The sequence below is a fragment of the Trachypithecus francoisi genome, unplaced genomic scaffold (genome assembly GCF_009764315.1).
Source record: "Trachypithecus francoisi isolate TF-2019V2 unplaced genomic scaffold, Tfra_2.0 Contig01580, whole genome shotgun sequence".
NCBI classification, from domain to species: domain Eukaryota; kingdom Metazoa; phylum Chordata; class Mammalia; order Primates; family Cercopithecidae; genus Trachypithecus; species Trachypithecus francoisi.
The window spans coordinates 1,002,706-1,249,484 of NW_022681443.1; the positions used below are offsets into that span (position 1 = coordinate 1,002,706).

The 246,779-nt window shown below is 52.9% G+C and overlaps 6 protein-coding genes and 1 long non-coding RNA gene across 24 annotated transcripts; 3 read left to right on the forward strand and 4 right to left on the reverse strand.

Annotated features, from left to right (window-relative positions):
• The first annotated feature begins 7,835 nt into the window (after positions 1–7,835).
• On the forward strand, positions 7,836–28,083 carry PICK1 (protein interacting with PRKCA 1). 3 transcript variants are annotated; one of them, XM_033189204.1, is made up of 13 exons: positions 7,836–8,647; positions 8,815–8,912; positions 10,315–10,426; positions 16,601–16,729; positions 19,818–19,884; positions 21,142–21,231; positions 22,951–23,004; positions 24,032–24,094; positions 24,829–24,962; positions 25,350–25,442; positions 26,138–26,188; positions 26,676–26,820; positions 27,248–28,083. In XM_033189204.1, the coding sequence occupies exons 2-13, from the start codon at positions 8,872–8,874 to the stop codon at positions 27,514–27,516; spliced, it is 1,248 nt and encodes a 415-aa protein (XP_033045095.1). In that variant the 5' UTR covers positions 7,836–8,647; positions 8,815–8,871; the 3' UTR covers positions 27,517–28,083. The 3 variants fall into 3 exon arrangements, with proteins under 3 accessions (XP_033045095.1, XP_033045105.1, XP_033045111.1); XM_033189214.1 differs by having other exon boundaries at positions 7,836–8,549; XM_033189220.1 differs by having other exon boundaries at positions 7,836–8,496.
• Positions 28,084–30,462: 2,379 nt separating this feature from the next.
• SLC16A8 (solute carrier family 16 member 8) lies at positions 30,463–35,525 on the reverse strand. The gene is made up of 4 exons (XM_033189340.1): positions 35,312–35,525; positions 34,528–34,671; positions 33,479–34,318; positions 30,463–31,030 (listed from the first exon to the last, which is right to left on the reverse strand). The coding sequence occupies exons 1-4, from the start codon at positions 35,523–35,525 to the stop codon at positions 30,717–30,719; spliced, it is 1,512 nt and encodes a 503-aa protein (XP_033045231.1). The 3' UTR covers positions 30,463–30,716.
• LOC117070358 lies at positions 34,663–38,886 on the forward strand. 2 transcript variants are annotated; one of them, XR_004431883.1, is made up of 3 exons: positions 34,663–35,006; positions 35,715–35,850; positions 38,176–38,886. It is a non-coding gene; the product is annotated as an uncharacterized LOC117070358 (long non-coding RNA). The 2 variants fall into 2 exon arrangements; XR_004431889.1 differs by having other exon boundaries at positions 35,715–35,836.
• On the reverse strand, positions 37,519–66,876 carry BAIAP2L2 (BAR/IMD domain containing adaptor protein 2 like 2). 5 transcript variants are annotated; one of them, XM_033189289.1, is made up of 14 exons: positions 66,474–66,876; positions 65,267–65,342; positions 64,399–64,638; positions 63,996–64,057; positions 49,787–49,858; positions 49,439–49,555; positions 48,409–48,555; positions 42,108–42,260; positions 41,671–41,806; positions 41,323–41,539; positions 39,732–39,872; positions 38,881–39,088; positions 38,327–38,373; positions 37,519–38,006 (listed from the first exon to the last, which is right to left on the reverse strand). In XM_033189289.1, the coding sequence occupies exons 1-14, from the start codon at positions 66,522–66,524 to the stop codon at positions 37,931–37,933; spliced, it is 1,743 nt and encodes a 580-aa protein (XP_033045180.1). In that variant the 5' UTR covers positions 66,525–66,876; the 3' UTR covers positions 37,519–37,930. The 5 variants fall into 5 exon arrangements, with proteins under 5 accessions (XP_033045180.1, XP_033045199.1, XP_033045189.1 ...); XM_033189308.1 differs by having other exon boundaries at positions 37,669–38,006; positions 64,399–64,485; positions 66,474–66,875; XM_033189298.1 differs by lacking the exon at positions 66,474–66,876 and adding an exon at positions 65,500–66,334 and having other exon boundaries at positions 37,669–38,006.
• Positions 66,877–67,420: 544 nt separating this feature from the next.
• Positions 67,421–135,053, reverse strand: PLA2G6 (phospholipase A2 group VI). Of its 8 annotated transcripts, XM_033189274.1 has the most exons (18): positions 134,881–134,918; positions 121,535–121,788; positions 101,530–101,676; positions 100,421–100,636; positions 98,335–98,518; positions 95,536–95,723; positions 90,463–90,559; positions 88,641–88,823; positions 85,290–85,398; positions 84,120–84,281; positions 82,207–82,285; positions 79,049–79,212; positions 76,608–76,758; positions 71,984–72,120; positions 71,438–71,592; positions 69,412–69,579; positions 68,433–68,506; positions 67,421–68,232 (listed from the first exon to the last, which is right to left on the reverse strand). In XM_033189274.1, the coding sequence occupies exons 4-18, from the start codon at positions 100,600–100,602 to the stop codon at positions 68,088–68,090; spliced, it is 2,178 nt and encodes a 725-aa protein (XP_033045165.1). In that variant the 5' UTR covers positions 100,603–100,636; positions 101,530–101,676; positions 121,535–121,788; positions 134,881–134,918; the 3' UTR covers positions 67,421–68,087. The 8 variants fall into 8 exon arrangements, with proteins under 8 accessions (XP_033045165.1, XP_033045133.1, XP_033045123.1 ...); XM_033189242.1 differs by lacking the exon at positions 101,530–101,676 and having other exon boundaries at positions 134,881–135,053; XM_033189232.1 differs by lacking the exon at positions 101,530–101,676 and having other exon boundaries at positions 134,762–134,922.
• A 22,139-nt stretch (positions 135,054–157,192) lies between these two features.
• MAFF (MAF bZIP transcription factor F) lies at positions 157,193–172,689 on the forward strand. Its single transcript, XM_033189362.1, has 3 exons — positions 157,193–157,518; positions 170,001–170,067; positions 170,595–172,689. The coding sequence occupies exons 2-3, from the start codon at positions 170,032–170,034 to the stop codon at positions 171,051–171,053; spliced, it is 495 nt and encodes a 164-aa protein (XP_033045253.1). The 5' UTR covers positions 157,193–157,518; positions 170,001–170,031; the 3' UTR covers positions 171,054–172,689.
• A 2,555-nt stretch (positions 172,690–175,244) lies between these two features.
• On the reverse strand, positions 175,245–231,616 carry TMEM184B (transmembrane protein 184B). Of its 4 annotated transcripts, none has more exons than XM_033189376.1 (10): positions 231,466–231,616; positions 203,199–203,448; positions 201,416–201,581; positions 186,463–186,553; positions 185,898–185,973; positions 182,432–182,523; positions 181,036–181,205; positions 180,396–180,590; positions 178,584–178,604; positions 175,245–177,656 (listed from the first exon to the last, which is right to left on the reverse strand). In XM_033189376.1, the coding sequence occupies exons 2-10, from the start codon at positions 203,388–203,390 to the stop codon at positions 177,415–177,417; spliced, it is 1,245 nt and encodes a 414-aa protein (XP_033045267.1). In that variant the 5' UTR covers positions 203,391–203,448; positions 231,466–231,616; the 3' UTR covers positions 175,245–177,414. The 4 variants fall into 4 exon arrangements, with proteins under 4 accessions (XP_033045267.1, XP_033045274.1, XP_033045283.1 ...); XM_033189383.1 differs by lacking the exon at positions 231,466–231,616 and adding an exon at positions 204,260–204,280; XM_033189392.1 differs by lacking the exon at positions 178,584–178,604.
• Between the last annotated feature and the right edge of the window lie 15,163 nt (positions 231,617–246,779).

The window sequence follows — 246,779 nt, forward strand, 5'->3', positions numbered from 1 at the left end:
TTGGGGGAAACTGGGAAAAGCACACCCAGGACCCTTCTGTGCTATTTTTGCAACTTCATGTGAGTCTAAAATTATTTGAAAATAAAAACATAGACAAAAAATGTTATTGGAAGACATGAAAGAAGATCCTCAATATTTGCTTCACCATAAGGAAAGCAGACCTGGAGGAAGGGGTGCAGCGTAGGCAGGGTTGTGGCTGAAAATGGAGTGGCCGTGAGGGATCACTGGGCAACTTGGTGTTAGGTAACAAAAGTGTCATTACCCTCTTCTCTCTAATTTTGTACTTTAAAAAATTTCCTTAATAAGAAATAAAAGATGTAAGTGAATGCAAAGAGACAGCTATTAAGTTGCATAGATTCAGTATAAAGATGTTCATTCTCCCCAAATTAATGTCAATTAAACTCAGTCCTGATCAAAACCCGACAGGCTTTCTGATGGAGCTTATCAAGCTGATTCCAAAAATCAGTGAGAAAGAGCAAAGCAGTAAGAATAGCTGAGACACTCCTACAGAACGAGGCAGGACACCTGCCTTACCCGCTATCAAGGCCAGGCATACAGCTACGGTCTTTAGGCCAGTCTGGGATTTATCAGTGCAGAGGCGGCCACCGAGACCCATGGGACAAAGAGCCGGGCAGAGACCCATGCACACAGGGATATTGAAGGTGGGGGCGTGGCAGGTGAGGAGAAAGGAAGGACCAGGCGCATTCACGTCAGTTTCACCTGCTGTCCTCATCCCTCTCCACTAGGCTGGCCTTGCTCTTTGCATCCCAAGACCCCATTCCACACTGAGGTCACTGAGGCTCAGAGGGGGCCAGTGACACCCAAGGTCTTCTGGCTGTGGTCCCGGGCTCTTTCCAAAGTGTGGTCCCACCAGCCTTCCCTGCTTGTGTCTGAACCACGGGCCTCCAACCCACTACAGTCCCGAAGATTCAGAACCTCTGAGGGAGGGGTTGGGATGGGGTGTTGCGGCATCTGCAAGAGAAATAGCTTCCCACTTGAGTTTGAGAACCCTGCAAGGGAGAGGGAGGAGAGAGAGAGGGCGAGCGCAATGAGCCAGCCACTGTGCTGCCAGGCTGGGGAACAATCAGGCTCTGTCCCTCTCCTCCCCACCCCCCTGGGCTCCCACCAGCTTTCATCACTGACCTAACCCAGGGGGCAGGGCACTGGGGGGCGGGGGTGGAGGGGAGGGCAGAGGTCAGCCCATTACATGCCAAGCCGAGCCAGGAATAGATCCACTTTGGGGGTGGCTGGGGGGACTTGGGGCCCCACGGAAACCCACCTCCCACCTCTGGCTAGAGGCAGCTGACTGGAGGAGGCGGTGGAGAAGAGAGGAGATAGCTGCCCTGTACCCCAAGGGTGGTGAGAGCCAGGGCTCCATCAAAGCTAAGAACAGGCTTCTAGAGGGATGCGGATGCCCCTGAGCCACACTAATCCCCTCCCTGGCCTCCACTGCTGCCACCCTAGTGGGAGACACTTTCCTGTCCCAAGAGGAGGGTGACCCTCCCGACCCGCTGTCCTCAGGGCTGGCCCACCCCACCAGGCCTCCCTTCTGCTGCCCCAACCCAGCCTCCCAGTGGTTTGGCCCGTGCCCTGTCCCCACCTTGCTTCAGACTTTGGGGGGTGGTGTTCCCATCCCCACCAACGGGCCCCCCTGCTCCCTCTAGCCTGTCGATGGTAGCCAGGGGCCTCCAGGCAAACACAGGTCTGACTGCCCTTTCCCTTCCTGGCTAGAGTCTTCTGTGGCTGCTCAGTGCCAGGCAGATCGAGTCTGGGATTCTGATGCCAGCACTTGAGGCCTCTGCTATATCTGGCCATCAGCTGATATCTGGCCTTCTACTTTTGATGACACAGTTACTCATTCATTTAACAGGCAGGTGTTGAGCGTTACCCCATGCTAGACAGTGTGCTAGGTGTTGGGGACAGAGGTGTGACCTGGATGGGCCAGGTTTCTGCCCTCAGGGACCTGGCTGTCTGTAGAAAACAGACCAGAGGGCCGGGCGCGGTGGCTCAAGCCTGTAATCCCAGCACTTTGGGAGGCCGAGACGGGCGGATCACGAGGTCAGGAGATCGAGACCATCCTGGCTAACACGGTGAAACCCCGTCTCTACTAAAAAAAATACAAAAAATTAGCCGGGCGAGATGGCGGGCGCCTGTAGTCCCAGCTACTCGGGAGGCTGAGGCGAGAGAATGGCGTAAACCCGGGAGGCGGAGCTTGCAGTGAGCTGAGATCCGGCCACTGCACTCCAGCCTGGGCGACAGAGTGAGACTCCGTCTCAAAAAAAAAAAAAAAAAAAAAGAAAACAGACCAGAGACTGGTTAGCAAGCAAGCGCAGGCCCCATCACCAGCCGCTCTGCAGGCATCGGTGACATGAAGGGGATAAGAACGCAGGACTGGTCCCTGCTGGCTGCGCCACCTCTTCTCAGGCCGCTCGGGGGTGACAGTGCACACCTGCCACAGAAACACCTTGCCGCTTCCTCTCAGGCGTCCCTGAGCACTTCCTTAGATCCTTTCAAAGCAGCACATCTAAAGAACTCCCTGGGCAGGCACAGTGGCTCATGCCTGTAATCCCAGCACTTTGGGAGGCTGAGGTGGGCGGATAATCTGAGATCAGGAGTTTGAGACCAGCCTGACCAACATGGTGAAACCCCATCTCTACAAAAAACACAAAAATTAGCCAGGTGTGGTGGTGCTTGCCTGTAATCCCAGCTACTTGGGAGGCTGAGGCAGGAGAATCACTTGAACTCAGGAGGCGGAGGTTGCAGTGAGCCGAGATCACACCACTGCACCCATCACCTTTCCCACCCCTCCATTTTATAAAATCTCTGGTGTCTGCCACCAGCTGGAAGCAGCCAATTCTTTGCTTACCAGTTGATTGCCTGCTCCTCCCACTCACGAGGCCTCTGTCAGGGCAGAGCCTTGCTTGTCTTGTTCCCTGGTGTGTGGCCTGGATGTAGTAGGTGCTCAAGAAATACGTACTGAATGAATGAGTGAGTGAATGAGTGAGCGTGTGGGATCACTGCATGGCCGTGAGGCTCATGTGAAGAAAGGAATGGAAGCTGCTCAGTTCTGGGCCTGTGCACAGAAGGCACCCAGCCTTAGCTGCCAGGGTCACTGTCGTCTGCTTGACCTGAAAGCCCACATTCTAAATGTCTATGTTGACGACGAACTGAACTGAATTCCAGCAACCCACTCCAACTTCTGGACCTTTAAGTAGGGAGGATTGCAGGCCTGGGCTGGGGGACAGCGGTGGCTGCAGAGCGGGCAGCCAGGCACAGAGCTGGCGTGCGCAAGACCGGCTCACCCGTCCACAAAGTATACAGACCCCTGAGCTCCCTGGCAGCCCTGAGTCAGCAGGTGGCGACAGTGGGAGATGCGGAAAGCTGGCGGGCTCTATAGCTGGCCGCGTGCTTCAGGAGCTGTTTTTCCTAATGGCCACCGGGTGGCAGCACTTCCCCAGGAATGTGGGCGGCAGAGCCAGCCCTTGTGGATTGACTCTCAGAGGGAGCCACAGGGATGGAAGTTTGGAGGGGACCCAGGCCCACGGTCACACAACTTTCAGTGGCAGGGCCAGGCCAGGACAGAGGTCACTTGCCTTGCCACCTGGACGGACTCAGGAGTAGCCTCAGGGCAGGAGGAGATGCGAGCTGAAGAGGGAGGGTGTGAGTCGCAGCCCTAGCTCAGCCTCCTGGGAGTGGGTGGACGTCCTGACCTTGATTTCAACCCCTAGAATCCTACCCATCCTGAGGAAGGGGCTCCACCCAGCCCTCCCCTCTGAGGCCCTCTGAGTCTGTCTCCCTCGCCAGACTGATTCCCAGGGGCCTGGGATTGTGCCTCGTCCCCTCCACCACCGGCCACGGGAAGCCTTTGCACCTTTCCCTCTTTCCCTTTCCTTGCCTCAGCCTGGGCACCACCAGCACCTCCTCCAGGAAGCCTTTGCTGGCCTTTGGTTGGGCAGGAGCCCCTCCTCCAGGCCCATGAAACACCCTGGATTATCTGGGATGGTGAGGCTCTGGGGGCAGGGATTGTTGGTACCTCACACAGGCCCACCTAGGTGTGCACAGACACTGCGTGTTCGCAGCCTCTGGCACAGTGATCCTCAAACTGCAGCAGGCATTGGCATCACCCGCAGAGTGTTGTGAAATTGCAGTCCCCAAGATCTCCCCTTCCCCAGAGATTCCAATCCAACAGGTCTGAGCTGGAGCCCAGAAATCTGCATTTAAGACACTTCCCAGCCAAGTCTAACGCAGAGGCCTGAGCATCTTAGGGTTCATTAAATGTACCATCGGCCCCGACCTCTGCAGGGGTTCAGCAACATAACTATAAACAGAAGGACCATAAAAACCTCTGACATCTGTGCTCTGTGAATCACTCGCAAAACACTTTCACATCTGGTTCTCTTTTTTTGCCTTCCCCTTTTTATTTATTTATTTATTTATTTAAGACAGAGTCTCTGTTGCCCAGGCTGGAGTGCACTGGCGCAATCTTGGCTCACTCCAACCTTTGCCTCCCGCATTCAAGCAATTCTCATGCCTCAGCCTCCCAAGTAGCTGGGACTACAGGCATGTGCCACCACGCCTGGCTAATTCTTTGTATTTTTAGTAGAGACGGGATTTTGCCATGTTGGCCAGGCTGGTCTTGAACTCCTGACCTCAGGTGATCCACCTGCCTTGGCCTCCCAAAGTGCTGGGATTAGAGGTGTGAGCCACTGTGCCCGGCCTGTCTTCCTCTTTTTAACTACTGTCTCAGGAGGATCATCATCCTCACTCCACAGACAGCAAGGCTCAGAGACAAAGGGTGACTTGTCCAAGGTCCTCCAGCTAAAAGAGTGGAGCTGGGATTTGAACTGGAGTCACCCTGGGCTAGGGGATCTCCAAAATTCAGGACCTAGACATGGCCTGGTGATTCCAGCCTTGTGGAGGAAATGGGCCACTGCTACTGTCCCTGTTGAGGCCCTCCTCATCTCTTCTCTGAGACATCCAACCCTCTTGACTCCCTCTGCCCATCCAAGTCCTCTCTTCCTGGACCCAGAGAAAGTCTCATCTCATACTAAAGCTGCAGCGATTTCTACAAGCACTAGATTTGCAGCCAGGTATTGTGCTGGACATTGTGGGCAATTCAGAGAAGGGCAAAACAGAGCACCTGCCCCCGACCAGGGGCTTCCTGTCCAGCTGGAAAGACAAGAAGTACTTACTTGGGTGACAGAATAAGGTACTTGAATGTTCTTTTCTGTCAAATAGATTCCTGGTCCCAACCAGACCCCCTCAATTGACTGGGACATGTTCCTCTGCTGTGTGGGCTGATTCCGGTGACCCCCCTCTGCTAAAAAAGCTAAGCAGGTTGTGACATTTTCACACCAACAGGTATTACAAAGCAATCCAATTTCCTTTTTCTTGTCTGTCACAATGACACCTGTTGATGGATTCCAAGTATCCTGTGGAAGATGGGGGTGCCAGAGATTAGAAAGTAAGTAGAGAAAGAGGCCGGGTGCGGTGGCTCACACCTGTAATCCTAGCACTTTGGGAGGCCAAGGTGGGTGGATCATCTGAGGTCAGGAGTTCAAGACCAGCCTGGCCAACATAGTGAAACCCTGTCTCTACTAAAAATACAAAAAATTAGCCGGGCATGGTGGTGGGTGCCTGTAATCCCAGCTATTCAGGAGGCTGAGGCAGGAGAATCACTTGAACCCAGGAGGCGGAGGTTGCAGTGAGCTGAAATCATGCCATTGCACTCCAGCCTGGGCAACAAGAGCGAGACTCCATCTCAAAAAAAAAAAAAAGAAAGAAAGAAAGAAAAAAAATTGCAAAAATTAGCCAGTATGGTGGTGGGTACCTGTAGTCCCAGCTACTTGGGAGGCTGAGGCAGGAGAATTGCTTGAACCCAGGAGGCGAAGGTTGAAATCAGCTGAGATTGTGCCACTTCACACTCCAGCCTGGGTGAAAAAGCAAGACTCCATCTTAAAAAAAAAAAGTCAGTAGAGAAAGAGAATACAAGAAGAAGGACATGGAGAAGCATTTTATAATTTGTCAAACTGTGAGCTCTAAGCCCCAAATTTAAAGGGGATAAAAACCTTGCCAGACAAAATACAAGCATGTAATAAATTAATCACTGCAGAATTGGCTCAGGAAAACCAAGAAGAGATTTCACAAGGCAAATACACAGCAAATTGCTGAACGAATGATTCAAATAGCAACTGCTCAGGAGCTCAGAAAAGGGAGCAAGATATATGAGCTGAGATTGTCTGCTAAGGCTGCCGGGAAGAGGTGAATTAGAGCGGAGCCTGCAGGCAACAGTTGAACAAGGCAGAAAAGAGGGGCATCTTCCCCAACCTGGGAAGAAGGGCCAGAGTGGGTAGGGGGTTTTGAGGTCAGAGTGACAGCTGTGCCATGCAAATTGTTTACAAAGCATTCACACCTGTTTCTCCTTCTAATCTTTTGTTTTTGAGATGGGGTCTGGCTCTGTCACCCAGGCTGGCCTGCAATGGCACAATCTCGGTTTACTGCAACCTCCACCACCTGGGTTCAAGGATTCTCCTGCCCCAGCCTCCTGAGTATCTGGGATTACAGGTGCACACCACCACGCCTGGCTAATTTTTGTGTTTTTAATAGAGATGGGGTTTCACCACGTTGGCCAGGCTGGTCCAGATATATGATCCAGATCTTATACCAACTCCTGACCTCATGATGCACACTCCTCAGCCTCCCAAAGTGCTTGGATTACAGGCATGAGCCACCTCACCCAGCCTCTCCTTTTAATCTTGACTTTCACGAATACCTGGTGGCAGGCGTCATTTCCCCATTCTACAGGTACCCGAGGCTCAGAGTGAGACAGTGACTTACCCAAGACCTCCCAGCTACAAAATGGCAGAGCCTGGGCTTGAGCTAGCATCGTCATGGGCTGGAAGAGCCACAATCCATGTTAAGGCACCTGGGTTTGGAGACTGCTGCCTTTTTTTTTTTTTTTTTTTTTGAGACGGAGTCTTGTTCTGTCACCCAGGCTGAGTGCAATGGCCTGATCTCAGCTCACTGCAACCTCCCTCTCCCATTTTCAATTCTCCTGCCTCAGGCTCCTGAATAACTTGGATTACAGGTGTGCGCCACCACATCTGGCCTCAGACTGCTGCTTTTTGAAACCAAAATTCTGGCCTGGAAACAGAGCTTGGTTTTTCCAGCCCTCGCCCTGCCGCTATGAAAGCAGAGGAAGAGGCTTCCCTGGGCCTCAGTTTCCTTGCCTGCACAATGTGGCTGGCAAGACTTGGTCTCCTTTCACAGGGTGATGGTGAGCTTTAAAATCCTGTGAAAGTGATCTGACTGGAGAGCAGTGGACAGTGGGAAGGCTGTTGCGGTCACGGCATTCTGCACATCTGTCCAGACTCAATTAGCCACCTAAGGAGAGAGTAGGGTGGGGCTTCCATCGGCCATGGGATATGTGGACAATCATCCTTCTATATCTTTCCTCCATGGCTCCTGGGGCAGCTGGGGAAGCAAGTTGGATGGGCCTGGCCACATGCTGCCAGATGAGGTGGATGCCTGGCTGTGGCTCTAGGAGAGCCAACCTCCCTCAGGGAACCCACTTTACACAGTAGCAGTGGCAGCAGAGGCTGGCGAGGAGACAAGATTCGGACTCTTCAATTGGGGAGCACTGGGAGCATTTCCCGAGCCTCAGGTACATGGGGACCTTGACCCTCCCTGGGACCCCAGTTGGGCTGCTCCTCAGGACTAAGGAAGGAGTAGGGGGTGTGAGAAATCTTTCACCATATACTATAGAAAGCCTTTACCTCAATGGCCTTAGTTTACCTATGGGGAAACTGAGGCACATAAAGGGAAGGGCGCATGTCCAGTCTGTCCTTAATAGTAAGACCTACTGAATACACCTCTCCTGGCTCTCTGTTTAGTGTTTGGACATTCAAAGACCCCTACACTAGGCGGCGGGAGTTTCAGGGCTACGATCCAGATCTTACACCAACTGTGTGTGGCCCCGCACAAAATCACTCCTCGCTCTTTGGCACTTAAGTTGGCGAAACTGGGATGGGCTGGGACCTCAAAGGGCCATTCTAGTAGGGGAGTCACAGGCCCAGGTGGTGAAGGGGTGAAAGGGCATGTCTCAGGGTTTATAGTCCACTGAGCCTTGCCGGAGGTAACCCCAGTTCAGGGATGCTTTCGTTGCCATGGCAACCGCCGAGTCGGCGCGGGCCCCTGGTGTGGCTGAGGAAGTTGGGACAAATCCTGCCCTTCCCAAGATGGCGGCGGCAGCAGGGCAAAGGGCGGGGTTAGACGCTGTCAGCCTGTCCAGACCTTTCCTCTGTTTTCGCTTGTTCCTACTAACGGCGAGCTTCCGCCAATACTTGTTCTTGTTCTTGGTTCCGAGCGTCCCGAGAGCCGGGAAGGGAAGGATTGTCTGCAGGGATTGGAGCAAATATCCAGTGTGGGGAAAGGCGGGACTTCCGCGTTCTGCCGGAAGTGACGTGCAGTAGCGGCCACCGCCAGGTGGAACGGCAGGTGGGTTCAGGTACCAGCCTGGCCCGGACCCGGTTGTGGGACCAACGCTTCCGGTGAGCGACAGAGGCAGCTCCCCAGGTCCTGGAGACCCGTGGGGCGGGCTCTGGGATCTGAGCCTATCGCCCTGGCCTGGAGTTCCCCTTTGTACCTAGTAAGAATCACCTACCCAGCCCCCCACCCGGAGACTGCCCCATCCCACTCCAGAGGGGAAGAGGAGGGCCCTGCTGTCCCGTTTGAGGGTGGTGGAGGGAGGGGTGGCGATGGCATTTATGCACTTCTGTTCCCTAAATCCTATGCTCCTTTCTCTCCCGGATCCAGTTCCCCATTCCCCTACCGAGCTGGGCAGTTAGCCAGCCCACTCCAACTCTCGGAACCATGTTTGCAGACTTGGATTATGACATCGAAGAGGATAAACTGTGAGTATTTTATTCCCCCAAGTTCCAGCAGTATAGGAGCCCCAAGTTCCTCATTTCCCTGGACTTCCCAGTCCCACAAAGCCTTGCTTCTCAGCGGTGGATCAGGTGTTGTACTGAAGCAGCAGTGGATCCTGCTCTCCCAGGAGCTCACTATTTGTAGGGGGCTGTGGACAGTTAAAAGGATAATCACAGCTCAGTGCCATAAGGGCACTATTAGCATGACTTGGTGACAAGAAGAGCAAAGTAGATGGAGCAGTGCTTCTGCTGGGGTGGTCAAGGAAAGCTTCATGGAGGAGGTAGCAATTGAACCAGGTTTTGAAGGTTGCATAGGAATATTGTGGACACACCTTCCTTCCCAACATAGATCGTTAGTAGGACAGATTTTCAAAAATTAGATTTGTCTTCCCATTAGAATATATCCTCTTTCAGATCAGGGAGTGGGTGCAATGCCTTGCTTTGTGCTCAGCACCTAGTAAGGGGCTTGACGTCAGTAGGTTGTTAGCAAATTTTTTTGAATGAATAAGTGAATCAGCGTGAGTACTTATCATAAAACACCAGTCAATGCTAATTTATAGTGGAAGCTAAGAGGTAATTGAGCAGTTGAGAGGTGGGAGGTGGATGGTTTAATAGAGGAAGACTCCTTGGAGTAGGTGGCCATCATATTCCATAGATGCCTGATAAGGTGACAAGGACAGAACCTGGCTCAAATCTCAGAGATCGAATAAATGAAAGGGAAGGGAGACCTGTTTTTATGGAGTGCCTGCTGTGGACTGGGTTGCTGTTAGCGCCCTCCATGCATGGTTAGAAGAACTCTGATAAGGGTGCTCATCCCCATTTTATGGATGAGGAAATTGAGATGCACAGAGGGTGACTTACCCAAGTCCCATAGCTGGCTGGGCACGGTGGCTTAACGCCTGTAATCCCAGCACTTTGGGAGGCTGAGGTGGGCGGATCACCTGAGGTCAGGAGTTAAAGACCAGCCTGGCCAACATGGTGAAACCCCGTCTCTACTAAAAATACAAAAAAATTAGCCAGGCATGGTGGCAGGTGCCTGTAGTCCCAGCTACTCTGGAGGCTGAGGCAGGAGAATCACTTGAACCCCGGGAGGTGGAGGTTGCAGTGAGCCAAGATTGCACCATTGCACTCCAGCCTGGGCAACAAGAACAAGACTCTGTCTCAAAAGAAACCAAGTTCTGTAGCTGATAAATGGCAGAGCTGGGGTTTGATCCCACATCTGCTTAACTCCAAGAGCTGTGCATGTTCCAGCACAAAATGTTGTTTTGTCCAGGGGAGGGAGAGAAAAAGCTGGGCAGCCAGTGGAGCCCCTCAGGAGTTTTGGAGGGCCACCCCCTCCAGTCATCCTTCCGCCAGGAGAGTCAGCCTCGCTTGCTTTTCTTTCTAGTGGAATCCCAACTGTGCCTGGGAAGGTGACCCTGCAGAAGGATGCTCAGAACCTGATCGGGATCAGCATTGGAGGAGGGGCCCAGTACTGTCCCTGTCTCTATATCGTCCAGGTATTGGGCGCTTTGGAGGGGGGCACAAGGTATATCTCTACTTGGGCATGACAAAGGCAGGTTCATTTCTCCACGCTGCGTAGCTGACTCCTTCTCATTCCTGAGGTCTGACCCTCTCAGAGGGGCTTTCTGATCACCTGCACTGCATTGGTCTGCCCTGTCTTCTCCCCACGTCACTCTGGTTTTTTCCTTCTCGGCACTTAGTACTTGTTATTTGCCCTCTGTCTAGTAGAGTAGACTCTTTGCACTGAGGGCAGTGTCCTGGTTTGCTTTTTGCTTTTTCACTGCAGTAAGCACCAGGTACAGTGCCTGGCACATAGTGGACATGCAATAGAAATTGACTATTGAATCAACAAAACCGTCAGCCTTGGGTACTAGCCAGAATGAAGTGTCATAGAAATATGATGAAATAATGCAAGCTTCTGAGTTCAAATGCAAGCTTCTTCCCTACTTACTAGCAAGTTACTTAACTTCTTTGGGCCTCAGTTTCATCACCTAGAAAGGCGGGATTTAAAACATGTAGACATAATCGTCTCTGGGTTCCTATGAAAAGTCAATAAAACAACATAACACACTAGCACTTAAGAAATGTGCATTGGCCGGGCACAGTGGCTCACGCCTGTAATCCCAGCACTTTGGGAGGCCGAGGTGGGTGGATCACGAGGTCAGGAGTTCGAGACCAGCCTGGCCAACATGGTGAAACCCCGTCTCTACTAAAATACAAAAAATTAGCTGGGCGTGGTGGTGCACGCCTATAGTTCCAGCTACTCGGGAGGCTGAGGTAGAAGAATCGCTTGAACCTGGAATGTAGAGGTTGCAGTGAGCCGAGAGCACGCCATTGCATTCTGTGCATTCCAGCCTGGATGACAGAGTGAGACCCTGTTTCAGAAAAAAAAGAAAAAAAAGAAACGCATTAAGCAGTAGCTGCTGTTATTTTCCAGGCAGCTGTATATTTTCCCAGATGCTCTACCAGTGGTGAGGAACACTCTTGTGTCTCTTGTAGAGGAAGCTGCACTGGTGATATTCTGTCCACTGTAACTCAGGAGTGGTGACAGACCTGCTGTGGGGCCTCCTTCACTGTGTGGCTCATCCAAGTCAGTGACCTTGCTGTAGCCTTAGGAAGACCCGTTCTAACCCTCTCAACTGGGTAGCCACTGGTGGCAGATGGGAAACTGGCCTCTGTGAGGATCTTGCTAAGGAGTCGTTTGTAGGCCTCGAAGACAGATTCCCAGGATTGACCTGGTCTTGCTTCTGCTCACAGTGCTGCCTCTTTCATGAGCCATTTGGCCTCCTGTGACCCAGGAGGCAGTAGCAAGGCCTCCCCCCCTGTAATCCCAGCACTTTGGGAGGCTGAGACGGGCAGATCACCTGAAGTGAGAAGTTCAAGACCAGCTTGGCCAACATGGTGAAACCCTGTCTCTACTAAAATACAAAAATTAGCCAGGCATGATGGCGGGTGCCTGTAATCCCAGCTACTCGGGAGGCTGACACAGGAAAGTTGCTTGAACTCAGGAGATGGTGGTTGCAGCGAGCCGAGATCATGCCACTCTACTCTAGCCTGGGCGGCTGAGTGAGACTCTGTCTCGATAATAATAATAATAATATAATCGATTTTTTAAAATTCAATTTTGTTTTTATCAAAGTACTATGTGACTTGCCTCTACAAAGTCAAGAGCATTAGAAGTCCTGTGTCAAATAATAGCAAGCCACTGCCCTTCCCCTGCGTACCTCACCCGGCTTTCTCTGTTTCTTCATGCATGGGCTTCCATTTTTCTCAATAGTCTCACTGTGGCACCCAGGCTTGAGTGCAGTGGTGCAATCATGGGTCACTGCAGCCTTGACCTCCCCAGACTCAGATGGTTCTCCCACCTCAGGCTCCAAGTAGCTGGGATTACAGGCACGTGCCACTAAACCTGGCTAATTTTTGTGTATGTTTTGTAGAGACGGGTTTTGCCATGTTGCCCAGGCTTGTCTCAAACTCTTGGGTTCAACTGATCCACCAGCCTTGGCCTCCCAAAGTGCTGGGATTACAGGCATGAGCCACCACTCTCAGCCTATCCTGTTATTTCTTGATCTATCACCTGTAAATATCTATTGACTTTGCCTCGTCCGGTAGATGAGAATTTAGTTCTTCCCTTGACCAGTCTGTTTCCTCTCATCCCACCTTTCCAACATAGTTATTTTTCCATTTTTGGCTAAATTACTATTAGTGCAACAGATATTTTGTTCAGGAAATCTTTTTCTTTTTTTTTTTTTTTGAGACGGAGTCTCGCTCTGCCGCCCAGGCTGGAGTGCAGTGGCCGGATCTCAGCTCACTGCAAGCTCCGCCTCCCAGGTTTACGCCATTCTCCTGCCTCTGCCTCCCGAGTAGCTGGGACTACAGGCGCCCACCATGTCGCCCGGCTAGTTTTTTTAATTTTTTTTTTATTTTTAGTAGAGACGGGGTTTCACCGTGTTAGCCAGGATGGTCTCGATCTCCTGACCTCGTGATCCGCCCGTCTCGGCCTCCCAAAGTGCTGGGATTACAGGCGTGAGCCACCGCGCCCGGCCAGGAAATCTTTTTCAAGTGCCTCCTAGGCTCTGTTGTAGACACTAGGGATAAAAAAGTGAAGAAAACAAAGATCCCTCTTGCGGAGCTCTCATTCTAGTCAAAACAACTCTATGTTTCACTTTCTGAGGAATCTGTGTTTCTTTTCTTAATTCAGCCTTTTCTTCTTTTTTGAGAGGGTGGGGGTCATTTCCTGGGTTGTTTTTTTCATTTTGCACTCTCCTTGTTTCCTCAGTATGTTTTCCACAATTTCCCATCTTCTTTTTTTTTTTTTTGAAATGAAGTCTTGCTCGGTTGCCAGGCTGGAGTGCAATGGCTCAATCTTAGTTCACTGCAACCTCCAGCCCCCGGGTTCAAGTGATTCCCCTGCCTCAGCCTCCCAAGTAGCTGGGATTACAGGCCCATGCCACCATGCCTGGCTAATTGTAGTTTTAGTAGAGACAGGGTTTCACCATGTTGGCCAGGCTGGTCTTGAACTCCTGACCTCAAGTGATCCGCCTGCCTCCACCTCCCAAAATGCTGGAATTACAGGCGTGAGCCACTGTGCCTGGCCCCATCTTCTTCAGTCTGTTTTCTGCCCTGTAGTTTCTCCCCTTTGTGCCCTCCCCCTGCCCCTCCTCTTTGGATTCCCCCATCTTGAGGGTCCCTTTCCTGGTTTACTCCCTGATCTCCCATGGAGAATATCCTCCTGTAGCTTTCTGAGAAAGGGCACGTGGGATGTCAATTTTTTGAGACCTCAGGTCTGCCTAATTTGGTCACTGTGGTTCCCATGTTCCTTTCAGTTGACATTTTGGCTCATCAGATTCGAGAATGAATGTCAAGGCTGACAGTAACTCCTGCGTGAAGCGCGATGGCCTTGTCACATTGTCCTTTGCTGTCACATGGCTGTTGCCGTTCTTGTGAGCCTTTATGTGTGATGTGTTTTATTTCCGATCTGTGAGGACTTTGAGGACCTTCTTTTTGTCTCTGGTGTTGGGAAGAGTCGTGATGATAGCTGCAGGCACAGGCTTTTTTTTATTGTGCCAGATCCTCAAAGGGTGATGTCATTGGGAACACCGTGTCTTTCTTGTCATGTATCTTGATGATGACATCCTACTTTCTGTATTCTCTGTTCTGTTTTTTTCTGTTTTTTTTTTTATTGTGGTAAAATTTACCATCTTAACTTTCTTTTTTTTTTTTTTTTGAAACAGGATCTTGCTCTGTCGCCCAGGCTGGAGCGCAGTGGCACGATCACGGCTCAACCTCCTAGGGTCAAGCTATCCTCCTACCTCAGCCCCCTGAGTAGCTGGGACTACAGGCACACACCACCATTCCTGGCTCATTTTTGTATTTTTTGTTTTTGGTAGAGGCAGAGTTTTGCCATATTGCCCAGGCGATCTTCCCACCTCAGTTTCCCAAAATGCTGGGATTACAGATGTGCACCACCGTGCCCAGCCCTTGGTCTAGTTTTGAATTAGATTGGTTTTTGTTGTTGAGTTTTAGGAATTCTCTACAAGCATAATCAGCTAAGAGGAAAAAAGAAAACAGAGTTTTAGGAATTCTGTTTATATTCTGGATATTAATCCCTTATCAAAAATGTGATTTGCAAATATTTTCTCCCATTCTGTGGGTTGCCTTTTTACACTGTTGATAATGTTCTTTTCTTTTCTTCTCTTCTCTTTTTTCTTTCTTTTTTTTTTTTTTTTTTTTGGGACGGAGTCTCGCTCTGTCACCCAAGCTGGAGTGCTGTGGCCAGATCTCAGCTCACTGCAAGCTCCGCCTCCTGGGCTCATGCCATTCTCCTGCCTCAGCCTCCCGAGTAGCTGGGACTACAGGCGCTGCCACCTCGCCCGGCTAGTTTTTTGTAGTTTTTAGTAGAGACGGGGTTTCACCGTGTTAGCCAGGATGGTCTCGATCTCCTGACCTCGTGATCCACCCGTCTCGGCCTCCCAAAGTGCTGGGATTACAGGCTTGAGCCACCGCGCCCGGCCCTTTTTTTTTTTTTTTTTTTTGAGACAGAGTCTCACTCTGTTGCCCAGGCTGGAGTACAGTGATGGGATCTCAGCTCACTGCAGCCTCCGTTTCCCAGGCTCAAGCTATCCTCCCACCTCAGCCTCCCAAGTAGCTGGGACTACAGGCGTACACCACCATGCCCAGCTAATTTTCGTATTTTTTGTAGAGAGTGGGTTTTGCCACGTTGTCCAGACTGGACGGTGTGTTTTGATGCACCTGTTTGAAAATTTGTTCTATTTATTTAGTTTTTCTTTTATTACTTGGGTCTTAGGTGTCATATCCAAGAAATTACTGTCAAATCGAATGTCGTGAAGCTTTTGGGCTAGGCATTTTTCTGAGTTTTATAGTTTTAACTTTTACATTTAGGTCTTTAATCAATTTTGAGTTAATTATTATTATTATTATTATTTTGAGACAGAGTCTCATTCTGTTGCTTAGGCTGGAGTGCAGTGACATGATCTTGGCTCACTGCAACCTTTGCCTCTCAGGTTCAAGCAATTCTCCTGCCTCAGCCTCCTGAGTGGCTGGGACTACAGGCGCCCACCACCATGCCCAGCTAATTTTTTTTTTTTTGAGACGGAGTCTTGCTCTGTCGCCCAGGCTGGAGTGCAGTGGCCGGATCTCAGCTCACTGCAAGCTCCGCCTCCCGGGTTCACGCCATTCTCCTGCCTCAGCCTCCCGAGTAGCTGGGACTACAGGCGCCCGCCACCTCGCCCGCTAGTTTTTTGTATTTTTAGTAGAGACGGGGTTTCACCGTGTTAGCCAGGATGGTCTCGATCTCCTGACCTCGTGATCCGCCCGTCTCGGCCTCCCAAAGTGCTGGGATTACAGGCTTGAGCCACCGCGCCCAGCCGCTAATTTTTGTATTTTTAATAGAGACAAGGTTTCTCCATGTTGGCCAGGTTAATCTCAAACTTCTGACCTCAGGTGATCTGCCTGCCTTGGCCTTCCAGAGTGTTGGAATTATAGGCGTGAGCCACTGCGCCTGGCCTTGAGTTAATTTTTGTATATGGTGTTAGGTAGTGTCAACTTCATTTTTAACATACCATTGTTGAAATGACTGTCCTTCCCCACTGAATGTTCTTGACACCCTTGTCAAAAATCATTTGACGCTGGGTGTGGTGGCTCACGCCTGTAATCCCAGCACTTTGGGAGGCCGAGGCAAGTGGATCATCTGGGGTCGGGAGTTTGAGACCAGCCTGACCAACATGGAGAAACCTTGTCTCTACTAAAAATACAAAATTAGCCAGGCGTGGTGGTGCAGGCCTATAATCCGAGCTACTCGGGAGGCTGAGGCAGGAGAATTGCTTGAACCTGGGAGGCAGGGGTTGTGGTGAGCAAGATCACACTATTGCACTCCAGCCTGGGCAATGAGAGCGAAACTCCGACTCAAAAAAAAAAAAAAAAATTTGATTATATATCTGAGGCAGGAGGATTGCTGGAGCCCAGGAGTTCCATACCACAGTGAGCTGTGATCACGCCACTGCACTCCAGCCTGGGTGGTGAGACGCGTTCTCAAAAAACGAGAGCAGAGGGTAGAGTGGAAGACAGGGCCAGGCAGTGGTCTGGTGTCCTCCCAGGTTCCATCTTAACCCTCCCTTTCTTCCCCCACCACTCTCCTTACGCACCCACAGGTATTTGACAACACTCCAGCAGCCTTGGACGGCACAGTGGCAGCTGGCGATGAGATCACCGGTGTCAATGGCAGGTCAATCAAAGGGAAAACCAAGGTGGAGGTGGCGAAGATGATTCAGGAGGTGAAGGTAAGGGCTGCTGCAGAGCAGGTGTCCACAGGCAGCCACACATGCTTCTGAGGCCTCCAGGCTGCCAGAGGCCCCATCAGGCCTGCAAGGGGGTATCAGCCCTCACCGCCCCCTTCCTTGGCACGTGCAGGGTTAGGGTCACACTCCAGCCTCCCTCGTCCATCCCTCATTCATTCAATAAATAGTAGTCGTGCTCCAGGACTTGTGCTGAACCTTGGCAAGAGAGTGGGCAGCGAGACCACAAGGTCCCTGTGAGCTGCCGGGGAGCTGACAGACTCGGAACCGTCCCTCAGGCAAGCCCATGTGTCCCAGTCAGCACTGGAGCTGAAGCTAAAAGTCCAAGGTGATCCTACCTGGGTCAGTAGACACCCAGTAATGTCAGCCGGGTCATGCTGGGCCTGCGAGGGCTAAGAGAGAAGGAAGAGCACCCTTTCCCCATCTTGTAGGAACTTTCGGTCCCACGCAGCCTCCTGGGCTTATTGACACCCAGAGAACCCCCGTCCCAGGCCAGCTGATCTTCTGCTCTATGGACCAGAGTCACACACTGTCTGCCCCTGCTTTCCCCCACCCCTGCTGCTACAGGCCCAGGCCTCTCTGCAGGGACACTCCCTCCTGGAATGGCAGGCGGCATCCTGGCCTCTCCCAAAGTGAGCACGCAGCTCCTTTGCCATTTCCTAGCGATGTGGCTGCTGGCGAGTCTCAGGAAACCAATATTGTGAAAGAACTGATGTGCAGGCAGTGCGCAGACGCGGGGTGATTTAGAAATCTTGGGGGCGGGGTCCCCACTGTGAGTTGAGCTTGGCCAAGGGTTGCAGCCACCTCCCTCAGCCCTACTTCTGTCCTCCGGGTTCTAGCACCCCTGATAGTCCCCCTTCCTGCCTTAACCCAGGCCAGCCGCTACTCCATCCTCTCTCCCCTTTATCCTCCTGTCCTGCTCCTGAGTGGTCCCTGCTTCTCTCCTTCCTTGCTGTAGGCAGGAATATTCCCATCCTGTACATTCTCCTATTCCAGCCCCTTTAGCCATAAGACAAATCGGGGCCTGGGGCTGGAGCTTAGAGATCTGCTGTAAAAAGGAAGCAGCAAGGCTCATTGAGACCCCAGCTGCCACTCTACACGGCCTGGGTATCACTGCCCCAGCTGCCACTCTACATGGCCTGGGTATCACTGCCCCAGCTGCCACTCTACATGGCCTGGGTATCACTGCCCCAGCTGCCACTCTACATGGCCTGGGTATCACTGCCCCAGCTGCCACTCTACATGGCCTGGGTATCACTGCCCCAGCTGTCACTCTACATGGCCTGGGTATCACTGCCCCAGGCGTCCACTCTACACGGCCTGGGTATCACTGCCCCAGCTGCCACTCTACACGGCCTGGGTATCACTGCCCCAGCTGCCACTCTACACGGCCTGGGTATCACTGCCCCAGCTGCCACTCTACACGGCCTGGGTATCACTGCCCCAGCTGTCACTCTACACGGCCTGGGTATCACTGCCCCAGCTGTCACTCTACACGGCCTGGGTATCACTGCCCCAGCTGCCACTCTACATGGCCTGGGTATCACTGCCCCAGGCATCCACTCTACATGGCCTGGGTATCACTGCCCCAGCTGCCACTCTACATGGTCTGGGTATCACTGCCCCAGGCGTAACCTGTTAGGCAGAGGAACTGATCACGGGAACAGGTGCAGGGTGTCTTGTTCTGGCCGAGTTGGGTTGTGTGTGCCCTGTTCGGCAGCCCCTTCCCTCCTCCCCATCTCTGCTTGTCAGGTCCCTCCCTGTCCTCTCAGGCTTGGTCACACCAGCTCCTCAGGTTGCCCATGAGGACAAGAGCTCTTTGTGTTTGCACACAGCCATGACAAGGATGCAGCATTGGCCCAGCTCCCCTGTTTGGGTGCTGGGCAGGGATTACTCTTCCGTCTTACAGGTGTCCAGAGGCGGGAAGTGACCTGCTTGTGGTCACACAGCTGAACTGGAGCCCGGGCCCGACTCCCGCTGCAGCCCGCTTGCCGCGGGCCCACAGCTGCTCCCTGTGGGTGTCCCCTGAGCACGCCTGTGTTTTATTCTGGGGGAGCAGTTCACACCCCACCTCTGACTCTGATTGCATCTCTCATTTTGGTTTCCCTTTGGGACTTGATTTTTAAATCCTGTTTTATATTTGGATGAATGTGGTCCCAAGTTCAAGGGTTTTTGGTTTGCAAGGATGAGAGTGAACACAGTAGCCTCCCGTGCTCAGGGAAGTCCTCTTGGGAGAAGCCTGTGTCTCCTGAGCAGTCGTTAGAAAGTGGTTTGTGTCATTCCCTGATTTGCATCAGCCTTGGGAACTGGGGCTGCCCCTGCCCCTTCCCCTTGGTGCGCTAGCACCAGGCACCGAGCAAGTGCTCAGATGTAGCTGTTGAATGAGTAGAGGGATTCCTGGGGATGGGGTGGTTTGCGGGGAGGAGGAGTAATCAGTGTAGGGAAAGGACACGGCAAAGGCTTGGAGCGTGGTTTGCCTGGGGAGGGAAGAAGGAGAGCCTGACCTGGCCAAAGCACAAGACATCAGAGACCGGGCTGTGGGCCCTGTGCAGGCCCTGTCCCCACTGATTCCCCAGGGCTTAGATGTAGAGTAGAAACGGAGGGGCCTGGGAGCAGACAGGGTCACAAGGTGGGGCCATGTCACGGCTCTCAGCCTGTCCCCTTACTGGGGCTTACGATTCTTTTTTTTTTTTTTTGAGACGGAATCTCATTCTGTCATCCAGGCTGGAGTGCAATGGTGCAATCTCAGCTCACTGCAACCTCCACCTCCCTGGTTCAAGTGATTCTTGTGCCTCAGTCTCCTGAGTAGCTGGGACTACAGGCACGCGCCACCATACCCAGCTAATTTTTGTATTTTTAGTAGAGATGGGGTTTTGTCATGTTGCTCAGGCTGGTCTTAAACTCCTGACCTCAAGTGATCTGCCCGCCTCAGCCTCCCCAAGTGTTAGGATTACAGGTGTGAGCCACCGTGCCCGGACTTGGGCTCAGGATTCTCAAGTCCAGAACAGTCTTGGTGGGGAAGGGCTCAGGGTCTGGAGCCTCCCTCACTAGTCTGTGTGTGCTGCTCTTCCAGGGGGAGGTGACCATCCACTACAACAAGCTGCAGGCGGACCCCAAGCAGGGCATGTCCCTGGACATTGGTAAGCTGGTCAGAGCTGTTACGGGTGTCCAGCAGCCTCCCTGGATGGGCCCTGGCCCAACGGAGAAGTGCCCCAGCCAGCCCTGCCCTCCCCTTCGTGACAGGAGAATCCAGAGTTACATGGCTGTGGGCTCTGACTTCTGACCAAGCAAATCTGAAAGGCCTGGGAGGACCCCCGGTGCTCTCCCTGCATCTGTGCCTGTGCTCTGTCCCTGGTTTCTCACTCCCCCGTGTCTCACCCCTACCTGCCCACTTCGGCCGCTCCTCTGGGAACTTGCTACCCTAGGGTTGTCCTTTGCCAGCCATCGCCTTGGTGTCCACGGCCCAGGGCCTCCCTCTTCATAAAGGGAGAGCAACCCAACCCTGGCCTGGCGCCCCATGCCCTCTAGCACGGCCGCACTCCTCCCTGGCCTCTCCTGCCCTCAGCTCCCAGGGACTCTGGATCTGAACTGGAGCTCAGGCACTGGGCAGAGGGTCTGCGCCCTGGGAGAAGGTCTCTCCTGTTAGAGGGGCTGAGCCTTGGTTCTGTAGAAACGTTAGGACTCAAGAGCTGGACAGCAGCTTCGAGTCCTCTGGACCGGCCGCTTCACATGACGGATCAAAGCCTGAGACCCAGAGAGGGCTCTGCAGCCCCTAGTGAGCGCACACCCAGGTCTCTCAGCTCCGGAGCCCAGCAGCCCTCTTCATACACCCTAGGGCCAGAGGCCAAGGGGCTAAGGGCAGACTGGATCTGTCCAGGAGCTTCCTCCGAAACCCTTTCGTTCCAACACAGGACTAAGTCCCCTTCCTAGGACTAAGCTGGTGAGATGCAGTAATTGAGTCTGGGCTCCGAGCTTCATGGTCATTGATGGCGCCCATTACTTTCACATAACCAGCCCAGGGGCCCCTCTTCTCCCCTTCCCCTTTATGCGACACCCTAGGTCCTGATGTGACACAGAGGAGGGAAGAGGCCTCCTTGGCTTCCATTGGCCGGTGCGGAGCCTGGGCGGCACTGGGCTCTCAGGACCACCAGCTGATGTGCAGCAGGCCCTGGGCGAAGCCCTCCGTGTTCAACTGCCCAGACTGCCAGCACCTCTGCAAAGCAGAGGGAATAGGGCAAGGACCTAGGACCTCCCCACTGGACATTCCCCACTTCACAGCCACCCCCAGCAGTCCTTCTGCCCCCTGTGGGATGCTCCCTGTGAATGGTGGTGTGGCTGGGGGCAGGGATGGCCTCTGGGCAGCCACAGACTCACCAGGTCCTTCGTCCCCCGCTCAGTGTTGAAGAAAGTCAAGCACCGGCTGGTGGAGAACATGAGTTCAGGGACTGCAGATGCTCTGGGCCTGAGCCGGGCCATCCTTTGCAATGGTGAGTCTCTTCCCACCCAGCTTGGGCCCTGGGGACTCAAGCCCAGGTTGGGAAGATGGAAGGGGCACCATGGCTGCCCACCAAGCTGCTGTGGGTCCCGTGGGCCTGACCCTGGCCTCTGCCCGTGGAGCTGAGAAGTCACCATCTCTGCATCCCCAGAGGCCTCTCCAGCTCCTGGAGTGTCCACAGCTGTCAGCTGGGCTATCCTAGCCAGTGTCCCTCAGGTCACAGATGGGGAAACAGACTCAGTGTGGGGAGGTGCCTCTGCCCCTGCCCTCAGCCCCCTTACCCCTCACCCCAGCACTCTCGCTGCCCACCTCATGCCTCCTTTGTCCAGGAGGTGGCACTGCTGCCCTTGCCTCAGCAGGTCCTCCCTTCGAGGCGGCTGCCCAGGCGAGCGGGGAGGCGTGTACGTGCACATTTACACACGCATGCACACATGCGCACACACTTCCCCTCCCCGGGGTGGCCAACGAAACACTCGGTCCCACTCCTACCGTCGCTAGTCCGAGTTTGAAAATAGCAGCAGCTCTGCAGTGTGCGTGTGGGGTAGATATAAATACCTCTAGAAATTGTAGGCTCAGCTGGGCACATTGGGCTTTATTGGCTAGGGAAGTGGGGGTGGGGTCTGAGCTTGTTCCAAATGGTGTACAAAAGTGGCGGCTGCTATTTTCAGCCTCCTGGTGCCTATAAATCCCTGTTACTGTAGTTACCAGCCGTTGAGATGAAATTAGAACTGGTTGTTGTGTTTTTCCCCCCAAACCTTGCAATTTCCCTGGCCTTAAATAGGGTTTCTAAAATTGAAGCTCTCATGATGTCCCATGACCCAGCTAAAAACAACAGCACGACGCTTACATGGCTCCTTTCCTGCCGGCTGGCCGGGTGCTAAGGCTCTGGGGAGCCCAGGCCTGGAGGTCACCGGGTGGCCAAAGCCTCACCAAGATCTCTGAAGTGCTCCCTTCCTCCCCTGACAGCCTGTCGCATAGCTTCCTCCCTGCCCAGAGAGGCCTGAACACAGCCTCTGCTCCTCCCCGCTTCTGCTCAAAAACCCTGACCCAGGTCAGCACAGGAGACTGGGGAGCAGAGAGCGCCCGACTGCCCCACCCCTCCCCTGCAGCCCTCACCATCACACCGCTACCCATCACCCGGCCACTGGACTGGCTTCTCTGCTGAGCTTTGAGCCTTGAGAGCAAGGCTTGGCTCAAAGTGAGCCTGACATGCTGGCTGGCACACAGTAGGTGCTCAAGAAACATCAGTTAAACCAATGAATATGATCACCAAGGCCTCTTCCCAGTGTGAGCTCTCTCAGCCTTCCTGAATTTCCCCTTCCCTCCCCAAGTTGCATTTTCCCTTCTGAGCCATCTGTGTGCTTGGGAGGCAGGGACCAGGTCCTGCCTGCGCTGGCGGCCTGGCTGCTCCATCTCCATTCCTGTGGCTCCTGCCAGCCTTCCTCCACGGCTGCCAGCAGGCTTTGGGATAGAAGTGCAGGGGCTTCGCCTGCTAGGCAGGGACCCTCCACTGGCCATGAGCAGGGCCTAGTCATTTCCAAAACACCTTTGAACCCAGCTGACCTGAGGCGCCAAATCCCCCTCCCTGGGACCCCCGATCTTTCCCATCCTGGTTCTCCTCTGGGGCTGCCTCTCCCCTCCCCAGCCTGGCGCTGGGCCTCCTGTGGCTTGCTGAGCCCACTGACCTCCCCTCTTCTTTGAAACCCCACAGATGGGCTTGTCAAGAGGCTAGAGGAGCTGGAGCGGACCGCCGAGCTGTACAAAGGTGGGTCGGGGTGGCCTCGTCCCGGCACTGGCTCTACCCCAGGGAGCATGCTGTCAGCAGAGTGGCAGTGGGGTTGCTGGCACTAGGAATACCAACCTGCAAAATCCTAGGACCATGGGCATTAAGAGTTCTTAAAAGTGAAACCCCGTCTCTACTAAAAAATACAAAAAACTAGCCGGGCGAGGTGGCGGGCGCCTGTAGTCCCAGCTACTCGGGAGGCTGAGGCAGGAGAATGGCTTAAACCCGGGAGGCGGAGCTTGCAGTGAGCTGAGATCCGGCCACTGCACTCCAGCCCGGGCAACAGAGCGAGACTCCGTCTCAAAAAAAAAAAAAAAAAAAAATATATATATATATATATACTTCTTCTGAATTTAAAAATAACTGAGGGGCCAGGCGCGGTGGCTCCCGCCTGTAATCCCAGCACTTTGGGAGGCTGAGGCGGGCGGATCACTTAAGATCGGGAGTTTGAGACCAGCCTGGCCAACATGGTGAAACCCCATCTCTACTGAAAATACAAAAATTAGCCAAGCATGATGGCTCGTGCCTGTAATCAGTACTCGAGAGGCTGAGGCATGAGAATCGCTTGAACCAGGGAGGCAGTGGTTGCCGTGAGCCAAGATCACACCACTGCACTCTAGTCTGGGCAATAGAGCAAGACTCCATCTCAAAAGAAAAAAATCTGACACTTATAAAAATTCAGAGAATAGCACCTGTAAACACGGCGAGAGTCCCCCAGAATCCCATGCCGTCCCAGGGCTAAAGCCCACACAGGCTGTGTGCCCCTGCCTCTTACAAAATCCTGGTGCCCCTGTCTGATGGGGCTGCTCACGGGGTACGTTGGACTGAGCTTTTACCCCTGGGCCGTGGTTGGGTGCTTGGGAAAGGCTGTGTACCAGGGCCTAGCAGAGGCCTTAGGTGGGGTGGGCAGCTGGAGGCCTTGGGTAGGGTGGGCAGTTGGAGGCCTTGCCCTGGGCCAGTGTGGTCCCCACCATGCGTCCCCATTCCCATCACTCGGTCTCTCCCACAGGGATGACGGAACACACCAAGAACCTCCTACGGGCCTTTTATGAGCTGTCGCAGACTCACCGGGGTAATGGCATCCCCCAAACCTGTGGCGTGACCCTGGGCAGTCCCTGGGGCCTCTCACTCCCGTGCTGAGGTGGGTCAGACCCACAGCGCCTGACCTCAGGCCAGCTCTGGGCTGGGCCTGGTCTCACGTGCTGGGATTTGCGATGGGCCTGCAGGGAGCGTCTAGATTAGCTGGCCTTTTAAGGGCCGCAACGATGGACAGGCCTCACCCTGTCTTCACACTGCCACTGGCAGTGCACAAGGCCCTTGCTTATTTATATTTCTGACAAACCTGTCACTCTGGGCAGGCCGACTGCAGCTGACCCCAGCTATCTGCAGAAAATGAAGCCCAGACTGAGGAAAGGGCCACACCGCTCCTGAGTGGTGGAGCTGGTGTTCCAATCCAGGTGTCTAGACTCGGACCAGTGTTCTGCCTCAGGCAACACCACCTCCTCAAACCTTGACCCAGCCTTCTCTCGCTGGTCCCTCTGGGAAATGAGGGCCAACTCCCTTGGTGTGTACACTCAGGACTTTCGGGGGAATAGACTAGCTCTTGGAGGTGTCAGTTCAGTTTCCTCCGGGTGTAGACTCGGCTCCTTCAGGGGGTTTAGACCAGCTCTCTTGGAGGTGTAGACCCTGTGCAGACATTGGCCTCCAGCCTGCCAGGCCTGCTGCCCCGCTTCTCCCCAGCAAATCGCTGGCTTCTCCATTAGGGGGCCAAGTAGGGGCAGCCTTCAAGGCAAACTTGTCCTGCAGCCTTTGGGGACGTGTTCTCTGTGATCGGGGTTCGGGAGCCCCAGCCAGCTGCAAGCGAGGCTTTTGTGAAGTTCGCCGATGCCCACCGCAGCATCGAGAAGTTTGGCATTCGGCTTCTGAAAACCATCAAGCCGGTAGGTCCTATTGAGCACGCGTGTGTCTGGCATGTGAGGGTGGGGAGGGGAGAGTGTGGCTTGCAGAGAAGGTCCGATGCTGGAGTCCTGTGCCTGGGTAGAGCCTCTGGCTCGGTCGCCCACACAGTGGACTATGGGTGAGTCACTGCGCCTCCTTGGGCCTTGCCATGGACCTCTGGGTGGGCTTCTGACCCTGGCTCACCACTGAGTCACAGCTTACCCTGGGCCTCGCACTAGTCTTCTCATCCTTGAGAGAGACAAGAGATCAGGGAGCACTGTCTGGCTCTGACGGTTGAGTCTACCAGCAGGGGTGATGCATCATTGCCATTCTTGTCACCCTGGCACTCCCTGCCGTGACAGCCTCAGCATCTACCCACCTTCTTCCAGATGCTGACGGACCTGAACACGTACCTCAACAAAGCCATCCCAGACACTCGCCTCACTATCAAGAAGTACCTGGACGTGAAGTTTGAGTACCTGGTGAGTAGTCCAGGTGCCCAGGCTGCTAGGGCGAGCGCTCACTCTGGAGATCTGCCCCACTTCAGTCAGCCACGCCGCAGCAAGCGAGGCTAGCCAGAGCCGACAGCATGTCTGCTCGAAGCGTGGGCCCAGGGGCCCAGGGAGGTGCATCCGAAGCCCTGATGCGCCTGCACAAAGAAGCATCTGAGAGCCTGGGGTGGGCATGGCTCTTGCTCTGTGCACTCTGACCCCTTGGGATTTGTTGCCTTTAAACAATGGGTTAGACTAGGTGAGTGAGTGTAAAGTGGGTGTCAGTGAATGTTCGTGAGATTTACATTTAATTATTCTGTAGTCAAATGAATTGAGAGAAAATGCTCCATTAAGCAAGCCAAGTTTCCTTTGCTGCAGGACTTTTCAGAGCTTTTGATAGGCCCATGTGCAGTGTGAATTTTCAAGGGTCTTCCTAAGCTTCTTTAATGACAGACCCCTTTTTTCCCAAAGCATCTCTTGGGCCTTGAGTTTGGTCAACTCTGGGCCGCCTAAGCCTCAGGCCCTGGTCATCCCCCAGCCTCATGCCTCAGTCACCTGCTGCTGCCCTCTCTGGGACTCCCTGGACACCTGTGCCAGCCTCTCCCGATGCGGGTGGGTGATGGGGGGTGGAGCTGGGCGCCTGGGGTAGGGGTAGCCACTTTGACAGCCTCACCTGTCTCACACAGTCGTACTGCCTGAAGGTGAAGGAGATGGATGACGAGGAATACAGCTGCATTGTGAGTGTTGGAGGGGGTGGGGGGCTCCTACCTTCCCCCACCTGATCTGCCAGGGATAGCAGGTGGCTCAGGCCAACCTGGGAGAGACCTGGGGGACTTGGCTGGACTCTGGTTGCTGGCGATTTGGGGCTACCCTCCCCAGTCCCCCTGGGCCTCAGGGTGCTGGGCACCTGGCCAGGGAACCACTTCCTCAGTCTGGGGGCCTCTTGGAGGGAAAATTGGATTTTCTTCACTCCTACGAGGCACTTTTAAGTTTTTGATGTTTTTGCCGTCGGGATCCATCTTGTGGCCAATGTTCATTGAATGTGGCAGAGGTGTGGGTTTGGTGTTTTCCTCTCTTCAAAGCTATCACTGAGTGCTTCTAAGGAACACTGAAGTCTCAGAAGTGAGGTCTCAGGAATGAGGAACCGCCGTGGCTTTGAAAGCGCGGTGGGGTGCGGGGCGAGGCTGTCCCTGAGCAGGCCCTCCTGTCCCACCCCCGCCGCAGGCCCTAGGCGAGCCCCTTTACCGGGTGAGCACCGGCAACTACGAGTACCGCCTGATCCTGCGCTGCCGCCAGGAGGCGCGCGCCCGCTTCTCCCAGATGCGCAAGGACGTGCTGGAGAAGATGGAACTGCTGGACCAGAAGCACGGTGAGCGCCGCCCTCCTCCCCGTCCGCTCTTCATTTCAGAGGTGGGAAAACTGAGGCCCAGAGGGGTAAGGTACTCACCTGAGGTCTCAGGGCCAGGCCACGGCCCAGATGTGAACCCCCTCCAGGAGCCCAGCCAGCTGCCCAGAGTCTGGCCTGGGTGGGACTGGCCTGTGCATGTGGGCTCCGTGGGCGGCCGTCCATGATCCATTTACCCTGCAGCCTCCTGCGTTCCCTGAACTGGGAGCTGGGAGGCCCCGGGCTGGGCAGCCCCTGCCTCCGCCCCTTGCCGGGTCCTGAGGGATCAGGGAAGTGCCCGAGTGGGAAGCCCAGAGGAGACCAGAGGTGGGCCGGGTGGGCTGGGAGAGTTTCCTCCCTGAGGCAGGCAGCCAGAGCCCACTGCTGCCTGTCTCCCGACCTCCCACCCCAGTCCAGGACATCGTGTTCCAGCTGCAGCGCCTCGTGTCCACCATGTCTAAGTACTACAACGACTGCTACGCAGTTCTGCGGAATGCCGACGTCTTCCCCATCGAGGTGGACCTGGCGCACACCACACTGGCCTACGGCCTCAACCAGGAGGAGTTCACAGATGGGGAGGAGGAGGAGGAGGAGGAGGACACGGCAGCTGGGGAGCCCTCCAGGGATACACGAGGGGCTGCTGGGCCCTTGGACAAGGGTGGAAGCTGGTGTGACTCCTGAGTGCCCTGCGGGTATGGCACCGGGGGCAGGGTGCCTGGGAGGACTGAGCCTGGGAGCGGGGTGGGGCCGCCAAGCAAGGGGGTGACGCATAAAGGCCTGCTGGCTTGGGGCGCCTGCCTCCCTGCTCCTCTGTCCTCTCACAGTGAACCTGGGCTCCTGCCCAGGACAGGCACCAGGGTCATGGCCTGGGACCTGGACACTGGCCCCTCCACCCTCCCTCCCCTCCCGGCTCCCCAGCCAGAGGGAGAGCTTGGTCTCTGGACCTGCCTTAGGAAGGAGAGGGAGGGCAGGAAGGAAAAGAAAGGACTTAGAGGTGGCAGGAGTCCGGGCCCTGCTCCTTGTGGGCACTCGCACTGCCCCCGGAGCCTGCCGGGAGTGGGGCCGGCAGTGGACAGCTGAGGTTGGGGCCAGTGTCTCCTGGGCACCCTTGCCTCGTCCCAGACCAGCCGGTCCAGTCCCCATCACACCTCCGCGGCCTTTATTTATTCTCTTCCCCTAGCTTGGCCACTTCTCTGAAGGAGGGCTGGGCTCTGGGCCTGTATCGAATAAACAAACCTGGATGGCGCAGTGGTCACAGTGGCTTCAGCCCCTCCTCGTCTGCCCCTCTCCTCCACCATAGTGCCCTCGCTCTGTGTCATGTATGCCTCACTGAAGCGTTGCAGGGCTAGCACTGTGGTCCCCTTACCGCTGGTGATTTCAGGCTCAGAGAAAGATCCTCCCCAAGGCCACACCATGTGTGGCGACACAGTGGGATTTAACTCAGATCTGTCCTGAAGGCCTGACTTTGCCACCTGCCTCCAAAGCTTTCTGCTTTGTGGAGCCTTTTCTATCTCACCCTCCCCGCCCCCTGCCCCCCATCTGTGACCTTTCTGTGCTTCCAACAGGAAATAAACCTTTGGGGAAGAGAAGGGCAGACATGGAGCCAGGGCGACTGAGCCCCCAGGTCGGGGAGGGTGGTAAGGGGTAAGTGCTGACTCCAGGTGCGCCTGTGCTCCCGGGCGATGGGGAAAGGGCTGTGGGAAGAGAGGTGTGGAGAGAGGCCATGGGGAGTATCTGCAGAGGCAGAAACAGGGCGGCCGCTTCTGCTTCTCCTGGCCAGCCTCGGCCTGGTGTGATCAGTCATAGTGGCCCTTGTCACTCTAACGTGTTCCAGTTTGGATGATGAATATGGCCATCCTGATAATGGGAGGGGGCAAGAGGGTGTGTGAGGAGGGCTGAGTCCAGGATGGAAAAAGGGTTTGAGCTTTGAGCATACAGTGCTGGGCACAAACCCAAATGGGAGGCTTGGCAAGGGTGGGACATAGAGGAGGGGCCGGCTGTCACCAGGAGCCCACCTGGGTCCCTGCAGAGCCATCAGACAGACCTCACCACGTCCCTGAAGGGGGCAGCCAGAGTGGAGGCCAAGGGCACAGGCTGGAACTGACAGCCTGGGTTCCTGATCGCCCTGGGCCTCAGTTTCCCTATCTGAAGTGTGGCACCTACCTCATTGGCTTGTTAGGAGATTAAATGAACATCTAGGAAGGGCTTAGAACAGGGCTTGGCACAGAGTAAGCACTCTTAAGTGTTGAAGTCAAAAGGGCTGGGCGCGGTGGCTCACGCCTATAATCCCAGCACTTTGGGAGGCCAAGGTGGGCGGATCACGAGGTCAGGAGATCAAGACCATCCTGGCTAACATGGTGAAACCTCGTCTCCACTAAAAATACAAAAAATAAGCTGGGTGTGGTGGCGGGCCCCTGTAGTCCCAGCTACTCCCGAGGCTGAGGAGGAGAATGGTGTGAACCTGGGAGGCGGAGCTTGTAGTGAGCCGAGCTTGTGCCACTGCACTCCAGCCTGGGCAACAGAGCGAGACTCCGTTTCAATACATAAATAAAATAAAATAAACAAAGTCAAATGCAGTCGCTGCTCTAGTGGCACAGGGGAAGCCATAGGCTGTATAAGCAGAAGGTGGCCAGGCATCTGTGAGGCTCCCCAGACCTTCCTGGGGCCTGGATGGAATATGAGGGCCAGCAGGGACCAGTGGGGGGTGGGGTCCTGGGCTGGGCTGGAAGGCAAGGGGAGTTTGCGGAGGGAAGGCGGCTTCCTCTGCAGGGGCCTGTTCACCACGCTCATGATTCAGAGGGAGGCAAAGAAAGAGGGGGTGTGATGTATGGGAGGAGGATAAATGCGTAGAGGGAATAGATCGCGTCTTGCCAGATTCCTGCACCTGGATCCAAGTGCAGGAGGTCAGATGTCAAAGTGTGAGGGAGATGTGGGACACTCCTTAGGGAGAAGGCAGGTGCTGGGATCAGCGGATGACCTGGTTACCAGCACAGTGTCCAGAGCAAAAGCCCCTGGCCCTGGACACCCAAGTTTATCCTCTAGGGGGAGAGATGCCCTCTGGGAAGGTGAGGGGACATGGCCACCTAGTGGAAGGCAGCAGGGTCCATGCTGTTACTGAGCGCCTCGTTCCCCCCCTCCCCCGCCCAGGACCCCAGGGACGGAGTCGTGTGCTCAGCCCACAGTGAGCAAAGAAAGCAGCCGGGCTGGGATTCAAACCGACCCTGACCCTGGGACTTTGAGCCCTCTCAGACCCCTCGGGCCCCCCGCCTGCAAGCAGCCCCCAACCTTGAGCCCTAGTTGCTGCCAACCCCTCATTCCCTCCACTGGAAAAGGCAGACGCCAGTGAGGGGGGCTTCAGCAGACAGCTCTGAGCAGTGGGGCTGGGCAGGAGCCAGGCACTGTGCCCACCCAGCCCCGTGCCCCTGAGCCCTGTGCCCACCCAGCCCCTTGTGTCTACACCTGGGAACGATGGGTTTCTTCATGCATCTCTGACGCTTCCTCCCAACAGTGCCTACCTAGAAGCCGGCTTCGGGGGCCTGGAGAGAGACCTCCCGGACTCCCTCCTGCCACCCCGACCCCCAACTCAGGTGGTAGCCGGAGCCTGGGCGGAGGCGCAGGAACAGAACCTTCTGCCGTTCAGCTGAGCTTTATCAACAGTTTCCTGTTGCTGCATAGCGGCTTCACTGGCAATGGGGCACGGCCTGGTGGAACTTGGGGCACAGATGAGGGAGGCAGTTCCCAGACACCCAGGGGATCAACTGGAGCCCAGACGTGGACCCCGGGAGTGACCACCCCAGACCAGCCTCCCAGTGGACCAGGCCCTCTGAGACAAGAAGCCGTGTTCCAAGTCACTGGGCCACCCCACCCAGATGCACCCTGAGTTACACAGACTTGGCAGCCAGCCTCGGCCTCGCCTCTGGTTCTGGTTCTGTGGGCTCGCCCCGGGCGCTCAGCACCTCCAGGGCCTCCAAGTTGCCAGGTTCCTCTGCGACAGGCAGGGGCTCAGAGTCCCCTTCGGCCTCAGCATCCTCAATGTCACTGGCTCTGTCCTCAGTGCCTGGGCCTGCTGGGGCAGCTTTAGCACAACGCAGGCAGCAGTTGGTGGCGACAGCCATGAAGACCCCGGCCAGGGCCACCTCAGAGCCTGCCAGGTAGAAGATGATCTCGTAGTTCTTCAGTGCATCCACCAGGCGGCCTGGGGACAGGGAGAAGGTGGGAGAGGTAAGGCCCTGCGGGGTCCCCCCCTCACTTCCCTGCACTCTCAGGTCAAGGGTGGTGCCACTGACTTGGTGAGGCTCATGGGTGACACACACATGCCCACTTTTTATTCCTGTTTTACAAATGTAAAACCCTATGTGGGTTCTGACATTTGAAACCTTAAAAATGTCACTTGCTGTCCCTGGACCTCAATTGCCTAAGTGATATGGGGCTTTTGGTGAGGCGTCCCCTCCTCCCACTGATTCAAGCCCCACAAGTGTCCTGTGACTTGCTTGGCAGTGGGGCATCTGGGGTGGGAGTGGGGAGGGGCCATGGGCTTAGCTCTGCCCTCCTGGGGGCCTCCACCTCTTGCTGTTGCCATATGTAAATGCCCTGGTCCTCAGGGGCTTGACTTAGTCCTCCCACCCTTGTGTCCCAGGAGGCCCATGAGCACCCCAGACCGAGCCATCATCAGCACAGGCGGGGCATGCGGGCCAGTGACTTATTTCCTTCTCTATTTCTCAAGGCTTCTATCACTTGTACATATTACTTTCAAACTTATGAAAGTCTCTCTCTTTTTTTTTTTTTTTTTTTTGAGACAGAGTTTCACTCTTGTTGCCCAGGCTAGAGTGCAATGGCACGATTTTGGCTCACTGCAACTTCCGCCTCCCAGGTTCAAGCAATTCTCCTGCCTCAGCCTCCCTAGTAGCTGGGATTATAGGCATGTGCCACCACGCCCGGCTAATTTTGTATTTTCAGTAAAGACAGGGTTTCTCCATGTTGGTCAGGCTAATCTCGAACTCCCAACCTCAGGTGATCTGCCTGCCTTGGCCTCCCACAGTGCTGGGATTACAGGCGTGAGCAGCCGTGCCCGGCTATCTCTCTCTCTTTTATTATGGATTTTCAGAGATGGGGTCTTGCTCTATTGCCCAGGCTGGTCTTGAACTCCTGAGCTCAAGGGATCCTCCCAACTTGGCCTCTCAAAGTGCTGGGATTACAGGTGTGAACCACTGCACCTGGCCTCAGGAATTTTCTTATTCTTTTGAGACAGGGTCTCGCACCATTCCCTAGGCTGGAATGTAGTGGTGCCATCTTGGCTCACTGCAACCTCTACCTCCTGGGCTCAAGCCATTCTCCCACTTCGGCCTCCTGAGTAGCTGGAACCAGAGGTGCATGCCACCACACCCCAGCTAATTTTTTTTTTTTTTTTTTGGTAGAGACAGGATTTTGCCATGTTGCCCCAGCTGGTTTCAAACTTCTGGCCTCAGCCTCCCAAAGTGTTAGGATTACAGGCATGAGCCACTACACCCGACCAGGAAAATCTCTTAATTGCAAATATTTCCCCCTAAAGTGTGGTTTGTCTGTGCATTCCACCGTCTCTCTAGGTCATTCTCCTCACCCCACACACCTCCTCTGCCCCTCAGATCCACCCAGATTCACACAAGAAATGGAAGACAGTTCCTTGAGCCCTGGACAGGCTGATTTTGTGGGCTGCCCACACACTGGCTTAGGGGCTTTGCCGTTCTCACTGGGTCAGGTGGGATGACAGAGCTCAGTGAGGGCACTCAGTTAGCCCAGCCCTGAAGGAAGGATGGGCAGCTCACCCCATCTCAGTGCAGCCTGCGCCCCCTGCAAGGTGTCCTCCCCATTACTGCACCATTCCACAGCCCTCTGGCCTCTGGGACTCAAAGGCAGGCTCCCTGCTGTTTCAAGATAACATGACAACCCGGGAAGACCCTCGTGTTCCCCACTCCCACCTTTCCAGTTTTGGTTCCTGCCTTGCTTGCATAAGGATGCTGTTCCCCCAGACAAACCCTGCCCATCCATGCTGTGCCTTCACCTGGAGGATCTTCCAGGAAGCCTTTCCTGACCACCCTCATGACGATGACTTCCTAAGGGTGACGGTGACAAGTGCCAGCAGGCCATCTGCACAGTCAAAGACACCAGTGCTTCTCCTTCTCCCCATCTGCCCGCTGAGCACCCCCACTCTGTTTCTGGTCCCAACACCAGTTTCCCAAAGATACTGTCCCCATTCCAGTCACCATTCTAGATGCACCATTCTAAAGGCGTGGGCATTTAGCATTAGGTACACTGAAGCTCTCATTCTGGGCTGCAACTTGCGCTAAGCCTCTGTGCCTCAGTTTCCTCATCTGCAAAATGAGAATAAGCACTTGCGCTTCAGATGGCCTTGTGCCAACTACTTGGGATGGCAGACCTGGCCAGCTATCAGTGTTGCTTTATTTCCCGCACCTTCCTCGGCTTTTCTGTCCTCACGCAGAGCGGGTGGTCCGGCTTGGAGGAGGGACTAACTGGCCATGAAGGGGAGTCCACCCACCCTGCTGCCCATTCCCCTCATCCCTGGAAGTTCCATCTGAGACGCCGGGAGAGAGCTTCCCTCGGTCTAAGGGGCACTAGGCTCGCCACCCCCTCTTCCCTCGGGGCGCACCGGCAGAGGGCGGTCCGATGAGCACGGCCACGGCCTCCAAGAGCAACACCAGGCCCAGCGCACTGGGGAAGCGGGACGCGCCCACAGCCGCCATGAGCACCTCGAACTGCAGCGCGCCCACCATGCCGTAGGAGAGGCCAAAGGCGATGCAGAAGGCAACGAGGGCGCCGTAGGAGCGCGCGCGTGCACTGCTCAGGTCCGTGAGCCCGTTGGCCAGCAGGGCCAGGCTGAAGAGATACGGGACGTGCGGTCGCAGACGCGCCAGGCCCGCCAGGGCGCCGCACGCCGGCCGCGCCACGATGTCCACGAAGCCCACGATGGACAGCAGGAAGGCGGCGTCGGTGTCGGGCACGCCCGCGTCCTTGGCGTAGTTCACTAGCAGGATGGCAGGGACGAAGAGCCCGAGCGCCATCAGGAACTTGGTGACGGCGTACACGGCGAAGGCGCGGTCGGTGCACACTGCCAAGTCCAGCAGGCGCCGGCGGGGCCGGGTCCTGGGGGTTGCCTCGCTCAGCTGCGGCCCGGCGCCGTCCGCCTCTGCCTCGCCCGGAGCGTCCCCCGCGCGGTCGCCGGCGCTGTCCCTGCGCGGTCGCAGGCTCGGCCCGGGCGGCGGCCTCATGACAGCCCCGCAGGCGCAGCAGTGCAGCAGGAGCCCGCCGAGCAGCAGGAAGCCGCCGCGCCAGCCGAAGCGCTCCAGCAGCTGCTGGCCGAGCGGCGACAGCGCGGACAGGAACACGGGGCTGCCCGCCGCCGCCAGCCCGTTGGCCAGAGGCCGCCGCCGCTCGAAGTACAGCCCCAGCATGATGAGCGACGGCTGGAAGTTGAGGGCCAGGCCCAGGCCTGCGGGCGAGGCGGCGCTGTGCCGGGGTCCCCAGGGAACCCCTCCCTGGCCCCCGCAGGAGGGAGGGGCCTGGCCCGGGAACCCAGCAGATCCAAGAACCCAGCCGAAGGACTTCGAAGACTGTCCCACATAGGGAAACCGAGGGCAGATCTTGCAGCAAGAACCCCCGACCCCCAAACCAGAGGGGAGGAGAACAGGGGGCCCTCACCTGTGAGCACCCCAGCGGTCAGGTAGAGCTCCAGGAGGCGCGTGGCAAAGGAAGCTAGGATCATGCCCGCGGAAGCCAGCAGCCCACCCGCCAGCATCACCGGGCGACAGCCAAAGCGGGTCACGAGGATGCTGGACACGGGGCCTGTGGGCAGGGCAGGGTCACCACCCGGGTCCCGGGATGGCTTGAGTCCTCTAAGGAATAAGGTCACCTCCGGCTCAGGGACCCAGAGAGGTGGGCATTGTCTGGCCAAGGTCACATAGCTTGGAGGGGACAGGCCAAAGAGACAGCACCCTGCGAGGGCAAGGCCCAGAGCACCCTATCCCCACCCCTCCTGAGAACCCAAACCCCAAGCAGAGGGGAGACTTCCACACCCCTTTAACCTTCACAGCCTCCAAGTCCCGCCCTGGCACAGCCTGGGATTCCTCCGCAGCCCCGCCTCCCAGGATGGGAACTCCAGCAAGCCCCCAGCCTAACAGGTCAGTGCTGCGGGGATGGGGAGTGGTTCTGTAATCTCAGCTTTCCCGCCTCTACAATGAGCAGGTGTAGATCTCAGAAGGGTCCCTCTGAGCTCACAGGGCAGCCCCCTAGGCCGGCCCCGCCTCTGGCCGCTGTCCCCTCTCTTGCCCTCTCTTCCCCTCTTTCTGGTGCCAGGGTTCCCACAGGCAGGAAGGGACTTCGGGGGCCGTCCCGAGGGTCAGGGGGATGCTCAGGGGGTCGGGTGTCTCCTGGTTTCGGGTCCCAGGGGTCCTGGGGAGGCAGAGAGCCGGGCGGGGACACTGACCCGTGCCGTAGAGCATGGCCAGCATGATGGAGGACACCCAGGCCGTGTCGCTGTAGCCGGCGCCGAAGTCGCGCATGAGCGCCCGGAAGAAGACGCTCACGGCTTTGGGGAAGCCGTAGGCGAAGCCAGTGACCACGAAGCAGGCACCCAGCACGACCCAGCCCCAGCCGCCGTCTGGGGGGCCCTCGCCCCGCCGGGGGCCGCCAGCGCCCATGGCTGCCTCTGTTGGGAGGGGGCGGGGACAAGAGGTTGTGGCTGGGCCAGAAGCCTAGAGGAGGGGGATGGAGATGAAGCATGGGGAAACAGAGGCACAGCGCTACCCACGTGAGCGTGGCTCAGGTCTGGGAACCAAAAGGGGAAACGGAGGTAGGAATCTCACCCCAAGTCTCCTTCTCCTACAAAGGGCGCTGAAGGACGAGGGTAGGACGAGGGGTCCCACCTGACTCTGCACCTCAGCAGGCTCCCTCTGGAGGACACTGCTGGCCCCTCAGGACCTCAGGTGGAAGACATCGGGAAGTGGAGCAGGTGTGTGCCTGGAGGTGAGCGACCAGTACCAAAGTACGCGTGAGGGTCTCGGGACAAGGGAACAAACAGCAGAGGGGCAGATGCCGGCTGCAAAGGGCCATGTGCGTGAAGATTTTCCTTTTTAGCCTTGCGCCATGTTCTTAATATTTCTCAGCGATCACAAATGACTATTGTCATTAGAACATGAAGGGGACAAAAGCCACTTTCAACAGATATCAGCCAGGGGAGCTGAGTTCCCATGCATCCCAGCTCAGCCATGGATTCCCTCCCTATCTTGGGCCGGTCGCCTCCCCTCTCCGAACCTCAGTTTCCTCCGATGTGAGATGGGTGATTGATCACCCCCAGGCCAGCTGGGAATCTTGCGGAGAGGAGTCAGGTCTCTGGCTTCTGCCAGACAGGTAGGAACCTTAGCAGCACTGGGAGAGTGGCCTTCTGCCCTCCCAACCTCAAACCCTCTGTATGCAAAGAATGGCTCCAAAGCCTGTCTCATTCCTGGGGCTCCCCCCAGGGCCCTCACAGCAGCTACCAGCACCCCCCTCACAGATGAGGAGGGTCTACTCAGAGACAGGTGCACCAGGAGCCCGGGGCTGGGGATAGCCTCCTCCCCTCCTGCCTGGAGTGTCCCTCCTGGTACTGGGCAGTGCCACCACCCCCAGGGTATCTGGGACTCTGCCCCTCCTCCACTAGGACCAGGTCGTGGCTTTTCCTGCCTGTTGTCCTCTTGTCACAAGGGCAGCCACTTGAAGGTGGAGACAGGAGAGTGATCCCAGGCAGCCCTCACATCACACTCACCTGAGCCTGCCTCGTGGGTTTGTGGGGTCCAGCCTCACGTCTCCTGAGGCCTGCAGGGAGGGGCCGCTGTCCTTGCAGCTGTCCACCACAGCTCCCGGATGGGGTCTGCCAGACACCCCAGCTTCCCAGCAGCCTGCGCTGAGCTTCTGGCGGACTCCCGCCTAACGCTCCCTCCCCCAGGCCTGGAGCTTAGAGTGTGTGCCCCCACCACACCACACCCCTGCTAAGAGGCTTTTGTCCAGGAGGGGAGAAGAGACTGGGAGCCCCAGACCAGGCTGGGCCTCCATGGTGGGCTCCCTGTCCCAAGACAGTCCAGGAGGGAGGAAGAGCAATCCCTCTGCCTCCTGGAGGCTGGGGTGGCAGACACAGAGACCCTGCCCGGGGGTCCTAGCCTGGCGTTCGGAGCACAGCCCTGCCCTGTAGAGACCCCAACGGTTCTAATCACCTCAGTGCCTCATCTGCCCCCGCCCGACCCCCCGCCCCAGGCCACATTCCAGGAGGGGCTGGCGGCTTTCTCCAGGATGAAGCTAATCCATGCCTGTGCCTGGGGATGTGGGGGCGGGGAGGGGCCAGAACAAAGAGTGCTGTGTCCAGGCCGCCTGAGGGCAGCTTGCTGGTGGTCCCAGCCCTTGGCCACTGCCACCTCTCCCGACCTGAGCAGCTGCTACTTCCTAGGAAACCCACACATCGAAATGAGAGTGGGTGGAGATGGGGGCTGCAGTGCCAGCGCTTTGAGGTAGCCCTAAAGGGTTCTCCAAACAAGGGGCTGGGAGATACCCTCCCGGGGAACGGCCAGGACCTCAGTACCCTCTGGACCCCATTCTCCAATGGGGGAGTCTCCATCCCTCACCCCCTGCCCTGTCCCCCAAATAAGACACCACCAATCCTGCTGCCGCGTCACTTTGCGTCCACTTCCTTTATTTCTCATCATTTACAAAAGACGTACAGAGAGGGCATGTGTGGGACACGGAGCAGGTACAAGGGGCTCCTCCCCACGGGGGCAGAAAAGGGGAAAAGAGGTTGGGGGGCAAGAGGTAGGCCCCCCAGGGAGGGTCCTGGGGCCCCTGGAGGGGGAGAAATCATCCTGTCCCCCCATTCCGCCTGCTTTACTTCGAAGGTCTTGGACCCCAAGCCAGTGCTTTGGAGCTGCTCAGGCTGCCGGGGCGGTCCGGGGAAGGGCAGCCACCCCTGGTCTCAGGGCCCTGCTTCTGGCATCTGCTGCTGTTGCTGCTGTCACTGCCACTGCCAGCTCTGAACAGCCCCTGGGCAGGTGTGCTGGGGGGTATGACCTCGGACCCCGCCTCAGCGGATGAGGGGTGCTGAGCGGTCATTGGTGATGGTGGGACGAAGCTTGACAGTAGCAAAAGGATTTGTGCCCCTGTAGGAGGAGGGGATGGGGTGAGAAGGGCAGATGATCCCCACCTGGCCGTGGCTCAGGAAGGCAGCTGGGCCACTGAGCCGGGTCCCGCCTCCTGCCCCTATTTGGTCTCCATCCACTCCTTGCCCCACTTCATCTATTTTTTTGTTTTGTTTTGTTCTGTTTTTAGAGATGGGGTCCCACGGTGTTGCCCAAGCTGGTGTTGAACTGTTGGAGTCAAGAGATCCTCCCCTCCTAGTCTCCCTAGTAGCTGGGATGACAAGTGTGTGCTGCCACACCTGCCACCCCCGTCACTGTTCGGGCCCCGTTTGAGGACTCACCTTGGGAAGAGTTCCTGTGGCGGGTACTGCTCTGAGGACATCAGTTTCTGCAGTGGGGGTGGGGAAGGGCTGGTTTGGTGGGGAGAGGGGCAAGCAACCCCTTGCCCCTCCCCTCCCTCTCCCCATGCCCATAGGGCAGAGGACTGGGCCAGAGAGCCCCTGCCATGCAAGGCTCCTGGGAAATGAGACCCTGAGGTTCTGAAGCCCAGCATTCTGTGGGTAGCAGAAGTGAGAAATCCCTGGGCCAGAGCACCACCTCCGAGGACTAACCACGCCCCCATAATAACACTGGGGTGGCTCCATGGGTAGATGATCTCCCTGGCCTCCCGCAGCCCCGTCCTGCTGGCCAGCCCCAGGTCACATTCTGCTCCAGGACCCTGGTCTTCCCCTTCAGCCCAGACTCAGCCCCATACCACCCCTCCATGCACCAAGGAACAGACTGAGGCCAGGTGGGTGGGTCCCCTACCAGACAGCCAGTGACAGAGCCTCGGGATCCCTGCTCTCCCGCCTCCCTGCCCACTGGAGGCCCCAGGAGAGGGCGGGCGAGGGCTCACCTTGACGTCAGTGGCAGTCCCTGTGCTGCCCATGCTGCCTCGGCGGCTGCTGGGCAAGGGCGGAGGTGCAGGGCTCGGGGCACGGCTCGGCACCCGGCTTGGGGTGCGGGAGCGGGACTGGCCATCCCAGTACTCCGAGGGTGCTGTGGAATTGCCTGGCCGGTCCAGGAGGTCATCGAGGCTGTGGCTGCCCCGGAGTGGGTAGGACCTAAGTCCAGAGAAAGGAGGGGAAGGAAGGGGGTTGGGGCCTGTCAAATCCCTTGTCCTGCCAGTGGCTGGGGCACCTTAGGAAGGAGGCATCGACAGCTTCCTCCCTGCACCTGCGTGAAACAAGACTGTTGACTGGAGGGAGGTCCTGAGGGGAGGCAGAGGGATGGATGCAGTGACCTTCAGGGCAGAGAGAGGGGCTCAGGGCCGGTGGCTCTCCAGGGGCTGAAGGGGACTGGGCCCACTCAAGACTGCACCTTGCGACCTGGGTGCAGTGGCCCATGCCTGTAATCCCAGCACTTTGGGAGGCCGAGGTGGATGTATCACCTGACGTCAGGAGTTCAAGACCAGCCTGGCCAACATGGAGAAATCCTGTCTCTACTAAAAATACAAAAGGTAGCTAGGTGTGGTGGTGTGAGCCTGTAGTCCCTACTCCAGAGGTTCAGGCAGGAGAATTGCTTGAATGTGGGGAGGTGGAGGTTACAGTGAGCCGAGATGGCACCACTGCACTCCAGCCTGGGTGACAGGGTGAGACTCTGTCTCAAAACAAACAAACAAGCCTGTACCTAGCAGATCCTCTCCGCTGGGCAGTGGCACCCTCGCCAGAGTCCTCACTCCCGCTCCACCCCTGATGATTCAGGTACCTGGAAGGCAGCTCGTTCCCGGGCTTCACCGGCATCATGGGGGTCATGGGGGACATGGAGGTCATGGGGGTCACGGGGGTCATGGGATTCACAGGCCCCTCCTCCAGAGCCTTCACATAGGCCTCGGGGAACCAGCCGCTCCTGTGGGGCAGAGGCAGAGGCTCCTTCAAGCCAGGCCCGGGGACAATGACCAAAAGACATCCTCCCCTCAGGCTTGCTAGAAGCTACGTCACCTCAAATTGACAGACTAGAATCAATTCCGTATGTTTACTTCTGTTTTCACCTGCTAGTACCTATTGATGATAAAACATGCCATCCTTTTCCCTAAGAGGCTATGTGAGTCAAGGATGGATAATGACATTCCCAGAACATCCCAGGAGGGTCTGACAGCTTCAGTCTACAAGGTTCTATCCTCAGGTCCCCGGGGTGTCTGTGGCACACCATCCTCTGCTGTGGGTCTGTGAAGCAGGTACTCCAGCAGCGGGTGTCCCTGTCGTTGGTGTTCTCAGTCATCTCTCTCCCCACTGACCCCCTTCTGTTCTTGTCCCTGTGGTCACCTGCCCAGCTATGGACCTTTGCGCCTAACTATAAGCCCCTCCACGCATCCCCCATCCCCCACTCACCTGTCTATACTCCATCCCCTGTGTAGCCACGAATCCATCCAGCACCCCCTCGCCACTCACACCTCTCCAATCACCCATCAGTGTCTGTCCCCCACATCCGTGCATCCTCCCATGTCGCCAACCACCCAGTCAGTGACCCTCCCATTTTATGCCCATCCACTTGCACACACTCCACCTACCCACACGCCCATCTGCTGGCCCACCCATCCACCTGTCCACCATCCACTAAGCACAGGACCACTCATCCACCCATGGGCTGGTGCGGGCAGCCACCACCCGCTCTGCCCGTGCATGCATTCATCCGGTGCTTCCTCTCTCCTGCAGCACACTCCCCTGCCCATGAAGCCCCGAGGGGCACTGCCTGGCTCCAGCCAGCCCCATCTACCCCGTTTTCCCCTGCAGGACAGTGGTGCCCATCCATTCCCTTTGCTAGCTGCCAGGCCTGCTGTCCTCCGGGCTTTCTGGCGCCCTCACTGTATGAAACTCCCCAACTCTTCCTCCACCTCAAGTGTCAAAACAGCCCGGTTTAGGTGCTTTAAGGATTTCCACTGAGGGTGACTGCAAAGAGGTGAGCACATTTCAGGCCCTACTCCTAGCCCAGCCCCCTGCATCAGAGTTCCAGGGCTGACTGTGCAGAGGGGACACAGCCTCCTCCCAGAGGCAGGCACACAGTAGGTGCTCAAGCAATAGGATTTCTGCCATTTCTACACTTTTGGAAGAACCCGCCCATCCCCCATCCTCTGCCCCCTCTCAAGGGGCCGTCATCCTGAACTTGGTAAGGCAACTCTTCCCACTCCCACTGAATGAATGAGGAAACTGAGGCAGAGTGTGGAGGGCGGGAGGAGAGCAGCATTGTCCGAGGCCTCCAGGGGAGGCCAGGGAAGCCTCAGTCCGGCAGGTCCCCGGGTCCCCGGCCCCCAGGGCCTTCTTTTCAACCAACCCCCGGCCCCTCCAAGGCTCCCACTCACGCGGACGAGCCCTCCAGCTTGCCGTAGAGCCAGCCGTTCTGGGCCTCGGGCACCAGCACCTCCACCACGTCCCCGGCGGAGAAGCGCAGCAGCGTGTGGTTGGCGCCCTCTGAGTGAGAGACCAGGGCGCGGACCCTCCTGGCGCCCCCGCCGCCGCCCGGGCGCTCGCCGAAAGAGTTGGAGCGTGAGCTTTGGGCGCTGCCGCTGTAGAGGGAGGCTGCGGGCGGGAGAGCGCGGCGGCACGTGGGCGGGAAGTTCTCCCTGGCGTCTACCCTCGATCCCTCCTGCTGCAGCCCCACCCCCACACCTCTCCCGGCCCTCCTGCCGCCCCGCGCGGGGGGCACTCACAGGCCGACGGCGTGCGGGGCAGGGAGCGGCGGTCTGGCTCCAGCTGGGACGCGGGCCTCGCGTCGAGCTCGGGGCCGTAGGAGCCGGAGCCGTGCCGGCTGCGGGGGGAGCTGAACTCTCCCAGGGGCCTCGGGGGCTGCGGGGGAGACGGGCAGGGAGGGTGGGGCGGGGAGGGCGGGGGCCGCGCCCTAGTCCAGCCCCCACCCCCAGTCCCAGGCGTCGGCGTAGGGGTTCTGGGGGCGGCGGCCGGGCCACCACGGGGGCGCGGAGAACGCGGGGGGAGCCGAGAACGCGCCGGGGCGGAAGGGCAGGCCGGGGGGTGCAGCGTAGAGCGGGAGCCTGGGGGGCAGGAGGCTCCAGGCGGGGGGCCTGAGGCCCCAGGGCCCCGCGGGGGGCGGCGGGGGCGCGAACGGCGGCGGGGGCGCCCAGGGCCTCACCATGTCCAGGCGGGTGGGCGTCAGGCGGCCCGAGGGATAGGGCGGCCCCAGCGCGGGGCCCAGCAGGCCGGGGGAGTGGGCGCGCGACGAGCTGCGGCTGGCCTCAGACTGCTCCTTCCACAGCAGCACGCGGTTCTGGAGCATCCCCCGGGCCTGGCCGGGTGGGGACACGGGGGTCAGCCAGGTCTGGGCGGCTCCCTGAATCCTGGGGACCCAAAATGGCACCCTCGACCTGAGAGCTCAGGCCCTATCCGCTCAGGATGACGGGATTTCCTAGCTGGAAGGAGCCAGAAGCCAGCTCACCGTCCAACCCACACCCTCCACTTTTTGCAAAGGTGGCTCCATTTTCCACGAAGAGCTTCCCCTTACAGCCCCCCCGCCCCGTCCCCCTCAGTGTCTGTGCTTTGGGCTGTCCTCACCGCCCAGCTTCAGGGGTAGGGGTGGCACCCAGGCCTGGCCACTCAATCGCCCCATCCTCCTGCCTGCAGCGATAGGCTCAGGAATGGCGCTTAGCTAGAAACTACGACCAAAGAACCCAGGTAAGTGCATGCCTGTATCAAAACACCTCATGTACTCCATAAATATATACACCTACTGTGTACCACAAAAATTAAAATAAACGGTGAGTGAGAAAAAACACTGCATACAGTTTCAAAACCATCAAAGAGGCCATGAGAAAAATTTTAAAAATATGTTTATGAAGTGGAAAAGCCATTCTAAGTATGATACCAAACCCATGAACTCGAAAAGACTGATAAATTTTACTAAATAAAAATAATGTTTTTGTATGGCAAAACCAACCGTAACACAGGCAAATGACAAATGGCAAACTGGCTGTCATATTTGCAACTCATCACCAAGAAAAAGCTGGTTTCAGTAACATATCAAGAGCTCCTACAAATTAATAAGAAAGTGGATGAAAAGATACTGGCATGTCACAGCACAGAAAATCCAATGGCTTTGAAACATGAAAAGATGTCAAGCTCGCGTTTACGACAAGTATGAGGTAAAGCCACGCCGAGATACCATTTTTGCCTTTCTGATTAGCCAAGATCAGAAAGTTTGCTCATACACTGTTTTCAAGGGGTGCGGAAGCACAGAAACTCATACATCACTGATGGAAGTATAAATTGGTGCAACCAATGACTGTATTCTTGGGCTTACCAATTCCACTTCTAGGAATCTATCCTGGAAATACATTTGCACAGCTGCAGTAAACCAGAGAAGCTAAGGATGAGGTGGGAAGGCACGTTATTGACTGGACTTGGACTAAGCAAAGACTAATTATTGAAGATGAATAAAAAAGGCAATTTACCATGCCCAGGCACCTAGAGTTCTTTAAATCTTTTTCTAAGGGTGCTGTTTTGTTTTATTGTGAGAGTCTTGCTCCATTGTCCAGGCATGAGCCACCACGCCCGGCCCTAAGTGTGCCTTCTACTTATAAATAGAACAACAAGTAAATATATATGTTTAGCTATCTTAGGAGTCGGATCTTGGATGTTCTGAAGTCCAGTTGAGTCAGACAACATGTTACTTGCTCCCCTGTGTGATATGGTTTGTATATTGTCCTCTCCAAATCTCATTTTGAAATGTGACCCCTCAGTGTTGGAGGTGGGACCTAGTGGGAGGTGGTGGGTCATGGAGGCAGCTCCCTTATAAATGGCTTGGTGCTGTACCCCACGGTGATGAGTGGTATGAGTTCATGCAAGAATCTCCTTGTTTAAAAGATTATAGTGGCCGGGCACGGTGGCTCACACCTTAATCCCAGCACTTTGGGAGACTGAGTTGGGTGGATCACCTGAGGTCAGGAGTTCAAGACCAGCCTGGCCAACATGGTGAAACCCCGTCTATACTAAAAATACAAAACTTAGCTGGGCATGGTGGTGCATGCTTGTAATCCCAGCTACTCGGGGGGCTGAGGCAGGAGAATCGCTTGAACCCAGGAGGTGGAGCGTGCAGTGAGCTGAGATCATGCCATTGTACTCCAGCCTGAGCGACAAGAGCAAAACTCCATCTTAAAATAAATAGAAAAAAGAAAGAGTGTGGTACCCCACCCCCACCCCCCACCAGCTCCCTCTTTGGCCATGTGATATGAACTTCCCCTTTGCCTTCTGCCATGATTGTAAGCTTCCAGAGGCTTCACCAGGAGCAGATGCTGGTAATGCACTTCTTGTACAGCCTGCAGAACTGAGAGCTAAATAAACCTCTTTTAAAATAAATTACAGAGCCTCGGTTATTCCCTTATAGCAATGCACAATGGACTAACACACCATGCATAGGGGAAAATCTGCCTGTTCAACCCACAGCTCCCTCCTGAGGGACCCTCACCCACCAGGAGGCAGTCAAGGAAGGGGTCAGCTCTTCTCTTAATGCTGATGGTTAACTGTTTACAGGCAACAAGGAGTTTAACACAGGTGAAAAAGAGTTTCCTCCGAAAGAAGACCTATAAATAGCTAAGAAGCACAGGAAAACATGTTCAACATCATTAGCCATCTGAGAACCGGAAATCAATATTGCAATGAGCTACCGCGTCACACTTGCTAAGATGGCTATTATCAAAAAGACAGTAACAAATAGTAGCGGGGACATGGAACAACTGGAACCCTCATAAACTGCTGGGGACATGGAAACTCTGGAAAAGGGTCTGGAAGTTCCCCAAACAGTTAAATATAGAGTTACCATATGGCACCACAGTTCCACTCTTATATACCCAAGAGAGATGAAAACATAGATCCACGTGAAGACTCGTACATGGATGCTCAGAGCAGCATTGGTCATGACAGCCAAAAAGGGGACACAACCAGGGGTCCATCAGCTGACATCTGAGTAAATACATCTGAGTAAATGAGTAAATACAATGTGGTCTATCCAAGCAATGGAATATTACCAGCAATGAAAAGGAAGCCAGTCGCAAAAGAGTATGATTCCGTTTATATGAAATGTTCAGAATGGGCACATGTATTGAGACAGAAAGTAGATTACTGGCGGCCTAGGGCTGGGGGAGTTGGAGGATTGGGAATGACAGCTAAGGGGTACTGGTTTGTAGTTTTTTTTTTTTTTTTTTGAGACGGCGTTTTACTCTTGCTGTCCAGGCTGGAGTGCAGTGGTGTAATCTTGGCTCACTGCAACCTCCGCCTGCTGGGTTCAAGCAATTCTGCCTCAGCCTCCCATGTAGCTGGGTTTACAGGCATGCACCACCATGCTCGGCTAACTTTTTTCTAAACAGAAAAGGAAATAATGCCTTAACCGGAAGAGAGACTTGAGCCTGCAGCCTGCAGGAGCGCTGACCTCAGCATTCCCCATGGTGGCACCTGGGCAAGTTCCTGGTCCCAAGATTACAAAGAAAATCTCCAGCACCCACAAAGGAAAAGCCAGTTACTTAAAAGGGAAGGGAGACAGATCACGACCAGACTTCAATTCTACAACACAGGGTGCTAGAACATAGTGGGGCTTGGACCATGAAAGGAAAGGTCTGCAGCTCTGGAGCCCTTCCGCCGGCCAGTATACCACTCACCAGGCATAGCAAAAGCTAGCCATTTGCAGATATGCAAGGATCTTACAGTGTGTCTGCAGAAAACACCCATGAAGGTTCTCTAACTACAGCAATCAATCAAAACAGAGACCTCAAGGCAGTGGGAGATGGAAAGGGGTTATAGCAGTGGGCAGTGGATCTGATCACAGGTGTGGTGAAGCAGTAACAGGATGGCGGTACACCTGGCAACGGTAACATGTGCAATCTAAATAAAGGTTCTTGAGGCCAGGCGTGGTGGCTCATGCCTGTAATCCCAGCACTTTGGGAGGCCAAGGTGGGAGGATCACTTGAGATCAGGAGTTCAAGACCAGTCTGGCCAACATGGTGAAACCGCATTTCTACTAAAAATACAAAAATTAGCCGGGGGTGGTGGTGGGCGCCTGTAATCCCAGCTACTTGGGAGGCTGAGGCAGGAGAATCACTTGAACCTGGGAGGTGGAGGTTGCAGGAAGCTGAGATGGCACCACTGCACTCCAGCCTGGGCAACAGAGCAAGACGCCGTCTCAAATACACACATACATACATACATAAAATTAGTTTATCAAAATAATTTTGGTCATGCTGCAGAGATGACTAGTGAGGTCTGAAACTAAGTCCTAAACTATCTTGGCAAAACCAAGAGGTAGAGGATGGGAAGGATGAAGAGAGGAGTAAAAGCTTTCTAAAGACCCCATCTCAGAATAGTTGGAGGGCAGGAAAATACTTCTTAAGGTGTTATCTTTTTTATTTTTATTTTTTTTGAGATGGAGTCTCGCTCTGTCATCCAGGCTGGAGTGCAGTGGCTCCATTTTGGCTTACTGCAACCTCTGCCTCACAGGTTCAAGCGATGCTCCTGCCTCAGCCTCCTGAGTAGCTGGGATTACAAGTGTCTGCCACCATGCCCAGCTGATTTTTGTATTTTCAGTAGAAATGGGGTTTTGCCGTGTTGGCCAGGCTGGTCTTGAACTCCTGACCTCAAGCAATCCACCCACCTCGGGCTCCGAAATTGTTGGGATTACTGGTGTGAGCCACCGTGCCCAGCCTAATTTTTGTGGAAAGCTTTAAATCAAGGTCTCATCTTATGAACTGGGGGAGCAATGGACTGAATAGTGTGTGTCTGTAGTGGGGTGAAGTTGGCATTTTTGGAAAAGATAATAGGTGGATATATATGTGATTATGAAAGTCACAAAGTGAGGTCACCACAGGTAGAGAGAAAAAGAATAGTGCAATTTCTTTCTTTCTTTTTCTTTTTTTGAGACGGAGCCTCGCTCTGTCGCCCAGGCTGGAGTGCAGTGGCCGGATCTCAGCTCACTGCAAGCTCTGCCTCCCGGGTTTACGCCATTCTCCTGCCTCAGCCTCCTAAGTGACTAGGACTACAGGCACCTGCCACCTCGCCCAGCTAGTTTTTTGTATTTTTTAGTAGAGACGGGGTTTCACCGGGTTAGCCAGGATGGTTTCGATCTCCTGACCTCGTGATCCGCCCGTCTTGGCCTCCCAAAGTGCGGGGATTACAGGCTTGAGCCACCGCGCCCGGCCGAATAGTGCAATTTCTAAATTAATAAAGGGAAAGGGGGAATATATAGTATAATAACCAAACTGACAAGAAATAACATGAGAGAAAAAGAGGAAATGACAAAATAATTACAGTTAGCTCAAGTTACCTAGAAGGAATAAAACCCAGGTATATTCATTGTTATGTTAAATGGGAATGGGCTGAATTCCTTTTCTATTAGAAGACACAGACTGTAAGACTGGTCAAAAGCTCAAAGTCAGCTATACGTCAGTAACAGAAAGTTTACTTAACATACAAAGAGATAAGCAAAGAGAAGAGAAAGTAAAAAGAGCAGTATTAATATCAGACAAGGGAGAATTGAAAGCACCAAACTTGATTAAGAGAGACGTAACGTACATAAATGGCAATATTTACAAAGAAGGTAGAATAGTTATAACCAAAAAAGCGCCAAACAACATGGCAGCTCAATTCAGAAAGTGAAATCTATTAGAAATTCAATGAGAAACGAGCAAGTCTGACTGGTCTAGCAGGCAGAACGGGGCAAGAGGTTAGAGGATTTAAATAATACTATAAAATGGCTGGGTGCGGTGGCTCATGCCTGTAATCCCAGCACTTTGGGAGGCTAAGGCAGGCAGATAACTTGAGGTCAGGAGTTTGAGACCAGCCTGGCTGACATGGCGAAACTCCGTCTCTACTAAAAATACAAAAATTACCCAGGCATAGTGGCGCATGCCTGTAGTCCCAGCTACTCGGGAGGCTGAGGCAGGAGAATCTCTTGAACCTGGGAGGCGGAGGTTGCTGTTAGCCAAGATTGTGCCATTGCACTCCAGCCTGGGGAACAAGAGTGAAACGCTGTCTCAATAAATAAATAAATAAATAATAAATATGAGAAAATTAATAGACAATAACTGAACAAACCTATCAATTAATGAATTTGTGAATTGTGAAAATATACAAGCAGGAATTTAAAAATGGTGCACACATGAATAAATGCATGAATTAGTGAATGCATTAAAAACAAACTATCACGAGTGAATAAATGAATGAATGTATAGTGATACAAGCAAACTCAACAACAAAGAAAGAAATGGATGGAGAGAGCAAAATAAAATGAATTTCTATAGACAGGCAGGAAGGGAGGGAAGAGGCAGGAAGGGAAGGAAGAGGCAGGAAGCGAGGGAAGAGGGAGGAAGGCAGGGAAATCTCTGTGTATGGCCACTCAGGGCGGGGGGCAGCTCCTAGAAGCGCCCCGCCTGCTGTCCCCCAGTTCAGCTCACCCGGCCGAAGAACTGCAGGAAGGTGTTGGAAAGTAGCAGGTGCTTCTCTGCCAGGAAGCGATAGCGCCGCTTCTCTTCCAGTTCAGCCGCCCGCTGACTCTCAGACACGAAGGCCTGCATCTGGGCGTGTAGCCGGTTCACACTCTCCTGGAGGGAATGGGAGTTCTGGCTGGGGGCGGTGGGTGTGTCTCATCCCATCCACCTCGCCCACAGGCGCCAGCTGTTCAAGCCCCCTGTCCTTCCCGACTGCGCCTCCCCAAGCCCACCCCCTATCACCTAGCCCATCCTAGCTCCTAAGCCTGCCCCCTCATCGGCAGCCTTGTTACGAGTCTGGGCCCTGCATCCCCCTCGCCCGGGTGCTTCTCACAAGCAGGGCTGGTGTCTGAGCCATCGCTCTGTCTCTAGCACCCAGCACAAGCCCAAGCACGGGCTGGGGGGAGGGGGGCAGGGGGACGGGTTTAATGAGAATATGAATGAGTAGGTTAATAGCCCCTATTTAGGGGAAGGTTCTGAGGAGGGGAGGCATGCATTCACTTAAAGGAGCCAGGAGCCAGAAGAAGAGACGGGAAGGGAGGTAGAGGGTTTGGGTCTTGGAGACATTGGCCAGGGATGGGGCCCTAGGCTCAGGAGGGGGAAACAGACTTAGCGGGGCGGGATACCTCTGCCTGGCAGGAGGGAGGGGAGGAGGATGGGCAGCTGGTGGATGACAGCTTTGGCACCATGTTCAAGCGAGCAATTTTCTCGGTGAAGTAGGAGACGGGGGAGGTGGGATGGGGTTGCAGGAGAGGCTCAGGGATTCTGGGGAAGGCCAGGAAGCCACAGGGCAAGGGGCGGTGCTGGGCTTGGCCCTGGGAGCTAGTGACGCCCACCCCACCAGGGCTGGCTGACCTCCCCAGCCACGCTCATCACAGTTGTGCTGGTGCTCGGTAGGGGAGCTCAGGGAGGTGTTCCGGGTTCCCAGGGCCCGGTCTCGCCCCAAGGTCTGCCCACCCGCCCTTGCCGGCCCTCCCCCGCTTCCCGGCCCTCGCACCTTCATCTCCCGCACATTCTTGTCTCTCTTGCGCTCCATGCGCCACAGCTCAGACATGCACTTCTCCAGGTTGGCCGCTCGGTGGCGGTACTCGAGCTCATAGTGCTGGCGGCTGTCCTGGAGTAGGGTGGAGTTGGGGAGGGAGAATCCCCCCACATCAGAGAGCTCAAGACACCCCTTACAGAGATCAGGACCCTGGAAGTCTGGAGACTCGGGGCTCAGCTGGGAACATGGATAATCTGGGGCCTAGTCAACGCTCAGCACTGGCCTGTGTGTGCCCACCTGTCAAATGGGAGAGGGGGTCCTGCCTATGATGGGTTGGGGGCCGAGGGGGGAGGCCAGACTTACTTTGATGAACTGCATGTCCAGCTTGGTGTTCTTCTCCATGTGCTGCAGCAGGTCTCCATGGAATGTCTGCACCTGAGCAGAGTGCAGGGTGAGGGTGATCAAGGCCCCCTTACTGTTCCCAGGCCCCGGCACCCCCTTGCACTTTCTGTATAACAGCCTGCCCACCATGCTTCTAGTATACCAGGCACCTGCCCACCTGTCAGAGAAACGGAGACAAGAAGAGCACCTGGCTGGAGGGAGGATGGAATGGGGAAACATTCACAATGTTTAGTGCGGTGCTGGCTGGAAACAAACCCTTGAAAAGTGTGTCAGAGTCTTCTGGTTCTTATTTTTTGTCTTATTCTTAGTTGTACTTCGATGATGTCATTCCCTCTGCCTGGAATTTCCTATCTTCCAATGCCAGCTTCCTGTCTTCCCGACTTTCCCAAGCAGAATCCATTGCTCCCTTGTTTTGTTTCTGGAATGCGTGCACATTTTGTAGCTTCACTGTCCATTCCTCCAGTTGTATATAGAATTTATGGCCAGGCCCCCATGCATAGCCCCTCGGAGCTGTTATGGCCATGGCTCACCTCTGTGTCCTCAGCACCATGGGCAGGGCACAGCCCAGCAAAAACACTCAGAAGCTGTTGAGGTCTCAGATGGGCCTGAGAGGTGACAGGTTCCCATGACAAGTGGATGTCTGGCCACCAGGGCAGGACAGGAAAGGCTGCTGGGCTCAGGCTCGGAAGCTTCGTCCTCATTCTAGTACTGCCTCTTATTTGCTTTGTGACTTTGGACAAGTTGCCACCCATCTCTGGACCTCAGTTGCCCCATCTGTAACAGGAAAGGCTTGACCAGGCTGGGCATGCTGGCTCACGCCTGTAATCCCAGCACTTTGGGAGGCTGAGGTGGGTGGATCACCTGAGGCCAGGAGTTCGAGATCAGCCTGGCCAACATAGTGGAACTCCATCTGTACTAAAAAATGCAAAAATTAGCTGGGCGTGGTGGTGCATGCCTGTAGTCCCAGCTACTCGGGAGGCTGAGGCAGGAGAATCGCTTGAACCCAGGAGACAGAGGTTGCAGTGAGCTGAGATCACACCACTGGGTGACAGAGTGAGACTCTGTCTCAAAAGAAAAAAGAAAAAAGGAAAGGCGGCTGGGCGTGGTGGCTCAAGCCTGTAATCCCAGCACTTTGAGAGGCCGAGACGAGGGGATCACGAGGTCAGGAGATCGAGACCATCCTGGCTAACACGGTGAAACCCCATCTCTACTAAAAAATACAAAAAACTAGCCGGGCGAGGTGGCGGGCGCCTGTAGTCCCAGCTACTCGGGAGGCTGAGGCAGGAGAATGGCGTCAACCCGGGAGGCGGAGCTTGCAGTGAGCTAAGATCCGGTCACTGCACTCCAGCCTGGGTGACAGAGCGAGACTCCGTCTCAAAAAAAAAAAAAAAAAGGAAAGGCTTGACCAGCTGCTCTCTGAGAGCTTGATGAGCTTTGATTCTTTGGGCCCATGTGGTGCCCTATATTCTCCTATATTCTGTATTCTCTATCGGCTTTCTCTGAGTCACTCCATGTTGTTGAGGAGTTGGACCTAAACCCTTCCAGCTGCAAGAGGGTTCAGGCTCCATGGGGCACAAGAGGCGCTTCCCCAGCCCCGCGGAAACGTCCTCCTCTGGAGCCCCTCCCGCCTCTGCGCAGCCTCTGTCCACACACCCTTTTCACACAGTGGGTCCTTCCTCCTGCCCTAGGTGTCCTCACACCATCCCATGGGGCTAGGGGATCACCCAGAAAAGGGATGCTGGCAGTCTCCTCCCAGTATGCAGAAAAAAATCACTACATAATAAATTTTCCAAAGTTTAAGGTTTTCTCCCACAGTTGTTTCCCAAACTTTGGTGCCCACTGGTCTGCACAGGAGCTTGAGGGTGCTTCTTTGGTACCGAAACCCTGAGCTATGGCTGCCAGTGTGTGTGTACAGAAGGGTGTCAGCACCAAGAAGGAAGGAGCACTCAGGTGTGCAGAATGATAGAACAGTCAACAGAAACATGCATTGTTCTAGAAATGCTAGGTGGATGCTTCTACTTGATGGGGGGCCGCTTTCTGCTGGATCCAATCAAAAGGAAGCCTTCCCGACCCTGTGCTAGTATGAACGTCACAGCGCTGCCTCCTTAAATTTTGTGACCTCAAGCCGGGCACGGTGGCTCACGCCTATAATCCCAGCACTTTGGGAGGCCGAGGCAGGCAGATCACTTGAGTTCAGGAGTTTGTGACCAGCCTGGCTAACATGCTAAAACCCCGTCTCTACTAAAAATACAAAACTTAGCTGGGCATGGTGGCGGCTGCCTGTAATCCCAGCTACTGGGGAGGCTGAGGCAGGAGAATTGCTTGAACCAGGAGGCAGAGGTTGCAGTGAGCCAAGATTGTGCCCTTATAAAAGAACAAAACTCCGTCTCAAAAAAAAAAAAAAAAAAAAATTGTGACCTTGCTTGTAAAGAGACAGTCCCAGCTTTCTGTCAATCAGAATCCACATGTTCCTGAAAATCCCCACCTTCTGCAAAAATGCACAATATAAACAACAGGGCTTGGGGCAGACCCTCAAAACCCAGGCAACCTTGTAACCAGAGCACTTATAAAGATGGTGAATGGCACCTGGAGAGACTGACTTGAACCACACCGAAAGTCATGGAAAGTACTTCAAATGCATAGACTCAAAGTACAGACCTGCAGAGAACACTCAGTTACAGCAGGACTGGTCTGCAGAGGCAACAAGGACACGGATGATGCCGAAGGAAGCAGAGCCTAGCCAGTGAGGCTGTCACAACCTGCCCTGAGAGCCCTGGGAGATGGGGCACGCTCTCCCCAAAAGGCCTGGGTGCAGGAGCTCTTCTAAGGTATGCTTCAAATGCAGCCCGAAGGGCTCCTGCTGTCAGCTCAGCAGACAAGCTGGGACTCTTTCCTTTCCTGCTAACTCTCTTTGCCCCACTCCCTTCCTCTTGCCCAGGAAAAATCACTTAGGAACAAGCTGAGTCCTGTATCATGGGATGGTGTTGCTTCTGCTTCCAGTCATGTGTGAACAAAGGTACGTGGCGGCAATGTGCGCTTCAGCAGGACAGCCATATCATAGCTCTTCCTGTTGTCGTGGTTTGGCTGTGATCGCCAATGAAGCCGAGGACACAGACCCAGGATGCCCCCAGCTGGTAGGTCCCAGGCATCACTGGGTTAATGGAAAGGATGCCAAGCTCCTGAAGAAATGGGTCCATCAAGAGGTTGACAATGGGGCAGGCGTGATGACTCACGCCTGTAGTCCCAGCACTTTGGGAGGCTGAGGTGGGAGGATCACTTGAGGTCAGGAGTTCGAGACCAGCCTGGCCAACAAGGCAAAACCCTGTCTCTACTAAAAATACAAAAATTAGCCCAGCGTGATGGTGCATGCCTATAATCCCAGCTACTTGGGAGGCTGAGGCAGGACAATCGCTTGAACCCAGGAGGTGGAGGTTGCAGTAAGCTGAGATCGCACCACTGAGGTGGAGGTTGCAGTGAGCCAAGATCACGCCACTGCACTCCAGCCTGGGCAACAGAGTGAGACTCCATCTCAGAAAAAAAAAAAAGAGGTTGACAATGGAAGTGAAGTTTGAGCTCTTGCTGTGTCCATTACAGGTAGAGAACAGTCTGTTGGCAGGTGGCTTCTGACAGAGGACGTCACCAACCCCAGAGCAGGCTGAGGAATTCGCAGTGGATTAGACAGAGACTGCCCTCTCCGTCTCCACTCCCTGGGGCGCACGCTTCATTAGAGGGTCCTGTGTACACCTCGGTACAGAAGTATAGAAAGTTGACAGCAGATTCTGTGGTCTCAGCCATGCACTGCAAGCTCTATGGACAGAGGGACTCCATTTTTTTTTTTTTTTTAATGAGACAGCGTCTTTTTCTATTGCCCGAGCTGGAGTGTAATGGTGCTATCTCAGCTCACTGCAACCTCTGCCTCCCAGGTTCAAGTGAGTCTCACACCTTGGCCACCTGAGCAGCTGGGATTACAGATGTGTGCCACCACATCTGACTAATTTTTCTATTTTTAGTAGGGATGGGGTTTCTCCATGTTGGCCAGGCTGCTCTAAAACTCCTGACCTCAAGCCATTTGCTCACCTCAGCCTCCCAAAGTGCTGAGATTACAGGTGTGAGCCACTGTGCCCAGCCTCCAGTAACTCTTGAGGAATCCTTTTGCCACCTCCGCAAATGTCACTTGCTGAAAATGACAAAACATTGCTAAGAAAAATAAATAAATGGAGAGATAAATAAATGGAGAGATATACCATATTCATGGATCTGGAAGACTTGATATTGTTAAGATGACCATTGATTTACAGATTAATGCAACTCTATCAAAATTCCAGAAGCCTTTCTCAAAGGCAAGATGACTGATTCTATAATTTAGATAAAATGCAAAGAATCTCGAATAGGCAAAATAATTTTGAAAAAAGACAAAGTACTTAGGCTACTTGATTTCAGTACTTACTATAAAGCTACAGTAATTAATACAGTGTGATATTGGCATAAGGATAGAAACACATACCAATGGAACGGAGTCCAGAAACAAACCCACACATATATGCAAAGTCAATTTTTTTTTTTTTTTGAGACAGTCTTGCTCTGTCGCCCAGGCTAGAGTACAGTGGTGCGATCTCAGCTCACTGCAACCTCCGCCTCATGTGTTCAAGTAATTCTCCTGTATCAGCCTCCTGAGTAGCTGGGACGACAGGCACACACCACCACACCCGGCTAATTTTTGTATTTTTAGTAGAGATGGGGTTTCACCATATTGGTCAGGCTGGTCTCAAACTCCTGACCTCAGGTGTTCCACCTGCCTTGGCCCCCCAAAGTGCTGGGATTACAGGCATGAGCCACTGCGCCTGGCCCAAAATCAATTTTTGACCAAGATACCAAGTAATTTCAGTGAGTCAAGGGAAGTGTTTTTTTGTTTGTTTGTTTGTTTTTTGAGATGGAGTCTCGCTGTCTCCAGGCTGGAGTGCAGTGGCGCGATCTCGGCTCACTGCAAACTCTGCCTCCCGGGTTCTCCCCATTCTCCCGCCTCAGCCTCCTGAGTAGCTGGGACTACAGGCGCCCACCACCACGCCCGGCTAATTTTTATTTTTAGTAGAGACGGGGTTTCACCGTGTTAGCCAGGATGGTCTCGATCTCCTGACCTCGTGATCCACTGGCCTTGGCCTCCCAAAGTGCTGGAATTACAGGAGTGAGCCACCGCGTCTGGCCGGGAAGTGTTTTTAAAATGATGTGTGAATAACTGAATATCCATCCAGGGAAAATTAAATTCCATCTCAATACACAAAAATAAATTTAAGACAAATCATAGAAATAAAGTCCATAATATAGAGTTTCTAGAAGAAAACGTAGGAGAATATTTGTGCCATGGGGTAGGCAAAGATTCCTTCGATAAGACACAAGCACAAACCACTGCAAAAAAAAAAAAAAAAAAGCACAAAAATTGCAAAATTGGGCTTCATAAATATTTATGTATTTATTTATTTATAATTTTAGAGACAGTGTCTTAGGGCTGGGATCATGAGGTCAGGAGATTAAGACCATCCTGGCTAACATGGTGAAACCCCATCTCTACTAAAACACAAAAAAATTAGCCTGGCGTGGTGGCGGGCTCCTGTAGTCCCAGCTACTCGGGAGGCTGAGGCTGGAGAATGGCGTGAACCCAGGAGGCAGAGCTTGCAGGGAGCCGAGATCGCACCACTGCACTCCAGCCTGGGCGACAGAGCGAGACTCCGTCTCAAAACAAACAAACAAACAAACAAACAAAGACAGTGTCTTGCTCCGTCACCCAGAATGGAGCGCAGTGGTGCGATCCACTGCACTTGAACCTCAGCCTTGAACTCCTGGGTTCAAGTGATCCTCCCACCTCAATCTCCTAAGTAGCTAAGACTATAGGTGTGCGCTGCCATGCCTGGCTATAAAAATTTATAATTTATGTTCATCAAAGACAGACAGTATTAAGAAAATGAATAGGCAAGCTACAGATTGAAAAAAATACATTTCCCATACATCTCCTGACAAAGGACTCATATCTTAACTATATAAAGAATTCAACAGTAAGTATACCCCAATAAAAAATGAGTAAAAGACTAAACCAACATCTTAAGGAAGAAGATGTACAAATGTCCAGTAAGCACATTAAAAGTCATTAGTCATCAGGGACATCAGAACAAAAGCACAGTGAGACGCCACTCCATACCCACGAGAATGACTAAAATAAAACAGACTGACGACGCTGAACACTGGCAAGAATTTAGAATGACAGCAATTTTCATTCATTGCTGGCGGAATGCAGAATAGCACAAGAACACTGGAGAACTCTAATAAACATATGTCAACACCATGCCCTACAAATTCCACTCCTAGGTATTTGTCCAACAGAAATGAAAACATATATCCATAAAGACTCGTACAAGAATGTTCACAGCCGCCTTATTCATAATAGCTCCATAATAGCCTTCAACTGGAAACGACCCAAATGACTATCAACAGAATGGACAGACACATTGTGGGATTTTCATACAATGGGATCCTAAGCAATAAAACAGAAAAAAGTATCAATACACCCATGATATGGATTGGATCTGTGTCCCCTCCAGTCTCATATGGAAATGTAATCCCCAGTGTCGGAGGTGGGGCCTGGTGGGAGGTGTTTGAATCGTGGGGGCGGATCCCTCATGAATGGCTTGGTGGCCTCCCCGTAGTAATGAGTTCATGCAAGATCTGGTTGTTTAAAAAGAGCCTGGCGGCCGGGCACGGTGGCTCACGCCTGTTATCCTAGCACTTTGGGAGGCCGAGACGGGTGGATCGCCTGAGGTCAAGAGTTGGAGACCAGCCTGGCCAACATGGTGAAATCCCATCTCTACTAAAAATACAAAAAATTAGCGGGCATGGTGGTGGGTGCTTGTAATCCCAGCTACTCAGGAGGCTGAGGCAGGAGAGTTGCTTGAACCTGGGAGGTGGAGGTTGCAGTGAGCCAGGATCACGCCACTGTACTCCAGCCTGGACAACAAAAGTGAAACTCCATCAGGAAAGAAAGAAAGGAAGGAAAGGAAAAGGAAAGGAAAAAGGAAAGGAAAAGAAAGAGGGCCTGCCACCTCCCCACTCTGTCTCTCTCTCGCTCTCTTGCCATATGATGCACCTGTTACCCCTTCACCTGGGCAACAAGAGCAAAACTCCATTTCAAAAAATAAACAAATAAGGCCGGGCGCGGTGGCTCACGCCTGTAATCCCAGCACTTTGGAAGGCTGAGGTGGGTGGATCACGAGGTCAGGAGTTCAAGACCAACCTGGCCAAGATGGTGAAACCCCATCTCTACTAAAAATATAAAAATTAGCTGGGTGTGGTGGCGGGGGCCTGTAATCCCAGCTACTCAGGAGGCTGAGGCAGGAGAATCACTTGAACCCTAGGGGGTGGAGGTTGCAGTGAGCCAAGATCACACCACTACATGCCAGCCTGGGCAACAGAGTGGGACTCTGTCTCAAAAATAAATAAATAAATAAATAAATAAATAAATAAATAAAGCCTGGCACCTCCCCACTCTCTCTCTTGCTGTCTTGCCATGTGACGCACCTGTTACCCCTTCACCTTCTGCCGTGATTGTAAACTTCCAAGAGTTCCAGACCAGCCTGGGCAACATAGTGAAACCCCATCTCTACTAAAAGTACATAGTCAGGCATGGTGGCACGCGCGTATAATCCCAGCTATTCGGTAGGCTGAGGCAGGAGAATAGCTTGAACCCGGGAGGCAGAGGTTGCAGTGAGCTGAGATGGAGCCATTGCACTCCAGCCTGGGCAACAGAGCAAGACTCCATCTCAAAAAACAAACAAAACAAAACACCAAAAGAAAAAAATAAAGAAACTCAAGACAATATTCAGAACAAAACTAGGTGACTATATCTCTACAATCCCTCAAACACAAATCAGCACCAGCTGTGAAGCCAGTGTGACCAGCATCCACGTGGATGGAGCAGTGGGAGGTAGCTGGGTGTCGAGGGACCTGAGCACAGGCGCACCCCAACATGGTCAGCAGATGGCCATGGGAAGCTCAATAGGCCAGTCTGAGAACAGCAGCTGAAACTCCAAGGAGTTTGTGAGTCCAGAGGGTGAAGGCAAGAGGTCCCTGGTCTGAAGGGGCTGGACTAGTCGAGCCTCTAGGAAGTCTTGAAACTGACCAGTCAGGCTCCCATCCAGACAGGGCCCACGTGGAGGAGAATATGCGGTGAGGGGGATCAAAATCAGGAACAAGGACAACAGACACAAAAGGAAAGGAAAGAGTGGGGAGGTGGCAGGCCCTCTTTCTTTTCTCCTAACAAAAGTAGGAGCATGAACAGAAGCAGGAAACCGCAGAAAGGGAGCTGCCATATTTTTGGAAAACTACATAAGAACAACAGAAAGAGATCTTGCGAAGTGAGAAAAGCTGTCTTGACTGTGTTCCTTCTACAATTTCAGGAAAAAACCTACTTTTCCACAGAAAATCTCTGAGGTGAAATCCAATAGAAAGTTATTATTAGAAAAAAGAGAATATGGAAAAGAGTAACATTCCTACTGACAACTAAAACACACCAGAAAGCCCCACGAAACAGGAAAAAAAAAAAAAAAAACAAAACGAATCAATGGTCTGAAAGTGATCCTAGCACTTTGGGAGGCCCAGATGGAAAGATTTCTTGAGGCCAGGAGTTCAAGACCAGCCTGGGCAACATAGTGAGACCTCATCTCTATAAAAAGAGTTAAAAAATTAGCCAGGCACGGTGGCATTTGCCTATAGTCCCAGCTACTTGGGAGGCTGAGGCAGGAAGATCATTTGAGCCCAGGAGTTGGAGGCTGCAATGAGCTATATGATTGTGCCACTGCACTTCGGCCTGGGTGACAGAGTGAGACCCTGTCTCTGAAAATAAATAAATAAATAAATAAATAAATAAAATTAATTTGTGCAGCAACAGAAATAAAGTGACAGAATATGTGTTATATGTGTGTACACACACATTGCATATAAATATGTATCAATCTATGCATTGCACAGCCACCAAAAAAGCCTAGAAACAAAGATCAACCCAGAGGCAATGAGCACCCCTAGTATTCAGATTATGGTTTTGAAATACCACTTGCCACTAAAAACAAAAAGTAAAAACAGGGCTTCATGAAGAAATAGCTGATTCCACGTCTCACACAGCACAAGTAGCAGATGAGCCTGGAACCTCTTGTCAGGCAGACAGCAAGGACTCAGGAGGCAGATTAAAGAGGCTTCCACTGGCCAGGTGCGGTGGCTTATGCCTATAATCCCAGAACTTTGGGAGGCTGAGCTGGGCAAATCATCTGAGGTTAGGAGTTCAAGATCAGCCTGGCCAACATGGTGAAACTCCGTCTTTACTAGAAATATGAAAATTAGCCAGATGCAGTGGTGCATACCCGTAGTCCCAGCTACACGGGAAGGCTGAGGCTGGAGAATTGCTTGAACCTGGGAGGCGAAGGTTGCAGTGAGCCGAGATCGCGCCACTGTACCTCAGCCTTGGCGACAGGGCGAGACTCCATGTCAAAAGAAAAAAAGAAGAAGAAGAAGAAGAAGCTTCCACTGGCCAAAAATAGGACATTTTCTTTTTCTTTTTTCTTTTCTTTTTTTTTTTTTTGAGACGGAGTTTCGCTCTGTCATCCAGGCTGGAGTGCAGTGGCCGGATCTCAGCTCACTGCAAGCTCTGCCTCCCGGGTTTACGCCATTCTCCTGCCTCAGCCTCCCGAGTAGCTGGGACTACAGGCGCCCGCCACCTCGCCCGGCTAGTTTTTTGTATTTTTTAGTAGAGACGGGGTTTCACCGGGTTAGCTAGGATGGTCTCGATCTCCTGACCTCGTGATCCACCCGTCTCGGCCTCCCAAAGTGCTGGGATTACAGGCTTGAGCCACCGCGCCCGGCCCTAAAAATAGGACATTTTCAACCTCAATAAAGATAATAATTGCCAACCATTGAAATAGATCAGATGAGTTTAAATCTATGATATTGATTATAGTAAATAAAAGTACTACATAATGGTGCTAGTTAAAACATAAAGTTAATTGGTGGCTTCACCTTCAGAGGATGACAGGGCACAGATTCATTATCTTGGAACCTGATGAATAAAGGGAATGAATGACACCTTTCTCCTGCCCTCCCCATATGAAACGTGCCAGTGGGGAATAACAGCGGATAAGGGGAAGCGTCTCTTTCTGGAAGCATCCTAGCTAAGATTGTTCTGAAAGGGCGTCAGAAGAACAGTGGTCGTATCCCGTGATGCGTGGCCGATCTGGCACAGCGATCTCCACCTCCTGGGGAAGAACTCAGCACCCTTCTGGTCTTGCCAAGGGCATGGCATTGGAGTCTGATCAAGCCTCCGGATCCAGAGGACAGATAAACCAGCTGAACATACCAGGAGAGCACCATCAGCAACTTCCAGACTATAGGAAAGTCAGGGCAGACGGTCCCAGGGTCTCCAACAGACAAAGTGTAAGGAAAAGAAACAGATGAAGGGGAACCCACAGGTTCAAGAGACTCTTTTTTTTTTTTTGAGATGGAGTCTCGCTCTTTTGGCCTGGCTGGAGTGCAGTGGTGCGATCTTGGCTCACTGCAAGCTCCGCCTCCTGGGTTCACGCCATTCTCCTGCCTCAGCCTCCCGAGTAGCTGGGACTACAGGCGCCCGCCACCTCGCCCGCTATTTTTGTGTTTTTAATAGAGACGGGGTTTCACTGTGTTAGCCAGGATGGTCTCGTCTTCTGACCTCGTGATCCACCCGCTTTGGCCTCTCAAAGTGCTGGGATTACAGGCATGAGTCACCACACCCCGTCAAAAAAAAATTTTTTTTTGAGTAAAACCGGCCGGGCACGGTGGCTCAAGCCTGTAATCCCAGCACTTTGGGAGGCCGAGATGGGCGGATCACGAGGTCAGGAGATCGAGACCATCCTGGCTAACACGGTGAAACCCCGTCTCTACTAAAAATACAAAAACTAGCCGGGCGAGGTGGCGGGCGCCTGTAGTCCCAGCTACTGGGGAGGCTGAGGCAGGAGAATGGCGTAAACCCGGGAGGCGGAGCTTGCAGTGAGCCGAGATCTGGCCACTGCACTCCAGTCCGGGTGACAGAGCGAGACTCCGCCTCAAAAAAAAAAAAAAAAAAAAAGAGTAAAACCAAATTCTAGTGTCTCAGGCTGTAAGGTAGAGTGATAAACTACAAAGGAACACAAGGAAATGTGACCTCAGACCAGTGGCCACTTTTAGACGGAGGGAGAGGCTGTGGTTTTGATGGGGGCACCTGAAGGGGCTTCTGGGGAGGCTGGCAAAGTTCTGCATGGTAGTTTCAGGTCTGTTTGCCTAATAATGATTCATTCGGCTCTAATCTGTTCAGCAAGATTTTCTGTGGCTGTGTTTTAGTTTACAATAAAAAACATTAAAAAAATTTTTTTAAGTCAGATCCTGTCCCTCCTTGGCTCAAGACCCTCCCATGGTGCCCCTTTCACTGAGAGGAAGGACCACAGTCCTGCCGGGGCCTGCAGGGTCAGGGCCTCTTAATGGCTGGTTATCTCACACTTGCCCTCTACTGCAGCCTTCGGCCTTTCCACGCGCTGTCCCTTCCTCCCTGGCAGAGGTCTCCCTGGCTAATGCCCTTACCTCCTTCAGGCCTTTTTCTTTACTTTTTCTTTTTTTTTTTTTGAGACAGAGTCTCACTGTCACCCAGGCTGGAGTGCTGTGGTGTGATCTCGGCTCACTGCAACCTCCGCCTCCCAGGTTCAAGCGATTCTCCTGCTTCAGCCTCCCGAGTAGCTGTGACTACAGGCACCCGTCACCACATGCCCGGCTAATTTTTTTGTATTTTTAGTAGAGACAAGGTTTCACCATGTTGTCCAGGTTGGTCTCGAACCCCTGACCTCAGGTGATTTGTCCGTCTTGGCCTCCCAAAGTACTGGGATTATAAGCGTGAGCCACTGCACTGGGCCCTTTAGGCCTTTTTCAATGTCACCTTTCTGGTGATGTTTTCCTTGAGCATCTGTTAAAAGCTGCACCCCCACCAAAGACATCCCGTCCCTGCTCTACTTTTCTCCTAGCATATTTTGCATGGAACGTGTTACGTATCAATTCACTTACTCACTGTGGATATTTCTGGCTCCCTCCTTGGGGTGGCAGGGGTTTTTGTCTGCTGTATCCCCACTGCCTCCCACAGTGCTTGGCACAGGGTAGTAAGTAGGGATCAAGTAAATGAGCTGCAGGTGGGGGTGGCCTCTGGCACTGTTCTGTTTGGTGTGATTCTGGCCAGTGGACCTGCCCAGTTGTCACAACCGAGGTGCCACTGCCTGGAGAGGGCAGCTCTCCTTACTGAGTGGGCCTGGGCGATACTCATCCCTGCCCAGCCCAGGTGTGCCACAAGTGGCAAGGTCAGTCATTGAACACAAGGACAGGAACCCACAGGCTCCATAACTTCTGTGCCCACATCCAACGGGGTGGCAGGGACTTAATGCAACATCCTAAAGTGCTCACGGAGTGCACGGAGCCCAGGGACCTTGGGGCACGGTCTTGTTGTGTGTGCGTGGGACGTGCATTTTCTAATAGAAAAATTGTTTCCCCGCCAGGCGCGGTGGCTCATGCCTGTAATCCCAGCACTTTGGGAGGCCGAGGCGGGCAGATCACTTGAGGTCAGGAGTTCAAGACTAGCCTAGCCGACATGGTGAAACCCCATCTCTACAAAAAAATGAAAAAATTAGCCAGGCATGATGGCAGGTGCCTGTAGTCCCAGCTGCTCGGGAGGCTGAGGCAGGAGAATCGCTTGAACCTGGGAGGTGGAGGTTGCAGTGAGCTGAGATCCTGACACTGGACTCCAGCCTGGGCAACAGAGTGAGACTTCAAAAAAAAAAAAAAAAAAAGACTGTTCGTCATGCCCAGCTGACCAGTATTTTATGGTATCCTCCAAAGAGCACCCTGACTTCCAGGGGTTCCCTTCCCACATTGGAGGGAGAACAATTAGCTGAAATTTCCTTCCGAACCTTCCGAGGCGCCTCACCAGTATGCCCCACCCCACCTCTCCCACTCAGCCCCTGCGCTCAAGCCCTGGCTCACGTCTGCCCGCTGCCCACTCATGGCTGTGTGCAGCCTGCTGTCGTGTTCCCTTGGAAAGCCCTCTCTTCTCTCCATCTAGCCAAGCCCACTCCCTCGGCTCTTTTCTTTCCTGTGTCATTGAAGCCCTGCTTGGCGCCAGGCCCTGGAGCTACGGAGAGGAAGGAAGCGGAAGGAAGCCTTTGCGGAGCTCCCAGTCTCGGGAGGGATAGGAGCAGGCGAGTTAACTTCTAGTTCTCATAGCTAAGGTACCCAGGGGCCTTGCGGGGGCCAGGGCAAACAGTTTATGCTTATTAATTCACTTCATCCTCTCAAGAATGCTGGGAGGCAGTTACTATGATTCTCTCCATTTCTCAGATAGGTAAGCAGAGGCGCAGAATCCAAGGTCACAAAACTAGTCACTGGCGAAGCTGGGCTTTGAAGCCACCACGAGCTAAGAACAGACAGAAGCATCTGTTGGAGTCCAGGGGGGAGGGGTGACTGAAACTGCCCCAGGGAGTCAGAGGAGGCTTTGGGAAGGAGGGGACAGCTGCTTCTCAACGGGACAGCAGAGGAAGGGACTGGTGGCTGTAGGCTAAGAGGACAGCAGGGCAGCAGCCCCATGGCGGGGACACCAGCAGAGGGCCGGCTCTTCCGAGGAGCTGGGCTGTGTTGGGGGTGTCGGGAGAAGCTGCTGGATCAGCAGAACGTGGGACCCCTCGCTGAGAAGCCTGTGTTCAGTTCTGTGGGCAGTGGGGCCATGGGATGATTCTGCTCCTGGGAGTGACATGGTCAGGTCCGTGTGGCTGCTCCCTGGGGGCTGCAGTGAGGAGGGCTGCAGCGAAAGGGCCTTTCTCTTGGGCCTCCACTCACTCTGGCATCTCAGGCAATGACTAGCTCTTTGAGACTCAGTTTCTTCCTCTATAAAATGGAGGCAGAAATGCCACCAGCCTCCTAGGGCTGCTAGAAGCTTAAACGACTATTGCAAGGAACCGTGCCCCACAGAGCCAGGCGCTGGGAAGGGCAGCCACGGTCGTCCTCCCTGGGAAGGGCGTCTGGTAGGCTGGGCCCTCTCCTTGGAACGCACCCCGCTTTCCTTGAGTGACCCCTTCAGGTCCTGGAGTCTGATACTCACCACCACCTCCAGGTCAGAGTTCAGGTGCCGCTGGGTGTCAGACATCTGCACCAAGATCTCCCCTGGAGGCATGGATGGAGCTGTGGCTTTGGTGTGGGGAAGCCTGCCCTGCCCGCCCACCACCCTCTTCCGCTGAAAGCCAACAGAGGGCCTGCCCGAGGCTGGATTTCAGGACCAAAGTCCGGGAACTTCCCATATGGCTCTCTGGGAGCCAGGCCGTGCGTGTCCCAGCCTGGAAGCAGCCCAGCAGGGAGTGGTGGCGGGGAGCCTGGGCCCCAGAACGAGAGTCTGGCTCTGGGCCTTGGGCTGCAAGGCCTGTGTCAGGGACACGGGGCATGCTGGAAGGGCAAGGGTGCAAAAGAAGGGCCCGAGAATGGGGTCTGCCATGGAGGGGGAGCCTCACCCAGAATCTGCGATGTGGGGCTCTGCAGGGCACGCTCCCCGATCTTCTGGATGGCACTGAAGTAGACCTCGGCTGCCTCAGACAGAGCTACGGACCAGGAGGGACAGGTCCGGTCCAGCCCTGCCTCTGCCCCACCCTTCTGGAGGCTCTTTTCATCTGGAAGGGCCTGTGTCTGTCCTGGGTGCGGTGTGGGCATCTGTGTGTGCCCCTGAGGAGGGTGTGGCCAATTGAGCTGTGAAGCTCAGGTGTGGGGCATAAGGTGAGGGTTGGGGGCAGGGAGGTGGCGTGGACAGCATCCAAGAAGCAGGGGAATGGGTGGCCCTGAGGTTCAGGGTTGATCAGCGCTGGTGGGTAGAGGGGTGCTGTTGGCAGGTATGAGCGGCCAAAGCGGACCGGTACAAGGGCTTGTGTGGGGACCGAGTGAGTGTCAAGGCCAGCTGTAGGGCGTGTGGATGGTGGCCGGTCAAAGTGAGGAAGCCAGCTGCTGTGTGAGCCTGGGTGCAGAGGTGGGACTGGGTATAGGGGTGGGTTCAGCAGGTGGCATTGAGGTGATGCCTAGAAATGTATCAGGGGTTGCACTGGGGCTGTGTGGGCCTGCAGGGCCTGCTACTGTATCATGGGAGTGTCTGGAGGCACCTGAAGGAGGGGGCAATGAGGGGTGCTGGGTGTGGACTGGGATGCGTGGGCACAGGAGAGTGGGGGTGCATAAGGCCTCTCTGGCTGCAGAGGTATGAGGGTGAGGGTGGTGGGTAGGAGGGTGTAGGACTGAGGATGAACAGGTGTGGGGTGCAGAGAATCTGGGAGGGGCCTGGAGGTGGGGACAGCAGAGGCCCAGGGCTGGTGCTCGGTGGCCTGGGCAGGCACTCACCATGGAAGGCACGCAGGTAGTTGTTGCCCAGGTACACCAGGTTCTCCAGGGCGGGGTTAAACTGCTCCATGATGCTCTGGACCCCAGGGCCAGGGGAGGAAAAAGGTGTGGAGATGGGGGAGCGAGAAGGAACAATGGACAGAGTCAAGTCACCAGGCGTCAGGGACAGGGCACCCCCAGCCCAGTGAGAAGCTCCCAGACTTTGGGGAGCCCACCTATAAACCTAGGCTCACCCAGAATCCTGGCTCTTGGCTGTGGAACCTCAGAGCCCATCTTTTGGGGTCCTGTTCCAAGCTATGGTCCCCTCACAACCAGCTCCGGCTCACAGCTGCTCTGGCGGGACCGAGGTACCTCCCGAGATGGTGCACCTGGGAGGTTCTCCTCCGGCTGGGCTGAAGCTGGCCCACCCACTGTGGTCCCCACTGGGCACGGCTCAGCCTTGCCTGTGTCCAGGCCTTGCTGGGCTAGACACATGGGGCTGCCAACAGTCGCCCCAGGGGCAAGGGCAGCTCTTGCCCTCCTCCAAGAACAGCCCCACCATAGGCAGGGCTGTGGCTGGATTAGTGTGGGCCACCCCAGGCTGGGGCAGGGCAGAGAGCTCCCTGGATGGTGGAGACAGGCCTGGACTTAGGCCTGGACTTGGACTTGGGTCTTGGTTCAAGTCTCAGCAGCGCCTCTTCCTCCCTCCATGACCTTGAGTGAGCTGTTTAACCCATTTGGTCTCAGTTTTCTCATCTATCAAACAGGGTGGTCATTTTCGACTTCACAGGTGGGTGGCCTGAGGCTTACAGGTGAAAGGGTCCTGCACACAGGAGGTGCTAAATGTCTGTGGCAGCTGCAGCAACCCCCTGGGGGTGAAGTAGGAAGTCTGAGTGAGGAGCTCAGAAATGAGACAGAGAGAGAGAGGGGGTCTTTATTCCCAGGCTGGGCAGCCAGGCCCTTCTCATCCAGACTCTCAACTCTCCCCACCCTGGGCCCTGGGCCCTCTCCTGCCTTGTCCAGCATCTGGGAGTTGGGGGTTCCTGCTGTATGGCTGAGTGCCCTCAGGGATCCTTACCCCCGTACCCACCCCAGCCCAGCCTGGCTCCAGGCTTCCCTTTCCAGGACACCTGCAGCCCCGGCTGGCCCTCCGTCCTCCAAAGCGGGCATGACTTCTGCGCCCTGGGAGGAGGGGCTCAGGCCCTGGCTTGGCCACCCACGTGCTCACCTTGTAGATGGCCATGGTGGACCTGTAGAACTGGTCCATCTCGGGGGCCATGGAGGGGCTGTCGCCGGGTCTGAGCAGGAGGCAGGGAGCTGGTGGTGATGGCACAGCCGGGAGCAGTGGTGGGTGGTTCCTCAGGTGCCCACAGCTCCGCCGGCAGCGAGGAAGCTGCAGAGAGGGACCTGGAGATGGAGGCCTGCCTCAGAGGAGTGGCAGCTTAATTATTCACCAGTTCGGGATGTCAGAATGTGATCTGGGGCGTAACCGGAGCCGGTGGGGAAGGCATCCTGTGACGGGCGGGCGGGCTCGTGTGACCTGCCCTTCAATTATTCACCCCTCAGAGCCATGGGCTGATACAAGTGCCCATGTGGATGAGCCCCCTCCTGGGCCAACCCCTCCTCAAGGACCCCTGACCCTGGGGGGCCCCGCCCTCCCACCTGCCTATACCAGGCATTGCCCACCTTACTGGGTTGGCGTTGCCCAATGCCCTCCCGGAGGACCCTCTCTGCCAGACCCAGCAGACGCAGCCTCTGGAGGTGAACGCTGCTTTACTTCTCACTGTCCTCAGGCCTGCGGCTCACTGTGGGGCCACGCCCTCTGTGGCTTCCAAAGCCACTCTGGCCCGCCCAGCTCCTCCACCTGCTGGAGCGGGAGCAGCACAGACGCTGGAGTTGCCCAGTCCTGGGCAGACCTTGGCCCTGCACATGCGCTGCCTGTCCATGCAGAGTCCCCAGCCTCTCTGGGTGACAAATGGGGCTCTCCCTGGGTCCTCCAAGATGAGGTTGAGGATTGTGTCCCCCCTTGGGCCTGCCTGGGCTTTGTGGGCCTGGCAGCTGCCTCTGAACACCCTAAGGGCTGGAAAAGGCTGGTCAAGGCCGAGGGTCAAGGCTGAGAGGAGTTGGGGTTCGGGAGAGCAGGGGGAACTCACACCACTGCACACACAACACAGGTGAACTTGAATCCAAATGGTTTATTTCAGTTTTGGCTCTTAAGCCACTTCCATTGGGAAGAAGAAACCCCCAGGAATGACCTTTGAGAGCTGAGAGTTCTCGGGGTGGGGCAGTGTGAGCAGCTGGGCCAGTGTGAGGGGCAAAGTCGAACGGGCATCCTGCTTCTGCGGCCTGGGCCTTCCTGGCTGATGGGGTAGGGGACACCCCATTTCTCTAGTCCCAGCCCTCAGGGAACGGAGCAGAGGGCAGAGGGAGTGGGATGCACCCACTAGGAAGCCTGGGAGTGCCCTTGCTAGGGGCTAGGGCGGAGGCAGCCCCACAGGCCCTCACGGAGGCTGTGGCTGGGGGCAGGGGTACAGTTGCGCCCGGGTACCCTTAATGTTTGAGCTGATGGGGGAGTCAGTTGTCCTTTACAGTCAGTGAAAGGGGCCAAATGGGGCTCTAGACTTTCCCAGCCTGGGATGACAGAAAGTGCTGGAAGGCAGGGTTAGTGGGAAAGAGGCCTTCAGGACCAGCCTCGGGCAGGCAGCTTGGCATTCTCCCAGGCCTGGTCTATGGACGCAGAGCTGCCTGGACCTGGATCTGCCCAGGAGGGCAGTGGCTGGGCCTGGCCTGGCAGGGGCTGAATGGACGAGGTCAGCTGGGGCCGGTGAGAGGCTGGGGGCCCTCAGGGTGAGAGCAGCAGCTGGATGAGCTTCTGGAACTCCTCACGGTGCTCATAGATGTAGACCTCAGTCTCCCAGAGGGCGTTGACCAGCACTGTGTCACTGACCTCATCCAGCATGATGTCCGTCCCCAGCTGGGGGTTCAATCTGTTCAGGCCAGGGAAGAGGGGGTCACCCTAGGCTGCTCAGGCTGGGCAGGGGATGCCAGCTAGGACCAGGGTGGGCTTGGGGAACAGAGCAGACCCTTGGGGAAAGGGGAAAGTCCACACCAGGGCTGGGAAGGGAAGGTTGGTGAGACCGACCAGGCCAGGGCATGGGGGCAAGGGCTGGGGTGGCTGAGCCCTCACCTGAAGTACTGGATGCCGACCATCTCACACCAGGCCCGCGCCCGGTCCACAGCCCGCCCATCTGGATCCGTGCACTGGTGAGAAGCAGCCTTGCTGAGTGCCAGGCCCACAGCCCGCCTGGCCCACACTCCGCCTGGCCCTGCCCTGTACTCTCAGAGCCCTGGCGTTGGGAGCCCCAGGCTCTTTCGAGTTGGGCTGAGCCACACAGCAGCAGAGTGGCTCAGGCAACACCCCTTCCTGGGACTGCAGGGACTGTCCCAGCCGTGCAGTCAGAGGGGCAGAGGTCTCAGCAGTGCCCTTCAGGGATGGTGAGTTGGGAAAAGTGTAGCGGGTGAGTTGGGAAAAGGGCAGTGGCTGAGTGGACAGGCCTCCATGTCCCCTCTCCCTGAAGTTTCTTTCTTTTTTTTTTTATTTTTATTTTTTGAGACAAGGTCTGCTTCTGTTGCCCAGGCTGGAGTGCAGTGGCATGATCACAGCTCCCTGCAGCCTCTGCCTCTTGGGCTTAAGCAATCCTCCCACCTGAGCCTCCTGAGTAGCTGGGACCACAGGCACACCATGTCCGGCTAAGTTTTTAATTTTTTTGTAGAGACGAAGTCTCATGATATTGCTCAGGCTGGTCTCAAACTGCTGGGCTCGTGATTCACCCGCCTTAGCCTCCCAAAGTGCTGGGATTATAGGGGTGAGTGGCCGCCCACTCCGGAGCTTTCGTCCATTCTGGGCTTCTACACTGGGCTATGTTTGCAGAAAAGGATCCACAGCTAAAAAGGGTTTGAAAACCCCCCTGCTGGTGGTCACTGAGGGTCCCTGCCCTGCACTGAGACTCCGAATTGGGGACTCTCTCTCCCTCCAGCTGGCTAAAGGCGATGGACACAGCCGTGCTGTCTCCCCCGACACCAAAGGCCCCACAGGATGAGGGGAAGCCATCCACCTGGGCTGCAGACCCTGAGGGAAGTGGCCTGGGGGAGGGGTCCACACTCACACAGTCCACCACCATCTTGCCCAGTTCCTTGGCCCCAAAAACAGTCTTGGCCAGTTCCCAGGGGTTGCTGGGACGGAAGACATCCACACAGGTCACAGGCACCTGTGGGGACCTCCCTGTCCCCAGGGAGACAACGATGGAGAGTTTCTTCACCTTGTTGCCCTGACCCTGTTGGGAACAGGACAGGGGCAGTCAGAAGGGACCTTCTACAGGTAAGGGGAGCGTCAAGGGGAGGCCCAAGGCTGGGCTCTGGGGCACATGAGAACAGGGCAAGAGGTCTCTGGTGGCAAGAGCACGCCTGGCATGATTTCCAGCCAGCCCCTTGCACGTGACCCCGGAAGGGATGGTGCGGGCATCACATGCCATCTGCTCAGGATAGCACCTTTGTACCAACAGGACCACACATACACCAGCTGCGAGAAGGATCTCGCCCACCCCATCTGATCCTGGCCAAGTCAAGTCGTGGCCAGGGGAGGAAAGCAGAGGGTGTTTCTTGGTGTTAGTGATTTGCCAGGTGTTTGCATCATTACTTCATTTAATCTTCAGCCAGTCTGTGGAGAGGGCACCGATCACCCAGTTTGCAAATCAGGGCTCTCAGCACAGCTTAGGCCCGGAAGCAGCTGCCAGGGCCACATGGTAGGGAAGTAGGGGCTAAGGCTTGAACCTGAGCCCTGGGTGTTACCTCTCTTTTTCTTTTTTTTTTTTTTTTGAGACAGTCTCGCTGTGTTGCCCAGGCTGGGCTGCAGTGGTGCGATCTTGGCTCACTGCAAGCTCCACCTCCCGGGTTCACACCATTCTCCTGCCTCAACCTCCCGAGTAGCTGGGACTACAGGCACCTGCCACCTTGCCCGGCTAATTTTTTTGTATTTTTAGTAGAGACAGGGTTTCACTGTGTTAGCCAGGATAGTCTAGATCTCCTGACCTCGTGATCCACTTGCCTCGGCCTCCCAAAGTGCTGGGATTACAGGCTTGAGCCACCGCGCCCGGCCGCTGCCTCTCTTGTTTGTTTCCGAACAAGCTCTGCTGCCAATTTGCAGGATGATCTTGGGTGATGCCTCCCACTCTGGGTCCCAGGCTCCCCATTCGCACACAATAGGAGAGTTAGACTGGCTAGGGTCTGACAGTCTCTGCCGCCTGCAGAAAGCCCGCCCTGCCTGGTCTGGCCCCTAGAGGGCGCTCCCTTGTCTGTCCACCCAGAGCCTCAGCTGCGCCGCCCAGGATGCCCTGGGGCTTCGGGAAACCACAGAGCAAGGATGGAGCGCAGGCTCCGGGCGCTGCTGTGAACATTTCCCAGCCAACAGCAGTCCAAGGCCTGGCAGCCTCCCGAGGCAGGCGCTATGATGGCCCCATTCAGTAGCTGCAGTGAGCACGGGCAGAACCGGGACCCCCAGACGCGCTCTGGCTCCAGGGCCCGAGCTCAGTCACCGTGCTCGCCCACACTGGTCACCCACTGCCCGCCGCACCACAGGGCCTCCTCTAGCATGCTGGGTCCTGCCAGCCTCTGCTGTACCTCCGCAGGGGGAGGGCTGCTGCTCTTCCTCCAGATCAATGATTCTGCACTGCTCTGTTCCCAAAGGCCTCAGGATGGGTCCCCTGTTCCATGGAGCCCTTTCCGAGCGCCCAGGACTTTTAGCAGAGGCATCACAGTCCTCCACCACAGCACCAGCAACCCGTGGGGGCAGGCATTCCTGTTGGACTGTCTATCCACAGAGGTGAGCTCAAGGGCAAGCACGTGTCCTGTCCCCAGGCTGGCTCGAGTGGTACGTTGACGGTACGCATGCTGCCCTCCCCATTCATGCACACTTAGAGCACAGTGGTCCTCAGACCCCCCTTAGCACAGTGCTTCAGGCAGACTCCACCCGTGGAACAGGTTCCAGTGAGATCAAGTTGCCCTGCGTGCACATAGGAATAAGTGCGTGTGTAAAAGCCACCTGCTGTCCTGGGGGTCAGTCCCTAGCATGGTTTGCTGAAACAGGATTGGCTCCAGGGAGCAGCGGGTCCAGGCATTCTGGCCTGCGGCACTCACCTTGCGGATCAGGTCCTGACTGTACTCATGGATCTCGGTCATGGCATCCAGTGTGGGGTTGTTGGCCAGCAGCCCGCCGTCCAGGAAGCGCCCATTGGGTCGGAAGTAAGTAGGAGCTGCTCCGCTGCTTCGGGCTGCCCGCCACACCAGCTGGTCTAGGGGCGGGGAAGGAGGGTGGCCCAGTGGCACAAGGAACTGGTATAAAACCCATGCGCTCCAGATCTCAGGGTGCGCATGTGGGGGCTGGGAGTGGGGGAAGAGGGGAGGCTGGGAACTCCACAGAAGTAGGACCTACAAGGCTACACTGTCTGGCCAGTTCGTCCTGGTGGAAGACAGGTACAGCTGAGAACTTTCCAGGGACTTTTCTAACCTGCTGGGGGCCTGACAGCTCCCCTGCAATCCCTGTCCTCAGCCAATAAAGACCATTACAGTGCGTGGGCTGGTGGCACAGTGAGGGTGCCTGATGGCAAGTGCATGACTCCCACCCACCACCCTGCAGCCTCTTGGGCCAGTTGCTTCCCATGGATGCATCAAACTGGTTTAAACCTGAGGGCCGAGCTGGAGGCCTGAGGTTAACGTTCTGGTTGAAACGAGGCTCCCGGACAGTTTCTGGAGCATCGTAGTTCCGGAAGAGGTGGAGTTCAGCTGGTTGCCGGTCAGAGAGTGTCCCTGTCAGCATCACCCTGGAGAGAAATGAGGCAGGAGGACTGCTGAGCCACCCACTCATTCACCTTTCCCCTTCCCCGCCATTCACACCCCAGGGCCTTGGGCAGCAGAGTGCCTACTCCAATCTCTGTTTGGGATAGGTGGGCTTCTCCTCCCACCATCCCCCAAAAACAGGCTCTCTCCGGCAGTGCTGGAGGAGTATCAGATTGGTCCAACCTTGGGAGGGCAATTCGGCAAAAGTTGGTTTTTTTGAAAGGCTAATCCAATGGAAAAACCTGTGGCAAGACTGATAAAACAGGTCTGTTATCTGCTATCAGAATCAGGAAAGGAAAGGGGGTCCATCAACAGACACTGCAGACATTAGAAAAAGGAGAATCGAGTGGCTGCAGTGGCTCATGCCTGTAATCCCAGCACTTTGGCAGGCCGAGGCAGGTGGATCCCCTGAGGTCAGGAGTTCGAGACCAGCCTAGCCAACATGGTGAAACCCCGTCTTTACTAATAATACAAAAATTAGGCGTTGTGGCGCATGCCTGTAATCCCAGCTACTTGGGAGGCTGAAGCAGAAGAATTGCTTGAACCCAGGAGGAGGAGGTTGCAGTGAGCCGAGATCACACCATTGCACTCCAGCCTGGGTGACAAGAGTGAAACTCCGTCTCAAAAAAAAAAAAAATTTGAACCACTCTATGCCAGTAAGCTTGAAGATTTAGATGAAATGGACACATTCCTAGAAAAACCTCACTTAACCAAAACTAATTCAAAAAGGTATTTAGAAACCCCAAGTGGTCTTACAACCACTAAAGAAACTAATTCCATCATCAAAAATCTTCCCATCAAGCGAACTCCAGGCCTAGAAGAATTTACTCTGAAGTTCTACCATAAATTCAAAATAAAGTCACTATTACACTCACTCTTCCAAAAAAAATAAAAAGAGGAAATATTTCCTCAAAACCCAAAATAGGAAAAAACGGGTCAAGCTCCCCACCAGCATGGACACAAAAATCTTAAAATATGATCAAACTGAACCCATCAGAATTCTCTCTGGAGAAGGCACCAGTAATAGAGAGTAGGCCTCGGACAGGTACTTGCACACCTGACGTTCACAGCAGTGTTATTTACAATAGCCAAAAGGTGGCAACCAAAATATCCACCAGTGGATGAATGGAGAAGCAAAACGTGGTAGATACAGACAATGGAGTTTTTCAGCCTTAAAAAGGAAGGAAATTCTGACATATGCTACAACATGGATGCCAAGTGAAATAAGCCAGTCATGGCCGGGTGCGGTGGCTCACGCCTGTAATCCCAGCAGTTTGGGAAGCTGAGGTGGATGGATCACGAGGTTAGGAGTTCAAGACCGGCCTGGTCAACATGGTGAAACCCTGTCTGTACTAAAATATAAAAAATTAGCTGGGTGTGGTGGCGGGCGCCTGTAATCCCAGCTACTTGGGAGGCTGAGACAGGAGAATCACTTGAACCCGGGAAGCGGAAATTGCAGTGAGCCGAGATTGCGCCACTGCACTCAGCCTGGGCGATAGAGCAAGACTCTGTCTAAAAAAAAAAAAAGAAAGAAAGAAAGAAAGGAAAGAAGGAAGGAAGGAAGGAAGGCAGGCAGGCAGGCAGTCACAAAAAGACAAATACTGTATGATTCCACTTATATAAGGTACTGTCAAAGATAAAATTGGAACAAATTTAGAGATGTTAATTGGTTTTTATTGATGAACTGAGAGACAGCCCACAAAACCAGAATAGGTTCAAAGAACTCTGGCCTGAAACGTGGTCAGGCAGCATTGATGGGCTGAAAACCAAAGTGAGGTGTGGAACTTAATCGGTGTGCCTTGTTTGAATCAGGTGGCTATCTAGGATTGATTAAAGCTCAGCTGTTGTAGCTAACCAGAACTCAGCTATTTGTTACATGGGTATATGCCTAAGCTAACTAGGTTCACTTGGCATGAGTGACTCCATATTGGTTTGGTCTGTTGGGCCTGGTACAGAATCCTGGTCCAAATCAATTATCCCCCACAAATTTTACTTAACAGTACCTGGAGTAGTCAAACTCATAGGAAGAGAAAGCAAAATGGTGGTTACTATTTTGAGCATTTCTGAATGATCTTTTCATATTTTGAAAATGAGTCCTTTGATGGATGTATGGATTTGAAATCTTTTATCCTACTCTGTTTTTTTGGGTTTTTTCTTTTCTTTTTTTTTTTTTTGAGATGGAGTATCACTGTCGCCCAGGCTAGAGTACAGTGGCACGATCTCAGCTCACTGCAACCTCTACCCACTAGGTTCAAGCAATTCTCCTGCCTCAGCCTCCCGAGTAGCTGGGATTACAGGCACCTGCCACTGCACCTGGCTAATTTTTGTATTTTTAGTAGAGATGGGGTTTCACCATCTTGGTCAGGCTGGTCTTGAATTCTTGACCTCGTGATTCACCTGCCTCAGCCTCCCAAAGTGCTGGGATTACAGGTGTGAGCCACCGCACCCGGCCCTTTTCTCCTACTCTGTGGCTTGTCTTTTTACTCCCTTTATGGTGTTTTTGTTGTATTTATTTATTTGGGTGGAACCATGTTTTTAATGGAGTAGAATTTATAAATATTTTTCTTTTTATAGCTTGTGTGTGTGTGTGTGTGTGTGTGTGTGGTGTGTTTTAAGGCAGGGTCTCACTCTATTGCCCAGGCTGGAGAGCAGTGATGGGATCACAGATCACTGTAGCCTCAGCCTCCAGGGCTCAAGTGATCCTTCCACCTCAGCCTCTCAAGTAGCTGGGACTACAGCCATAATGCCACCATGCCCAGCTACCTGTTAGTTTTAATTTTGTTGTAGAGATGAGGGTCTCACTATGTTGCCCAGGCTGGTCTCGAACTCCTGGCCTCAAGTGATCCTTCTGCCTCAGCCTCCCAAAGAGCTGGGATTACAGGCTTGAGCCACCATGCCTGGCATATTCCTACTTTTGAGAAGAGGTAGAAACTTCAGGGTCAATGCTCGTATCCACTTTTCTCTACTGCCCCCAAGAATAGCCATGATGTTGTTGAAGAAGGCCAAGGTGGAGGATCTGCCGTCCAGACACCAGGACTCACCACACAGCTGTAGTCATTTATGCTCTGTGGTCCGGGCACAGGGACAGCTTTCCAACCAGTGGAACAGAACACAGCCTGGAGCAGATCCAAGCACAGAGGGACGCTTGACCCACTGCCGAGGAAGCGGAGCAAAGGACAGACTTCACAGATGGGGCTGGGAAAATTGGCCAATCAGCCAATCATGTGGAAAACATTAAATTGGATCTTGGACTTCACCCTCATACAAAAATCAATTCCAGGTTGATAAAAGATCTCAATGTAAAAGGCAGATCTAGAGAGCTTTCCAGCTTGACACAGGAGAACCGTACGCTGCCTGGGGAGCAGCAAAGGGGCTCGTGAACGAGACATAACAAGCACAAACTAGGCTGGGCACGGTGGCTGACGCCTGTCACGGGAGGCCGAGGCAGGAGGGTCACCTGAGCTCAGGAGTTCAAGACTAGCCTGGGCAACATGGTGAAACCCCATCTCTACAAAAAACACATGTGTTGGCACATGCCAGTAGTCTCAGCTACTCAGGAGGCTGAGATGGGAGGACTGCTTGAGCCCAGGAGGTCGAGGCCGCAGTAAGCCGTGTTCATGGCAATATACTCCAGCCTGGGCCCCAAAGCAAGACCCTTTTTCAAAAAAAAGAAAGAAAGGAAAAAATCACAGACTACAAGAAGAAAAATATTTATAAATATTATCTACCCCATTAAGAACATGGGCCCACCAAAAAAATGAAAAAAATAAAAATAAACCTAGAAACACCACAGAGCAAAAAGACAAGCCACAGAGTGGGAAAAAAGATTTAAGGTCCCTGGCCTTGGACCCTAGGGAAGCCCACAGACGAGATGCCGAGCCCCTAAGACTGGGCGAGACTCACTTTCAGAATATGAAAAAAATCACTCAGAAATGCTCAAAACACTCCTCCTGGAACACACCTTTCATCCGGCCCCAAATGGGATGCATTGCTTAGTCCTAGGATTTGGGCCTCCCAAACAAATGCTTCCTGGAAATGTGACTTTCTCCTTTAGTCTGACTTAAATTAGTTCAAGTCTCATAGACCTTAAATTAAAGGCAGGACTGAAGCCCTCTGATTATAACCTAGTAGTCTGATCCAGGGAGCAAGTGCTGTCTGAAATGTGAGAAAATATTTAGCCGTGTCATTTGAAAGGCCAGTGGGTTCTTTTTGCCTGGGTAGCAAAAACCCAGCCTCTGCCCAGGTGGTCTCAGAGAAGGGTGGCCCAGGCTCTTTCCAGGCAAGTCCCAGACCCTTGGCCAGGCAGGACAGAGCCAGGCCCTCTGCCTCCCTGGGAAGGGGGGGTTCCCTCTGCTGCCCTCAAGCATGGGGCGCTCTTCCCCCTCCCCCAGCAGGACAGGGAGCCCTCTGTCCCCAGGGAACAGCCACAGTGGGCACAGCTGCGGTCACGGCCCCAGTGCGCCAGGCTTACTTGGGTTTCTTGACGTCCGTCATCTTGGTGTGCTCCCCAAATTCCCGCTTCAGGAATTCCTCCAGGGGCCCTGACTCGTAGGGCCTGGAGCCCCGGAACACCTCATCCTTCATGCGAAAGTACACGCCACGCATGTAGGCCATGGACTTACCTAGGAATAAGGGGGTCGGAGGTGGGGAGATGCAATGGCCACACGCAGGGCTCCCAGAGAACAGCCTGCAGAGGGCCTGAGCGCAGGAGGCGGCAGGAAGAAGCGGATTTACCCAGGCCTAAGCAAACCCACATTCTGGGCCCTTCCTTTGCAACATTCCGGACAGAGAGAAGCCCCCTTCCGGCTGGGCATGGTGGCTCACGCCTGTAATCCCTGCACTTTGGGAGGCTGAGGCAGGTGGATCACTTGAGGTCAAGAGTTTGAGACCAGCCTGCCTAACGTGGTGAAACCCCGTCTCTACTAAAAATACAAAAATTAACCAGGTGTGGTGGCAGGAGCCTGTAATCCCAGCTGCTCGGGAGGCTGAGGCAGGAGAATCACGTGAACCCGGGAGCGGAGGTTGCAGTGAGTTGAGATGCACCACTGCACTCCAGCCTGGGTGACAGAGAGACTCAAAAACCACTGAAGCCTCGCTTCAGCAGCCCAAGGCTCTGCACCTCATTTTGTATTCTTGATTTTGTATTATTTTCCTTAAAGAAGAGCCCCTGAAGAGTAAAAGCTTATAAAAGTTAGACCCACCTGGTTTTGTCACAGGAAACAAGGAACAGCCCTGTCCTTTGAGCCTTCAGAACAGACAGGGCCAAGGGGCCAGCTGCACCTCTAGGAAGGAGAAGCTGCCCCACCTCCCCAGTGAGGCAGTGAGTTCCCCAGGACCCGGGATGCACAAGCAGAGGGCAGCTGAAATGAGGGCATCTGCCCACCAAAGGGTCAGCCAGGACACCTCTCAAATTCCCCAGGGGGATGGATGGGGAAGAAACGGTCCCTGAAGAAGGACGTGGTCCTTTTGGAGAGGAAGCTGGGGCTCTGCCCACTCTGCCTGCTCAGACTTTGTGGGAAGGTCTCAAGACCCTGGATGGGGAAGACCCTGGATGGGGAAGAAATGGTCCCTGAAGAAGGATGTGGCCCTTGTGGAGAAGCTAGGACTCTATCCACTCTGCCTGCCCAGACCTTGTGCCCGCCCTTGGACCCTATGGAAGACCAGAGAGGGGATGCTAGGACCCTGAGCCCGGGGGAGAGAGCTGGGTGCACAGCTGGAGACCCAGTCCTGACTGCCCAATTCACTGGGCGATCCTCTCTGGTTCTCAGTTTCCCCATCTGCTCATCTTGCAGGGCTATGGTGAGAATCACCAAAAGGAAATGAAATACCAGTCAAGAAACTGCTGTGGACACTAAAGTCCCGGCAACTTGACAGATGACTCTTCTCCTCCATCCATGGGACTCTGTCCCCAGCACCTCCTGAACTGCCTGAGCCCCCTGCTCCTGAGGCTGGGGGTATGCCTGCCTCAGCTCTGCATCCCTAGCATCCAACACCGGCCTGGCCCAGAGACCCTGATACCCACCCCAGGGTGGGGAGTCCTCCCCTGGCACCTCCAAGACTTTGCATGACCAGGATCCACATGTGGGGGCACTCTGGAGAAAAATGGAATCTGACCAGCACAGGGGCAGGGGCGCCAGTCAGAGATGTTGAGTCCCAGGACAATGCCCAGGAGGTTGGGGGGAGCTGAGGACCCTGATCTAGGAGTGCCCCTCCCCACCTGTCAGCACCTAGAAGCTCAGACAGCTCCAGAGAGGAGCCATCACAACACTGGCCACCTGGCTATCTGTCCAGCAAGCTAGGCATCTTTGCAAAGTGGCAATGAAAGGAGACTACACAGTGGCCTGTGGCCTGGGAAGTGCCAGGCTGGGAGTCTAGGGGACTGCGCTCCAGCCCAGCGACCCCATGGATGAGCTATGTGACTTCAGGTCATCCCTCCCGGCCTGGGGACTTAATTTCAATAAAATTTCCCAGTAAAAATGAAGTGTGCAGGCGAGGGCTCTGGCATCCTGAGGCTCAGTGGCTCCTCATTTCTGAGACTGCCTGCTGCGTGCACCCTGGGAACGGGATTCCTTATGTGCAGGCTGTGTGGTCCCTGGTGCCTGTTTTGCAGGGGTAAGGGGAGGAGGGGTTAAGGTAATTGACAGAAAATGCTTCCTATGCTGAAATTTCACAGCCAGCTCTACCCTCTGTGGCCAGAGGGTGGGGGATCCCCAAACCTAAGCCCATGTGCCCAGCCCTTCTCCCTCCAGCCTGGGACCCCAGTCCCTGCAGCCCCCACCCCTGCCTCCACAAAGGGCTTATAGCCCTCCCCTACCCCTCCACTCTCTTTTTGCAAAGCCCTGAAAACGAACTCAGCCTCCTTGAGGACAGGCCTCAGCCCCACCTGGCCCCATCCCCAGGGGCCGCCCTCACCGTGCAGAATGGCCAGGGCCAGGATGCCTCCAGTGCTGGTGCCCGCCACCCAGTCAAACAGGTCCTTGGTGGCCACACCCGAGGCCTTCTCGATGGCGATGAGGAGCTGAATGATGATGAGGCCTTTCACTCCTCCTCCGTCCAGGCACAGCAGGTGGTCGTGGCTGCAGTGGGAACAGCAGTGGGAGAGAGGAAGGTCCGGCCACAGCCCGGCACTTTACATCCGCCCTCACAGCCCTTGTCCCCTGCAGCTGTGCCCTGGCAGACAGACCCAGACAGACCCGAGGAACTTCTGTCCTATGCAGGACAGTGAGGGTGGGGGTGAGGGCGGTAAAGGAACAAACGTCTAGTATTTCAGGGGCTGGAGAGTGCAACAGAGAAAGGGAAAGGAAGGCCGGCGGTGGTCTCACTGATCAGGCACCATCCCAGCAGGCTCTGGGCCAGTCTCCCCAACTTGGGACACCTGATTTTGGTCAGTATCAGGCCTGACCCAAAGCAGATGCCTGATAAAGTCTGTTGGAATTAAACAAGGCTGGCGGAGGAGGGGCCGGGCCCTACAGCCAGGCCAGGAATGGGCAGTAAGTGGGTGTCAGGGTCCTCCACACAAGGTGGGAGAAGCAGGGGAAGAGGAGGCAGGGAGGAAGGAAGAGGTTCATGTCAGGGGCTGTGGGAGGGTTGCCACCAGCATTATTAGCTCATGTCATTGTCCCAAATGCCTCTGAGGTAGACCCTTCCTGACATCCCTGTGCTTATTTATTTATTTATTCAGGGATGGAGTTTCACTCTTTTTGCCCAGGCTGGAGTGCAATAACGTGATCTCGGCTTACCACAACCTCCACCTCCTGGGTTCAAGCGATTCTCCTGCCTCAGCCTCCCAAGTAGCTAGGATCACAGGCGCCCGCCACTACACCCAGCTAATTTTGTATTTTTAGTAGAGACGGGGTTTCTCCATGTTGGCCAGGCTGGTCTTGAACTCCCAACCTCAAGTGATCCACCTGCCTTGGCCTCCCAAAGTGCTGGGATTACAGGGGCAAGCCACCGTGCCCGGCCTTATTGATTGATTGATTGAGACAGGTCTCCCTCTGTCACCCAGGCTGGTGTGCAGTGGCACAATCACAGTTCACTGCAGCTTCAACCTTCTGGGCTCAAGTGATCCTCCCACCTCAGACTCCCGAGTAGCTGGGACTACAGGCAGGAGCCACTGCGCCTGCTCTCTGTGCATATTTTTGAGTGAAGGAGGGAGTGTCGCTCAGAAGTTAGGTGACGGGAATCAAGTCACATGGATGTGGACTCGACCTGGACCCAGGTCTGCTGCCTCTTGAGTCACGTGCTCTCCAGAGCGCGCTGACATGTCTCCCCACATCCTGCCTGTCCTCACTGGCCATGCCCTGGGGGAACGCCTTTGTGGTCGGTTCAGCCTGGAACCTTCCTCTGATCTTCTCATCTTCCCATCTCAGCTTGAATGTCACTGCCTGAGAGAAGCCTGCCCTGACGCCATCGGGACCCTCCCGCACGGCCCGCCTGCTCCACTTCCTGGTGGAGGCTGCTTCCATTCCATTCGCAATCTTTCTTTTACTTTCTCCTGCGCTGACCCGGAAGCTCCACCAGAGCAGAGGCCACCTCTGCTCTGCACAGCACTGTGTGTCAAGGGGATGCAGGAGGTGCCCAAGAGGGCTGATAAATGGAGGAGGCCCGGGTCCCACCTCTGGGGGTCTTTTCCTGGACCAGGTACCCAGCCCCCTAGTAAGTCCAGAGGTGGCAGGGGAGGCTATGCTGCTGCTGGAGGCCAAAGCAAACAAGCAAGACTCCTGAAGATGTGGGGCTGGCGACAGAGACGAACCGAGAGGGCGCAGGGCTCTGTAGCCTGGAAGGCCCAAGTGGGGAGGTACTGAGGGGTCTCCGGACTCTCACCTTGGCCCCGCTCCAGGGAGGGTTCTGGGGCTCCAGAATCTGGGGAATCTGCTTCTCCTCCCTTGGGAAATGTGGGTCCTCCCTCAGGTACAGCTGCCTCACCTCAGCCCCTGCACAGGTGTGTGTATGTGTGTGTGTACATGCATGTGTGTGTACATGCATGCGTGTGTGCATGCGTGTCCATGTGTTTGCATGTGGGCATGCATGCATGTGCATGTGCATGCATGTATACCTGTGTGCGTGTGTGCACAAGCATGCAGGGGGCACAGGGGAGGGAATGATGATAGGGCAGGGGCACCTCCAGGGCACATAACAGGGTCGCATGGAAGTGAGTGCGACGTGTGAGGACCCACAGAGCTGCACAATCACTGCCTGGCCCTGGGAGTGGAGCTGCCTCTGATTCTGAGAAGACAGCTTTCCCTGCAGGGCACTGGCACTAGGTATGGAGTCCACAGAGAACCCATAGAGAGCCTGGGGTAGCACAAAGGACGTGGGTTCGGAAGACCCGGGTGTGAGTCGCCACCCTGACACTCACTCTGTGTGACCTTGAGCAAGTCACGTAACCTCTCGGGGGCTCAGGCTCTGCACCTGCGAAACAAGGTTACTAATTCCTCCCTGGGAAGGTTGTTAGGAACATGAGAGACTAATACTGAATAAATGAATCAACCACAGCAATAAAGGGAGGTGGCGACAGCAGTAGCTGGAAACGCATTTGTCCTGGTACCTTGCCGTGCCAGCTGGCATTGATTCCAAGCACCCGGGATCATGCCTGAAGGGCAAGGCCTGAGCATTGTCTCTTTGCATCCTGTCACCCAGGCCCACCTCTTAAAATGGGCCTGAGTATACAGCAGGTGCTGGGGAAGGCAGCCCACTCCACTATTCTGCAGAGGGAGGTGGTTAAGGAAGCCGGTAGGAGCAGCAGGAAGCAGCTGCTGAGATCTCCCCAGGGGGAACCCGGGCATCTCCAGTGACCTCCGGGATCAGCCCCACCATCCACTCATGGCTCGAGGAGGTCAGGGAGGGAGGCCAGAACACTGCGCCAGCCCCACTGAATCCAAGCCTGGCACCCTGGGCTGGTCCCCAGAGTGAGTTCTGTCTCTGCTGAGAACTAGACGACTAGGAGCAGAGCCATCTCGCCGGCTGTGGGGGTGTAGAGTTAAAAAGCCTTGAACCCACGACAGCGGGCGGGTGAGGGGTAGGAAAGCGCACACATTCCCCTTTCTGCCCCTGACTCTCAATCCACTTACATCCGCTTCTCGTCCCTCATGGAGCCCAGGATGAACGCTGGCTTCCGGGCCCGCGAGATGTGCATGAGATCCTGCAGTTCTGTGAGGCAGAGCACGGCATGCTGTGGACAGGCGGGTCCCCAAGTCCTGCCACCCCAGGGTCCCTAGATCAAACCTGGGCTGTGCCTGACCATGGCCACGCCCTCACCCCACTCCCCAGTCATCTGTTCCTTCCCCCCAGGTAGGACTCTGTCCCAGGAGAAAGCTGAGCCAGAGGCCACAGGAGAGAAACGGGCTGGAGTGCAAAAGGGGACCCACTGCTCTGGGAAGGGCTCCCCACCCTGCCCAGCCAGCTCCCAGGTTCCCCTCAATCTCTTCCTCTTGAAACCCTGAGGCATGAATACCCTTGCGTGTCCTCTTCAGACAAAGTGCTGCTTCTTGCATCAGAGCCGATGCTGCTGATAACCACCTGGGGCCTAAGAATTCTTATTCCCTATTGACAGGTGAGGCTCTAAGAGGGTCCGTGATTCGCCCAAGGTCATTTAGTCAAAAGGCCGAGTCAGGACGTTCCTCGGGGTTTAAGTTCATGGATGAAGGGAGACATCCCTTGTCCTGATTCCCAGGTCTGGAAATCCCAGTGGCCTCCGGGATCAGGCCCACCATCCACTCTGTCCACGTCTTCCTTTGTGACCAAGGCCTGCCCCATGTCCACCCAATTGACTAGCTGCCCCTCCTGACAAGCAGCCCAGTCCCTGGGTGCTTGGCGCAGCAGACTGTGTGACCCCAACTCTGACAGCCCCCCACCACTGCGCAGAGTCTAGAAGCAGCAAAGCAGAACCGATGGCTGCAAAGCGGTGTCTCCCCCTTCCCAGGGCACATGGCTGCAGAGTGAACAAGGGAAGCAGGAGAGTGGCCGAGAGAGGCCGTGGACAGAGCACCAGGGACGGGGTGCAGGGGAAGGGGCGTGTGGTGTGTGTGCAGCTGGGAAGGACAAGTTAGGGAATGACAGCTAGACCCAATGTCGCATGGCTAGGCTCGGCAGCCTCTCCGGGCCCAGGGCGTTACCCATCTGACGCCGCACCCCAGGCCCACCATCCAGCCTGGCTTGGGTGACTGCCTGCAAAATTGAGAGACAAAGACGGGAGGTGGAGGGAGGAGTTCCTGGGAGGGGAGAGAGAGGTGGAGCCAGAAGGACTGGGGGCTGTGGTCACGGTGCCTCTCCAGAGCTCTAGACTTGGTCGGGCTACCCTGGCTGGAGGTGCTGCCGCCTCCACAGTTAAAAGTCCGGCTTGCCAAGGACTGGCTCCTGGCTGCCCTCTTTTCAGGGGACCCCACTCCCAAACCATCGAGGTCCCTGGGTGGGCCAGCCCACAGAAAGCCCAGAGAAGGATCCCGACTAGTCTGGGGGTATCTCCCTGGGCACCAAGGATGTACCGGGGCAGATGCTGGCTGCCTGGCCACATTCAATTTCTGAAAGTCACCATGGGGCCAGGAAGGGGGTACACAGGTCTCAGGCCCAATTGAGAGTCAAACAGTGTGATAGAGGTCAAGCCAGAGTGACAGAGGAGAAGCCAGAGGGCCTGGGCCCCCAGTCCCCTGACAGCACTCCTCGCTGCCCACCCTGAGCACCCTGGGGACAGGAGGGCAATGACAGCAGCGACCTTATGGGTGCCACTGGAAATGCCCAGGCCTGAGACTGTGTTCAGGGCACATCATCTCAGGGGCAATAGAGGGTGGGACATCAGCCAGGGATGCCCCAGGCCTCCGGGATCTGTGGGTTGCTGGCTGCCTGGAGGCTAACAACTCTGGCTCCATCCTCCCCTGCTCCCTTCAGTGACTTCCATCCTGGGGACCCTATTGCTTTGGCGGGGCCTGCTCTGATCCAGGGGACTGGGAACCAGCTGGAGAAGCGGGAGCTGGGAGGCAAGGCCTACCTAGGTTGTTTAGGCTGATCGGTGGGGGCTGAGCTCTTTCCAGGGAGAAGGGGTGATGTGGCGCTGCAGAGCCCTGCTCCGCGGGAACCCCGTGGATGGGCGGGAAGCAGGATTCGGCCCCCACGGTTCTCAGCAGAGTCAAGATCGCCTTCCTGGTGTCAACTTGTCATGGTTTGGGGAAGGGGAGACCGCACAGGATCAGAAATGATGTCAACATGCAAAGGAGAGGCCCCTCGTTTCCACACTCTGTCCTGTCCCAGCTACCAGGCCCTGGGCACGTGGGCTGCTCCAGAGGCCTCAGCCCACCCTGACAGGGAGTGCTGCTCCCAGGCTGGTACATCCCAAGCAGCTTCCTAAGGTCAGGGAAGGAGGACATGGGAGAAGGAGGTCACTGTCACCCTGCCTGATGACTGTGGGAACTCCTTCTTTACTTGTAATCCAGCTGAGAAAGCAGGATTCCCACAGCCACTTTCAGTGATTCTCAAAAATGCTAAGTGGATAGTTCAGGGTTCCAAAGGGACTAATGAGCCAGCTAGTGGGCACCTACTCCATTTGATGGATGGGATTGCTGAAAAGGAGGCCACAGATGCGGTGCATGCAGACACACACGTGTGCACTGGCACACACAAACTGGTGCCATCAGTGACCCCCACAGCTCCTGAAACCCTCCAGAGCAGGCTCCAGGCCTCTGGTGAGGAGGATCTGCTTTGTCCAGCTCAGAAGCTAAGGCTCACTGGGCGAGCGTGCAGCATGTGGCCATGCGCTCCTGTCCACACAGGCATGCCCAGTGCTCATGCAGTATAGTGCATGCACCCTATGGTCATTCTAGCCAGTGGTTCCATCAGTGAATTCCCCAACAGTAGGGGAAGAGGGCTGCTGCTGGCTCTCCTGTCCCCACCCCTGCTGGGAGTCTTAGCACCTGGGGTGGGAGCGGGGCTGCATGGAGGAGGATGCTGGTATGGCAAGACCCTTGGTGGGCCTGCATCTACTGCTCAGGGCCCTTGCGCTTGGGTAAGGTAGCCCCCTCTCAGAGTAACAGGTGCTCCTGGCAGCTCTGAGCAGGGCAGGTCAGCACAGGATGCTGGTGCCTGATGACTGGGATTTCCCTCCTCAGTCCCTGCATCCACCCAACCCTCGCCCCACTCCGGCCCCAGAGTGCAGAACACATACGTCTGCTGATCTTGGAGGCTAGGAATGTAGGAGTCTCCCCGAAGTCATTCGGGGTGTCCACTTCTGCTCCAAACACAATGAGGGCCTTGATCATCTCCACGTTGTCTTTCTGTCAGGGATGAGAGAGGGTAAAACGTGTAACTGCTCAGGGAAGTGAAGAGCAAAGGGACCCTTGGCTGCCTGCCCCAACCTGTCAACTCACCCAGCAGGCCTCTCCTCAGCACGGGGAGACACTGGAACCCTCCTCACCCCTACCCCAGTCAATCTGGGAGTCCAAAGTCTGCCATTTGATGGCTGGGGCCCTGACAAACAGGTTTAAAAGCACCCACAGGGGAGGGTGTAAGAACCCAGGCAGAAACTAGGGGTGACTCGCCCCTGCTCTGCCAGCTCCGCTTCCAAGGAAGCAGTGCATCTGTGACCCCGACCCAGGAGCCATGGGGACACAGTAGGTCAGCTGCTGATGGCTTTCAGGAGTAGCAAGGAGAGGGTGGGTGAAGGCAGGGAAGGTCATCTTGCTCACCCAGTCCAGGGTGTCATCCCTGAGGGGTGACCGAGCACACGTGCCCCTGATGACAGCCTTCGGGGGAGTGCCCCTGCAAAGGGCATCACACATTTCCACACCTGGAGGCCAGGCAGGGGCGCAGAGCATGGCATGGTTTCACAGGACACACTGGCCACCTGGAACTCTGGGCTCTGGTCTTGTCACCTCCCTCTTCTTAGGACCTGATTTCCCTGCCTAGAAGATGAAGCTGTGGGTCTAGAATGGGGTTTTCCAAACAGTTCTTCTATTAGAATGTTCTATTAGGACTTCTATGGCTATAGGTATGTGTGTGTTTTCAGCATTAACTGTGATTTGTTGTTGTTACCTTTTTTTTTTTTTTTTTGAGACGGAGTCTCACTCTCACCCAGGCCAGAGTGCAGTGGTGTGATCTCAGCTCACTGCAACCTCTGCCTCCCAGGTTCAAGCAATTCTCCTGCCTCAGCCTCCGGAGTAGCTGGGATTACAGGCGCCCACCACTACGCCCAGCTAATTTTTTGTATTTTTAGTAGAGACGGGGTTTCACCATGTTGGCCAGGCTGGTCTTGAACTCCTGACCTCGTGATTCACCCACTTCGGCCTCCCAAAGTGCTGGGATTACAGGTGTGAACCACCGACCCCGGCCTTGGTTACCTTTTACGGTTGGCACTGCATGGATGGATGGCCATTTATGGTAGTGATAAAACATTTCTCTCAAAATAAATTTAAGTCAGTTTAAAAGTAAGCCAGGCTGGGCGTGGTGACTCACACCTGTAATCCCAGCAGTGTGAGGTGAGGCGGGTGGATCACCTAAGATTGGGAGTTCGAGACCAGCCTGACCAACATGGAAAAACCCTGTCTCTACTAAAAATATAAAATTAGCCAGGCGTGGTGGCACATACCTGTAACCCCAGCTACTTGGGAAGCTGAGGCAGGAGAATTGCTGAACCCGCCAGGCAGAGGTTGCGGTAAGCCGAGATCACGCCATTGTACTCCAGCCTGGCAACAAGAGCGAAACTCTGTCTCTAAATAAATAAATAAATAAAAGTAAGCCAATTTAAAGAGGTGATTAAGTACATAATTGTAAAGGTGGTTGATGAATATGCCAAAAACTGTGAAGATAGTATGAAGATGACCAAAGTATATCAGCAGTTCTTAAAGTAAGACCTGGGGACCCCTGTGAAAACATGATGCCCCTTCAGAGGTCTCATGCCCAGCTAATTTTGTGGTTTTAGTAGAGATGGGGTTTCACCATGTTGGCCAGGCTGGTTTCGAACTCCTGGCCTCAGGTGATCTGCCCATCTCAGCCTCCCAAATTGCTGGGATTATAGGTGTACACGAGCCACTGCACCAGGCCAGTTATTTTTAAAGTTTTTTTTTTTAATTTAATTTTAATTTTTGTGGGTACACAGTAGGTGTAAATATTTATTATTATTTTTAAATGAATTAATATTTTGAAAATTTCACACTTTAAATTTCTAATATGGTAAATATAAAGAAAATCCGGGTGATTAAAAAATCTTTGTGATCCTCTATAATTTTTGAGAGTATAAAGGGACCAAATAGGCCAAAAAACTTGAGAACTGCTGAACTAGATCATTCCAAGGGCCCACCCCATGCTAAAAAGCTCCAGTTTCAAAAATGAAAGTATTTATAGTTTCAGCCTTTTGGGCAACAACATCTCTTCCAAGTTTTGACCTTTGGTATAAAACAGGATGTCCCTGAATGTATCCTTAATCGACTTCTTTTAGAGTCCCACGGGTCTCTCATGTTCCGTCACTGAGACTCAGTAAACAGACTTATGTACATATCGTATTGCTATAGAATATGTGCACACAGTCGGGAGCAGTGGCTCATGCCTGTAATCCCAGCACTTTGGGGTGCCAAGGAGGGTGGATCATGAGGTCAGGAGTTCGAGACCAGCCTGGCCAACACAGTGAAACCCTGTCTCTACTAAAAATACAAAAATTAGCTGGGCATGGTGGTGCGTGTCTGTAGTCCCAGCTACTCAGGAGGCTAAGGCAGGAGAATCACTTGAACCTGGGAAGCGGAGATTGTGGTGAGCCAAGATCGTGCCACTGCACTCCAGCCTGGGCGACAGTGTAAGGCTCTATCTCAATAAAAAAGAATACGTGCACACACGTGTCTGTAACATAATAACGTCCTCCTCTGCTAGGTTTAGTATGTTCATACTCTAGTTGTCTAACGAGACAGTAAGGGCTTTGAGGGCATGGAACTGTGTTCTATAATAAACTAACAAAGGTGCCTGGCACCTGCCACAGGCTGCTGGGCAGCAGACTCAGGCTTTGCCTGCCAGGATTTTACAGCCTCTCAGGGGAGATGAGAGCAATATGCGGACCAGTGAAGGGAAGCAGGATGCTCACTCGGGCCAGGTAGTGTGTGTGTCACTTAGATATTCTGTAGAGAGTGACCAAGTGTCCACCGTTACTTTTCCACAACTCTTCCAGGTAAGTATTGACACCACCATTTTCCAGATGAGAAAAATGGAGGCTGACAGGTGACATGGCTTGCCCAGGGCCAGTCTGTGGCCAGAGCTGTCATTTTTCCCTCTCACGCCAAGCAAGTGCCAAATGGGGGCACAGGTGGAAAAGGTACCAAAGCACACAGGAGGTGACGTTATTTTGGGCTGAGAGGGGGACTTGGAGGGCTTCCTGAGGGAGGAGTCAGGGTCTGAACTGAGCTGTGGGTGGGAAGATGATTTGGAGCAGCTGAGGATAGGCTGGAGACAATGGGGGAGGAGTGCTCCAGCCTGGACAGCCCTTCTGCATCCCCACCGGGGCCCCACAGGGCAGGACACGCGGTCCCGGGCTCACCGACATGGCCAGGTGCAGCGGGGTGTTGCCATGCTCTCCGCGGGCATCCGCGTTGGCCCCGTGGGTCAGCAGCACTATGGCGCAGTCGAGGCGGCTGCGCATCACCGCCACGTGCAGGGCCGTGTTCCCCGCGGAGCTGGTGCTGTTCACGTTGCAGCCCCGTTTCAGCAGCATGCGGGCCATCTGCGGGAGACGGTCAGGCCGAGTTAGCACAGGCACCTGGGGAGCTGCCGTACCCCGTGACACGTGGGCACTGCCACTTCCTCTCTGAGAGGCCTACAGGTACTGGGATGTTGGAAAGTACTAGCAATGGGACTCCAGGGGCAGGCCCCAGTTCTGGGGGGCCTAGACTGCCTCCCATACCATCAGCATCCCAAGACCAGGGACAAAAAGCCAAAGATGTGCTGACTGTTTTAAGAGGCTTCTGGTCCTTTCCTAGCACCAACAGAACCCATCTCTCCTTGTAAAGGTTCCTCTGGGGCCTGTCCTGAAGCATCCCGCTCCCTGCATCCCTCCCTGGGACTCTGCAAAGGTATCACCTCTCATGGGGCCTTGGCAGTGCACACCCCTGGGAGAACCTTGGGACCAGGGAGGGGAGCCTGGCTTTGGAGTCACAGACCTAAGCCCAAAGCCCAGCTCCACTCATCCCAGCTGCCTGCACTTGGACGGGTCACTATAGCCATGTGCATCTCAGGTTTCTCTTCTGTGAAGATGGGAATTCAAGTCTCCACCTCATAGCATGTGATGACAATGAGTGACCAAACCTATATGGAAGGGCCTGACTCGGTGTCCAGTTCCTGGAACGCAGAGGTACCCCTGAGACTGGCAGTGCTCTCCCTCCTGGCCCATCACATTGAGAAGTAGGCCATGAACTCTGGGCCATCCCGTGCCCTGTCGAGCTGTGCTTTCTGGTGATGAGACCAGAGGCCTCCATCCTCCCAGGAGGATAGAGCTTAGCTTAGGGGACGACCTCAGAGGAGATGCCCAGCCAGGCCCTGTGTGTGCAGCTAGACCCAGCACCACCACCACCACCACCACCATCACCATCGTGATGGTTCATGAGTGCCAACTTGACTGGATTGAAGGATGTAAAGTATTGATCCCAGGTGTGTCTGATGGTGCTGCCAACGGAGAGTCAGTGGCCTGGGAAAGGCAGACCTACCCTTAATCTGGGTGGGCACCATCTAATCAGCTGCCAGTGCAGCCAGAATATAAAGCAGGCAGAAAAATGGGAAAAGGCCAGACTGGCTTAGCCTCCCAGCCTACATCTTTCTCCCGTGCTGGATGCTTCCTGCCTTCGAACATCGGACTCCAAGTCCTTCAGCTTTGGGACTTGGACTGGCTTCCTTGCTCTTCAGCTTGCAGGTGACCTATCGTAGGACCCTGTGATCATGTGAGTTAATGCTCCTTAATAAACCCCTCTTTAGATATACATATCTCCTATTAATTCTGGCCCTCTAGAGAACCCTAATAATACAATCATCATCACGCCACCTTCTATTTGGGAAGTACTTTACAATTTGTGCCGAGTTTTGTCACGCACTACCTCGCTGACTTCACCACCTCGCTGACTTCACCACATCTCCAAAGCAGAATTCATGGATGAGGAAACTGAGGCACAGGGCGGATACCACCGCCCAGCCAGAGAGCAGCAGAGCCCTGCCAGGATCCCAGCTCTTCGTGGACTTCTCTGCCCGCAGACCCACAGCAAGGTCAGCCCCCAAGTGCTAGCCTCAGGGTCCTCTCGGGAACCTGCCTCCTGCGGGCCCTGAGGACCTGCAGGGCCCGGCCCCCTGCCCCACCCACCTCAGGCTCCACTCACCTCTGCGTTCTTGGCCCAGTGGAGGGGGCTGGCTCCGTAACGGGGGTCTTTGCTGTGGATCTGGCTGCTGTCCATGCTGATGATCATCTCCGCACACCTGGGGACACAGGAGACCCGGCTGGTGAGCAAAGACTGGGGTCTGCATGGTGTGGAATGAAGCCAGGACTTGGAGCTTCATCTACTGCTTATAGAGAGCATCACTGCAAACCAAGCTTAGCAAACCCAACCAGCACACTTACCATGGTATGTTAAGGCTGTACTGAGCCCCTCAAGGCACAACTAACCTCCTCCTCCAGGAAGCCTTCCTGATGACTGCCACCGGCAATGATCACCCTCCCTGGTGCTGGCTTTAGAGTCACACGGGCTTGAAGTCAAGCCCCAGGAAGACCAGGCATTTCAGAGTTCAGTTCTGTGCCTGGCACACAGCCACCCTCCACCTCCTTACCACACTGTCAGTGAGCCACACAGTGACCTGCATGCTATAGGAAGCAGTATGACAGAGGGGGAAAGAGCACAATTGCTTTCTACTCAGTGCCTGAGGCAAGCAGTGTCCACCATAGATCTTAGCACTTCCAGCCTCAGAGCAGAGGCCTCAGGTTCACAAGCCTCATTAGGCCGGCCTGGCCCGAAGAAAGTGCTCCGTCATTTTATTATGGGTAGGAATCTCGGTTCACAAGTTCAGCTGTGCAAGGAGGAGACTTTACAATCTATCTGGCTGGGCGCAGTGGCTCACGCCTGTAATCCCAACACTTTGGGAGGCTGAGGCGGGCGGATCACCTGAGGTCGGGAGTATCAAAGGACGGAACACAGGGACTTGAATAGACGTTTGCAGGCCCATGTACATAGCAGCATTCTTCACAACAGACAAAAGGTGGAAACAACCCAGGCGTCTATCAGTGAAGGACTGAACGGATAAACAAAATAGTGTTCCGCCTTAAAAAGAAAGGAAATTCTGATACGTGCTACAACATGGATGAACCTTGAAGACATCATGCTAAGTGAAATAAGCCTGGCACAAAAGGACAAATACTGTATGATTTCACTGATATGAGGTTCTAGAACAGGCAAGTTCTGAGAGACAGACAGGATATGGGAGGTTATCAGGGGCTGTGGGGAGCAGAGAACAGGGAGTTATCAATGGTTACAGAGTTTCTGTTTGAGGTGATAAGAAAGGTTTTAGAAATAGGGGTGATACGGAGGCTGAGGCGGGAGAATGGCGTAAACCCGGGAGGCGAAGCTTGCAGTGAGCCGAGATCACGCCACTGCACTCCAGCCTGGGCGACAGAGCGAGACTCCTCCTCAAAAAAAAAAAAAAAAAAAAAAAAAAAAAAAAAGAAATAGGGGTGATGGTTGGACAACATTGTAAATGTGACTAAAACCACTGAAGTGTGTACTTAAAAGTGGTTACAATGGGCCAGGTGTGGTGGTTCACGCCTGTAATCCCAGCACTTTGGAAGGCTGAGGTGGGTGGATCACCTGAGGTCGGGAGTTCGAGACCAGCCTGACCAACATGGAGAAACTCAGTCTCTACTAAAAAATACAAAATTAGCTGGGCGTGGTGGTGCATGCCTGTAATCCCAGCTACCACTCGGGAGGCTGAGGCAGGAGAATCACTTGAACCCAGGAGGTGGAGGTTGTGGTGAGCCAAGATCACGCCATTGCACTCCAGCCTGAGCAACAAGAGTGAAATTCCATCTCAAAAACAAAAAAACAAAAAACAAAAGTGGTTAAAATGGCAAATTTTATGTTATATATAATTTACCACAGTTGAAAAAACCAACATAATATATCAGAACCATTGTGTACTTTCAATAGGTGGATTGCATGGAATAGGAACTATATCTCAATCAAGCTTTTTTTAAAATTTTTTAATTTTTAAATTTTTTTTTTTAGTGCAATTACCAGGACAGTCTACATGGGTTTAATTTCCAGGTCTGGCACTTACTGACTGCCTGACTCTGAGCAAGTTACTTAATCTCTCTAAGTCTTGGTTTCCTCATCTGTTTTTTGTTCGTTTGTTTGTTTGAGACAGGATTTCCCTTTGTCACCCAGGCTGGAGGGCAATGGCATGATCACAGCTCACTGTAGCCTCAACTCCTGGGCTCAAGCCCTCCTCCTGCCTCAGCCTCCCAAAGTGCTCAGTCCTCCCAAAGTGAGGCATGAGCCTCCACACTTGGCCCTCATCTTTAAAAGGGGAATAAAATACATCGGCTCTCTGGGCTGTAGTAAAATAGCCCACATGAAGGTTAAGCCGGTGGCTGGGACAGCGCTAGTGTTCAGCTGCTCTTCTCCATTATTAGAGGTGCCCAGCACAGGCCCAGGATTTATGCTGCCCAGCTCCCTACAGCTGTTATGCCAGGGCTTGGTGCTCAGCACTAGGCACGTGGAGTCAGGCGCAGCTTTTTTCCCTGGGCCTTCTGGAGCCCCCCAAGTCTTCACCCCAGTGGCCAGCTCCAGCTGGGGTCCATGGCTTGGCTTAAGCTCTGCTGCCCCCAAGCCTTCCCTGAACTCCAGCTGCCTGAGCGGCCATCGCTGAGCTCCTAGTGCAGAACCCTGGCATCCTCAGTCTCAGCCTCCATCTCACTGTCTGGGATTATCTGTTTCCCTTCCCCAGCAGGGGGTTAATCATCTGAGAACCGCAGGCACAAACCCAGCTTTGTGGGAAAGGTCAGCTGCATTGAAAAACAGCAGAGGTGGCCAGACATGGTGGCTCATGCCTGTAATTCCAGCATGTTGGGAGGGCAAGGCGGGTGGAGCACCTGAGGTCAGGAACTCAAGACTAGCCTGGTCAACATGGTAAAACCCCATCTCTACTAAAAATACAAAAATTAGCTGGGCATGGTGGTGCACACCTGTAATCCCAGCTCCTCGGGAGGCTGAGGCAGGAGAATTGGTTGAACCTGGGAGGCAGAGGTTGCAGTGAGCCAAGATCATGCCATTGCATTCCAGCCTGAGGTGACAGAGTGAAACTCTGTCTCAAAAAAAAAAAAAAACTAAAGAAAAGAAAAAGAAAAACAGCGAGGGGGCTCTTAGTCTGAGCCGTGAGGGAACCACTTGTCAGTAACACTGAGGCTGTGTGAATCTTGGAGTAGGGCTGTGCTGGCTGCCATGTGGATAAGGGATCTCCCTGCTCCACTCAAGGCAGGAGCCTCTTCCTTTGTCTTCTTTGCAAAGATTGTCTTATATGATGGGGCGCTGGACCCACCCAGGATGGCCTGTGTGGCGACAGAGAGGGACTGGTGAGGGCTGAGGTTGTCTGAAGAGACAGAAAACTGGTCAATTACAGCTCCTGCCCAGGACAGCTCAGGGTGGCTGGAGCCAAGCAAGAGTGGGGTCATGTGCCAGCCCTTTAGGTAGAGAAGAGCATCACCTGTCACCGGGTGTCCAATCAGGTCACCACCTGCAACTGGGGAACCTGATTTCGGGGCTGGGGGTGTTGGTATCTTCTCCGTTTGGTCAAGTATTTCTGAAAGTTCTAGCTCATTTTGGCTATGCTTGGGAGATTCAAGGAAAGGGGGGTTTGTCCAGGCTTGGTCCAGCCCTTAGAAGGGCTAGCAGTGCCCCATGGGGATAGCAAGGTGGATGCAGCTCCCAGAGGAAGGAATAACCCGAGGACAGGCACGAGTGCCAGTCTCTCCGCCTGAGTGCTGCCCGCCCATGCCTTCTCACTGCTTGTCCGGCACTGCCCTGTGAGGTTCTTGGTGGCTGGGCTGTCTCCTGTCCTGGAGTGGCGTATTCATTTCGGTGAGGCCAGTGCTTTAGCACAGTGCCAGGATCTAAGGACTCACTGGCTCATTCATTCACTCTAGATATTGTTCCTTCTAGATAGTATTTTTTCTTTCTTTCTTTGCCTCCTGGGTTCAAGCAGTTCTCCTGTCTCAGCCTCCCGAGTAGCTGGGACTACAGGCACACACCAGCACACCCGGCTAATTTTTGTATTTTTAGTAGAGACAGGGTTTCACCATATTGGTTAGGCTGGTCTCAAACCCCTGACTTTAGGTGATTCACCCACCTCGGCCTCCCAAAGTGCTGGGATTACAGGTGCGAGCCACTGCACCCAGCCTAGATAGTATTTTGAGACTTGAGATATTCATCTCTTTTATCCTTTTTATCTCATCCCCCACCTTTTTGAAAATAATTTTCCTGAGACCAGGATTTCCCAGGCTCCCAAAACGTGGGCCTGCACCTGCCTCCCAGTGGTGCCACCAGCCAGAAAGGAAAGAGGCATCTAGGTGGATGGGCCCTCGGCCACCTTACCAAGCATTTCCCAGGCTTTGAGCTGGGCACACAAGAAACCAAGGAGCACTGAAGCCATCAGGGGCTGTTCAGACCAGGCTGGGCTGGGTTAGAGGAGGGGCCAGCTGGGCCTTGGGGTTGCATGAGACTCCAGAACTGGAGTGCCACCTGGAGGGGAGCTGGAGAGAGGAGACCCAAAGAGGGCTACAATTGGTTGTCTCCAGTTTTGAACAGGTAGATTCACTCCTAGGAATTAAGGTGCATTACAGAAATTTATTTCTATTTTTTTTTTTTTTTTTTTGAGATGGACTTTTGCTCTTATTGCCCAGGCTGGACTACAAGGGTGTGATCTCAGCTCACCGCAACCTCCGCCTCCCAGGTTCAACTGATTCTCCTGCCTCAGCCTCCCAAGTAGCTGGGATTACAGGCATGCGTCACCACGCCCAGCTAATTTTGTATTTTTGGTAGAGATGGGGTTTATTCATGTTGGTCAGGCTGGTCTCGAACTCCCGACCTCAGGTGATCCGCCCGCCTCAGCCTCCCAAAGTGTTGGGATTACAGGCGTGAGCCACTGCGCCCAGCCAGTAAAACTGTAAAGTCTCCTCCTTGCACAGCTGAACTTGTGAACCAAGATTCCTACCCATAATAAAATGACGGAGCACTTTCTTCGGGCCAGGCTGGCCTAATGAGGCTTGTGGCTTGTGAACCCGGGGCCTCTGCTGTGAGGTTGGAGATGCTAAGATCTATGGTGGACACTGCTTGCCTCAGGCATGGGACAGGTGATAGGAGAGCTGGAGCCCAGCAGGTCAGCAGATGCGGTGGGGAGGGAGGTCTTACCCTTTCTGAGAGAACTTCATGGCCGAGTGGATGGGGTAGCCATTGGGGCCCATGATGTTGCACCGAGCATTGCACAGCAGCAGCACGCGGACCATCTCCTGCTTCCCCAGCTGGCAAGCCAGGTGCAGCGGGGTCAGCCCTTGGTTATTCACCTGGTTCAGGCCAGCCACTGCATTCTTTCCAAGGAGCTGATGAAATAGGAAGGGAAGTTTGACTCCATAGGATGCTAATAAGAACGTAAAGAGGTCGGGCGCAGTGGCTCACGCCTGTAATCCTAGCACTTTGGGAGGCCAAGGTGGGTGGATCACCCGAGGTCAAGAGTTTGAGACCAGTCTGGCCAACATGGTGAAATGTCATCTCTACTAAAAATACAAAAAGTAACTGGGCGTGGTGGCAGGCACCTGTAATCCCAGTTACTTGGGAGGCTGAGGCAGGAGAATTGCTTGAACCCAGGAGGCAGATGTTGCAGTGAGCTGAGATTGCGCCATTGTACTCCAGCCTGGGAAGCACGGCAAAAACTCCGTCTCAAAAAAAAAAGAAAAGTAAAGAGAAGCACAAGGAAAGCCAAGTGCCTTCCCTCCCATAGGAAGGAAGGGGTGACCTGGCATGACTGTGGCTCACATGAAACGTTTCTGAGTCAAGGAACTTAAAAGGTGGCCGTATCTCAGGATGGGCACTGGGGGTCCAGGCGGGAGTGATTCTTGCTTTTCATTCTGTCCTGATTGATGTTTTTCTACACACAGGTACTATGTTTCCAATAAAAGAACGGCAGTATTAAGAGAACTAGGGGCCAGGCGCAGTGGCTCAAACCTGTAATCCCAACACGTTGGGAGGCGAGAGGATCACCTGAGACCAGGAGTTTGATACCAGCCTGGGCAACATAGGGAGACCCATCTCTATCAAAAAATTTTTTTAAATTAGCCTGTGTGGTGGCACGAGCCTGTAGTTCCAGCTGCTCAGGAGGTTGAGGTGGGAGGATCACCTGAGCCTAGAAGGTGGAGGCTGCAGTGAGCCATGATCGCACCACTCCACTCCAGCCTGGGCGACAGAGCTAGATAGACCCTGTCTCAAAAAAAAGAAAGCACTAGGAGGGTTTTACTCTCTTTTAGCTGAATGCTGTCCCCATGAGGTTCATTACAACCACAGTGCACCTATGTGACACCAGGGTCCCCTCACAGCAGTCCCACTGGGCCTGGAGGCAGGCCAGAGACACAGCAGGGAGAGCAAGGGGCTGGCATCGAGGCCAGTGAAAGATCAAGCCCCACCCTCTCAGCTTTGTGGCCCTCCCTGAGCATGCTTCTTAACAACACTGAACCTCAGTTTCTTCGGAGAGGAAAGGGGAATAATGACCTCCACCCCATAAGTGTATTCTCAGAATTAACTAGAACATATACTACACTCAGTTCAGGGTCAGCCACCAATCAGCACCCGATAAAGGACAGCTGCAGTCGTGCATGACCACTGAGAAGCGGGTGTGCGCGCCCCCGCGTGGAGGCAGGGTCTGTGCGGCAGGCACCATGCTGGTTGTGCAGAGGATTGTCAGCGAAAGTGGAGTTCAACTGTGGGTGGAGAATTCCCTTCCCTGAGAGCACGAAGCATTAAGATATGGAATCCACATTTTCTGGGCCGGGCGCGGTGGCTCACATCTGTAATCCTGGCATTTTGGGAGGCCGAGGCAGGTGGATCACTTGAGGCCAGGAGTTGGAGACCAGCCTGGGCAACAGGGCAAAACCCCGTCTCTACTAAAAATACGGAAATTACCCAGGCTTGGTGGCACATGCCTGTAAACCCAGCTACTCAGGAAGCTGAGGCACGAGCATCACCTGAACCCAGGAGGCAGAGGTTGCAGTGAGCCGAGATCGCACCACTGCACTCCAGCCTAGGTGACAGAGGGAGACTCTGTCTTAAAAAAAAAAAACAAAGAATCCACATTTTCTGGAATAACGTTGTTGCATTCTGATGCCAAGGCAGTGAGAACATGATCTTTAGAAGAATTTTCTAATTCTAGACAATAAAACATATCCAACATCCTGTCTTTTCTGTTCAATCTAATACATGAAATAGCTATTTAATAATATCACCGATCAGCTTGCCCACAATTAAAAAAATCACATCTTTTGCCCAGGTAACCAAAAACGTTAACAGGAAGGCCTCTGGCATAAATGCCTACAGGAACTGGAGAGAGTTCAGTTTGCTTGGTTTGAATTGCTGTAAAACAGGGGTGTCCAATATTTTGGCCTCCCTGGGCCACATTGGAAGAATTGTCTTGGATTACACATAAAATACATGACCGCTAACGACAGCTGATCTAAAAAAAAGGTCCGTGCATGAATCTCACAATGTTTTAAGAAAGTTTATGCATTTGTGTAGGGCCACATTCAAAGCTGTCCTGGGCTGCATGCAGCCTGCAGGGCCACATGTTGGACAAGCTTGCAAAAGGTTAAGCCCAGGTCCCGCTGGCCCACGAGCCCCTCCAGGCAGATATCTGGCTCACAGTCTGTGCTCAGGAAAAGTGGAACTGAACTGACTGACTGGAACTGGGCCTTGGGTTTCTTTTGCTGGGTTGGAGGTCGTCCCCAGGGTTATCAAGCAAAGAGACCGAGGACGGTGGCTCCTGGAAAAGGGGTGGGAGGGAAGAGCCAGGGAGGGGTCTGCACCCTCCATGAAGGAGCTCAGGCCTCAAGGACTAACAGGGGACAGTAAGAGGCCCAAGAGTGACACCCGAGCCCAGGGGCCCAAAGGGAACTGTGGACACCGGGAGGTATCAGTACCAGTCACCTTGCCCCTCCCTCTACTCACCTGTAGCACCTGGGAATTGTCACCCTGGACAGCATAATGGAAGACAGTCTCTCCCTTGTTGTCAGTGACATCCATCTGAGCGTGGCAGTACTGCACCAGCTCCACCAGGATCTCCTCATCACCCTTGCGGCAGGCCAGGTGCAGGGGTGTGCAGCCCTCCTCATTCTCAGTGCAATTGGCACAGCTGCAGGGAAGGGCCAGGGTGAGCAGAGGTGAGCAGGTGTGGCACAAGGCGGCAGGGGAACCTAAGTCGGAAACTCAGACATTCTGGTTTATTTGAGCTCAAAAGCATTCCCACCACTCAGCTAGTTGGGCTGATTTGAATGTATTTATATCCGATGTGACCTGTATCAGGTTCTTGTTCAGTTTGCTCACTTGTACAAGAGATGGACCCCAAGGCCATACCAGCAGGAAGTGGGCAGGGTGGTGGCACAGGAAAGGGTCGCAGATGCGGATATCTCACTAGCCTCAGGCAATTCACTTAACTTCCTTGGCGTCAATATCCTTATCTACACAACCTGCTGTGCCTGCCCCAGGAAATGGACAGAGCAGTGGTGAGATGAGACACGGTGCTGTCCAAGAGCACGCCTGGAAACTAAAGTGCAGTGAGGGTTTTTGTTTTGTTTTGATTTTTAAGATGGAGTTTCGTTCTTGTTGCCCAGGTTGGAATGCAGTGACGCAATCTCGGCTTACTGCAACCTCCGCCTCCCGGGTTCAAGCGTCAGCCTCTCGAGTAGCTGGGATTACAAGCATGCGCCACCACACCTGGCTAATTTTTTGTATTTTTAGTAGAGACAAGGTTTCACCATGTTGGCCAGGCTGGTCTCAAACTCCTGACCTCAAGTGATATGTCTACCTCAGCCTCCAAAAGTACTGGGATTACAGGTATGAGCCAGCACACCTGGCCAGCAGTGAGGTTTTGAGTTCTGGGCCTGGGAGCTTAACTGAGCCATCTGGGGTAGAGACTCAGAGGAGGTGTGGCTACCTCTGCACAAGATGGCCAACTGGTATCCTGTGCAAGTGTGGGCACAGTACCCTCACCAGGGGCAACCGCTGCTCCATCTGCTGGCTGAATGGATTCATAAAAGGAGGCCTTCAGCTTACAGAAGAGCAGCCTGGAAGCAGACACCAGGGATCCAAGCTCCTCTTTCACCACCTCTGGCTGAGTGACCTGCACAAGTCCTGTTAGCTCTCTCTAGAATGACAATATGTGGGCCGGGCATGGTGGCTCATGCCTGTAATCCCAGCACTTTGGGAGGCCGAGGAGGGCAGATCACCTGAGGTCAGGAGTTCGAGACCAATCTGGCCAACATGGTGAAACACTGTCTCTACTAAAAATACAAAAATTACCTGGGCATGATGGCACACGCCTGTACTCCCAGCTACTTGAGAGGCTGAGGCAGGAGAATCGCCTGAACCCAGGAGGCAGAGGTTGCAGTGAGCCGAGATCACACCACTGCACTCCAGCCTGGGTGACAGACTAAGACTCGGTCTCAAAAAACAATACAATAAAATAAAATGATGATACCTTGTGGGGGTTGGGAAAATTCAATTTCACAGTGGGTAGAAATCAGCTCCCCCAGGCCTGGTACCCGGTGAGCACTCCGGACTCAGAAAAACATTACATTGTCCTTCTTACATTTTAATCTGGTAGCAAGGCAGCACCTTTTTTTTTTTTTTTTTTCTTTTTTCCTGGAGACAAGGTCTCATTCTGTCGCCCAGGCTGAAGTGCAGTGGTACAATCATAGCTCACTGTAACCTCTAACTCCTGGGCTCAAGTAATCCTCCTGCCTCAGCATCCCAAGTGGCTAGGACTACAGACACATGCCACCACACACAGGTAATCTTTTAATTTTTTCGTAGAGACAAGGTCTTGCTATTTTGCCAGGCTAGTCTTGAACTCCTAGCCTCAAATGATCCTCCCTCCTCAGCCTCCCAAAGTGCTGGGACTGCATTAGTGAGCAACCATGCCAGGCCCTGCTCCTTTTTAAGTCAAACTATGGAGGGGAACGGAGGCCTGCGGCCCCCACTGCCCACACAAGCAGGTACACACACATTGTCCAAATGGTCTTGTTCCCTTGCTCACCTGATGACACGGCTGTGATGGAAGCACTCGCGGATCCCCAGCTCCACGGCCAGGTGGGCCACTGACCAGCTGGGGTGATTACGGATGAGGTCGGTCAGGTGCTGCAGGACCTCAGTGTGCAGGACTCGGGGGGAGCTCTCATAGAAGGGTAGCAGCTGCGAAGAATACTGTTGGAAATTCATCAGGGCGTCAGCCTCCAACTCCAGCTGGAAGAGTCTGTAGAGCCAGGACAGAGGAGCAAGACCCAGAAATGAGCCAGGCGGGACCCTCGGCCCACATCCCTGCTGGAATCAGAAGGTCCCCAGACTGCAGCCTAGCCTGTCCCAGCCTGACTCCCCTCCCAAGCAAACACACACACACACACACACATCTATACACACGTAAATGACATAATGGCATTTAGGTTAGACTTTGTTTTTTAGAGACAAGGTCTTGCTCTGTAACACAGGCTGGGGTGCGGTGGTGTGATCATGACTCACTGCATTTTGGAAGTCCTAGGCTGAAGGGATCCTCCTACCTTAGCTCTTGAATAGCTGGGATTACAGGCATGCACCACCATGCCCAGCTAATTTTTTTTTTTGGAGACAGAGTCTCGTTTTGTCACCTGGGCTGGAGTGCAGTGTTGTAACCTCAGCTCACTGAGACCTTCACCTCCCGGGTGAAGCAATTCTCCTACTTCAGCCTTCAGCGTAGCTGGGATTAAAGGCACGTGCCGCCATACCTGGCTAATTTTTCGTATTTTTAGAAGAGACAGGGTCTTGTCATGTTGGCCAGGCTGATCTTAAACTCCTGGCCTCAGGTGACCTGTCTGCCTGGGCCCCCCAAAGTGCTGGGATTATAGACATGAGCCACTGCGCCCGGCCAGCTTTGTTCATTTTTACGCGTTGGGGTTGAATCCAAGTTTTGCTACTAAGGTGCTGTGTGATCTTGGGAAATCCTTTTCCCTCTCCAAGCCCCATTTGAAATATGAGACTAACTGTACCTGTCCTACCTACCTCCCAGAGGTGCTGGAGGACAGATGAAAAAGCACTATAAAAGCACTTTCAAAACCAAAACCATTACATGTCAGTGATGGTTACTTAAAGTTCTGACCAGGGCTTTTAACATACCAGAAGGTTTTGTCTTGCATACCACTACAGGCGCAGCAGCCGGCCAGAGTCTAGTAGAGGCAGTTCCCAGAGAGTGTTGGCTCACGGGACCAGTCTGTTGTTCCACAGAGAGTGCGTCAATTAACAATTAACTATTGAGCATATGATCTGTGCCAAATGGAGGAGTCAATTAATGAACAATTGCATAAAATGCTCTGCCCTCCTGAAGCCTGTTTTTTTTTTTTTTTTGAGATGGAGTCTCATTCTGTTGCCCAGGCTGGAGTACAGTAGTGCGATCTTGGCTCACTGCAAGCTCTGCCTCCCGGGTTCATGTCATTCTCCTGCCTCACCCTCCCGAGTAGCTGGGACTACAGGGGCCCGCCACCACGCCCAGCTACTTTTTTTTTCTACTTTTTAGTAGAGACGGGGTTTCACTGTGTTAGCCAGGATGGTCTTGATCTCCTGACCTTGTCATCTGCCCACCTTGGCCTCCCAAAGTGCTGGGATACAGGCATGAGCCACCGTGCCCGGCTGCCTATTTTTGTTTGTTTGTTTGTTTTTTGAGACACAGTCTCACTTTGTCACCCAGGCTGGAGTGCAGTGGCGTGATCTCAGCTCACTGCAACGTCTGCCCCCCCAGGGTTCAAGCAATTCTCCTGCAATTCTCCTGCCTCAGCCTCCCTAGTAGCTGGGATTACAGGTGTGTGCCACCACACCCAGCTAATTTTTGTATTTTTAGTAGGGACAGGGTTTTGCCATGTTGGCCAGGCTGGTCTCTAACTCCTGACCTCAAGTGATCCACCCACCTCGGTCTCCCAAAGTGCTGGAATTACAGGCGTGAGCCACCACGCTTGGCCCGAGCCTATGTTATTATGGGGGAGATCAACAAAATGACTTAAGTAAAAACATAAAATAAGGAAGTACATTAAATAAACTATAAGGTAATCAGTGTTAGAGAAACAACAAAAACCACAACTAAGGTAGGGGAAGGAGGAGGCGGAAGGAAGCCATTCCTCATTGCCCTTGGCTGGGTTTCCCCTTCATCTCACCAACCCCTCAACATCAGAGCATTCCACATCAAGTGTTGCTGGTATGTCAGAGAACGACAACTGAAAACCGACCACTGGAATTAGCATCACGGAGACATGCACGACCTTGACAACAATACTTTTAGTGGAATGGTGGGAACCAAGACCTGATTAAAGTGGGTTTAAGGACAGGATGTGAGAATCTGAAGATTGCAAAGACAGATATTTTTGAGGAGTTTTGCTGTGGAGAGGAGCAAATAAAGTGGGGAACGGGGAAAGTGTAATCAGGCATTTGAATGCTGATGGGAACGATGATTCTTTTTTTTTTTTTTTTTTTGAGATGGAGTCTGGCTCTGCCGCCCAGGCTGGAGTGCTGTGGCCGGATCTCAGCTCACTACAAGCTCCACCTCCTGGGTTTACGCCATTCTCCTGCCTCAGCCTCCCGAGTAGCTGGGACTACAGGCGCCGCCACCTCACCCGGCTAGTTTTTTTGTATTTTTTAGTAGAGACGGGGTTTCACCATATTAGCCAGGATGGTCTCGATCATCTGACCTCGTGATCCGCCCGTCTCGGCCTCCCAAAGTGCTGGGATTACAGGCTTGAGCCACCGCGCCCGGCGGGAACGATGATTCTGTCTCAGAACTTCCACTTTCCATTAACGGCAGACTAGGGAATATGAAACAGACCACCTACTGAGGACAGCCAGAAATGCTGGACAAATTATTAAAAAACATCTGCTGGCAGGCACTGTATACCTCAAAAGACACTGATGACTCACTAGGCTGGAAGGAATGATGGAAACTGAGGAACTGAGCTCAGTATTCAGGTGGCTGTTACTGGAGAGGATGGGGGATGAGCAGCACCAGTAACAACCTCATGGGGCTCAGGACACAGGGACTGGAGCCCAGGGGTCTGCCAAGAGGAGAGCCCTGATGAACATCTCTTAGTTTGGGTTAGGGTCCTAAAGAACTACCTAGCCTAGGAATAAGGGTGAGCCATACACAGACACGTCTCACAGGGACCACAGTTCAGCCTCAAGTAATTTCAGTTCCAGAAACTAGACTGAGGTTATCCTAGTTGCAAGTGTTCCCAGGTACCTGGGAGAAGCAAAAATAAATTCATTCTTTATAAGGAAACATCAAACTAGGCTCCAGATGATTTCTTTTTTTCTTTGAGACTCCAGCTCTGTTGCCCAGGCTGGAGTGCAGTGGTATGATCTCTGGTCACTGCAACTTCTGCCTCCTGGTTCAAGCGATTCTCCTGCCTCAGCCTCCAGAGTAGCTGGGATTACAGGAACCTGCCACCACGCTGGGCTAATTTTTTGCATTTTTAGTAGAGATGGGGTTTCACCGTGTTAGCCAGGATGGTCTTGATCTCCTGATCTCATGATCTGCCCACCTTAGCCTCCCAAAGTGCTGGGATGACAGGCATGAGCCACCGCGCCCGGCCACTCCAGATTATTTCTACAAGCATACTTGCAAATGCAATGACCAGCACATAATCAAAACTCACCAGGCCACCAGGCATATGTGGAGATAAGACATGAAAGAAAACCAACAGAAACAATATACAAAAAAATCATATCTGTAAGTGAGGGGCTGTAAATATTTAAGTTATCCAAAATAGACTTTAAAGTAACTGGGATAACATTCGAGAGGTTAAAAAAGGAAATTTAGAATTTTGGCAAAGACCTTTGAATGATCAAAAAAGGATCAAATGGAAATTACAGAATTAAAAAATATAATCAGGAAAGAGTAAACAGAATAAAGCAAGGAGAGACAAAAGAATAGAAAATATAGTAAAGTAGATAAGAGACACAGACTAATAAAAGATCTAGCATACATATGTAAGTGGAGGATCAGAGGCAGAGTAGAAAAAGAATCAAATGGAAGTTACATTTGAAGAGTTGATGTCTGCAAACTTTCCAAAACTGAATTTTTATTTTTTATTTTTATTTTTTTTTTGAGACAGAGTCTCGCTCTGTCGCCCAGGCTGGAGTGCAGTGGCACCATCTCGGCTCACTGCAAGCTCCCCCTCCTGGGTTCACGCCATTCTCCTGCCTCAGCCTCCCGAGTAGCTGGTACTACGGGCGCCTGCCACCACGCCTGGCTAATTTTTTTTGTATTTTTAGTAGAGACAGGGTTTCACCATATTAGCCAGGATGGTCTCAATCTCCTGACCTTGTGATCCGCCCCCCTCGGCCTCCCAAAGTGCTGTGATTACAGGCATGAGCCACCTCATCTGGCCTTTTTTTTTTTTTTTTTTGTGAGAGGGACTCTCGTTCTGTCACCCAGGCTACAGTGAGTGTAGTGGCATGATCTCGGCTCACTGGAAGCTCCACCTCGCTGGTTCACGCCATTCTCCTGCCTCAGCCTCCCAAGTATCTGGGACTACAGGCGCCTGCCACCACATGCAGCTAATTTTTTGTATTTTTAGTAGAGACAGGGTTTCACCGTGTTAGCCAGGATGGTCTCGATCTCCTGACTTCGTGATCCGCCCGCCTCAGCCTCCCAAAGTGCTGGGGATTACAGGCATGAGCCACTGTGGTCAGGCATAGTGGCTCATACCTGTAATCCCAGCACTTTGGGAGGCCGAGGTGGGTGGATCACCTGAGGTCAGGAATTCCAGACTAGCATGCAGTGAGCCGAGATCACCCCCCTTTACTCCAGCTTAGGCAAAAGAGTGAAACTCCGTCTCAAAATAAATAAATAAAATAAACAAAAAACATTATTCTGCTGACTTAACATACCCTATAAGCCCTCCCTGACACCACTGCCAAAAAAAACACATAAAAAAAAACAAAAACAAGAAAGCCCCAAAAATCCACACTTAGCACCTTGTGGGGGTTTTAAAACACGGCTCCCTAAATCATTGATATTCCTTGCACTGAGCAGTGGGAATTTGTATCTCTTCACCCTTTAATCTGGTGATGTAACTGCGTTACCAACAGAATACGGCAAAAGTGATGCTGTCCCAGCTTCCAGACCAATGCCTTAAGAGACTGGAAGTTTCTATTTCTCTTCTCTTGGGGCCCCGCCATCATGCCACAAGGAGGCTGCAGCAACCCATGGTGAGGACTCTTAATCCTGGGCCCTGAGCCCTGAATGAACTCCCAGCCAACAGCCAGCACCAACTTGCCAGCTGTGAGTTGCCTTAGATGGTACCATATAAAGTAGAGCTGAGGCTTTCCCACTGAGCTCTGCTCAAATTGTAGATTTATGGACTAAATAAATGATTACTGTTATAAGCTGTTCTGGAGTAGTTTGTTACATAGTAGTAACTGATAATGACACACATGTTGCACAATATGTATTGTATGTAACATAGCAATTGCTGATATATGTGCATATTATACCTGCTGAAAATAAAATACGAGGAGGAAATATTTAAAATAGCAGAAGAAAAAAAGTTATCTTCAAAGGGCAACCATTAGAATAACAGCTGGCTTCTCAACAATGGAAGCCAGAGATAATGGAATGACTTCCTCAGAGAGCTAAAACAAAATAAATGCTGGCCAGGCACGGTGGCTCATGCCTATAATCCTAGCACTTTGGGAGGCCAAGGCAGGCAAATCACTTGAGCTCAGGAGTTCGAGATCAGCCTTGGCAACATGGTGAAACCCCATCTCTACTAAAAATACAAAAATTAGTCAGGCGTAGGGGTGCATGGTTGTAGCCCCAGCTACTCAGGAGGCGGAGGGAGGAGAATCGCTTGAACCTGGGAGGCGGAGATCGTGCCACTGTACTCTAGCCTGGGCCACAGAGCGAGACTCTGTCTCTAAATAAATAAATAAATAAATAAATGCCAATGAGAATTCTGTACTTAGCACACAAAACAAAATGAAAACAAAAACAAAATCTTCAAGAACACCGTTAAAATTAAAACATTTCACTAATCAAACAAAAAACCCAGAGACTCTGTCATTAGCAGACCTACATGAAAGGAAATACAAAAGCTTTTTCTTTCCTTTTTTTTTTTTTGGAGACAAGGTCTCACTCCTGTCACCCAGGCTGGAGTGCAGTGGCACGATCACTGCTCACTGCAGCCTCAACCTCCCATGTTTAAGTAATCCTCCCGCCTCAGCCTCCCAAGTAGCTGGGACTACAGGTGTGCACCACCACACCCAGCTAACTTTTTGTATTTTCAGTAGAGACAGTGTTTTGCCATGTAGCCCAGGCTGGTCTGGAAATCCTGGGCTCAAGCGATCCTCCCGCCTTGGCTTCCCAAAGTGCTGGGATTACAGGCGTGAGCCATCGTGCTGGGCCAAAAGCTTTCTCTTCATGTGGAATGAACACGATCCTAGATGGATGCTCAAAGAGGCATGAAAGAACGAAGCCCCGTGGCAAGTTAAATATGTGGGGGAATCTAAGTATTGATGGTATAGTGTCTTGTTAGGTTTAAAATAAAAACTAAATAAAACAACAGCACACGGCATTGAGCCTAGAAGGGAATACATAGCTAAAGGGTTCTAAGACCACCTTATTGTTCTGGAAGATACTAATGGACCTTCAGTGGGCCAAAGATATATCTTGTAATCTCTAAGGTTCTGTTAAGATGTGCAAATGGTTTCAGACTTTGCCCCAATTGCTGTTGTCTAAGTTTTGCTCCAGAAGAAGATATAATCTTGATTATGCTGAAAAGTAAGCAAACTTACTCTGTGTTCTAGGAGACCCTAACTCTATTTTCCAAGGCTATCTGCTGTATAAACATCCTCTGAAGGTAGCCTGAAATAACCTTTGGAAATAAACGTAGTGCTATAAATACATGAGTCTGCCCCCCAAACCTCATGTTAAATTTTGATCCCAATGTTAGAGGTGGAGGGCTAATGGGAGGTGTTTGGGCCATAGGTAGATCCCTCATGAATGAATTAATGCCCTCCCTGTGGGGTGGGGGTGAGTGAGTTTTCTCTGTTTGTTCCTATATGAACTGGTTGTTAAAAACAGCCTGGCACTTTTTTTTTTTCTTTGAGACAGAGTTTCGCTCTTGTCACCCAGGCTGGAGTGCAATGGCACCATCTTGGCTCCCTGCAACCTCCACCTCCCAGGTTTGAGCAATTCTCCTGCCTCAGCCTCCCGAGTAGCTGGGATCACAGGCATGCACCACCACGCCCAGCTAATTTTTTTGTATTTTTTTAGTAGACACAGGGTTTCTCCATGTTGGTCAGGCTGGTCTCAAACTCCCGACCTCAGTTGATCCACCCGCCTTGGCCTCCAAAAGTACTGGGATTACAGGCACGAGCCACAGTGCCCGGCCCGAGCCTGGCGCTTTTTAACAACAGTTAACAACTTCTTTTCTCTTCCTCACTTCCTTTCTTGCCACGTGACGCTGGTAAGATGCTGGCACCATGTTTCTTGTACGGCCTGAAGAGTCACGAGACAAATAAAACCTCTTTTCTTTTTTTTTCTTTTTTTTTTTTTGAGACGGAGTCTCACTCTGTCACCCAGGCTGGAGTGCAGTGGCGCAATCTTGGCTCACTGCAAGCTCCACCTCCTGGGTTCATGTCATTCTCCCGCCTCAGCCTCCCCAGCAACTGGGACTACAGGCGCCCGCCACCACACCCGGCTAATATTTTTTTGTATTTTTAGTAGAGACGGTGTTTCACCATTTAGCCCGGATGGTCTTGATCTCCTGACCTCATGATCCGCCCACCTTGGCCTCCCAAAGTGCTGGGGATTACAGGCATGAGCCACCGTGCCCGGCCGAGACAAATAAAACCTCTTCTATGTATAAAACCTCTTCTAACTCAGACTTAGGTCTTCCTTTATAGCAACATTAAACAGACAAAAACAGGTAGTCAATGTCTCCACTAGCAGGATGTATAGAAACATGAGACTCTTGGAGAACGATCTCCCAACAGTTACTACTAAAAAGTGTATAACTTCCAAGCTAACACAGAGAAAAAACAGAATCGTATGAAAACACTCAATCACAAATTGCAAAAGCATTATGCTAAGTGAAAAGTCAGACTCATAAGACTACATGCTATATGATTAAAAGCAGCAGTGATGGAAAGCAGGAAGACGTCCTCCTGCAGGAAAAAAAAAAGGAAGCACATAGGTGTTTGCCCAAGGGTGGTGTGGGTGCCATGGACTACAAAGGAGCATAAAGGAAATTTGGGGAATAACAGAAATGCCTCATATCTTGATTGTGGTGGTGGTTACATGGGGGTGTTCTGTTATCAAAATCCATCAAATGAAGGTGGAGGCAAAGCAAGATGGCCAAATAGGGCCAGGCACGGTGGCTCACGCCTGTAATCCCAGCACTTTCGGAGGCCAAGGTGGGTGGATCACCTGAGGTCAGGAGTTTGAGACCAGCCTGGCCAACATGGCGAAACCCTGTATCTACTAAAAATACAAAAATTAGCCAGGCACGTGGCTGCCGCTCCATCTGTCAAGTGAGGAGCACCTCTCTCTGGCCGCTGCCCCGTCCGGGAAGTGAGGAGTGCCTCTGCTGGGCCACCGCCCTGTCTGGGAAGTGAGGAGCGCCTCTGCCTGGCTGCCATGCAGCCTTCCAAGTGTGAAGTGACAGCCTTGTATGTGATCTTTCTGCCTTCCCCAAGTTTGCATTTTCAACATTAAAGTTTACTTTTTAATTAAAAAAAAAATTAGCCAGGCATGGTAGCGGGCACCTGTAAACCCAGCTACTCGGGAGGCTATCTGGAGAATCGCTTGAACCTGGGAGGCAGAGGTTGCAGCGAGCTGAGATCGTGCCATTGCACTCCAGTCTGGGTGAAAGAGCAAAACTCCATCTCAAAAAAAAAAAAAAAAAAAAGGATATCCAAATAGAAACCTCCACCCATTGTCCTCCCTGGAGGAACACCAAGTTGAACAACTACACACACACAAAGTACCTTCGTAAAAAGCATACATCAGCCTAGGTGCCAGCTCAGCTACAGTGCAGTAGAGCACCAAGAGGGCTCTTGGGGTCCCAGATTCTAAGTACTGGCTCTGGGATGGCATTTCTGGACCTTCCCTGGGCCAGAGGGGAGCCCATTGCCCTGAAGTGAGAGTCCCAGGCCTGACTGCATTCACCACAAGCTGACTCAAGAGCCCTTAGGCCCTGAATGAACATTAGCGGTGGCCAGGCAGTACTTGCCACAGGGCTGGGGCAGTGGTGGCCATGGAGAGAGACTTCTCTGCTTGTGGAAAAGGGAGGGAAGAGTGCGAAGGACTTTGTCTTATGGCTTGGGTGTCAGCCAGGCTGTAATAGAATAGAGCGCTAGGGAGATTACTAAGGTTTCTGACTCCAGGCCCTGCCTCCCAGATGGCATCTAAAGACCTTCCCAGGATAGGGGTCGGAGGAACTTGCTGCTTTGAAGGGAAGGACATAACCTCGCTGGCTTCACTGCCTGCTGACTGTACAGCCCTAGAGCCTTAAGTAAACATAGGCAGTAGCCAGGCAGTGGTGATTGTAGGCCTTGGGTGAGACCCAGTGCTGTGCTAGCTTCAGGTCTGACCCAGCACAGTCCTAGTGATAGTGGCCACCGAGGTGCTTGTGTCACCCCTCCCCTAGCTCCAGGCACAGAGAGAGAGACTCCATTTTGGGGGGAGAAAGTAAGGGAAGAGAACAAGAGTCTCTGCCTGGTAATCGAGAGAATTCTTCCAGAGCTTATCTAAGACCACCCAAGAGGTACTTCCACGAGCCTGCAAGAGCCACAGTATTAGTAGGCTTGGGGTACCCCCAATGCAGATATGGCTGCAGTGACCAAAAACTTAGGTCACAACACCCAAGTCCCTTTTATTACCTAGAAAGTCTTCCTAAGAAGAACAGGTACAAACAAGCCCAGACAGCAAAGTCTACAATAAATACCTAACTTCAATGCCCAGACAGTGACGAACATCACAAGCATCAAGATCATACAGGAAAACATGACCTCACCAAATGAACTAAATAAGGTACCAGTGGCCAATTCTGGAGAGACAGAGATACGTGACCTTTCAGACAGAGAATTCAGTATAGCTGTTTTGAGGAAACTCAATGAAATTCAAGACAACACAGAGAAGGAATTCAGAATCCTATCAGATAACTGACTTAACAAAGAGATTGAAATAATTTAAAAGAATCAAGCAGAAATTCTGGAGTTGAAAAACGCAGTTCACATACTGCTAAATGCTAAAGGGAGTTTTTCAATCTGAAAGAAAAGGACATTAATGAACAATAAGAAATCACCTGAAAGTACAGAACTTACTGGTAATAACAGGTATATAGAAAAATACAGAATATCATAACACTGTCGTATGTAGGCCACTCATACCTTGAGTAGAAAAACTAAAAGAAGAACCAACCAAAAATAATAACTACAACTTTTCAAGACTTAAACAGTACAATAAGTTAAAAAGTTGAGGACAAAGTTAAAATATAGAGTTTTTATTAGTTTTATCTTGCTATCTGTTTATGCAATCAGTGTTAAGTTATCATCTATTTAAAATATTAGGTTATAAGATATTGTTTGCAAGCCTCATGTTAACCTCAAATCAAAAAACATACAGCCAATACACAAAAAAATAAAAAGTAAGAAATGAAAACATACCACCAGAGAAAATCACCTTTACTAAAAGGAAAACAGGGAGGAAAGAAAGAAGATCACAAAACAATCAGAAAACAATTAACAAAGTGGCAGGAATAAGTCCTTACTTGTCAATAATAACATTGAACATAAATGGACTAAACTCTCCAATCAAAAGACACAGGGTGGCAGAATGTATAGAAAAACAAGACCCAGTGATCTGTTGCCTACACAAAATACACTTCACCTATAAAGACACACATAGACTGAAAATAAAGGGATGGAGAAAGATATTCCATGCAAATGGAAACCAAACAAGAGCAGGAGTAGCTATGCTTCTATCAGGCAAAACAGACCGTAAGGCAAAAACTATAAAAAGAGACAAAGAAGGTCATTATATAAAAGGGTCAATTCTGGCCGGGCGCGGTGGCTCAAGCCTGTAATCCCAGCACTTTGGGAGGCCGAGACGGGCGGATCACGAGGTCAGGAGATTGAGACCATCCTGGCTAACATGGTGAAACCCCGTCTCTACTAAAAATACAAAAAACTAGCCGGGCGACGTGGCGGGCGCCTGTAGTCCCAGCTACTCGGGAGGCTGAGGCAGGAGAATGGCGTGAACCCGGGAGGCGGAGCTTGCAGTGAGCTGAGATCCGGCCACTGCACTCCAGCCTGGGCGGCAGAGCGAGACTCTGTCTCAAAAAAAAAAAAAAAAAGAAAAGGGTCAATTCAGCAAGATCATGTAACAATTTTAAATATATATGCACCCAACACTGGAACACCCTGATATATAAAGGAAGTATTCTGAGAGCTAAAGAGAGAGACAGACCTCAGTGGGGCACAGTGGCTCACACCTGTAATCCCAGCACTTCCGGAGGCCGAGGCGGGCGGATCACCAGGTCAGGAGATTGAGACCATCCTGGCTAACATGGTGAAACCCCGTCTCTACTAAAATACAAAAAAATTAGCGGGGCGTGGTGGCGGGCACCTGTAGTCCCAGCTACTCATGAGGCTGAGGCAGGAGAATGGCATGAACCCGGGAGGCGGGGCTTGCAGTGAGCGGAGATTGTGCCACCATACTCCAACCTGGGCAACACAGTACAACTCCACCTCAAAAAAAAAAATTAAAAAGCCTTTATCATAAAAGGCAAGATAGCCAGGCGCGGTGGCTCACGTCTGTAATCCCAGCACTTTGGGAGGCCGAGGCGGGCGGATCACGAGGTCACGAGATCGAGACCATCCTGGCTAACAGTGAAACCCCGTCTCTACTAAAAATACAAAAAAATTAGCCAGGCGTAGTGGCCGGCGCTTGTAGTCCTAGCTACTCGGGAGGCTGAGGCAGGAGAATGGCGTGAACCCAGGGGCGGAAGTTGCAGTGAGCAGAGATGGTGCCACTGCATTCCAGCCTGGGCGACAGAGCGAGACTCTGTCTCAAAAAAAAAAAAAAGAAGCAATACATAAAAGGCAAGATATTGGTTACCCTTCTTTGGGAAGAGGGGACAAAAGGAGGGCTTCCGGGGTGCTCCTATCTCTTGATTCGAGTGGTGGTTACACAGATGTTTGTGATAAATCACTGAGCTGTATATGATTTTCTCTATATGTGTCATATTTTGCTATTTTTGCAAAGTTTAGAGAGAAAATAGGAGAGAAATGAACACAGTTGAATATAAGCAGTGCCTGGAGGAAAAAGTAGAGTCAAGAAAGAATTTTTTTTCAAAGAAAAAACCGATTGTATAGTGATGGAAAATAACTTAGGTCAGGCCATTATAACAGAAAACTATAGACTGGGAGGCTTAAACAACCTTTATTTCTCACGGTTCTAGAGGCTAGGAAGTCTACGATCAAGGTGCTGGCTGATTGAGTTTCTGGTGAGGGTTCACTTCCTGGTTTGCAGACGGCTACCTTCCTGTTGTGCCCTCACATGGCAGAGACAGATCATCTCTTTGATGCCTCTTCTTACAAGGGCACTAATCCCATTCATAAGGGCTCCACCCTCATGACCTAATCACCCCATAGTGCCCTACCTCCTAACACCATCACACAAGGGATTGGGGCTTCAACGTATGATTTTGGGGGGATACGTTCAATCCATAGCAGAAAATATATAGTAGAAAGGGGGAAAGTGTTATGTAGGAAAGAGGGGAAATAATTGTTCAAATGGTGTCAACAAGTAAATGACAGGGGTTGATGGCCTTGAATGGGGGGACCAGCCTCAGCTAGACACACTGGTGCTGACAACAGGGAATGTGGAGTAAGCAGGGACAGAGGTGTGTGCATGGGGTGGAGCGAATTCTCCTCCGGCTGTTTCTATTTTCTCAGCGAGTCTATTTTCTCAGAGACAGCAGCAGGGCTATCAGCTGAGAGTAAGCATAGAGGGGAAGGGGCTGCAGGCTGTGGGGAGGGAGGGAGGCATGCCTTCTGGGAGACTGGGAGAGGGGTGAACACAGAAATGTAGAAAGATGTCAAACCAGCCGGGCGCGGTGGCTCAAGCCTGTAATCCCAGCACTTTGGGAGGCCGAGGCGGGCGGATCACAAGGTCAGGAGATCGAGACCATCCTGGCGAACACGGTGAAACCCCGTCTCTACTAAAAAATACAAAAAACTAGCCGGGCAAGGTGGCGGGCGCCTGTAGTCCCAGCTACTCGGGAGGCTGAGGCAGAATGGCGTGAACCTGGGAGGCGGAGCTTGCAGTGACCTGAGATCTGGCCAGTGCACTCCAGCTTGGGTGACAGAGCGAGACTCCGTCTCAAAAAAAAAAAAAAGAAAGAAAGATGTCAAACCACATCATAGGCTCACTGTGGCTCACGTTGTGATTTCAAAGTGAGAGCAAATAGGGCCGGGCAGGGTGGCTCACGCCTGTAATCCCAGCACTTTGGTAGGCCAAGGTGGGCACATCACTTGAGGTCAGGAGTTCAAGAACAGCCTGGCCAACATGGCGAAACCCTGCCTCTACTACAAAAAAATACAAAAATTAGCTGAGCATAGTGGCGGGCACCTGTAATATCAGCTACTCAGGAGGCTGAGGCAGGGAGAATTGCTTGAACCCAGGAGGCGGAGGTTGCAGTGAGCTGAGATAGCGCCACTGCACTCCAACCTGGACAACAGAGCAAGATTCTATGCCAAAAAAAAAAAAGAAAGTGAGAGCAGTCAGCAGAAAGCCATGGTGGAGAACTGGAATCAAGCAGTTCTGGGGTTGGTGATGCCAGGACAATGAAGAGAGAGAAGCGAGGAGGCAGAAGTATAGGCGAAGGAGTGACAATGACAGGCCGTGGAGTCCACGCTGGGTACAAAGCGAGGCACATGAACGGGATGGGGCTGGGAAAAGCAGCCAGGAGCAATTCACTGTCGATGGGGAGAAGCACTGTGCGCGTGGGGAACTAGAGGGAATGAGCTGGAGAGACAGAATGCAGAGACTGGAAAGTGGGGTGGTTGAAAGTTGTATTTATGGGAGAGCTGCTGTCACTGGCAATGATAAAGGCCAGCGCGTGGTCACGTGAACGTGGAGGGGTCAGGAACCAGAGGCAACGCTGAGTCGGGGGCTCACATCTTTGAGGATGTTGGGGAGCACCCCAGGCTCGTAGATTCTTATCACCAGGGGTGACAGTAAGCAGTATTGCAGGTGACAGGAGATTCAAGGCTGGGAGCAAGGAGGACCCTACCCCACCTCCAGGCCCACTGGGAGAGGGACTGGGAGAGAAAACTCTCAGGGGGCTGTGGGGGAAGCGGGGTCCTTCGAGGAGAGCCAGGTGTGGGTTACAGTGAGGAGGTGAAGGGGAGATTCAGGAAGAAGGCTGAGGCTCCGGAGGACGCAGCGGGGTGTGCCTCTTCCCTCCCTTCCAGAACCCCAGACTGAAGCCACCTGGCCTCCACTCTGAGAAGCCTCTGCTCTGCCTCTGCTTGGGTGGGAGGGGTCTGCGGCTGATCCTCAGGGGATCTGTGAACCTCTTGAAAGTGGCTGTGTGAGCCTGTTCTCATTCCCTGGGGGCCTCAGGGGGTCCCGGACCAAAAAAATGCCAAGGACCCTCACACTAGAGCGGTACCTGAGTCCCCAGTTTCAAAGCCCAGCACAGGCCCTTCCTGCCCACAGGCTCCCCACAGGGCCCCTCCTCTGTCCTCTGGGCCTTTCCTGGTGCCTTTTCTCTGCAGGGACTTTCCCTCCAGCTGGTGGAGTCTTCTGGACCCCTTAAGGTCCATCTCTACCCCAGCCACCCCAGGGGAGCCCTTCCCACTCCCTCTGGTCAACACACTTGGCCTGCAGCAACCATGGATACATCTAGCCACTCAGCAGATATTTACTGTGCACCCACAGAGAGCCTGGCACAACACCGGGCATCAGGAACGCAGAGGAGACTTGGCCCCAGGCCCTGTCCCTCAGGAGCCCTGCAGTCTGGAGGCGAAAGAGATGTGGAAACAGACCCACGGCAACCTAAGGCAAGAGGGGCTGTGTCTTGGCCACATGGGCGGTGCTGAGGCTCTTGAGTGGGAACGGGACAGACCCACAGAACAGGGAGCCGTGTGTCCAGCCAAGGAGTCGGGGAGGAGCATTAGGAGCATTCTTAGCAGAAGGAGAAGGGCAAAGAAGCTGTGTCGGGGACAAGGCTGTGTAGGGAACACAAGGCCCCACTTTAACATTATCTCACTGAAGGATGGGGACAGAGTCTCCTTTTCTGGCAGAGACCTGCCACTTTCCACTCTGCTTGGTGAAGACGGGATGTGGGCAGATTGAATGGATGGAGGAGCTGGCCCCAGAGTACGTGGCCGAGACACAGGGCACTCCACTTATCTGAGGTTCCTGATAAGCAGTTTTATGGCGAAGTCCCAGTCCAGAGAGCCTCAAAAGCCAGCTCCTGGTAGGGAAGCATAGATCACACGCTTCTGTCATCCTTCCCAGGATGCCTGGGAGGTACAGCCCTGTTTCTGCTGAGATACCAGTGAGAGGCTAGCCAATTTCATCAAATGTCATCTGTTACAAGTCAATGCCAGCCGTAAATGATTAATTTGTACCAGGAACAGAAGTATCTATGCTATCATGAGGTACACAGGCATATTACAAGTGACCCTTGGGGGCTCACATGGGGAGAGCTAGGGCCCCCGCACCATAGGTCAGGCAGGAAGGGCCAGGATCAGCCCAGAGCAGTGGAGCTCCACTCAGCTCGCCACACTACAAAGTGGCCCTGATGTAAGAAAGAAAAACGAGTGGGTTCTGGAGACAGGTGACAGGGTCTGAATAATCACTACACTGACCAGCTATGGAACCTTAAGCAAGTTCCTTAAATTCTGCGAGCCTCTGTTTCCTCATCTGTAATAGGAGGTCAGTAAAGACCCCACCTCGTGGGACTGTCGTGAGGATAACATGAGTTACTGCTTAGACTAGTGCCAAGCCCAGGCATGCAGGACCCGCTGGGAAACTGCAGATGCTACTGTCACCATCTGTAGCAGCAGGGTCCAGTCTCTCCGCCCAGCAGCAGTGCTGTGGGACTCTGGCCTTAGGTTATACAACCCAAGAATTCGGAAGCTCCTAATTCCATCCCCCGGGTCCATCCAGAAGCTCAGCCTGGCAGCTCACTGCAACAACAGCAGCAAAAGAACAACAGAAACTCCTCCACCTGGAGCGGAAGGCCAGCAGCCCACGCTCACTCTAACACGCGTCAAGTACTCAGGACAGTCCAAAGGCCTCCAGGGCAACATAGGAGGAAGATCGTTTAGAAGGCAGAACCTCAGCCCCCAGCCAGAGGAAGTCCAGTGTGCCAGGCCTGCTCTCCACAAACTGCAGGGTGTTGAGAGGAGCTGGGAGAACACGGTAATGACCACCCCTGGCCCTGGAGAATCCCAGGGCTCCGGCAGTGCCCTGACCCTCCTCCATGGCCTCGACCCCACCCCACATTGCAGCCCTCACTCCACGTCACACCCTAGGTCTTGGTATTACTGCTTCTGGGACCCTTGGTAACCTCAACCCCTGCATCCCAGTCCCCATCCTCCACCTCCCACTTCCCAGCTTGCTCCTTCAACTGCCCTGAATGCAACAGTCCTCCACCCTCCACCCAGGTGGCACAGAGGGCCTGGCACACAGCAGCCCTCAATGAATACTGTAAAGCTGAATTAATATATCACATTCATTTATTCCACAAACCTGACCTATGCCAGGCACCTGCTGGGGGCTGGGCATACTGTCATGAACCTGACAGACATAGTCCCTCCCCTCACAAGGTCTGTGGCCTACCAGGAAGGCAGGCTCCCCAGTGCAGGGATGGGTGCCATGGGATGCCCAGCAGAAACTCCTAATCCAGCCTGCAGGTCAGGGGAGGGCAAGAAGAAGGGAGGCAGGCAAAGAAAGGGGAGTATTCCAGGCCACAGTAAGAGCCTGGGCAAAGGCCAGGAGCACAAGGTGGCATGAGCTGAGAACACAGAGGCATACACTTGATCACACAAGGCCCTCTTAAGCCATTAAGCACCTGATGTGTTAAGAAAACAGGAAGCTGGCCGGGCGCGGTGACTCACGCCTCTAAGCCCAGCACTTTGGGAGGCTGAGGCGGGTGGATCATGAGGTCAGGAGATGGAGACCATCCTGGCTAACACGGTGAAACCCTGTCTCTACTAAAAATACAAAAAAAATTTGCCGGGCATGGTGGCGGGCGCCTGTGGTCCCAGCTACTCGGGAGGCTGAGGCAGGAGAATGGCGTGAACCCAGGAGGCAGAGCTTGCAGTGACCTGAGCTCACGCCACTACACTCCAGCCTGGGCGACAGAGTGACTCCGTCTCAAAAAAAAACAAATAAATAAAAATAAAAGAAAACAGGAAGCCCTTGAGGAGTTAAGCAGGGGAGTGACCAATCAGATTTGCCCTCTGGAAAGAGTGTTGTGACAGCAGCTTGGAAGAGGATTAGAGGAGTACAGGCCACAGCCAGAGCAGCAGAAGACATGTGCACGACTGTGGCCTAGAGAAGCGAGCCGGCAGCAAGACGGAGGGGGAAAGAACCTCTGGTTTTCGACTGGCACGTGGCTGTCTGCAACACAGGCAACACTTCCCAGCCTCCCTTGCAGTTAGCTGTGGCCATGTGACCAGGTTCTGGCCAATGGGATTTAGGTGGAAGGCAAGTGTGCAACTTCCATAAAGTGTCCCTGAGGAGGGGGAGATTGACCTTCTGCACCTTGCCCTTCCGCCCTCCCTCTGGCTGGAAAGATGGATGTGATGGCTGGATCTGGCACAGCCAACTGGGATGATGCTATCTGCTGAAATGGAAAGGCTGGGGTGGGAGCAGGTTAGAGAGAAGATAAAAAAGACTCCAGAGCTATGACTGTGAAAATCAATAAATCAATAAAATTTAGAAATAAGACAAACAAGGCTGGGCGCAGTGACTCATGCCTGTATCCCAGTACTTTGGGAGGCCGAGGCAGGCAGATCACAAGGTCAGGAGTTCAAGATCATCCTGGCTAACACAGTGAAACCCTGTCTCTACTAAAAATACAAAAAGTAGCCAGGTGTGGTGGCGGGCTCCTGTAGTCCCAGCTACTCGGGAGGCTGAGGCAGGAGAATTGCTTGAACCCAGGAGGTGGAGGTTGCAGTAAGCCAAGATCGTGCCACTGTACTCCAGCCTGGGCAACAAAGTGAGACTCCGTCTCAAAAAAAAAAAAAAAAACCCTCCAGAGTCAAGTTAGGGATGTCAGGAATCCTGAGAGAAGAGAATGTGCTTAGCTTGAAATTCCACCCAATGCTCCTCAGTCTGTCTAAATATATGGAAATGGCCGGGCACAGTGTGGGCCGGGCACAGTGGCTCAGGCCCGTAATCCCAGCACTTTGGGAGGTCGAGATGGGTGGATCACCCTGAGGTCAGGAATTCAAGACCAACCTGGCCAACCTGGTGAAACCCCATCTCTACTAAAAATGTAAAAATTAGCTGGGTGTGGTAGCGGGCTAATCCCAGCTACTGGGGAGACTGAGGCAGGAAAATCGCTTGAACTCAGGAGGCAGAGGTTGCAGTGAGCCAAGACCATGCCACTGCACTCCAGCCTGGGCAACAGAGCAAGACTCTGTCTCAAATAAATACATACACACATACATGGAAACAACACAGCAGCACAGACAGAGAAATGGATTGGGAAACAGAAGACATCGATTCTATTTCTTCACTGCTTCCTGTATAATCTAGGACAAATCACTTGTCATCCCAAGTCTGTTTTCTCACGTATAAAATGGGATACTGCCTTCCTTGCCCACCTCCATGGGTTAGCAGAGAATGTGCTAACCCAACATACTTAAAAACATTCTATAAAATTGTAATCCCAGCACTTTCGGAGTCCAAGACGGGCGGATCACAAGGTCAGGAGATCCAGACCATCCTGGCTAACACGGTGAAACCCCATCTCTACTAAAAATACAAAATATTAGCCGGGCGTGGTGGCAGGCGTCTGTAGTCCCAGCTACTCGGGAGTCTGAGGCAGGAGAATGGCACGAACCCAGGAGGCAGAGCTTGCAGTGAGTCGAGATTGCACCAGTGCACTCTAGCCTGGGCGACAAAGTGAGACTCCGTCTCAAAAAAAAAAAAAAAATCCTGTAAACTATAAAGTACCACCGAATAGCTTAGGTGTAGTTAAGAAGCTGCTGGCAAAGGACTGAATACCACTGGGATGGAGGTCTGCCCACACTGGGGCTTAAGCTGGCTGAGACAAATCTGGAATCCTGTCAAGGGATTTTACAACTGACAGAACTTGGTGATTCTTGGTGCGTGGAGGTTGGTGGTATCCCCAGGCCCGTGTATCTCAAAAGTGGGGCTGTGCAGCTCTCCAAGGAGTGGACCCGCTACCCTGGTCAGCTGTGCCTGCAGTGGGGCTCTGGAGTTGCAAGTGCAAGCCTGCCCCATCCAGGGTCAGTCCTGATCGAGTCCAACTGGAGGGCGGTCCGCTCAGTCCCATTTGCACTCAGAATCTGGAACAGCGCCGCTGTGTTAAAACTGGTGCCTGGACTGGCCACTGAGCTGCATTTAGCCCAAGCAACTGCTGTGGGTGCCTCTGCCTCAGGTTCCTTGTGGAGTCAGGCTCTGAATTCTCACCTGATTGGATGGGGTCCTGATACCTGCCTTGCTCTTCTGTTGGTGGCAGCCCCTGACCCCCAGCCTGAGACTTTCAGAGACCCCTCCTGCCACGCCGCTTCAGTCAGAATGAGTCCCCAGCTGCTTCCTTCAGTCTCACTCTCACCAAAGCCCTGCATGCACCTGGGATCCAGCCAGAGCCACCTGCCAGCAGGCTCACACCTCCACACCTCTGCATGGCTGGAACGACCTTATCCATTCTGTTCTGCCACAGAGGCTCCTCCTCACTCTTCCAGATGCGGAGCTCTCAGTCCCCTCCTTGTGATCCACACTGTTTCCTAGGCTCTCCCTCCGTCAGAGCACCCCTCAAGGGGTGCTATGATGCCTGTTTGCACTGGGTCTCCCCCACCAGACTGTACATTCCTTAAAGACACAGAGCATGTTTGTCATCTCACAGGGCCAGCCAGGACTGGCCTGGAGCCCAGGACTCTAGAGACACTGGAGGTGCTTGGTGCATGCTGAATGGATGGCTGACAGGACAGCCAGATGGATGGGTGAGCGGAAACAGGGATATCTGTCTGAGCCCAACTAGATGCCAGTCTGCCAAGCACTGCTGGGGCCTGCATTTGGAACCTTGGCTGCTTCTCCCCTTTTCCCAACCAGCTCTGCCATCGGCCTGGTTCCCTCAGCCCTGTCCTGGCTTTCGAGCCTTCCCTTCAGGCCCAGGGGAGTCCCAGCATGCCCCAAGAGGTGATAGCTCTGTTCGGCCCTCTGAGCAAACCCTGGGCAGCCCCTATGAGAATGGCCATGCCCTTAAAGAGCCAGGGCTAGGCAGGGCGCGGTGGCTCATGCCTGTAATCCCAGCACTTTGGGAGGCCAAGGTGGGCAGATCACCTGAGGTCAGGAGTTCAAGGCCAGCCTGGCTAACATGATGAAACCCCATCTCCACTAAAAATACAAAAATCAGCTGGACGTGGTGGTGAGTGCCTATAATCTCAGCTACTCAGGAGGCTGAGGCAGGAGAATCGCTTGAACCTGGGAGGCAGAAGTTGCTGTGAGCCGAGATCCTACCACTGCACTCCAGCCTGGGCAAGAGAGCAAGACTATCTCAAAAAACAAAAACCAAAAATAAAGAGCCAGGGCTAAAGGTTCTCCTCATGGGCCTTATCTGACGTGGCCCCTGTCAGCCTCTCTGTCCTTCCTTCTTCCCTTTGTCCATATAGGTCAGGCCTCCAGGCAGCAAACAACCCAGGCTTCCATGCCAGCCTCATGCTGCTGGACACTGACGGGCCAGAAGTGTGCAGTCTTGGAAGCCCTTCCCTCTGGTCTAAGAGTACAGTCTCTCCTCTCTCCCACCCCTCCCCAGACCCCTCAGATAGAGACCCAAAGAAGCTGCTTCTTGGCCAACAAGACCTCCAATCTGAGGAGGAGTCAAAGGAGAGAAGTATGTTCCCGCTGAGCATCACCCACCGGAATCCACTCTGTGGGCTCTGTGGGTTGACCAGGACGCAGTCCCAGGTGCGGTTAGGAGTGTTCTGGAACAGAATCAGCTGCCCTTCCTCCTGAACTCGGTCACTCAAGGTGTAGTCAGCCACAGCCACCTCCTTCACCCGGAATGGGTTAGAGAACAAGTTGGTGACGCCACTGAGGGTATTGACCAGGCGGCCGAAGAACTGCATGTTCTGCGGAGCAGGTGGGGAGGCCCCACTGCCTTCCCCCTCAGGCTGGAAGAAAACGAGGTCTCTGGTCAGCCAGGCGCGGTCTCCCATGCCAACCTCACCCAGTGTCGCAGTGTCCTGCACAGACACCCAGATCGCTCCCCACCAGCCTTGACCCCAGATCCTGGGCCTAGAGGGACCTGAAAAGGAGGGGAACGAAAGAGAAACAACACTGAATGGGAGGTAAAAGTGACAGAACCCTCAGGCCAGGCTGGGGACCTAGAAGGCGGTCCCCTTGTGCTGCCACTGTGCACAGGTGACCTTAACTTCCTGCTTCCTGACCCAGTGTCCCAGTAGAGACTCAGTTTCCTCACCTGTAATGCGTGGTACTGACCAAAGGAGACAGCATATGTGAACATACATTATAGGCAGTAATGCCCTCGGCAAATGGAGGGTCCTCACTATATAACTTATAGAGAGAACCTTTCAGCCCTCAAAGAGGCCAACATGGACCAGGCACAGTGGCTCACGCCCGTAATCCCAGCACTTTGGGAGGCTGAGGCAGGCGGATCATTTGAGGTCAGGAGTTCGAGACCAGCCTGGCTGGTCAAGCCCCGCTTCTACTAAAAATACAAAAATTAGCCAGACGTGATGGCAGGCGCCTGTAGTCCCAGCTGCTCGGAAGGCTGAGGCAGGAGAATTGCTTGAACCTGGGAGGTGGAGGTTGCAGTGAGCTGAGATTGCGCCACTGCACTCCAGCCTGGGTGATAGAGTGAGACTCTGTCTCAAAAAAAAAAAAAAGAGGCCAGCATGGATCATTTCACTTCCGCAAGCAAAATCAGTGTCCCCCCTCCTAGACACCAAAAGGTGACCAGCATCATGTCACACTCTATCGGAGCAAGGGGATCATCGTCATTGGTCTAAATCCTTTGTTTCCTGCTACCACAGGTTTCCCAAAGAACTCCAAGAGGCAGCACACAAAAGCACGCTCCTTGGAAATGAACAAACTGAGCCTTCTGCGGGGGCAGGTCGGGGAGCCCTGCAGAAGGTACCATTGAAGACTCAGGAGCAGCAGTGTCTGGGTGGTAACTTTATGTTGTATATTCAGAGTCATAGTTTCTGCCATGGAAATTGATCCCAGTGTTGATGATGAAATTAGATACCTTGTTGTTTCCTAGGTTCCCAGAAAATACACTGCCTTCCTAAGGTACTGTCACCGAAGCCAGGCGCCAATCAGACGGAGGCCGCCCTCTGCCTCTCTGCCAAGATATTACCAGACAAAAGACACTAAGGACAGAGTATGGGGGCCCTGGGGGAGAAAGGACATCTGAGTGAACACTGGGTCACAGCCACATTCTTCCCTGGCCTATGTGCTGAGCACAGGATCAACCCTGGGGACAGAAGGAAGACAAAAGCAAGCGGTCCACTAAGAGGCACACGAAAAGGAAAAAAGATCAGTAAGAATAATTATACTGCCAGGCACGGTGGCTCACACCTGTAATCCCAGCACTTTGGGAGGCCGACTCAGGAGGATCATCTGAGGTCAGGAGTTTGAGACCAGCCTGACCAAATGGAGAAACCCCGTCTCTACTAAAAATACAAAAAATTAGCCAGGCATGGTGGTGCATGCCTGTAATCCCAGCTACTCAGGAGGCTAAGGCAGGAGAATCGCTTGAACCTGGGAGGCGGAGGTTGCGGTGAGCCGAGATCGTGCCATTGCACTCCAGCCTGGGCAACAAGAGCGAAACTCCGTCTCAAAATAAAATAAAATAAAATAATAAAAGATTATAACAACTCAAGAAAAGTTCGCAGTGTCCCATCACAAGGCTCAGTGACATCTGTCAATGATGTCTATCTGGAATGTTCTTCCTCGCCTTTTCTGTCTAAGAAAGCCCTGATCCTTCTTCAAATCCAAGCTTGATTCTCATGGTTCTCACCTTCTTTTTTTTTTTGAGACGGAGTCTCGCTCTGTCGCCCGGGCTGGAGTGCAGTGGCCGGATCTCAGCTCACTGCAAGCTCCGCCTCCCGGGTTTACGCCATTCTCCTGCCTCAGCCTCCCAAGTAGCTGGGACTACAGGCACCCGCCACCTCGCCCGGCTAGTTTTTTGTATTTTTTTTTTAGTAGAGACGGGGTTTCACCATGTTAGCCAGGATGGTCTCGATCTCCTGACCTTGTGATCCGCCCGTCTCGGCCTCCCAAAGTGCTGGGATTACAGGCTTGAGCCACAGCGCCCGGCCTCACCTCCTTCTTAAAAATGTTTTTGTTGGCCAGGAGCGGTGGCTCAGGCCTATAATCCCAACACTGTGGGAGGCCGAGACGGGTGGATCATGAGGTCAGGAGATCAAGACCATCCTGGCTAACACGGTGAAACCCCGTCTCTATTAAAAAACTACAAGAACTAGCCGGGCGAGGTGGCAGCACCTGTAGTCCTAGCTACTCGGGAGGCTGAGGCAGGAGAATGACGTAAACCCGGGAGGCGGAGCTTGCAGTGAGCTGAGATCCGGCCACTGCACTCCAGCCTGGGCAACAGAGTGAGACTCCATCACAAAAAAAAAAAAAAAATGTTTTTGTTGTTGTTGTTCTGAAACAGGGTCTGGCTCTGTTGCCCAGGCTGGAGTACAGTGGCTCAATCATGGCTCACTGCAGCCTCTACCTCCTTCCACCTCAGCCTCCTGAGTAGCTAGGACTACAGGTGTGTACCACCATGCCTAGGTAATTTCTTCAAAAAAAATTTTTATAAATGCTAGGCATGGTGGCTCATGCCTGTAATCCCAGCACTTTGGGAGGCTGAGGCGGGCGGATCACTTGAGGTCAGGAATTTGAGACCAGCCTGACCAACATGGTGAAACTCCATCTCTACTAAAAATGCAAAAAAATTAGCTGGGCATGGTGGTGGACACCTATAATCCCAGCTACTTGGGAGGCTGAGGCAGGAGAATCGCTTGAGCCCAGGAGGTGGAGGTTGCAGTGAGCCGAGATAGCACACTGCACTCCAACCTGAGTGACAGGGTGAAGATTCTGTCTCAGAAAAAAAAAAAAAAAAAAAAAAAATTTATAAAGACAGGGTCTCACCATGTTGCTCACGCTGGTCTTGAATGCCTGGGTTCAAGCGATCTGCCTGCCTCGGCCTCTCAAAGTGCTGAGATTACAGGTGTGAGTCATCGTGCCTGGCCTAAAATGTTCTTGATACACCATCGCCAGACGCCAGGTTCTCTCTCCTTGCTCTGGGCTCTCCCTCACTTTAAACACATCTGTACTATTACACCCCAGCACGTTACAACTGCCCCTCCTGCCAGACTGTAAGCTTCGTCATCCTCCTACCAAACACTCTGGTGCATCTTTCTGGCACCATCCTGAAAGCTTTCTGTACATTAATCATTTTGTCTGTACAACCACTCTATGAACTGGTTACTATTATTATCCTCATTTTACATATGAGAACACCAAAGAACGGAGGGGTAAACTCACGGGCCCAGGGTCACCCAGCTAGTGGGTGGAGCAGTGAAAGCTGGCGCCCAGCTGGGCTGGCCCAGAGTCTAAGTTTCTCAAAGGCAGCTGCTCGTCTTTTCATCTCCGTCCACAAGCTTGGCTCACAGAAAGTTTGTCAAAACAAAAATTTAACCGAGTAAATATTATGCATAGAAAAAACAAAGACTGATAGAAAACAAACCAAGATAGACTGACAGAAAACATGCCATTGAGTAGATGAGGGTGCTGGGTTTATGGGCTTTTTTTTTTTTTCTTTTCCTTATTTTCCAGATGCTATGTAAAGCGATTATAGTTTTCAAAGGAAGTAACAGTGTAGGCTGAGCCTCTGGGGGCTGCAGCGGGGAAGATGGGGACCCGTGGGGCTCAGGCCTGGCCTGGAAGAGCGGCAGAGAGGCTCCCCCGAGGATGGACCTGCAGAGACCTGGAGCGGTGCTCCCAGGAAAGGCAGAGTCAAGAGCATCCAGCACCCATGAGCCTCAGGTTAAGGCAGAAAGCCAACAGGGGTGCAGTGAAATCAGAGAGAGATTCCACACCCCCAGTCTCTCCTTCCTCAATGCCCCAGACTGCGTCCCCACCACCAGGGCCTGGGGCTGGGGGATGCCTCCCACACACCCACAGCAGTGTGTGGCCACAGAAAGGACAGGCCTGGCTGGCATCCAGCCTTCAGGGTTGGCGGGAGGATGAGATGACGCAATGGAGGGAAGGTGTCTGGGACACAGGCCGACCGTGGGCACACAAACAGTGGCCATTGTTATCACTAGGTGGAAGAAAGGAAGTGACAGCCACGGGACCACATCCTGGAACACTCACAGCATCGCCAACCAGGAAGGCGGCCAGCAGGGAGAAAGTGCTCACACGTGCTTCCTTCTGTCCCCACCACCCGGACCCCGGAGCCCAGGCTCTTCCCAGCACAGCTGCGAGAGGGGGATGCTGGGTGACGGCCCCCCAATCATGCCTCACTTCGTCTCTCCCCCTGGCTTCTCACAGCCTCCTACCCTTGACCTTCCTGTGGGGTAAACAATCACTTTTCCCTACTGATGACCGGCCCCTCCTGCTCCTCACCTGGGCTTCTCCCTGCAAGCCCAGGATGCCCAGGTCACCTGACACAGACCCCACCTCGGCTGCGTCAAGCAGCTCTCTCAAACACCACAAGCAGAAAGACAAAGACCCAAGACCTTTGGCGGTGGGGGTTGACAGTGACAATTCTGCCTGTCCAAGCCAGGCAATTTCCAGGTACCAGTTTTGGTTCCCCCCCTCAAGGGAAGTCAGGTATTTCTGGCCTTTTTCCTTACCTCTGCTCACCCATCCCCTGTCAAAACCAAGCTCGCCTGCTGGGTTCATTCAGGAAAGACTGACAGAGAGTGTGCTGGTGTGAGGCTCCCCTGGAGGAGCTGAAGGGCGGGAGGAACAAGTATTATTATCCCATCTCAGAGACCAAGAAACTGAGGCCCAGAGAGGCCCCCAATTGTACATGTTCAAAGGGCAAATTAAGGTAGGGCACAGTGGCTCGCGTCTGTAATCCCAGCACTTTGGGAGGCTGAGGCAGGCGGATCACCTGAGCCCAGGAGTTTGAGATTGGCCTGGGCCACATGGCGAGACCCTGTGTCTACAAAATATAAAATAAAATTAGCTGGGCATGGTGGTAGGCGCCTGTGGTCCCGGCTACTGGGGAGGCTAAGGCGAGAGGATCACTTGAGCCCAGGAGGTCGAGACTACAGTGAGCCAAGATTGTACCACTGCACTCCAGCCTGGGCAAGAGAGCAAGACCCTGTCTCAAAAACAAAACAAAACAAAACAAAACAAAGGGCAAATTAAAGCTGATGTCCACCAAAAAAGAAAAACAAACAAAGAAACAAAAAAACCTTGATTGGGAACAGAGGGAGATTAGAGTCAATGGGAGAATCTCTGCTGAGTTCCCTGGAAGTGACTACCTGGGTTCATAAAACAAATAGTCACTGTAGAGACCCAAGCCCGGTCCCTGTTTCGCTGAGTGCACGGTCCCCTGGGGGAAGGACCGCTAAAGGAGATGACTTCTGAGCTGAACTTTCCAGGAGTCTGCCAGCGGGCGAAATGGCAAGAGGCCTTCACAGCGGATGAAGCAGATCAGAACACGGGGGAAGGCAGAGATCGGGGGCTTGCTTGGCCCACCCGTGAACAGTGAGTATTTTCATGGGGACTGGATGGCTCAAGAGGGGAACATGCTGAGAGGAGGGGCCGTGGTTAGTGCTGTAATCAGTGTGAACACAGGTCACTCAGAGTCACCTGTCCAGCGGGTGCTATGTCAGTCATGCCCAGGGGAGCTCCTCTTACGATGAGCCGAGCCCCGGAAGAAGTGCAGTAGAGGACAGGGACCAAGAGGGTCGCTCACGGCGGGTGGTGAGGGAGAAGTCAGTCCCAAAAATCTGGTTCCTCCTCAGCCACGAATTCTCTGAAGGACCCTGGGCAGGTCTCAGGCACAAGAGGAGCGGTCCCTGCCCTCTGGTGGTTGCTGTCTTCTGCAGCCGCCAGGCCTGGGCAGTCCCCTCTCCTCCCCTTTGGAAGGTCTGTGTGCAAACTGCCTTTCTGGAGTGAAAGGGGCCTGCGCTTGCGTCCTCCCTCGAAGGCTCTCTCCCGTTCCTGCCGGAGCCCCTGCTCATCCTTCAAGGCCCAGCTGCCCGCTCTGAATGCTCAGAGCACCAGAGCTCCCTTCCAGCCTGCATGGTACCTGACCCAGCCTGACACCCCTCCATGCCCACTATACGATGCAAATCCAGCTGCAGGTCTCCCTGCTGACCCTGGTCAGTGGCGCCCCATGACCTCTCAGGGAAAGCCCAGACTCCAGTATCCATGAGAGCTGGCCCAACTCACCCCTCCAGCTCATCCCTCACCTCTACTCCAGCCACGCCGCACCATTGATCCTCCCAGAACACATCAAACTCACGTCTCAGTGCACCGGGAGATACCATACATACGCTCCATCGGCTTAGTCCATCCTCCCCGCTTTCTTAACCTGAGTGTGTGCTCCATAAAGGACAAATGAATAAATCTCTTCTTGTCCATCAAGATTCAGCTCAGGTGCCATCTCCTCTGAAAATTCATACCTGCCCCTCCGCCCTGCAGCCTGGTGTGCCTGCCCCTTCTCCCCAGCACCCCACACCACCCAGGGCCCAGCCCACAGGAACATACACCATGTGAGAATGGGGGTGCATCTGTTGGCTTGGGCTGCCCACCCCACCCGCTTTGATTTGTTTCCCTAAGCACCTAGCATGATGTTCCTCACAGTGAGTGTTTAATAAATGTTTGGTGAATGAATGAATGAGAATGAATGAAGGACCCAATTACAAGCCCATGGGGCCAGCACCTCTGAAGCCCCCGGACACACTTTATTCCCTTGAAGGTGATAACCGGGATCACACACACTATTCCCACCCACTCTGAGCTGCCAGGCTCCTCTCCATAATGGATATGGAAATATCGTGCTCAAATCCCACCAGTGGCTAAAGGTCCCCAAGGGGTTCGCTCCTCCACTGGGAGAACCTGTATCCAGCACCTGCACTGCTTCAGGAGTGGCCCTAAGTGATCAGACTAATCCCTTCCCAGGCTTCAGTCTGGAAAGTTCAGCTTATGCTGAGCTCACTCCTAGTCCAAGCAGGAAAGACTCCAAGCCTTCTGCTTCCTTCTTGACTAAGCTGAGAGCAAAGGAGCCGGACAGCTGCCCGAGAGGTGCGTGACAGGAACCCACAGGCAGCAGGCCAGGAAGCAGACCTCACAGGCCTGGCCACGTGGGGGATTCCGGGAGCACACACACAACTGCCCAAGGTGGAAATCAGGCCTCACGAGCCCCAGCTGCTGACGACAGGATGTCCCATGATTGGAACAACTGCTGGATGGTCCTGGCAGCAGAACCTGGCAGCAGTGACACCCTCCTGAGCACCCTCCTCCCACCCAGTCAAGACAGAGCAGTCTGAAAACTCAGGGTCTGCTCAGAGTGCCAAGCTGCCCTGACTTCCTTCCTGCAGCTCCCACCATCTCTGCCACCCGGCACGTGCGCATGCCATTACACACTGGCCTCCGGCCTCTCACAAGGCCACCATGCTTCATGGCTGGCAAAGGGTTTCACGCTTGTTATCTACCTCCAAGCTCACAAAGAAACAGGGAAGGTGCAGCCGGGTGCACACCTGTAATCCCAACACTTTGGGAGGGCGAGATGGGCAGATCACCTGAGGTCAGGAGTTCAAGACCAGCCTGGCCAATGTGGTGAGAAAGAAACCCCGTCTCTACTAAAAATACAAAAAAAAAAAAATTAGCCTGGCGTGGTGATGGGTGCCTATAATCACAGCTATTTGGGAGGTTGAAACAGGAGAATTCTTGAACCTGAGAGGCAGAGGCTGCAGTGAGCTGAGATCACGCCACTGCACTAAAGCTTGGATGACAGAGTGAGACTCCGTCTCAAAAAAAAAAAGAAAAAAAGAAACAAGGAAGGTGCGATCATTCTCCCTGTTTGGCATGTGGGGAAATCGAGGCGCGATCATTCTCCCTGTTTGGCATGTGGGGAAATCGAGGCCCCGAGAGAGGAAATGGGGTGGCAGGTGGGGGGGGGGGCGGGTGCCTGCCTGTGTCCTCTGACTCTTGAACAGCACTAGGCAAAGGGCTGGCCACACACCAGGTGCTCAATCCGTGGGTGGGAAAACACTGAAGGAACACACGGGTCATGTCAGCTCCCATCTGAGCCTCTGGACATCCAAGGCAGCCTCCCAGCAAAATGTCCCTGCAAATGTTCCCTCTGATCCCAGCTCACTCCAACCTCTTCCCTAAGTTAGTGGGGAGTGGGAAAGGGCTTGATCCCATCCCCTCGCACCCCATCAGCACCCACTGCTGCCCAGCACCCACAGGGCACCTGATGCCTCAGCACTGGTTCAGGTGAATTGTCACTTTTTTTTTTTTTTTTTTTCTGAGAGAGAGTTTCGCTCTTGTTGCCCAAGCTGGAGTGCAATGGCACGATCTTGGCTCACTGCAACCTCTGCCCCCCGGGTTCAAGCAATTCTCCTGCCTCAGACTCCAGAGTAGCTGGGATTACAGGCGCGCACCACCACGCCTGGCTAATTTTTTGTATTTTTAGTAGAAACAGAGTTTCACCATGTTAACCAGGCTGGCCTTGAACTCCTGACCTCAGGTGATCCACCCACCTCCACCTCCCAAAGTGCTGGGATTACAGGTGTGAGCCACTGCACCCGGCCGAATTGCTACATTTAACCCTCCAAACACCTGTAAGAAAAGGTCAGGTCTCTCCACATTACACAGGAAACCGGGACACAGGTTACACAATCTGCCAGGATCAGAACCCAATGAGCTGGAATCCGGAGCATCAGGCTCTTAATCCTCAAACTGCCTTCAGGAGAAAGCTGAAAGAAAGTGGCTGAGCGAGGCTTGCTCTACAGGCTCTTGGATTCCAAAAGGCTTGTCTCAAATGCACTGCTGCTCACATGAGCCAGAGCAAAGTGTCCTCTCACAAAAGGGAAAAACATCTCTTTCATTCACGCAGCTTGGCTGCACCACAGCTGGGAGCAAACTGCCCCAAAACTGTCACTGGAGCTCCCAAGCACATGAGACAGGGGTGACTTTAAGAGATCTTTGGGCTGGTGGCACGGTACAGTGTGGTCCATGTTATGACTCACTCCACAAATATTTACTGAGATGGATTGTGGCAGGCATTGTTCTAACCGCTGAGGATACAACCGTAAACAAAATAGACTGGTCTGGCACGGTAGTTCACTCCTATAATCCCAGCACTTTAGGAGGCTGAGGAAGGAGGATCACTTAAGCTCAAGACTTTGAGACCAGTCTGGGTAATACAGCAAGACCTCATCTCTACAAAAATTTAAAAATTACCCGGGCATGGTGTCTCTCATGCCTGTAAGTCCCAGCTACTAAGGTGGCTGAGGTGGGAGGACTGCGTAAGTCCAGGAGGTTGAGACTGCAGTGAGCTGTGATTGTGTCACTGCAATCCAGCCTAGGAGACAGCGAGACCCTGTCTTTTTTTTTTTTTTTTGAGATGGAGTCTCGCTCTGTAGCCCAGGCTGGAGTGCAGTGGCCGGATCTCAGCTCACTGCAAGCTCCGCCTCCCGGGTTTACGCCATTCTCCTGCCTCAGCCTCCCGAGACCCTGTCTTAAAACAAAACACGGCGGGGTGTAGTGGCTCACATCTGTAATCCCAGAACTTTGGGAGGCTGAGGAGGGTGGATCACTTGAGGTCAGGAGTTCAAGACCAGCCTGGCCAACATAGTGAAACCCCATCTCTACCAAAAAATACAAAAATTAGCTGGGTGTGGTGGCATGCGCCTGCAATTCCAGCTTCCTGGGAGACTGAGGTGGGAGAATCACTTGAACCCAGGAGGCAGAGGCTGCAGTGAGCCGAGATCACACCACTACACTCCAGCCTGGGCAACAGAGTGAGTCTCTGTCTCAAAACCAAAACAAACAATCAACCAAAAAAACCCCCACAAAATCCCTGACATCCTGGAACTTATATTTTAGACAGAGCTACTAATAATAAAGAAGATTAACAGGTAAAATATATACAAAGGTTTTAGATGCCAATTAACTACTGAGGAGAAAAACCAAAGAATGGCGATAGGAAGTGCTGAGGTGGAGAGTGAAATTTTAGATAGGGCAAGGAGGTTAGTCTTCACCAAGAAATTGATCTTAAATCAATACCTCATGGAGAGAGATGAAAGTCATATGAATATCTAGGCAAAGAGAGCACATGCAAAAGCCCTGGGGCTGGAACATGTTTAGCAAGTTCCAGGAAAAGCAAGGAAGCCAGTGAGATCAGAGAAGCAACAGGGGGCCAGATGTGTGCCATGAGAGGAGAGGCCAGTGCAAAGAGACAACATTTTAACAAGATCACTCTGGCTGGGTGTGGGGTAAGAAACAGAGAGGCATCAAGGACAATCTCACAGCTTTGACCTGAGCAACTGAATGAATAATACTCCCATTTCCTAAGATGAGAAAGACAGTGGGAGGGACAGGTTTTGGTGAAGGGTAGGGTCAGGGATGGAGCGCATTTCTAATAGGAGCGCAATTCTAAACTCTAAGTTTGAGGCCTGGCACGGTGGCTCACTCCTGTAATCCCAGGACTTTGGGAGCCCAAGGCAGGCAGATCACTTAAGGTCAGGAGTTCGAGACCAGCCTGCCAACATGGTGAAACCCTGTCTCTACAAAAATACAAAAATTAGCTGGGCATGATGATGGTGCATGCTTGTAATCCCATCTACTCAGGAGGCTGAGGCGGGAGAATTGGCAGGTGGGAGTTGCAGTGAGCCAAGATCGCGCCACTGCATTCCAGCCTGGGTGACAGAGTGAGACTCTGTCTCAAAAAAATAAAAAATAATAAAAATAAATAAATACTTCAAGTTTGAAAAGCCTAAGTTTAGGCCGGGCGCGGTGGCTCAAGCCTGTAATCTCAGCACTTTGGGAGGCCGAGACGGGCGGATCACGAGGTCAGGAGATCGAGACCATCCTGGCTAACACGGTGAAACCCCATCTCTACTAAAAAATACAAAAAAAACCAGCCGGGCGAAGTGGCGGGCGCCTGTAGTCCCAGCTACTTGGGAGGCTGAGGCAGGAGAATGGCGTAAACCCGGGAGGCAGAGCATGCAGTGAGCTGAGATCGCGCCACTGCACTCCAGCCTGGGTGACAGAGCAAGACTCCGTCTCAAAAAAAAAAAAAAAAGAAAAGCCTAAGTTTGAGGTGCTGAGTAAGCAACTAGATATTTGAGTCTGTCATTCCACGGAAAGGTCTGGACTGGACTGGGGATATAAATTTGTGGGTTGACAGAATAGAGACGGCACTTAAAGAAATAAGACTGGATGAGATCACCATCCGAAAATGAGAAGAGGCATTTAAGACATGACCCTATCAAAATCCACTGTGAAAGACACAGAACATATTCTCCCAGGGAGCCACTCTCTACAAAGTGAAGCTTGTAACGAACGCACTCTTCACTACGGCCCCTTACCTGTTGCCTACCTACTTCCCCCAACACACACTCAACAGATGTGTGCAGATACACACACACACACAGAGTATTTAAATTTCTCCTTTCTGTATCTCTTAGTGATGTCATTCTGCTGAGTAAGAGGGAAACTCCCTTTGGGGGAGTCTGTCATGTAACAAGAAAGTAACCCATGGAAGGAAGAAAAAGTGTCCTAAGCACTGAGACAGCAGTAGCAAAAACCTTACACATCAGGGCAACCACAGAGGCTCTGGTGTCAGATTCCAGCTTCAACCTCATCGGTGTGATCTCAAGCAACTCATTCGCCCTCTTTTTCTCATGTGAATTGAGAATATCATTGGCTACACAAACGGTAGCCTAGAACATCAGACGGTTCATAAATATTTGTTAGATAAACGATGACTGAATGAACGGTGAAGAGAACATATACACAGACAAGCCTGACTCACAGGGGGTGATCAACAAACACTGCCAAATGATACAATGAAAGACAAGGGACCTCCTGCTCATCCTTCTCTCCTTGTCTTCTCATTCTATCCTTTTCCCTTTCCATTCCTTTCAATCCTGCCTACGACCCAACAGTAAAGTCATGTATTTGTACAGGGCCATACTGTTTATAAAGCTTTACCTTCTACATTTTCTCATTCAAATTTTGAAACTAATGGCAGCCTTATGAGGGCAGGAAGTACAGTCCTCCGTCACAGATGAGGAAACTGAGACTTGGACAGGCAACAGCTGCCAAACTCCAGGCAGAGACTGTAACAAAAACAATGCATTCAAAAACAATGTATTCAGCCCAAGGGTGGAGCCTCAATGTTGCCAAACCAAACTTGCCTGACATCCTGTTGGGCGGGTAAGAGGCAGGTGAGGGAAAGACCCAGAAGCTAGGGGAGGTATATGTTGGGGTCATGTGGGTAGCCCATTAAAAATATGGCCACAGGTCCCCTTGCCCTGTGCCCTCCCTGTCCCACACCCACGGGCTTGCTCCTGGCCCAGTCCCATGATCACCCGGGTCACATGCTCCCTGTCACCAGCTTCCAAGTCATCTGTGGGAGCAGGAGGTGGACACAGGATCTGGGGTGGCCAGGCTGAGGGGAAGGAGGGAGCATGTCGGGGGCAGGTCTGGAGGCACGCGAGAGAGGAAAGGCAGGGAGGAAAGGCAGGGAGGAAAGGCAGGAGAAGCAGGGAGTGAGACATGGGTAGATGCACCACGAAAGGTGGAGACCGAGGTGAAGTGGGGAATCAAGTGAAGTGGGGAGCACTTAGAGGAGCACAGAAAGGAAAATGAGGACGGCCAATGGGGCCTAAAGAGGCACTGAGAGTCGGGGAAAGAGGAGAGATGGAATGACTCGGGAAGTTAGGAATATTGAGGGAGACACACGGAGGAGACTGGAGTACAGGGGAGGAACTCAGGGTCGAAGCTGGGGTCCCTGGAGTCCACAAGTTCGAGATGAGACATGGGCGGTCTCAGGATAGGAGTTGGGGACGCTGGGGGATGAAAAGATGGAAGGTGGGGGCACTCAGGGAGTCACATAAGGGTCAATGTAGGACATGCCTCAGAATCGGAGACACAAGGAAGATCCACAGGGGGGTCCGGAGGAGATGTGGCAGTCCGTGGCGCGGAGGAAGTTGGCGAAGGTAACCCAGGCCCCGCCCACCTGCGAGGTCACTCACCTCGGCTTACTCAGCACTTCTAGTTCCTCCCACTTCCGCAAACAAACCGGCCTCGGGCCACGTGATGGCCTGACCACCGCTCTCCGCCAATCACTGGTGGCCCTGCCCCAGGCCTCCTCTAGGCTCCGCCCCCACGCCCGAGGACGGCGGGAGGCGGGGGTCCGCCATTTTTTTAACTGCCCAATGGAAGGGGCTCCCTTAGCCGAGGGAGGACGAGCTTTCGGCGGGAGCCAATCCTCGGCGGCGAGACGCGGCCATGGTTGTGCGGGGCGGAAGGTGCACGTGACGGCTCCTTGGCAGTCAAGTTGATGAGGGCCAGGAGTCTCACCCTAGTCCGCTCTCCGCCTCCTAAAGCGGCCAGATCCTGGAGTCTGAAGTTACTGTTAATGATTGCTCGTAAAGATAAAAATAAAGGCAACAGAGGCATAGGGCATAACAAGGAGGAACCTGTTTTGATTTTTGCCAGGTAGCCTCAAGCCAGGGTTGGCAGATGTAGCATATAAAAAATACGGGATGTTCAGTTACATTTGAATTTCAGCTAAACAGCCAATACTTTTTTTTCCGATAGAACAGAAATTGAGCATAGCTTTTTTATTTCTCACAACTAAGGCCAAACTCCCTAGGGGAATTACCACATATGTCTTTTTTTTTTTTTTTTTTTTTTTTTTGAGACAGAGTCTCGCTCTGTCTCCCAGGTTGGAGTGCAGTGGCACGATCTCGGCTCACTGTAACCTCAGCCTCCCGGATTCAAGCGGTTCGCCTGCCTCAGCCTCCCGCGTAGCTGGGATTACAGGCGCCCGCCACTATGCCCAGCTAATTTTCTGTATTTTTAGTAGAGAAGGGGTTTCACCATGTTGCCCAGGCTGGTCTCGAACTCCTGACCTCAAGTGATCCGCCCACCTCATTCTCCCAAAGTGCTGGGATTACAGGCGTGAACCACCACCCCCGGCTCCTAAATTTTTAACGTAAGTAAAATATACTAAGTTAAGTATCGTGCTAAAAATGTATGCATTGTTGTCTGGTAACACGCCCTGAGCCAGTCTCAGGAAATACCTTAGCACTTTCAGTAGGAACTTGGGCAAATGATCTCTGTGAACCTCACACCCATCATCCAAGAAGTGGGCACAGTAATACAAGGTTGTTGTGACATCTAGAAGTAAATTAGTCCCCATTCGTGCACATAGTGGGATTTCAATAAATGGCAGTTGTTAGGGTTAATAATGCTGATAATGAGATATGTTGCAGAGAAGCCAGGAGACTAGACTTCAGTCACACATCTGCTTCGGACTGAGCAGGTCATGTCTCCTCTCTTCAGCCCACCGGTTTGGTTGGACCTTTTCGTTCCCTAATAATCACCCAACCCTAGGTCTAGAGGAATCTGCCAGACTGCTCTCCATTTACGTGGGAAGTATAGTTGCTGGTGTTATTCTTGTGAAAAGAAGTGTGTAGGCCGGGTGCGGTGGATCATACCTATAATCCCAGCAGTTTAGGAGGCTGAGGCGGGTGGATCACTTGAGGTCAGGAGTTTGTGACCAGCCTGACCAACATGGTGAAACCCCATAATTAGCTGAATGTGCTGGCCATAGTCTGTAATCCCAGCTGCTCAGGAGGCTGAGGCAGGAGAATCGCTTGAACCTGGGAGGAAGAAGTTGCAGTGAGCCAAGATCGCACCACTGTACTCCAGCCTGTCTCAAAAACAAAAAAAAAGTGTGTTTCCTCCTCAGTCCATCTAAAGAGATTAGTGCCTAGATAGGGCAGCCAATGCAGATTGCTCAAGATTTAGTTAAGAATCTTCACAGGTTAATGAAATTAACCATCTTAACTAATATCTGTACAGAGCTTCACCAGTTACAAAGTGACTTCACTTCCATCATCTCCTCCTGTCCCCATTTTACAGGTGAGGAAAGTGTTACTTAAAGTAAGATTTAAAATTTGCTTAAGAGTTTCAGCTTGACTGCGCACAGTGGCACACGCCTGTAATCCCAACACTTTGGGAGTCCAAGGTGAGTGGATCACTTGAGCTCAGGAGTTCAAGACCAGCTTGTACAACATGGAGAAACCTCGTCTTTACAAAAAATACAAAAATTATCCAGGTGTGGTGGTGCATGCCTCTGTTCCCAGCTAGTGTGCAGGGGAGGCCGGGGGGTCAAGGATGCAGTGAGCCAAGATCGCCTGCACTCCAGCCTGGGCGACAGAGCGAGACCATGTCTAAAAAAAAAAAGAAAAGAAAAAAGAGTTTCAGCTTGAAGTGGAGAGAAAAGAATAAAGACTCAGAATTCTCAGTGAAAATATCTTGCCCTTCATACCCCAAACAAGCAAAGTTAGAGTGATGGTTATCAAGGAGCTTGCAAAAAAGGCCATGCATTCCACCCACTGCCAAGCAATCTTTCCTGAGAAAAACCACAGGGGCAACATGCGGTGTCCCATTCTTCAACAAACACCCACCCTTGCATTCAGGATTTTGCAAAGCACATTTGGAAATACAGACACACAGGTGAATCTAAAATGCAGAAAAGGGCCGGGCGCGGTGGCTCATGCCTATAATCCCAACACTTTGGGAGGCTGAGGCGGATGGATTACCTGAGGTCAGGAGTTCGAGACCATCCTGACCAACATGGTGAAACCCCCTCTCTACAAAAATACAAAAAAATTAGCCGGGCGTGGTGGCAGGCACCTGTAATTCCAGCTACTGGAGAGGCTGAGGCAGGAAAATTGCTTGAATCCAGGAGGTGGAGGTTGCAGTGAACCGAGATCACACCACTGCACTCCAGCCTGAGTGACAGAGTGAGACTCTGTCTCAAAAAATAAATAAATAGACCAGGCGCAGTGACTCACACCTGTAATCCCAACACTTTGGGAGGCCGAGACACGTGGCTCACGGGGTTAGGAGATCGAGACCATCCTGGCTCACACGGTGAAACCCTGCCTCTACTAAAAATACAAAAAATTAGCCAGGCATGGTGGCATGCGCCTGTAGTCCCAGCCACTCAGGAGGCTGAGGCAAGAGAATCACTTGAACCCAGGAGGCGGAGGTTGCAGTGAGCCGAGATCGCACCACTGCACTCCAGCTTGGGCGACACAGCAAGACCCTGTCTCAATAAATAAATAAATAAATAAATAAATAAATAGATAATAAAATTCAGAAAAGGCCAAGGGAGGCTGGATCAATTGTTGGAAACAAAGATCCACAGAAGACATTCACAAAATAGAATCTCAGTACCTGATGAAGTTCAGTGTCCCTTCCCCAGGTATTTCTGGTGGAAACTATTTAATGAGTAGACAAATCAAAAGATGGAATGGAGGGGATTATTAGATAGCACTGAATGAGCAAGTAAAGGGATGGGGCAAGTAAGCATGAGGGAGTGGGTTCTGTAGTGCTAGCGGATGGAGCTGCTAGCAGTTAAAGTAACTTCTCCTGAGGTGCTGTGCAAGGCTCCTCCCATGCATCAGGGAGGGCGTCTGCCCTCTAAGAGCCCAGAGCACAGAGGATCAGACTACACTAGTCCCTTCCTTCAAGGAGCTAGATGGAAATCTAACTAACATGCTAAGGGTGCAATGTTACACCTTTTACTTTTTTTTTTTTTTTTTTTTTGAGACAGTCTCACTCTGTCCCCCAGGCTGGAGCGCAGTGGCGTGATCTCGGTTGACTGCAACCTCCACCTCCCAGGTTCTAACCAATTCTCCTGCCTCAGCCTCCCGAGTAGCTGGAATTACAGGTGTGCGCCCCCACGCCTGGCTAATTTTTATATTTCTAGTAAAGACAGAGTTTCATCATGTTGGTCAGGCTGGTCTCAAACTCCTGACCTCAGGGGATCCACCTGCCTCGGCGTCCCAAAGTGCTGGGATTACAGGTGTGAGCCACCGCCCCCGGCCGGTGGCTCTTACTTTTTGATCCTTGCAACAGCCCTGTAATGTAGTACTGTCATCCCCACTTTGTAGTTGAAGAGAATGAGGTTCCACAAGGGAAAATTATCCCCAGAGTTGCCAGTGAGAGGCAGTGCCAGTTGCCAGTGTCAATGAGAGGCAGAACCAGAATCAGCACCTGTCTTGTCTTTTCTCTCTGCAAACTCTAGGCACACTCATTATGTGCCAGGCAGTGTTCTTGGTGTTGAGGAAACTGCATTGAACAAAATAGATAAAAATCCCTGCCTTTGTGCTGCTCACATCCTGGTGGAGAAAGACACAGAATGAACTAGATAGAGAAGGAAACAGAGAGTGTGTTTTGTTAATGTCTTTAAGTGAGGTGTCATCATGTCAGCATGTTATATTCAAAGCACCTTAACTGTGGGATCTGTGCTTGTGTATTTGAATACCTTTGCACTTGCACTAGTCCCTCCATTATCTGTGTGAACTTTTCTTTTTTGAGACCGGCTCTGGCTCTGTCACCCAAGCTGGAGTGCAATGGGGTGATCTTGGCTGACTGCAACCTCCACCTCCTGGGCTCAAGTGATCCTCCCATCTCAATGTCCTGAGTAGCTGGGACTACAGGTTCAGGCCACTATGACTTTTTTTTTTTTTTTGAGACGGAGTCTCGCTCTGTCACCCAGGCTGGAGTGCAGTGGCGCGATCTCGGCTCACTGCAAGCTCCACCTCCCTGGTTTACGCCATTCTCCTGCCTCAGCCTCCTAGTAGCTGGGACTACAGGCGCCCACCACCTCGCCCGGCTAGTTTTTTTGTATTTTTTAGTAGAGACGGGGTTTCACCGTGTTAGCCAGGATAGTCTCGATCTCCTGACCTCGTGATCCGCCCGTCTCGGCCTCCCAAAGTGCTGGGATTACTTTGGTAGAGTCTGGTTTTAGCCATGTTGCCTAGGCTGGTCTCGAATACCTAGCCTCAAGCAATCTGCCTGCCTCAGCCTCCCAAAGTGCTGGGATTACAGGCATGAATCACCGTGCTTGGCCTGAATATATATATTTTTTGAGACGGAGTGTCACTCTGTCGACCAGGCTGGAGTGCAGTGGTACAATCTAGGCTCACTGCAAGCTCTGCCTCCCGGGTTGACGTCATTCTCCTGCCTCAGCCTCCAGAGTAGCTGGTACTACAGGCACCCGCCACCATACCCGGCTAATTTTTTGTATTTTTTAGTGGAGACGGGGTTTCATTGTGTTAGCCAGGATGGTCTCGATCTTCTGACCTCGTGATCTGTCCACCTCAGCCTCCCAGAGTGCTGGGATTATAGGCATGAGCCACCGTGCCCGGCCGGCCTGAACATTTTTATAATTAAAAAGTTGGAGGAGGCTGGGCACAGTGGCTCATGCCTGTAATCTCAGCACTTTGGGAGGCTGAGGCGGGTGGATCACTTGAGGTCAGGAGTTCAAGACCAGCCTGGCCAACATGGTGAAACCCTGTCTCTACTAAAAATATAAAAATTAGCTGGGCGTGGCAGCTGGCACCTGTAATCCCAGCTACTCGGGAGGCTGAGGCAGGAGAATTGCTTGAATCTGGAAGGCGGAGGTTGCAGTGAGCCAAGATCTTGCCACTGCACTCCAGCCTGGGCGACAGAAGGAAACTCTGCCTCAAAACAAAACAAAAAGTTGGGGGAATACATAGTGAGTTAGAGGGTGAGGAATGCTGGGGAGTAAACACAGGAAGGAGAGACCGGGAGGGTTGCAGTTTTGACTAGACTGGCCAGGAAACATGTTAGAAGGAAGGTAATTAAATAAAGACCTGATGGAGGCGAAGGAGTGAGCTATGTGGACAACCAGGAAAAGAGTGTTCCAGATGGAGCAAGAACAAAGGCCCTGAGGCAGGAGCCCGCCTGGCTTGTTTTAAGAGGAAAAGCAAGGAGGCTATTATAGCCTTGTATTGGAGTACAGAGAGCCAGTGTGGGTGTAGTAGGCAATAACGTTGAGGTTAAAAGGATATTGGGAGTAGAACTTGTAGGACATTGGAAACCATTTTAAGACTTTGGCTTTCAATCTCAGGGCAACAGGGAACCGTGAGAGGTTTTTGACCAGAGTAGTGACCAGAATGAATTTACACTTTAACAGTTTATATCTGTTCAGTGAGAATAGAGTGCAAGGGAAGGCAGAGGCTGGGAGACTATGAGAAGGCTACTGTAGAAATCCATGGCCGGGCAGGGTGGCTCATGCCTGTAATCCCAGCACTTTGGGAGGCCAAGACAGGCAGATCACAAGATCAGGAGTTCAAGACCAACCTGGCCAAGATGGTGAAACCTCCCATCTCTACTAAAAATACAAAAATTAGCCAGGCATGGTGGCAGGCGCCTGTAATCCCAGCTACTTGGGAGGCTGAGGCAGAGAACTGCTTGAACCCGGGAGGCAGAGACTGCGGTGAGCCGAGATAGTGCCACTGCACTCCAGCCTGCCAGCCTGGGCAACAGAGTGAGACTCCATCTCAAAAAAAAAAAAAAAAAAAAAAAAGAAGAAAAGAAAAGAAAAAGAAAGAAAACAGACATCCAGCTGAGAGATAATGGTCTGACCAGCAGCACATGTAATCATCACAGCTATAGGTTCATTACAGTCCAGGTTTGTGTTACGATAAAATACGTAAGCCATTGCTAGAAGGCATTGTTAAACTCCTTCCTGTGGGAAGCTTTTGAGATTATTCTTGAGCAGGAGTGGGCAAACTATCCTGCCTGCCACCTGTTTCTGTAAACAAGTGTTATTGGAACACAGCCACACCATTTGTTTACACACGTTTCTGCTTTCTGCAGTGGGAGAGTTGAGTAATCATGACAGATACCTCATGGCCCACAAAGCCTGAAATATTTCTCTCTGGCCCTTTACAGAAAATAAATTTACCCACCTCTGATCTTAAATTGGATGTCAAAGGTTAAATAGGAATTTGCCAGCTGGATTAGGAAAAAGAACACTCTAGGTGGAAGGAACTGTGTGAGCAAAAGTCAGTATCATGAGACTGTGTGGATTGTTTGGGGACCTGCAAGGGATTGAGTACTGCTGAAACCTGGTGTGTGAGCAGGAGAACAGTCCCCAGAGGCCATCTAGAAAGAGTCTCCCCGTAATCCCAGCACTTTGGGAGCACAAGACGAGTAACTCGCTTGAGCCCAGGAGTTTGAAACCAGCCTGGGCAACATAGCGAGACTCTCATCTCTACAAAAATTTTAAAAATTAGCCAGGCATGGTGGTGCATGCCTGTAGTCCCAGCTACTTCAGAAGGCTGGGACAGGAGGATTGCTTGAGCCCCAACCTCCCAAGGGAAGGGAGGTTGTAGTGAGCTATGATTGCGCTACTGCACTCCAGGGTGACTTAGTGAGACCCTGTCTCAAGAAAAAAAGGGTGGTGCCGTGGCTCACGCCTATAATCCCAGCACGTTGGGAGGTGAAGCAGGCAGATCACTTGAGGTCAGGAGTTCAAGACCAGCCTGGACAACATGGTGAAACCCCCATATCTACTAAAGCTACAAAAAATTAGCTGGGCGTGGTAGCAGGTGCCTGTAGTCCCAGCTACTCTACTTGGGAGGCTGAGGCACAAGAATCGCCTGAACCCAGGGGCAGAGGTTACTATGAGCTGACATCATACCACTGCACTCAAGCCTGGGCAACAGAGCGAGACTCCATCTCAAAAAGTATATATAAAAGAAAAAAAAAAAGAAAAGAAAGAGTTTTGAGTGCCAGGCCAAGGAGTGGGTGCACCACACCACAAGCAGTGGGTGCCCTGGAAGGTTGGGGCCAGGAAGCAATGTGGAAAAATCCTGCTGCTGCCATGGGAGAGGTGATAGGAGGGTGCGGAGCCTACAAGGCAGCTTGCATGATTATGCTAATTACATGGCTTCTGACTTGGTGAGCGGGACATCAGGGCTTGTGCCCTCCACAGGAGGGAAGTGGACTCCTCAGGAGGTGACCTGAGCTGTGAGGCAGCAGCCATGTGTGTTTCCATCCCAAGGGCAAAAGCCAGGCCTGGTCAGGAAAGGCGGGATTTCCCTACTCTGGGAGAACCTCAGCCCAGCTCAGGAGCTCACAGGACAGACTGTGGGCTGAGAAGCTGGTTCTCGGGAACAGGGAACCAGGGAGCTTTACAAGGAAGCTGGCTTAAACCTGAATCCTGGCCGGGCGCAGTGGCTCAAGCCTGTAATCCCAGCACTTTGGGAGGCTGAGATGGGCGGATCACAAGGTCAGGAGATCGAGACCATCCTGGCTAACCCGGTGAAACCCCGTCTCTACTAAAAAAATACAAAAAACTAGCCGGGCGAGGTGGTGGGCGCCTATAGTCCCAGCTACTCGGGAGGCTGAGGCAGGAGAATGGTGTGAACCCGAAAGGCGGAGCTTGCAGTGAGCTGAGATCCGGCCACTGCACTCCAATTTGGGCGACAGAGCGAGACTCCGTCTCAAAAAAAAAAAAAAAAAAATCTGAATCTGAAGGATGGTGAAGGATGGAGAAGGATGGAGAGGGATGGAGAGGGATGGTGAGGGATGGCAAGGAATGGAGAGGGATAGAGAGGGATGGTGAGGGATGGAGAGGGATGGAGAGGGATGGAGAGGGATGGAGAGGGATGGTGGGGGATGGAGAGGGATGATAGGGAATGAAGAGGGATGGAGAAGGATGGTGAGGGATGAAGAGAGATGGTGAGGGATGGTGAAGGATGGTGAGGGATGGAAAAGATGGAGAGGGATGGTGGGGGATGGAGAGGGATGGTGGGGGATGGAGAGGGATGGTGGGGGATGGAGAGGGATGGTGGGGGATGGAGAGGGATGGTGGGGGATGGAGAGGGATGGAGAGGGATGGTGGGGGATGGAGAGGGATGGTGCGGGATGGAGAGGGATGGAGAGGGATGGTGGGGGATAGTGAGGGATGGTGGGGGATGGTGAGGGATGGTGGGGGATGGTGAAGGATGGTGGGGGATGGTGAGGGATGGTGAAGGATGGTGAAGGACGGTGAAGATTGGAGAGGCTGAGCAGGGGTATTTCAGGCAAAGATGCAGGGTGTGTGCCAAGCCTCCCAGGATGGGGGCATCTACTTTGGAGTTCTTGAGGGTCAGAGTGTGCAAGCTCTTAATCCCTTTGTCCCTTCTCTTGTACTTCTCGTCCTCATTTCTGTTTTATCAGCCATTATTTATGAAACACCTGCCATGTGCATGACTTTACTCTTTTTTTTTTTTTTGACTCAAAGTCTCGCTCTGTCGCCAGGCTGGAGTGCAGTGGCACAGTCTTGGTTCATTGCAACCTCTTCCTCCTGGGTTCAAGAGATTCTCCTGCCTCAGCCTCCAGAGTAGCTGGGACTACAGGTGCGTGCCACCACACCTGGCTAATTTTTGTATTTTTAGTAGACACGGGGTTTTGCTATGTTGGCCAGGATGGTCTCAATCCCACCCACCTCGGCCTCCCAAGAAGTGCTGGGATTACAGGCGTGAGCCACCGTGCCTGGCTGGCCTTACTCTTAGTATGGTGGGGACACTAAAACATCTCTATTCTTGTCCTTAGGGCTCACAATTTAATACAAGCTTGTCTCAAATATACAGATAATAGTTTATTGTGAAAAAGCACTGGAATATAAAGGCAAATATATTTTTCCCATATCATCACATATTCTATGGTCTGAATGCATGTATCACCCCAAAATACTTTTTATTTATTTATTTTTGAGATAGAGTCTTGCTCCATCACTGAGGCTGGAGTATAGTGGTGTGATCTCAGCTCACTGAAACCTCCGCCTCCTGGGATTAAGTGATTCTCCTGCCTCAGCCTCCCCGAGTAGCTGGAATTACAGGTGCCCGCCACCGTGCCCAACTAATTTTTGTATTTTTAGTAGAGATGGGGTTTCACCATGTTGGCAAGGCTGGTCTCAAATGCCTGACCTCAAGTCATCTGCTTACCTCAGCCTCCCAAAGTGCTAGGATTACAGGGGTGAGCCAGTGTGCCCAGCCCCTATCTTTTTTTTTTTTTTTTTTTGAGACAGAGTCTCACTCTGTCACCCAGGCTGTAGTGCAGTGGCTCAAACATGGCTCACTGCACCCTCGATTTCCTGGGCCCAAGCAATCCTCCCGCCTCAGCCTCCCAAGTAGCTGGAACCATGGGAGAACAGCACCACACCTGGCTGATTTTTAAAAAAATTTTTGTAGAGGTGAGTCTTGCTATGTTGCCCTAGCTGGTCTTGAATTCCTGGGCTCAAGCAATCCTCCTGCCTTGGCCTCCCAAAGTCCTGATATTACAGGTGTGAGGCACCACGCCCAGCCCTGATGATCTTCTTTTATGTCCCGGGGTTCCTGAAATTCTACTGCAAATCACACGTTCATGCGTAGGCTGAATCCCTGTGCCCCTGGGATGCAATGGTAATAAAGAGGAATTGCAGTGGTCTCCAGGGAATCAATCCTTGTTTGGCTGCCCTGCCATAGCGTTACGCAGGGTATGAGGGCAATCAGTGATATAAACACAGTCCCCACTGTCACGGAGCCAAAGGACCTTGTAGGATCGAGGTCCCCAACCTTTTTGGCACCAGGGACTGGTTTTGTGGAAGACAGTTTTTCCACGGAGCTGGGGGATGGTTTGGGAATGATTCCAGTCCATTACGTTGATTGTGCACGTTACTTCTATTATTAGTACATTGTAATACATAATGAAATAATTATACAACTCATCACAACATAGACTCAATGGGAGCCCTGAGCTGGTTTTCCTGCAACGAGATGGTCCTGTCTGGGGTGATGGGAAACAGTGACAGATCATCAGGCAGACAGATCATCAAATTCTCATAAGGAATGCAAAACCTAGATCCTTTGCATGTGAAGTCACAATAGGGTGTGAGCTCCTACGAGAATCTAATGCCGCCACCGATCTGACAGAAAGCCAAGCTCAGGTGGCAATGTGAGCGAGCAATGGGCAGCGGCTGTAAACATTGATGAAGCTTCAGTCGCTCACCCGCCCGCCACTCACCTCCTGCCATGCAGCCCAGTTCCTAATACGCCATCGACCCAGACCCAGGGGTTGAGGATCCCTGTTCTAAGAAACTAATGATACCCTCTTCCTTCCTCCGTTTCCCGCCACAGCCTGACCCTCTTCCTTGAGCCTAGGACAAGGCCCAGTGGAACAAGGACGACAACTCCCTTCATCCCATTAACATTCATCATGCTCCTAGCATAGGCACGGTGGCCTAGGCAGGGCACGGTGGCTCACGCCTGTAATCGCAGTACTTTGGGAAGCCGAGGCGGGCAAATCATTGAGGCCAGGAGTTCGAGGCCAGCCTAGCCGACAGGGTAAAACCCCATCTCTACTAAAATACAAAATACAAAAAAATAATAATAATTAGCCAGGCGTGGTAATGCACACCTGTAATCCCAGCTACTTGGGAGGCTGAGACATGAGAGTCGCGTGAACTCGGGAGGCAGAGGTTGCTGTGAGCTGAGATCACACTGCACTCCAGCCTGGGTGACAGTGCAGGACTCTGTCTCCAAACAAAAAAAAAAAGGAAGAAAGAAAAACACTGATCATGCTTCTGCTATATGCCATGGCCCGGGCTAAGCTCTGGAGACACAAAAATGAAAGGATGTAATCCTGGTCCTCAAAAAGCGTGTGGTTTAAGAGAAGACAGCCAGGAAGACACAGAACACCGACTCAGAGAGGAAAGTGCTAGCATGAGGGATACACTGGTAAGTTTCCTACCTTGAACACAGGAACCTGAGTCAGCCTGGGGATGATCTGGGAAGCCTGCTGAACAAAGTGACATCTGAGCTGGGGACTGAAGCACAAGAGGGGGAGGGAGTTCCAGGGAGAAGTACTGGCAAGACTGAAAGCAAGAGGCAGTGATGGGCACGACAACAGAGTTCACCGCGGCTGCAGCCGAGAGGAGGTGGCGAAAGCAGGCAGAGGCCAGATCAAGGAGGCTTACGGAAAGGGCTTACACTTTGTCCTGACAGCACTGGGGAGCCATGGAAGGGTTGTGAGCAGAGCAATAGGCTGGCCAAGTTTAGGTTTTAGAAAGCTCTCTCTATCCTCTGCATGGAGGCTGGAGGCAGGCAGACCAGGCGGAAGGCTGCTGCAATTGTCCTGGAGCCAGATGCTGTGGTTTGAACGGAGGCCATGGCTGAGGGAAGAGAGAGAGAGGATAGAGAGAAGTTAAGGAGATGAGATCACTGAAGCCTGGTGACTTGTTCGCTGTGGGAGGGAGGGAGAGGGTGAGGTGAGCATGATGGCCTGGTTTCTCTCCAGGATGACTGGGGAGGAGATGGCATCATCAACCTTTTGGAGAAATTACGTGGGGAGGGTGGTGCTGAGCCCCACTGAGACAATGTGGAGTGAGACGTGCCAGGGAAGGGCATGGGAAAATCCATGTCATCCATGCAGTTGCTTAAGCAGATCTGTTCCATGAGAGACAGCTGGAAGCCCAAAATAGAGATTTGGGAGTCCTCAGCATCAGGTGGCACCTGAAATCTTGAGACAGGGGTAAGGTTCTCCAGCGATAAGAAAAGAGGGCAAAGGCCAAAGCTCTGAGCCTCGCTAAGAATTAAGAGGCCAAGATGGAGGGCCAGAGATGAAAATTGAAAAGATAGGAGGGGCCGGGCGTGGTGGCTCAAGCCTGTAATCCCAGCACTTTGGGAGGCCGAGACGGGCGGATCACGAGGTCAGGAGATCGAGACCATCCTGGCTAACATGGTGAAACCCCGTCTCTACTAAAAAAAATACAAAAAACTAGCCGGGCGAGGTGGCAGGCGCCTGTAGTCCCAGCTATTCGGGAGGCTGAGGCAGGAGAATGGCGTGAACCCGGGAGGTGGAGCTTGCAGTGAGCCGAGATCCGGCCACTGCACTCCAGCCTGGGCGACAGAGCAAGACTCTGTCTCAAAAAAAAAAAAAAGAGCCGGGCGCGGTGGCTCAAGCCTGTAATCCCAGCACTGTGGGAGGCCGAGACGGGTGAATCACGAGGTCAGGAGATCGAGACCATCCTGGCTAACACGGTGAAACCCTGTCTCTACTAAAAAATACAAAAAACTAGCCGAGCGAGGTGGCGGGCGCCTGTAGTCCCAGCTACTCGGGAGGCTGAGGCAGGAGAATGGCGTGAACCGGGAGGCGGAGCTTGCAGTGAGCTGAGATCTGGCCACTGCACTCCAGCCTGGGCGACAGAGCAAGACTCCGTCTCAAAAAAAAAAAAAAAAAAAGAAAAGAAAGATAGGAGGGAAATCTAAGCTTTAGAAGGCAAGGGGAGGTAGGCACGTGGCTGCATGCCTATAATCCCAGCTATTTGAGAGGCTGAGACGGCAGGATGGCTTGAGCCCAGGGGTTCAAGGTTACAGTGAGCTATGATGGTGCCACTGTACTCCAGCCTGGGCAACAGAGGGAGACCCTGTCTCAAAACAAATACAAAAACAAAAACACCAAGGAGAAAACAGTATTTCCAAAAAGGGGGAAAATAGGCCTGGCACAGTGGCTGACGCCTGTAATTCCAGCACTTTGGGAGGCTGAGGTGGGTGGATCACCTGAGGTCAGGAGTTCAAGACTAGCCTGTCCAAATGGCGAAACCCTGTCTCTACTAAAAATACAAAAATGCCAGGTGCAGTGGCTCACGCCTGTAATCCCAGCACTTTGGGAGGCCAAGGCGGGCAGATCAAGAGGTCAGGAGATCGAGACCATACTGGCTAACACAGTGAAACCCCGTCCCTACTAAAAATACAAAAAATTAGCCGGGCGTGGTGGTGGGCACCTGTAGTCCCAGCTACTCGGGAGGCTGAGGCAGGAGAATGGCATGAACCTGGGAGGCTGAGCTTGCCAAGATCGTGCCACTGCACTCCAGCCTGGGTGACACAGCAAGACTCTGTCTGAAAAAAAAAAAAAAATTAGCTGGTCGTGGTGGTGGGCGCCTATAATTCCAGCTATTCAGGAGGCTGAGGCAGGAGAATCGCTTGAACACAGGACACAGAGATTGCAGTGAGCCGAGATGGTGCCACTGCACTCCACCCTGATGACAAAGCAAGACTCCATTTCAAAAAAAAAAAAAGAGGAGAAAGGCCGGGCACGGTGGCTCACGCCTGTAATCCCAGCACTTTGGGAGGCCGAGGCGGGCGGATCACGAGGTCAGGAGATCAAGACCCTGTCTCTACTAAAAATGCAAAAAATTAGCTGGGCGTGGTGGCGGGCACCTGTAGTCCCAGCTACTTGGGAGGCTGAGGCAGGAGAATGGCCGGAACCGGGAGGCAGAGCTTGCAGTGAGCCAAGATCGCGCCACTGCACTCCAGACTGGGCGACTGAGCAAGACTCTGTCTCAAAAAAAAAAAAAAAAAAAAAAGGAGAAAAATTAAAAGGAAGGGAGATTGCAACACCATTGCATGCTGTCAAAGGTCAAGACAGATTAGGGCTAAAACTGGGCCTGGATTTAGTAACAAAGAGGTCACTGGGACCCCGGCCTGATTCCCTTCAGAGGTTTCTTAAGGGCAGCCCTCAGCCTGTAAGGGATTGGGAATGAGGGGCAGTGAGAACCCAGAGGCAGTGAGTGGGGATGACTTGAGGTTTGCCCACAAAGGGAAGAAAAAAACAAGGGCAGGCGTTAGGGTGAGGGTGGAGTGAAAGGTGGGGTTCAGGGGTGGCTGCTAAAGATAACAGCCACTTGGAGATATTTCAGTCCCATCCCCAGTGAGGTGGCAGGTGTCTGTAGCCCCGGCTACTTGGGAGGCTGAGGCAGGAGAATCACTTGAACCCAGGAGGCAGAGGTTGCGGTGAGCTGAGATCTTGCCACTGCAGTCAAGCCTGGGCAACGGAGCGAGACTGTCTCAAAAAAAAAAAAAAAAAAATCCAGACAACCCCAGTACCCACTGTTATTATTGTTTTTGTTTGTTTGTTTTGTTTTGTTTTGAGATGGAGTCTCACCCTGTCACCCAGGCTAGAGTGCAGTGGCGCGATCTTGGCTCACCGCAACCTCCGCCTCCAGGTTTCAAATGATTCTCCTGCCTCAGCCTCCCAAGTAGCTGGGATTACAAGCGCATGCCACCATACCAGGCTAATTTTTGTATCTTTAGTAGAGATGGGGTTTCACCATGTTGGTCAGGCTGGTCTTGAACTCCTGACCTTGTGATCCACCCACCTCGGCCTCCCAAAGTGCTGGGATTACAGGCATGAGCCACCGCACCCGGCTATTATTGTTTGTGAATCACGTTGATGTGCCTAAGAGCTGTCATCTCACAAAATTCTATGAAGTGTCTGTATCACCCTCACTTTATAGATGAGGAAACCGAGGCTAGGAGGGCTGAAGCCATTTGCTTCAGAGGGAGGGGATGGGGACTGGGGTGTGGGCATGGGGATTCTGGAAGGAGGAGAGGTGGGTTTGGGGCAAGACAAAGGACAGCCTCTGAGGGGACTGTGAGGGAGAGGGAAGGGCAGGTGCAGAGGGTGGAGGCAGTGCCTATCACACGGCCTCTGCTTCCTCTGGAAGTGGCAGGAGAACGGGTTCAGTGGAGATGAGGATGAAGGTCTGCGGACGAAGGAGAGAGGTGAGTACTCCAGGGATTCCTGGAACTCTGAGGATCTGGCTATGGCTGGTGAAGATGACCTGGTCGTGACTGCAGCTGTCGTTGCGGTGGTGGTTGTGGTCGCGATGCTGGTTTCTCTACAGAAGCCAGAGCAGCTGGCGTACAGGAGTGAGGTGGATGGAGCAGCAGTGCCCCAGTGATGGTTTTACAGGCTTGGCACAAAAGGACTCAGACCAGGGCTGGCATATCTCCAGGTATATTGAAGCTGCTGGGGGTGGGGAGGGGGGAGGTTTTAGAGGGAAAATGATGGAGGGCTGGGGAAAAATGGAATATGTGCAGTACTGTTTCAGGTTCCTAAAATATCAGTTTGCAAACATAAAAATGTATTCTCTAAAATAGGCAAACCACACGAACAAAAGAAGAAAAAACCCAACTGGTTAACAAGCAAATGGGAATGTGTTCAAGCTCATTCCTATTCACAGAAATGCAAATTTAAATACTATCACGTCATTTGCCTAGGAAATTAGCAGAGCTTAGACAATGAAAACTCCCAGTGCTGGTGAAGTGGAGAAAGGTTCATACTCACATGTGGGTGGGAAGGGCCCTTAGCAAATGGCTTCAGCCCACCTAGCCTCAGTTTCCTCATCTATAAAGTGGGGGTGATACAGATACTTCATAGAATTTTGTGAGATGACAGCTCTTAGGCACATAAATGTGATTCATAAACAATAATACACCTGTAGTCCCAGCTACTCAGGAGGCTAAGGCAGGAGAATGGCGGGAACCCGGGAGGTGGAGATTGCAGTGAGCGGAGATCGCACCACTGCACTCCAGCCTGGACGACAGAGCAAGACTCCATCTCAAAAACAAAACAAAACAAAAAAATAATAACAGTAGGTACTGGGGTTGTTTGGATTATTATTTATTATTATTTTTTTTTGAGACAGCCTTGCTCTGTTGTCCAGGCTAGAGTGCAGTGGCAAGATCTCAGCTCGCTGCAACCTCCACCTCCTGGGTTCAAGCGGTTCTCCTGCCTCAACCTCCTGAGTAGCTGGGGCAACAGGCGCCTGCCACCACACTGGGCTAACTGTTGTATTTTTAGTAGAGATGAGGGTTTCACCATGTTGGCCAGGCTGGTCTGGAACTCCTGGCCTCAAGTGATCTGCTTTGGCCTCTCAACATGCTGGGATTATAGGCATGAGCCACTGTGCCCGGCCCGGTTGTTTGGGTTTACTCAAACCGTTTTTTTCTCTGCTGAACAATCACATCTCCAGGCCAGACTCAGGACCCTTGTATTTGCAGACAGTGGCCCTGGTCAGAGACACCCCCCACCAGGCCCTGCCTGGGTTGCCTTAGGACTGACAAAGTAGAGGGAAAAGAAGATGAAGAAGAGGGGGAGGAGGGCACAAGCATCCTCCAGGATCCCACCCAGGGGTGCCCACGTGGAGAAATGGCATGTATTCTAATTATGGTCAGACTCTGAAGTGGCCCACATGAAATATCGACTCTCTCCATAAAAACCCAGCAAGTCATTCTGGCGGGGGCAGCAGGAGAAAGCGCAGCCCTGGAGTCAGACCACCCTGAGTTCAAATCCTTCTCTGCCAGGGACTAACTGTGCAATACTGGGCAAGGTTCCTCACCTGCCACAGTCTCGATTTCCTCATCTGCAACGTGGCCATGATAACACCTAAGTGCTAAGACGTGGAGAGGATTGAGGGCGACCTGTTACACAGCGCCACACCCGGTACCCAGGGTGTGCTCCCTGGGCATTTGGGGAACTGATCACTCTGTCCATTACCTCTGCTTTTGACACCAGGGACCGTTTCGTAGAAGACAACTTTTCCACAGATGGGGGATGGGGGGTGGGGGTGGAGAGTGGGGAGTGTGGGTGAGGGATGGTTTCGGGATGAAACTGTTCCAGTGGCCGGGTGTAGTGGCTCTCGCCTGTAATCCCAGCACTTTGGGAGGCTGAGGTGGGTGGATCACCTGAGGTACGGAGTTTGAGACCAGCCTGGTCAACATGGCGAAACCCCGACTCTACTAAAAATACAAAAATTAGACGGGCATGGTGGCGCATGCCTGTAATCCCAGCTACTTGGGGGAGGATGAGGCCTGAGAATCAGTTGAACCCAAGAGGCGGAGGTTGCAGTGAGCCAAGATGGTGCCACTGCACTCCAGCCTGGGGGATAGAGCGAGACTCTCCAAAAAAAAAAAAAAAAAAAAAAAGAAAAGAAAAAAGAAACGGTTCCACCTCAGGTCATCAGGCATACCAGGCAGTAGTTACATTCTCATAAGGAGCGCACAACCTGGATCCCTCACACGGGCAGTTCACAATAGGGTTCGCGCTCCTGTCTGAGACTCTCTAATGCCACTGCTGATCCAACAGGAGGCGGAGCTCACGCTGTAATGCTCACTCAGCCCGCTGGTTCCTAACAGGCCACCAACAGACTGGCACCGATCCTCGGCCTGCGGTCTGGGGACCCCTGCTCTAGAGGACTCCTGTCTCTAACCTGATATTATTGACCTGTTATTACATACTAAGCGCTGTGCCAGAGGCTTGTAAGTGCAAACACATTACCTTGTTTCACAGCCTAAAAGGAGGCACTATTACTAAGCCCGGTTTATAGATGGTGGAGATGAGGTCAGCTGGTGAGGTGTGGGGCCAGGATCTGAACCCGACAGGCTGACTTGAGAGTCCCTACTTTCAAAAAACAATTTTTTTTTTTGAGACAGAGTCTCGCTCTGTCGCCCAGGCTGGAGTGCAGTAGTGCGATCTTGGCTCACTGCAACCTCTGCCTCTCAGGTTCAAGCAATTCTCCTGCCTCAGCCTCCTGAGCAGCTGGGATTATAGACATGTGCCACAACGCCTGACTGAATTTTTTTTTTTTTTTTTTTGGGACAGGGTTTTGCATGTTGGCCAGGCTGGTCTCAAACTCCTGACCTCAAGTGATCTGCCTGCCTTGGCGTCCCAAAGTGCTGGGATTACAGGCGTAAGCCACTGCACCTGGCCAAATTTTCTCTTCTTATAAGGACACCAGTCAGGTTGGATTAGGGCCTACCGTAAATACTTTAATTTACTTACGCCTTTTACAACTTTGTCTCCAAATACAGTCACACTCTGAGATTTTTAGGCATTAGGACTTCAAAATATACATTTTAACATTATGAAATTCCACCGATAACGCTATCTATCTACATGTATTATTTTCAGAACCACGTCAGAGTAAATTGCAAACATGAGGCCCTTTACCTCTAAATACTCCAGTGGGCCAGGCGCGGTGGCTCACACCTGTAATCCCAGCTCTTCAGGAGGCCGAGGTGGGCGGATCACCACGAGACCAGCCTGGCCAACATGGTGAAACCCCGTCTCTACAAAAATACAAAAATTAGCCGGGCATGATGGTGGGTGCCTGTAATCCCAGCTACTCAGGAGGCTGAGGCAGGAGAATCACTTGAACCTGGGAGGCGGAGGTTGCAGTGAGCCAAGGTCGTGCCATTGCACTCCATCCTGGGTGAGAGAGCAATACTCCGTCTCAAATAAATAAATAAATAAATAAATACTCCAGTGTATATTTCCTAAAATCAAGGACACATTCTCTTCTACGACCACAGGACAAGCACTGAAGTCAGGAAGTTGAGCATCGATACGATACTATTATCTCATCGACGAACTCCGTGGCAATTTGCCCCTTACTGGTGATATTAACTTTGATCACTTGTGTCTGCTAAATTTCTCCACTGCAGAGTTATGATCTTTCCTTTCATAATTATCATCTTGTGGGGAAATAACTCAAAACTGTAAATACTTTCTCATCAAGCTTTCATATCCATTGGTGATTCTTGCTGCAACCCATGATTACTATGGTGGCTGCCTGATGGTCATTTTCTTTCTTTTTTTTTTTCCTTTTCTCGCTCTCTTTTTTTTTTTTAATAGAGATAAGATTTCACCATATTGCCCAGGCTGGTCTCGAACTCCTGGGCTCAATGATCCTCCTGCCTCAGTCTCCCAAAGTGCTGAGATTACAGGTGTGAGCCACCATGCCCAGCCTGAGCCCCTACTTTTAAGTAGGACAGTGCCCCATGGCCCTTGATCTTGACCAGAAAGGGAGCTATGTCTAGGGGAAGCAGTCCCTGCAGGGTGGATAGTGAGGCACTGACCCCCTTGTTCTGGCGGGCTGGGGATGGGAGTAAAGGATATAGGCAGCATGGTGTCCAGGAGTGTTGTTCAGGTCCACTGGGAATTCACTCACTAGTTGAGCACCTACAGTGTTCCAGGCGTGGCCCCAGCTCCTGAGAAACTAATAAAAAAGGGAGTAGATTGGGAGGCTGAGGCAGAAGGAGGGCTTGAGGCCAAGGGTTCAAGATCAACTTATGCAATATAGTGAGACCCCCATCTCTGCAAAAAATAGAAAAATTATCCAGGCACAGTGATGCACACTTGTAGTCCCAACTACTCGGGAGGCTGAGGTGAGAGGATCGCTTGAGCCCAGAAGTTCAAGGCTGCAGTGAGCTATGATCATGCCACTGCACTCCAGCCTGGGCAACAGGGCAAGACCCTGTTTTGTTTTGTTTTTATTTTTAAAGGGGGTGGGGAGTAGAGAAAATAGATCCCATTGTGCAGTTTCTAAAATTAAGAACTTTTGTATCCCAAAGGTTAACCTAGGTGGCTCTTTTAGCTATGCACATGGAGAGGAGTGAGCAATTGGTTTTTAGAGATCCTTTTGAGTGCTAGACAGAGCTGCCTCAACATTTGGTCATCTGGGAAACTAGTGGGCCAATTTGCATACCAAACCCACGGCCTGTGGGAGGGAAGGGAAAGAAGTCATAGTGTCTGGTGGACCAAGGCACAGAGGCAGGAAAGCAAGACAAGAGCGCTGAAATCGAATTCCCTACATCAAGAAAAGCAGGGATCCTTGCTGGTGATCAGGGTGCCACACAGAGGCCTCCCCATTTGGAGAGGTCCTATGCCCTCCACAGTGGAGGACGTGCCATGATGTCGGCTTCACAGGAGAGACTGTAGGAGCGATGGAATTTCAGGCAGTGGGGGCATCATGAGCAAAGGAAAACGGGAGATGAACAGCAACACCTACCCCGTATGTGGCCTCTGAAGCCATCTCTTTTGGGTGGAGCTTCCCACCACGGCACACAGCCCTCATGTTTATGTGGCCCTCCTCCCCTGCGATGTACCCTCAAACATCTGGGCCAGGAATCATCTAGACCTGGATTCCAATTCCAGTGCTTGTACTTCCTAGCCAAGTGAATTTAGAAAGTCACTTTCACCTCTCTGAGCCTCCAGTCATGTATTCCCTCAACATGTATTTACTGTGGGCCTACTACGTGCCAAGCACTATTCCAGGCACTGGGCAGGCAGTGTGAACAAGATAAGCCTGGCCAGGCGCAGTGGCTCACATCTGTAATCCCAGCACTTTGGGAGGCCGAGGTGGGTGGCCTGAGGTCAGGGGTTCAAAACCAGCCTGGCCGGGCATGGTGACGCACCTGTAGTCCAGCTAATGGGGGGCTGAAACACGAGAATTGCTTGAACCTGGGAGGCAGAGGTTGCACTAAGCCAAGACTATGCCACTGCACTCCAGCCTGGGCAACAGAGTGAGACTCTGTCTCAAAAATGAAAAAGAAAAAGAGAAAAGGCCTGCCTAAAACATACATTCTGGTTGGGGAAGACAGACAATAACCAGCGCTCACATACATAAATGATGAAACACCCTACAGAAGTATTAAGGTAATATAAGAACAAATTTCAAGGCTGGGTGTGGTGGCTTGCGCCTGTAATCCCACCATTTTGGGAGCCAAACGTAGGTGGATTGCCTGAGTCCAGGAGTTTGACACCAGTCTGGGCAACATGGCAAAACCCTGTCTCTAAAAAAAAAAAAATACAGAAAAGAACCTGGCATGGTGGTGCGTGCACCTCAGCCTCCTAGTTACTTGGGAGGCTGAGGTGGGAGAATGGCTGGAGTCCGGGAGAAGGAGGTTGTGTCACTGCACTCCAGCCTGGGTGACAGGGTGAGACCCTGTCTCAAAAAAAGTAATAATCATAAATAAAAATAAAAATTCAGAGGTGAAGATTGCTTTAACCAGGGTGGTCAGGAAAGGTCTCTCTGAGGCAGTGACATCTGGGCTGATGTGAAAGATGAGGAAAAGCCAGGCAAGTGAACAGAAGATGAGATAGCCAGTGCCAAAGGCCTGTTGCAGGAATGAGCTCGGTATGTTTGGGAGACAGAAAGAAGGGCACTGTGGCCGAAGAGCAGTGGATGGAGAGAAAGTGGCCAAAGGAGGTGTGTAAACAACCTGAGCTTTGTTTTGAGAAGAACATTGGCTGCTGTAGAAAGAAAGACTTTGGAGGCAAAGTATGGAGCCTATCTATCCGGAGGCTGCTGCCACTGTCGGGTAAGCTGATGGTGCTGAGACCAGGTGCCATGACTGGAAGTGGTGAGAAGTGGTCCTATGCAGGAGACCTGGAGACACCACTAGCTTGAGTCCTGAGGTGGGAAGGAAGGGAGAGTGAGAGATGGAGCCAGGCTCCCAGATATTGGCTTGAGCAGCTGAGATGGGATCGCAGGCGAGCAGAGGTAGGGCTGACATCAGGAGCGGTCTTTGGGTCGAGTCCTCTGCAGTCCCCATCTGACACCCACTGGAGGTGCAGAGTGGGCAGCTGGCTATGAGTCTGGAGCTCAGAGAAGCTGTTCGCTCTGGAAATACACACCTGGGGCTCATAGTTATATAGATGTCATTTAAAGCCACGGGACTGAATGAGATCATTAAGGCAGAAGGTGTAGGTCGAAAGAAGAGGGCCAGGACCACTGACTGCAAAATGAGCCAATGACACCTACACCCACGGGGCTCTCGCGAGGTGTCACGTGAACGCACCCAACGAGCACGGGAACCAGAGCGGTCCCGGGGGCGGGGCTACCAGGGGGCGGGGTCAGACGGGGGCGGGGCCGAGGGACCAGGCGGCCGCTCCTGGCCGGAGGGCGGCCTGGGCGGTGACGTCACCGCATGACTGGGTTTTTATGAATGAAAGGAATCCTGTGAGTGAGTAATTCCGGGAAGCTCGCCTTACAACTCCGCGCGGCCTCGGCCCCCTGCGCCGCCCTCCCCACAACAAAACTCAGAGCAGCGCTCCCGAGCGCCCGGTTCAGAGCGACCTGCGGCTCAGAGCGGAGGGGAGACGGACCAGAGCGCGGGCCGGGACAGCGGCCGGGACAGCGGCGAGACGCGCGCGTGCGAGTGCGCCGGGCCAAGCGGGCCCAGAGGCGGGTGAGGAACGCGGGGCCAGGAGGGCGGTGCGCGGGACCCCGAGGCGGCAGGGTTTCCCGCCCCAGGACGCGCCTGGGGTGGGCGCCGGGGCCCGATCCGTCGGGGCTCCCGGGGCTCCATCGCCCGGAAGGCTCGGGGCGGGGAGAAGGGAGCGGCCGTCCCGGGGACGCCGAGGACGGGGCCGAGGCCAGCTCGGCGGAGTGGGGGTGGAGACGGGGCCCCTTCCCGGGGCGCGGGCGGGGAGGCGGCGGCGCCGGGGAGGAAGGGACAGCGCAGGCTGGCGATCTCCGCGTCCGCCCGGCGAGGGCGGGGGCGCTGTGCTCTTACGTGACTTCGGTGGGAACAGGCCCTGGCCCGGCGCCGGCGGGCGGTGCGTGCGCGGTTTGTTTACGTCTGAGGGCGGGCGGTCGGGCGTGTGTTCCCTGGCGGGCGGCCTGGGTATCCTGCCCGGTGCGTGCGTGCGCGGTGTACCTCGGGGGGCGTGTGTGCGTTGTACTGTGTGTGCACGTGTGTGCTTGTGTGTGCTTGTGTGTGCGTGTCCGCGCGCGCGCTCCCTGGGGCCTGTACACCAGCGGTGTGTACCTCGAAGAGGGCGTGCCCTGGGCTGGCCACCGGAGTAAACGCGGAACAAGGACCCGAGCGAAGGAAGCGGACCCATGTGTCTTCACACGGGGTCTGGGAATTCTGGACCGGGCCTCTCCAGTCCTACTACCCAGGGCTGTCCGGTCCCCGCTCTCCCCGGAGTTTCCCAGGGCCTCCGCCACGTGACCCCAGTGTTTGTCCCCCGCCCAGAGCCGGTGCCCGCAGCCACAGGGTGGGGCAAGGTATCAAAGACCTCACCCAGCTGAACTAGGAGTGAGGGGTGTGAGCCACCGCCGCTTGGCACCCTGGTGGATCTGGTAATAAAGTGAGTTGGAGCCCAGGTTCTTGTCCCCAGATTTTGGGGCTCCCTAGGGAGGGAAATCCCAACGTACTCTCGTTCTTCCCAGGGTTGCCCATCCCCTCTGTCCCGTGAGAACAGGAAGGGCCAGAAAACCTTGACTGCAAAGGTGCGGGGCAGGGAGAGGACCACGAGGCTTTCTCGCTAGTCCGGGTTCTGGAGGCTGTACCTGCTAGGTCTTGGAGGATTGGGTGGAGCCGGTTTCCGCCCTCCTGGTAGTTTCAGTTCACAAGTGGGACTAGTGAGATTAGACTGACCTACAGCTGGACGCTGGAAGCTAGCTGAGGCTCTGAGCCAGCCGGCAGACCCCGAGTCCTCACCCTGGGCCAGGCAGGGTCAGCAGGCAGTGGGGATAGGCCTCTGCATGAAGGGTTAATGAACGAGGGGTGGGGCCTGACCTAGCCACCACCTACCCACTCACCCAATAGCCCTGCAGAAAGCACCTGTTTGTTGTAGCAGCCTGCAGGATGGGCTGGGGGCTAGAGATTCCTTGGTCTTAATCCACCTTCCCCCTCCACTCACCCACAGGCTACGGAATCATGGGAGGGGAGCAATTGAACTTCCTAATGTGAGGAACCAATGATCTTTTGACTTTGGATCTTTGAACCCTGGGTGAGCTCTGCTACAGCAGCTGGGACCCTTAGTGTTCCCATCTGCCACTGGAACTAGGTAACAGCCAGGATGGCAGGATGGTGGGTAGAAGGGGGAAGCCCTGGAAGTCCCTGCAGACAGCATATTTTCCAGGCAAATTGTGGAAGAGAAAGAGCCGACAGCCCCATGCGAGGAGCTGGGGGTACCCAAGAGCAGGTGGGGTTTGAGTCAGGGGGGTTGGGGCCAGGAGCACAGGAACCAGACAGGCCCACCCTCAAAGCTGGGCAGGAAACATTCCAAAGTAGGGCCTGGGGTCAGGGGATGAGGGGAAGTGGCTGGTTGACTCAGTCCCAGATGGAAAGTTAGCATTGAGAGGTTTAACTTCCCATTGAATCACCCCGGGCCCTGCATTGCCACTGGGCCCCTGCCCTGGACCAGATGCCAGGGATGAGATGAACAGACCAGATCCAGAGACTGCCCTCTGGGAGCTTACAGCTGAGCAGCCGACACAGAGTTGAAGAAAGATCCACCGAAGTAAATGCAAAACACAGCTGAGATGGGTGATGTGAGGGAGAAGTCACTGTGGTTTGAAAGTACATAACAGCGCTCTGACTTAGCCAGGGCAATCAAGGAAGGCTTCCCTGGGGAGGTGACTAGTGCACTGAGCCTGATAGAGTGGTGGTTGTCTGCGAAGCCCTTGAAGGCAGGAACTGTGATTCACTTCAGGGTCTCCAGGGCCCAGCACAGAGCCTGGAACGCAATGGGTGCTTCTCAGATGTTTGCTGATTGAATGAATGAGCCCTGGATCCCTGTCCTCGAAGAGCTCCATAACATATGCAGAAAAAGGCCTGGGAACCCCAGAGAAACAGGAAGCCAGGGCAGAGGCTGGAGGAATCTTGAAGCAGTCTCCCAAAAGCGAGCAGATCCTTCAGGGCTCAGGCAACTTCCTCCCTCACACACACTGGCATGCACTACCCGCTTGTCCCTTTGGGAAACATTCAGGGATAGTAGAATTTGCTATCTGTTCATTCATTTGTTAGCATATGATCCTGGGAGAGAGTGGACAGGAACATGGTTGAGGCCTGAGGACCCTACTGTGTGGGCTTGCGGGGAGGCTGGCATTGCAGGGTTTTGAAATGGGCGAAGCACGGACAGGCTCGTGGGTTTGTGTCAGTAGTGATTCCTCTGACAGCTCTTGCGGGAGGATCAATGGTGGGGATTGGAGACAGAGGGCAAGGCAAGAGGCTGGTGAGCAGGCAGCTGTGGTCATGGTCCAGATGAAAGAGGAAGTGGTCTGTGGCTGTGCAGGTGGAGAAGAGGGCTAGTCTGATAGTCTGATAGTTTGCATCTCATGCCCCCACCTTCAGGAAGCCTTCACCACTTTCCTTTCCCTACCTCCATTCTGCTGGTGATCTTGGAGCTCTGAGCCAGAATCTGAAACTCTAAACTCGGAGATAGTCATCGTTGGAAGGTACCTTAGACTTGGAGAAGGTTTGGCATATTGGGAAAACTGAGGCCCAGAGAGAGGGAGTGCTGTAACTGAAGCCACACAGCGAGTGTGAGAGGGTGTCAGAACTAGGGCTGGAACCCCAGGCCGTTGCTTCTCTGTGGTGCTGGGTTCTCCCAGCCTTGCTCCCCTTCCAGCAGGGAGGAGGCTCCAGCAGAGCTGGCTGCCAAGACCTAGGAAAACACATTTTTTCCCTCTGTCCTCACAGAGCAAGCAAAATGGCTCAGCAGCCAGAGAGGAGCCCATGCCAGCGGGTGGGCCTTCTACAGGATGTCTCTGGAGTGGACTGGTGGGGCCAGGGAGGGGGACGTTGGAGGGTTGTGGCTGCTGACTGGACAAAGCAGTTGTCAGTCCCTCAAGAGTCACCTCTTTCCTTATGCCTCCAGAAGACGTCATGAACCTGCAGACCCTGGAGGTCAGCTCTGCTGGCTTCCAAGGGAAGAAGTCAGGGAGAGGCAGTGGTGGCCGGAATAGAAGAGACAGGACCCCTGGGTTCCAGTCCACCACTGCTACCAAACAGTGGCTTGGTTGCCTCTGGTGCCTAACAGGGGATTGGATCAGCTACTATTTCTCAGGCCCAGGGTCAGCCAGCCTGGCAAAGGCAGAGGACCCAGGCCCCTTGGCAGCCCCTGGCCTGGGGTTGGCTGCGGAAAGTCTGAGGTTACCAGAAAGTTCCCCCTTCTTGTGACTTTCTCTCTGTGATTGCCTGACTTTGCTGAGCTAGGACATTCCTGGGCAGACGTGGGTGCCTCAGCTGACATCCAGGATGCAGTTGAGGGGGCTGAGGCTGGGACAGGAGGGCATGGAGGAGTAGGGGAAGAGCAGGTTCAAAACCTTCCTAGCGCCTGAAGGTATTTCCAAACACAGCCAGCTTCCACTATTATCAAGGGTAGGGAATGGCTGATGGTTCCATCTCTCCGTTCCTACTCTCGGGCCTGGTCTGGAAGCACTGTTGAGGATTCTGAGGCTGTGTCCAAGCTCAGGAGAAAACAGTTCTGTGCTGAGAAAGACTCAGGGGCTGTGTCCTGCCTCACTGGGAATTGGTACTGTGTGTGGTTAGTGATGTCTCTGTTGCTTGTGGATAGTGGGATGATGGCGAGATGAGGTGATCTTTCTTGCCTATGCCTTTTTTTTTTTTTTTAAGACGGAGTCTTGCTCTGTTGCCCAGGCTGGAGTCCAGTGGCTTGTTCTTGGCTCACTGAAACCACCTCCCAGACTCAAGCAATTCTCCTGCCTCAGCCTCTCCAGTAGCTGGGACTATAGGTGTGCATCACCACACCCAGCTAATTTTTGCTTTTTTTTTTTTTTTTTTTTTTTTTAGTAGAGACAGGATTTCACCATGTTGCCCAGGCTATTCTTGAACTCCTGACCTCAGATGATCTGCCCACCTTGGCCTCCCAAAGTGCTGGGATTACAGGCATGCGCCACCGTGCCCAGCCTTGCCTAAGCCTCTTACATTTTACACACTAAGATTATTATGATCATTACCACTTAGCAAGGAATCCAGGACACAGGAAAAATGACTTGTGCATGAGGCCAGGCTGTGCCTCTGAGGTTCTGTATCAGCCGCAGCACCCAACGGGCAGTTGATTAACTTGCTTGGGGAGAGGCCTCCCTTCTCCCATTGGGTCTTTCTGTGTAGCTCAGGCGGCCCAAGCATCACTGCACGTGCCAGCTCCCCAAACGGCTGGCAAGGGGGCCTGGACACTTAGCTGTCACTTGCAAATCATATCCCTCGGGGGCCCAACACAAATCTCGGAGAATCAGAGCTGGGGTGGCCTTGGAAACCGGCAAATCCAGCTTCATCTTCACAGGGCTAGGGAAACAGGGCCCAGGGAGGTTGCCCTGCCAGGGTTACACAGAGAAGAGGTGAGTGGCTCCATGTGGCCTCAGGCCTGAATTCTATTATTATTATTATTATTATTAAGACGGAGTCTTACTCTGTCGCCCAGGCTGGAGTGCAGTGGCATAATCTCGGCTTATTGCAACCCCCACCTCCCAGGTTCTAAGCGATTCTCCTGCCTCAGCCTCTTGAGTAGCTGGGACTACAGGCATGTGCCACCAGGCCTAGCTAATTTTTTGTATTTTTAGTAGAGACGGGGTTTCACCGTGTTAGCCAGGATGGTCTCAATTTCCTGACCTCGTGATCCGCCCGCCTTGGTCTCCAAAAATGCTGGGATTACAGGCGTGAGCCACCGCGCCCGGCCATCTTTTTTTTTTTTTTTTTGAGATGGAGTTTCACTCTGTCGCCCAGGCTGGAGTGCAGCGGCACGATTTCAGCTCACTGCAAGCTCCACCTCCGGGTTCACGCCATTCTCCTGCCTCAGCCTCCTGAGTAGCTGGGACTACAGGCGCCTGCCACCATGCCTGGCTAATTTTTTTTTTTTTTTTTTTTGTGACGGAGTCTTGCTCTGTCGCCCAGGCTGGAGTGCAGTGGCCGGATCTCAGCTCACTGCAAGCTCCGCCTCCCGGGTTCCCACCATTCTCCTGCCTCAGCCTCCCGAGTAGCTGGGACTACAGGCACCTGCCACCTCGCCCGGCTAGTTTTTTGTATTTTTTAGTAGAGACGGGGTTTCACCGTGTTAGCCAGGATGGTCTCGATCTCCTGACCTCGTGATCCGCCCGTCTCGGCCTCCCAAAGTGCTGGGATTACAGGCTTGAGCCACCGCGCCCGGCCTAATTTTTTTTTTTAAGAGGCGGGGTCTTGCTTTGTCACCCAGGGAGTGCAGTGGCAGGATCACAGCTCATTGCCGCCTTGAATTCCTGGGCTCAAGGGGTCCTCCTGCCTCAGCCTCCTGAGTAGCTAGGACCACAGGTGTGCACCACTGCACCCGGCTAATCTTTTTATTTTTTGGAGATGAAGTCTAGCCATCTTGCCCAGGTTGGTCTCGAACTCTCAGGTCTGAATTCTACCCCATGCTGGCTGTATGAGCCTGGATTACTCTATTGCCCTCTCTGGGCATTACCTCAGGATTGGGCAAACCAGGGAGATGACGGTGTGAAGGGACCAGGTTTCAGTCCTGGGCCTTTGCAGATATTCATTCACACCTGTTGTGTGACTTCAAGCAAGTGATGCCCGTCTCTGGGTCTCTACTTCCCCTTGGGTAAAGTGAGGAGGCAGGACCTGATGGCCTCGAAGGGCCTTTCCTGCAGTTCCCTGTGTGACTGCCGCCAGCTGGGAGATGCTGAATCAGAGTGACACCCCAGTGCTGGCTACAGGCCTGACCCCTCCTGGACAGACAGCAATTCTAACCTCCCAGGTGTTCACTGACCTCTGCAGTGTACACCACTTGATTGCACCAAAACCCTGCGAGGCAAGTATTATTCTGATCCTTTAAACGGGAAAGTGGAGACCCAGAGAGATGAAGTGGCTCACCTCAGGTCACACAGCCTGAGAAAACAGAGATGGGACTTAAACCCAAGCTTGACTCCCAATCCAGTGCTCCTTTCCCTGTTTCCCACACCCTGCCTTTGGGCCCAAAGTCACGTGGATGGGATCCCCTCTGTTCTCTTCCCATTCTCCTAGCATCTGTACTGTCTCTGCCAACAGGCGCAAGGAAGCAGCTGGAGAGGAGGAAGAATTAGAGACAGGGCCAGGAGGAACTGAATGATGTTTCAGCTTGGCACTTGGTTTGGACACTGACGAGCTGGGTAATGGTGTCAGAGACTCCATCCATCCACCCTTCCCCAGTGCCTGCTCCCTGCCAGGTCTTGAGATGGGTGGCCTCAAGCACCCAGAGCTGATTCAGCCTCTCCCTGTCTGGTGGAGAGACAGCAAGGAAATACAACCCGTTACACACAGGGGTAGGGGTGCCTAACAAGTCCTAGGGATCAGGGAGGGCTTCCTGGAGGAGGAGATGTCTACACCCAGGGCAAAAGGATGAGTAGGAGTCTGCCAAAGTAGAGGGGAGTAAGGGGAGAGAGATGTCATGGGGTAGGAGGTGGCTCAGAGGCAAGAAAGTGCGGGTGGGAGGAAGTGAAAGAAAGTCTGTGTGGCTGGAGCAGACTGGAGGTGGCAGTGGTAGGAAATGGGCGTGGGGCTGGACACACAGGGCCTGGGGTGCTGTGAGGGTAGGTCTGGACTCTGTCCTTAGGATAGTAGGGAACTATCTATCTATGGAACTAACTATCTGTGGAAGGTTTTTGTTTTGTTTTGCTTTGTTTGAGATGGAGTATGACTCTGTCGCCCAGGCTAGAGTGCAGTGGCACGATCTCGGCTCACTACAAGCTCCACCTCCCGGGTTCACATTGTTCTCCTGCCTCAGCCTCCTGAGTAGCTGGGACTACAGGCGCCCACCGCCACGCCCAGCTAACTTTTTTTGTATTTTTTCGTAGAGACAGGGTTTCACCGTGTTAGCCAGGATGGTCTCAGATCTCCTGACCTCGTGATCCGCCCGCCTCAGCCTGCAAAAGTGCTGGGATTACAGGCATAAGCCACCCTGCCCAGCTGAACCATGGAAGGTTTTAATCTGGTTGGTGGCATGGTCAGATTCACATGGTGCAAAGATTGTCCAGCTGCTGTGTGGGGATGAGCTGAGGGCAGCAGGAAGGCGTGCTGGGACCTCCCCAGGTGTGTGTAGGGCAGTGAGTGTGACCACTTAAGAGGCCTCCATTGGGTCGGGCACAGTGGCTTACACCTATAATCCCAGCACTTCAGGAGGCCGAGGCAGGTGGATCACCTGAGGTTAGGAGTTCGAGACCAGCCTGACCAATGTGGTGAAACCCTGTCTCTACTAAAAATACAAAAATTAGCAGGGCATGGTGGTAGGCGCCTGTAGTCCCAGCTATTCAGGAGGCTGAGGCAGAAGGAATCTCTTGAACCCAAGAGGCGGGTGTTGCAGTGAGCTGAGATCCTGCCACTGCACTCCAGCCTAGGCGACAGAGCCAGACTCCATCTCAAAAAAAAAAAAAAAGGCCTGCATTGAAGGGTAGAATCAGTGAGGGTGACGTGTAAACGTCTCCAGATACTGTCTGAAAGGTCAGGTAGCCCACAGATCTCATACGACTTTTCCAGGTAGGATGGGTGTGCACAGAGGCCCCCAAGGAGAGCTAGGTGGGCAGCTCGGGCCTGCCTGAGCCCCCTAGGATTCAAAGTGCTAGGCAGGGAAACTGAGGCCAGAGCCCAGGCTAAGCCGGCATGTTCAGCAGTGGAGGTTGCAGCTCAGGGTTCACCCCATGAAGCCACTGGTCTTCACCATGGATCCACACAGGGGTCTAAAGCTACCTGGGTCCTGACCTGGCACTCTGGGTCCACCCAGCTCCCCCCAGCGCAACCTGTGTGACTCCTAAGACTCTCCTTCTTAAGGGCCACAGTGGCTGCCCCATCAGGGGATCTCTGCAAGCATCAACTTCCTTCTGTCCCACTCCTTCCTTCCCTCTAAACTGCCAGACCCCCTGACTGTGTGGGCTGGGAGGGGCTAGGGAGTTTCCTGAGAAGCCCTGGACTGTCCCCACCTCGGCCTGGGTCACACTGAGAACTCAGCAAGGATTCCTTGAGCATCTATGAGGTGCGAGGCGCTCTTCTAGGCACGGGGGAGGCCACGGTGAATGAGGTATAAGCTCTGCCCTCATGGAGCTGGCATTCTAATCGGAGGACTGGGAGGGACAACACTGAACAACACTGAACACCCACCATATATGTGAGTGATGATAATTACACATGAGAAAACCTGAAGTGGGGAAGGAACATGGGGAGTCTGTATGTGTGTGTGTGTGTGTGTGCACGTGCGTGTCTGTGTGTGTATCGGGGTTGCAAATTCTAAATTGAGTGAACATGAGATCTGAAGAGACCTGAGGGGGTGACAGAGCAAACTTTGTGGCTATCTAGGGAATAAAGATGCCAGCAGAGGCCATGAGCGGTGGCTCATGCCTATAATCCCAATACTTTGGGAGGCAGAGGCAGGCAGATCGCTTGAGCCCAGGAGTTCAAGATCAGCCTGGGCAACACGGTGAAACTCTGTCTGTACAAAAAGTACAAAAGGCCGGGCGCAGTGGCTCATGCCTGTAATCTCAGCACTTTGGGAGGCCGAGACGGGCGGATCACGGTCAGGGGATCGAGACCATCCTGGCTAACACGGTGAAACCCCGTCTCTACTAAAAAAATACAAAAAAAATTAGCCGGGCGAGGTGGCGGGCGCCTGTAGTCCCAGCTACACGGGAGGCTGAGGCAGGAGAATGGCGTAAACCCGGGAGGCGGAGCTTGCAGTGAGCTGAGATCTGGCCACTGCACCCCAGCCTGGGAGATAGAGCCAGACTCCGTCTCAAAAAAAATAAAAAAGTACAAAAATTGGCCAGGCTTGGTGGCATGCACCTGTAGTTCCAGCTACTAGAGAGGCCGAGGTAGGAGGACCACTTGAGCCTGGGAGTTTGAGGTTGCAGTGAGCTTTGACCGTGTCACTGCACTCCTGCCTATAACAGAGTGAGTGAGACCCTGTATAAAAAAAAAAAAAAAAAAACGAAAACAAAAAAATGCCATCAGAGGGACCAGTGCAAAGGCCCTGGAGAGGAGCATGCATCCTGTGTTGAGCAACAGCAGGTGTGGCTGAGGCAGAGGAAGCAAAGGGGAGCCAAGCAGGACTGAGGTCGGAGAGGGCATGCTGGGGAGCACTTTCTTTTCTTTTTTGAGATGGAGTCTCACTGTGTCATCCAGGCTGGAATGCAGTGGTGTGATCTTGGCTCACTGCAACCTCCACCTCCCGGGTTCAAGTGATTCTTCTGCCTCAGCCTCCTGAGTAGCTGGGACTACGGGCGCCCACCACCACGCCTGGCTAATTTTTGTATTTTTAGTAGAGATGGGGTTTCACCATGTTGGCCAGGCTGGTCTCGATCTCCTGACCTTGTGATCCACCCACCTTGGCCTCCCCAAAATGCTGGGATTACAGGTGTGAGCCACCGCGCCCGGCCACTGGGGATCACTTTCTGCAGCACATTGTGGGCCATGGTGACGACTCTGGCTTTACTCCAGTGAGCCGTGGGAAGGTCCTGAGAGAGGCGTGACATGAGCTGACTTAACACAGCTACCTGTGTCACCCAGGGGGAAAGTGAGGCACAGAGGGAGTGGCTAACCTACCAGAACCCCACAACTAGTGAGCGAGACCACCTCCAAAACGCCCCAGGTGTGTCTCGCACCAAGCTCCATGTACTTTCCATTTCTCCACCTTGTCCCTGGGAGACACTTCGGTCCTGCCAGAATGTGTCAGAGGCTGAGCCGACCTGTGAGGTCAGCCCTGCAGACAGCTCAAGGAACCAGGGCTTGGACCTGGCCTCTTGCCCTCTGCTGTCCACCAAACTGGGTAATGCTCTTTCCGACGTGGCATGTGTTTATAGGATGCTACAGCTCAGATCACAAAACATCTTCCTTTGTTTTCTTTTTACTTTTTTTTTTTTTTTTTTGAGATAAAGTCTCGCTCTGTCACCTAGGCTGGAGGGCAGTGGCACAATCTCGGCTCACTGTAACCTCCACTTCCCAGGTTCAAGCAATTCTCCTGCCTCAGCCTCTCGAATAGCTGGGACTACAGGTGTGCACCACCACACCTGGCTAATTTTTGTATTTTTGGTAGAGATGGAGTTTTGCCATGTTGGCCAGGCTGGTCTCGAACTCCTGAACTCAGGTGATCTGCCCGCCTCAGTCTCCTAAAGTGCTGGGATTACAGGCGTTAGCCACTGCGCCCAGCCTATCTTCCTTCATTTTCCTTGGCTTCTTATTACTGCCCCCTCCCCTTGGAGACAGATGAGAAAACTCACGTTCACAAGGAATGGCGGAGTAGATCCTATCAGCTAGGGACAAAGCGGACTGCTGCTTTAAAGGGGCTTTTGGGAGTTGGTCCCCTTCTCCAGCCCAGAGCAATGACCACTGACCCTCCATGAGTTTTATTCACCTTTGTCTCCCCATTACCAACTACATGTTTGGCAAAGAGTAGCTGCTCAATAAATAGTTGTTGAAGGAGCATGCAGCTGTCAGGCATGTGGGAGGGGGGATTAGGAGATGAGAGGCCCTCAGTGGTCTAGGGATGGCTGCCCCATCTGCCTAGGGCATGCTGAGTTAGTGTGGGGCAGTCCCCAGGCAGCTGGGAAAGCTTTTCCAAAACAGAGGTCTAGATGAAGGAGGCCTGGGGAGAGAGGGGATTGGCTGATATTGTATCTTATGGGGTGCCGGGTGGGCTTTATAAAAAGGCATTTAGTGGCAGGGCGCGGTGGCTCAAGCCTGTAATCCCAGCACTTGGGGAGGCCGAGACGGGCGGATCACGAGGTCAGGAGATCGAGACCATCCTGGCTAACACGGTGAAACCCCGTCTCTACTAAAAAAAATACAAAAAAACTAGCCGGGCGAGGTGGCGGGCGCCTGTAGTCCCAGCTACTCGGGAGGCTGAGGCAGGAGAATGGCATAAACCTGGGAGGCGGAACTTGCAGTGAGCTGAGATCCGGCCACTGCGCTCCAGCCTGGGCGACAGAGGGAGACTCCGTCTCAAAAAAAAAAAAAAAAAAGGCATTTACTGGTGCACATATGCTGTGTGTACTTTTCTGTATGTAGGTTATACTTTAAGAAAAGTTCTGAAAAATCAGCTGGGTACAGTGGCTCACACTGTAATCCCAACACTTTGGGAGGCCAAGGTGGGTGGATCACCTGAGGTCAGTAGTTTAAAACCAGCCTGGCCAACATGGCAAAACCCCGTCTCTACTAAAAATACAAAAAATTAGCTGGGCATGGTGGCAGGCACCTGTAATCCCAGCTACTTGGGAAGCTGAGGCAGGAGAATCACTTGAACCCGGGAGGTGAGCCAAGATCGCACGACTGCACTCCTGCCTGGGCGACAGAGTAAGACTGTCTCAAAAAAAAAAGAAAAGTTCTAAAAAATCAAATCAAAGGCACATATCCAAGCCCCATGTGGAAGAATGGTTAGGAGAGGGACATCTATTCATTTGGTGCACACTTACTGAGCCATCTACTATATACCAAGCACTTATGTAGGCATATTGACGCCATGGTGAGACAGGCAAGGCCTCTGCCTTCATGGGCTTCCGTTTTGGTGGAGGAGGAGTGGGAAGGAGAAACAGATCATAGATGAGGAACCAAGCATGAGAAATGCAGAAGAGGTGACTGTTACAAGGGTTAATAGGCGGGGTTATGTGATGTGACACAAAGAGGCGTTTAGCCGGAATGGTCAAAGAAGACCTCTCGAGGAGGTGACATTGGGCAAACACCTAAATGATGACGAGTCACCATGGGGAGCTAGAACAGTAAAGAGAACAGCATGTGCACAGCTCCCAGGCTGGAAGGAGCCATTCAAGGAGGCCTGTGGAGCAATGTGGAGAGAGGAAGGTGGCAGGTATGAATCAGTTCTAAGATAGCAGAGGCCTTGAATGGCAAGGTAGTGAGTTTGGATTTTATTCTAAATGGGAAAACAAAAACAAAACAAGGTGACTTTGACCTCCTTTCTACCCTAGGTCTGCGGCCCAGAGGGCACCTTCTGCAAACATGTCTGTGGATCCCCTATCCAGCAAAGCTCTAAAGGTGAGGAGGCAGCCTCTGTCAACCCAGTGAAGCCCTCCCTCCCTGCCCATGCAGAGCCTCCTCATCCCAACTTCCCCTTCTTTCCTGGAATCCCCTGGGTGGCTCAGCAGGCACCAGGCTTTCATGATGCCGAAGGGAAGGGCCACAGCCACAGGCTGGGACTAGGAGGCCTGGGCTCTGGTCACAGGCTGCATGTCCCTGGGGTAGGTCACTTCCCTCTCCATCCTCCTTCCCCATCGAGTCAATTCCCCCTGGGGCATTCAAAGGTGCTTTCCGGGCTGGGTTTCTCTGGCTGAGTCCAGGGCTTGGCGCTAGGTTAGAATTCAGGTTGAGCCCCGGGGTGGCCTCCTTTTGTGTCCGGATCCTAGTTTGGCCTGGTTTCCCCTTCCTGGATTCTTGCTCCCCTTCGGGGTTTTGGATCAAGTCCAACCACCACCTCGGCGGCTAAGGCGGTGAAAGAGGAACACCGAGGTGTGGAGCGGGGCACCGTCCCCAGTCCCTGGGCCTCAGTTTCCCCATGCCCGCAGATCAAGCGAGAGCTGAGTGAGAACACGCCGCACCTGTCGGACGAGGCGCTGATGGGGCTGTCGGTGCGCGAGCTGAACCGGCACCTGCGCGGGCTCTCGGCCGAAGAGGTGACACGGCTCAAGCAGCGGCGCCGCACACTCAAAAACCGCGGCTACGCCGCCAGCTGCCGCGTGAAGCGCGTGTGCCAAAAGGAGGAGCTGCAGAAGCAGAAGTCGGAGCTGGAGCGCGAGGTGGACAAGCTGGCGCGCGAGAATGCCGCCATGCGCCTGGAGCTCGACGCGCTGCGCGGCAAGTGCGAGGCACTGCAGGGCTTCGCGCGCTCAGTGGCCGCAGCCCGCGGGCCCACCACGCTCGTGGCGCCAGCCAGCGTCATCACCATCGTCAAGTCCACCCCGGGCTCGGGGTCTGGCCCCGCCCCCGGAGCGGACCCCGCCCACGGCCCGGCCTCTTGCTCCTAGTGCCCGCCCCCGCCATGCCCCAGCCACGCCCCTCCGGCTCCAGCTCCCTCCCCAAAGTGCCTGAGCGCCGCCTCTGTGCCCAGGCCCCATTTGTCTGCAGCACTGGCCCCTTGGTGCACACACTCCCTCCGTGGGCCCTGTCTTCCTCTTGCAGCCCCCAAAACTTGGACCGAATGGCCCTGGGAAGGGGAACTTTGGTAGGTTGGGGATGGGACAGAGGTCTGGATCTGGGATCGCCCTTGGCTGAAAGTTTAGCCTTTTTAGATTGAGAGATACAGAGCCGGCTTAGAGAACAGCTGTTGGGGGAGAAGAGGGCACCCCTCATCTTGGAAACTGCTCTGATTGTGCCAATATGCCCTCCAAACCCTCCCAGGATTCAGAGCTAGGTTTGGCTGTCTGTGACTTACGGGCCGTCCTGCTGAGAAACTGCACTGAAGAGATGCCTCCACCTCTGGTTTAGGCCTGGGGGTGCCTGACCCTCCGAAACTAAAAGAGTGGGTAGGAAGACTAGTGAAACCCAGTTCACAGATGGGGAAACAGGCCCGAGGTCACATTTCACTTAGTGGTTGTGCTGGGACCAAAACCTGGGTTTCCTCACTGCTGCCCTAAGATTCCAGCCATGGTTTTCAGGGGGACAGTGGACAGGGACTCAGAAAGGTGGTGGGAGGGCAACCCTGGCCTGGGAGACCACTCGCTGCAAGGGAGGGGGAGAGAAGCAGAGGGAGAGAGAAGGTGACATGGATGGAAGAGTGGGAAGGAGCTGGCCTGGTTCAGCCCTAGGCTGTCCCTGCAGCCAGGGTGTCCGGGGGCTGGCCAGTCAGAGAAACGGGGCCATGGACTGCTGTGGCAAATAGGGAGACAAGGATACAGACCCTGCAGTCCTACTACAGCCTGGAGTGGGGTCCTAAGAAGAAGGGTACCACCTCGACCCCTGTCAGTGACCACGGTGTGGTGGGGGCTGACCCCTGCCTTTGATTGTCATTCACCTGGGAAGCCCAGCCTCAAGTCCCTCCCCCAACACTGGCCACACTGCCCCTCCCCACTGTTTATTTATTGCACGGATCTAAGTTATTCTCCCCAGCCAGAGCCTGAGCTCCTGTTCCCTGGGGAAAGTGGCGTATGGCCCTGAGCTGGACTTTATATTTTATATCTGCAAATAAATCACATTTTATCTTATATTTAGGGAAAGCCGGAGAGCAACAACAAAAAATGTTTAAGCCAGGCACGGTGGCTCACACCTGTAATCCCAGCACTTTGGGAGGCCAAGGAGGGGGATCGCTTGAGTCCAAGAGTTTGAGACCAGCCTGGACAACATGGTGAAACCCCATCTCTACAAAAAAATACAAAAATTAGCCATGCTTGGTGGCTCATCATGCCTGTAGTCCCAGCTACTTGGGAGGCTGAGGCAGGAGGATCACTTAAGCCCAGAAGGCAGAGGTTGTAGTGAGTTGAGATCGCACCACTGCACTCCAGCCTGGGCAACACAGCAAAACTCTGTCTCAAAAAAAAAAAAGCTTAAAAATATTGCCCGGCTCCTAGAATTTATTTATTTCCTGACTTACAGCAAGCGAGTTATCGCCTTCTGTATTTTGTAGACTTTCTAAATAAAGTCAAGTTCTTTTTCCACAGAGAATAAGTGTGTATCTTGGACTATCTTTGTTGGGGAGGGGTGTCTAGAATGGGTTTCTGCTTTCAACCCCGTGGGCCCTCTGGTGGTGGGGAGAGCTAGTGCACGTCACCAGCTGTTGCACAGGGTATGAGGTGGGGTGGAGACGGCTACAGAGACCAGCGGTGCTGAAACTTCGACGCTTCCTTTTGGTTGCTTAGAGCACAGGAGCTCCTGGGGAAGACAAAGCCATGAACACAATGAAATTTAGAGCTACATTCTGGCGGAGCATGGTGGCTCACACCTGTAATCCCAGCACTTTGGGAGGCTGAAGCAAGAGGATTATTTGAGACTAGGAGTCCAAGATGAACCGGGGCAACATAGTGAGACCCCATCTCTACAAAAAATAAAAAATAATTAGCCACGTATGGTGGTACACGTGCCTATTGTTCCAGCTACTGGAGAGGCTGAGGTGGGAGGATCACTTGAGGCCAGGAGTTTGAGACCAGTCTGGGCAACATAGCAAGACCCCCATCTCTACAAGAAATTTAAAAATAAGAAAACAGGCTGGACACGGTGGCTCACACCTATAATCCCAGCACTCTGGGAGGCCGAGGCGGGTGGATCATTTGAGGTTAGGAGTTCAAGACCAGCCTGACCAACATGGTGAAACCCCATCTCTACTACACACACACACACACACACACACACACACACAAAAACCACCCGAGTGTGGTGGTGCATGTCTGTAGTCCCGGCTACTCGGGAGGTTGAGACAGCGGAATTGCTTAAACCCGGGAAGCGGAGGTTGCAGTGAGCTGAGATCGCGCCACTGCACTCCAGCCTGGGTGACAGAGCGAGACTCCATCTCAAAAAAAAAAAAAAAATTAGCCGTAGTGGTGTGGTTGAGCCCAGGAGTTCGAGGCTGCAGTGAGCTATGATTGCACCACTGCATAATCTAGGTGACAGAGACCCTGTCTCAAAAGAAATTTAGGGTTAAATTCCCTGGGCATCCCTTTAGTGAACAGACACTCCCACCCAGAGAGGAAAAAAACGCAGATTTCGGAGTCATTTTTCCAGCACTTCCACACAGAGGTCTGATTTTCTACAGCCAAATAGAAACAACTATCTTCCCTATGTTTCAGAAGGCCCAAGGAGGCAGAGTGGCTTTCCCAGCCCCTGTCTGCAGACCTAAACCATAACCCTGTGTCTTGACCTAGGCCTCAAACTCACTAATTTCAACCCAATCTGCCAGCCCTTCTGGGGCACCCTGAAGGAGCAGTGGAGTGTACTGTGGTCTGTGGGTCACGGCAACTGGGGTTTGAATCTAGGTGTCTGTTCTTAGCTGTGGGATCTTTGGTATTTATTTGATTTCTCACAGCCTCAGTTTACCCATCTGTAAAATGAAGATGCTATGGGGCATGAAGCGTGAAAAACCCTGGGGACCCTGTGCTACAAGTTGTTTTTTTTTTTGAGACGGAGTCTCGCTCTGTCGCCCAGGCTGGAGTGCAGTGGCCGGATCTCAGCTCACTGCAAGCTCCACCTCCCAGGTTTATGCCATTCTCCTGCCTCAGCCTCCCGAGTAGCTGGGATTACAGGCGCCTGCCACTTAGCCCGGCTAGTTTTTCGTATTTTTTAGTAGAGATGGGGTTTCACCGTGTTAGCCAGGATGGTCTCGATCTCCTGACCTTGTGATTCGCCCATCTCGGCCTCCCAAAGTGCTGGGATTACAGGCTTGAGCCACCGCGCCCGGCCGGGCTGCAAGTTTTAACACTCAGAACACACATTTACAGTGGCACAGACCGAGGTGAGGTCAACTGTGGGGCTGGGTATGGGGCCGGTGGGGTAAGGCACCAGCTGGGCAAAGGTGCAGGATTTGAGTCCTGGAAAGGGCCAAATCGCATAGGTCGGCCACGTCCACAGGGCTTTCTCCCCTTCTCAGGCTGGGGCTTGGTGCTTTCCCTACCAAGACCATGACCTGACCCTGAAATACTGAGTTCAGTCCTGCAGGAGGGGCAGCAGGAAGCTGCGGGAGGACGCAGGACCCGCCTCGGGAGGCTGGCGGGAATTCCCCCACCCACGCTGCATTCCTGAGTGCTCCCGTCAGCAGCAAGCCAGGCCCTGAGAAGGCATGCGGTACTGGAGAGGCCAGGCACTGTGCCCACAGCCAGAGGCCCCCTGCCCCAGGGTCCCTGGCCCTGATGGTCCCAGGGCGGAGGATGGGCCCAGAGATGCAGGAAGCTTGTCTGGAAGGGGGATCCCAGGAAATCCTGGGAGAAGCCTGCAGGAGCGGGGCTGCCAGCATGTGGGCCCCATCGACCTGGCTGACCAAACAGGGAAGGAGCATTGACCACCTGAGGCCCGGCTGTCCTGGGGGGGGAGCTTCCTGGGGGTTGGGGAGACCCTTTGTCCGAGGGGGGCCTGGGCCTTGACCTTGGTCCCTGTGAATCTGAACCCCCATCACTTAAGGGTTACACACAGGAAGGAAAGGGTTTCCTAAGCCGCCCCTGCCCACAGCCACTCCACCCACTCCAAACCCAACACAGGGGGCAGGGAGGAGGAAGGAAAAACCTCAGCCACAGGCAGAGATTTCAATACAATCTATATTATCTCATATATATATTCTTCCTCACTTTATTTGCTCACTTCTGTCACGCATTTAAAATGTCACAGAGACCAAAATAGAGTGGCTTTCTGGTGGAACTCATGGCAGTCATACAACAAGATACAAAACTAGGAGACTCTGTCTTTTCATACATCATACAATTAATTTTTCAAGTATTCTTTATGTACAAAGAGCTACTCTATCTGGAAAGAAAATTAAAAAAAAAAAAAAAAAAGACAAGGTAGGTTATGCATCCTAAGGAGGAGGAGGGGATGGAGCGGTTGGGCACGTGTTCCCATCCCCATGACCCCAGGGACCGCTGATTCCCTGCCACTGAGCTCCCTCCACCCCACCCTCCACCCAAACAGCAACGCTGGGGCAGGTGAAGACCAGGGGGTGGGCGTCAGCAGCACACTTTGGCCTGGAGGGAGAAGGGAAGCTATGTCGGAGACAGCTTGGTGAAAGCAGACGGCGGGGGCAGGGCCAGGGCTGGTCCTCAGCCTGTGTCTGCACTCACCTTCCCGGGTCAGGGCCCCCAAGACGGAGGGGGAGAGCTGGCCTCTGGCACCCACATGCAAGCCTCTACCACGAGGGAAGGAAGGAGGCCAGGAAGACAGCCAGGCCCCGACTCTCCTCACAGGTGGCAGGGAGGGAACCTGTTCATTCCAGGAAGGACCGAAAGAAAGAATCCCCAGTGAACACCAGCAGGGTCCCTCTCCCTTACCCTACCAGCTTCTCGAGGCGACTGCAGCCCAAACCCAGGGATAATCTGGGTTTTAAATGCCAGGACACCTTGCCTGTAGGGACGTGTTGTGACACGAGGCTCTTCCTAAGTCAGGAGCTGGTATAAGCCCAGCCTGCTGGGGGCTCCAGCTCTGGAGGCCCCAGGTCTAGAGGTGTGGAGGGGGAGAGGAGGGGCTTGGTGCTCCTGAACACTCCTGAGGCCTGTCTGAGGGCTCTGGGCCCAGCACTGCAGGATCCTGTGAGCGCCAGCAGCTGAACGAAGAGCCCCAGGGAGCATGTGGGACAGACAGGGAGCCAGAGAGGGGCGCTTTCATATGTGACTAAGGCACAGAAGAGATGGGCCAGGGGCCGGATGGGGCAGAACTCCAGGCCCTGTGTAGATGGGGGCCCCGAGAGGAGTCTGGGACCATCCCCCCCCCGCCTTTACTCCCCACCGTGTGGCCACCCCTCCCAGCCTCCCTGCCAGACTGCCTTCAACCGGAAGCTGGTCTGAAACATGGAGACTCAGACCTTTCCCCTGAAATGGGAGGGAGAAGCCCCAAAGAGAGAGAGGACCCAGCATCAGCCTGGAAAGGAGGGCTGGGAGCCCCTGAACCCTGGAGCAGCCAGGAAGCAAAGGCTCTGCCCAAAGCTATCGAGGAAGGACCCAAGTGAGCCGGCAGTGCGGGCTGTGGGCTGTCCTTGGTAGGCCGGGGGAAGGGGCATGAGGCAGCCAGACGTGTGGCCATGACGGGTGGGGACACCCAGGGGCCCAGAAGCCCCTGCTTCAACAGAAGTGGTGCCCAGAGGCCCCTGAATGCCCTTTCTGGGTGGGGCCTGTGACTCCCAGTGTCTGGCTCTGATCCTTGCAGCATGCCAGGGAGGTCAGGAGGGGAGGCCCACAGAGCGCCCACATCCCCGCTCCTGCCCGGGGTGAGGTGAATCTAGCACTGGACAAAGGTGGACAGGGGAGGGATGCAGGCAGGAAGAGCCCAGGTCAGACAGGGTATTGCACGGTGTGTGTGGGGGCCACAGCTTGCCGACCTCAGCCTGAGAGTCTCGCGGGGAGAAGGGGCTAGAAGGCTGCAGCCGCTGGTCCACACACAAGCATTGGGGCCTGGGCGCGGCTGGTCCCAGCATGCCCCCAGCACAGGATGGGCAGCAGGGGCATGAGCCTTGCTCCCAGTGTCTTCTGCCCTCGCCCGGGCAGTGCAGGCTGGGCCGTGTATAAATATTCCTGAAGGCCCATGGGCGATCCTGGCTGTCCCCGGTTCCTCTGGAAGCGACATGTGAGTGTTTCTGGTCCAATAAATAAATGGCGGCGTGAGTGCTGTGCCAGCTGCCTACTGGCCTGGTGGTGTGGCTGGAGGTGGGGCACAGCCTGACCATGGCTACGGCGCCAGCACTTCTGCCACCGCAGCCCGCACCTAGAACTCATCATCAGAGCTGAGCAGGAGAGTCTTCTCGTTGTCGCGGGCACCACTGAGGCTGTGGGAGCGGGAGAGGCCGTGGGCGCCACCACGCCAGGCGGGCCCAGGCTCCAGGGTGGAGTGCTGCGTGTACTGCTGGTAGGCGGGTGAGAAGTTGTGGATGGCGTCCTGCACGATGTCATGCGGGCTCATGGTCTCCTTGAGGCTGCTGGAGATGCTCTTCATGGGGGCGCAGCGGCCTGCCGGGCAGGGGGCGGGAGGGGCGGGTGAGGAGGCTGCTCAGCCCCGGCCCATGATCCTGGGACAGACCCCCCTAGCCCAAAGCTGTGCCCTTCCACCACCCCTTCTGGGACAGAGAATGGGGTCCAGGATATGAGAAGGGGCAGGAAAAAATGGACTCCTTTGGCTGAGGAGCCCCAAGGGGAGGCTCAACTGCGAAGAGGAGCAGATGTAAGCCCCCACTGGGAGCCGGGCCGGCTGGGGGAGGGACCAAGGCTAAAGACTGGCGAGCTATGGGCAGTGAGCCTGGAACGCCCCAGAGAGGCCAGGGCAGGCTCAACCGACTGAAGTCGGGGCGTGTGGGGCCAGAGGGCCCGGAAGCCAGGGGTGCCCTGTTCCACAGGCGCCATACGCGTCCCCCACCACCTGGGGAAGTGCTGTGCTCCCTCCACTCTGGAGAGTGGGCCAGGGGCTGGCCCCATCAGGACCAGGATGGCCTGCACCCCCAGGGCAGCAGATGCGACTCCCTGGCTCCCTCTAAGAGGGCTTCCTCCTCATCTCCTCTAATCAGTCGTCCCGTCCTCGCGGGCTCAGAGGGGAAAAGCGGCCCAGGACACAAAACCTGGACGTAGGGACAAGCCTAACTCCAGAACCGAGGATTCCTGACTCAGCTTGTGAACTCTTGGAAACATCATGAAATGCCCCGATACCCCATGAAGAGCACTGTGACCCCAGAAGAGGGCGGGGCACATTCCAGAACGAGAGACCAGGACGGAAGCAGGCAAGCTCTACAGAGGGTGGCCCTTGGCAGGTGCTCTGGGCATTCCCACCCGGGGTGCCAGTGGGGAGGAGATGAGAACACAGAGGAGCTACAGAGAGAGGCATGCCAGTGACAGTGACCAGAACTGACGTGCAGGACAGACATGCAGACCAAGAGCGGGACCTACCGTAAGGGCCGTATGTTGGCACTGCCCACGGCCAAACCCCGGCAAAAGCAGGGCAAGGGGGGTGGGGAGAGAAGCCGAAGAAATAGAGAAGACAAGAGACCGCTGAGTGAACAGTGTGTGCCCACCACCGAGGCCCGCCAGCACGACACACCACACACCCTGCCCCCGCCCCCCAGACCCCCACAGGGCACCCAGGAAGCTCCAGGTGCCTCCTGGGGCTTGGCAGGGGGGATATCCACCTAGGGATGACTCCTCCCCTGGTGTTCACGCCAACAGGAAACATCCGCCTGGCGGCTGAGTTCCGCCTCCACGTCTAGGTCAGGACGTCCCATCCCCACGTCTTCCCAGGCTAGCCTGGGGCCACATCTGCACCTCGTATTTTACAAACCTCACAACACTTCCCAGACCAGGACATGGAGGCTCAGAGGGAGGGGTTACGATCGCACAGCTGAGCCAGCTCTGCACCCAAGCCTATCCTGAGGGCGGGCTAAGGGTCTGGGCCTGGGTTAGAGGGTAGCAGGGGGCTCAGGACCAGTGCGGAGGCAGAGAAGGGCAAGCGGCTTCCCTGGCCGGGTGCAGGTATGCCTAGGGGCGGTGTGTGGAGGGACAGCTCAGGCTGGGCAGCAGAGACCCAATGGGGCAGGAATGGTTCTTTGCCGTGGCCCCCCCTTGCCCCTTGGGGAGGCCCCAGGCCGATGTTCCTACGGGCACAGGGTATGCCAGACCAGGTCCAAGGGACACTGCCGTCAATGCTGGGTGGGTGTTTGCTAGGTCCTTCCAACTGGGCCATCAGCTGGCAAGCCCTGGCCTTTGTGTACCTGCTCTTTGGGCCATAGAGTAGGTCTTCCCCCACCAGGGAAGGCACAGAGGAAGGGGGGTGGGAAGTGGGCCGCAGAGCCCCATTGCAGGCAGACATTTCTACAATCACACTACCCACCACGGAGCCTGTGTGGGCCTGCAGGTAGGCCCTGGGGAAGTGGGTTTCTTGCCTCCAGCCACTCGGGCAGACAGCTGGCAGCAGCCAGGCTCCTGGGTAGATGTGTCAGAGGAGGCTCCCCTCTCCCCAGTTCCTCCTGCCCCTTCACTGGCTCAGTCATTCTCAGGCCTTCCCAGCCTCCTCGTCCCCATCCTCTAAGGACAACCCCCTCTGCCCAGTGGCCAGAGGCAGCCCTTCCGGCCCACTGGAGCGTCTCGGCAGCAGCACATTCACACCACCCTGGGAGTGCTTAAAGCACGGAACTCTCAGAGCACACAGCCTGCCAGCCCAGACCCATTACAGCGGCATCTCCGAGGGTGGGGCTGGGTATCAGCCCTTTCAAAAGCTCTCCAGGGCATTTTCCAGTACAACTGGGGCTACTTACCACTGTTCTAGCAAGAAGGAAGATGCGCAGGTGTAAAAGAAAGCTGTTAAAACCTATTACCATCCGAGTCTGTTTCTCAGAAGTATTCTTTTTTTAAAACATAGTATATGAGATGAGGGAATTACAGGACAAAATGGAAACCACAGTGTTAGGTGTCAGAAGCCCGAGGGAATTTGTCTGTTCATTACAGTCTCTGTCTGTATCATCCCTGGGTCTCCACACTTGGACCTGCTGCCAAGAGACAGGTGGCCTGAGCTTCCAGGACCGAACTGCTAGTGCTGGTGGCACCTGCTCTTCCCTGACCTCTGTGGCCCCATTTCTGCACATAAGAGTGGGGATCCCATGTCCTGACCCAGCCGCACCTGTAGGATGCTGGGAGGTGGGAGGGCCCTGGGATGTTTGGGGCTCCCTGCTTCTCTCAGTGGGGGTCGCCTAGGACCCTGGCTCATACCTTGTGCGTCCAGTCTCTTGTCAGCATAGACCTTGTAGGTGAAGGCATGCCGCAGGGCCAGGGCTGCAAAGAACATCTCCACACAGATGATGAAGTCCTGGTAGCCAGCAGCCACAGTGCCCTCGCCCACCGACACGCGGGCCGAGTGGATTTTGGGGATGGCCCCACACTTCTCCAGGATGGCCAGGAGCATGCCTGGATGAGGAGGCATGGGTGTCTGGACCCAGACTGCTCCCCTTCCTGGTCCCCCATCTTCCACAATGCCCCACTCAGCTACCCACATGCCCCAGTAAGGATGTAAGCAGGGCCACAGCTGCTCCTGTAGGGCAGGAGTAGCAACACAAGGCCACAGCCTCCGGAAACCCCGCTCTCCCAGCTCTTTGCCAGCCACCAAAACTGAGATGTCAGCGATTACGCAGGGTCTCCTAGGCCCTCCCATTCATGTAGCGGCCCCGCCAAAGCTCCCCCATCCCCTGGGAAAGGCCCTTGAGGGCTCAGATTTCATCCCCAGCAAGTGCCCAGTGGGCTGAGGCCCCTCTGAACAGGCCCCACGGGCACCAGGGACCATAAGCAGAAGGGGCAGCAGGAAGCACAGAAGACAGAGCAGCACGGGCAGCCTCGAGGCGCTGGGGGGGCTCACCTTGCCAGAAGGAGAGGAAGATGACAGACTTGACCATGAAGAACTTGAGGACGGGGCTGTAGGGGCTGAGCAGCTCCCGGGTGGCAAAGTAGAAGAGGAAGAGGGCGTAGAGGGCCAGGCTGACGGAGATGTTGTAGATGATGGTCACGTAGAGGTAGCCGCTGGTGACGCTGCAGGACGGGGAGCATTTTCTGGCTGGGACACACCCTTGGAGGGAAGGGGCTCTCCTCGACTGCACCACACACAGTCCCCATGGCTCTTAGCCCCACATGTCCAGCAGAGCTCAAAGAGCCACTGAAGGGGTCAGAGGGGGTGATCAAAGCGACAGACGGGGGTGGGGGTGTACGGGGTGCGTCTGCAGGCCAGACCAGCTCTGCTGCCTCTGCGTGACTCATGGACTTGTCTACGCCCTGGTGCCCACACTCCTAACGCCGGACACCAGTGTGGAAGCTAGGGCTGAGCTGGAGGCCACAGCCTGACAGGCAGATAACAGGCGTCAAAGTGGGTGACACTGCTCAGCTCTGCTGCCTTTTCACTTGGTCGGCTGCATCTCCCTGACCTCCCTTTGCTCATCTGCCCTGGTCCCTTTGCTCATCTGCCCTGGTCCCTTTGCTCATCTGCCCTGGTAGGGCTATTGTGCAGTTCACAGACAGTGTGTGACAAGTGCTTCAAAGCACAGGGCTAGACATATGGTCACTTTTTTTTTTTTTTTGAGAGATGGAGTTTTGTTCTTGTCACCCAAGCTGGAGTGCAATGGAGTGATCTCGGCTCACCACAACCTCTGGCTCCTGGGTTCAAGCGATTCTCTTGCCTCAGCCTCCCAAGTAGCTGGGATTACAGGCACTCGTCACCATGTCCAATTAACTTTTTGTATTTTCAGTAGAGATGGGGTTTCACCATGTTGGCCAGGCTGGTCTTGAACTCCTGACCTCAGGTGATCCACCAGCACTGGCCTCCCAAAGTGCTGGGATTACAGGCATGAGGCACCACGCCCAGCCACATGGCCATTTTCACTAAGCCCAGAATGAAATGCGTGTGGTCAATTTACACAGCAGGGGCTTATGTACCTGTAGACTTGAGCCGACCTCTTGGGACTCTGACCCTCTCGCTCCCTGCCTCAGCAGTGGTCACTGTCCCCTTGTGGCCCATCCCTTCGCGGTACCACTCTGCAGCCTGGACGTGAATGTGACTGCTGCCAATGGTTCACTCCTGGGCCGGCAGCAGGGCCAACTGCAAGGGTGTCCACTGTTGGGCTCGGACTTCAGGGGGGCGTGAGCACCAGGCACCCAGGAAGGTCACAGCTGTGCGGCCACTCTGGCTGCCCCCTTCCCTGAGCCAAGGCACCAGCCTGTGCCAACACTCCTCCCACACACCCTGGGGAGCACCCGCTGCTTACTCAAAGTCCCCATCCCGGTACTTGCCGAAGGCCTGGAGGACCACAGTGCTGACCGCCATGAGTGGCTTCACCACACAGAACTGCAGGGTGGCCTGTCGGGGGGAAAAGGAGGTCGAGTGTGGAGGAGGAACGCAGAAGGCATGAAGCAAGCTCTGCTTCTGGTAGCCAGAACTGTGCCGGATGGAGGAACAGAGAGGATGAAGGGGATGAAGGGCAGGAAGGGGACGGAGGGGACGGAAGGGACGGAGGGGACGGAAGGGACGGAGGGGATGGAGGGATGGAGGGACGGAGGGGATGGAAGGATGGAGGGGATGGAAGGATAGAGGAGATGGGGGAGATGGGGGATGGCTCTGTGTCCTGCTCCCAGGGGACTGCGGTCTGCACGGGGCAGAAGGCAGAACATATAGGAGATGCAGCCCACGCAACGCTGTGTGTGAGATGAGCATGTGGAGGAAGGAAGGAACAGTGTGGCAGGGCATGATGGAGGCGGGGGACAGGAGATGCACACAAGGAAGCTTCTCGAGCCATGACCATCAGGAGGATGCTGGAAACGAAAAGTTCAACAGGCAGAGGGGGCAGCTTGCACCAAGGCCCCAAGGTAGAGGGTGGACAAGTGCAAGGGGCTGCGTACTGGAGAGGTGGCCGAGGAAATGGACAGGGCCAGGTCCTAGAGACCTTGGTGCCTGGAGCAAGGCTGGGGCCCTGCTCAAGGAACCAGCCACCGCGGAGCCGGCACAGGTGAAGGCCTCCTCCCATCCTCCATGTCCACCCCCTGTCTGGTTCCTGGCCCCACTCTCCGGTTTCTGGTAAGCAGAGGTCACTCTGGGGATGGAGGTGACTCAGGAAATGTAGCCCCAGAGCACGTGGACTCCACAGTCTTGAAATCTGAGTTTGAACTCTGGGGACAGCTTGGGCAGTCACTTGGCCTCTGAGCACAGACTCCCTGGTGAAAAGGACGTAGTCACTCCCCACACCACAGGGCCACTGCTGCGGGGTGGCACAGCCAGGAAGCGCAGTGTCTTCCCGTGAGTCTCCCGCCTCTGCGCATGCACTAACGGCGCCTGCTAGTTGGCTGAGCCACGGAAAGAATTCCTCAGCCAGGTTTTCCCGATTCCCTACGGGAGGACCCGTGGTGCCCATAACATCACTAGTATCACCATTATCTTGAAAGCAAATAAATCTAAGCCCTAAGGCCCCTCCTGAGGAGCTGGGGGTGGTTAAATCCAATCCAAAAGGCTCAGCTAGTGTAGCTGCAAAAAGGACGAGGAGCCTGGAGCGGGAACAGTGATCTGTGGAACCTGCAGCTTCTGCCCCAACCAGGGATCTGAGCCGGGCTTGCAGGGGAGCCCCAGGCAGCCCGCACCATGGGGCTGCCACACATCCCATGTGTGATGGGGCAGACGTGTAGTCCCACTCTCAGAAAGCCCCAAAGAACGTCCCTGGCCCTGTCATCCCGCCTAGAAGAAGTGGGACTGGCACCTTCTGGGGAAAAGGGAAGAGCGGCAGTTTGTGTGAGTTCTGGTTATGAGCCTGGGAAAAGGGAAGAGCGGCAGTTTGAGTGAATTCTAGTTATGAGCCTGGCAGCAGGCTGCTGCTTCCCTGGGTCAGTTCACCTGGTACTCATGACAGCCTCCTGACGTGGGTGTTATCGTTATCCTCATGGTATAGATGAGGAAACTGAGGCACAGAGAAGCTGAAGCAGCAGCAGCAGAGCCCAGGCCAGTAGGCCCCAGAATCATCACCTTACCATACCCTGGACCAGTCAGCAGTTCCCAGGCTGGGCTGGACATCAGAACCCCTCGGGGAGTTTTAGACATGTGCCAGGTTCCAGGGCTCCATTCCCGAGCTTCTCCTGAGGGCTAGGGTAGTGAGTGGGTGATCTCTCCTGCGGGCTAGGGTAGTGAGTGGGTGATCTCTCCTGAGGGCTAGGGTAGTGAGTGGGTGATCTCTCCTGCGGGCTAGGGTAGTGAGTGGGTGATCTCTCCTGCGGGCTAGGGTAGTGAGTGGGTGATCTCTCCTGCGGGCTAGGGTAGTGAGTGGTGATCGGGAATCTCTGCTTTAAGTAGGGAATTTCTCCAGAAGATCTGGATATTGAGCGCTGGCCCTGAGGTGTCAAAGGCCTGTCTCTGTGCCTCCAGGACAAAGCTGTGGGGTGTGCTCTCTCGCCTTGGTAAAGAAAGGAAGAGGCCTCTTTTGTTCTCTTACTTCTTGTATCTCTCCCTGCCACTGCCAGGAACAAGAGCAGAACATCTGAGCCCACAGGGCTGGGGAATCATTTCTAACAAGGCCACCCTAGCTAATAATCATGAAATCAAAACTTTGTAGACAATATAATCATCAAACAAGGCGGTGAGTCACAGCTGGCCGGAACCTGGGTGGCTGCACCAACTGGTAAACAATGGCTCTCAGTGCCCCACCCTGAACCCAGGATAGTTTTAACTCTTTCCCTGCAGGTCCGGTGGTGAGATTCTGAATTTAGGAACATGCTAAGGAAGGAAGGTCTGGAAAGCAGAACTGGAGACTTGGCATGGCCAGGCAGAGGCTTTGTGGGTGTGCCCACCTTGTGGCCTGGGCCCTGCACAGAAGGGAGCAGCAGGCCCTGCCCAAGCCACAGTGACTTGGCTGTGGGTTTCGTATCCTTTCGTGACTACTGTTGGTGAAGCTGGAGAGGCTGACATGACAGAGCCCCTACGGAGCCCCAGAGGAGACTAGGTCATGAAGATTGGGCGTGATCCCCTCCGACTCTGCCTCCCTGAACAGGAGGCCGTGGGCTCCGCCACGCCGGGCTGAAAGCTCTACATCCATGACCTCATCTGATCCTCATAACCATCTCTCGAGAGGAGTATCATTACACTCATTTTACAGTGGAGGAAACTAAAGCTCAGAGAGGGTAAGCCAATTATCCAAGGTCACACAGTAAGAAGAAAAGCTGGAAATCAGGCTCGGATGGTCAGATACCCAGGCCCACACACTGAGCGACCCACCACACTGCCTCCACCCAGGTTACTCTAGACCACAGGGAGGTCAGCCCAGGAAGCTAGAGCGGCTGGACTGCCAACCAGGAAATGCAGAGAGAGATGGCACAGGCCTGTTCTGGCGTGTGTCTTTAATGCCAAAACCCTCCTGCCCCCTAGCTGCAGCTGATGAGAAGTTTTCAAATGGAGGTTCTAGAATCCCCATGCACTTCTGATTCTCACATACACCAAGACTTGGTCACACGAGCAAGAGTCTGGGCTCAGCTCTTGCCCACAGTGCAGCAGACACTCCCAGGATGCCGGTCGCTGCCCCTCCAAGCACACCCTGCTAATGTGGTGCCTGCCTAACAGCTTCGGGGGCTGGGTGCTGGGGGCCTGGGGGCCCTCATAGGAAAGGGAACCTCTTCAGGTAGGGCCCAGGGCAGCCCAGGGCAGGGTTTCCCAGTCCCCACCCTGCTCCTCCTGACCTAGGCAGCTGCTGGGGCACACACCTGTTTGCAGAACCGCAGAAATCCGATGGAGTAAGTCTTTCCCCAGAGGCAGCAGGTGCCATACACACAACTGGACCTGGAAGAGACAAGCATAGGAGGCAGCAGCAGTGAGTGAAGAGCCAGGACTTAGGAACGGTGGGGTGGGGAAGGCTGCCCTCCCATCCATCCAGAGGAGCTGGGGCACACATCCCAGGCAGACTTTGAACCCGAGGCCAAGCACAGGGAGAGGTATGGCAGGGCATCTGCACGTGCCATAGGCGGAGGGACACAGGGCTGCACTGGCCCTGGGGTGACAAACCAACTTGGAAAGCTCTGAATGTAAAAACTGCAGGAGGCAAAAACAGACAGGAAAGCACTAAGACTGAGACAGGAAGAGAGAAAGAGAGAATGAGCCGCAGAGGCCCTCCTAAACGCCAAGAAGAATGGCTTAGGAAATGTGGCGAGGCACAGCAGGTCAAGGTCACGGGCAGAGATGGTCTGAGTCCAGCTGGTGCCAGGACAGCTCCAGATATACAAGGCCCAGGAAATGGGGTGGTTTAGGGCTCCAGGAGGACTCCATACTCACTCAATGGGTTTGCCTCTGATCTCCGACATGATGGAACTTTCTCCTCCTAGGTACTCATAGCACAGGCTCAGGAAATTATAGATGACCAAGGCTGCGAAAACAGTGTCCAGGGGAAACCAGTCAAATCAGCAGAATGGGTCCACAGATGCTGGGATTCTAAACGGCAATGGAGGTGAAAGAGCCACAGCCGTGCGTGGCAACAGGGAGGAGCCTGGGGGACATAAGGTTGTGCAAAAGGAGCCTGTCAAGAACGCACACAGCTGACCTTCCGCTCCTAAGTTCAAATCCCGGCACACCTAAATTATCTTACCCAGGGATGCACCCCTACACTGGCGTAATACTACAAAGGGAAGCAAGGAAGGGACTGCCGTGAGTTCAGGGTTATGTGGGGAGGCCAGAGAAGGCTGAGATAAGGGTGGGCACTCAGGTTTGGGAGGGCTGGCAGTGTTGACCCTGGGGCGAAGCGGTATTGACTTTATTAGTTTTTCCGGGCGCAGTGGCACGCGCCTGTGGTCCCAGCTACTGCTGAGGCAGGAGGACGGCTTGAGTCTGGGCGTTCTGGGCTGTAGTGGGCTATGTTGATCTGGTGTCTGCACCAAGACTGGTACCAGTATGGTGGTCTCCTGGGAGTGGGGGATCACCAGGTTGCCTAAGGAGGAGTGAACCAGCCCAGGGTGGAAACAGAGCAAGTGAAACTCCAGAGTGGGATCGCACCTCCGAATGGCCACTGCACTCCAGCCTGGGCAACATAGCGAGACCTCATCTCTAATGTATTTATAAGTAAATATTTGTCTTACATACTTGTGTTACAGATCACAATTTTATAAGATAACAACAGAACAGTCTCTATGAAAATCTTGGGAGAAACTGCAAGCAGGAATGAGAGCGAAGAACCTTCATCCAGTCAACAACCTGTAGCGGTATCCGGAATACGCACAGCACTATGAGCTACAACAAAGCACACAAGCAGCACAGAACACAGTGCAGAAACCTCGGGAAGCTTAGGCTGCTCATTCTAAATTGGGACTCGGCTCAACATCCCCACAAAGACCCAAAATTTGCCACACGGAGTGATGGCACAGCACGTCTGCTGTAAATGTTGATGCTATAAACACAGCAACACGCTGTAGCGGGTCTCCTGGTCAGGGGGTTTCTGCTGGGTCAGCAAAATGAACGTTGCTGCCTGCAGGGTGCTAGAGGCAAATGGATATACCAGGATGGAGGAGAGCATGGAGAAGAGGAGGAAGAGGGGTGCAGCAGAGGGTACCCAAAAGGAAAGAATGCAAGAGGAAGAGCCAGAGCGAGGACATGGGAATGAGGACGGGCATCCAGCAAAGGCACAAAGCCAAGGGGAGGGGCAGAACAGGGTCAGGGGAACAGGTCGAGGGAGCCACAGTGGCCCTGCAGCCAGAGGGTTCCTTCTCATCCCATCCCGCCAGCCCCTGCAGCATAAAGTCCTTTAAGGCTCCCTGGTGCTGCCCAGCTTGGCACTTGGTCTTTCGATGGGTGACCTGGTCCCTGCCCATGCTCCCGCCGCTCCCAAGCAGCACTAAGGCTGCGCTTCTCCCCAGAGCAGGTTCTCTACCCTTCCGTGCTTCTGCACTCCCAGATCCCAGAGGCTCCAGAGCCCTTCCCGCTGTGCTCTCAGGATCCACTAAGCCCCGCTGGACAGCACCCAGTGTGACGAGTCCCCGGTGACCATCATGGAATTGAGTGCCCTCCTACCCATAGAACCTGACTTGCAGACACTTCCCACACTTCCCACCCTGTGTCATAATGACCGTCTCCTCCTCTCCTTCCTCAGGACACAGGTGCCACTTGTGGCACACACGGGGCACACCACAACTGTTTCACTGACTGAACTGGGGCGTGGAAAGCCCTGGTGATGCTTTTTAGGCAAAGCTGGCCTTCAGCAATTTGGAAAGGAACATATTTGCGGCATTTTACGCGACTCACGGTTGCCCTAACCCATGAAGCGCTCCCATCTTCAGGTGACATCCACATATAATATCCATGAAGAAACAGATGGTTATTTTACACTAGTGTGTTTTAGTAGTAATTATTTGCACAGCCATGGTAAGTGGAATACAGATAAAATCATGACTGAAGCTCCTCCCTGTACGTCCCCCAGCGCTGACTACGCCTTGTTTTGACGGTCCCTTTGCCCTTCACACACACACAGCAGAGGTATGCGATGTGTGTGAGCCTCTCTGGGTTCAGTTTCCTTATCTATCCAAGGGGATCCCAGGAGCACTAATTTGGCAGGTGGCTGTGAAGCGTGAGCATCAAAGTGCTCAGAAGTGTGTCCCGGGCGCGCTGCGCTGGGTGTTGGCTGTCACGACCATGACTGTCTATGTGCTGCCTGCAGGGCCAGGAGCCCCTAGACAGGGCTGAGGGCCGTGTGTACTGCCTGCCTGTGCTGGAGGCAGCTCAGGATGTCTCAGGACCGACGAGTCTCCACCAATCTCCAGATGACTCTTCACCAGCAAGAACTATGGAGTGAAAGGAAAGGGGTGGGCATTAAGCCAAACGTGGTATCAACCTGTCAGTAACCTCTGTTCAAAACCTCACAAGGCCAAGCACAATGACCGTGTCCATTCTAAGCCGGGTCCAGCTATATCGTGACAGCTGTATTTTCTTTTTTGTTTGTTTGGGTTTTGTTTTTTATTTTTTTGAGACAGAGTCTCGCTCTGTTGCCCAGGCTGGAGTGCAGTGGCACAACCTTGGCTTACTGCAACCTCCACCTCTAGGGTTCAGCGATTCTCCTGCCTCAGCCTCTCAAGTAGCTGGGATTACAGGCATGTGCCACCACACAGAGCTAATTTTGTATTTTTAGTAGAGACAGGGTTTCACCATGTTGGCCAGAGTGGTCTCGAACTCCCCACCTCAGGTGATCTGCCCACCTCGGCCTCCCAAAGCGCTGGGATTATAGGCATGAGCCACTGCGCCCGGCCAACGGTTGCATTTTCTAAAGATTGCCACACCCCGTGATGCTGACACCCCACCTCTGAGAGGTGGGGTCCTGTACCCTCCCTTTGCATTTGGTGGACCTGAGTGACTACAGCCAAAGTGATGTTTCATGACATCTGATGTAGGGGTTAGAAAAGGCCTCTTTCCTCTGGCTCTTCCTTGAGTGCCTGTCCTTGCACCCAACCACCATGCAGGGGGGAAGCACGAGCTAGCCTTTGGAGATACTGCACAGAGAGGCTCATGTGAGGGAACCGAGGCCTTCAGCTGACAACCAGCATCAACTGCCAGGCACACAAGGGAGCGAGCCTTCAGATGATCTGCCCCGGCCTTCACACTCTCCTGCCAAGGCCCAGAGGTCACGGAGCAGGGACGAACTACCTCCCCCACGCCCAGTCCAAATTCTTGACTTATAATATCTGTGAAGAAACTGGATGGTTGTTTTACACTTGTGTGTTTTGGCAGTAGTTATCTGCACAGCCATGGTAAGTGGAATACAGATAAAACACAGCTTCAGTTGTGACTGAAGCTCCTGGGTTATGCAGTGACCGCTCATGCCTGCATGCAATGGTACATTCTAGTCCCTCTGCTCACCCCAGAGGCAGACCCTGCTGAGATGCCGCCTGCTCTGTCCCGTACCCCGCTTACTTCATATACCACCCCTCTCTGGTACAAAAGCAGCATCAAGTAAGGTAAAGAGCCATGGGCCCTGGAGCCAGCCTGTCTTGGTGTGAACTGTGGTCCCACCCCTTAAGAGCTGTGTGGCCTCAGGCAAGTGTCTTAAGCGCTCCATGCCTGAATTTCCTCATCTGTAAGCGGGATAACTCCTTCCTTAGTGGGGTGAGGGGCTGTGAACCCGCAGAGCCTTAGATGAGCTGAGCGCACAGGCAAGAGTCCACGGTGTGTTGCCTACTGCTTTTTCCAGACCGTAAACTCCTTGCAGGTAGAATGCAGTCCTACCTCCAATGACTACCGGAGGGCCTGGCAGCTACATACACGCAATCAACACTGAAGGAAGGAACGGACAGACGTACATGGGCCATCTCCCCAGGGGAGCCTGCCATGACAACAGGCTCAGGGAGGGCAGGAGGGGACACCCCACTCTCATTCCAACACTGGAGGAGCTCCTCTCAGAGGCTGGCTCCAAGATCATCAGCTTTCCAGTCTCCAATGACAAAACCCTCCAGGGAAGCCACAGGGGTCCCAGGCCCATGAGCTCCCTCTATCTGGAAGCTCCCTCCCTGGCGAGCCCATCCCTGCAGTCCTCTCCCGAGAAAGACCTGGCACCTGGGTTCGTGTCCTTTCTGGCATCAAACCACACGTCAGCAGTCAGCACACTTTTGAATGACGTGGCCGAGGTCCATCCGTAACCGGCTCTGCACACAACTGATCAAAATCGTCAAATGTCATCGTCTCTCTCAGTTCAAGATTCTTGACCTTTTGGAGGTGCTCTGGGGCCAGCCAGTCTATAAAATACCAATTTACTGACAGCTCCCTTTAAAGAATCATTAGTGAGTCGATAATTGACTCCCTAATTCTTGGAGAAGATGAGACAGAATCTCCTCAGACGTGACACAACCGGCCCAAGCCCGGCCCCACTGACCAACTAGACACATCAGTTTCCCTCCTGGAAAGTACACAGCCATGTGAACCACCACCTCCAACATCCCAGCAAAGGTGTTTAAATGGAAAACTCAACACATCCCCTGGAAACAAACACAAAGATGTGTGCCCTGGATGGAAGAAGAGCAGAGAAGCTGAGGCGGGGCTGGAGGGAGGGTGCTTGGCCAGGAAGCTCACTGCCCACTGCCCTTCCCACCATGGCTCCAGTACCAGACCCCCGAAGAGGCCTCGGAGACACACAATGACTCTACACCTCCCTAAATATCCACCACAGCTGGTGTGCCAGGCTCTGTGCTAAGCCCCGGGGACTCATAAATGATCAAGGAGCCCTCAGGCCAAGTCCAGAGGGCAGCAACCAGCGTGAGGGACCGGAGAGCCTCTCTCTCCTGGCCTGGACAATCAGGCTGTGGCTTCTCTGGAGGGTTTTGTCTTTGGAGACTGAAGAGTTGATGGCCTTGGGGCCAGCCTCTGGGAGGAACTCCTCCAGCATTGGAATGAGAGTAGGCTATCTGTCCCCCACCCCCAAGCCCCCCCTGGCACTTTCTGCTCCACTCTAGACACCAAATCTTAAACTACAGACAAACGCACACTATCAGGAGAGAAGGACCAGGATGAACACAAAACAAGGACTGTGCTGGGGATGAGAAGACATCGGGGTCACTCTCTTAACAGGCGTGACAAGCACCTTGTTCCCAGGGTCAGATGGGACTCCCAGGGGCAGATCCCAGGACTGCAGCTCAACATACTCAATATAAAAAACCATTTCCTTTTTTTGTTTTTTTCTTTGATGCAGGGTCTCAGTCTGTCGCCCAGGCTGGAGTGCACAGACGCGACCATGGCTCACTGCAGCCTTGACCTCCCAAGCTCAATCGATCCTCCCACCTCAGCCTCCTGAGTAGCTGGGACTACAGGTATGTGCCACCATGCCTGGCTAATTTTTGCTTTTTGTTTTTTTTGTAGAGACAGGGTTTCGCCATGTTGTCCAGGCTGGTCTTGAACCCCTGGACTCAAGTGATCTGCTGGTCTCAGTCTCCCAAAGTGCTGGGATTAAGGGCATGAGCCACTGCGCCTGGCCTATAAGAAACCATTTCTAAAGGGCAGAGTCCAGAGATGGAAGTCGTGAACTTGCTGCCAACAGAAGCAATCAGGCTGGGCAACACCTCAGCAGACTTTCTAAAGGGGTCCTTTCCAAACCGAAGGCTCCAGGCTTCTCCCTCGTGACCTTCCTGTCCCTTGCGGATGCTGTTTATTCCTGTTTCTCGCCACTCCAAATGCTGCTTCTGACCTCTCCTCTACTGGCTTCTTTTGAATGGGCTTCTTTCCTATCAGCAGCTCCTTGAGCCTGGGTAGGAAGCTGTAGTCCAAGAGACTGCTCCTGACCCAGCCTCTCAGCTGGCCCATGACCTAGTAACTGCTACAGGATCCAGCAGTTGTAAGGCTTTACGTGTTTACACCCCCCTCCCCAACAACCGCCACTCCCATTCCCCCACAAGGATGGCGTTATCCCCGCTTACAGATAAGGAAATTCAGGCACGGAGCACCTAAGACACTCGCCCCAAGAGCCCCTGGGCTTTGAGAAAAGACTCAGTACTTGACCTCCCACGTTTCTGCGTGCAGCTCCCAGGGTCAGGAGGCAGACACACTCATATAACTCGCTATAACTTCAATGCACACTTGCTGTGCACCTACTGTGTGCCACACACTGTGTGCAGAACCTCAATGGCCCTGGGCACACTGGGCCATTCTAAGCTCATCTCCTGTGCACACCTTCAGCGCCTAAAGCTGGCCTCATGGCCCAGCCCTCTGCTACAGAAAAACACTCTGATTACTTGGTAAGACTGGGACATTCTGTATTTCAGATAACTGGAGATCGAGACCATCCTGGCTAACTCAGTGAAACCCCGTCTCTACTAAAAATACAAAAAATTAGCCGGGCATGGTGGTGGGTGCCTGTAGTCCCAGCTACTTGGGAGGCTGAAGCAGGAGAATGGTGTGAACCTGGGAGGCGGAGCTTGCAGTGAGCTGAGACCGCACCACTGCACTCCAGCCTGGGCGACAGAGCAAGACTCCGTCTCAAAAAAAAAAAATAGGGGCCTTAGAATGTTCTTCTGCCCCTTTTCAGTGATGGGTGATCATCCTGGACAAGAATGGGCACAGTGTGTTGCAACCAAGGGGGCAGGGTTCGGCGTGGTACAAGTGACCCCAGACTCCAAGTTGTGCCAAATGGCTCCTCTTCTCCTCCCTATTGGCTTTTTTTTTTGAGACAGAGTTTTGCTCTTGTTGCCCAGGCTGGAGTGCAATGGCACAATCTCAGCTCACCACAACCTCCACCTCCTGGGTTCAAGCGATTCTCCTACCTCAGCCTCCCGAGTAGCTGGGATTACAGGCGTGCGCCACCACGCCGGGCTGATTTTGTATTTTTAGTAGAGATGGGGTTTCTCCATGTTGGCCAGGCTGGTCTCAAACTCCCGACCTCAGGTGATGCACCTGCCTTGGCCTCCCAAAGTGCTGGGATTACAGGTGTGAGCCACCGCGCCTGGCCCCCTCGTGGCTTTTTTGTCCTCTGCTGATCCTGCTTATTCCTGCTTCTCACCACCCTGAATGCTGTTTCTGACTTCTACCGGCTTCTTCTGAACATCTTTCTGCACTCGGATCTATCGAGTTCTTTTTTTTTCTTTTCTTTTTTTTCTTTGTTTTTTTGAGATAGTCTCACACTGTCGCCAGGCTGGAGAGCAGTGGTGCGATCTCGGCTCACTGCAACCTCTGTCTTCTAGGTTCAAGTGATTCTCCTGCCTCAGCCTCCTGAGTAGCTGGGATTACAGGTGTGCACCACCACGCCCAGCTAATTTTTGTATTTTTAGTAGAGATGGGGTTTTATCATGTTGGCCAGGATGGTCTCAATCTCTTGACCTCATGATCCACCCGCCTCGGCCTCCCAAAGTGCTGGGATTACAGGCGTGAGTCACCGTGCCCGGCCACTATTGGGGTCTCATAATCCTTGGCTCTATCTGTAAGAGCCCCGGCCAGCCAGTGCCACGGCCAGCCAGGGAGTCCTTCTGGCAGCAAACTGGCCTTTGGCCCTCGTGTGGCCCTGCATCTGTGGCCCTTGGCTGTGCTCACCCCAGTTGGACAGTGAATGAAGCATCATTCTCTGTTGCTTTCATGCATTCAAATCTCTTTCCCTAATAGGAGTTCACACTTTTCCAGGGGAGAAACTTGTCCTGTCCTCTCCTTCACCACGCTGGCACAGAGCCCCAGGATTCAGAGACCCAGGTGCGAGTCTGGCCTTTGGCCATTACGATCTGGGTCACTCTGAACAAGTTTCAGAGCCTATTCGAAATTTTTTCACATTTGTAAAATGGGGATGATAATATATATACTCTGCCAGGTACTTGGGAGGTGAGAATGAGCTAACAGTGATGAAAAACACGTGGGAAAACTGTGAAATGCCACGCAAACGTTCTTAACAAACAGCAACTGCATAAAGCGACATGCGGACATTGTCTTCTGCCTCTGAACCCCAAGGCCCTGTGCCTCTGATCACAGAACTCCTCAGCGCTCTCAGAGTTGTCTTGGGCCCACCCCCAACCCCACAATCAAACACTAAACACACATGGGGAGTGGTTCCCACCCTGCCCCCATCTGCCTGCCACTGTACAACCTCTGGTGACGCATGCCAGCGCTAGGAATTCCAGCCCTCGCAGACGGTACGTGGCACCAAGCTCTCTTCCAAGACTCAGCCCTCTCTTTGAGAACAGGAAGCACCAGTCACAAGTTCACAGGCTAAACATACACTTATCTCCATTATCCCCCTCCTCGCCCTCCTCACGCAGCTGAAATGAGAAGGAATGAAGGTGGGGTGGGGAGCAAACCTTCAAGGACAAGGGGAATGGTAACAGCCAAGTGACATCAACACAGCTCTGAACGCCACATGCTCACCGCTGCATGGTCACCGAGTGGCGGACGGTCAGCGGGGTGGGGGTGGGAGCCAGAGCCCTAGGAAACCTCAGCACTGCACGTGCCAGGCAGCTCGGGAGGCTGTGGGTGAGGATACAGATGCAGAAGCTGGTTGTCTCCACGTGGAACCACTGGATTACAAGTTTCAACAGAGGCTGAGACAGCTCCATCCTCAGAACACGGTCCAGCTGACGGCCGTAATGGGACGACTTGGAGAAAATCCAAACACTAAGCATGAATATGAAGGGCAAGAGGTCCTCTCAGGTCTCTGCCACTCTGCACCGGTCACTCAGCCTGTTCAGTGTTTTGAGGCAGGAGATGAGAAATTATTCTTTATAGAAAGAGGTCCCAGAATTTAAAAAACCTTCATTTGGTACCTGCCCCCATGCTGCATACAAATAGCCAAGGAAACACTCCACACTCCATCACCCAATCAGGAGGCCCAGCAATTTTCTTTTCTTTTTCTGGAGCAGGGAGAGATGAGGTCTTGCTCTGTTGCCTAGGCTTGAGTGCAGTGGCACGATCATGGCTCAGTGCAGCCTCAAACTCCTGGGCTCCAGCCATCCTCCCGCCTCGGCCTCCTGAGTTGCTGGTATTTTCAGCCCCGTTCTCAAATATAAAAAATAGCCAAGGACACTGATATTTGAGGAGCGCTTCTAACAAGAAGGTCAAAGACCAAAGCGAACAAACACATGAAAGGAACTCAAGAGACAGAGACAACGTAGGGAACAGAAGAAAACTGCAATGAACATCCCCAGCGACCAAAGAACAATACTCTGTCCGGTATCAAGAACAAGGCATCATAAAGAACAAGAACGGAGAGAGCTACTGACATTTTAAAACATGATAAGGGAAATAAAACATTCAATAGAAAAGCTCAAAGGTAAGATTAAAAAAAAAAAAAAACGAAAACAGAAAACAAAACAAAATTCCTGGAAAACAGTACCAAAAAAGAGCCAGAAAATTATAAAGAAAATTTGGGCCGGGCGCAGTGGCTCAAGCCTGTAATCCCAGCACTTTGGGAGGCCGAGATGGGCGGATCACGAGGTCAGGAGATCGAGACCATCCTGGCTAACACGGTGAAACCCCGTCTCTACTAAAAATACAAAAACTAGCCGGGCGAGGTGGCGGGCGCCTGTAGTCCCAGCTACTCGGGAGGCTGAGGCAGGAGAATGGCGTAAACCCGGGAGGCGGAGCTTGCAGTGAGCTGAGATCTGGCCACTGCACTCCAGTCTGGGCGACAGAGCGAGACTCCGCCTCAAAAAAAAAAAAAAAAAAGAAAAGAAAGAAAATTTGAGGCTCGGCCAGGCGCAGTGGCTCAAGCCTGTAATCCCAGCACTTTGGGAGGCCGAGACGGGCGGATCACGAGGTCAGGAGATCGAGACCATCCTGGCTAACACGGTGAAACCCCGTATCTACTAAAAAAATACAAAAAGCTAGCCGGGCGAGGTGGCGGGCACCTGTAGTCTCAGCTACTCGGGAGGCTGAGGCAGGAGAATGGCGTAAACCCGGTAGGCGGAGCTTGCAGTGAGCTGAGATCCGGCCACTGCCCAGCCCAGGCGACAGAGCGAGACTCCATCTCAAAAAAAAAAAAAAGAAAATTTGAGGCTCAATCCGGAAGCATGAGGTCCTACTAGCAGGAATTCCAGAAAGGGAGATTGGAAGAAAGTGGAGGGGAAGAAATGATCAAAGAAACATACAGAAAGACTTCCCAGAACCTTAAGGCAGGAGCAACCACGCTGCAAGGGCCCGCCAGGTTACTGAGCACAATGACTATCCCACCTCCTGTGAGATTTCAGGACTCTGGGGATTAAGACAAGATCCTAAATACAAAGAGGAGAGGGAAAAAAAAAAAGAAGAGCGAAGCAGGTCACATACACACACAGGCACTAGGGATCGAATACAGCAGAATTTCCAGAAATTACATTAGAATCTAAGACAGTGAAGATATGCCTTCGAAATTTAAAGGCAGAAGGATTTCCAACTTAGGATTGTATTTCCCTTGAATACCAGTCAAATGGAACAATATACTAAAGATATTTTCAGATTCCACAAAATCGACCTCCCATGCATTCTCTTTCTCAGGAAGCTGCTGGAAGACGTGCTCCAACCAGGCAGAGAGAGCAAACCATGAACAAGGAGGAAACAGCCTCCACGGAACAGGTGACTCAGCACAGGAGAAGCAGTTTCCAGGCTGATGAATGGAAGAGCCAGGGCAACAGCTGAGCAGCGGGAGCCTGGAAGGCAGGCATTCCTGACTGCACCACAGGGAGAAGGTTCCAGGAGAAACGCCACGGGGAAAATGGCACAGCTCATGGATTCCTGGATTGGCCTGGCTTTACTGAGAGCAGGGCTGGTTTGGTTTTTGCTATGTTTTGTTTTTAAATTCAATTGAAGTATTTAGGAATAAACTAATGATAGGTATGTAGAAAACTGGGCAAACTAAAAGAGGGCAAGTAGTAACTGGAGCAAAAAACAAAAAGTTACACAGGAAAAGGAAATGGATAGGATGTGGTGGCTCATGTCTATAATCCCGGCACTCTGGGAGGCCAAGGCAGAAGGATCATTTGAGCCTAGGAGTTTGAGACCACCCTAGGCAACACAGTGAGACCTCATCTCTACAAAAAAAAAAAAAAAAAAATTACTGGAGCATGGTGGCAGCACACACCTGTGTGTGTCAGAATAAGACCTGTCTCTCAAACAAAGCCCTTCCACAACAGGAAGTCACTACGTATAGAAAACTGAAAAACAACAACAAAAACCAGTATAAGCATATTTTCAGGTCATTCTAGGAAGAAAACAGCTGAAAGAGTTGAAAGCACAGTGAACTTTGGAGTGAGGAGTTAGAGGAGTTTCGTGTTTCAACCATATGCCTCTATTACTTTAATAAACGTAAATTTTTTCAGTGTTTTTTAAAAGCAGAATTTTGTTAACAAAGAAAAAAAGTGGCCGGGCGCAGTGCCTCATGCCTGTAATCCCAGCAGTTTGGGAGGCCGAGGTGGTGGGCGGATTGCCTGAGCTCAGGAGTTTGAGACCAGCCTGGGCAACACGGTGAAATCCTGTCTCTAGTAAATACAAAAATAAAATTAGCCGGGTGTGGCGGTGTGCGCCTGTAGTCCCAGCTACTTGGGAGGCTGTGGCAGGAGAATAGCTTGAACCCGGGAGGCGGAGGTTGCAGTGAGCCGAGATCACACCACTGCATTCCAGGATGGGCGACAGAGCGAGACTCCATCTCCAAAAAAAAAAAAAAAAAAAAAAAAAGCAAGCAAGCAAGCAAGCAAATGACTGCAGTGCCCAGCTCTGAGTGGGCCCTCAGGAGAGGCTGGCCGGACCTGCAGGGTTCTCCAGCCTAGGCGAATCCTGCTCCTCCCAGGTCCTCCTGGTCCCTCTTGGGCACTTAGAAGGAACGGTGGGAGGGGAAATACATGGGGGGACCTCTTTGAATTTTAGGCCGGGCGCGGTGGCTCAAGCCTGTAATCCCAGCACTTTGGGAGGCCGAGACGGGCGGATCACGAGGTCAGGAGATCGAGACCATCCTGGCTAACATGGTGAAACCCCGTCTCTACTAAAAAATACAAAAAACTAGCCGGGCGACATGGCGGGCGCCTGTAGTCCCAGCTGCTTGGGAGGCTGAGGCAGGAGAATGGCGTAAACCCAGGAGGCGGAGCTTGCAGTGAGCTGAGACCCGGCCACTGCACTCCAGCCTGGGCGGCAGAGCGAGACTCCGTCTCAAAAAAAAAAAAAAAAAAATGAATTTTAAGGGACTGCCCCATCACTGACTCTACAGAGGCAGCTACAAGAGAGGGGCTAGGACCCAGAGCAGTGGTGCAGGGACAAGCCAAGGAGGAGGCCCCACTGCCTCTAATGCTAAAAGCTGGTGAACTTGGCCAGGCATGGTGGCTCACATCTATAATCCCCACGACTTTGGGAGGCCGAGGAGGGCAGATCACGAGGTCAAGAGATTGAGACCATCCTGGCCAACATGGTGAAACCCCGTCTCTACTAAAAATACAAAAATTAGCTGGGTGTGGTAGTACACACTTGTAGTCCCAGCCACTCGGGAGGCTGAGGCAGGAGAATCACTTGAACCTGGGAGGTGGAGGTTGCAGTGAGCTGAGATCGTACCACTGCATTCCAGCCTGACAACGGTCTCAAAAAAAAAAAAAAAGCTGGTGAACTCGGGGACAGCCTGAACTTCACCGCAGCTGCTGTGCTGCTTGTAAACTCCCTGGGAGAGGCCAGGCCAAAGGGATAATCGCGTTGCTAGGAGATGTGCTTCACAGGGCGGCCGACTTCCTGGAGGACCTCTCCCTGGGCTGGGAGGCAGGTCAGGGCAGGCGGGGCCTGAACAAAGAGGCTTCTGGAGCGAGGGGTGCCCGCCAGCCATCTGCTGCCGCCTCTGGGGCACGGAGTAAGGGTGAAGCAGAGTCTCCCCTGGCTGTGTGCCCCGCCTTCTGCCATGCGCCTGTCTTCGGGGTCCTGCCGAGAAGAGAGCCCACACTTGTCCCCCGACCACACCGGAGAGGCCGCCTTGGCAGGGAACAGCTTTGTGCTTCTGAAGGAACAGGTGGACAGAGGCTGCCCCTGGGTACCCATGCGAGGCTGGCAGCTGAATGGAAGAGGATTCTCAGCCCCACCCTTTGCCAATTCCAGCCTTTACGGTGCCCCAGGGACCCAGAGGTTTCCCTGGAGACTTGGCTGCTTCCAGGAACATCAGACACGAGAGCCCCAGTTAAGCCCTGAGCAGGTCCCCACCTGGCCTCAGTATTCTCACCTGGAAGGACAGGATGGAACGCCAGCCGGCGAGGAGGGAACATGGGAAGTTACTGAGTTGCTGGGAGTGACAGTGGTGGGGAACAGACGGATGGAAAGGAGGGACCCCACGTAGAGCAGAAGAGCTTCCCAGGCCAGGGACACGGCACACATCAAGCCCTTGAGGCTGGGAAGCACCTGCCTGATATGGCCGCAGTTGGGGGTGGGCACGCAGAAATATGACAGGCTGGGGTGCGATATCCTCCTGTTCAGCGACTTCATTTTCTTGCCAAACCTAAAGGCATCTCCTGTGCCCTGTGAGTTCTCAGGGATACACAAGGTTCAACATAGACAAGAAGAGAGACTCCAGCTGCTTGGGGGATGAGCATGCTTCACCCCAATATCCACAGAGTACAGGCCGGGGGCAGCATCCTCCCAGGTCACGGAAACAGACAACTTCCGGGCACGGCCGGAGCTGCTCGGCCTGAGATGAGGAAAACCACATCCAGCCACTTTATCTAAACCCAGCAGCACAGGTGTGGGTAGGAGACAGGAAACCTCACACTCTGAGAATAGCATGGGTATCAATGTAGGGGGTCTTTTTTTTTTTTTTTTTGGAAACGGAGTTTTGCTCTTGTTGCCCAAGCTGGAGTGAAATGGCACGATCTTGGCTCACCACAATTTCAGACTCCTGGGTTCAAGCGATTCTCCTGCCTCAGCCTCCCGAGTAGCTGGAATTACAGGCACACGCCACCATGCCCAGATAATTTTGCATTTTTAGTAGAGACGGGGTTTCTCCATGTTGGTCAGGCTGGTCTCAAACTTCCAACCTCAGGTGATCTGCCCGCCTCGGCCTCCCAAAGTAATGGATTACAGGTGTGAGCCACTGCACCTGGCCCAGTGTAGGGGTCTTGAATTGAGGAACCCCTCCTCTCCATTCCTGCTGGCCTGTCCAGGGCAGACCTGGGCATCGCTGGCCTCTGATGGAGGAGGAATGCCTGGGACCTGCCCAAGACAGGTCAGAGGCCAGTTCCCGTGAGAGCAGCATCCTGGTCTCCTTGTGGTGACTGTTAAGGGGTCACAGACTCCCTCAGGGCAGCAGGGGTGAGGCTGGCTTTTCCTCTTGGCAACCCAGCTCCTGGCCTGTGGTCAGAGCTCAGGACGGCAGCAGGTGATGTCCCCACTCCACATCCAGAACCAAGTCCCCGAAAGGAATCGAGTCTTCTTCCTGGGTGGCGCAGTAGGGCACCCACTCATGGGACAAAGCCCTCAGAATTAAGACCCATAGGGACAGATGCCCAGCCCTGCCACTGACATGCCAGGGATCCCTGGATTGGTCCCTACCCAACTGCACCTGGGGCCACCTGGGGTCTCTACAAACAGACCACTTGCTTACTGCCTCCACCCTGCCCGAGATGCCAGCATTGAGAAACGAGACCCAGGTGGAGGGTCCCTGCTTCAGGCAACTGTGAGGTGAGACTGTGGCTGCATGTGCTGTTACCTGTCAATGTGGGACAGAAACCCTGTAGCAGGTAAAGAAGCCAGGGATGTGTCAAGACAGTCTTCGTGAGGCCCCTCGGGGAGGAATGTGGGGAGAGCGGCTCCCAGCCTCCTGGCCCCCAGCCGGCCCTCCCAACTCCACCCCCATCCTCACCCTCGTAGCAGTCGCGGACGGTGCCGAAGTACACGTAGTATTGGTCGTTGGTGAAGAAGAGGAGGCTGAGCCAGGAGTCAAAGGCGTAGATGGGCACGATGAAGAGGATGCGTACGATGTAGCGCTGCTCGTTGGGGCAGCTGTAGCAGCGCAGGTGCATGTAGATCTGGGGGCAGAGGTGCGGGGTCAGCGGGGGACCCTCCTGTCCGCAGGAATGGGAGGGCAGGTGGGCTTCCAGCTCTGCCACCCTGTGACCCGATGCACGGGACCTACCCGAGCCTCAGAGCCCTGCTCTGCAAAAAGGGGATGACAACACTTGCCTCCCAAGGCCACTGTGAGACTCAGACCAGCGGGCATGCACAAGGCTCGTGGAGTGCATGCAGCAGTGCTCGCGGGACGGCCTTGCAGGTGCAGGTGGCGGTGAGCCCACACCCCAGACCACAGGAGGGCCAGGGACGAGGATGGAAATCCAGTTTCCACAAGCTCCCCAGGGGGCCTCACACACGGGCAGCTCTGGGCCATCCGTGTGTGCCCTTTCCCTTTGCCTCTCTCCAGCTGTGACTGTGGCAGCACTGAGCTAAATCACTGCCATCTGGGTTGCAGCCCTGCCCCGTCCCTTAACTTATGGCAAGACAGACCGGGCCCTCACTCTATGGCAGGTGGACGCACTTCCTGGCTGAGTGGCTGCAGGGATGTCCTCAGGCTGTGCCTCCTCCTCCCATCTGGTAAACAGAGGCAGCACTGCCTACCTCACCAGGAAGTCAGAAGAATGAATGCTACTTTTAGGAAGCAGAGGAAAAAAGTAAAAGCTACACACAAATGCCAAGAGCTGCTCTACCACGGTCCTCAGTCCCGGCAGCCCCTGGGTGCCTCGTCCCAGCTCTCATGACATCACACTTGGCCCAGCTGAGACCTGGGCCGGGGAGGAAAAGAACAAAATATTCTCCTTCTGCTGTGGGCCAAAAGCCTTGGACGCAAATGGGTTCTAAAAGGGATGGGGACACAGGGCATCTGGCAAGGGGTTGACTGGGGAACGCGAGCGGACTCGCCCTGCCCCTCTCCACTGGACCACCCTCAAACCTCTGCAGGCTGCCAAGGCCGGTCCCCACCCACATCAGCCTCCTCTGGGGCCTCGAGTACAGGGAGACGGAAGACTTGACTTCTGTCCCAGTCTGCCACCAACTTCCAAGTGACCGGGCTAGTTCCTCTTTCCCTCCCCTTCTGGCTCTCCATTTTCTCAACTGCAAAGCGGTCCCTGTCCCTGTGCTCCTGCGGTTCTAGGCTCTCTGTCGCTTAGGTGTGACACGAGACTAGTTCCAGCCAATGGAAGGTGAACAGAGTGACGAGTGTCGCCTCTGGATGGAGGTGGTTAAATATCCAGAGTGCCTACACACATTCCCTGCTGCCAGGTGTCAGATGGGCGAGGCTTGATGCCAGAGTCACACATCGGAACCTGTGCTGCATACTGGGCCCTGGGACGTGGGCAAGAAGGCGACTTCTTGGCGCATGCCTGTAGTCCCAGCTACTCGGGAGGCTGAGGCAGGAGAACTGTTCCAACCCAGGAGGCAGAGGTTGCAGTGAGCAAAGATTGCACCACTGCACTCCAGCCTGGGTGACAGAATGAGACTCTGTCTCAAAAAAAAAAAAACAAGAAGTAGACTTCTATCGAGGAAAGCCTCTGATAACACAGGGCTTACCTACTACTGCAGCACAGCCTGGCCTAGCCTAACTCCCACTCTGTTGGGCCAGGAACCTTTTTGGACCCTTCTAGAGGCTTGGGTACCTGGTGGCATGTGATGAGCAGGGCCGTCCACACGAAGAAGCCAGAGATGGCCTGAGCGGCAGTTGTCATCAGGAACACAGGCTGCTCCATGGCAGTGGGGCTGCCCTCGGGGATCACGGAGACGCTGGGCGAGGCTGCTGCGGTCGTGGGCGACGCTGGATCTGGGGCCAGCACAGCCCCCCTCACTGTCATGGTGCCCAGCAGCAGGAGGCTCCCTGAGGGAAACCCTTGCAGTAAGTGACAAGCTAGCCTAGAGAGAAGAAATTGCAATGTGAGTCTCCTCCCAGGGCAAGTGACAGTGTTGGAAGGAATCTTCCACGTCTCTCCACCCACGTCCCGACCACGTCTGTATTGACCCCAACCATCACCCTGTCCCAGCCAGCCTCTCCCCTGGATTGAGGCAACAGGCCACTGACCAGTTTCTCTGCTTCTGCCCTTGCCTCTAATGACCAGTCCCCACTGAGCAGGCTTGTGAGTCTTCCAAGGATTACCCAGACCAGGCTGCCCCTGCTCAAAACTCTCCAATACCTCCCAGCTCCCCTGGAGTAAAAACTATAGTCCTCGCAACAGCCCCAAGGACTTGATAAGACCTCCTGGCCTCTAGGCTCTCAGCTCCTACAGTTCCCACTTCCATCCTCAGCTGCAGCCACGCTGGCCTCTTTGCTGTTCCTTGAACATACTAAGCCTGCTTCTGCCACAGGGCCTTTGCACTAGCTGTCTCTGCTCAGCCACACAGCTCCCTCCCATCATTCCTTTAGGTCTCTACCTTGACCACCATGAAGACATGTCAGCCTCTCTCAGGCCGGGCATGCCTGACTCCCTGCTTTCCTTTCTTTTCCTCCAGAGCACTCATTACATTGACACCACCTGACTAACTCGATTCACTCATGTATTTATTAACTGTTTCCCCTACCCCACCTAGAACACAGGCTCCTTGGGGACAGCAGCTCTGTTTGGGACTATACAGGCAGCACTGGGAACTGTGGGCAAACAACAGACATTCGGGAACTTCCTGCTGGGCCTGAACATCTTTATATCCCGGAGCCAGTAAAACCACTTACTGCTGAGGCCTCCTTCCGAGGGCTTGTGTGCGTTCTTCGCCATTTCTCCCCCTTAACGGCTGACCCACTCCCCGACCATCCGGCTGTGCTGTTTTGGAGACTCTGTGGCTCCTCCCCAATCTGTGCACTCTAAACTCTCATCTTTTAAGCCAGCCCATGTGCCACCTCTCCTGAAAGTCTGCCTGCACACCTTCTCCAGTTCTGAGACTTCTAGCCATTCCGCATCCTCGAACATGCAGGTCTCTCACCACTCACGTGTTCATCCTCCTGCCTACTCTTTGAGGCAAGATCCCACAGCCCCAGCCCACTTATAATACTTAACTTTATTATTATTATTATTTTGAGACAGGGTCTCGCTCTGTTGCCCAGGCTGGAGTGCAGTGGTACAATCTCGGCTCCCTGTAGCTTCTGCCTCCTGAGCTCAAGTAATCCTCCTGCCTTAGCCTTCTGAGGTAGCTGAGATTACAGGCATGCACCACCACACCTGGTTAATTTTCTAATTTTTTTGTAGAGATGGGGTCTCCCTATGTTGCCCAGGTTGGTCTTGAATTCCTGGCCTCAAGCAATCCTCCTGCCTCATCCTCCCAAAATGCTGGGATTATAGGCGTGAGCCACCGTGCCTGGCCTATCTACTGATTTTCACTGCTTGTTTCCAAAAATGTGAGGTGCCTCACAGTGAAACAAAGAATACTGGGTGGAGCCCTCATGAATGAGATTAGTGTCCTCATAAAAGGAACCCCAGGGAGCTGCCGTGCCCCTTCTACCACATGCGGACACAGGGAGAAGGCACCGTCTATGAACCAAAGTGAGCCCTCTCCACACACTGAATCTGCCAGCACCTTGATCTTGGACTTCCCAGCCTCCAGAACTGCGAGGAAGGAGGTGGTCGATTTATGGGATTTTGTCATAGCGGCTCAAGAAGACTAAGGCAGGAGCCTGGCCGTACCCTCTACCCACAGCCCTGATGGGGTGCCCCTTTCAGTACAGCCACCTGCTGAAAGGCTGGTCAATGCCATCCAACAAACACCTCTGCCCAAATCACCAACTCTGGCAATAACCTGCAATGCAACCAGAGGAACACCCGACAATTTTAAAAGATGCAAAGTGCGGTGTGTGGGTACTGAGGAAAGAGCCTGGCTGGAGCGTGAACACCAGCTCCCCCCGCCAACCAGCCATGTGGGTTCCCTGCTCCAAAAATGAGCTCAGAAAATGAACCAACCCCAACCCCGACCATCTCGGTCTGAACAGAGGTCAATCTAGATGATCTCATGGTCCCTTTCAAATCCGCAAGCTGGTATTCAAGTCAGAATATCCTGACACCAACGGAGGTTTCCCTGGGCCTTCCCAGGTGCAGCAGCCTGCAGCCTGGCCCCGTGACGCAGAGGATCCTGCGCCCGCTGTCTGTCTGCACTGCCCGCCTACACCCCGGGCTGCTCGCCAACGGCCGCAGCATCTCCACCACCATGTCGGCTCTTAGCTGTAAGTGTGCACCTTAGGAGAGCCCTTTACATTTCTATTTTCCCACACATACATGATCTCTTAACACAGCAATCGAGACACGAATCCAGATTAAAACTCAAAACTGGAGAAGGCGTCTATATAAAGAAATTCAAACATGGAGAAGGTGTCTATATAAAGAAATTCAAACATGGAGAAGGTGTCTATATAAAGACTGGTGGCAAGCTTTGAAAAAGAGACGCAGTGACAAGTCCAAGAATAGCTCCTGTAAGTATGGTTGCAAAACTGAAAACCAGCGCCAGAAATACTTCTTGAAAAAGACTTGGGTTGTAAACCATCATCTTTGTCTATCATCTCAAATTAAATGAGTAGACATGGGGTATGGTGGGGGGACCAGAGGAAGTACAAATACGCCTAAATCTTCACCTTCCAAGCAAGGTGCGGGGGGATGTCGAAGGCTGTTTTGTTCATGACTAAGGGCAGTGTTGAGAAGCCCCCAGCTTGGACTCCCAGGCACAGGGGCAACCCCGGGGAGCAGACCCGAGCCAGGGCTGGGATCTGGGTGAAGGCTGCAGGCCAGCTTCCTCCTGCGGCTCTGCTCACTCACATGCACACGCCCACCTGGCGTTCAGGGCCCCTTCACATTCTTCATGAAGGTTGTTTATTTCACAAGAGGAAATGCACCCAGAGATGTGGGTGACTTACTCCCAAATCAGAGCCAGGACTCAAAGCCAGGTCCTATCAACACATTGTCTCCCCACCTCCTACAAAGTGGGGGGACCTAGCTGAGCCACCCCTCCTGCTCCAGAGCCTCCTAACAAAACACGGCCATGGCCATCCTCCCATAGCCTCCAGACTCTTCTAGCAGGAGGCAGGCAGGTCCCCCAGGGCGGAGGAGAAGCCACCATGGCTGGGAGTGTTTCCACAGCCCAACTCATGCTGGCCACGTTTCTGCACCGGGGCCAATTCATCAACAACGTATTTTACTCTTGGGCAACCCCAGTGGTTGACAAAGCATTTCCCCAAACATTATCTCATGTATTTTCTCAAGGCAACTTTGAAGTAAGTAACATTATCTCCATCTTAGAGATGAGGAAAACGATGCAGAACTTGGTTTTATAGCCACCCAGGGTGGCAACGATTCAAGGGTTTTCATAATTCCCCAAAATATTTAAAGCAATATTCTGGTTCATAGACGCATGGTCCCCAACACCCATGACAGCAGGTGCAGGCAGCTGCTCGAAGGCCCAGAGCTCACCTTGTTCCCTGGACCCAAGGCAGCAGACGGAGGCTGTCAAATGTACTCCCAAGCCAGTGACCACAAGGCCAGACTCTGCAAACTGTTCAGTGTGTTGGGGCTGGGGCAGGGTGGGCACTGGGATCTGACCCTTTCACACTCTGTACAGGCACCGACTGGGAAGCTGCCTGCCCAGATCCCACAGGCAAGCAGGACGTTCACCTGGCATAGCCTGTGGTCCTTGGGGAAGCATGCACAATGCCGTCTGGTACAGTCTCTTTACTCCCGTGGGGAAAGGGGTGGGGAATGACTCCATCCATGTCTCCCCTTTTCCATGCAAACAGATGAGTCTCAGAATTTCAGCTGCTCTGACAGGACCCCATTATCTTGTTTTTATTGTTTTTTTTTTTTTTTTTTGAGATAGAGTCTTGCTCTGTTGCTCAGGCTGGAGTGCAATGGCATGATCACAGCTAACTGCAGCCTTGACCTCCCTAGGCCCAAGTGATCCTCCCACCTCAGTCTCCCAAGCAGCTGGGGACCACAGGCATGTGCCACTATGCCCAATAATTTTTTTTTTTTTGAGACAGGGCTTCGCTCTGTTGTCCAGGCTGGCGTGCAGTGGTGTGATCTTAGCTCACTCCAACCTCTGCCTCCTGGGGTCAAGCCATCAGCCTCCCAAGTAGCTGGGACTACAGGTGTGAGCCACCATGCCTGGCTAATTTTTGTTACTTTTTTGTAGAGATGGGGCTTTACGACGTTACTCATGCTGGTCTTGAGCTCCTGGGCTCAAATGATCCTGCCATCTTGGCCTCCCAAAGTGCTGGGATTACAGGCATGAACCACCACAATTGTCTCCCATTATTTCCCTAATTGACCAAGTGTTAAACTTCTGCCAGGAACATGATAGAGGGCCCTAAGGGAAGATGTTGAAATCATCTTTCTAACAAGTCCAGAGGCCTCTGGACTCCATGCCAGGCACCGACACACCCAGCCCCAGCCTTTAAGGTGCTCCAAGCTGCTCTTCATGCCTGCTCTACGCCACAGGCAGGAGTGACCTGGAGGCCTCTTCCCCTTGCACTGCTGAGAGGTGAGTGCCCAGCACTACAGGAGCCTAGAGCAAGCATCGGGCTTGGCCAGGCTGGGGAGGGGGTCAGGGAAGGCTTCCACCTGGTGGGGACATAACCAGGCTTATGCTTTGAGTCACCCAACAGGACTCCCACTAGACTCCACCACGTGCAACCTGCGTGGTTACTTCTCTCTGAGCCTCAGTTTCTCCATTATAACATTTCAGGGGAACTACATAATTGACAAGGGACAGTTCTAGGTTACAGAAGTCCCATTAATAAATGGAGACAGGGCCCCGCAAGGTGCCTCACACCTGTAATCCCAGCACTTTGGGAGGCTGAGGCCGGTGGATCATGAGGTCAGGAGATCGAGATCAACCTGGCTAACATGATGAAACCCCGTCTCTGCTAATACAAAAAATTGGCCGGGTGTGGTGGCGGGCGCCTGTAGTCCCAGCTACTGGGGAGGCTGAGGCAGGAGAATCGCGTGAACCCGGGAGGCAGAGCTTGCAGTGAGCCGAGATGATGCCACTGCACTCCAGCCTAGGTGACAGAGCCAGACTCTGTCTCAAAAATAAATAAATAATAATAATAATAATAATAATAAAACATTGGTTGGGTGTGGTGGCAAAGACCTGTAATCTCAGCACTTTGGGAGGCCAAGGTGGGCAGATCACTTGAGACCAGGAGTTCAAGACCAGCCAGGGCAACATAGCAAAACCCTGTCTCTACTAAAAATATAAAAATTAACCAGACATAGTGGCACGTGCCTGTAATCCCCAGCTACTTAATCCCCGGCTACTTGGGAGGCTGAGGCGGGAGAATCACTTGAACCTGGGAGGTGAAGGCTGCAGTTAGCCAAGATCGCACCACTGCACTCCAGCCTGAGCAACAGAGCAAGACTCCATCTCAAAAATAAATAATAAACCTTAACCTAAACCCTTACACATATACAAAAATTAACTCAAAATAAATCACAGATTTAAATGCAAAATGTAAAACTCTAAACCTTTTAGAAGACAGGAGAAACTATTTGAAACCTAGAGATGGCCAAGTGTTCTTAGACTTGACACCAAAAGCATGATCCATAAAATGAAAAAAATCGATAAACTGGAATATAAGAAAAGTAAAAACTTTTGCACTATGAATAAACAAGCCACAGAGTGGAAGAATATATTTGCAAGTCACAGATCTGGTAAATGACTAGCGTTGGAAATGTATCAAGAAAGCTCAAAAAGCTCCATGGGCCAGGCACGGTGGTTCACACCTGTAATCTCAGCACTTTGGAAGGCCAAGGTGGACAGATCACCTGAGGTCAGGAGTTCGAGAACAGCCTGGCCAACACGGCAAAACCCTGTCTCTACTAAAATAAAAAAATTAGCCAGGCGTGGTGGCGGGCGCCTGTAAACTCAGGAGGCTGAGGCAGCAGAATTGCTTGAACCGGGGAGGCAGAGGTTGCGGTGAGCCGAGATCGTGCCATTGCACTCCAGACCCTAGGGGACAGAGCAAGACTCTGTCTCAAAAAAAAAAAGCACCATGGTAAAAAGAAAGCCAAACAATCCCACTTGAAAACAGGCAAAAGATATGAACAGACATCTCAGTAAAGAAGAGATACACAGTAAATAAAAATAAGCACATGAGGCCGGGTGCAGTGGCTCACGCCTGTAATCCCAAAACTTTGAGGAGCTGAGACAAGTGGATCAATTGAGGCCAGGAGTTCAAGACCAGTCTGGCCAACATGGCAAAACCCTGTCTCTACTAAAAATACAAAAATTAGCTGGGTATGGTGGTACACGTCTGTAATCCCAGCTACTCAGGAAGCTGAAGCAGAAGAATTGCTTGAACCTGGGAGGTGGATGTTGCAGTGAGCTGAGATTGCAGTGAGCACCATTGCAATCCAGCCTGGGCGACAGAGCGAGACTCCATCTCAAAAAAAAAAAAAAAAGGCCGGGCATGGTGGCTCATGCCTATAATCCCATCACTTTGGGAGGCCGAGGCGGGTAAATCACGAGGTCACAGGAGATGGAGACCATCCTGGCTAACATAGTGAAACGCCGTCTCTACTAAAAATACAAAAAGAAATTAGCTGGGCACGGTGGTGGGCGCCTGTAGTCCCAGCTACTTGGGAGGCTGAGGCAGGAGAATGGTGTGAATCCAGGAGGCAGAGCTTGCAGTGAGTGGAGATGGTGCCACAGCACTCCAGCCTGGGCGACAGAACGAGACTCCCGTCGCAAAAAAAAAAAAAAAAGTTAAACATCATTAGCCATTAAGGTAATGCAAACTGAAAAACTGAAAACACCTCACATCCCATACCTGGGTACCAAAAAATATATATCATATACCTATAAAACAAAAAATACTGACAATATCAAATGCTGACAAGGATGCAGAGAAACCTGATCTGCCATACACTGCTGGTGGGAAGATAAAATGGTACAACCACCATGGAAAATAAGTAGTTTGGCAGTTTCTTTCTTTCATTTATTTTTTTGAGACACAGCCTTGCTCTGTCGCCCAGGCTGGAGTGCAGTGGCGCCATCTCGGCTCACGGCAACCTCTACCTCCCAGGTTCAAGCAATTCTTTGCCTCAGGCTCCTGAGTAGCTGGGATCACAGGTGCCCGCCACCATGGCCAGCTAATTTTTTTTGTATTTTTAGTAGTGACGGGGTTTCACCATCTTGGCCAGGCTGGTCTTGAACTCCTGACCTTGTGATCTGTCTGCCTCGGCCTCCCAAAGTGCTGGGATTACAGGCGTGAGCCACCACACCTGACCCCAGCAGTTTCTTATAAAACTAACATGCATTTACTACACTGTAGTAGTAATCACTGTGGACATTTATTCTATAGGAATGAAAACATACATTCACACAAAAACCTGTACACAAATGTTCACGGCAGCCATATTCGGATCATCAAAATCTGGAAAGAACCCACGTCCTTCAACAGGCAAAAGGTTAAACAAACTCTGGTACATCCAGAGCACGGAACAGTACCCAGCAAGAAAAGAAGAACAAATTACTGATACACGCAAGTGATCTAGATGGATCTCAGGGGCATTACATTTTGTGAAACCAGCCAGTCTCAAAAGGTCGCATACTGTATGATCCATTTACGTAATATTCTCAAAATGACAAAGCTATAAAGATGGAGCATGGTGTAGTAGTTGGCAGAGGACAGTGACGATGATGGGTGGGGGATGTGCAAATTTAAGGGGTAACAAGGGAGTTCCTTCCAGGTGATGAAATAGTTTGTATCTTGATAGTGGTGGTGGTTACATGAATCTGCATGTGATAAAATTGAATAGAACTACACATACACCCTACATGAAAAACACAGAAAACTGAATGAATAAGGTCTGTACTTCAGTTAATAATACTGTTGGGCTGGGTGTGGTGGCTCACGTCTGTAATCCCAGCATTTTGGGAGGCCAAGGTGGGTGGATCATCTGAGGTGGGGAGTTTGAGACCAGCTTGACCAACATGGAGAAACCCCGTCTCTACTAAAAATACAAAAAATTGCCCAGGGGACCTTTTTGTTTCGTTTTTTGGATTTGGGGTCTCACTCTGTCACCCAGGCTGGAGTGCAGTGGCACGATTTTCAACTCATTGCAACCTCCGCCTCCTGGGTTCAAGCAGTTCTCCTGCCTCAGCTTCCAAGTAGCTGGGACTACAGGCACCTGCCACCATGCCCGGCTAATTTTGTATTTTCAGTAGAGATAGGGTTTCACCTTATTGGCCAGGCTGGTCCCTTGGACAGGGTGGTCTCAAACTCCTGACCTCATGATCCTCCCACCTCAGCCTCCCAAAGTGCTGGGATTACAGGCATGAGCCACCATGCCCAGCCAACAAATATTGATTGCTTTTCTACAAGATAACCAATAAATCTCTGAACAGACTGAGTCCCTCCCCATCTTACTACAGATTTCATAGAAAAATCTGTTGTTCTATTGTCTGAAGTTTTTTATTATGGAAAATTTCAAACATACAAAGCTGGAACAAATAGTGTAATGAATTTTTCCACTTATCTGTCATCGAGCTTTAACGGTTAGCAACATTGCGCAATCTTGTTGCATCTTTCCCTGTCTCCCAGATGTAACGTTAAATACTTCGGTATGCATCTGTACTTGATAAAGACTTTTTAAACTATTTTGAAATAATCGTAGGCTCACAGGAAATTGCAAAAATAGAATCTAGGGTCCTCTATGCCCTTCACCCAGCATCCTCAAAGGGTGACGTCTAGTCTAGCTGCAGTACAGTATCAAAGCCCGGAAGTGGACATTAATAGTTTTTTTTGTTTTGTTTTGTTTTGCTTTTTTGTTGTTGTTGTTGCCCAGGCTGGAGTGTAATGGTGCAATCTTGGCTCACAGCGACCTCCACCTCTGAGATTCAAGCAATTCTCCTGCCTCAGCCCCCCGAGTAGCTGGGATTACTGGCATGTACCAAAATAACATGTCTGTCACTGATTTTATTTTTTTTATTTTTTATTTTTTTTTTGAGATGGAGTCTCGCTCTGTCACCCAGGCTGGAGTGCAGTGGCCGGATCTCGGCTCACTGCAAGCTCCGCCTCCCGGGTTTACGCCATTCTCCTGCCTCAGCCTCCGGAGTAGCTGGGACTACAGGCGCCCGCCACCTTGCCTGGCTAGTTTTTTTGTATTTTTTAGTAGAGACAGGGTTTCACTGTGTTCGCCAGGATGGTCTCGATCTCCTGACCTTGTGATCCGCCCGTCTCGGCCTCCCAAAGTGCTGGATTACAGGCGTGAGCCACCACACCTGACCCCAGCAGTTTCTTATAAAACTAACATGCATTTACTACACTGTAGTAGTAATCACTGTGGACATTTATTCTATAGGAATGAAAACATACATTCACACAAAAACCTGTACACAAATGTTCACGGCAGCCATATTCGGAATCATCAAAATCTGGAAAGAACCCACGTCCTTCAACAGGCAAAAGGTTAAACAAACTCTGGTACATCCAGAGCACGGAACAGTACCCAGCAAGAAAAGAAGAACAAATTACTGATACACGCAAGTGATCTAGATGGATCTCAGGGGCATTACATTTTGTGAAACCAGCCAGTCTCAAAAGGTCGCATACTGTATGATCCATTTACGTAATATTCTCAAAATGACAAAGCTATAAAGATGGAGCATGGTGTAGTAGTTGGCAGAGGACAGTGACGATGATGGGTGGGGGATGTGCAAATTTAAAGGGGTAACAAGGGAGTCCTTCCAGGTGATGAAATAGTTTGTATCTTGATAGTGGTGGTGGTTACATGAATCTGCATGTGATAAAATTGAATAGAACTACACATACACCCTACATGAAAAACACAGAAAACTGAATGAATAAGGTCTGTACTTCAGTTAATAATACTGTTGGGCTGGGTGTGGTGGCTCACGTCTGTAATCCCAGCATTTTGGGAGGCCAAGGTGGGTGGATCATCTGAGGTGGGGAGTTTGAGACCAGCTTGACCAACATGGAGAAACCCCGTCTCTACTAAAAATACAAAAAATTGCCCAGGGGACCTTTTTGTTTCGTTTTTTGGATTTGGGGTCTCACTCTGTCACCCAGGCTGGAGTGCAGTGGCACGATTTTCAACTCATTGCAACCTCCGCCTCCTGGGTTCAAGCAGTTCTCCTGCCTCAGCTTCCCAAGTAGCTGGGACTACAGGCACCTGCCACCATGCCCGGCTAATTTTTGTATTTTCAGTAGAGATAGGGTTTCACCTTATTGGCCAGGCTGGTCCCTTGGACAGGGTGGTCTCAAACTCCTGACCTCATGATCCTCCCACCTCAGCCTCCCAAAGTGCTGGGATTACAGGCATGAGCCACCATGCCCAGCCAACAAATATTGATTGCTTTTCTACAAGATAACCAATAAATCTCTGAACAGACTGAGTCCCTCCCCATCTTACTACAGATTTCATAGAAAAATCTGTTGTTCTATTGTCTGAAGTTTTTTATTATGGAAAATTTCAAACATACAAAGCTGGAACAAATAGTGTAATGAATTTTTCCACTTATCTGTCATCGAGCTTTAACGGTTAGCAACATTGCGCAATCTTGTTGCATCTTTCCCTGTCTCCCAGATGTAACGTTAAATACTTCGGTATGCATCTGTACTTGATAAAGACTTTTTAAACTATTTTGAAATAATCGTAGGCTCACAGGAAATTGCAAAAATAGAATCTAGGGTCCTCTATGCCCTTCACCCAGCATCCTCAAAGGGTGACGTCTAGTCTAGCTGCAGTACAGTATCAAAGCCCGGAAGTGGACATTAATAGTTTTTTTTGTTTTGTTTTGTTTTGCTTTTTTGTTGTTGTTGTTGCCCAGGCTGGAGTGTAATGGTGCAATCTTGGCTCACAGCGACCTCCACCTCTGAGATTCAAGCAATTCTCCTGCCTCAGCCCCCCGAGTAGCTGGGATTACTGGCATGTACCAAAATAACATGTCTGTCACTGATTTTATTTTTTTATTTTTTATTTTTTTTTTGAGATGGAGTCTCGCTCTGTCACCCAGGCTGGAGTGCAGTGGCCGGATCTCGGCTCACTGCAAGCTCCGCCTCCCGGGTTTACGCCATTCTCCTGCCTCAGCCTCCGGAGTAGCTGGGACTACAGGCGCCCGCCACCTTGCCTGGCTAGTTTTTTTGTATTTTTTAGTAGAGACAGGGTTTCACTGTGTTCGCCAGGATGGTCTCGATCTCCTGACCTTGTGATCCGCCCGTCTCGGCCTCCCAAAGTGCTGGGATTACAGGCTTGAGCCACCGCGCCCGGCCATCACTGATTTTAAAAAGAAAAAAAAATTCTCTCATAGCTGAACTCCTAAAAAACTACGTAACAACTTTCTAGTCCATTAAAAATTATCCAAAGCATTTCAGTGGGTTTTGGACTCGCTTGTTAAGAATTTTAAAATAAAATACCTTTCATTTCGTTTACAAAAACATGTGGTTGGCATCAGGGAGGATGGAAATGTACTGGCCAAATTTCAACAAATCCTTTGCATACTCAGTGGACGGGATGGAAAAATGAGTAACCCAATTTAGAAAGAAAGCCAAGGATGTGTCTGTTCCGTGTGCAGCTTCCTGTCCCAGACAGGATCTTTTGCAGGGAAAGCAGCCATTAAAACCCAGTCTCTAAACAAGCTGAACGTGAAGCCAGACCTTCCAAACGCTCTCTCACTGAGCACAAAAGTGCGCACCCCAAAAAATGACCCTGTGTATGAACCCAGGAGGTTTTTGTACCATCAACAAAGTAAAAATTTTCTTTATTACATCTTTAGCTTGGCCTTTGGTTTCTGTTTTTGGTGTAGGTTCTATTACGTACACAGTGAAACAGTAAAGTAATATATGTGTATACTTATTGTAACATACACTTATAATTACACCAATATCCACATATTGGGATGCATGCTCAAGAGGTTTTGTTCTGGTTTCTTTTTTACTGATAGGGCTGTGTGATCCCAAGGAAGTTTGGAGAGCAGTGCTGTAGTGATGGGCAAAGGTCCAAGGCTTCCTAATGGCTGCTGCTATTCCCAACCTCTCCTCTGCAATCTCTCTGCCTCTCCGCTCTTCCCCAGACAAGGCCCCCTGGCTCAGTTCCAGGCTGCAGATCAGACAGAAAACAAAGTCAAGGACCCCCTCCTCCCCTACATACAGCCTACCTGCCAGCGAATGCAGTCTCCACACCTGTCTCTCATTCACACGCCACCCAGCAGGCGGCAAAGAGGCCAGGCCACGCAGTCTGCACTTTGTCCCAGGCTCTGAGATAGGGAACTGAGTTGGCATCTCAGTGCTGTCACCTGAGCTGGGCCTGAGACAGGTGACTGGACCTCTCTGACTATCTTTCTTGGGGAGAAGAGTCCGGATGCACTGTCCTGTAGCTAAGGCTTTCGGACTAAATGGATTTAAGAATTTAGAATTTTTCTGATTTTTTTTTTTTTAGACTAAGTCTCGCTCTGTCATCCAGGCTGGAGTGCAGAGGAACAATCTTGGTTCACTGCAACCTCCGCCTCCCAGATTCAAGCGATTCTCCTGCCTCAGCCTTCCTAGTAGCTGGGATTACAGGCATGAGCCACCATGCCTGGCTAATTTTTGTATTTTTAGTAGAGACGGGGGGTTTCACCATGTTGGCGGGGCTAGTGTTGAACTCCTGACCTCAAGTGATCCACCCACCTCAGTCTCCCAAAGTGCTGGGATTATAGGCATGAGCCACTGTGCCCGGCCGAATTTTTCAGATTTTAGAAAGGATTACGCTGCTAGACACAGTGACACTCCTGGAAGGGTGGGTGCAGCACCCCAAAAGCAAACATATAATACTTTCATAGGAAAACATACTGTTAGTCACCCTAGGTAAGATATTTTTAAAGGCCATAATTAGTATCACATCAATTCAGGTCAGATTTTTGCAGCAGAAATTAGTCTGCTGCAGACTTAGGAAGAACCTTTGGGATTTTTGAGCGTTCTGGATTCTAGAACAGCAGAGAAGGGGATGTGGGCCTGGACCGTCCTCCCTACAGATCTGGACGTCGACTGTGGTTTATTTCTATGCTTATTTTCCTTTTTTTTTTTTTTTTTTTGAGACGGAGTCTCGCTCTGTCACCCAGGCTGGAGTACAGTGGCGTGATCTCGGCTCACTGCAAGCTCCGCCTCCCGGGTTCACGCCATTCTCCTGCCTCAGCCTTCTGAGTAGCTGGGACTACAGGCGCCCGCCACCTCGCCCGGCTAGTTTTTTGTATTTTTTAGTAGAAACGGGGTTTCACCGTGTTAGCCAGGATGGTCTCGATCTCCTGACCTTGTGATCCCTCCGTCTCGGCCTCCCAAAGTGCTGGGATTACAGGCTTGAGCCACCGCGCCCGGCCTACTGGTTTTTCTTATTGTAAGTAAACTATAATCTGTGTTTGTTTTGTTTTGTTTTTGAGAGGGAGTCTCACTCTGTGGCCCAGGCTGGAGTGCAGTGATGCAATCTCAGCTCACTGCGACCTCCACCTCCCAGGTTTAATTAAGCAATTCTCCCACCTCAGCCTCCAGAGTAGCTGGGGTTACAGGCGCGTGCCACTATGCCTAATTTTTTTTTTCTTTTTTTTTTTGAGACAGAGTCTCACTCTGTCACCCAGGCTGGAGTGCAGTGGCACGATCCTGGCTCACTGCAACCTCTACCTCCCAGGTTCAAGCGATTCTCCTGCCTGAGCCTCCCAAGTAACTGGGACTATAGGCGTGTGCTACCACACCCTGCTAATTTTTGTATTCTTAGTAGAGGCAGGGTTTCACCATATTGTTCAGGCTGTTCTTGAACTCTTGACCTCGTGATCCGCCTACCTCAGCCTCCCAAAGTGCTGGGATTACAGACGTGAGCCACCATACCTGGCCAAACACCTGGCTAATTTTTTATATTTTTGGTAGAGACAGGGTTTCATCATGTTGGCCAGGCTGGTCTCGAACTCCTGACCTCAAGTGATCCACCCACCTCAGCTTCCCAAAATGCTGGGATTACAGATGTGAGGCACCACATCCAGCCTAATTTGTGTTTTAAGTCACTAAGTTTCTGGTAATCTGTTGCAGCAGCAAGCAGCTTGCAGATGCAAAACAGAGGTTTGAAAGGCTGACGTCATTTGCCCATAATCACCTGACAAATGGTTCTTCCGACTGCCACTGCCATGCTATGAAGTCCGCAGAACTCTAGAGCCAGACCACCTAGACCTGACCTTCAGCTCTGCCACTGGCTAGCTTTGTGTCCATGGGCAAGTTACACAACCTCTCCTTGCCTCAGCTTCCTCATCTATAAAACGGGGATGCAGCTATACCTGCCTCTGAGAGCGCGGGATGGAATAATGAGTGAATGCAGGCAGCACTGACAAGGTCTGGCACCATGTGGCGTCAGCTGCTATTGTCCTCCCACTTCCTCCTTCGGCCAACCATTTCATGCTCCCAACAGTCTCTGGGACCCAGGTCCTGTCGCTGGGTATTTGCTCTCTTTAAATCTTCTGAGGTCATATTTTCATTCATTAGTTTCAGATCCAAACCCTTTAGAGCTGCTGCCATGAAGTGCTCACTCAGGCAGTTGCCACCCACGGACCAAGCTAAACTGGCAATGTGTTCACATATACATCCCTGGAATATTCATGCAGCCTGGGAGGGCCTTTGTTCTTATTTAAAATAGATGGAGAAACTTCCATCTTACCATAACTTGCTGATTGGGGCCGGACTTGAGTGCTGTTCATCTGAACTGACCACTCTGCTCCTACTCCAGCCGCCTGGGAATGACAACGGGAATGAGAGCCGGCCCTCCTGCCTTTGGGGGTTGCCTGGGCTCTCTGGGCTTCTGGGCGGCTGCCTTGTGGGGGGAAGGCTGATCCACATCAGAGCAGGTCAGCAACCCACAGTCTGGCCCTTCTCCAGAGGGGATTAGAGGGAAAGAGCAGCCACTGGCCTGGCAGTTCTGCCTGGTGAGCCTTTTGAAAAGGATCACATGCCCTCACAAGGGGTCAGGGGTCCACAGCTCTCCTTCCGTCTCCCCTTCAATCAACACAAACAAGCTGAGGCCACTCTAGCGGTTCCACATTTCTCCCCCTTCTCCTGGGGCCAAGTTCCCAGGAATCTCTCAACCAGGAAAGAAAAATCATCCAATCATGTACACATCTGTCACTTGGGTGGGGGTGCAGAAATAAAGAGGAACAACAAAGAAATACAAAGTCCCTCGGCAAGGGCTGACTCCATTCAGCCTTGTAATCAGGTTCTTTTCTTTAATACATACCAGTCCTAATTTTGATGATCTCAGTTTTCTCTCAAATTGAGAACAACAGACCAACGCTCAGCCTCTTTAGCTGGACTTTTGAGCCCCTCTACATGTGACCACCTTCCCAGCCAGCTAAAATCCCATTGGGCACTGAGCAGATGGGTCCCCTGCAGATTCAGCATCCTGAGCCCCAACAGTCCTATCACCCCATGGGAGCAGGCTAAGCCAGGACCCCTGCACCTGCTCCGTCCCTGTAAGCAAGAAGCCCGGCTCCAGTCAGGACACCCTGGATTTCTCATCCCAACCTGAATTTCATTCATGTAAACACATACGGAGTCAGGTAAGCCTTCAACCCACCCTGGGTGTATACCCAGCAATGAGCGCACATGCCCCCAAAGACAAGAATGAATTTCACCGAACAGGCTGGACATAACCCAATGCCTGTCCACAGGAGAACAAATAAATAGTGGTATATTTGGTGAACTCCTACACAGCAGAGATAAAACCAAAGGGCCACTACAGGCAACCTGGATGATCTGACAGTGCTGAGGGAAGGCAGCCAGACACCGAGGAGTCCGTTCTGTACACTCCGTGTGTGGGAGGCCCAAACAGGCAGCAGCACCACGCAAAAGTGCCGAGGTATGAGTGGTGACTACCGAGGGAGGGTGAGTGGCCAGGAGGGGGCCCCAGGGAGCTTCCTCGGGTGTAGGAACCATTGTGTGGCTTGATCTGGGCAGTTTACACAGGTATTTACAGATGTGAAAATCCATCAAGCTGTACATCCAAGATTTGTATACTTTACTATAGTCAGTTAAACCTCCGCTAAAAAGTTTTAAAACATACATAAATACCTTTGAGCAGCTTTTATGTGCTAAGTCCAAAGGGTATCTCAAAGACTCTGATCCTTTAAGAGCTTACAGTCTAGAGGGGAAGAAAAATACATGCAAATAACAAAACAAGGTTGTCCATGGCCAGTGGGACAGGTAATAGGAATAGGTCAAGGGTACTGGTATTACTTGTGATTTGGGGCAGGTGGCAGAATAAATTGATTAAATACAGGAGTTACAGGCGCACCTTTACCTGTGTCCAGATTCCACTGCTGGAGGTATGACCTAGATAAAGTATTTGCTCTGCTTCCTGATCTGTTAGAGGGAATCAGAGTTGCCGTGCGTCAAGGGTTCTCAAGGATGCAAGGAAGGAATTGCACACAGCACACAGCCCAGGGCCTCGGCCTCAAGACACGTGACTATTGCATTCCTGCTTCGAGGCTGGGCCTGCCTGGTGCCAGGCACTGGGTTACATTCACAGATGTCAAACAGGCCCTGACCCCCAAACTTCCAATCCCACCACGAAGAGGGTGGCTACACATTCACTCACTCAGCATACATCTAGCAAATCAGGGCCTATGAGCATTACAAGACTTTGCCCAAAAGGAGCCCAGAGCCCAGGGAGGAATCAGATACCTAGGAAACAATGTAAAAATCCCCAAGTGCCAGCAGAGAGAAACAGACACAGAAGCCAGGGAGGTCAGAGGGCAGTACAGAGGTGGAAACTAAGCTGGCCCTTGAAAGTCAGACAGGAACTGCGCACGTGGAAACTGCTTTGGAGGGAAAGGCAGCCAGAGGAAACTGAGTGAGCAAAGGCACAGCAGCAGGGAGTTAAGGGGGCAGACAGGAAAGGGTGACAGGCCAAGTGCAGCTCAAGAAGAGGCCCACTAAAGGGGGCCCGGGACACCTAAGACTAAGTTAAACTGTATTTTGCTGTCAGTGGGGAAGCCCCCAGAGGTTTCAGAAATCATCATGTGAGCCGATCAGAGCAAGGGTTGAAAACGAGGCCGGGCGTGGTGGCTCACGCCTGTAATCCCAGCACTTCGGGAGGCTGAGGTGGGCAGATCACAAGATCAGATCAAGACCATCCTGGCTAACACGGTGAAATCCCTTCTCTACTAAAAATACAAAAAATTAGCCAGACGTGGCGGCATGCGCCAGTAGTCCCAGCTGCTGGGGAGGCTGAGGCAGGAGAATGGCGTGAACCCGGGAGGTGGAGCCTGCAGTGAGCCGAGATCACGCCACTGCACTCCAGCCTGCGTAACAGAGCGAGACTCCATTTAAAAAAAAAAAAAAGAAAGAAAGAAAATGACAAAGTCAGCCAATGGCAGTGTGTCCAAGGGGCCCAGAGAGTGGCTCCATCTCTCCAAGGCTGGGACTGGGGGGTCGTATTCACCAAGCAATACCTAAGCCCTAACACCCAGCCCCTTTGTGAGAAGCAAGCACATATTTTTTTATTTGTGGTCTGGGGCCTGAGTGAGGCTCCTGTCCTTGAGAAGTAGTCAGAGCCTTGACCTTCCTACACTGGGCAGGAGGCAAGGTTACAGTCCTTATGTTTTTATTTATTTTATTTTGAGACAGAGTCTCGCTCTGTAGCCCAGGCTGGAGTACAATGGCATAATCTTGGCTCACTGTAAACTCGGCCTCTGGAGTTCACCTAATTCTCCTGCCTCAGCCTCCGGAGCAGCTGGGATTACAGGCGTGTACCACCACATCTGGCTAATTTGTGTATTTTTAGTGGAGATGGGGTTTCATCACGTTGGCCAGGCTCGTCTTGAACCCCTGACCTCAAGTGATCCTCCAACATCGGCCTCCCAAAGTGCTGGGATTACAGGCATGAGCCACCGCACCTGGCCTATTTTAATTTCTTGGAAAGGCCTACATTCACCTGCTTCGGCAATCAAAAGGTACACGGGATCTCCAGCAAACAAGCAACCTTCTGGCACCAGCCGCCCCTCCAGAGGCATCACAATCACTAACTTCCTGTGTCTGCCCAGAGACCCCCTGGGCATAGACAAGCAAAGACACTTCCGATTCCCTTCCCTTTTACACTGATGGCAGCTCCGAGACACACGGCCCAGACCTGCTTCTTTCCTCAGCAATCCACCTTGGTGATCCATCCGGCACACTGCGTGGAGCCTCCATCTTATTTATCATGGCTACGCGGTATCCCAAGTTTGGACGGACCACAGTTTGTTCACGGCTCCCTGTGAATGAACATTTAAGCTGCCTCCAATCTTTTGCTATTACAAATAAGGCAACAATGACTAATCTTGCAAATAAATCATTTTGCACGCGTGTTAACGCATCTGTAGGATAAATTCTGAGAGGTAGAGCTGCTGGTGAAAGTGTAGAAACATCTGTAATTTTGGAATATATTGCCAGAGAGGCACAGTACATTTAAATTGTTCATCCAAGAAATGAGCCTCAATGTTGGGGGAAATATAGACAACATGTAGGTTTCTGTTTGTTTTTTGAGATGGAGCCTTGCTCTGTCTCCCAGGCTGAAGTGCAGTGACGCAATCTCAGCTCACTGCAACCTTTGCCTCCCAAGTTCAAGCGATTCTTCTGCCTCAGCCTCCCAAGTAGCTGGGATTACAGGCGCATGTCCCCACACTGGGCTAATTTTTGTATTTTTACAAAATACAAAATGAGAGATGAGGTTTCACCATGTTGGCCAGGCTAGTCTCGAACTCCTGACCTCAAGTTACCTGCCCACCTCGGCCTCCCAAAGTGCTGGGATTACAGGCGTGAGCCATCATGAACAGCCAATACATAGTTTAAAGTTGTCCATGTGAAGAAACGGTAGAGAAAGGCTGTTTTCAACAAATGGAGCTCTGGGTAGGGAGACGGTGCTGAACCCACACCGGCCCCACCTCACTTGGTGCTCCGGTCCACATGCTTGCATTTCCTAGCTGTCAGTAAAAGGCTAGGCCCACTTGGTCCCTTGATCCTTCTCAGGGCTCTGATGTCCTGGTCCCAGAGCAGGTGAAGTGTGAACAGTGACCTGAGCCACTATGACAAGCAGCCATAATTGACCTCCCCAGGTGCCCTACCAGAGGAGGAGCAGGCAGGCCAGGCGGGAGGGGGTGGGGGTGCAGAGTCCAAGAGGGCCAAGTGCTTCCAGTCTAACCATTCCAAATGAGTGGTGAGCATCTCCTGCCACATCCTCTGCACAAGCTGCTGGGGACACCACAGCCATGCAAGACCCCACTCCCATTCCATGACATTCACTCGACTGGCTCTGCTCCTGGGTCCATCACAGATCTGTTACGTAACTCTTATGCCCAACAGCCATCGCCACCTAAGCATCAAGCCAGGGAGTCGAGGAGATGGAGGCGGGTCTCTGGAAGGCACACTGAGTGTCAAGTGAGGACAGGCGAGTCTATACAGAAGCAGGGCAGGCCTTTCTCCCACTTCCACAAATCTGGCCCAACTACTGCAAACTGGGAATAGAAGGAAAGGTCTTCTGCCTCCAGCCAAGTAGGGGATACCTCTTAGCAAACCAAAGGCAGTGTTTGAAAGAACCCTTGTCAACTTATCTCCCAGCCCAAGCCCTGCTCCCATTGACTGAGACAGCCAGGCACTCTAGTAAATCAAATCATGCTTACATGCTCTGAGGTTACTGTTATTAAAATTCTTCTAACCAATGCATCCCGCATCTACCTTTCTTCTCAAAGCAAATATGTATTATTTTGGAAAATCTACATTCTCCTACATCCTATTTATTTAAACTCCATTGATAAATTTGTGTATACATGCACTTCCTCCTCCTGGAGGTGAGGCTAGGACCCTACGTGTTCTGGGAAGGGGTCACGAGACCTCTGCTCCTTGAGTTACCTGCCTGTCTCATTCCTCTGTGTGTGCTCAAGGTGGTCCCACTCCCTGCAAAGCCCTCCTGCACTTCACCCGCCAACCTCCACTGTCCACTGAGCCTCAGTTCAACTGCCCTTGCTCCAGAGAGCATTGGCTCCTCAGCTCACCCCCAGGCAGAGCCAACTGCTGCCTCCGGGAAACCCCATGGTTTTAACCTGATGTTTTATTCACGTGCTTTCCAGGTCTAAGCAGCAATCCAATACACTGGGCTTCCCAGTGCGGCTGCAAGCTCCCCAAGGGCAGGTCTGTGTTGGGGGCAGCTACTCAGCAGGAAGGGCCCAGGACTCAAAACCAGAAAACCTGGGTGCTTCCTCCCCCAGGATCTTAGGCAATTCACCCCTCTGAGCCTCAGTCTCTCCATCTATAAAATAGGTGCAATAATTTCAAGGTTTCAGGGCAGTTAAAAGGATTACATTTGAAATATAATTTGCAAAGCCCCACAAAATCCAATGAGAATAATATGATTAGCATGTTAATATTAACTAATATCCTCACACATACCCTTCACCAATATCTATCATTGTGCCTCGGAGGCACCCAAACTAATTGCTGATGGGATCCCAGATTCACTGCTCATTCTGGATGAAACAAAAGCCACAGGTACTAGAGATGGAGACCAGGAGGCTCTGCCAGTAGCTACAGTGGGGCCATGGGGTTAGTTATTTTCTCTCAGAGCTTTTCGGTAAATGATCCACCCAGAGGGCTTTGGGGAACAGCCCTGCTGAGTGGAGTGGAGGTTCTCAGTCACTTGCCAGCAGGACAGGGTCCCCCTGGGTGCAGGCAGTCCACAGGGGTTGGAGCAGGAGATAAATAAAGGTACCAAGCTCCACACATGTCCCTTGGAGTAGGGGGGCTAACTGATCTGAAAATCCCTTTGAAGGTAACAGAGGCAGTAACTTCCGGAGGTCTCACTGCACTCCCTCTGTTGGGGACGGGGACCATCTGGGACTGCCCATGACCACAAGTAAAGGGCCTACGGATCCTGGCTTCCCAGCGTGGAGGCTGGAGTCTTCAGGAGATCACCAAACATTTTAGGTTGGGAAAGAAGTAACAGGCACATGTGCTTCCACGTTTCTCCTTCCACCTTCATGATCATGTAACCTGCCCTACCTCCAAACCACAGCCTTGGAAGCTAAAGGCATTCTAATTGAGGACTTCCTCAGAGCCTGTGAGGTGAGGAGAGAGGTACGAATAGTGCCCCTTGCCTTGGCAGGAGTGAAGCTCAAAGAGGGCAAGTGGCTTGCCCAAGGTCACAGCTGGGTTTCCTGACTCGATTCAGTGCCCTGTTCACCACTTCTGCAATGGTGCCATCCAGCTAAAAAAGGTTGAAGACCTCATCTTTCCTGCAGAGAATCTGAAACAAAGCCCGAGGGCTGTTTTAGAACTTCTCTGATTCTTTTCTATCTGTAGCTACCTTTCAAATGCTATGGGTAAATATTTATAACTCAGTATTAAGCAAACAATGAGATAACGCATGTTTATGCCTAGAAAGAACACCTGCCCAGCCGGGCGCGGTGGCTCAAGCCTGTAATCCCAGCACTTTGGGAGGCCAAGACGAGCAGATCACGAGGTCAGGAGATGGTGATCATCCTGGCTAACACGGTGAAACCCCGTCTCTACTAAAAAATACAAAAAAAACTAGCCAGGCAAGGTGGCGGGTGCCTGTAGTCCCAGCTACTCAGGAGGCTGAGGCAGGACAATGGCGTGAACCCGGGAGGCAGAGCTTGCAGTGAGGCGAGATCCGGCCACTGCACTCCAGCCTGGGCGACAGAGTGAGACTCCGTCTCAAAAACAAAACAAAACAAAAACAAAACAAAAAAAAAGAACATCTGCCGAAACTTGAACCATGATTACTTCTTGATTTGGAAATTTGGGGTAATTTTTATTCTTATCCCCAATCTTTTCTATGTTTCAAGTTTACTATAATCAACAAGTACTACTTCTAATCTCAGAGGGGCCTATTGTTTTTCAAAGGTACAACACGGAGAATAATGTGGCAAACTTTTCACCAAATATTCACTTAGTGGGATGTGACTTTGTAAAACGTGGTTGAGCTGGAAGTGACGCAGGTTCAGCACAAAGACTTTCTGGGTGGATCATCCCCCTGTGGTTTCCATCCCAGAGAAGGAAAAGGAGGTGTCCACCAAGCTTCCTGTCTCCCATCACAGGCCTAAGACCTCCCACACCAGCCAGCCAGACTCAAAGCTGTTTAGTGAGCACCGCTGGCTCCTGGAATAAACAATCCTGTTTGAATCACCCCTAATATATGTCTTTTTTTTTTTTTCTTTTTGAGATGGAGTCTTGCTCTGTCATCCAGGCTATAGTGCAGTGGCATAGTCTCAGCTTACTGCAACCTCCGCCTCCCAGATTCGAGCAATTCTTCTGCCTCAGCCTCCCAAGTAGCTGGGACCGTAGGCATGTGCCACCACACCTGACTGATTTTTGTATTTTTAGCAGAGATGGGGTTTCACCATGTTGGCCAGCCTGGTCTCCAATTCCTGAGCTCAAGTGATCTGCCCACCTCGGCCTCCCAAAGTGCTGGGATTACAGGTGTGAGCCACCACACCCAGCCATATCCATCATTTTTCAAGAATAATTATAGCTTTATCTTGAGTGGCAGTGCCACGAACCCATCCAACCATTCATTTGTTTAATCAAAAACTACTTCATACCTACTCTACGCATTTCGCCAGACACTGAGCCATAATTAACCTAAGACTGGAAAAGTTACCAACCAGAAGCCATGCACCATCCTTCTATGCCGTACCCGGGCATAGGGCTTCAGCCACGCTAAAGCAGCAGCAAACAGACACGTGAACAAATGCTATCTGGGTGTCCGGCCTAATTTCAGTTCTCAGCTACCTCTGCATTTAGATTTATCCTCTCCAGTCCTGAGGACAAGCAGTTTGGGAATGAGTGCCGGTAAGAATGCTGGCGAAGGCCGGGCACGGTGGTTCACACCTGTAATCCCATTACTTTGGGAGGCCAAGGTGGGTGGATCACAAGGTCAGGAGTTCGAGACCAGCTTGGCTAACACGGTGAAACCCCATCTCCACTAAAAATACAAAAATTAGCCAGGCGTGATGGTGGGTGCCTGCAATCTCCGCTACTTGGGAGGCTGAGGCATGAGAATCACCCAGGAGGCGGAGGTTGCGGTGAGCCAAGATCTTGCCACTGCACTCCAGCCTGGGAGACAGAGGGAGACCCTGCCTGAAAAAAAAAGAAGAAAAAAAAGAATTCTGGGGCCGGGCGCGGTGGCTCAAGCCTGTAATCCCAGCACTTTGGGAGGCCGAGACGGGCAGATCTCGAGGTCAGGAGATCGAGACCATCCTGGCGAACACAGTGAAATCCCGTCTCTACTAAAAAAATACAAAAAACTACCCGGGCAAGGTGGCGGGCGCCTGTAGTCCCAGCTACTCAGGAGGCTGAGGCAGGAGAATGGCGTAAACCCGGAAGGCGGAGCTTGCAGTGAGCTGAGATCTGGCCACTGCACTCCAGCATGGGTGACAGAGCGAGACTTCGTCTCCAAAAAAAAAAAAAAATTCTCGTGGACTTAGACGCATTGTTGGTACCTGCACCACGTGCTTTTCCACAGAGGCGGAGGCAATGGGGAGGGAATGAGAAATCTACAAATTGGGTGACCCTTTAATTCTTCTCTCCGTGGCCCCCTCCCACTCTACTTCTTCCTGTTTCTCTCCTCTCTGAGGCTGAGAAGATCGCATTCAGCAAACATTTATTTCAGGTCTACTAGGTGCTGAGTCTCAGTGTCAAACAACTTCATAGACATGAACTCAGATCTCTGCTTTGCATGCACTCTTCCTTCTGCCTGGAGCCCACTTCTTCCTCCACCTTAACACACATCACATCACCTCACCAGACAAGTGCCCGCCCAGGTGACAATGGCCTAATGTTCCCTCGGAGCCCCCGGGACAATCATAATTGCTTGTGTGTCTGATTTCTCTCTCCCCAGCTGCACTTGGCTCCTAAGGAAGGCTCCCCACAAACAACCTGGCACACAGACCTGCGATGCCTCCTTCTCAAATAAATGAATGGGCCTGTAAGGTCATAATAAAAGCATGTCCTGCGTGCCAGGTACACAGGAGCTCCATGCAGACACTGGTCATGCCAGCCACATGACAGCCACACTGTTATTACTCCCATCTTACAGATGAAGGAAAGTGTATCATTTCATTTGTCCCCTATTCTGAAACCCGGTAAGCTTCTTGCCCAAGGCCACAGGGCTAATAAACACGCAGACTTAAACTGCATCTCCCAATTCTCTCTCCAGGTCACCAGGACTGCTCAGCGCATTACCTCCCTCTCTCCCTCCTCTTCTCATGCTCCTAGGGACCATTTCTTTTCTTTTCTTTTTTAAAGACAGAGTCTCACTCTGTCACCCACCAGGCTGGAGTGTAGTGGTGCCATCTTAGCTCACTGCAACCTCCGCCTCCCAGGTTCAAGTGATTCTCCTGCCTTAGCCTCCCAAATAGCTGGGACTATAGGTGTGTGCCACCATGCCTGACTAATTTTTTTAGTAGAGACAGGGTTTCACTGTGTTGGCCAGGCTGGTTCTCAAACTCCTGACCTCAAGCAATCCACCCACCTTGGCCTCCCAAAGTGCTGGGATTACAGGTGTGAGCCACCACACCCAGCCTAAGACTCTGTCTTAAAAAAAAAAAAGTTCCAGCTGACCAAGCATGGTGGTTCACACCTATAATCTCAGCACTTTAGAAGGCCAAGGTGGGAGGATCTCCTGGGCCCAGGAGGTAGAAGCTGCAGCAAGCTATGATAGCACCACTGCACTCCAACCTGGGCAACACAGAGAGACTCCATCTCAAAAAACAAAAAAAGTTCCAGCTCAAAGGAGCCAGATCCCAGCAGGCAAGAGGTCAGCAGTAGGGCAGACACCATTACAACAGTGGGCTCCAGAGCCTGCCCTGGGTCACACAGGGTCTTCAAGACCAGAAGCTGCTAGAAGACAAGAGAAAGGCAGCGGGGTCTAACAGTGATGCCAGGGGCTATGGGAGAGCCAGCGGGACAGAGGCCTGGTCTTCCAGAAGTTCTCTGCAGGAATGAAGGAGGGATAAGAAGAGATGCTAATACCGCCCCGTAACACATGGCTAAGCATGTCACAACCTTCCAGAAACTTTCAAGGCCTCCCTGTTGACTACATCAGGATCGAGTTCAAACTCCTTAGCGGGGCCTCCAAAGGTCTTCAGGACACAGACCCAACACAGTCACAAGCAGTTCAATCCTCCGCGTCTGAGAGGTGAGGCAGCTCAGACCTCCACATCTGCCCGGAGTTCCCACTAACTGGAATGCCCTCCTTCTCCTTCATAGGCCGAGCACCCCTCATCCTTCAGGGCCGACTTCCAGCACTCCAGGGTTACAGGGGAGGAGCATGGGCTCTGAGGTCAGACCTACTCGTTCAAAACTCAGCTGTTCCACCCTCTGCTGCCTCCCCTACAAAATGCAGACGGTGACAGCCCCCATCTCATTGGTTGGTAGGAAAATTAAATACAGTAATTCATGAAAGCGCTTTGAACTGTGCCTGGCACACAGTAAGTGCTCAATAAACGGACTGTTGTTCCTATTGTCCTCTGGGCCCCTTTAGGGACCTCTGTTTCCACCACAAGTAGGGAACTGTCTTGCACATATTTGTTACACATCGGGCTCCCTCTGCCAACCACCTTTTAGAGGGCTGCTCCCAGCACAGTGCAGGGCAGCACGGTCTTCCGTGAGTGCTTACTCCCTGGGGCTGCAGGGCCTGGGGCAGACCCCACACAGAGCTCTCCCAGGGGCCCAGCTATTGGCCTCCCAGAACTCCCACACCAAATCCACAGTCTACAGGCCCAGAGCTGTGACTTGGTTTCAAAACAATAAAAGGCTGTACCCTGCCTTGCTGGGGCTGTTTCCACTCCAGGGAATTTACAGAGAGAAATGAGCACAGCAGGGACTGGAAATAGCACTGAGCCCTTCTCAGGGTGAGAGACTGGGCAGGCCGGCCAGAGACCAGGAGCAAAACCTCTAAGACAGAGAGGGAGAAAACGGCCTCCAGACAGAAGCCCCAGCTCACAGAACTCGGCCAACAGGAATGAACTAGGACAAGTGGCTCACTCACCCTTCTGCCTCGAAGCTCTTTTTTCCACTTGGTTGGAGAAATTCAGAAGGGGCTCCTTGCATAACCCACCACCACCGTGGATGCAACAAATAAGACATCCAGAATCCACTGCACGAAGGCTTTTGGGGAATTCACAGTGCCTTCTCCACCCACATTAGCTACTGGAGCCTCGTATCTGGATTGGGGTCACTAAATCAGTGTCCATCTTCCCAGCAGACTGGGAGCCCCTAGAAGGCAGGCACCAGGTCGCACTGACCATCACAGCACATCGCCCCAGCACAGTGCCTGGCACATAGATGCTCAGTAAGTTGCAAGATAAGATCCGGCAGCAAGAGAGAATTCCTGGTTCAAGGATGATTCCATCCAGGCTTGCCACGGATCATAGAGAAGAGCATCATGAATTCCCTCTGGGCCTCAGTTTACCACATCCACAAATAGGGACAACCGTTCCTTACCGACACAGCTGCTGTGCAAATTACACAGGAAAATATACGTGGAAAGCACAAAAGCTTCAGATGAACGCCAGTCATCCTTCAGGCTTCAGCACAACCATCTCCTTATGAGAGAATCTTTTCTGTGGCCACGATCCTCCTTCCCGGGCACTGAACCTGCCCCTGTACTCCTACTCCTTTGTTTGGTATTTTTCACATCACTGTGATCACCTGTTTCCAAGTCTGATTCCCCACGCTTGAGAGCTCCTTGATGGCTTGGGCATCAAATGTTGGTGCCCAGGTGCGCACACATACCTGGTTGCTGGGGCTCTCCCACCCCAGCGTCCCAGGTCCCAACTCTGATTCGCACAGCACCCTTGACAAGATTCAGAGGTGCAGAGCCTAGGGATCCTACCAAGGAAGCTGAATAGGGAGATGCAAAGGGACACTGTAGGCATAACCTGTCAACGAAGTCACACCTCTGAGACCTGCACCGCCTCTGCAGGTGCAGGTGAGCTTGTTTGCCTGGCTGACTCTGCAGCGCAGGGCCTCCAGGGCACAGATTGCTGCTTCTTTCCTTACAAAAGCACCAGCAGTCAGATAAATAATACATGGCCTTCACTTCACCACAGGTATCAGGCATGCAAACACCTCCTTTCCCCAAAATGCCCTGGAAGGGAGGGAGGAGTAAAACGTCTGGCCTTATACAACACCCCCAGAGGGGATATGTATTGGGAATCCATGCCCAACCCCCAGCCTAACTGCCTTGCTTTGGCCTGGAGCCACCCAGCACTGGAGGTAAGTGGATCCAAGCGAGGTACCAAGGGTGTGCCCGGGAAGGAAATGTACAATCCACGGGAAGGATACAGACACCCAAAACCAGTCTTTGGTTGGTCCCGGTTGGAGGCAAACATCTTTCGAGCCCCAGGTCCCAGTCGATCGCCTTCCAAACCTGCGGATCTGTGTGCCGGGCGTGTACACCCTCCACTCACGACGCAGCCCCGAAGGTCCCCCGCCGACCACCCTCCCAGGTCACTGCCACCCGCACAGGTCACGGACGCCTCCCCCACTCACTCGGCCGTGCCAGGCGCCAGCACACCCACCCAGGAGCACACAATCCCTCTTGCAAAGCGCCTGTCCATCCGCCTCCCTCTCCCGGGGCCAACCTCCGGGCAGGTCCGATTACACTCCAGGCGCTGCCCCCGCCACGTTGGCGTGGAAAGGGAGCGGGCACACCCACGGGCGACCTCGCGGGGAGGAGGGAAGGCACGGGTTGGGAGACGGATGCCCCCTCCCTCCGCGGCCGCGCCGGCCTCCTTAGTGCCCTCCCCGCCCGGGCGCCAGCGGCCGAAGCCGGGCGTCCCTCGCGCGGGCCTCTCCGAAACAAGCAGCCCCCCGCGCTTGGGAGTCGCAGTTCCCCCTTGGGGCTCCCGGGCGAGACCGGCCAGACTGGATACCTCAGGAGCCCATGGCGGTGGCGGTGTGTGCGGACGACGCGCGGCGGCCGGGCTCCGCGAGCGGGGCCGGCGGTATGCGCCGCAGCCCTGGAGTCTCCGCCACGGCCGGCGCGTCCCGGGCCCAGTGGTGTGCTGCCGCGGCGAGCATGCGCACTGGGCTCGCCGCCGGGGAGGGCGGGGCGGCGAACGCCGCTGAGATCACTGCTTGGGCCTTAAAGGGGCCGCGCCCCGAACCCCAGCCCGACGCCCCGAGCGTTGGGGCGCGACCCGCGTTCTCCTGCCACTCACAAAACCAACTACGACCGGCCCCTAACCTCGAGAACTTTCTGGGCTGCGATCTCTGCCCCTGACCCTAACTGGCGCTTCACTTCTCTTAACCCTAATTTCCTCCATTTGAGCCTGTTTTGAAGATGAAACGAAATACAATGGCTATTTGTTGAGTGAAGGATGCGTGTGGAATTGTGGAATGAACGTGGACCGAGTGTTGTGTGCAATTAGGCCAGATGAAATTGCAAAGCACTGAAAGAGGCTTTTTCTTCCCGCTCCACTTAGCAGCGATTCTTTCTTGCCCCATCTGGCTCTAGGCTGCCGAACTAGCAAAAGTCTTCAGATAGGGTTCAAGCCGCCTATCCCATTTCTGTTTGCTAGGTCCAGACATCACCTAGGTTAATTGAACCAGATAAAATGCAATTATGTTCTGGCATTGATGTGCTCAAGATCCCCAAATGTATTTATGTCTCCAGACTCCTCCCCTGAACTGTCTGCTCAACACTTCTTTCTTGGAAGTCCAGCAGGTATCTCAAAGTCAACGTGTCTGCAGCTAAGCCAACTGCACTTCCACACACACAAACCTGCTCCCTCTCAGCCTTGCCTTCATCAGCTGTTGACAATTCCATCCTTCCAGTCCCCAGGCCAGAACTCAGAGTCAGCTGTGAACGCCCCGCTTCTGCCCGCTACCCAGTAAGGCAGGCAGGAGATCTTGTTGGCTCTACCTGCAAAATAGATCTAGACTCTGACGTCTGCCACTCCACCTCCAGTGCTACCACCCTGGTCCAATATCTGCACAGGACTATTGCAAAGTTCTGCTAACCCATCTCCCTTGTTTCAACCTTGCCCTCTGATCCACCCTATCAATTCAGGGCTGAGGGAGATTCTTTTAAAATCTGCCAGGCACGGTGGCTCACACCTGTAATCCCAGCACTTTGTGAGGTCGGGTGGATCATTTAAGTCCAGGAGTTAGAGACCAGCCTGGCCAACATGGTGAAACCTCATCTCTGCTAAAAATACAAAAATTAGCTGGGTGTAGTGGTGCATGCCTGTAGTCCCAGCGACTCTGGAGGTTGAGGCATGACAAATGCTTGAACCTGGGAGGTGGAGGTTGGGTTGTGGTGAGCCAAGATCATGCCACTGCACCCCAACCTGGGTGACAAAATGAGAATCTGTCTCAAAAAATAAAATAAAATCTGGCCGGGCGCGGTGGCTCAAGCCTGTAATCCCAGCACTTTGGGAGGCCGAGACGGGTGGATCATGAGGTCAGGAGATCGAGACCATCCTGGCTAACACAGTGAAACCCCCGTCTCTACTAAAAATACAAAAACTAGCCGGGCGAGGTGGCGGGCGCCTGTAGTCCCAGCTACTCGGGAGGCTGAGGCAGGAGAATGGCGTAAACCCGGGAGGCGGAGCTTGCAGTGAGCTGAGATCTGGCCACTGCACTCCAGTCTGGGCGACAGAGCAAGACTCTGCCTCAAAAAAATAAAATAAAATAAAATAAAATAAAATCTAAGTCAAAACATGGCACTTTTTTGCTCAAAACCGTCCATTGGCTCTCTATTTCGCTCTAAGTAAAAGCCTTACAAGTCCTTACAAATGCTTAATCTGACATTCTACTCTCCTGGGTATTCCTGACCTCATTCATCTCTTACCCTTTCCTTCCACACTGACCCCTTGCTGTTCCTAGAACAAGCTGAGCTCACTCAGCCCTGAGCCCCCTGCACTAGCTGTTCCCTCTGCTGTGATCACTGTTTCCCCAGATACCAGAATGATTCCTCCATCACCTTCTTTAAGGGCTTGCTCAGATGTCCTCCACTCAGTGAGGCCTGCCCTGAGCACCCTAGTAAAACCACCAGACCCCTCGCATGCATTCTGTATTTCCTGTTACCATGCCCTACTTTCCCTGCCACTTCATTTCTATCATATTATATAGTTTGCCTATTTCCCTGTGTGTCTTCTTCTAGTAGAACATACGATTTTTGGTTTTTGTTTTTTTGTTTTTGTTTTTGAGACAGTCTCACTCTGTCACCCAGGCTGGAGTGCAGTGGCACAATCTCAGGTCATTGTAACCTCTGCCACTCAGGCTCAAGTGATCCTCCCATCTCAGCCTCCTGATTAGCTGGGATAATAGGCATGTGCCACCATATCCGGCTAATTTTTGTATTTTTTTGTAGAGATGGGTTTTCGCTATGTTGCCAGGGCTGGTCTTGAAGTCTTGAGCTCAACGCGATCTCGACCACTCAAAGTGCTGAGATTATGGGTGTGAGGCACCGCTTGCCTGGCCAATAAATTCTGAGGACAAAGATTTTCATCCTTTTTGGCTTTTTATTGTTGTTGTTTGAGATGGAGTCTCACTCTGTCACCCAGGCTGGAATGCAGTGGCTCAGTTTCGGCTCACTGCAGCCTCAACTTCCTGGGTTCTAGCCATTCTCTCGCCTGTGCCTCCCAACTATCTGTTTTGTTTTCTGATGTAATCCCAATACTTCGTACAGGGTCTGGCATAGAGAACATGCCCCCAAAAAGTAGGTATAACATGACCAGAGATCCCGTAATAGCAAAATCCTATAGAATAATTCCTCCCCAGCCCCAGGTAGGACATGCCTGGGGCTGTCCTAACAAGAGCAAGGCTTATCAATTGCATTGTAATAACCTGTTTGTGACTTCCCAGCTCTCCCTCCCTACACACTAACCCCTTGGGGAGGAAGTCCTTGTCCCAATTACCCACCATATCTGCAATGCTAGTACAGAACACTTAGAGACCAGACACAATCTGCCTTACACTTCCCCTCCAGGGCTTTCACTTCAGGGTCTTTTTTTCTGCTTAGGGGCACTCTTGGGTCTCCCCTTACAGAGGCCTCAGGCTGGCGGGTTGGGGGGTCAGAGGCAGGTGGTGGGTATTTTTAGGCTTGGTTGCCAGGAAGGGGCTCAAAGACAGAAAGTCACCTGGTCTGAGTGATACAGCAGGCCAGCAGGTGGTATTGGGGGCCCTAGTTTTGGTGCTCCCTGAGGAAGGAAAATAGCCCTCTCAAGACCTTTAGTCAGGCTTTCCAAAATGAAGATAAACACCTCCCTTGCTATCTTTCTTCCCACCCCTCCTCCAGGCAGCTACCCATCCTTTCTTTTAAGAGACAGGGTTTTGCTCTCTCACCCAGGCTGGGGTGCAGTGCTTTGATCATAGTTCACTGCAGCCTCAAACTCCTGGGCTCAAGTGATCCTCCACCTCGGCCTCCCAAGTAGCTGGGACTACGTGGGCATACCATTACACTCGGCTAATTTTCTATTTATTTATTTATGTATTTATTTATTGACAGAGTCTTGCTCTATTGCCCAGGCTGGAGTGCAGTGGCGCAATCTCGACTCACTGCAACCTCCCAGGTTCAAGCAATTCTCCTGCCTCAGCCTCCTGAGTAGCTGGGATTACAGGCACGCGCCACTATGACCAGCTAATTTTGGGGGGGGGGTTTTGTTTGTTTTTTTTGTTTTAGCAGAGTCGGAGTTTCACCGTGTTGCCCAGGGTACTCTCGAACTCCTGAGCTCAGGCAATCCACCCACCTCAGTCTCCCAAAGTGCTAGGATTAGAGGCGTGAAACACCGCACCTGGCCTAATTTTTTGTTTTTAATGTTTTTATAACGACAGGGTCTTGAACTCCTGACCTCAAGTAATCCTTCTGCCTCTGCCTTCCAAAGTGTTGGGATTGCAGATGTGCTCAGCATGCCTGGCCTATTCTTTCTAATCAGGCTCAAAGATTCCACTTAAATTTGTCCCCTTTCCCCTCCACTGCCCTGGTTCAGTCTGCCTTAACTTCTGGACAATTATAATGGTTTCCTAGACCCCCAGAATCACCTTTCCCCCTGCCCACAGGCTAATGAAGAAAGAATACTTTTCTCAATGCCCATCTCCACCCTTTTCAACTCAACTCAGCAAACAGCTACGCCTACTCTCCCTTCAAGGATCAAATCAGATATCACCTTTTTTTTTTTTTTTTGAGATGTAGTCTCGCTCTGTCACCAGGCTGAAGTGCAGTGGCACGATCTTGGCTCACTGAAACCTCCACCTCCCGGATTAAAGCAATTTTCCTGCCCCAGCCTCCTGAGTAGCTGGGACTACAGGCACGCACCACCAGGCCCAGCTAATTTTTGTATTTTTAGTAGAGATGGGGTTTCACCATGTTGGCCAGAAAGGTCTCTATCTCTTGAACTCATGATCCGCCTGCCTTGGCCTCCCAAAGTGCTGAGATTACAGGCTTGAGCCACCGTGCCTGGCATGGTTCCTTCTTGATCCCACCTCCCTCTCTATCCTCCAAATTCTGTTTTAATTAGTTTCTCCCTAACAAAAAATTGGAAATAACCTGAAAGTCATTGAAGAACAGTTAAGTAAATTGTGTAGATCCATGCCACGAATGGCATATTGTATAGAGATTAATGTAGTCTCTGGACACATTACTAATCATTTCCTTATTGAGTGAAAAAGGCAGTTACAAACTTATATGATAGCCTTTCTGAATGCTGTAAAAAAAAAATGCTTAGAAGAAAAATTGGCTTTGGCTGGGCTTGGTGGCTCACGCCTGTAATCCCAACACTTTGGGAGGCCGAGGCGGGTAGATCACTTGAGGTCAGGAATTCGAGACCAGCCTGACCAACATGGTGAAACCCCTGTCTCTACTAAAAATACACAATTAGCTGGGCATGGTGGCGCATGCCTGTAATCCCAGCGACTTGGGAGGCTGAGGCAGGAGAATCACTTGAACCTGGGAGGCAGAGGTTGCAGTGAGCTGAGATCACGCCACTTCACTCCAGCCTGGGCAACAGGAGCGAAACCCCGTCTCAAAAACAAAAAGAAAAGAAAGAAAGATTGGCTTTGTTCCTTCTCCACTCCCACTGTTTCACTTGACTAGTCTTAAAAAATAATAATATAAAAAGATTGTAAGGAAATATAACAAAATACCAGTAGTGGATTGTTCTAAGTGGCAAGATTATGAACATTGGGCTATCTTCTTTTAATTTTATTTTCATTTTTGCTTCTCTGTATTTTCCAAAAAGTGTTTCAAAAAGCATATTATGTTTTCAGAAAGAAAAAAAAATGTTTTTTAAGGCTTACACCTGTAATCCTAGCACTTTGGGATGACAAGGTGGGCAGATCACCTAAGGTCAGGAGTTCGAGACCAGCCTGGCCAACACAGTGAAACCCCATCTCTACTAAAAATACAAAATTAGTTGGGTGTAGTGGCGCATGCCTGTAATCCCAGCTATTTAGGAGGCTGAGGCAGGAGAATCGCTTAAACCCGAGAGGCAGAGGTTGCAGTGAGCTGAGATCACGCCATTGCAATGCAGCCTGGGCAACAAGAGCAAAACGCTGTCTCAAAAATAAAATAACGAACTAAAAAAGGGGAATTTATGGGTTCACTTAATTAAGAAATTTAAAGCAGAGCTGGATTTGAGACCTCACACAGTGTCACTGGGATGCTATTTCTCTCTGTCTCTTGCTGTGTGCGTGTGTGTTTGTGTGTGTGTTGGCCCCATTCCCATGTGGCCTTTTCTCCCCAGTGGCAGAGAGAGCATCTCTTTCCCAAGAATTCCAAGATATGTCCCACAGTCACCTCTGATTGGCCCAGCTTGAGTCCCATCTCTGAGCCAATCATGGTAGCCAGGAAATGCAGGGCATCAATTGGCCAGGCCTGGATCACAGCCCCACCCTGGAGCCAGTGGGTGGAGTCAGCCCCTTCAGAACTAAATGTACTGAAAAGGAGGCGTGAGTACCTAAAGAAAAATGGGGTTCCATGACCAGAAAAACTGGGAAAGAGTGCTGGGGGAAAACAAACAAACAAAAAAAAAACTCAGATGTTCTGCCTCTCTGGGATTTTAAGTGGCTCTCCAAGGGTCATCCAGAGGGAAGATCAGGGACAGGGCTGAGATGTGACCTCACTCAGAGCAGAGATAGAGGGACCTAGGACAGAGCCATCAGCAATCAGCCTAGGGTGGCTCTTTGGAGGTCTTTAGCCTGTGCAATCGTCAACGGCCTGGTCAAATCCCAGCTCCACCACTGACAGGCTGTGAGATTCTGGGCAAATCTTGTAAGACTCAATAAGCCCCAATTTCTTTCTTTCCTTTTTTTTTTTTTTGAGACAGAGTTTCACTCTTTTTGCCCAGGCTGGAGTGCAGTGGTGCGATCTTGGCTCACTGCAACCTCCGCCTTTCGGTTTCAAGCGATTCTTCTGCCTCCGCCTCCTGAGTAGCTGGGATTACAGGCGCCCACCACTACTCCCGGCTAATTTTTGTATTTTTAATAGAGACGGGATTTCACCATGTTGGCCAGGCTGGTCTCAAACTCCTGACCTCGTGATCTGCCCGCCTCGGCCTCTCAAAGTGCTGGGATTACAGGTTTGAGCCACTGCGCCCGGCCAAAAATCCGAAATGGCTGTTTAGAAGTGAAAATGTAAACAGGCCAAAAGGCCAGTTCTGTTGTTGTTGATGATTTTTTGTTTTTGTTTTTGAAACGGCGTCTCTCTCTTTCTCTCTGTCGCCCAGGCTGGAGTTCAGTGGCATGATCATGGCTCACTGAAACCTTGAACTCTTAGGCGCACACAATCCTCCTGCCTTGGCCTCCTAAGTAGCTGAGACTACAGGTACAAACCACCAGGCCCAACTAATTTTTTTTTTTTTCTTTCCTTATTATTTATTTATTTATTTATTTTGAGACAGGGTCTCGCTATGTTGACTAGGCTGTTTTCAAACTCCGGGCCTCAAGTGATCCTCCTGCTTTGACCTCTCAAAGTGCTAAGATTAGAGGCATGAGCCACTGTGCCTGGCCAGTGCATCAGTTTTTAAGCAAATCTGCCCCTCACACTGTCACCAATGATTGTATTTCCAGCAGCCACGTGCTGTCTAGTATCACAGCCTTGATGCTGCTGTTCTTATCACCTAAAACACACTCTTTCTCACTGCTGTCTCCATCCCTTTCTTTCTCCTAGTTAATTCCTACCCTTTTTTCAGGCCCCTGATAAAACTTTCATTCTCCCTGTCACCAAGTGGGAAAAAAAATATGTCATGCAGAGTAATGCATACTGGATGCCTCACTAATGCAATTCTTTTTTTTTTTAAGACAGAGTCTTGGCCGGGCACAGTGGCTCACAACCTGTAATCGCAGCACTTTGGGAGGCTGAGGCAGGCAGATCACGAGGTCAAGATATCGAGACCATCCTGACCAACATGGTAAAACCCGTCTCTACTAAAAATACAAAAATTAGCCAGGCATGGGGGTAATCCCAGCACTTGTAATCCCAGCTACCCGGGAGGCTGAGACGGGAGAATTTCTTGAACCCGGGAGGCGGAGGTTGCAGTGAACCGAGATCGCACCACTGCACTCCAGCCTGGACCACAGAGTGAGACTCCATCTTTTTTTTTGGAGCGGAGAGGACAGAGTCTCACTCTGTGGCCCAGGCTGGAGTGCAGTGGTGCGATCTCGGCTTAATGCAACATCCGCCTCCCGGTTTCAAGCAATTCTCCCACCTCAGCCTCCCAAGTAGCTGGGACTACAGGCGCGTGCCACCATGCCTGGCAAAGTTTTTGTTTGTTTGTTTGTTTTGAGATGAAGTCTCACTCTGTTGCCCAGGCTGGAGTGCAGTGGTGGGATCTCAGCTCACTTCAACCTCTGCCTCTCGGATTTAAGCAATTCTCCTGCCTCAGCCTCCTGAGTAGCTGGGATTACAGACATGTGCCACCACACCCAGCTAATTTTTGTATTTTTAGTAGAGACAGGGTTTCTATGTGTTGATCAGGCTGGTCTCGAACTCTTGACCTTGCGATCCGCCCGACTTGACTTCCCAAAGTGCTGGGATTGCAGGCGTGAGCCACCGCACTCAGCCAGCTAATTTTTTTTTTTTTTTTTAGTAAAGACAGGTTTCACCATGTTGGCCAAGCTGGTCTCGAACTCCTGACTTCAAGTGATCTACCTGCCCCAGCCTCCCAAAGTGCTGGGATTACAGGCATGAGCCACCGCTCCCAGCCATTAATGCAAATATTTGTATGTGATTTTATTTATTTATTTGTTTGTTTGTTTGTTTTCGTTTTTTTTTTTTGAGACGGAGTCTTGCTCTGTCACCCAGGCTGGAGTGCAGTGGAATGATCTTAGCTCACCGCAACCTCTGCCTCCTGGGTTCAAGGTATTCTCCTGCCTCAGCTTCCCAAGTAGCTGGGACTACAGGTGCCTGCCACCACGCCTGGCTAATTTTTGTATTTTTAGTAGAGACGGGGTTTCACTGTATTGGTCAGGCTGGTCTTGAACTCCTGACCTTCTGATCCACCCACCTTGGCCTCCCAAAGTGCTGGGATTACAGGCGTGAGCCACTGGGCCCAGCCTTGTGTGTGATTTTCAACATACAAGAAATTTCTGGAAGTCAGGAGAACGGGTGCTCACACAAACAGAGGGCAAAAGGGACTGGATCTTAATCATCCTTTTGTTCCCAGAACCTGACATGCAGGGGATGAGTGTCCTTCCTGACACGCAGGAAGATGATAAGTGTCCTTCATCATCTTCATCACTGCTGCTGTTCATTGAGCATTCATTATGTGGCAGGCAATGTAAACCAAGATCTTGTGAGTGCCACCTGGCAGATGAGGAAACTGAGACAGAGAGAGGCAGTGTTACTTGACCAATGTTACTTGTCACACCTGCGCAGCCTGTTTGTTAAATGAACCCGGGAACCCATACCAGCACCCCCTTGGTGGAAATCAGCCAGCAACAGAAAATGCTTCCAACTTCATGCAGCCCTTCTTGTTGGGGTGGTGACATTCAGGATATCAATGGCCATCAGCAAGCAGAACAAGGCCATTCCTAGTGGGTGCGCTAGGGATGTGTGTGTGTGAGTGAATCAGGGATGCAGCTGGTGGTGATTCACAGATTGCTGTGTAAGGAGCCTGAGTAGGAGACACAAGAGAGGAAGCTTCCTTTCTCTCTCTCTCTCAGTTGCACACATGACCTGTGACTCCATCATTGGTGAGATGAGTCCCACTTCAAACTTATGTAGCCAACAAACAAGCAAACAAAAACAGGCCAACAAGAAGGATTTCCTATCAGTTTTCCTGGAATCACCAGAAAGATGTTTCAGATTCTTTACAAAATCCCAGGATGTAGTCACCTGTCCAGGACATGCCATCAGGAAAGGGAGGTCCACCTTTGGGTCAGGGGCATACAGCGAGCTGGGGAGGCTGGATCCTGGGTTTTCTTTCCTTTTTTTTTTGTTTTTGAGATGGAGTCTCGCTTTGCTGCCCAGGCTGGAGTGCAGTGACACAATCCCAGCTCACTGCAACTTCCGCCTCCCGGGTTCAAGTGATTCTCCTGCCTCAGCCTCCCAAGTAGCTGGGACTACAGGCACGCACCACCATGCCCAGCTGATTTTTATATTTTTAGTAGAGACGGGGTTTCACTGTGTTGGCCAGGCTGGTTTCAAACTCATGACCCCATGATCTGCCCACCTCAGTCTCCCAAAGTGCTGGGATTACAGGCATGAGCCACCGCCCCCGGCAAGGTCCTGGATTTTCTCAGGGAAGCTGCAACAAGCTCTGCCTGAGTGGCAGAGCTGCAGTGACTCATCAGGTCTCAGGCCTGCCCTTGGTAAACCTGCATAGGGTGACTTCAAAGTTAATTACACTATGTGCTTTCAAGATGCTGGGATGAAAGGCCTTGGGAGGCATAATTACTTGAGAAGACATTCTTCAAGGGCCCTGGAGGAGCCCAGGTTACTATCTGTAGGCATCCTTTGCCCCAGGTGGGCCTTTTTTTTTTTTTTTTTTGAGATGGAGTCTTGCTCTGTCACCCAGGCTGGAGTGCAGTGGCGCAATCTCAGCTCACTGCAAGCAATTCTCCTGTCTCAGCCTTCCAAGTAGCTGGAACTACAGGCGTGTGCCACCACATCCACCTAATTTTTGTATTTTTAGTAGAGACGCGGTTTCACCATGTTGACCAGGCTGGTGTCTAACTCCTGACGTCAGGTAATCTGTCCACCTCGGCCTCCCAAAGTGCTGGGAATACAGGTGTGAGGTTGGCCTTCTTAAAGGGGCAGTGCTCCTCCCACAGCTTCAGGGCTGAGCCCTCTGCTCATCCCATCAGCCTCTCCTGCCTGGGCAACCTTGGTGAAGTCAAGCCCTAGATGTGCACCTGCCCTGAACCTCAGTAGGCTACGGGACACCGCTTCACATGGGCCACTTAAAAGGATAGAGAGCTGCCATTGGTGCCCAAGGCTAGGGTGAAAGAAGAGGAAGCCAGAGGGAGGAGAAGGAGAAAAAGGTGGCTTCATGGCAACCTTTATCCTGCATCTTGGCATTTCTCCCTCCCTGGCCCACATGCAGGCCGGAAACAGGCAGACCCTGGAGAAGGCTGCTTTGAGAACAAATTACGGATGTCTGGTAACTGGGCAGAGTGAGGTCAGAGCTTGGAATGTGTGGATTTCTCCAATGACCGGCTGTGTTCCTGTGGGCGCTTGTGCTGTAGGCTCTGGGAAAGAGGCCATGGGGACTGAGCATTCTCAGCCATAACTGTTTCCACAGCTGTTTCTGAAATAAAGCAGAGATGAGAGGAGGGAGGAGAGGAGGGGAGAGAGAATATCTCACTTTGCTATAACACTTTGCACTGCTGACCGAGCACAGTGGCTCACACCTGTAATCCAGACACTTTAGGAGGCTGAGGCTGGAGGATGGGTTGAGCCTAGGAGTTTGAGACCAGCCTGGGCAACATAGAGAGAACCCTGTCTCTACCAAAAAAAAAAAAAAAAAAAAGATTATCCAGGCGTGGTGGTGGTGCTTACCTGTGACCCTAGCTAGTAGGAGGATCCTTGGAGCCTGGGAGGTGGAGGTTATAGTGAGCCGTGATCCTCTCATTGCACTCCAGCCTGGGCAGCAGAGCAAGACCTTGTCTCAAATAAATAAATAAAAATAATACTGCACTAAAGGGGTTTCCGTTGGAGCTGCTTCAGGGGTCTGCCTGATCCATTCTCCCTTAGGAAACCTTGGGGTGGGGACACACCACAAGGTTTGTCCCGGAGTATTGCTCTGTTGCCAGGCTGGAGTGCAGTGATCTCGGCTCACTGCAATCTCCAACTCCCTGGTTCAAGTGATTCTCTTGCCTCAGCCTCCTGAGTAGCTGGGATTACAGGCACGCGCCACCATGCCCAGCTAATTTCTGTATTTTTAGTAGAGATGAGGTTCCACCATGTTGGCGAGGATGGTCTCGATCTCCTGACCTCGTGATCCACCCACCTTGGCCTCCCAAAGTGCTGGGATTACAGGCGGAAGCCACCACGCCCGGTCGGAGCTTGTATTTTTGAAGGGGATAAGAAACAGAGGGAAGGTGACGAGACCAAGTGCAGAGGAAACCCAGCCCCTTCTTTTGTCCCAGGTCAAAGTCTCCCTAGTCCCTCCCCTCCTTCCTTTTCAGAATCTTTTGCTGTCTAGTCGTGGATACCCCCTGCTCAAGGGTTCTGTGGCCTCCAAAACACTTGCAGGCCTCTTTGACCTCACAACAACCTCCTCCCACCCAATGCCCCACTCCTCCGGCTGAGCACCTCCCTTGCTGGCTGCCCCTCTTTGGCTTGGGGCTGAGAATGTGCCCCCGCCTCCAACCCAACCTAGCTTCCCATAAGTGATCCTGCCATGCTCATGCTCCCAGGACCTCAGGCTGGCAGCCCCAGAGACTCTCAATTCCCCCCTCTCTCTCAATCTGCTAAGGACAGACCTTCTGGCCGAGTGCTGTGGCTCCTGCCTGTAATCCCAGCACTTTGGGAGGCCAAGGTGGGTGGATCACAAGTTCAGGAGTTCAAGACCAGCTTGGACAGCATGGTGAAAACCCGTCTCTACTAAAAATACAAAAAGTAGGCTGGGCGTGGTGGCTCATGCCTGTAATCCCAGCACTTTGGGAGGCCAAGGCGGACAGATCACGAGGTCGGGAGATCAAGACCACAGTAAAACCCAGTCTCTACTAAAAATACAAAAAAAAAAAAAATTAGCCGGGCACGGTGGCGGGAGCCTGTAGTCCCAGCTACTCAGGAGGCTGAGGCGGGAGAATGGCGTGAACCCGGGAGGCGGATCTTGCAGTGAGCCGAGATCCGGCCACTGCACTCCAGCCTGGGCGACAGAGCAAGACTCCGTCTAAAAAAAAAAAAAAGAACAGATCTTATTCTGAAGCAGTTCAGTCATCCTGGCCTCCCGGACATCTCGTGCCTGGGTTGTGACCTCAGCTTCCTAAGCCTTCTTCCCGCCAGCTTTCTCTGTTCTCCAATCTCCCTGCCCACTGTCTCCAGATTCACATTCCCCAAGTTAACTTCCATCGTGCCCCTCCCCCAGCAGAGGCCCCTCAAGGTCCAGGTGCTGCCCGATGGAAGTCAGGCGAGTGGGCCCAGAAGGGGTCAGGCTAAGGGTGCATAACAGCTTCTGTGCAGACAATTCTCCCCATTTTACAGATTAGGAAATCAGGGCTCAAGAAGGCCGAGAGCTTGCAGCTAGGGAGTGGGAGAATTTTCTGGATGCAAGCCTGCTTCTGCAGGATCAGACTTCTCCAACCTTAGCCACTGTGACTTGTCTCCCTCCCACTCCCTGTTTGAACCCCCCTGAGTATCTCATGCTAGTTCCTGCCTCTTCTGGCCTTTGCACTTGCTGTTGCCTCTGCTGGGAATGACTTTCCCCAGCAAAATCCCACTCATATCTCAAGGCTCAGGCTGAGTACCTTTGAAACACCTTCCTTGATGGTATCAGACACATTCCCGCCCTCCTTTGCCCTTAGTTCACACTAGGCCTCTCACACTGGATTGTAGATTGGAGTGAACCACTTGCTACTCTGAGTCCTTCCCCTGAGTAGGCCATGAGTCCCTGGAAGCTAAGATTCACACTGCATGTTTGAAACAAGGAGTTATCGTAACACAGCGCTTACAAGGCACCTGGGACTATGGAGTCAACGTTAGCAGCGTGGGCTGCGGAGCCGGACATCTTTTCTGTGCCTCAGGGTCCTCATCTATAAAATAGGGATCACATGGCCAGGTGCGGTGGCTCACACCTATAATCCCAGCACTTTGGGAGGCTGAGGCGGGTGGATCACCTGAGGTCAGGGGTTCAAGACCAGCCCGACCAACATGGAGAAACCCCGTCTCTACTAAAAATACAAAATTAGCCGGGCATGGTGGCGCATGCCTGTAATCCCAGCTATCTGGGAGGCTGAGACAGGAAAATCGCTTGAACCCGGGAGGCGGAGGTTGCAGTGAGCCGAGATTGTGCCATTGCACACCAGTCTGGGCAACAAGAGCGAAACTCCATCTCAAAAAATAAAATAAAATAAAATAAAATAAGGAGCATAATACACTAACCTCACAGACTTGTTGGGAGCAAAGGGTTGGAAATGGCCTGGCACAGGTGAGCCCTCAATGAACTCAGCCCTTGTGTTCATCTGAGGTCTTGCTGAATTCTGGCAACCCTCAGAAACAGGCATCATCACCCCCACATTACGGAGGAGGAAACTGAGATCTGCCCAAAGCCCCCAGGATGTCAATCCTGTGCTCCCAACCCTCCACGCCTGCACCACCTCCAGCCTAGTACCTGGCACCCGGGTGCCCACACAAGCCCAGTTAGCAAGTGGTTTTTGTGGCATGAATGAAAAGAACTCAGCAGGTGCCTGTTTGCCCCCTCTGGTAGGGGCAAAATTTCCTTGTGATTATTTGGTGTACTTAATAAACTGTATGGTTGATACATTAATGTCACTTTCTTAGAGGCTGTCAGCCACTGCCCACTCCCAAACATTAGCCCTCTGAGTAAGAAGTGCAGGAAGAAGCATGATGGGTAGAAATGCGGCAGAGCAGCAGGGGCGGGAGGCATTCTCAGATTATAGCTTTTTAGACAGCTTGACTTCATGTATGTAAACACCTTCATATCCAAAAAGTAAACCAAAAAAGAGGAGGGGGAGAAGCATTAGCTTATTATTACAATTGATGAAATAGGCTAGGCACAATGGCTTATGCCTGTAAACCCAGCCCTTTCAGACTGAGGTGGGAGGATTGCTTGAGCTCGGGAGTTCAAGACCAGCCTGGGCAACATAGTGAGACCTCATCTCTACGAAAAAATACAAAAATTAGCCAGGCATGGTGGCGCACACCTGTGGTCCCAGCTACTAGAGAGGCTGAGGCAGGAGGATCCCTTGAGCCTGGGAAGTTGAAGCTGCAGTGAGCCATGATTGCACCAACACAGTCCAGCCTGGGTGACAAAGCAAGATCCTGTCTCCAAAACAGAAAAAAAGGAACTATACTTTTCACTGTAAAAGACATATAAAGACCAGCTCCTTATTTTCTCTCAGGGCCTCTAGCTGATAACTTCCACTTGCTGTCTGATGTCAGGTTGTCCATCCCAGAAGGTCCTAAGCTCCAGGGAGGCCGGGGGCAGGTTGGAGCAGCCTCTCTGCTGCATTCCCCCAGCACCTCATTCAACCAAGTGTGGGTGAACAAAATGGCACTTCACAGGCTGACCAACTGACCACTGACTCCCGGCTGCCACCCAGCCCCAAGACCCGGGCTCTGCTTACCACCTGCCATTCCAGGGCCTACTGGTATTTCCTGGCTTTGGGTAACACACCTGAAACCTGATGCCTGTAAAGGGGACCCCACCTTTACATGGGCCCCACACAGCAGGAAACTCTCCACCAGGCCATGAGCCTGAGGGTCACTGGGTCTTGACGGCCAGCACTGGAAGAGGCCTTGAGCTACGTCCAGGATTTCAAAACACCCAAGGGGAACCTTCCAGGGCCTTCCACCCGCTTCCCTGGCAGACCTATTAGCCTATTAGCTTCGCTCTTGCCTCTGGATTGAGACTGTGGCAATAATGGCTCTTGGCTTAACGAAAGGAAGTGAACTGTGTTGGGTAAATGCAGACTGACAGATTCTTTTCCAAGCTGGTGAGACCAAGGCAGGCGAGGCTGTGCGCTGCCCTTTTATCAAGGCTTAGCTGAAGGACCTTGCCCAGGGTCACTATCGGAGCTCGCTCCAGCACCCTCCCTCATGGAGCCCCGGGTCAGTGGT

Excerpts from the sequence above, each read along its gene's own strand:
- TMEM184B (XM_033189376.1), bottom strand. The coding sequence starts at position 203,390 with ATGACAGTGAGGGGGGCTGTGCTGGCCCCAGATCCAGCGTCGCCCACG. Across the intron at positions 182,524-185,897 it reads TTCTGCGGTTCTGCAAACAG|GCCACCCTGCAGTTCTGTGT; the intron begins GTGTGTGCCCCA and ends TCCCCCCGACAG. Across the intron at positions 177,657-178,583 it reads GCCAACATACGGCCCTTACG|GCCGCTGCGCCCCCATGAAG; the intron begins GTAGGTCCCGCT and ends CCTGCCCGGCAG.
- PICK1 (XM_033189204.1), top strand. The coding sequence starts at position 8,872 with ATGTTTGCAGACTTGGATTATGACATCGAAGAGGATAAACT. Across the intron at positions 21,232-22,950 it reads CCGGGCCATCCTTTGCAATG|ATGGGCTTGTCAAGAGGCTA; the intron begins GTGAGTCTCTTC and ends GAAACCCCACAG. Across the intron at positions 24,963-25,349 it reads TTCTGAAAACCATCAAGCCG|ATGCTGACGGACCTGAACAC; the intron begins GTAGGTCCTATT and ends ACCTTCTTCCAG.
- SLC16A8 (XM_033189340.1), bottom strand. The coding sequence starts at position 35,525 with ATGGGCGCTGGCGGCCCCCGGCGGGGCGAGGGCCCCCCAGACGGCGGC. Across the intron at positions 34,319-34,527 it reads GACCGCTGGGGTGCTCACAG|GCCTGGGCCTGGCCCTCAAC; the intron begins GTGAGGGCCCCC and ends CCTCGCCCGCAG. Across the intron at positions 31,031-33,478 it reads CATCGGACCGCCCTCTGCCG|GCCGCCTGGTGGATGCACTG; the intron begins GTGCGCCCCGAG and ends CCCTGTCCCCAG.
- BAIAP2L2 (XM_033189289.1), bottom strand. The coding sequence starts at position 66,524 with ATGGCCCCCGAGATGGACCAGTTCTACAGGTCCACCATGGCCATCTAC. Across the intron at positions 49,859-63,995 it reads ACTCTGACCTGGAGGTGGTG|GTGCAGACATTCCATGGAGA; the intron begins GTGAGTATCAGA and ends CACTCTGCTCAG. Across the intron at positions 38,374-38,880 it reads GGACTGCCACTGACGTCAAG|AAACTGATGTCCTCAGAGCA; the intron begins GTGAGCCCTCGC and ends CCCCCACTGCAG.
- MAFF (XM_033189362.1), top strand. The coding sequence starts at position 170,032 with ATGTCTGTGGATCCCCTATCCAGCAAAGCTCTAAAG. Across the intron at positions 170,068-170,594 it reads TATCCAGCAAAGCTCTAAAG|ATCAAGCGAGAGCTGAGTGA; the intron begins GTGAGGAGGCAG and ends CCATGCCCGCAG.
- PLA2G6 (XM_033189242.1), bottom strand. The coding sequence starts at position 121,743 with ATGCAGTTCTTCGGCCGCCTGGTCAATACCCTCAGTGGCGTCACCAAC. Across the intron at positions 90,560-95,535 it reads ATGAAGTTCTCTCAGAAAGG|GTGTGCGGAGATGATCATCA; the intron begins GTAAGACCTCCC and ends CTGTGTCCCCAG. Across the intron at positions 79,213-82,206 it reads ATGAGGGACGAGAAGCGGAT|CCACGACCACCTGCTGTGCC; the intron begins GTAAGTGGATTG and ends TTCCCACTGCAG.